This window comes from Rhinopithecus roxellana, chromosome 14 (genome assembly GCF_007565055.1).
Source record: "Rhinopithecus roxellana isolate Shanxi Qingling chromosome 14, ASM756505v1, whole genome shotgun sequence".
Classification (NCBI taxonomy): domain Eukaryota; kingdom Metazoa; phylum Chordata; class Mammalia; order Primates; family Cercopithecidae; genus Rhinopithecus; species Rhinopithecus roxellana.
The window spans coordinates 43750457-44038814 of record NC_044562.1 but is presented as its reverse complement, the minus strand read 5'-3'; the positions used below and the strand labels follow the sequence as shown (position 1 = coordinate 44038814).

The following is a 288358-nucleotide window of genomic DNA, read 5'->3' as shown; positions in this document are numbered from 1 at the left end:
ACTGTAGCCTTGTAGTATAGTCTGAAGTCAGGAAGCATGATGCCTCCGGCTTTGTTCTTTTGGCTTAGGATTGTCTTGGCAATGCAGGGTCTTTTTTGGTTCCATATGAACTTTAAAGCAGTTTTTTCCAATTCTGTGAAGAAAGTCATTGGTAGCTTAATGAGGATGGCATCTATACATTACCTTGGGCATTATGGCCATTTTCACAATATTGATTCTTCCTATCCATGAGCATGGTATGTTCTTCCATTTGTTTGTGTCCTCTTTTATTTCACTGAGCAATGGTTTGTAGTTCTCCTTGAAGAGGTCCTTTACATCCCTTTGAAGTTGGATTCCTAGGTAGTTTATTCTCTTTGAAGCTATTGTGAATCGGAGTTCATTCATGATTTGGCTCCCTGTTTGTCTGTTACTGGTGTATAAGAATGCTTGTGATTTTTGCACATTGATTTTGTATCCTGAGATGTTCCTGAAGTTGCTTATCAGCTTAAGGAGATCTTGGGCTGAGACGATGGGGTTTTCTAAATATACAATCATGTCATCTGCAAACAGAGACAATTTGACTTCTTCTTTTCCTAACTGAATACCCTTTATTCCTTTCTCTTGCCTGATTGCCCTAGCCAGAACTTCCAACACTATGTTGAATAGGAGTGGTGAGAGAGGGCATCCCTATCTTGTGCCAGTTTTCCAAGGTAATTTTTCCAGTTTTTGCCCATTTAGTATGATATTGGCTGTGGGTTTGTCATAAATAGCTCTCATGATTTTGAGATACGTTCCATCAATACCGAATTTATTGAGAGTTTTTAGCATGAAGGGCTGTTGAATTTTGTCAAAGGCCTTTTCTGCATCTATTGAGATAATCCTGTGGTTTTTGTCTTTGGTTCTGTTTATATGCTGGATTACATTTATTGATTTGTGTATGTTGAACCAGCCTTGCATCCCAGGGATGAAGCCCACTTGATCATGATGGATAAGCTTTTTGATGTGCTGCTGGATCCGGTTTGCCAGTATTTTATTGAGGATTGTTGCATCCATGTTCATCAGGGATATTGGTCTAAAATTCTCTTCTTTTGTTGTGTCTCTGCCAGGCTTTGGTATCAGGATGATGCTGGCCTCATAAAATGCATAAGGGGGGATTCCCTCTTTTTCTATTGATTGGAATAGTTTCAGAAGGAATGGTGCCAGCTCCTCCTTGTACCTCTGGTAGAATTCAGCTGTGAATCCGTCTGGTCCTGGACTTTTTTTGGTAGGTGGGCTATTAATTATTGCCTCAATTTCAGAGCCTGCTATTGGTCTATTCAGGGATTCAACTTCTTCCTGGTTTAGTCTTGGAAGAGTGTAAGTGTCCAGGAAATTATCCATTTCTTCTAGGTTTTCTAGTTTATTTACGTAGAGGTGTTTATCGTATTCTCTGATGGTAGTTTGTATGTCTGTGGGGTCGGTGGTGATATCCTCTTTCTCATTTTTTATTGTGTCTATTTGATTCTTCTCTCTTTTCTTCCTTATTAGTCTTGCTAGCCATCTATCAATTGTGTTGATCTTTTCAAAAAACTAGCACGTGGATTCATTGATTTTTTGGAGGGTTTTTTGTGTCTCTATCTCCTTCAGTTCTGTTCTGATCTTAGTTATTTCTTGCCTTCTGGTGGCTTTTGAATGTGTTTGCTCTTGTTTCTCTAGTTCTTTTAATTGTGATGTTAGGGTGTCAATTTTAGATCTTTCCTGCCTTCTCTTATGGGCATTTAGTGCTATAAATTTCCCTCTACACATTGCTTTAAATGTGTCCCAGATGTTGTATCTTTGTTCTCATTGGTTTCAAAAAACATCTTTATTTCTGCCTTCATTTCATTATGTACCCAGTAGTCATTCAAGAGCAGGTTGTTCAGTTTCCATATAGTTGAGCGGTTTTGATTGAGTTTCTTAGTCCTGAGTTCTAGTTTCATTGCACTGTAATCTGAGAGACAGTTTGTTATAATTTCTGTTCTTTTGCATTGGCTGAGGAGTGCTTTACTTCCAACTATGTGGTCAGTTTTGGAATAAGTATGATGTGGTGCTGAGAAGAATATATATTCTGTTGATTTGGGGTGGAGAGTTCTGTAGATGTCTATTAGGTCCTCTTGGTGCAGAGTGGAGTTCAATTCCTGGATATCCTTGTTAACTTTCTGTCTCATTGATCTGTCTAATGTTGACAGTGAGGTGTCAAAGTCTCCCATTATTATGTTATGGGAGTCTAAGTCTCTTTGTCATTCTCTAAGGACTTGGTTTATGAATCTGGGTGCTCCTGTATTGGGTGCATATATATTTAGGATAGTTAACTCTTCCTGATGAATTGATCCCTTTACCATTATATAATGGCCTTCTTTGTCTCTTTTGATCTTTGATGGTTTAAAGTCTGTTTTATCAGAGACTAGGATTGCAACCCCTGCCTTTTTTTTTTTGTTTTCCATTTGCTTGGTAGATCTTCCTCCATCCCTTTATTTTGAGCCTATGTGTATCTCTGCATGAGAGATGGGTCCCCTGAATACAGCAAACTGATGGGTCTTGACTCTTTATCTAATTTGCCAGTCTGTGTCTTTTAATTGGACCATTTAGTCCATTTACATTTAAGGTTAATATTGTTATGTGTGAACTTGATCCTGTCATTATGATCTTAGCTGGTTATTTTGCTCGTTAGTTGATGCAGTTTCTTCCTAGCATCGATGGTCTTTACATTTTGGCATGTTTTTGCAATGGCTGGTACCGGTTGTTCCTTTCCATGTTTAGTGCTTCCTTCAGTATCTCTTGTAGGGCAGGCCTGGTGGTGACAAAATATCTAAGCATTTGCTTATCTGTAAAGGATTTTATTTCTCCTTCACTTATGAAACTTAGTTTGGCCGGATATGAAATTCTGGGTTGAAAATTCTTTTCTTTAAGAATGTTGAATATTGGCCCCCACTCTCTTCTGGCTTGTAGAGTTTCTGCCGAGAGATCTGCTGTTAGTCTGATGGGCTTCCCTTTGTGGGTAACCGGACCTTTCTCTCTGACTGCCCTTAACATTTTTTCCTTCGTTTCAACTTTGGTGAATCTGACAATTATGTGTCTTTGAGTTGCTCTTCTCGAGGAGTATCTTTGTGGTGTTCTCTGTATTTCCTGAATTTGAATGTTGGTGTGCCTTACTAGATTGGGGAAGTTCTCCTGGATGATATCCTGCATAGTGTTTTCCAACTTGGTTCCATTTTCCCTGTCACTTTCAGGCACATCAATCAGACATAGATTTGGTCTTTTCACATAATCCTGTATTTCCTGGAGGCTTTGTTCATTTCTTTTTACTCTTTTTTCTCTACACTTCTCTTCTCACTTCATTTCATTCATTTGATCTTCAATCGCTGATACTCTTTCTTCCACTTGATCGAGTCGGTTACTGAAGCTTGTGCATTTGTCACGTAGTTCTCATGTTATGGTTTTCATCTCTGTCAGTTCCTTTATGGTCTTTTCTGCATTGATTATTCTAGTTATCCATTCATCCATTCTTTTTTCAAGGTTTTTAGTTTCTTTGCGCTGGTCACGTAGTTCCTCCTTTAGCTCTGAGAGGTTTGATCGACTGAAGCCTTCTTCTCTCAACTCATCAAAGTCATTCTCCATCCGGCTTTGTTCCATTGCTGGCGATGAGCTGCGTTCCTTTGGAGGGGGAGATGCGCTCTGATTTTTTAATTTCCAGCTTTTCTGCCCTGCTTTTTCCCCATCTTTGTGGTTTTATCTGCCTTTGGTCTTTGATGATGGTGATGTACTGATGGGGTTTTGATGTGGGTGTCCTTTCTGTTTGTTAGTTTTCCTTTTAACAGTCAGGACCCTCAGCTGTAGGTCTGTTGGAGTTTGCTTGAGGTCCACTCCAGACCCTGTTTGCCTGGGTATCAGCAGTGGAGGCTGCAGAAGATAGAATATTGCTGAACAGCGAGTGTTGCTGTCTGATTCTTGCTCTGGAATTTTCATCTCAGAGGTGTACCCAGTGGTGTGAGGTGTGAGGTGTCAATCTGCGCCTAGTGGGGGATGTCTCCCAGTTAGGCTACTCAGGGGTCAGGGACCCACTTGAGCAGTCTGTCCGTTCTCAGATCTCAACCTCTGTGCTGGGAGAACCACTGCTCTCTTCAAAGCTGTCAGACAGGGGCTTTTACATCTGCCGAGGTTTCTGCTGCTTTTTGTTTAGCTATGGCCTGTCCCCAGAGGAGGAGTCTACAGAGGCAGGTAGGCCTCCTTGAGCTGAGGTGGGTTCCACCCAATTCAAGCTTCCTGGTGGCTTTGTTTACCTGCTTAAGCCTCAGCAATGGTGGGCGCCCCTCCCCCAGCCTCACTGCCGCCTTGCAGTTAGATCTCAGACTGCTGTGCTAGCAACGAGGGAGACTCTGTGGGGGTGGGACCCTCTGGGCCAGGTGTGGGATATAATCTCCTGGTGTGCCGTTTGCTAAGACCCTTGATAAAGTGCAGTATTAGGGTGGGAGTTACCCAATTTTCCAGGTGTTGTGTGTCTCAGTTTCCCTTGGCTAGGAAAAGGAATTCCCTTCCCCCTTGCGCTTCCCAGGTGAGGTGATGCCTTGCCCTGCTTCAGCTCTTGCTGGTCGGGCTGCACCCACTGACCAGCACTGACTGTCCGACACACCCCAGTGAGATGAACCCGGTACCTCAGTTGAAAATGCAGAAATCACCTGTCTTCTGTGTCGCTCACGCTGGGAGCTGGAGGCTGGAGCTGTTCCTATTCAGCCATCTTAGGCGCCCCCCCCGTTTCTTGATTTTTATTGTCAAATCATCCTTGCTCCTTAGAACTCTGATTCTGACTTAGCTTATATTAACTTTCCTTTATATAATTTTATTTTACCTGCAAAACTACCTGTGATTTGTTTGTTTCCTCCTTCCAAATCTTTTTCCCTGGCAAAGCTTGATATTTAGGTGTGAAGGTTGGTTATTCTGTATGCTGTAAAATCAGTCCTGTGCTTTCATAAGGATTATCAAAAGATAATATTATTAGCTTTTAAATTCTTTCTCCACTTCAGATCTTCCACATTTAATTTAAGTGCATTTTCAGAAAATGTCAAATTATCTCAAATGTATATGCTTCTAAGTTTGGAAGATGTGAATCCATAGCTTCGCTGATAGCTCAGGATTGCAAGACTTACCACAGTAAATTGTACAGAAAGTCCACCCCTGTCAGTGAAATGATGCTGTGATGGCTAATTTTAGGAGGCAACTAATCTGGATTAAGAAAAATCTAGCAACCTGGTAAAGCATTATTTTTGGTTGTGTCTAAGAGGGTGTTTTCAGAGGAAATTAGCATGTTAGTCTGAGTGCATGTAGGTGGAGAAGATCCACCCTCAATGTGAGTGGCCACCATCCAATCAGCTGGGGACCTCATGAGAACAAAAACAGAAATGATGAATGTATTGATCTATCTCCTGGAGCTGGGATACAGTAATCTCCTACCTTGGACAACAGAATTCTATGGATTTCTGGACTCAAGTCTTTTGGACTCAAGGATTTACACCAGCAGTCTCCCTGATTCTTAGGTCTTCTGCCTCATACTGAGAGTTATACGATCGGCTACCCTGGTTCTGAGGCTTTCAGACTATGAGCCATGCTACCGGCATCTCAGGGTCTCCAGACTGCAGATCGCCTGTCATGGGACTTCTTAATCACCATAACAGTGTGAGCCAATTCCCCTGATAAGTCCCCTGTCATATCTATGCAGTCATGTGTCACCTAACAACAGATGTATGTTCTGAGAAATGCATTGTTAGGCAGTTTCATTGCTTTGCAAACATGACAGAGTATACTTACACAAACCTAGAGGGTGTAGCCTACTGCACACGTAGGCTATATGGTATACCCTATAACTTCTAGTCTACAAACCTGTACACCATGTTATTGTACCAAATGCTATAGGCAACTGTAATGCAGTGGTAAGTATGTGTGTATCTAAACAGAGAAAAGATACTTTAAAACTACAGTATAAAAGATTTTAAAATGGCAGGAGCGCAAGACCGGCCTGGGCAACATGGTAAAACCCTATCTCTACAAGAAATAAGAAAATTAGCCAGGCATGGTCATGCACACCTGTAGCCCCAGCTACTCAGAAGTCTGAGATGGGAGGATCACTTGAGCCTAGCATTTCAAGGCTGCAGTATGCTGTGATCAAACCACTGCACTCTATCCTGGGTGGCAGAGACCCTGTCTCTTAGCTTACTGTAACTTTCTTACTTTATGAAACCTTTTTAATTTTTAAAGATTTTTCTACTCTTTTGTAATAATTCTTAGCTTAAAACAAACACATTATACATCTGTACAAAAATATTTTTTTATGCCCTTACTCTATAAACTTTTCTTCTATATTTTAAATTTTTTATTTTTTACTTTTAAACTTTTTTGTTAAAAACTAAGACAAAACCACACACATTAGCCTAGGCTACACAGGGTCAGAATCATCAATATCATTGTTTCCACCTCCATATGTTGTCCTCCTGGAAGGTTTTGAGAGGCAGTAACACACATGGAGCTGCCATCTCCTCTGACAACATGCCTGCTTCTGGAATACCTCCTGAAGGACCTTTCGGAGGTTGTTTTATAATTAACTTCTTTTTTTTTGGAAGTATAAGGAATACACTCTAAAGTAATGATGAAAAGTCAGTGCAGTAAGTTTGTTTACACCAGCAACACCACAAACATGTGAGTAGTGCATTGTACTATGACATTAACATGGCTGCAATGACATCCCTAGGTGATAGGAATGTTTCAGCTGCAGATAATCATATGGGAACCTCATATATACAGTTCGTTGTTGATTGAAACGTAGTTATATGGTACATGACTGTGTCTATGTCCTGTTGGTTCTGTCTCAGTGGAGAACGCTGATACAGATGCCCTGTACGTAATTCAGAGATTATATCCAATGTCATTCTAATGAAACTGTTTTGGATCTCCATTGGTCTTTAGAACAGCTTTCTACAAAGTACAGATTTTTTCACTTGATTTTGGATTTGATCTAAATGAGGCAAACCAAGAAATCAGCCACTCTGTAATCAATACAAAAATCAATGCTGGAGTAGTGAATTGTCTGAAGTGCTTTCTCTTTTCCTACAACTCCATCTATGAGAAACAGTCTGGGATCTTTGTTGGGAAATCTGTCATACAAAGATCATGGTGGATAACATGGCACTCTAAAGGCAGTTTCTAGTGAAATAAAAGTTAATGGAGCAAAATGCCTTTCTATAGAGTCATGAATGTAATACTGAAAGGAAAAAAATAAATGCTTCCCCACCATACTTAATTAGGTTTTGGAAGGAGGAGGCAAATTAATAAAACAGCATGGCAATTCCCAGAGGTATAGATTTTCAACAGATTACTTATATAAAGCTATAAAAAATGCATGGCATGAGATACTTTTAATGACCCTTAAAACCTTTTTAAAAACAATAATGTTTTTAATAATTCAGATTTATTAATTATCTCAGAAGTAATGTATTAAAAATGAGGGTATAGGCTAGGCACAGTGGCTCACACCTGTAACCCCAGCACTTTGGGAGGCCGAGGTGAGCAGATCATGAGTTCAGAAGATTGAGATCATCCTGGCCAACATGATGAAATCCTGTTTCTCCTAAAATAAAAAAATTAGGCGGCCGTGGTAGAGCACACCTGTAGTCCCAGCTACTCAGAAGGCTGAGGCAGGGAAATTGCTTGAGTCCTGGAGGTGGAGGTTGCAGTGAGCTGAGATTGAGCCACTGCACTCCAGCCTGGCAACAGAGCAAGACTCTGTCTTGCAAAAAAAAAAAAAAAAAAAAAAAAAGAGAGAAGGTATATTGTGCACTAGAAATTATCACTATATAGGTACAATTTTCTTAACAGAAAATTTGTCCCGACCTGCAGGACAGTCGAACGGGCCCTGGAAAGGGGAGTGGGAATGGAGGAGACAAGAAAACACGAGAAATGGAGATAAGACAAATAGCCTGATCAAGTCTCGTTTAATGGTGGCAGTGCAATGCCTTATATAGGCTGGCAGAGGAAGGGGTTGGGCCAGGGCGGTGACGGGGGGTGCTGGGTTTTCTCAATTGCAATCGCGCATGCGCCGTTGGTTGATAATTTTCCCTGGCACGGGATTGTGCCTGCGCTGTAAGTTGTATATCTTCCTGGGCGGGAAAAGGTTTGCGCGCGCACGGGAAAGGTTTGCGCGCGCGCGGGAAAGGTTTGCGCGCGCGCGGGAAAAGTTTAGGAGCGCGCGGAAAGGTTTGTAATGAAGAACCGGGAAATGTGCCATCTTGTCTCCGCTTTGCGGAGATCAAGCAACAGAGGTCGGCTAACTCCGGGCCTCATGGCTCCGGACAAAAATTGTGTTGTGTAAATATGTATAAAATAGCATAGTTATCTGAAAGTATTCTTTACAATATCCCTGAGAAGAAAAAAGCTTAATCCTTGAGTAGTGCCATGACTCTCATATGAGATAAACCAACAGAGTTTATTTTTCAGGTCTTAAAGAGCTTTACCTGGCATTCTAAATACATATAAAAGAAATGTAAGAAATGCTGTTCTATTTTATGTTCTATAAAAATAAAATCTTCAGTTGGTGATTAATTTACTTATCTACAATAAGTCTTGAATACATAATTGTTTCAGAGCACATTATTAGGACTTTAGATAAGAAAAGATAAAGTAAATAGATTTTGACCCACAAAATTACAGATTTGGGGAGGGGCAAGAGTGACAGGCAAAAGCAAAAAAAAAAAAAGTGAAGATGATTTTTACTTAAATGATAGGGATAAATAAAATACATCAAAAGACTTGTCATGTTCTCTCTCTTTCTCTTAACTTTGTAAGTTTAAATAGACTATAAATGTTTGGAAAGAAGGTATACACACACACTCTCCTCAAGTTTCTGATGTATTTGGCTAAGGACAGACAAGCTTAGTGGAAGCCAGTTGGCCACATCTTCAGCATATCTCAGTGCAGCTTCCTTTGGCCACCAGAGTGCCCGAAGAGGGATATAGAGCTGTAAACAAGGTATAGCACTGTTAAGGGACATATAGCTGCACAAGGTAAGTCTTTCCAGATCTGGAAAGCTTAATTTTGTCTTATACTTTTTTTATACCAGGGATGTAGATTACTATTTAGAAAGAACTTAAGCAATATGTGCCCTTACTGGAAAAAAGAAAATAAGACATCTGGAACTCTGGTTCTCAAGCCAAACTTGGCAGAAACCTTATTCAGAGGAAAAAGCAGAATGAATGCTCATATATCGGTGAATGGTGTCCCGACTCTAGCTTTCTAGGATCTTGGGAAGCCCAGTTCCACCCACAGAGTTTTTCCTCCTCTAACCCCATATCCCCAAATGACCACCAAGAGTTATAAGTCAATGGGATATTGAGAAGTGAATAACGGATTTATGGATAATATATCCTGGACAAGCTGAGTACTTGTGCATATTTGAGAGATGTGGCAAATATTAAAGCTGTCTAAATGTAGCTTTTATACTACTATGAAATAAAAATATATGTAAAAAAACACCATAAAGTTTATTAGCCACTCAAGCTCTGTAGGAGGAAATTATATTTGGTTATTATATTAGAACATGAATAATATGTTAATCTAAATCTGAGTCAAACCATACCAAGAAGGCAATGTTTACTACCACTGAAGTAATTTTATAAATTGAGTTATATTTTTGTAAACTTATATCAACATCATTTTTGTTTCTTATCTTTTTTATTTCTCCCTTCTCTGGCCATTCCACCAGCAGTCCCAGATGACCATAAACAATGTTTCCCAAAGCATGGTACATATGGTGCTGATGGTACCTGAGATGGTTTTATGTGGTTCAAGGAGGTTTTACTTTTACAGTCAATATGTATAATAAAACAATATAATGAAACACATCAACCTGCAAATTCACAGATATAAAATTTAAATAAGTTTATACAAAATAAAGTGAGTCAATTTAATAAAGTAATAAGGAAATAACAGTAGGGGTGGCACTCAGAGGGGAAAAATGTGAGGGTGGCACTCAATGTGGAAATACAGCTATATATTATAGAGAAAGAAACTGATTCTTAGTATGAAATAGCATTTGTGTCTTTGTCCTCTAATGGAGCTTATGTCTCTTTAGCAAAGTGAAATAGCAATTTTCACTGGGGTCTTAGAGAGCATTATTTAGGGGGTCGACACGCCCTATCTAATCAAACTGGTAAAAATCCAATGAGAGGTCAAAAAAGAAACCAATGCATCTAAAGAACTTAAAAATGCTTGGAATATATAGAGGGTATTTTTACGGAGAATCTGGACATGGTAATACCAAGAGTGTTTAGAGCTAAAGATGGATTAATCAGAAATCTATTCAGAAGGCACAGAAGGCGGCCAACCTCTACTCAGCTGATCTGTGGTCTTGACAAAGGGCAAGTGCTACAGGAACTGTAACGGAGAAGGAGAGGGAGCGCAATGGCACTGGAGTCCAATGCTGGTTCTGCCAAAGATTGGTCATATGCCCCAGGGCAGCCCCATTTAAATCAGGATATTTTAAACACAGAGATAATACATGTTTATGATGTACATCTTCAATGAATGCTTAATAAATGCATTGCTTTTCCTCCTACTTAGATTTGCCATTATAGATTTTTGGTTTGTTTACATGCCTCTTTGCATGTGTATATATTCATAAAACTGATGTAATACATATTATACAAAACCAAACAACAAAACCCCTCAACATAGAAATGTATGAAGAAGAAAAGTCTCTAATAGTATAACAATCTAAAGGTGACATACTAAACTTAAGAGCTATGTATCTTTATGGATTTTCATGTTGCATATCCCCCTTGAGGGGATGCCAGTCAACTGATTATCATAGAAGACTATGAATGATGTCTCCTCGCACTTCAGAAAACACCTACCATATATGGTAGCTCTGTTTATGAACCTGGAATATTTTTAATGATATGACTTAAGCATTATATGTGTATACCTGTGTTTACCACAATTGAAATTAGGTTGTACATAACGTTCTACAACTGGCATATACTTCAGTGTCTTAGAATTCAGTACATGTACATCAACTGGCATATATTTGGCTTCTGTACAAATCCGTACATGTACATCTGCCTCATTTTTTAATAGCTGTAGAGTACTCCATTTACTGATGCCTCATAATTTAATTCCTTGTTTATGGATGTCTGGATTACATCTAAACTTTTTCTATAAAAGGGTGGTTGCAACCGTGAAAAGTTATGCTGGAAGATTTCAGTTAGAAAATTGGACCCATAAATTATTTGTGTAATTAAAATTTATTCACAGACAAAATATAAATGATTTTCTGAATATCTTTGTAAAATATCTGATAGTCAGAATCACCCCCATCCCTCAACATACTTATTTTAAAAAACAAATAAATACTTGCCGTCTGCCATGATCGTGTTATGTTCTTTAATAGAGCAGTCCATTTTAATTGGTTGGGTTTTTCCTTTTTCAAAACAACCAGCTCACAGGTGTCCACACAATACTGAAAAATGAAAGGATTTTCTAAGGTGATGAGGGGGAAAGTAATTAATGTGGGCATAGTATAGTCTAATGTTCTTCTTGGTGGGGTTCAGCATCTGTTAGAGAAGAAAACAGAGGCAATAATATTAGCAAGTAACCAAACCAGACAAGTGGAGAGGTAGAGAGATGCGAGTCTTGTGTAAGTCACAATGACCAGAAGATCCTATAGCTAGCAGGACCTTCAGAATACCTACATGAATAATCTCACAAAGATAGACCTATCTCTAAAGAGAACTGGCTCTAGGTATGACTGTGAACCTTCTCTGTCCTTCTTCTTCCTCTGAGTGCCTCTCCTCCTTTTAAGAGATCCCTTCCCATCCAGCCCAGGATGTTTTTCTATCTTGTGGTTACTTGGTTTACAGGGACCCCCTTCTATTTTACTATGCTTACTCATTCTTGTAAACTGGGCTGAGTTTGGGGCCTGAAGATGTAATATGTTACAACAGGAATAGACTTCTAGTTCAATTTTTTCATATTACAGATGAACAAAATGAAACCAGGGGAGGCTAAGTGACCTATCACAGATCATACAGAGAGATTTTATAAACTGTTTTTATAACTAGTACTCTATCATTCATTCCAGATATTTTTTTCTCACCCATCTACTGAAATTCTTTCTCAATTTCTCAAAGAGGGAGTGTAATAATTGATGACTAGGTCTTACTGTCTCTTAGGTATTTGAATTTTAACTGGGGAAAAGGCCTTGACCTGGAAATTTTCTAATACTAGAATTGAAAGTTAGATGTTGGGAACAAATAAGGAGGAAGACACATTGGAGACAGAGAACATCAAATTCTAATCTTTTCGTTCATCAAGCCAGTCATATTCAAACATATCATTTTAGTTAGATGCAAGTTTCTAATTTAGTAGATACATACAGTAGTTGCAGTGCAAAAAAATTTTAAAAAGCTAAATCATGCTGGTTTTCTTCTGCTGCCCCTGCAGTATGGTGGAATATAGGTGTTGTTGGTAAGATTCAACTACCTCATGTAAATAAGTCTTAGGATAATACCATATTGATGATCAGATGTACAGAGAGATTGAAGTAAAGCCTCCTTAGGATATAATATCTATAGAAAATGACTGGCTTGAGAAGGACCTGGATCTAGCTAGCCATCAGTTTATTCCTATGCTAAATAGTTCTGCACAAGTTTATCGTAAGGTACAAACAGCGGTAGATCAACAGAGAAAGAAAATACGCAAATTAGTGCCAGAATATGAAATTGTATATAATGGATTTTTAGGGAAAATTCATTGTTTCTTTAAATCTACCCCTACCCTACACTGGCTTCTCCAAATGTTAGGTATTTGCTATATCTGTTGCATAAATGTGACACTAAATATAAATGCTGAGATAGATATGATCATTTTGCTGTAAGGGGTCCATGGCCAGAGACCAGAGTGAAGGCTGTGAAATTATAAGAAATATATGTATTGGTCTCTGCCCCCATTCCCTGGAACAAGGCTCCTAAAATCCTTGTAATTTCCTGAGTGATAGGGATGCTAGGAGAATCTTTTGTTCTAATATTTGGTCTTTGACCCTGGTTCCTGACACAGCAATCCTAAATATCCCTTGTAGTTTCCAGGGTGATAGGAGCATCTTTTGTTCTAATGGGGCAACTCTTAGTGGGCTCCTAGATGGGCAGTGGTCACCAGAAAGACTAAGCCATAGTTATAAGATTGGAGCTTTCACTCCTCTATTCCCCATTATCAGGAAAGGGAAGAGAGGCTGGAAATGGAGTTAATAATTGATTATGCATACATGATGAAACCTTCATAAAAATCCCTGAACTATGGGGTTTGGGGAACTGCTTCTGGATAGCAGAATGGATAGTGGAGGTTCCTGGAGGGTGAAGTGACTTGAGAGGGTATGGGAGCTCCATGTGCCTTCCCACATACCTTACCTTATGCATCTCTTCCATCTGGCTCTTTGTATCCTTTCTTTATAATAAATGAGTGGAAGTAAATACAGTGTTTCCCCAAGTTCTGTGAGCTGCTCCAGCAAATTAATAGAATTCAAGGTGGGAGTCATTGGAACTCCAATTCATAGCCAGCTGATCAGGCCACAGCCTGGGGTTTGCAGTCGGCATCTGAAGTTGGGGCAGTCTTGTAGGATCAAACCCTTAACCTGTGGGATCTGATACTATCTCCTGTGGGACAGTATCAGAATTAAACTGAATTAGAGCTGGTGTCTGCCACAGAATCTGCCAGAAAATTGCTTGGTATGTAGAGGAAAAAAAATATCCACACATCTGACGTCAGAGGTGTTGAGTGACTGTGTGAAAGTAGAAAGTAGGAAAAACACTCGGGTTTTTCTATATCACAACAGTCTCACATATAGAAAACCTTAAAGACTCCACCAAAAAAAATTTGCGCTAAAAAATAAATTAAGTTATTTTGCAGGATACAGAATCAACGTATAAAAAATTATAGCATTTCTGTATACTAACAATGAGCTATCTGAAGAAAATCCAGAAAACCAGTTTACAGTAGCTACCAAAAAATAGCAAGAAATTTAATCAAAGAGGTGAAAGATCTGTTCACTGAAAGCTATAAAACATTATGAAATAAATTGAAGACACAGAAAGATATCTTGTGTTCATGGATTAGGAGAACTAATGTTGTTAAATGTCCATATTACAAAGTGATCTACAGGTTCAACATAATCCCTATCAATATTCCAATGACAATTTTCACAGAAATAGAAAAAAATACTAAAATTTGTATGGAGCCACAAAAGCACCTGAAGAGCTAATGCAATCTTGAGCAAAAAAAACAAAGCTGGAGGCATCACACTGTCTGATTTCAAAATATAATACGAGGCTACAGTAATCAAAACAGCTTGGTACTGACATTAAAAACAGACACAGAATAGAGGGCCCAGAAATAAATCCACACCTTTACAGTTAATTTATTTTTGACAAAGATGTCAAGCATACACAGTGAGAGAAAGAACAATCTCTTCAATAAATAGTGTAGGGAAAACTGAATATCCACATGCAGAAGAATGAAATCAGACCCTTAGATCACACCATATAAAAAATCAACTCAAAATAGATGAAACACACTTAAACATAAGATCTGAAACTGTAAAACTACTAGGAAAAAAACACAGGGGAAAAGCTCTACAACATTGCTTTGGGTGATGATTTTTTTGGAGATGACCCCAAAAGCACAGGCAACAAAAGCAAAAATAGATACATGAGATTATATCAAACTAAAAAGCTCTGCACATAAAGGAAATAATCAACAGAGTGAAAAGATAACTTACAGAATGGGTGAAAATATTTGCAAATCATGCATCTGATAAGGGGTCAATATCTAAAATATATAAGCAACTCAAACAATTCGATAGCAAGAAAGCAAATAAGCCAATTAAAAAATGTGTAAAAGGCCTGTAATCCCAGCACTTTGGGAGGCCAAGGTGGGCAGATCATGAGGTCAGGAGATCGAGACCATCCTGGCTAACACGGTGAAACCCCATCTCTACTAAAAATACAAAAAAAAATTAGCTGCGCATGGTGGCGGGCACCTATAGTCCCAGCTACTCAGGAGGCTGAGGCAGGAGAATAGCATGAACCCAGGAGGTGGAGCTTGCAGTGAGCCAAGACCACAACACTGCACTCCAGCCTGGGCGACAGAGTGAGACTCCATCTCAAAAAAAAAAAGGCAAACGAACCTGAATAGATATTTCTCAAAACAGACATATAAGTGACCAAACAGGTATATGAAAAAAAGAAAAGCTCAACGTCATTAATCATCAGGGAAATTCAAATTAAAACTCTAATAAGATACCACCTGACACCTATCAGGATGGCTATTATCAAAAAGATGAGTAAGGGTGGAAGGTAAGGGAAATGTTATATACTGTTCCTGGGAATGTAAGTTAGCATGAAAAGCAGTATGAAGGTTCCTCAAAAAATAGATCTACCATACGATCCAGCAAAGGAAAGTATGTTGGTGGGATATCTGCACCCCTATGTTCATTGAGCACTGTTCACAATAACCAAGATGTGGATTCAACCTAAGTGTCCATCAACAGATGAATGGATGCTATTCAGCCTTAAAAAAAGAAGATAGTCTTGCCATTTGCAATCACATGGATAAACCTTGAAGATATTATGTTAAGTGAAATAAGCCAGGCACAGAAACACAAAAACCACATGATCTCACTTAAATGTGGACTCTAGGAGAGTTGAACTCATAGAAGCAGAGAGCAGAATGGTGGCTGCCTGGGTCTGGGGTTGTAGAAAGTGGATATTGGGGAAATGTTGGTCAAGGACACAAAATTTCAGTTGTGAGAAATAAATTCAAGAGATTTCTTGTACATTATGGTGATTGTATTTAATAAAATGTATTATACACTTGAAATTTGCTTAGAGAGTAGATTTTAAGTGTTTTCATCGCAAATACATGAGGTAATACATATGTTAATTAGCTTAATTTAGCCATTCCACAATGTATACATACTTCAAAACATCATGTTGTACACCATAAATATATATAATTTTTGTCAATTTTTAAAAAATAGTTGTAGTATTAGGACTGGTTAGTGAGAGTGTACAAATGAAACCCATGAACTAAAAACAGAATTAGAAGACATGGTACATAGGAAAGGTGTTTGAACTTATATGGGGTCTCGTTCATTGAAAATATAAAATACTACTGTTAAAGGTGAACGCTGCTAGAAATTGATGTTACTCCTGGGACCAGGGATGCAATAGTTTTATTAAATGATGCTTTGTGGGATATAGCTTTAAAATAAACTATACAAATTGAGAAAAGATTAACATAGAACTGGTTGATTTAAGTTTATCAATTATTGGTATTTTATTAAATGCTCTTAAAAATGTATTTATGTAATACCTTTATTTGGTAATAAATTTATTTATTACCAAAGGTGTTGAATGATTTAAAAATGTATTTATAACATCGGTACCTTTTAGTTTAATACTTAATGTCATAAGGTTATTATAACCATTACATCTTATAATTATTTACACAGAAGCCAGTAATAAAACCTTTAATATTTTTAGAAAATTCTTAAATTTTAAAAGGCATAGTGAAATAGGATGGATTTAAAAATAAGAATCTTATTTCCTATTCCCAGATTGCCAATGGTTATTTAAGTCTCTGGAGGGAAGTTAACTTTAAATGTGTGTGTTTTAATTTATCCTTCTGTTAAGTTAAATTTGATCTATTTTGTTAATCTATGTTTTCCCAAGGGTGCATCTTTCTGCATTACTATTCTATATTGTTAAATACTGAAGTTGCCTTACAGTTGTTTATAAATGATTATGAACAGTGATAAGTATCAGTGTGCATAAATATTTTTCTTTATTTGGAGTATTTATTATGATATATTCCTATAAGGAGAATTATTGATACTATAACTCTTCAAAGCTATGGGATCATTTAAATTTCAGGAACTTTCAGGATTTAAAATTTTAACAGGGTCTTCATTGAAGGCATCTTATTTACTATTCATTTGTCACTACTTTAATAATCAAAAACATTTTAAACAACTTTTTTATGTTTAGTATTTGGATTACTAAAAGGTGAATTTGTTATCTATTTTGGCATGAATAAATTTAGGGTGATTGAGAATGAGGTAGATTTTTTCCCAGTAACTTCTCAGTCACATTTTCTTCCTCCTACCTACTATGCTAGATGCACTGGATGCTGTAAATCAGAACTGAGTTCCAGTCTCAGCTAGCATTTCCCTTTGTTCTTGCTACTCAAGGTGTGGAACATGGTTTGTAAAATCAGTATCATGTGGGAGCTTGTTTGAAATGTAGAATCTCAGCCTTCATCCTATACCTATTCAATTAGAATATGCATTTTTAAAGATCTCTGCGTGATTTATATGCACACTAAATTTTGAAAAATTCTGTGTTATGCAACCTTTGGCAGGTCACTGAATCTCTCTCCTCCTTGGTTTCTCTTCAGTCAAATGATGGGGTTGGCCAAATAATGTGTAGAAATTTTAAAACTGGAAGGAACTCATAATAAGGATTATTGGTTTAGAGCATGGTTTCTGAAACCAGTGTTGTCTGAGTTTGAGTCCCAGCTCTACTGCTTATTGTGTGACCTTGGGCAGATCATATAGCATCTCCATGCTCCAATTTCCTCATTTGAAAAATAGGGATTATAATAGTATCTATTTCAAGAAGTTGTGATATTTAAATGTAATAGATGTAAAGTATGTAGATTAGTGCTTGGTACAGAATAGGCACTATACAAACATGAACTCTTCATAATTTAAGATTCTTGATTGACTAGCATTCTAGAACACATAAAGATGCCAATTTACTTGAAAGATACTAGTTGGGGCATTCTCATCATTAGTATGAGTTTGAAGGAGTGAGGAAAGTGCCATGGGGAAAGTGGGAATTTGGAACAGTTTTATGGGATAACTAAATTTGAGACTGATTAGAAAAAAAAGCATTAGGGGCATTCCAGGTGAAACAAAAATTCCTGGCATGTAGTAGACAATGATGTATTTATTTGGTGTCTTCCTTCTAAGGAACCAGTAAATATATGGGTGGCTAATACATGTGAACAAATAAATATATGGGTGTCTACTATGTGCCAGGAATTTTGAGGAAGGGATAGAGTGGCTAGAATCAGAAAGTTTGTTAGGCAGCTAAGGGGCTAAGATCGAATCATCTTAATTCCAAACTTAAAAATGTTAGCTTTAACTGCCAGGTCCGTCCCACAGACCCTGGCCAAGCAATGGATGAAAGGAGTACTCAGACACAGGTATGAAGTGTAAGAGCAGCTAGGGGACTGCCCAGCACTAGCAGCCCAAGAGTGAGTATCTCCATAAGCTGGAGCTGCTTGCTTCATTCAGCACAGACATAATGCCAAAAGCCTGGAGCAAACACAATCTGCAGGTAATTAACATTATTGTTCCCACTTTCAGGGAGCAGTCACACAGGTAGATGATCAAAGGTTGGTTTCTGGACAACATAAGTAAACAAGCCTGTTTCAGATAAATTCCCCTACACTTCCTTGTACCTACTTCTTGCCCTCTGCCTCAGGGTCAGAGAACAGCTGCCTTCAGCTATTCTCCCCCAAAGCCATGCAGAGCCAGAGCCTTCTGACCTTTCAGAAGGCCTGCTCCTTTCCCTATAGTTTCTCCCACCACTCTGACCAATCTCCACATTTAACTATGGGAAATAGAGAAATTGTATTCTTTTCTGGCAAATAGAATAAAGTAAATACAGAAAAGCATTAGTAGATGGAATGGGTTAGTAGAAGAGAAAGTAAAAGGGATAAGAACCAAGATTTGGTTATTAGATTTTGTAGAATACGTAGTGCAGGAAGCAATTATGACTCTAAGATTTTAAGTCTGAAGGACCAGGTGCTTTTGGCAAAAATGGGAATATAGTAAAAGCTCCTTTGAGGAAAAGATTGCTTTTGGAAGTGTTGAAGGTAGTACTTCCAGTAAATGTGTTGAGGTAGCAGAATGCACTTCATTCAGAACAGGGACAATCATACATTTAACTTTTATTTTTTGTATTATTGAGCACATTACTAGCATCAAACTTTCAAAATTGTCATATTATATCATCCATATCATCAGTAAGCTAGGCAATCCAGCTTTGCTTTATCCTAACAATGTCAATTTTGTGCGGAAAATGGTTGAATCTATAAAAATTTGAACTTCAAATTTTTGATGAGCAGTAAGAAAATACAAAACAAAGGAAAACTTTAAAATTCTGGAATGATTATATCTTTGTTTCCTTTGTATAGTTCAAATTCTCAAATTTTGTCTACCTAAATATGTTTTAAATGAATTTAAATGAAATAGTTTACAGTATTGGCTTTTTGTGAACCAAAAAAAGAACTTGAAAGAGAGTAAGTTTCAGCTCTATTATTTCATTATCCTGGTCCCTGGATACCATTTATACTCAGCCTGAAATAAATTAAGAACAAATTAAATATGTAGCTTTCAGACTTTTCTAAAGCACTCCTTGACCTAGAAGACAAAGGTCTTCATCTTTTTGTGCAGGAAATAGCCTAGCCTGGTTTACTGTCCCTGAGACCATTAGCCTTCATGAATAATATTTACCAGAGTCTTTTGCCTTTAAACTACACAGGAGCAGAAAAACTGGAGAGTGGCATGTGTGTTATAATACTGATTATTGGGTGAAAAGTGCATTTGTGAGCAAATCTCGTGCTGCCTAGCAACTGTTTCTAGGCAGAGTGGCTGGGAGCCAGCTGTTGTCATCATTCAGGAGCTATCAGCCTATTTCTACATACTTTACATCTGTTTTGGATTATTTGGATTCCAGTTGTAAGGTACAGTTTTTCTTAGCAACTCTTAAGGCAGTACTAAATAGTTTGCTTTTTAGTGATTGACACACTAAACCCTCACTTTCTACCCATCTCTGAATGTAAAAACTATACAGCTTTTTAACTATAATGGAATATATGTCTGAAGTTGGGTACTTTCATGTTTTTAAAAACCATTGATGTCCATTCCTTTTAGGCCAAACTCTAGCACATTCTTAAGTGGTCTAGGACTACACCCAGGTTTCTACCTACTACTGAGAGTGTAAGAGGTGGTATGAAACATCCTTCAGAAACTTTTAACTAATCCTCTGAAAAATTCATTCCTGGCCTTCTTTGTGTAGTTACTACTTTCCCTACTGATCATGATTTATTTTCTTGCCCCTGACCCTTGCAGCAGGATAGAGCTCATTTAACAGAAGTGAAGCAGTAGATGGTAGAGTAACTAGAGGTTATGCCAGAACTTGATGAGGAGCAGATGGACCACATTAGTGGAGTAGAAGTCCCTCCAGGGAGAATAGTGCTCACAAAAATTGAAGGAGTATACACTAAGTACTATAGCCTAATACTGTTTGAGTACTTCCTGATGCTCCTAGGCAGTTTAGCTCCTCTAATTCTGTCGAAGCTTCTTGTTCACACAGTCACTAAATACTTAAGTGTACACTTGCATTCAGACAACCATGCATTCATCCTTTTATCCCCATGGCTGCCGAGAAGTCTCATCCACTCTCCTTGCTCATTTTCTTACAGCTGTCCAATCTCCAAACTCATTCCTATTTATCTGTAAACCCACTTCCTCTGTGCCCTCAACCTTTTTACAGGGCACTCCATCACATCTTTTGAAATTGGAACCCCAAGGACCTTATTTCATTTTCAGTTCCCTCCAACAGAGGCTGTTCTTTGTCCATACCTCATAAGCCAAAGCCAAGAGATAGGTTTTACCATCTTTAGCTCCCTATGCCACTTCTAGGCCCTTTTCACGAGAAGCCTCTCTTCATTTGGGAGACAATATACGACTTAAGAGCATAGGATTTGGATATAGACCCTTATTTGGAGATATTAACCTTTCTGAGCCTCAATTTCCACATCTGAAAGGAAGGATAACAATATCATTTGGCAAAGTTGTTACGAGGATTAAATTTATACATTCTTTTCACAAGCCTTTGTGGATTACTATGTGCCAGGCACTTTTTAAAGTACTCAACAAAACAAATAATTCCTACTCTCATGAAGCTTGTAGTTTCATGAGGGGAATAAAATCTTCTTTAAACAAGTAAATACATAAACACAATGACAAAATCTGATATGAAAGAAAGTATATCAAGTGTTTAATTGGAAGTAAAATTTAGATGGTGGTGAGCTGGTTAGGAGAAAGGCTTGGTTAGGAGGTGGCATTTAAAGTTACAATAGAAGGATAAGTAGGATTTAGGCAAAGGAGCAAAGGATAGAGGGCGTTACAGACATAAGGCAGCTTGGCACTTTCTAGATACTGAAAAAAGGCCATTATGAAAGGGAGAGGTGTTACAGAGTGCAGTCAGAGATGTAGGCTGGGGCAGAATTTATGGGACCTGAATATGAAGGCTATATTAGTCCATTCTCACACTGCTGTGAAGAAATACCTGAGGCTGAGTAATTCATAAAGGAAAGAGGTTTAATTGACTCACAGTTCTTCAGGGCTGGGAGGCCTCAGGACACCTATAATCATGGCAGAAGAGGAAGCAAACACATTGTTCTTTGCATGGTGGCAGCAAGGAGTAGTGCCAAGCAAAGAGGGAAAAGCCCCTTATAAAACCATCAGATCTCATGAAAACTCACTATCACAAAAACAGCAACATAGAGGTAACCACCCCCATGATTCATTTACCTCCCACAACATGTGAAGGTTATGGGAACTACAATTCAAGATGACATTTGGGTGGAGACACCCAAACCATATCATTCCACCCCCAGCCCCTCCCAAATCTCATGTTGTCACATTTCAAAACACAATCATGCCTTCCTAACAGTCCCCCAATATCTTAACTCATTCTATCATTAACCCAAATGTCCAAGTCCAAAGTCTCATCTGAGACAAGGCAAGTCCCTTCCATCTATGAGCCTGTAAAAATCAAAAGCAAGTTAGTTACTTCCTAGATACTATGGAGGTACAGGCATTGGGTAAGTACACCTATCCAAAATGGGAGAAATTGGCCAAAACAAAGGGGCTACAGACCCCATGCAAGTCTGAAATCCAGTGGGTCATTCAGATCTTAAAGCTCTACAGTGATCTCCTTTGATTCCATGTCCTCTGGATCACACTGATATAAGAGGTGGATTCCCATTGTCTTGGGTAGCTCTACCCCTGTGGCTTTGCAGGGTATAGCCCCCTCCTGGCTGCTTTCATGGGCTGCTATTGGGTGTCTGTGGCTTTTCCAGGTGCACAGTGCAAGCTATCTGTGGATCTACCATTCTGGGGTCTAGAGGACCCCTCACAGCTCCACTAGGAAGTGCCCCAGTGGGATCTCAGTGTGGGCTCCCATGCCACATTTCCCTTCTGCACTGCCCTAGCAGAGGTTCTCCACAAGGGCTCCATTCCTGCAGCACACTTCTATTTGGACATTCAGGCATCTTCTGAAATCTAGGCAGAGGTTCCCAAACCTCAATCCTTGACTTCTGTGCACCTGCAGGCTCAACACCATGTGGAAGCTGCCAAGGCTTGGAGCTTGCACCCTATGAAGCCAAGGCCAAACTGTACCTTGGCCCCTTTTAGCCATGGCTATGACACAGGGCACCAAGTCCTGAGGCTGCATACAGCAGGGAAGCCCTGGAGCTGGCCCATGAAACTATTTTTTCCTCCTAGGCCTCCAGGCCTGTGATGGGAGGGGCTGCTGTGAAGGTCTCTGACATAGCCTGGAGACATTTTTCCGATTGTCTTGGGGATTAACATTTGGCTCCTCATTACTTATGCAAATTTCTGCAACGGGCTTAAATTTCTGCCCAGAAAATGTGTTTTTCTTTTCTATCACATTTTCAGCCTGCAAATTTTCCAAATTTTTATGCTCTGCTTCTTTTTGAACACTTTGCCACTTAGAAACTTCTTCTGCCAGATACCCTACATCATCTCTCCCAAGTTCAATGTTCTGCAGATCTCTAGGGCAGGGGCAAAATGCCACCTGTCTGTTTGCTAAAGCATAGCAAGTGTGACCTTTACTCCAATTCCCAACAAGTTTCTTATCTCCCTCTGAGACCACCTCAGCCTGGACTTCATTGTCTATATCACTATCAGTATTTTGGTCAAGGCCATTCAGTAAGTCTCTAGGAAGTTCCAAACATTCCCACATCTTCCTGTCTTCTGAGCCTTCCAAGTCCCTGGGAAGCTCCAAACTTTTCCTTATTTTCCTGTCTTCTCTGGAACCCTCCAAATTGTTCCAACCTCTGCCTGTTACACAGTTTCAAAGTTGCTTCCACATTTTTAGGTATCCTTATAGCAGCACCCCACTCTACTGGTACCAGTTTACTATATTAGTCTCTTCTCACACTGCTGTGAAGAAATACCTAATTTATAAAGAAAAGAGGTTTAATCGGCTCACGATTCTGCAGGGCTGGGGAGGCCTCAGGAAACTTACAATCATGGTGGAAGAAGCAAGCACATCCTTCTTCATATGGTGGCAGCAAGGAGCACTGCTGAGCAAAGAGGGAAAAACCCCTCGTAAAACCATCAGATCTCATGAGAACTCATTCACTATCAAGAAAACAGCAGCATGGGAGTAACCACCCCCATGATTCAGTTACCTCCCATGGAGTCTCTCCCATGACATGTGGGGATTATGGGAACTACAATGCAAGATCACACTTGGGTGGGGACACAGCCAAACCATATCAAAGGAGTTTTACTGTTGTTGAGTAAAGGGGACTTGCTACCCAATGTGCTAGAAGCCAATAATATGATACCTGGTTTTTGAGAAAAGCTTTATATTGCAAGTTGACTCACAAGAGACACAAGTCATGCTCAAATCTTTCTCCTCATGCTGACTTTAAGGCAGTAATTTTATTTAAAAAGGTTTAGTGGGAGGATTCTGGGATTAGCAGGTGATTGGCGGAAGGAAAGGTGAGGTCGGGAAAGTCCTCAGGCATGTGCAGTTACCTCTTCATGCTACTTCATGGGTCCCATGTGCATATTCAAGAGCGAGTTAGTATGAAACATGCAGTGGAAATTCAGGTTGTGATGTCAGCAGGCTTGTTCTGTGCAGACTCCAATCGGTCATATTGGTTCCAACTGATTTCAGCCGGCTTCATTATCTTACAAGTGGAGGGAATTTCAGTGTTTCAGCAAGTTGTTTCTCTTATCTGCCATCCTGCAAACTCAAGAATTTCTTTTAGTTATGGGCTTCTTTAACTCTTTGTGGCACAGTTTCATTACTTCCATTTAAAATGTCATGAGAAGCAATGATTTTAAGTAAAGGTGTAATATCATTTATGCAATTAAAATATCTCTGAGGATAGTGCTTGGAACACAATACTTGCTTGGTAAATGAAGTTATATTCACATGGGCCTTGCTTTCCAATATTTATGAGGTATAATGTACCTGGGTCACAGTTTTACTCTCTACCCAAATTCTTGCCACCACACTTTGATTAGCTTGCCAGTGTTCCCACTTCAGAACTCCTTGACATCCACAATTCCAAGGGGCCACTCTTTGGAGCTTCCCTGGACCAGAGGCTTCCCTATCTGTGAAATCTTATATCCCAGTAAACTTGTAGGCCTCCACAGTGGTAAGAAATGAGGTGAAAAGAAAGCCAAGTTGTGAAGGGTTGCTTTGAGGCTAACGAACTGGTACTTTTGATACCAGTGGGCTGGGGGAGGTCCCCAAATGCTGGTAGGACCTTGACTGCAGCCACTGTGCAGGCTCTTGATACCATCGCAAGAATGAATTCAAGGACAAGTCAGAAAATAGTGAAGGTTACACAGATTAATTGCAAAGGGAAAAGTACACCGTCAATAAAAGGGATGTGGGTGTACTCGAGAGAGTCACCCACAAGGGGGTTTGGTGCTGCTACCTTTATGTGTTTCCTTAACCAAGGGGTGGAATATTCATGAAAATTCCTGGAAAAAGGTGGAGATTTCTGGGAACTGCAATGCCACCCATTTTTATACTAAATATAGATGTTCTTGGAACTGTCATGGCACTAGGGGGCAGGGGTGTGTGATTTAGTATGTTAATGAGCATATAATAAGGTCCTATTTGTAAAACCTAGGTCAAATCCAGTGCCATGTTGGGTCCAGTCAGTCTTAGCCAGTTTGGTCCACACCTTGTTTTTCAGTGTTTTATCAGCCCATAGTCTCTAGTCATGTAAAACTGCTGCCTGGAGTGTTTTTATTCTCCTGAAACCACCCTGTATTATTCCTGTCAAACTTTATCCTGTAGGGAGAAAAAAAAAAATCAGCCCTGAACTTTATAGTTCCCTAAACACCATGGCACATGCCGTTCCCTGTGCTTGAAATGTCCCCCCTTTCCAGGATCACCTTCAAGCTCCTAGTCATCCTGTAGATCTAGCTTGGCTCTCATCTCTTCTAGGAAGCCTTCCTTGGCAAATGAGAGTAGTTAGTCACATTACACCTTGTGTATAGCTCTTGGTGTTCTTGTGCCTTACAATCATATGTTTATGTTTTTGTCTCCCTGAGTTGAACTCTTCGAGAGCAAGAACTTCTATCCATATTATTGTGTTCTCAGTGTCTGACATAAAGGATTTCTTCAAGATTTTTTGAGTTCTCAAGTCTCACTAAAAAATAAAGTACTCTAATAAAAAGTTGGCAAATTGGCTGTAAACAAATGGCAATTTCCCTGTATTGTAATCTAAACCACATTACTTTGCTGAAGTTTATTCACATATCTTTGCTCTAAAACTTGGCACCAAATTCTAAGAAAATGTTCTATTTTATTCATTTTAATTCTTTGATTCAAATATAAAAATATGTTTAAAAAAAAACACAGGAATCTCATTCCAATATTTGCCTTTCCACCCTTTTCCTCTCTAGTTGCTATAGTTTAACGTTTGTATTCATGTATTTTTTATTCTTCCAGTATTTCTTTATGCAAATATAAATGCATCCTTTTCCCTCCTGTCTTATATGAAAGGTCTTATATAAAAGTAGTCTAGAATATACACTATTTTGTTCTTTGCTTTTGTTTTAACATAAAAATTTATTCTGGGCTGGGAGTGGTGGCTCATGCCTGTAATCCCAGAACTTTGGGAGGGCGAAGTGGGCAGATCACCTGAGGTCAGGAGTTCGAGACCAGCCTGACCAACATGGTAAAACCCCATCTCTACTAAAAATACAAAAATTAGCCAAGCATGGTGGCACACCCCTGTAATCCCAGCTACTTGGGAGGCTGAGGCAGGAGAATCACTTGAACCCAGGAGATGGAGGTTGCAGTGAACTGAGATCACTCCATTGCACTCCAGCCTGGACAACAAGAGTGAAACTCTGTCTCAAAAAAAAAAAAAAAAAAAAAAAAAAATTATTCTGGAAAGGCTGGGCATGGTGGTTCACATCTGTAATCCATTCCAGCACTTTGAGAGGCTAAGATGGGAGGATTGCTTGAGCCCAGGAGTTCAAGACCAGCCTGGGCAATATAGTGAGACCTCATCTCCACTAAAAAAGTTTAAAAATTAGCCAGACCTGGTAGCCCATATCTGTAGTCCCAGCTACTCAGGAGGCTGACACGGATGAATCACTTGAGCCCAGGAGGTGGAGGTTGCAGTAAGCAGAGATCGGGTGACAAAGTGAGACCTTGTTCTGGAGATGTTTCCAAGTCAGTAGTAGATAGAACTCTTCCTTTTGCTTTTTTGCAGATGCAGATATACTGTGATTTATTCAACCAGTTCCCTACTGACAGATACTTGTGTTCTAATTTTTTTGCTTTATGAACAAAAACATTGCAATTGATTGTACAACTATCATATTAGCACAGATACTGTCTATCTAATATACAGTCATGTACTGCATAACAATGTTTTGGTCAATGACTGACTGCATATACTATGGCCATCCCATAAGATTATAATACCATATTTTTACTGTACCTTTTCTATGTTTAGATACACACATACTTAGATAGTATTACAAGTGCCTCTGGTATTCAGTACAGTAACATGTGGTACAGGTTTGTAGCCTAGGAGCAATAGGCTATACCTTACAGCCTAAGTTTCTAACTAGGTTTGTGTAGGTACACTCTGTGAGTTCACACAATGACTAAATCTCATAATAATACATTTCTCAGAATGTATTTCTGTTATTAAGAAACTCATGATTCTCTTTCTCTCTCTATATATATGTGGGTGTAATATATATGTATATGTATATGTGTATATATAAAAAATATATATAACTATATATATATATTTAAAAAATGAGATTGCTAGAAATAAAGGTAAATGCATCTGAAATTTTAGTAGGTATTTCCAGAAACCCCTTCCTGATGGTTATTCCACTTTTCTTTTTTTTTAAGTTTTTATTTTTATTTTTCTGTAAGTTATTGGGGGTACATGTGGTATTTGGTTACATGAATAAGTTCTTTAGTGGTGATATGTAAGATTTTGGTGCACCCATCACCCGAGCACTATACAGTGCACCATATTTGTAGTCTTTATCCCTCACCACCCTCCCAATCTTCCACCCAGGTCCCCAAAGTCCATTGTATCATTCTTATGCCTTTGCGTCCTCATGGCTTAGCTCCCACATGATGTTTGGTTTTCCATAACTGAGTTACTTCACTTAGAATAATAGTCTCGGCTGGGCGCGGTGGCTCAAGCCTGTAATCCCAGCACTTTGGGAGACCGAGACGGGCGGATCACGAGGTCAGGAGATCTAGACCATCCTGGCTAACCTGGTGAAACCCCGTCTCTACTAAAAAAAATACAAAAAACTAGCCGGGCGAGGTGGCGAGCGCCTGTAGTCCCAGCTACCTGGGGGGCTGAGGGAGGAGAATGGCGTAAACCCGGGAGGCGGAGCTTGCAGTGAGCTGAGATCTGGCCACTGCACTCCAGGCTGGGTGACAGAGTGAGACTCCATCTCAAAAAAAAAAAAAAATAGTCTCTAGTCTCATCCAGGTCACTGCAAATGCTGTTAATTCATTCCTTTTTATGACTGCATAGTATTCTGTCATTTATATATATCACAGTTTCTTTATCCACTCATTGATTGATGGCATTTGGGTTGGTTTCATGATTTTGCTATTGTGAATTGTGCTGCTATAAACATGCATGTGCAAGTATCTTTTTCAAATTAGGACTTATTTTCCTCTGGGTAGATATCCAGTAGTGAGATTGCTGGATCAAATGACAGTTCTACTTTTAGTTCTTTAAGGAATCTCCACACTCTTTTCCATAGCAGCTGTACTAGTTTACATTCCCACCAGCAGTGTAGAATTGCTCCCTGTTCACCACATCCATGCCAGCATCTACTGTTTTTTGATTTTTTGATTATGTTCATTCTTGCAGGAGTGAGGTGGTGCTGCATTGTGGGTTTGATTTGCATTTCCCTGATCATTAGTGATGTTGAGCATTTTTTCATGTTTGTTGGCCATTTGTGTATCTTCTTTTGAGAATTGTCCTTTCATGTCCTTAGCCCACTTATTGATGGGATTATTTTTTTCTTACTGATTTGTTTGAGTTTATTATAGATTATGGATATTAGTGCTTTGTCAGATGTATAGATTGTGAAGATTTTCTTCCACTTTGTGGGTTGTCTGTTTGCTCTGCTGACTGTTCATTTTGGCATGCAAAAGCTCTTTAATTAGGTCCCAGCTGTTTATCTTTGTTTTTATTGCATTTGCTTTTGGGGTCTTGGTCATGAAATTCTTGCCCAAGCCAATGTCTAGAAGGGTTTTTCCAATGTTATCTTCTAGAATGTTTATAGTTTCAGGTTTTAGTTTAAGTCCTTAATCCATCTTGAGTTGATCTTTGTATAAGGTGAGAGATGAGGATGCAGCTTCGTTATCCTACATGTGGCTAGCCAGTTATCCCAGCACCATTTGTTGAAAACGGTGTCCTTTCCCCACTTTATGTTTTTGTTTGCTTTGTCAAAGATCAGTTGACTGTAAGTGTTTTGGTTTATTTCTGGATTCGCTATTCTGTTCCATTGGTCTACGTGCCTATTTTTATACCAGTACCACACTGTTTTGGAGACTATGGCCTTATAGTATAGTTTGATGTGATGCCTCCAGATTTGTTCTTTTTGCTTAGTCTTGCTTTGGCTATGCGGGCTCTTTTTTGGTCCCATGTGAATTTTAGAATTGTTTTTTCTAACTATGTGAAGAATGATGGTGGTATTTTGGTGGGGATTGTGTTAAATTTGTAGATTGCTTTTGGCAGCATGGACATTTTCACAGTATTGATTCTACACATCCATGAGCATGGGATGTGTTTCCATTTGTTTGTATTGTCTGTGATTTCTATCAGCAGAGTTTTGTAGTTTTCCTTGCAGAAGTCTTTCAATTCCTTGATTAGGCATATTTCTAAGGTTTTGTTGTTGTTGGAGCTGTTGTAAAAGGGGTTGAGTTCTTGATTTGATTCTCTGCTTGGTTGCTGTTGGTGTACAGAAGAGCTACTGATTTGTGTACATTCATCTTGTATCTGGAAACTGCTGATTTTTTTTTTTAATCAGTTCTAGGAGCTTTCTGGAGGAGTCCTTAGGGTTTTCAAGGTAAACAATCATATCATCAGCAAACAGTGACAGTTTGACTTCCTCCTTACCAATTTGGATGCCGTTTATTTCTTTCTCTTGTCTGATTGCTCTGGCTAGGACTTCCAGTACTATGTTGAAGAGAAGTGGTGAGGGTGGGCATCCTTGTCTTGTTCCAGTTCTCAGTAATGCTTTCAACTTTTCCCCATTCAGTATTATGTTGGCTGTGGCTTTGTCATAGATGGCTTTTATTACATTAAGGTATGTCCCTTGTATGCTGATTTTGTTGAAAGTTTTAATCATAAAGTGAGGCTGGATTTTGCCAAATGCTTTTTCTGCATCTATTGAGATGATCATATGATTTTTGTTTTTAATTCTGTTTATGTGGTGAATGACATTTATTGATTCACATATGTTAAACCATTCCTGCATCTCTGGTATGAAACCCACTTGATCATGGTGGATTATCTTTTTGTATGTTGCTGGATTCAGTTAGCTAGTATTTTGTTAAGGATTTTAGCATCAATGTTCATCAAGGATATCAATCTGTAGTTTTCTTTTTTGGTTATGTCCTTTCCAGGTTTCGGTATTAGGGTGATGTTGGCTTCGTAAAATGAATTAGGGAGGGTTCCTTCTTTCTCTATCTTGTGGAATAGTGTCAAAAGGATTGGTACCAATTCTCCTTTGAATATCTGGTAGAATTCTGCTGTGAATCCATCTGGTCCTGGACTACTGTTTTTGATAATTTTTAAATTACCATTTTAATCTCGCTACTTGTTATTGGTCTGTTCAGGGTATCTAGTTCTTCCTGATTTAAGCTAGGAGGATTATATTTTTCCAGGAATTTACCCATCTCTTCTAGGTTTTCTACTTTATGTGTGTAAAGATGTTCACAGTAGCCTTGAATGATCTTTTGTATTTCAGTGGTGCCAGTTGTAATATCTCCTGTTTTGTTTCTTATTGAGGTTAGATTTTCTCTCTTCTTTTCTTGGTTAATTTTGCTAATGGTCTATCAATTTTACCTTTTCTTTACTTTTCTTTCTTTCTTTTTTTTTTTTTTTGAGACAGAGTTTCACGCTTGTTGCCCAGGCTGGAGTGCAATGGCTCAATGTCGGCTCACTGCAACCTCTGCCTCTTGGGTTCAAGCAATTCTCCTGCCTCTGCCTCCTGAGTAGCTGGGATTGCAGGCATGCGCCACCACACCTGGCTAATTTTGTATTTTTAGTAGAGATGGGGTCTCATGATGTTGGTCAGGCTGGTCTCAAACTCCCAACCTCAGGTGATCCACCTGCCTCAGCCCCCAAAGTGCTGGGATTACAGGCAAGAGCCACTATGCCCATTATTTATCTTTTCAAGCAACCAGCTTTTTCTTTCATTTATCTTTTGTATTTTTTTTGTTTCAATTTCATTTAGTTTTCTGATCTTGGTAATTTCCTTTCTTCTGCTGGATTTGGGTTTGGTTTGTTGTTGTCTCTAGTTTGTTGAGGTGTGACCTTAGAATGTGAGTTTGTGCTCTTTCAGTGTTTTTGATGTCGGTGCTTAGGGTTATGAACTTTTCTCTTAGCATCATCTTTGCTGTATCCCAAGATTTTGATAAGTTGTGTCATTACTGTCATTCAGTTCAAATGATTTTTAAATTTCCATCTTTGTTTTTGACCCACTGTTCATTCAGGAGCAAGTTATTTAATTTCCATATATTTGCGTGGTTCTGAAGGTTCCTTTTGGAGTTGATTTCCAGTTTTATTCCACTGTGGTCTGAGAGAGTGCTTGATATAACTTCAGTTTTCTTAAATTGATTGAGGTTTTATGGCCTATCATATGGTCTATCTTGGAGAAAGTTCCATGCACTGTTGAATAGAATGTGTATTCTGCAGTTGTTGGATGAAGTGCTCTGTATATATCTGTTAAGTCCATTTGTTCCAAGGTATAATTTAAATCCATTGTTTCTTTGTTGCCTTTCTGTCTCAATGGCTGGTCCAGTGCTGTCAGTGGAGTATTGAAGTCCCCCACTATTATTGTGTTGCTGCCTATCTCTAGGAGGATTATGGCTGTCTCTGCTGAGTCATGCAAGTTGTCCGGGAAGTGGGGGAAAGTTGGCAGTCACAGTCCTCAACCAGCTCCCATGCAAACGGAAGGGCCAGTTTCACTCCCACTGTGCGCCCCACAGCAGCCCCCAGTCTTTTTCCAGGCAGAGAGCATAACAGGTTTGAAAACTTGCCCTGGGCTACCCACCTTCCAGCTGCAAAAGAAAAGAGCTTAGCTCCTCCCCCACCTGTGGAGTCTGCACATTGGATTTGTACCCTCCCCCGAGTTCTGGCCAGGAGGCTTCTCAACCCATTCAAATTGTTACAAAGTTCAGCTAGAGATTTCCTTCTCCCTGTGGAGTTTCACCCCCTGCTCCTCTGGTCACCCTTCTGATGGATCTCTGTGGTGCCAGGCAGGAATGGCCTGCTAGGGGACGCAGCGAGCTCCCAGGTCCTTTCTGCAGCTTCCTCTACCACTGTACATCACTCTGCTCTCCACATTGACTCAGCTCCAGGTAAAGTCAGAAATTTCTCCCACAAACAGACCTTCAGCCTCCCCAGTGGGGAGGTGTTTAGGAGAGGAGGGTCTCCCTTTCCCAATTCTGCAGTTGGGGCACTTACGGTATTTGGGTCCTGGGTCCTGCAGGATCAGTCCACTTCCTTCAGAGGGTCTGTGGGTCCTCTCGGGATTGCGGATTTGTTCTTGCAGCCAATCTGGAGCTAAAATTCAAATGAGAGCTTCTGCAAACTGCTCTGTTGGAGCTGCAATCTAGTCCTGCTTCCCCTCTGCCAAGATCTCCTGCTTTTTTATTATTATTATTATTCCATTTTTCTACTCCTACCAGCAATATTTAAAAGCGTCTGTTTCCCCATAGCCTCTCCAATAATGTACTGTAGGAGTTTTGGATTTTGCCAATCAGATAGTTGAGGAATTCTATCTCAGTGTAATATTAATTTGCATTTTTATTGGTGAAGTTTAGCATCATCTCATTTTTTTATTGTCTTTTTGTATTTCTTTTTTTCTGTGAACTATTCGTGCATATTCTTTGCTTACTTATCTATAAAATTGGCCTTTTCATTCACTATTTCTAGAAGTTTTTGTATAAGAATACATATAAGCACTCAGTTTGTGCTATGAATTGCAAATGTCTTTCCTATTTGTCATTTCTGTTTTGATTTTGCTAATGGGATATTTTTGACATAATAAATGTTTGGTTTATTTGTGTTTACATTTGACTATTATGCTATCCAGATTTTTTTTTTTTTTTTTTTTAAGTTCCAGGATACATTTGCAGGATGTGCAGATTTGTTACATAGGTAAATGTGTGCTATGGTGGTTTACTTCACCTATCAACCCATCATCTAGGTGTTAAGCCTCACATGCATTAGCTATTTATCCTGATGTTCTCCCTTTCCCCATCCCCCATGACAGGCCCCAGTGTGTGTTGTTCCCCTCCCTGTGTCCATGTGTTTTCATTGTTCAGCTTCTATTTGTAAGCAAGAACATGCAGTGTTTGGTTTTCTGTTCCTGTGTTAGTTTGCTGAGGATAATGGGTTCCAGCTCTAACCCTGTCCCTGCAAAGGACATGATCTAGTTTCTTTTTATGGCTGCATAGTATTCCATGGTGTATATGTACCACATTTTCTTTATCCAGTCTATTATTGATGGGCATTTGGGTTGATCCTATGTCTTTGCTATTGTTAATATTGCTGCAATGAACAAACCAAGCAACTATCCAGACTTGATTTATAGTTAGAAAGGTCTTGGCCAGGCCAGGCACAGTGGCTCACACCTATAATCCCAGCACTTTGAGAGGCCAAGGTGGGCAGTTCACTAGAGGCCAGGAGTTCAAGACCAGCCTGGCCAACATGGTGAAAATCTGTCTCTACTAAAAATATAAAAAATAAGACAGGCATGGTGGCAGGCGCCTTTAATCCCAGCTACTTGGGAGGCTGAGGCACAAGAATTGCTTGAACCTGGGAGGCGGAGGTTGCAGTGAGCTGGGATTGCACCACTGCATTCCAGAGTGAGACTCTGTCTCAATTTAAAAAAAAAGAGAGAGAGAGAGGTCTTGGTCTGGCTCCATGGCTCACTCCTCTAATTCCAGTGCTTTGAGAGGCTAAATTGGGAGGATTGCTTGAGGCCAGGAGTTTGAGACCAGCCTGGGCAACAGAATGAGACTCCATCACTACAAAAAATTTAAAAATATTTTTGATTTAAGAAAGAAAGGGCTTCCCATGATTCTAATAAATATCACCTATGTTGTTTTCTAATACTTTTAACATTTCATTTTTTTACATTCAAATCATTGCTCCATTTGGACCTATTTCTGTATCCCCATAACATAGCATGAGTACAGAACTGGCTTTCTTTTCTTTCAACTTGCCACTCCATTTTCCCAACGCTATTTATTTACTTAAAAGTCCATTGTAACTTTGATTTGGCATTCAGTCTTCATTGTGCACTAAATCCCCATATGCATTTAAGTCTTTCTCTGGACTTTTTCTACTCTGTTTCATTAGTCTGTCTTTTCATAAGCCAATCCCACACTCTTAATTATTGATGCATTATAGTATGTTTAAACCCCTAAAAAGAATAGTAATTTTATTGCTTTTTTAAATCAGAGTTTCATAGGCTATGTTTTGTTCACTTTTTACCCCATAAGAATTTTATAATTGATTTGTCTAGTTCCAGGAAAGAAAATCTGTATTTTTTGTTATTATTGTTCCTTAGTAACTTATAAATGTAATGCAACTGCTTTATGATAATGAGTCTGTCAAAGAACACAGTCTACATTTGTCTAAGTTAACTTTTGTATCCTTTTAATTAGAAAGTTTCTCCTGTAAGTTCTGAATATTTCTTAAATAATTCTTAATACTTTGTCATTTGTTGTTATTGATATGGGATTTACTCGCCCATTATTTCTTTCTTTTTTTTTTTTTTTTTTTTTGAGACGGAGTCTCGCTCTGTAGCCCAGGCTGGAGTGCAGTGAGGCTATCTCCGCTCACTGCAAGCTCTGGCTCCCGGGTTCATGCCATTCTCCTGTCTCAGCCTCCCGAGTAGCTGGGACTACAGATGCCCACCACGATGCCTGGCTAAGTTTTCATATTTTTGGTAGAGATGGGTTTTCACCGTCTTAGCCAGGATGGTCTTAATCTCCTGACCTCATGATCTGCCCACCTCAGCCTCCCAAAGTGCTGTGATTACAGGCATGAGCCACTGTGCCCATTATTTCTAAGTCATTGTTTACATATATGAAGACTATTAATTTATGTGTATTAATAATTTTATATCCTGCTACTTTGCTGAGTTTTCTTATAATCATTTTCATTTGGTATCTGTTGGATTTTTCAGTTATACAATCATACCATCTGAAAATACAGAAATATTTTTTCCCCAATTTTTATATCTCTAATTTTCTATGGTATTGGAGGTATAGGAATCAATTAGACAATGTTAACTAGTAGTAGTGATTTTGGGCATCTTTTTCTACTTCCAGACTTTAGGAAGAGTATCTTAAGTGTTTCTCCACTAGGAAATCAGCTAGCCTTAAAGTTAAGATAAAATATGTATAATAGTATAAAGTTTTCATCAATTCTTATTTTGAGTGCTTTTTAAAAAAATCAAGAATAGTTTTGATTTTTATTAAATTCCTTTTAGCAACTATAAATATAAACACAATTTTCCACCATAAATTTATTAATATGGTAAATTACATTAATATATTTTGTATTATTGAGTTACTCTTGCATTCTTACACAAGCATTGAGAAGGAATCTCACTTGATCATGGTATATTATTCTCTTAATGTGCTAATTTGTTAATATTTTATTGAGTCTTCTGAATTGATATTCATAACTAAAATTGATAATTCTTTTTTGCAATCTATTAGGTTTTAGTATCATCAGTGTTATAACTTATAGTCTGGAATTGTTCATTTCTCTAAAATCTGGAACAATTCAAATAGCATTGCCTACTCTCTAAAGATTCCTCTGTGAGATGAAATGGGTACATTTTGGAGTTGAAGAGATATTTGCAACATATATAAGCAATAATTAAGCTATTTTGCAACCTCTTCTTTAGGATTTCCCTCAATTTCAACACAAAATTTCAGTATTATCTTACAGCATTTAACCTTGATATTTTTGATTATGCTTATGCTTCTATAATATATTAATTTCTGTAGTAATTGACCCCTGTGGAATTTCTAAGTCTGCTGGGGTGAGTTTTGAATGATTTAGTTTTTCTGGAAAAATCATTTGTTTCATCTTCCAGGTTTTCAAGTTTATTTGCACAGAGTTGTGCAAAGCAGCTTCATAATCCCTTTTGTTTCTGTTATTCTTTTCATTTCTTATTTTTTTAATCATTTGCTGTATTTTAGTTTGGAAAGTGAATTCATCTGTCTTATTTTTAGTGTATTTCTGTTTCTCCTTGTATATTCTATAGCTTTGACTTCATGCAAGTAATTGCTAAGTTGTTTGGTACACAGATATTCATAACTTATCTTCCTTGTGAATTCTCATACTTAGCATTTTTTAAAAGTCTTTATAAATTGCTTTTGGGTGTGAGTCCTATATTTACTGATTAAAATCACTGCCTGTGCTTTCTTTTACTTCATATTTGCTCATAGTGTTATCTTAATTGAATTGTTATTAATCGTTGTATTGTCTTAGAAGTGTCTCTTGTATACAACACAGGGCTACATTTTGCTTTATGATAGAAGTATATGACTTATTGCATGCACACAAACCCCAAAATTCACATCTAACTATGTTCCACTGACCAAAGCAAGTTACCTGGCAGTCTAGATTCAAAGAGTAGAAATAAACTTCACTGTTAGGGAGAAGTTACACAATATTGTGGCCATTTGGGTAGGGACCAGATCTACTCCAGGCTGTGAGGTGGACTGCCTATGTAAGAGCTAACTGGGGAGTATAGAAGAGATCTGTGTCTGGAGGCAGGTCTCCTACTTGAGTAAAATGTGCAGTAGGGAGACACTGCCACTGCTTTTCTAAGGCTTTCTTAAGAACCATACATGCACTGGAAGAGAAAGCCAGCACTTGAACTTGCGCTTCTCAGAGTACATTGATGGCTATTCAGTGTGATTGTGCAGACAGGAGTCTGGAAAGCTAATAACTTCAATTTTTTTAATGAAGTAGGAAGTAAGAATGGGGAGAAAGAGTAGCTTGAACAACGAGGAGCTTTAGAATGGTCATTGGAATACTAAGGTTGAAATTAACCTAAGGTGGATAGATTAAAAATAGTTTTCTCTGTGCTAGCAACAAGCTATAAAAGAGGAAAAAATTTTAAAGGACCTCCTGAAAAATAATAAAATGATACATAAGGACATTAAATAATAAATTTTTAGGTATATTTATTATCATAAAAACATGAATGCTCCCCCAAATTAAGTAAATGTAATACAATTCTAATTTAAATTTGCATAGGGTTTTGGGGAATTAGATAAAGTGATCTTAAATGCTATATGGAATAATTAATGTAAAAAGGAAAACTGGTGAGGAGTGACCTGCCTCACCAGATTGTAGCATATCATGACCTCCTTATTGGCCTTGGTTTTCGCTTAAACAAAGATAAGTCAGAAGAATAGAATAGAGGGCTCAGAAATAGACCCAGTACGTGTGGATATTTGATATTTAATAAAAATGGTATTTCAGTTAAAAGGAGAAAAGATGGGTTACTTTAAAAATGGTGCCGATCCAACATCCTGTTAATCTGGAAAAAAGTATTAATATATTGAGATAAGTTCCAGATTGATTAAAGAAAAGAAAAAAGAAATAATAGATTTTATATACATACAAACATCCTTCAAGTTGTTGATTAACCAAGATAGGACCTAGAAGTTATAAAGGACAAGACACACATAATTTCAAAATCTGTGTGACAGATGATTAAATTTAAATCAAAAGAAAATGAATGCTGTGCTTTAATGAAAAATTCTAAAAAGGGAATGATAAATTAGGGGAAATTATTTATTTGAAACACATGACAGAGAAGATTTGGACTATACAAAAGTGCTTACAAATGAATAAAACATAAATAACCAAAAAGAAACAACGGGCAAAAGAGATTTGCAGAAAAGACCAAATGGCCAATAAACATGAAATTACGCTCAACCTTGCTGGGAGTAAGGGACATGCAAATAAAATAACAACAATATATAATGTCATAGCCATTAGACTAGCAAAAATCAACAGTGAAAATTGCTGCTGAAAAGGTTGGGGGAGAGGAGTACTCTCATATATGTGGAAATGTTCATTGTTTCAGTCTTTCAAAAATGTAATCTGGTATTATCCATTGTAATTAAAAATACATTTACCTATCCCATCATAGGAATCTATCCCATGGAAATAAAATCACTACTAGGTAAGGTATGCACACAGTTACGTTTATTGCATCATCGTTTGTACTAATGGAAGACTGGAGACAGAGTGCCCCTCAGTAGACAAATGGCTCAATATACTGTATTATGGCACACTCATATCATTAGTATCATACAGCCATTAAAAGAAATCAATTTGGTTCTTATTAAGGACTTCCCCTGAGCTAGGCCCTCTTTTGATCCTCACCACAACCTTATGTGGTAGGTGGTAATAATTTTACCGGATAGGAAACTAAAGCACAGAGAGTTTTTGAAAACGTACCCAAGGCCTCACAGAACTACATTCAAAATCTCTCCATTTTCTCTTTATGCCAGTTGAAAATAAGATCACATTATTATAAAACAAATGACTTCCTAAACTTGTACACACACACACGCGCACACACACATACATACACATCACAGGATGCTATATATCTAGAGTAGGTTTGTACTCCAGAAAAGAAGGTTAAATATTAGGTTTTTAACATTTTTACTTTTGGAAGAACTACATTTACTCTTCATGGTAAAAAAAATGATGGATATAATTTCATAAAGCTTTGTATAAAGGAATGACCACTTTTCATGATTATCTGATGGGGATGGATTCTATATAATTTTTATTTTTACTTTTGTTGTTAATTACTTAATTGTTTTTTTTAATGAGCATAGATAATTGAGGAAAGGGGAGACTATACCCATTGTGGGAAAAATTTATATTAATGGGGACATAATAATGATAATTTTATAACTTCGCCTTAAGACTATGTCTCCCATGTCTCTAGAACTTAAAACAAATTAATGCTGACAAGAAAAGGTTTCATTATTACATATAAGACTTAAAATGAAATGCTCCAAACATCAGGTTTTGAAAGCAGGGTTTTTTAGCAGAAGTAACATTTAATCTACATTTTAGTGTATGCAGACCTCTCAAACAAGCAGTTTCCTTTAAAAAATTGGTGATATATTTCTCACATTAACAAATTTGAAGTAAATTTAACAGTGTTTAACCTATTGAATAGGAAATGGTAAGAATTTGTATATAGATTCTATGCAAATATTTATATACTTTAAATGAATTTTTCCATAAACAAGCTGTATTTACATTACTTTTAATGATATTGATTACATTGTAAATTTCTGAGGGGATTCATAGTATCATGTTATCATTTAAGATATTTTTTTCTTTTTTGATTCTGTTCTCCCTGGCTATCATCACCTTGGCATTATGCAGACCCTGTGGGGGAGAGAAATAGTGGACCCAGGTCCCAGAGTTCTCTCTGAATGGCAAAGCATGCGTAAGAGGCAGATCTAAAAGTGATGAGGCAGAGCAGATATGATCACAGGGCAGAAGCCTCACAGAAGCAGGGGAAACATCCCTGTTTGGAGTCAGGAATGGGCAGGAGAATTTCTGTTGCTATCCATTTTGGAGAGAAGGCTGCAGGAGAAGGGCTGTCCTCAGGGGAGGCCCAGGATTCCTGTAGAGCCTGGAGATGAAGAGACTTCTAAGACAAGATGAGGATGTAGGAAGTTGATTAGCAAGGGATTAGGATTCCAAAGGCTGCAGTGGAAGGATAATATTGGGAGTTACCAAAGCTGAGAAAATAGAGAAGGGTGTAGGGAACTAGACAAGGTAGGAGGTCTAAGCTGGGATTAGGCACTTGCCTTTCACCCTGTAAAGGAAAGTTATGATTACCACCGACTGGCCTCCACCCAACTGTGTACAAATGATAATGGTGCCATAACTGCCTAAGGGTCCCAGGCACTTGGACCTGCCTCCAGTATTTGTTATATGGGCACGGTGACAGCAGTGGAGCGGAAGGGCAAAGTCTCCCAGGAGGCTCACTAGAGTTCTGGGTTGATGAGTACTGTTGTGCTGAGCCTTTGTATTCTCACTGTCTATATAATCACTTACAATGATTATTTCGTGAATATAAAACATCTACTCTCTACTTACAAGTTAAACTCTTTAGACTCAATTTCTGGGGATTTTTGGTTTTCTTCCCTGAATTCAGGACGTGCCCTACTTCAACTTGGGATGTGGACTGCTAGAGTGTCGTGGTTCTGTCATACTTGGCTGTGAGTGAAACTCATTTCTTTGAGCTCCCTTTGTTTTGTGAAGCTCAGTGTTCCCAGTTCTCTTGTCCCTAAGGTCCCTGGCTGATGACTGCTTCATAACCACATTCTTCTAGCCAACATGATGTAAACCAACAAAGCTTGCCAGTAACTCTGTGATCTCTGAGAGATCACTTTAAGAAAAAAGGCTAAATTCATTGGCTCATAAAACCAGTCTTTTGGCATACATGGAAGCCAATGAAGAAAGTATGTGAAAAGACAAGTTGCAACAATCTGTTCTTAAGAGCCATTGTTGGCCCCTTCTAAATGTCTGTTCTTTTAACTTTTGAAACTGCTGTCTTTGTATCTGAAAACATTAAGCTATTATGAACTAGAATTTGCCAATGCCAAATTGAAAGCAATTTTATGAGTTTAAAATGTCATTGCCAATAAAACATCATCAAATACTTTCTTTTAGTATTTCAGTATAGAGTTGAAACATTTCTTTAGATCCAGCAGGGGAAGTTCATTTTTGAAGATATAAGTTATGAGAATTTAAGAGGGACAATCAGGACCTAGTTGAGGTTTTCATGGATCTAGTTTCGATGTGACTTTCAATCTTAGGTGATTTTGATCTTTTCTATTTCTTAAGTTGCTTTGCAAACAGCTACATATTTAATGGTCTCAGAGTTCGTAAATAACATGGTCATTTATGGGCTGCTATTTGACATTATTCTAATATCCCCAAACTCTGCTCCTATCTGATTTTCCTACCTGTCTGGTTGGCACTAGGCTTAGAATAAGATTTTTTTTAAACCATGGTCATAGTAATATTCGTCCATGTTTCTCTGTCGTGATCCCTATATCAAAATGCCAAACCCAAATATTAGTCTCTTGGCCTTTTGCTTATAGTTCTTATGAAAATTGCATAGCTCATCTGTGCTAAAATGGTAGACTTTAAAATTTATTTTCTCCCATGAGGTTTATAAAACATGACTAAATGAAACTCGTGTTTTAACTCATGGAATGGGAAACAAATTGGAATATTGGGATATACTTCTTTCCCATTTAATGAAAGTATGACTAGACTTTTGACCTACACTGATTCAGGAAAGTGATGTTAAGGCAAAACGTTTTAGGTAATTAACTCTCTTTCTTCATTTGTGATTTTTTTTTTAAAAAAGAAGAAACTTTGAAAAATTAAAGACAGATACTAAATATTAACTATAAAAGGATTTCAGTATGAGGGATAAGAAATGTTTGAAAGATTCCAAGACAGATAAAGTATAAGAATTGCATGGATAAGTAACTTTTAATTCATAATATAACAGTGACATTTTCTTACTTACATTTACATGAAAGTCTAATCATACTTGCTTTAAATGAAATCTAATTGAGTACTTACAGATGAAGAACACTAAATGTAACTTTATATTTGGTCTTAGATGATTCATTAGAAAATCCTTGATTTATAGATAAGCAAACTGTCTCTAAGAGACTGGAGCATTTTTTAAAGCTCCCCAATATTTTAGGGCCAAAACCGGTTTCAACTCAGTTCTCTGGATTATTAGATATCATTAAATTAAACTTGTTAAAATAAAATATACATAGTGGAAAGAGAATTCCATGAATTGCAGTAAGGTCTTTGTGCTGGTGCTTGAAGAAAGACCTCATGCTAGGAAATTCTTGCCTTCAGAAATTACCAATATGTTACTTCCTACAGTGACATATTAATTTGTCACTTTATTTGCCTTAATCAGTCCTACATGGATGGTCCAGTAGGCCTGAACTCAGAATGTAGTTTATACCAGCTTTTAAAAGGCATTTCTTTACCCTATCAAGTAGCACACCTATTAATAGGCATCTAAAATCATACCAAATTTATTTTCCATAAGCAACACATCCCAGCTTCTCAGACCTACATTCTAAACAAGTAGCAAGTAAGTAGACTCTAGGTGTAACCATTCCATTATTTATTGTCATGTCATCTTATAGAGAGATCTCTTAGACTCAACATAAAATATCCTTATTTTTTATTTTTGTTGATCTTTCATCAGCCTTTGACTCCTGGCTTAGAAATCAGTTATAAGACAAAATGCAGTAGCTCAGTATTGATCCCCCATTACAGATGCTTATGCAGAAGCAGGAACTGAGCAGTAGAAGTATTCTCTTGTTGGATAAGAAAATATTTGCCAGTTCATTAAAATAGGAATGTGTTCCGGACTTACTTTTGGATAAACAAGTTGCATTCACTTTTTTCCCTGTCAGCCACCAAAAAGCAAAGACCTATAATCAGATGATATGAGTTTATTATCTGGAACTAGGAGTGACTTAGAGACTACTGGTTCTATTCTCTAATCACTGCCAGAAAGAAGAAAATGGCTTCAGATCAACTATCCTAAAGTCAAGGTGTTTATTTTTGGTAGACATTTCACCTAGTTTATAATTGACATCTCTATTAATCAAATTTCCTCAAAGTAATTGTGACCTAGGATGCTCTTTTCTGGTGCAAAGGACATGACATTTAAATCCAGAGAATACCTCTGGATGAAGATGATTATGTGAGCAAACGTGTTTTCTTCTCATAATTTTACCCTTACCTTCTTTATGACTAGTAGAGTAGAAGATTCATAAGCAAGATTAACTAGGATAGCTTAAAAGAAATAGAGAAGTTATTATCTTGTAAATATGAGTAATTTTAAAATTCTAATACAGTAATATTTTAAATTGCTTATACACATATTGATTTTATCACTTTCTGTTTAAGCAGAATATTCTTTTCCCCAGCCACTCTCGGTAATAGTAGTCTAAGTTGGGGAAAAACAGAGTTAAAATCTTTTGAAGCAAAACAAGGCCCAAAATAATGTTGAATATATACAGAAGAGAAGCTTGTAATTAAAAGTCAATGTAAAGAAGCTTTGGGGGAAAAGTAGAATTGCTAACAGTGCCACAAAAACAATACCGTGCTTCTCACAAAAGAGAGAAGCAAATTCTACTGTAATCTCTGCTACTACATTTATGACTATTGAGGTAAGGCAATAAGGATTTATTTCTTTTGTGTTCTCCATAAGTAAAACTAGAATGATAATATTCCCATATTTCCTTAATAAAATACCAGGAAAATAGTAAGCTGCTTATTTAAGAGCCTTATTTAAGGTTTAACAATAATAATTACAATTCAAATTTAAGCTCCGATGGACATATCAGAGGATTCCTTTGTAGTTTTCTTATTTAAGACATTGAGCACATGGAAGCAATTTTTTGATATTTTAACAAGAATATTTCTTGCCTGGAAAAAAATGAAGGTAAATTTATAGCTGAGAAATTATATATTTGTCTAGATATTTGAGAGTAAATCTATTTTTCATATTCTACCCAAAATAAAAGAATAAAAGTTCTTATATAAGCAAATACTATTAAAAAGCAAGTGGAGTGCATTATACTAAATATGGATAAGCCTGTTTCAGGATTGACCTCGCCAGATTATTGGATCATCTTGATGTAAACATTATGCAACTGATGTGTTTCTTGACTTTATAGTTGTAGAAATTAGATTTTTATTAGATCATCCAGGAGATATCAAGTCCTATAAAATGGAGTCTTGCCCTGTGATTTACAAATCTGAGATCTTAGCCTGAAATTCATAGTACTTCCTAATATATTTACAACTTCCTTTAGTTTTCATCTATTTAACAGATATATCTTGAGTTTCCACTGATTACCAGGCACTCAACTAGGAACTGGGAATACTTAAAATACATCATTTCTGCCATTTGAGTGAGGATACTAAATACAAACAATTTATTATAATTATTTATTGTTATTGATACATACATAAAATGTAGTAGGAAGATAGAGGAAAGATCTAAATCAATGACTTAGTATAACTAGGCCCTTTACTACTAGCTGAATGACTCATTTCCCCATTTTCCAGAAAGAATATGCATGAATTTTAACAATAACATTATACTAAGTTCCATGTACTCATATGTTTGCATTGTATAAGTTTTTAAACCAGTGATTTTAGGATTCAGATTGCATCTATTAAATCTTTTTCAGCCTTCACTTAGAAAGGGAGCATGAGAAGCACTGAAAAGCAAGGCACTGTGCTCTACACAGAAACCGTATATTGGGCTCACAGCTACTGAATGAGACTGACTGGTGGAGACAGTTTAGTGAACCTGGTAACTTCAGGGTTTTTTTTCTTACTTTTAACTGCAAGACAGAATAGGTTAATTGGTGATTTCTAGTGAAAAAATTTCATTTAAAAATTGTTTTGTCTCCTTACAAGATATCTATTTGAAAAAGTCCTGCAATTCAATAGGAAGAAAAGGCTTTACTATAGTGTGATAAAAGTATGCGTCTTAAAAATAAAGGCAAATCGGTCAGATGTATTGGCCCATGCCTGTTATCCCAGCACTTTGAGAAGCTGAGGCGGGCAGATCACTTGAGCTCAGAAATTTGAGACCAGCCTAGGAAACATGGTGAAACCCTGTCTCTATTAAAAATACAAAAAACTAGCTGTGCATGTTGGCACTATGGTCCCAGCTACTGGGGCAGCTGAGGTGGGAGGATTGCTTGAGCCGTGGGGTGGAGGTTGCAGTGAACCATGATTGCATCACTGTACTGCAGCCTGGGCAACAGAGCCAGACTCTGTCTCAAATTAATTAATTAATTAATGACAAATAAAATGTATTTGTGATTTATTTAGAATATTGGTACTTGAAAATAAATTTTTTCAGTGATTCAATCTACCATAAATGTTTAATAATTCTTCAGTTAAGAATTATTTAGCCATTTTCAAATATATTTAATCAGATATTTTTGAGGAATGCTATTAGTTCTCAGATGGGCAGATTTTTGGAATATACAAAGTATGGAAAAACTTTCATAGGATAAAAAAGAATAAAAATAAAACGTACATTCCTTGAGTGCACAATATTTGCCAGATATTCTAATGTTAGCAGGCATTTCCAGTTTGGGAACTATTATAAATACAGATGTTATGGATAGTCTTACCTCTCAGAGTACATGTGCACGATTTTTGTTGGTTATACATCTGAAAATTATCATTTCTAAGTCACATCATAGGTATGTATTAGCTTTAGGTGATAATACTAAGCATTTCCCAAAGTGGTTGCCCCAAGTTTTCCTCTCATTTACGGTATAAAAGAATTCCAGAAGCATTTATTTCATCTTATAAGAGCCAGAACCCTGATTATATTATTAGCATTAGAATTAAATTTAAAAAGTTAAGCCAAATAGAGACCAGGCCTGGTGGCTCACACCTGTAATCCCAGCACTTTAGGAGGCTGAGGCAGGTGGATCACTTGAGGTCAGGAGTTCGAGACCAGCCTGGCAAATGTGGTGAAACTCCATCTCTACTAAAAATACAAAAATTGGCTGGGCATGGTGGTGGGCGCCTCTACTCTCAGCTACTTGGGAGGCTGAGTCAGGAGGATCACTTAAATCTGGAAGGCAGAGGTTGCAGTGAGCTGAGATCCTGCCACTGTACTCCAGCCTAGACAACAGAACAAGACTCAATCTCCAAAACAATACAAAATGAAACAAAACAAAAACTAAAACCAAATAGAATTTCAAGAAACAAAAAAAAAAAAAACAGTAACAAAAATTAACCCAAAGCATGACCTAAGTTGAGAATCAGACATAGCTGAAGACAATTTATAGAACTTTCAATTTACAGAAATTATTCAATATGCAGCACAAAGATATAAAGATGGAAAATATGAGCAATTAAGAGACACTGAAGGTAGAATGGGAAGGTCCAACATATGTCAGAGAGAAGTTCCAGGAGGAGAGAATGGGGGAAGCAATAGTCAAAGAGATAATAGCTGAACAGTATTTATGTTAGATGATAGACATTAATCCTCAGATTTAAGGAACTCAGCAGATTCCAAACAGAATAATTAAACACCCATACCTACACATAAAATTTTAGAGCACCAAATATAAGAAAGAATATTAAAGAAACTATAAAGATTACCTACAAAGGAATTGAAGGAATGGAATAATATATTCAAAGAGCCAAGGGAACATTCCTATTGGTCTAGGCTTGAAAACCCAGCTAAAATATTTCAGAAAGAATGTCAAAGAAAGTTGTGTTTAGAAAAAGAGTGAGTTGGCTGGGCGCGGTGGCTCAAGCCTGTAATCCCAGCACTTTGGGAGGCCGAGATGGGCGGATCACGAGGTCAGGAGATTGAGACCATCCTGGCTAACACGGTGAAACCCCGTCTCTACTAAAAAATACAAAAAACTAGCCGGGCGAGGTGGCGGGCGCCTGTAGTCCCAGCTACTCAGGAGGCTGAGGCAGGAGAATGGCGTAAACCTGGAAGGCGGAGCTTGCAGTGAGCTGAGATCCGGCCACTGCACTCCAGCCTGGGCGACAGAGCGAGACTCCGTCTCAAAAAAAAAAAAAAAAAAAAGAAAAAAGAAAAAGAGTGAGTTTACCACTTAGATCTTGACAGAAAGATTACTAAAGAATGTACTAACTGCAGAAGTAACTTAAATCTAGAACAAAGGAATATTATATAAGAAGCACTGGTGAACAAAGAAATTAATATTATAAGTGAAAAAGAGAAACATGCAAAGCAGTTATTTAAAATATGAGAAAATAAAATGAGCAATGTAATGCTGATAGACTTTAAAACTTAGGGAAAATGGGAAATCTTCTGGAAAAATACAGATTTCCAAAACTGACCCAGCAAGTATGAAACTTGAATATGTGAAGGAATAAAAAAAAAAAAGAAAAAAATCCACTTTTCTTTTTTTTTTTTTTTTGCTGAGGTCTGCTACACTTTTGCAAAACAGATTGTTCCTATCTTATATAACCTGTTCCAAAGACTAAAATAAATGAAGTGCTTTCCAACTTATTTTACAAAACCATTATAACATTAATACCAATACAGGATAACTGTTTAAAAACTATAGGCTGATATCACTCATGAACATCATACAAAAATAAGAAAATACATATGCAAACCAAATCCTGCAATGTATTAAAAAGAATTACAACCAAGTTTGGTTTATTCTAGAAATGAATAAATGGTTTAGCATTTGAAAATCTATATAAGTTATCACATTAACAGATCTAAGTAGAGTAGCCATTTGCTTATCTCTACAGATGGAAAAAAGCATTTAAAAATCACCCATTCATAAAAAATATCTTAGGAAACTAGGAATAGAATAGGACTTCCTTAATCTGATTTTCTTAACTGCCAAATCCTACAACAAACATTGTAGTAAAACATAGAAATATTCCCTTTAAAAGCAGGAACAAAAATAATTCTGCCATTGCTACTACTATGCAATTATAGCCAGCAAAAAAAGAAAAGAAAAGAAAAATGAATGACATGAGGGCTAGAAAGGAAAGACCAATTATTTATTTGATGGAACATTGTCTACATCGAAAATTTTTAAATTACAGATGATGTATTAGAATTATTGAAAGTTCAGCAAGTTTGGATACCATCCAAAATATAAGAAAAATATAGGGTATTAGTTTGTTTTTCACACTGCTGATAAAGACATATGCGAGACAGGGCAATTTACAAAAGAAACAGGTTTATTGGACTTACAGTTCCATGTGACTGGGAAGGCCTCACAACCATAGTGGAAGGTGAAAGGCACGTCTCTCATGGTGGCAGACAAGAAAAGAGAGCTTGTGTAGGGAAACTCCCCTTTTTAAAACCATCAGTACTCATGAGATGTATCACGAGAACAGCACAGGAAAGACCTGCCCCCATGTTTCAATTACCTACCACTGGGTCCCTTCCACAACACGTGGGAATTCAAGGTGAAATTTGGGTAGAGACACAGCTAAAGCACATCATTCTGCCCCTGGCCCCTCCAAAATCTCATGTTCTCACATTTCAAAACCAATCATGACTTCCCAGCAGTCCCCCAGAGTCTTAACTCATTTCAGCATTAATTCAAAAGTCTACAGTCAGTAGTCTCATCTGAGACAAGGCAAGTCCCTTCTGCTTCTGAGCCTGTAAAATAAAAAACAAGTTAGTTACTTCCTAGATACAATGAGGGTAAAGGCATTGGGTAAATACAGCTGTTCCAAATGGGAGAAGTTAGTTGAAACAAAGGGGCTACCGACCCCATGCAAGTCCAAAATCCAACAGGGCAGTCAAATCTTAAAGCTCCAAAATGAACTCCTCTGACTCCATGTCTCACATGCAGGACATGCTAATGCAAAAACTGAGTTCCCATGGTCTTAGGCAGCTCCGCCTCTGTGGCTTTGCAGGGTACAGCCTCCCTCCCAGCTGCTTTCATGGGCTGGCATTGAGTGTATGCAGCTTTTCCAGGTACACTGTGCAAGCTGTCAGCAGATCTACTATTATGGTGTCTGGAGGACGGTGGTCCTCTTCTCACAGCTCCACCAGGTGCTGCCCCAGTAGGGACTCTGTGTGAGGGCTGCAACCCCATATTTCCCTTCCACACTTCCCTAGCAGAGGTTCTCCATGAGGGCCCTGCCCCTGCAGCAAACTTCTGCCTGGACATCCAGGTGTTTCCATACATCTTCTGAAATCTAGGTGGAGGTTCTTAAACCTCAATTCTTAACTTCTTTGCACCCACAGGCTCAACACCATGTGGAAGCTGCCAAGGCTTGGGGCTTCCACCCTCTGAAGCAACAGCCCTAGCTATACCTTAGCCCCTTTTAGTCATGGCTGCAGTGGCTGGAACGCAGGGAACCAAGTTCCCAGACTGCACACAGCATGGGTAGCCTGGGCCTGCCCCACAAAACTATGTTTTTCCTCCTAGGCCTCTGGGCCTGTGATAGGAGGGTCTGTCGTGAAGACCTCTGACATGCCCTGGAGACATCCCACCCCCACCCCTCCACTGCCCTCCCCACCCTGTTGTCTTGGGGATTATCATTTGGCTCCTCATTACTTATACAAATTTCTGAAGCTGGCTTGAATTTCTCCTCAGAAAATGGAGTTCTCTTTTCTATCGCACTGTCAAGCTGCAAATTTTCTGAACTTTTATGCTCTGCTTCCCTCATAAAACTGAATGCTTTTAACAGCACCCAAGTCACCTCTTGAATGCTTTGCTGCTTAGAAATTTCTTCCACCAGGGATCCTAAATCATCTCTTTCAAGTTCAAAGTTCCACAGATCTCTAGGGCAGGGGCAAAATGTCACCAGTCTCTTTGCTAAAACCTAACAAGAGTCACTTTTGCTCCAGTTCCCAACAAGTTCTTCATCTCCGTCTGAGACCACTTCAGCCTGGATTTCATTGTCGGTATCATTATCAGTATTTTTGGTCAAAGCCATTCAACAAGTCTCTAGGAGTTTCAAACTTTCCCACATTTTCCTGTCTTCTTCTGAGCCCTCCAAACTGTTTCAAACTCTGCCTGTTACTCAGTTCCAAAGTTGCTTCCACATTTTCAGGTATCTTTTCAGCAGTGCCCTACTCTACTGGTACCAATTTACTGTATTAGTCCATTTTCACTGCTGCTGATAAAGACATATGTGAGATTGGGCAATTTACAAAAGGAAGAGGTTTATTGGAGTTACAGTTCCACATGACTGGGAAGGCCTCACAATCATGGCAGAAGGTGAAAGGCATATCTTACATGATAGCAGACAAAAGAAAAGAGAGCTTGTCCAGGGAAGCTGGACAAGGGAAGGCCTTTTCAAGACCATCAGATCTCATGAGACTTATTCACTGTCAGGAGAAGAGCACAGGAAAGACCTGCCCCCATGATTCAGTTACCTCCCACCGAGTCCCTTCCACAACACATGAGAATTCAAGATGAGATTTGGTGGGGACACAGCGAAACCATATCATATAGCATTGCTGTATAGTCTCTTGTATCCTGCAGCTCAAGCTCCTGAGGTGCTCTGAATGTGAGGGACTATCTCACTAAGAGCATGAGGCACTCTGATAAAGATATGGAAGATTAGGGCCTGACCTTCTCAGTTTCACTGATAGCAGAGTAACTAACACTTGCTGTGATTTATAAGATAGAGAAAAGGTCCAAAATTTGACATTAGAGAATTAGGTAGCCAGGCTTCTTATGAACAAATAACAGGGAAGCCACGTTGGATATTTGCATTTCCTATTCCACCACATTTTAGGAGAAGATGTTTAAGCATTATGAAATATGATCAGCTACTCCCTCAGTGAGGTAATATGCATTTGCCTTTGGGGACTTGGGTTAGCATGACTCAACGTGGTAACACTGATTAGGCTTAGGTGGTTTGGGCTTAAGATACAGCATATTAGCTGGATGCTTAAGAGTAGAACAAATGGCTTTAAGTGGTAAGACTTATCAGATGTGATTCTGTGGGAGAAATATTAATAGCCTTAAACTGGTACAGGTTGTTTTCAAATTAAGCCTGCCAAGACACTTGTTTGTCCTTGAAGAAGAGAACATAAGCAGATAGGAGCTGTTCAAATGTATTTTTGCAATTAAAAGTAATGGCAAAAACAGCAATTACTTCTGCACCAACCTAATGTAACAAAAATACCACAGACTGGGTGGCCTTAAACAACAGAAACTTATGTCCAGGTTCTGCAGGATGGGAAGTCGAGATCATGGGCGACAGCATGATTGGGTTCTAGTGAGGGCTGTCAAGGAGCCAGGGCAAGCAGGCTGTCTGATTTCTGTTTTTATAGGGGTGCTAATTCCATCCTGAGGGCTTCACCCTCATGACCTAATTGCCTCCTAAAGTCCCCATCTCTAAATATGATCACATAGGGTTTCAACATATGAATTTGGGAGCAGGGGGGAACACAAACACTTAGGCCATCATAGACTTACAAGGCTGATTCCTAGCTGAGTTATTATGATCAGATGTGGTATTGATTTTCTCCGTCAGTGGCATATTGCCAGGAACATCAACTTTGGAACTGGGAAGAGACATACTTAGCTCTCTGAACTGTTTTTTCATTTTTTATATATGCATATATTATTACCTGTTTTTCATGGTTTCGGGTTTTTGCTGTTGGGGATTCAATCCAAGCAATGTTAGTTTCCTTATGTTTCTGTCTCCTCACCTGCTGCCTCCCATCCCCCATCCCAACCAGGACCCAAAGATGGACTATGTCATATTGATGGGTTTTACTTTTGCTCTTAGAAAAGAGAAGATAACTGATATTAATCATAGAAATTCCTATGAAGCTTTTTTTTTCAATGAGACAGCAGCCTAATTGTTCACATGTAATCTCAAATTGGGATGATATATTGTGATAAAGAGGTTAGATTCACTATTTTCTCATCACTTTATGTAAATTAGATGTGTAGAGTCAAACTCAGTTTTCAGATCAGGCTGGTTGGGAGTCTGGAATGGTGATAAGAGACTGTGTACATTGAACTTCCTTGTACATAAAAACTGGGTAGTCTTAGATCAGATAAAGTAGCAATGTCTCAAGAAGTGAACTATCTTTGGAACTGAGCTAACCACTCTCTTGGGAAATAAAATTTTAATTTAACTATCTGATGGGTTCCCAGGAACTGTCTTTAATTGGTGGCTAGTCCTTTAAATTGAGATGGTAATTTAGTTCAAAACCAGGAAGTATATTTGGGTTCTTAGAAAGACCTCTAGGAAGCCAATCAAACAAGCACCTTGTGTCCTTTCATATAGGGAATGGGTTATCCATAAATTGCCTCTTGTAACAATAATTCCAATTCTTTATTACAAAATGCAAGTAAAATAGAAAAAAAGTTTAAAAAAAAAAAAACCAGTGCAATTCTCATACTGTTTCAAATATTTTACTGAAGGTGAAGGTGAAGGAAGGCCTGAAAATGAGGCCAAAAGAGGTGGGAAAACTGCACTAGTAGCTCATTCCCACCTAAGGACCCCTTAAAATGATCATGGTTTTCTTAGAGGCAATTCAAAACTATTCTATTCAACTTTTCAAAATGAAAATCATTTTATTGCACTTTTTTTCTGACTACAAGTATAATCAATCTGTGTTGTAAACATTTTTTATAAGTTCAAAAAATACAAGCCTTTCTCTAAAATTCTTAGTTCCCTCAGTCTCAGCTAATAACTTTACCTCACTTTACTGAGCACTGATGTGATTCCATTTTTTTTCAACTCTATTGAATAAATATATAATTGGTGGATATTTATTTCTCTTTTTTTGGCCAGAAAAAATTTCATATTACTGGAAATACTTAAACTCAATGGACAGTGGTTCCATTAAGTTTTAAGAGCTTCAGATCTTGGTAGTTAGTGGTAAGAATATCCACAAATAGACTAAGTTTAGGGGGGGAAATAACTTGCTAGGGAAAACAAAACATTTTCTTTGATTTCTTTGTTATTGTTTCAGGCATTGTGGTAGGCCAGGTCAATATACTTTTTCATCTGGATTTCTGTGGCATGATTGGTTCATGCCACTGATCTCTACCCACATGCTCAGAGTTGCCAGATTAACCCTAAATCTATTCAAGAACAATTTTTTACATCATTTTTACAATTTAAGAACCTTCAGTGGGTGTCTGTTACTTATGTTAACAAATCACCCTAGCTTGGCACCAGTGGGTTGAACATGCCTTGCTAGTTTATTCTCTCATAGATTCATTTTTTCCTGTCCATATGTGTTCTATCTGCTCTATGCTCATTGCCACACCTGTTCTTTGGCATAGGCTATATGCACTCATTCCCTTCTTTCAACAATTTAAATGCTAGGATTGCCTCATGGTTCAGATCCAAACTTACCCACTTCTCATTGACCTGTTACTTGCATTTTACAGTATTTTCTGTCCTCTCCCACTATTATGCATTTACTAGTTTGTTTGCTTATAGCTACACTTTAGTTATTTTATGACTATCTTATCTCTGTGGCTGGCTGTATGTTGGAATTGCCCATGTAATATGAAATATAATATCCATGGTATAGATCCTTGTCCAGAAATACAGAAAACCTAGAAAATATCATTGTTCAGAATACTTTATCACCCTATTCAAGCCAAATATTCTACCATCAGAAGTCTACCAGTTTTGTTGACAACCCATCATTTTTCCAAATCTCCACACCTTTACAATGGATACTGCTCATAACAATTAAGGGATTAGGAATTAGATAGGAGGTTTGCTGCCTAGAACTAGGGCCAGATTTAGCAGGCCATTCTGAGGACACCTGAGATGTTGGAAAGCAACATAGAATAATAGAAGGAGCACTGGCTTTGGACTCAGGCCTGGGTTCAAATTCAAGTTCTAGTACATATTAACAGTTACCTTATTTTTTCCATTTTCTCATATTTAAAACAGAAATTATACATACCTCACAATGCTAGTGTGACGATTAAATGAGATGGCATGGCTGGGTGCAGTGGCTTATGCCTGTAATCCCAGCACTTTGGGAGGCTGAGGCATGCAGATAACCTGAGGTCAGGAGTTGGAGACCAGCTTGGCCAAAATGGCGAAACCCCATCCCAACTGAAAATGCAAAAAAATTATCTGGGCGTGGTGGTGGGCACCTGCAATCTCAGCTACTCTAGAGGCTGAGGCAGGAGAATCGCTTGAACCCTGGAGGCAGACGTTGCAGTGAGCTGTGATCATGCCACTGCACTCCAGCCTGGGTAACAAAGAGAGACTCCATCTCAAAAAAAAATTAAATAAATAAAATAAAAATGAGATGGCATGTGAAGGGCTGTCATGGTTCTCAGCACATAGTAGATGCTCAATAAGTAGTAACTATTATTATTATCTCTAAGTTAGAGTTAATTCTCCACTATATCCAATAAGGTTAGCAGTTAGGTGAAATATCACATGCCATAAAATACGACTACATAGATAGTTTCTTATGTTGAATTATCTGGAATTCGTGAATACCAATTCATTCAACATTTGGCAGTTGGTTTGCTTTCTAAGGAAAAATGTTCAAAAGATTGAAAACTGCCTCCTTAGCCAAGGACCACAGCAGAACTCACTCTGTCCTCATAGAGGGCATACACTGTAAGACGTCAAGATAATGCCTGTAGTGCTGGGATGAATGCATTTCAAATGCCAAGTGCACATGAATTTATATTGCGAAACAACTCCTAAAATGATAGAATCTTGGCTTTGAGAAATTTTATTCTTCTTTGTAAAAATCTCCCTCATAGCTTCCCAGATAGATCATCTGATTTCTGGTTGAAGGGGAAGCTCATCATTTCACAAACCAGACCATTGTCTTCTAAGTTATAACCAATAGACAGTCTTCTCTTAATTAAATCCAGAACTTCCTGCTGTAGGATACAGTAAATTCCTCTTCAAAGTTCAGCCTGTTAACTTCCTTTAAAATTCAAGACGGAGAAAATTGTTAAGTACAATGAGTTCTGAGTTCCTCTCCAAAGAACCAATATGTCAGTATGTTCAGCTTCCCTGTTCTTTGTTCTCCATCTTAAAGTCTGACTTTCTTGGTTTTTTTTTTTTTTTTTTTTTTTTGAGACGGAGTCTCGCTGTGTCACCCAGGCTGGAGTGCAGTGGCCAGATCTCAGCTCACTGCAAGCTCCGCCTCCCGGGTTCCCGCCATTCTCCTGCCTCAGCCTCCCGAGTAGCTGGGACTACAGGCGCCACCACCTCGCCCGGCTAGTTTTTTGTATTTTTTAGTAGAGACGGGTTTCACCGTGTTAGCCAGGATGGTCTTGATCTCCTGACCTCGTGATCCGCCCGTCTCGGCTTTCTTGTTCTTTACGTCTCTTTGCCCCTAGTTTCAGTAAACAACCCCCTCCTAGCCTCTATCACCCGCTGTGTCCTTAGTCACCTGCTCTGTCCTTAGTCATCCTTAGTCACCTGCTCTGTCCTTAGTCATCCTTAGTCACCTGCTCTGTAACCATCCTTCCCACCAAAACTACTCACCCTGCCACTCCGGCTCCTACCTTTGCTCTCTTTAAAATAGCCCAATCAGAATTAGCTTAGACTGTGTGGTCCAACCCTACCCAATAGGGGAAAGACATAGCAGTAGGGACTAGCTGCATTAGGAATAAGCCCCCTTCCCCTCCCTTGTCTAGTGTGCTTTCACCATTGCTCCAACTGCAAAACACACCCTTCTATAGAAGTAAATTGCCTTGCTGAGAAAACTTTTGCCTGAGTTCTATTTTCACTTGGTGGCACTGAGCATTTACTTCCAACACTGCCATGACTTCTTCCTGCTGGTTCTAGTACTGCCCATCAGAGCAATGTAGATTAAATACAGTCCCTTGTCCATACGAATACCCCTCAGATCTCTCTTCTCATTCCCCTTAACTTCTTCAGGATAAATATTCTAATGTCTTCAGTTATGTGGCTATGCCCCTTTCAAGGTATATTAGTAAAATATTTAATTTAAAAATCATGAGCTAATAAATATGTGAGAGTCCATAATTCCAGGGAGAAGCTAAACTATTTTGATCAAATTGGGACAGATTGTTTTTAACACCCAAGGCAGTGAGACAATGGAAAGTGACTCATATTGAAAGGCACATATGCCCTAAGTAAAAAAACAAAACATGCAATATAATATGAAATTTGAAATAGTAAATTTTGGACCAATGGTTACTGCAGTATTTATCTGATTTTTAACTATGTCTTATATTCACATTTGTAAGCAAATAAAAGTTGGCCCCATCTTAACGCCAAAAATGGTTATCAAAATAAATGTAGGTGAAGACTTATAGAAGTTTGGATTCATGGGCCTAAGCAGTAATGCTTTTCTTCTCTGTTTAAACTGAGATGAAATGATATAAAGCACCAAAGCAAAGAATCATGCTCAACTCCACAAACATTTCATACCTTCCATATGTTGGGTGCTGGAAATAAGTACATAAGATACATAGATTACATAGAGCACATAGTTCCTATCCTCAAGATGCTCAGAATTTGGTTGGGGGGAATGGTAGAACAAATATAGGTAACCATAAAAGACAACAACAGTAACAACAATATCAGAAGCTTCTTTATTTCCAGGCATGTCTACCTCTTTGGGGATTGTTAAATCTACTTATACCATAGAAATATAGTGTCTATTAATGATGATTTAAAGATTTCAAAATGTATTTAAGTTCAGCATAAAGATCTTTTGACAGATCTTGTATAGGAACATGAGGCTTATTTACTGACAGATGCACATCAGTAAACTTAAAGACCAAACTCAACAGAAAAATGAATGCAGAACAACTTTAAGAAGCAAACAAGTGATAGGAAATAGACTGACAGTATAGTTGACAGCTTATAGAGTTGTAAATATAATGAACAGAACTGGATTATACATGACACGGTCAGGAGATACTGTTCCACAATACTCTCATGCTCTGCATTAAACTCTTATTTGGAACTGTTCCCTAGTTTGGGTTGCCAGACATTTTTACACTTGGAGAACCAGAATGGGTCTAGAGAAGGCTGACAAAGGGGAGTAAAGAAAATTCTGTGAGAAAAACTAGAGAATTGTTTTTTCTTCAGGAATGAGAAGCTTGGAGGGGCTATTTGATTTTTGTCTTCCACATAAGGAAGATAATGTCAATCACTTCTCACTTCAGTGACGTAACGAATAAGACTACAAGGGCCTACAGTACCATTTGGAAAATTTAATTCATAAGAGCTTTTAATCATATCATGATATACATTAAAATATTATGGGAAACTGTCATGGTTTGAATGTTCCCTCCAAAATTCAGATGTTGCCGATGTGATAGGATTAAGAGGTAGGGCCTTTAAGAGGTGATTAGGCCTTTGGAGCTGTTCCCTTGTCAGTGGGATTAAGACCCCTTTAAACGAGGCTTTTTGCAGCATTTAGCTAGGGTTCCCCACCTCTGGAGGATCCAGCCCTCACCAGAAAACCTACCAAACCTGCTGATGCCATGATCTTGGACTTCCCATCCTCCAGAACAGTGAGAAAACACATTTCCATTCTTTATAAATTATCTAGTCTCAGGTATTCTGTCACAGTAGCACAGAATGTACTAGAACAGAAACTCTGCTGGTAGGTTCATATTTTCACTTGTTTGGCTGTACCTATACAAGGTAATCTAATGATTTCCAATTTGATACTGGGAAAATGGTAAATAAGAAGAGGTCTTTCTGACAGTGTCAGTAAGGCTCACAGCAAGGTTTTTTTTTTTTTTTTTTTTTTTTTTGAGGCAGAGCCTCGCTCTGTTGCCCGGACTGGAGTGCAGTGGCCAGATCTCAGCTCACTGCAAGCTCCGCCTCCCGGGTTTACGCCATTCTCCTGCCTCAGCCTCCTGAGTAGCTGGGACTACAGGCGCCCGCCACCTCGCCCGGCTAGTTTTTGTATTTTTAGTAGAGACGGGGTTTCACCGTGTTAGCCAGGATGGTCTCGATCTCCTGACCTCGTGATCCGCCCGTCTCGGCCTCCCAAAGTGCTGGGATTACAGGCTTGAGCCACCGCGCCCGGCCGACAGCAAGGTTTTAAAGCCTGCTTGGCATAGAAACAACTAGGAGTAGTAAAAAAGAGTTCAGGAAAAATTTCAGGAGTAAAGGATAAGACATCATTTTCTCTTTCTTTCTTTCTTTCTTTCTTTCTTTCTTTCTTTCTTTCTTTCTTTCTTTCTTTCTTCTTTCTTTCTTTCTTTCTTTCTTTCTTTCTTTTTCTTTCTTTCCTTCCTTCCTTCCTTCCTTCCTTCCTTCCTTCCTTCCTTCCTTCCTTCCTTCCTTCCTTCCTTCCTTCCTTCCTTCCTTCTTTCTTTCTTTCTTTCTTTCTTTTTTTTTTTGACACAGAGTCTTGCACTGTCACCCAGGCTGGAGTGCAATGGCGTGATCTTGGCTCACTGCAACCTCTGCCTCCCAGGTTCAAGTGATTCTCCTGCATCAGCCTCCCAAGTAGCTGGGATTATGGGTGCCTGCCACCACGCCTGGCTAATTTTTTGTATTTTAGTAGAAACAGGGTTTCAATATGTTGGCCAGGCTGGTCTCAAACTCCTGACCTTGTCATCTGCCCACCTTGGCCTCCCAAAGTGCTGGAATTACAGGCGTGAGCCACCACATCCAGCCAAGACATCATTTTCATACCTACTCCTAGTTCTGCATCAAGGAACATTTTCAGGTGTCTTGAGTTACAGAAAGTGTTAAAGAATCAATACACTATTTTTGCTTCTGAATTTTTAAAGTTTTGTATCCTAAAACCTTAATTAGGGTCTGACATGAAAATGTGTCTGTTGCCTACTCAGAGAAGATATCTGGGCCTCTCAGCCAAATCCAAATAAAATCTTAGCAAATATGAGATAAGTTCACTGTTTTGGAGAGATCATTTTAGATTGAACACACAAAAACTAGCACATAAAACCTGGATCAATGAGAAATATATGTAAGATATAGCCATGTTTTCCAATAACCACTAAAAGTTTTTTTTTTTTTTTTCCCCTAGACCAGTGGACTATTATTATATGAGAAATGAAGAGGTAGAATCTCAAAATGACTTTCCTCAATGGTCATACCTATGCGCTATTCTATCAGGGTTCATATCCCATAATGGTATTTATTTTTTGCTGTCTCCTCAGTAAGATTATCTTGTTTGCATTTAAATTTTCATCTGTCCGCTCAGTTGGCTTTGGCTTTTTATTTTGTAACCTGAAATAAGTTCTGGGGGTAGGGGTGGAGGTGGTGGGAGCAGGTGGGGAATTAGTGTCATTTTCTATTCTTTATAAATCTTTTCTGTGATTTGCGTTACCTCTCTCTAGCGTACATGAGTTCTCTAGCCTCCATGTGAATGAACACTCGCAAACTATGCCAACCCCCTATCCAGTCCTCACCACTTCATTATCAGAAAACAACTGAGACATTTGACTCTCTGATATGCTTGTAAGAATCCCAGGGCCTGGATCCTTCCTGACAAGGTCACATCATCTCACTGCTTAGAGTACTTTTGGAAAGGAGGTCCCTTCTGCCTCACTGGCATAACCTCCCTTGCTTCTCCCAGAGGTGCAAGCTCTGACTGGTCTCCCTGAGGCAAAAATGGAAGTTAAAGATGCTCCTTTAAGTAGAGAAACCAGTGGAGGGAGTCAGCTATGTACCTCTGTGGTCTGTCTGATGTGGAAGTTTTATGGGGCTGGGGATGGAAATGGGAGTTCTTTACAGAGCAAAGAGTAAGTGAGTGCCTTGATTTGATTCTGTTAACTGCAAGTTTACTATTTAACACGCAATCCTCAATCCAGCTGAGTACTTCTTTCCTGTCAACAGCATGGACCCTAGGGTGAGATTGCTTATGTTCAAATTCCAGGATTTTATCATTGCTGTTTTTATGGCTTTTACTTCCATGAACTCTGGAGAAAACAAAACCACTAAACACTTGCTAGAGCCCCTCACCCTAACCACATTCGCCTCAGGCCATCGCTGGGTCCTTCCTCACCCCAGCTTCATTCCCCAGCTTTTAAAAAGTTGTATCAGCACTTTCAAAATCCTGCAGTTGGTCTCTGCCACTACCAGTTTGAGGAGTTCTTGGTTCCTGTCGCCTCTATCCTTGTTCAAGCCCAGGTGAGGAGAGAGGGCCAGAAATGCTGTGCCATGACTCCCAGTTCTAGGCTGGGCGGCTAGGAGGAGAGTCAGCTTTCCCGAATCCCAGCAGCAGAGGGCGCCATGTTCCCACGACGCATCTTCCCTCCAAGTCTTACATGGCACCATCTTGACCAGAAGCATGGCCTGCAGTCCTGAGGAGAGAAGTCAAGGCTCTTTTCCAGGCCCAACCCGCAAGGACCTGCTCACACTGGCCTGGACCTGAGGGAGGCTCCACAGAGAGGAGAGCGGAGAGGGCCGCTCACGGAAGGGTGGCAGTGCCGTCTCCCCACCAGCCCCAGGCTTGTCCCCCCTGCTCCACTCTCTCCAGTGCACACCCATGAGGACAGCCAGACAGATGGCAGAGGCCACGGGCTAGGTCCTCCCTTAGTCATCCCTGCCAGACCTGATCGCCTTGGCCAGCCCTGAGATGGTGAAGGAAGGGTCCGGCTCCAGCCTGGCAGGAGCAGCTCGGCATGATGTGTAGGCCTCGCTCCCTCGTGGCCCGCTTCATTTGTAGACCAAAGGCTGACTAGGACTAACACTGGTCCAGTTTGTTCTCAAACTGAGTGAAAGAAATTTGCAAGTTCATGGGTTTCTCTTTTGATGGAGGCCAGAGACCTTCTCACCCACTTTTTCTTTCCTTCTGACCTGGTAACCGGGAAGTAAAAAACACAAATTTCTAAGTGTCTCCTCTGCCTAGATCACATCAAGAACTGACACCGTCCCCTCAGTGTGGAACCCAGGGGTCTCCTAAGGATGATTCCAGCACTAGGTTGATAGAAGTTTAAAGCTGGGGAAGGAAGAGCACAAGAAAATTATATAACTTAAGTGAAGAACTAGGCCTAAAAGTGGAACCTTGCATTTGAGCATAATTATTTAGCATGGTGTGCCTGAAATACATAGAACTGAATAATTTGTTTTATGTAAGTATAATCAATTTATACATTAAAACTGATACTGGCTGGGCGCTGTGGCTCACACCTGTAACCCCAGAATTTTGGGAGGCCTAGGCGGGTGGATTACCTGAGGTCAGGAGTTCGAGAACAGCCTGGCCGACATGGTGAAACCCTGTCTCTACTAAAAATACAAAAATTAGCCTGGCATGGTGGCAGGCGCCTATAATCTCAGCCACTCAGGAGCTAAGGCAGGAGAATTGCTTGAACCTGGGAGGTGGAGGTTGCAGTGAGCCAAAATCGTGCCATTGCACTCCAGCCTGGGTGACAAGAGCAAGACTCTGTCTCAAAAGAAAAAAAAATTGATACTTATCAGACAAATCAATTAATATAGGTATACTCACATTCTATGATTGCCAGGATGTACCAACTCCAATCCCATTAATCATACTAGCATGAAGAAAAATTACATTTCTGGGCCACTGCGTTTGAATATAACCTTAGCTAATTTAAGCCTGGAGAAAAATAAGAATGCTTGATTCATTTAAAATCTAAGAGATTCTGAGCTAGATTTTTGTATAACTTACATTTCTCAACTCTTCTGCAATCTAGGTTTATTTTTTACTGTAATGTACCTTCAAAGAGCTAAGTCTCAGTTTATAGATTGTTAGTTTTTTAAGTTCCATTCTCTTTCATTGTACTGCTGAACTCTGGGCCTCTGTGTCCTCATCTGTAATGTGGAGTCAAAATTATCACTAAGGTCCCTTCAAACATGAATTTCGCATTGAATAATCCCTTGTAGAACACAAGGAAAATAATGGTTCTTTTGTAGTTCTCTTGGGACTTTTACTATTGCTAAGAATCATGCTGGGCAGATGCAGGCATCACATGGATTGTGCGGGGAAGTGTAACTGAATAATGGCCATGTTTTCAGGCAGTGATATTCAATGCTTTAAAAAGTGAGAAAATGGCCTTTAGAGATACTTTGTTTGAAAGAGAAACAAGCTTGGAAAATGTTCTTGAGTATTTCTGTATAGAAAAGTATAAAATGGATGTGTCCTTTAAATGTTTAAGTACTTCCAACACTTTTGGTTTGCATACTCATGGTGCAAAGGAGGTGGGAAGGGCGGAATCCCTGGCCCAGCTCTGCAAGAGTGGGGTTTCAGGTCAAAGCAGGTCTGGCAGCTCAGCCTGGCCCGAGCGCGGAACCCTTAGTTGGGAAGGCCGCGGCCAGGCTGCAGGGCCCCCTGCAGGCGGGCTCAGCGCCGCGGCCCAGCACCTGTTGTCCCAAGGCAGGCCCCGTGGCGGAGAGGCCTTGGAGGGCAGAGCCCCCTCCCACCAGGGCGGAGCTCAGGAGAGTTCGCAGCCCAGGTGGCCGAGACCAGGGGCAAGGCCAGGGGCCGGGACAGCGAAATGCCTCCCTGGCTCTTACTTTCATTGACCTGTGCGATGCCTCGCTGGCTTCTGCTTTCATTGATCTTTGCGGGTCTGTTCCCGCTGCGGCGCCGGCAGCTGCTTGGTAGTTCCGGGGGGCGTGAGGGCGGTGGCCCAGACCGACCGGCTGACAACCCAGCTCCGCCCCTCCCGTCCCTGCCTCGGACCCTGCGCCTGAGGAAGCATCGAGGCAACCCTCTGCCACCCGAAATTCGTGGGCCGCTCCCAGAGGGCGCGACCTGAAGTTGAGCGCCCCTAGGCGGCCGTCTGGGGACCGGATGCGGGGCGCAAACCCGCGAGGAGCGCGCGGCGGGCGCGGCGGCGACGGCAGGAGGAGGGGCCGGGAGCCCAAGCGCAGCCGAAGGACGCCCCGTCCTCCACATGCTGCCACTTGGCTGAGCCGGGCGCCGGCGAGAAGGCGGCGCCGTTGCCCTGGCAGCTGGACTGCACTTTGCCCCCGCCGGGCCTCAGCTGCCGCCCGCCCAGAGGCCAGCAAGCCCCCCTCACACTGCAGCGCCGCCCCGGGAGCTTCGGAGACCCGCCCCGGGCCTGATCGCAGGCTGCCTCCGGGGTCCGCACGGCTGTCCGGACGTGCCATGGGCGCGCAGCTGCCAGGCGATGTGTAAGTGAACATCTGGGAGGTGGGTGACTGATGAAGGGCGAGTGTGTGTCGGTCTTTGTCAGCTGTGCCTTTTAGATTTTTCAATGGCAGAAACCCATGAGTTACAGGAGGCTTTAATTAAACGAGACCTTTCTCAGCCAGCTGCCGTGGATAGAGCCTCACATCTCCGTCCCCTAATGGAGAAGAGTTAGCCCCCACCGCTTCAATCTTGTTCTGGGCTTCCCAATGCAAGGTATCTCATTATGAGTTGCAATTCCACCCTGCTTCCTACCTGAAGAGTGAGTGAAGATTTTCAGGTGAGAGATTTGCCCATGAACATTGCATTGATATGCCAAGCTGTCAGGCTTGTGCTCTGAATGGCATATCACGAGCAAAGTATTCGCTCTTGTGCTCTTTGGAGCTGTGGGAGGCTGAATATTGAGGTGAAATGATGCAAATAAGAAATTAAGAGGAGTAGACAGGTAAGATCCTGCCATGAGTGAAGGGGTCAAAGAAGCAAAGCAGAACAATTGGAGTTGTCTCGCTTATGTCTCTGGTCTGACACCAGTCCCTCCCCTATCCTTTAGGGGATTAACATAAAATTGTAAACTAGTAAAGGTTCTTATCAAAGACCATCTTTTTAGGATCTAGTGTATGTGGCAGCTCTCTCAGGGAAATTTTTAGATAAGAATTAGGCGGAATATGGAATCTACTTGTATTATGACAAAGTATAAATCAAACCAAGATCAACAGTTGGCTCTTCCTTTTTCCCTTTGGATGAGGCTGTTTTCAAGCACTTAATATGGCTATCATAAATAGATGGGAAATAATATTTACGCATTCTGCTTTCAAGGAGCATGGTCTGGAAGAATAATTTCAGTTTTTAATTTTCTTTTGCCATTAAACAAAAATTATAAGCATTACTTGTTTAGGTCCACACAATCTTGTAACAAAAAGGTGCCTTAAAATTGTAGACCAACCTCCAATCCATTTTATTATCTCCTCTGTAGCACTCCTGAGAAGCCAGCCACATTTTGATTGAACACTTCAGTAACAGGGAGCTCATTACATTTTGAGGGGTTCCTCCTTTTCTGTTGTTAGCAAGGCCTTGTTTACACTGAACTGACAACCGCTTAGGAAGCAGTACCTGTTTCTCATTAGTCCTACCTGGCCAATAGCGCTCCAACTGTGAACTTAGAAACAAGATTTTTCTGCAAAAAAGATCTAAAACTTTAGTCAGAGTCTAAAAAGAGTCCGTGACCCAGAAATAGTTAAGAAACGAAAGGTCGGCCGGGCGCGGTGGCTCAAGCCTGTAATCCCAGCACTTTGGGAGGCCAAGACGGGCGGATCACGAGGTCAGGAGATCGAGACCATCCTGGCTAACACGGTGAAACCCCGTCTCTACTAAAAAAATACAAAAAAACTAGCCGGGCGAGGTGGCGGGCGCCTGTAGTCCCAGCTACTCGGGAGCCTGAGGCAGGAGAATGGCATGAACCCGGGAGGCGGAGCTTGCAGTGAGCTGAGATCCGGCCACTGCACTCCAGGCTGGGCGACGGAGCAAGACTCCGTCTCAAAAAAAAAAAAAAAAAAAAAAAAAAAAAAAAAAAAAAAAACGAGAGGTCTAAAGTGATACAAAATGATATTTTTGTCTCCTTTGCTTGACAGTCTTTCAGATCCCTGAGCCTCAGTTTCTCATCTGTAAAACGGGAATAATATGCTTTGTCTAACCCTAGGGTTACTGTGAGGATTAAATTAATAATAAAGTACTTAGTAGAGGTGCCTAGGAGTCAGTAAATGTTAGTTATCTTCAATAAATACTAGTTTGTTTCCTTCCTTACCTAAGACCCTTCTCTGTGCTAAAGATCCTTAGCCTAAAATTGAATTCAATAAGTCAGTCTAACCCAAATAGTGCAGGGTGCAATGAGTTGCCATCTTCAAATGAAATCATCTATTGCTTAATTGGCATTTGTAGTAAATACACAGAAGTTAACTAAAAACCTCACCTCCATACCCCGTGTGCTTTGCTGTCAAGCAAAGGAGACAAAAATAAAGGTAGGCTTTATTAATTTTTTAATTATGCAGTTAAGCATTTCTTGAATCTGAATTTCTTTTTTCTGTTGGCTTGTATTACTTAAAGCCTCTGTATGGTTTGCAGTTAGATGTTTTCATCTTATGTCATTCATCATGTTAATTCTACTTTTCAGTTTTGTGTCACCTACACATTTGCTGAGTTTATTCACCAGACATTCAAGTCACTGACAACAGATAGGACAAGTCCTTTTGCTATGACCGTGGTACCTCTAGAAACCTGTGGCACAGTAGAAATGGTCCTGGATTTTTGGAGGCTGGTTTTGGAGTCTGGCTCTGATACCTATTAGCTTTGTGACCTTGAGAAACTTATTTTCAGTATCAATAAAATGAGGTAACATCTGCCTTTCAGGGTGGTTGTTAAAATTCAAAGTAATGAAAGCACCAAGTACAATACTGGCTGGAAATCTAGTTGGCCTTCAGTAGATTTTGCTTGAACTAATGAATTAGCTGGACTCAGCCCTTTCTTACCAAACTATTCTAGTCCATAGAGCAGTCTTCTCCATAAAGACATGAGAAAAATGTCTTGCTGAAAAGTAAAGATCTTGCATATTCCCTGATCTACCACAAAAGTAAATAACATTAGTTTAAAAATGAATGATTCTTAGCACATTGCTAGTTCCTAGAAATCCCCAGTCTTTCCCAACCCCCATTGTTCCTTGTTTAATGTTTAAGTTTGAATTTTGCTAGAGATAGATGTCAAACTATTAGTCTGTAAAGTCTAGGAATTCTAATTCTTTCCTTTAGCTTTGAATATTAAAAATAAACACACTGGGGGAAAAAAGTTGTGTTTGAATCTCTAGCTTCTTGAGGCTGCCCTGCTCCATGTTTTTCCAGAGGTTGCCAGGATAGTTCTGTGCTGACATCCGCAGCTTCTCTTGGTACCCTGGAATATCACCAGAATGTCAAGGCATGGATTCTTTTAAAGTGACCTCTTCTTCTTGCACCTTAGTTCTCTCTTAGTGAGGTTTCCATGCTTTCCAGCTTGAAATCATTTGCTTTTAAGGGAGCAAAACAGTTGCTGAGCAGTTTTGTTTTCTTTCTCATTAGTTAATACGCCATCTATCCTTGGATTTGAGAATTTTAAAATGAGCCTTTCTTACTACACTTTCCGTATAGTAAGTATACTATGCACAACATGCACTAAGTCGGTGGTTGAGAAGTAGAACCACTCAAGGTGTTATAATGTTGAAAGTTTTGGCAGTAGTAAATAACTCTAATCAGTACCTCACATGTGAAGAGCCTTGTATTTTAAGAATGAATTTATTCCTTGTAAGTTAAAAGTTGTGAAACTAGGAGTGTTTCACAAGGGGCTGAAGGTAACATAAATTACTGAAGCTGAATGGGAGGGAGTAACAGATATGTGACCCCAAGAGTGAATGCCTAGCTTAGAAGTATTCTAATTCAGAACAGTTGCAACACTGCACTGGCCCAACAAAACACTGGCCCAAGCACTACTGCAAGTTTGTAGCCTTTGCATGTAAACAGCCTGCAAGAGGCAGAACTATGTAAATGTCACTGTTTTATTCCCAACATCTAACATACTACAGGCATATGGAGAGTTGACAAATGGGAAAACTTTAATAAGCATTCGTTAGTCGCCTTGATGTAGAGAACTGTTCTGTACAAAATAAAGAAAAAAATAAACTCCTGCCTTTGAGGAATATCTAATCTCATTTGGGGAGACAGCATTTATACATTAAAGACGAGACTTCAGTTCAAGAACAGAATTCTGAGGAAGGGTGGGAGGAGGACTGGAAAGTCTGCAGGAAGGAGATGTGGCTTCCCCTATCCTCAAAGATAGTACTTGGGTTTAAGTAGGGAACAGGGAAAAGGGTGCTGGGTGGAGATAAAGGCGAGGTGGTGTGTTTCAGCTTAAAGGAGGACTAGGAGTAGGAAATGAGCATGGGTGAGCCAAGGAGATTCACGTGATGGGAGAGGAAATTTCCTTGTATTAGTGAGAAATTAAGTCCATTGGGTAAAAACAGAGCTTTAAAAAAATGTTTATATTAAATGTACCTCTCTTCCCCCCGAGACACTGTACTGTTGGCCACAGAAAATAGGAACCCTACAATAACTCCTTAGGTAAAGAAGTGGAGTATATGGATCATGAAAGAACTATGAAACTTTAAATGGCAAAATTTTCTGAATTCTTGGTCCTCTGACCTAGAGTCCTAGTGAATTTGAACACTATGTTCTTCCACGTTTCTATACCAGAGTGATGATTCTTTTCAGTGCTCGAAATTACATATACTGCTGCCTAGAACTTAATTCAGTGCATAGCACTTAACACTTTTATTAATTTATGCCTCCTACTTGTTCTAAAATGAAGTGGTTTTACTAAAGACTAATAGAAATTGAATCTGTAGGGGAGGAAAAAAAGCTCTTCTACCCTCTTAGGTTTGTGACCAAGGCCTGTGAATCAAACTGATAAAAGAGTAATGGCATAAATAGAACAGATTTAAACACACATATGCACAGGAGTTTGCAAAAGAAATGTGACTCAAGGAGGTGGTTAGAATTTGCGGCTTATCTATTAACTTAACAAAATGATAAAGCAGGGAGAGGTTCTAGATCAGGTTTTCTTAACTAGTTGGTCAGAGCTCCTTTTCATTTTTCTGTGAGGATTTATATTATGGTGCTGGAGGAATTGCTGCAGATTGAAGGTCAACATTCATGGTCATAAATAGGAGTGGCCAGATGAAGCCACCTGGTAGCCAGAGTGAAGCCCAGAAGGGCTTAGGGAAATACTTGCTTGTGTATGTGTGTGGTTTTTATCCTCTACCTGGAGGACCTGGTAAATAAGATGAAGTATTGATACCTGGACTTAAGACATGTATCACCTGTTCAACAGTTAGTCTATCTCTAATTGTTCAAAATCCTAAATTACTGTTGTCATTCTTAGATTATACTTCTCTTTCCTCAATTATAATCTGGAGATATAATAGAACACTTAATAATTAGATGTTAGTAGCTTTAGGAGACAATCTGGAGAGATAAGGAATGGAAATAACACAGAACATGTTCCATGTTCCAAGGAAGTTCTAGATGCTTTACATATAGAATCACAATTTTTATTTTTCTGAGATGGAGTCTTTGCTCTGTCACCGAGGCTGGAGTGCAGTGGTGCGATCTCGGCTCACTGCAACTTCTCCCTCCCACGTTCAAATGATTCTCCTGCCTCAGCCTCCCTAATAGCTGGGATTACAGGCGTGTGCCACCACACCCAGCTGATATTTTTATTTTTATTAGAGATGGGGTTTCACCATGTTGGCCAGGCTGGTCATGAACTCCTGACCTCAGGTAATCCACCCACTTCGGCCTCCCAAAGTGCTGGGATTACAGGTGTGAGCCCCCGTGCCCGACCAAAATCACAATTTTTAGATGACTGAGGTAGAGCCGTTTACAGATAAAATCATACCATACCGCTTTATTCAGGTTTATTAGAATCTCAAACATTGTCTCATTTCTTAACAAGGTTATTTTCTCTGCCTCTCTATTGAGAAATTTTGGCCCCAAGAGTGACCACATGGAGTCATCCTGAGCCCGTCCTGTCAGTGAGCAGCTGTACACTGTGTGTGCTCTAAGTGCCTGAGGACGAAACCAAATTCTCCGTTTCTAAGGACCCTATAGTAGTGTTCTTTTGGTAACCTTCATACTGACCAAAGTCATATTTACAGTATTTTGTAGCTTTTACTTTTTGGTGAAAGACAAAGAACATTATGTTTAAATTGTGTCCATTTCTGTTTGCCTGTTTAACCAATGTCATTGGATCCTGCTGTGAATTTATAGTCCAAGTGAATGATTCTCAATACTCCCAGTACAAAGACTTCCACTTACTGTCCAGTTTTCAGAGCCCTACAAGAAAGTATATTCTTTCTCCGTATCCATTATTAGAGAACACATAATGACAAACATGTTACTAGAAACTGAGTTACGTATATTTTTTATAAACTTATTTTTTATTTTTATTTTTTTTTGAGCCTGAGTCTATCACCCAGGCTGGAGTGCAGTGGCTCACTGCAAGCTCCGCCTCCCAGGTTCAAGCGATTCTCATGCCTCAGCCTCCTGAGTAGCTGGAATTACAGGCACCTGCCACCACACCTGGCTGATTTTTGTATCTTTAGTAGAGGCAGCTTTTCACCATGTTGGCCAGGCTGGTCTCGAACTCCTGTCCTCAGGTGATCTGCCCGCTTTGAGTTATGTTTTAATGAATTGGTATTTCTATTAATCACATCTACACTGAAATTGGAAAGACTGAAATTGGAAAAATGGGAAAGAAAAAAAAAATATATATATATGTATATATATATGCATAAAACTTTTTGGAAGACCATAACATGGTTTTTATTAGATATTTACATTAATTCAGGGTGAGACCAATTTTAAGCCATAACTTGAGATATAAGGCATCTTAGAAACCTGTGTAAAGGCTTAAGAATATGACATAAAATGGGACAATGGTAAAATAAACCATCTCTGTTAATCTAATGTTTAAGATGGACTTCTTGGGAGGTAGCAGCCTATGCGTTTACAGAGCAGATTTTAGAAGTTACTTTTTTTTTTTTTTGGCTAGTTTTGTGTTTGGGTCCAGCTCATGTCCAAATTGTGACCTTTTTGTGATACCTTCCACTGGCATATTCCCAAGAAATTTACTCCTTTTGATGACACTGCACCCAGAATGGAGGAACACAGCTACAAAATGAACTACAAAGAATGGGCTAGCCAGGCATGATGGCTCACACCTATCATCCCAGCACTTTGAGAGGCCAAGGCAGAAGGATCAGTTAAGGCCAGGAGTTCATAACCAGCCTGGACAACATGGCAAGACCCTGTCTCTACAAAAAATATAAAAATTTACCTGGGCATGGTGGCATGTACCTATAGTTGCAAGTACTCAGGAGGCTGAAGCCAGAGGACAGTTTGAACTCAGGAGTTTGTAAGGCTGCTGTGAGCCACAACTGGCCACTGTACTCCAGCCCAGGCGATGGACTGAGATCCTGGCTCTAGGAGGAAAAAAGGTGGGGAGTTGCAGTAAATCACATTTTCTCTTTGATGGACCCAACAGAAGCCCCAGTTGTTGCTAGATCTCTTCCTGAGGATAGTGTCAGGGCTCACTCTATATTTTTAGTGCTTTGAGGGTTCAAATAACATTGAAACACATAAAGGGGCGTTCTTTTCGTTATGTATGACTGTAATGTGTATGTATGTGTCTGTGCATTGTGATTTGAGGGGTAGGGGTCAGAGTTTCCCCTGACTTCCCTCCTGAGTACTTGCGACTATAGGTACATGCCACCATGCCCAGGTAAATTTTTATATTTTTTGTAGAGACAGGGTCTTGCCATGTTGTCCAGGCTGGTTATGAACTCCTGGCCTTAACTGATCCTTCTGCCTTGGCCTCTCAAAGTGCTGGGATGATAGATGTGAGCCATCATGCCTGGCTGGCCCATTCTTTGTAGTTCATTTTGTAGCTGTGTTCCTCCATTCTGGGTGCAGTGTCATCAAAAGGAGTAAATTTCTTGGGAATATGCCAGAAATTTCTTGGGAATATGCCACTCCTGGCTGGGAGTGGTGGGTGGAAGGGCACTGTTAGATGTTATTACTTACAGCCTGAATAAATTATATTCTCTTTCTCCTTTTGATTGTTAATTTTGGAAGCACTTACATTCTATGGACACAGGTTCCAAACACATAGTAGACACTCAATATAGACTGGTTGGATGGTTAAGGGATGCTCTGATAGTTTTTTGGTGTATCTTGAGAACTAAGGTATAAAAAGTTGATTTAAATATTTTTGAGAAACTGTGTTTTTTAAACATTTTATATTTCTGTAATTAGCCAGTTAAAATGACAAGAAGGCCAAAACACTTTTCCTAGTTGATCTGCACCATTTAATGTATCACACCTTCAACTGATGACCATAGTAACTTCCCAAATGAATAAGACTAAACATTAATTCAGGACAGCTGATCGCACCTGTTAAGGCTAATCTTAGCTGCCTAGCCACTGACTTGCATTAATGGCTAACATTTTTGAAACTTTATTTCCTCCTTATGAATCAACTATCTTATTAGAAGTGATTGAAAGTATACAAAGTCTGTTCTTCAATGGTGTGCAGGCTTGTACTGTAATTGCCTTTTAAGTATTTAAAGTTCTGTATTGTAACTGCCTTTTAAGTATTTAAAAGTATTTAAACAGCTGCTACCATGAACAGTAGATGCTGCACATGAACCTTTTTGCCCCCCTGGCCCTTACTTTAAGGATCATGCTTTTTTATTCATGGTAAAACTTAAGAGGCTTCTGTGGGATGGAAACTATAGCATGAAAATCTGATTAACAAATATGTGGTGGCAGTTTACTAATCCCATTCAATTAAGGCAATTGCATCTTCTCAACATGCCACGAGCAATTCCATTAGATAGCTACTTACTGGAGCAGATGATAACCTAATTACATGAATATATCAGTGTCATTTTTCCCAACACAGGACTTGAAGGCTAGATTTGACAGCTAGTCCTGGAGCAGTAGTACCCAGAGACCTGTTTGGGAGACTGGGAAGGTCTGGGCCATCATGTTCTTGCTGATAGTCCAGAGATCAGGTCAAGGACAGGGGCAATGAAAAGAGAGAAACAGAGACCCTGGGAAGGAGCTATCTTGGTCTTTACTGGCAAGAATTAACTTCAAAGTTGGGACAGAGGTTCTGTAAGTTCAAGAAAGAGAAAAAGTTACACTTAAAAACATAGGCTGGACTGGATAAAGTACTGTTGGAGCACTGACAGCTCCATTCTTATTTGCCATGTGAACTCCGGGTCAGCAAGTGGAAGAGCTAGACCTATCTGCCTGTTTCATCTATTAGATGGGAAGAGATGATAAACAACATAAATTAGTAAGCAGATTTGATAAGTAACTGAAGAACGGTTGTTTTCTATACTTGATATGGCTAAACCATCTGAAGGTTAACAACATAAATATTTTACTATCTAGGTATTTTTGATGTCCTATACTCTAGAAATATGTGCAAATTAAAGTGTGGTGGGGATGAAGTATTACTAATCTGGTTCCTTGGATAAGGTTATAGATCCCTCTCCCTACTCTACCCTCCTTAGCTACAAGTTCAGGAACAGCACAATAAAGGACAGAAGACTCTCACATCCAATTTCAAATTGGTTTCTCATTTATTGCCATCATTCTAAATCAAAGCATTCTACCTGTTCCCAAAGGAAGTGACAGATAAATAAAGCCCTTTACCTGGCAACTGGAAGAACTAGAAGTAGGCTTTTGTTCTTCGGTAGGCCCAGAAGACTATGACCACTGAGTTGGGCTGGTTTTAGGCTGGGGCAGAAAGGAAGCAGCAGGCCTCACACTGGAATCCTCCAGCACAGGGAGCTAGTCTGCTCTGGATGCTGCCCATAGACAGTCTTTTTCAGATAAAATACATCAGTCCCCTGGATTTAGGTGCCCCAGAATGTTCTCAAAAACTGTTCTTATACTTTTAAAGTAAAAATTACAGTGAAATACAGTACACAGATGTTAAAGGTACGATCCAACATGTTTTAACAAACATATACCTCATTAACATACCAATTAAGATACAGAATATTTTTAATAGCCTAGAAAGTATTTCAGGGCCTCTTCCAAACAGTCCTTACTACCTCCCACCCAAAGGGAATCACTATTATGATTTCTATTCATAGGGTCACTATTGTCCAATCTTGAAATTCACATAAGATCCATCTTTTTTATCTGGCTCAACATGTCTGAGATTCATCCATGTGGTTTGACATACCAGTAGTTCATCTTTTTTTATTGTCAAGCTATGTTCCATTTTAAGGATATCCCCAATTTGTTTATCCATTTGATTTGCCTACTGATGGACATTTGGGTTGTTTCCAGCTTTGGCTATTGTGAATAAAGAGGCTATGGATGTTGGTATACAGATTTTTAAAATACCTATGATTCCATTTGTCTTAGATATCTAGAGATGAAATGGCTGGTTCACAGGGTAAGTGCATGGTTAACTTTTTAAGAAACAGAGTGCTGGGATTTTGATTGGACTTTTAGAATCCATTTGTCAATGTCTACAGAAAAGCCTGCTAGAATTTTGCTGAATATACAATTTCTTTAATTGATGGAGAGCTATCAGATTTTCTTCTTGTGCCAATTTTGGTAATTTGATATTGGCATAAAATTGTTTATATTCCTGTTTGCCTTTTAAATGTATATAGATGTCATAATACCCATTACACATCTTAATATGTGACTTATTTTTCTTGATCAGTCTGTATAGAGATGTATCTATTAGATATTTTTAAAGAACCAGCATTCATTCTGTTGTCTCTATCGTATGCTGATTTCTGTTCTTACCTATTTCTGTCTACTTATATTGGGTTTAATTTGCTTTTCTTTTTTAAGCTTAAGGTAAAAGCTTATATCACTGATTTAAACTTTTCTGTTATAAGCATTTAAATATATAAATTTATTTCTAAGCTCTAATTAATGCATTTCAAAATTCTGATGTTTCGGCTTTCGTTTAGTTGAAAATATATTTTAATTTCTCCTGTGATTATCTTCTTTGTCCCATGGGTTACTTAGAAATATGTTTAGTTTCCCAATATATGAGGCTTTTCTAGATATTTTACTATCTGGGGTGGTTGGAAAATATACTGTGTAATGTTTTAAGCCTTTGCAATCTGCTGAGACTATCAATAGTCTATCTTGGTGAATGTTCCATATGCAGTCGGTAAGAATATGTAATAGTTGTTGGGTATAGTGTTCTGTGAATATCAACTCAAGTTGGAGCATAATGTTGTTCAGAATGCGTATTATTTTTTCTTTGAATATTCTAGTAATGTTTTAAGTCTCCAGCTATGCTTCTGGGTTTCTTTGTCAGTTTTAAGTTGTGTATCTTTTATAGATAGCATATAGTGGGTGTATTTTTTAAAAAATAATACTGTTTTTCAGAGTAGTTTTAACAGAAAAATGGAGCAGGAAATACAGTGTTCCCACATATCCTGTGTACACACACACGCGCAGCATCTCCCACTAGACACATCACAATCACCTGAAGTCCACATTATATTAGAATTCATTCCTGGTGTTGTACAATCTATGGTTTTTGACAAATGTATGACAGAAATCTGTTATTGGTATCATATAGAATAGTTTCATTGCCTTAAAAATTGTCTGGTCCACCTATTCATCTCAGCCTCTTCCATAACCCTTGGCAACCACTGGTCTTTTTACTGCCTCCAGAGTCTTGCCATTTCTAGAATGTCATATAGTTGTAATCATACAGCATGTACCCCTTTCAGATTGGCTTACCTTAGTAATGAGCATTTGAGGTTCCTCCTTTTCTTTCCATGGCTGGATTATTAATTTTTGAGATGGAGTCTTGCTCAGTCACCCAGGCTGGAGTAGAGTGGTGCAATCAATCTTAACTTACCACAACCTTCAATTCCAACTCCTGGGCCTGAGCGACCTCAGCTTCCTGAGTAGCTAAAACTGTAGGTGTGCACCACCATGCCTGGCTAATTTTTTTCATATTTATTTTTTTTGTAGAGATGGGGTCTTGCTATGTTGCCTAGGCTGGTCTTGAACTCCTGGGCTCAAGTGATACTCGCCTCAGCCTCCCAAAGTGCTGGGATTGTAGGCATGAGTGAGTATGCCCAGCCTAACTCATTTATTTTTAATGCTGAATGTATTCCATTGTTTAGATGTACCACAGTTTACTCATTCACCAAGAAGGACATCTTGCTTGCTTCTAAGTTTTCAAAGTTATGAATAAAGCTGCTACAGACATCCATGTGCAGATTTTTGCATGGATTTAAGCATTCAACTCACTGGGTTGAATACCAAGCATAACTGTTGGATCGTATAGTAAGAATATGTTTAGTTTTGTAAGAAACTGCCAAACTGTCCTCCCAAGATAACCGTACCATTTTGCATTCTCACTAACGATGAATGAGAGTTCTGTTGCTTTTGCCATTATCTCACTGTTTAAATTTACAATTCCTGAATTACATGATGCTGAACATTTTTCCATACGTTTATGTACCATCTATATGTAAGAAGACTTCGGTGAGGTGTCTGTCCAGATCTTCTGCCCATTTTTCAATTAGCTTGTTCATATTTGTATTGCTAACTTTTAGAAGTTCTTTGTATACTTTAGATAACAATTTTATCAAATATAGATAACAATCTTTTATCAAATATGCTTTTACAATATTTTCTCCCAGTCTGTGGCTTGTCTTCTCATTTTCTTGACCATGTCTTAAACAGAGCAGATTTTTAGTGAACTCCCACTTATCAATTATTTCTTTAACACATCATGCCTTTGGCACTGAATTTAAAAGGTTGTCACCAAACCTAAGGTTATCCACATTGCCTCCTATGTTATCTTCTAGGAGTCCTATTTTATATTTAGGTCTGTGATCCATTTCAAATTAATTTTGTGAAGGATTTAAGATCTGTGTCCAGCTTTTTTTTTTTTTTTTTTTTTTTTTGGGCATATGGATGATTTGGTTGTTCCAGCACTCGTTGAAAAGACTATATATGTGTGGTTTGGATTTTTAAACTAGTCTGATCATCTCTGCCTTTCAATTGTTATTTTTAGTCCATTTTTCTTTCAGGTAATTATATATAGAAGGCTTTTTCATATGGTGGTTTTCTAATTGTCCCTCCCAACCCCCATGTTCTTCCTTTCCTGTCTTCTTCTGGGTTAAACGTGTCTAATTCCTTTCCTCAGAAGTCATACTTGCATTATCTCTTTAGTGGCTGCTGCTCTATTTTTAAAATCTTTTCCCTCCATTTTTCAGATTGGACACATCTATAGATTTATGTTCAAGTTCACTAATCCTATCTTTTCCAACATTCAGTAGTCCACACAATGAATTTTTCATGTCTTGTACATTTCAGTTATTGATTTTCCATTTTTATTTTAAAATTTCCATTTCTCTGAAATTCTTTTTTTGTTCACTAGTTTTTTCCTTTATTTTCTTGGGCATACTTAAATAGCTACTTTAAAGTTCCTTTATTAATTTCTATTAAGAAATGCTGGGTCTTTTTTTTTTCTTGATTATGGGTCAGATTTTCCTGCTTCTTTGTATGGCTAGTAATTTTTTAATTGAACGGTAGGCACTGTGAATAATAACTTGTAAGGCATCTGGCTTATGTTATCTTTCTTTAAATGGTATTGTTTTATTTCTTGCTAAAGGGGACTATTTCTGTTTGAACTTAGTCAAATGTGGTCCATAGGGTGGCTGCCTATTTTTGTAAATGAAGTTTTATTGGCTATAGCCATGGCCATTTGTTTAATATTAATGTATTATCTGGCTTCTTTTGTGCTATAATAGCAGAGCTGAGTAGTTGTGACATAGACCCTATGTGTCTTAGTCCATTCAGGATGGTATAACAAAATACCAGAGACTAGTATGGAGTATTTATATGACTGAGTGTTTATCACTAACACAGATTTATTTCTCATGGTTCTGGAGGCTGGGAAGTCCAAGTTTAAGGCATGAGCATATATGGTATCTTGTGAAGGCCTGCTTTGTGGTTCATAGCTTTTCAGTGTGGCCCCACATGTCAGTAGGGGCAAGGGAGCTCTCTGGGGTCTCTCTTATGAGAGCACTAATACTCTAATATCACCCAAAGCCCCCACCTCCAAATACCACCACATTGGGGATTAGGTTTCAATATATGAATTTGGAGAAGCCACAAACATCCTAGCTCACAAGCCTAAGTCATAGCCCTTTAAGAAAACACTTGCCAACCCTTGCATAGGGTATGCTACTGATTCCTAAGGTGTCACATTTCTTGAGTAGTAACTAAATACAGAAGTGTTCAATGAGATCGCTCCACTCAGGCTGCAATTCCAAGGATTCTAAGTACTGTATAACTTCTGGTGTCACTGTTCAACCCTTAAGTCCTAGAGGAAGTAATCGTTTGCTAAGATTTTGCAGAGCCTCATCCTGGACATGCACATCCCAGTACCTTTGACAAGTCTCATGCAGATTTCTGCCTCTCTTCCCAATCTTGAACTCTATCTTATAAATTTCAGCTGTTTTAGTAATCCAAACCTCTGTTCCATCAGAGTTGCCACTCTCTGACTCTCCTGGGGCTCAACTCCCATGGTAATGCTGGAAAATACCCCCAGGTAGAATCCCACAATGACCATCGGGGGGATTTAACATCTTGTGTTTTTCTTCTCTCAGGGATCACAATCCAGTGTTGCTTGTTGCTCTATGCCTGAAAATACATGGCATCATATATTTTGTCCAGTTTTAAAACTGGTTTTGGCAAATGCACAAATCTGGCACTAGTTACTTTGTTAGGGTAAGAAAAAGCTGTTTCTGCAAAACAAAAGGTCTTAAAAAACACAGAATATTCTGATGGTTCCACTGACAGCCTTTCATTTATCTGACACTCATTGAGTTCTCTAAGTAATTTTTTTCAGGTTAACCATGTCCAGTTCCCTTAACCATCACTCACAGTAAAAAATAGACACTACAAAAAATCATAACATGGTGATGATGAACAACCAAGACAGTCCCCATCTTCAGTTCAGGCTAGTAAGCAAGACAGACACCACATATATCTGTTTCCTTTTTAAAATTAACGTCTCTGAGTTTGCAGCATGAAGCAGGGCATACGGAACTAAAGGCAATTAAAAGCAGAAGACTGCCTTTCCTTTCTTACTCTCATATCACTCTTATTAGGGGTAGGAACAGATATAGTATTATGAGAAACTGGGTAGAATTTATAGAATAATATATGGTGGTAGACCTGGCAAACATCACCTCCTCTGGACATCTTTAATTACAAACTATTAAAAAAATGAATTAGATGCACGCAAGCTTTTGCCTTAAGATCAGTGGTTTCAGGCCAGGCACAGTGGCTCATGCCAGTAATCCAGGCACTTTGGGAGGCTAAGGTGGGCAGATCACTTGACCCCAGGAGTTCAAGACCAGCCTGGACAAAATGGCAAAACCCTGTCCCTACAAAAAATTAGCTAGGCATGGTGGCTTGTGCCTGCAGGCCAGCTACCCAGTAGGCTGAGGTGGGAGGATCACTTGAACCCAGGAGGTCCAGGCTACAGTGAGCCATGATTGCATCCTTTACTCCAGCCCGAGTAACAGAGTAAGACCCTGTCTCAAAAAAAAAAGTGTTTTCAGAAACAAATTTTAGAATTTTTAGAGCTATGTTTTTAGTCCCAAAACTAAGATACAGTCAGGGACCATTAATCTCATTCATAGAGATTACCTGTGCTTCTTACAGGTTATAGTCCTCTTTAAAATGAAGTTGGTCTTATATTGTGTTAGTTATCCTTAAGTCCCTTAAGAGAAGTTCATTCTGTGATAACACACACTTGGGAGGCTTAGAAGGCACGTCACAAACATTGTCATCTATTTACTGACCAAACATCAAACAAGGGTAGGAATGATATATTTAGGAGGAAAAACCTTTAACTTTAATCTGAGCTTTTGTACAATTTCACAGGGAACAGTCAGAAGGAAAAATAGGTGGCTTTGCTATATGTAACCTATATTGTTTAGAAGTGGCACTAGAGTAAAGCAAACATTGTTTACTACTCTTTTAGTTGTAAATATGTGACCAGGGGATAAAGCCAGACTCTTACAGTAGTCGCAGGTCTGTAGGCTCATGAGGTTTCGGGAGGAACAAATTTTGATGTGCTTGTTTTGCTTGACAGTATAGATCAGGACTCAGCAAACATTTTCCGTAAAGGGTCAGACAGTAAATATTTTAAGCTTTGTGGGGCACATAGCCTGTCACAATTATTCACTTCTGCTGTCGTAGTATGAATGCAGCCACGGACACATGTAAACACGTGAGCATGGCTGTATAAAAATAGGTAGCTGGAATTTGGCCCAATGGTTTGTTAACCCTTGGTATAGATAAATCTAAGCTAGCAAAAATTGAATTGTTTTCAGTTTTATAAAATTTGCAAGATCTTGAAAAACATATTTTCCTATTTTGCAAGTTGCCATTTTTATTGAGTGATTATCTTTTTCTTCCACTGGTAAGATAAAGCTGTTTGTTTTTACCTCAGATTTCTTCGATGTGACCAAAGTGATGGAAGGATTTTTACATGCCACTCAATCATACACTATTTTGCATTCTGTAACTTCAAAATGAAACCTACCTTCTCTTGACAGGTAAACACTACACGTGAAGAGTGGTGAAAGGGAACATTGAATACTGAAGTGGCCTGGAGAGGGAAAGCACTGGTCAACATCACATGGACAAATTTCATTGTTTTCTAAAGATGGCCTGGAAGTAGTCTGCCACTGCTTCCTCCACAAACAGCTCTTCATAACATGGGCTGCATGAAATCAAAGCAAACTTTCCCATTTCCTACCATATATGAAGGTGAGAAGCAGCATGAGAGTGAAGAACCCTTTATGCCAGAAGAGAGATGTCTACCTAGGATGCCTTCTCCAGTTAATGTCAAAGAGGAAGTGAAGGAACCCCCAGGGACCAATATTGTGATCTTGGAATATGCACACCGCCTGTCTCAGGATATCTTGTGTGATGCCTTGCAGCAATGGGCATGCAATAACATCAAGTACCATGACATTCCATACATTGAGAGTGAGGGGCCTTGAGGCTGTAGGATGACAACACTTTGACTGTGGAGGTGCTAGTTTGAATACATGCGACAAAAGCAAAAACTGGTGTGAAAAAGTACAAATACTTATCTGGATTTAAAAATGTGTCTACGATAATGTCACTAGTATAAGAACACCTAGGATGAAATGCATTTTAAGTACTTCTATGTTAACAACAATTTCTCTCTGTTTAGTCTTAGATTTTAGTCATCTGAAGGGCTGAACAGAGGTCCTGTGATACCCAATAATCAACTGAATGTCATAGCACTTCTTCCTAAGTAATGGCATCACCAAAGAAAATGCTAAGGAATAAAAACTGCCCCAAATTCCAATGGTTATTTTAAAGGTTTTTAAAATGACAATTTTGTTAATTTATACCCAAAAAAGTCCAGATATGAAAAGGGCTTTTTCTAAAATTTCTTGGCACGGGAATGGCACTCAAATCATAGTGATTAACAGTAAGTCTTGTTTGTCAAGGATCTCTACTTCTTGACACAAATGAACCCTGTCTTTAATAAGATATTTATTTTTGTAGATGAGAAGTGTAACTACCACCTTGGACCTCAGGGCCCTAATTACAGCTGTTATTGGACAACTCAGACTTTGCCGACTTTGTGCCTAAAGCCATCTTAAAGATAACAGTTTATAGAAGCCATGACATTAGTGTTTATTGCATTGAATTAAGAAGCCCAGTAATATAACTATACAAGAAAACAAGTATGGGTACCGTTTATAAAGAGCAATCCAGTGAATCTTAAAAATAACAGAAACTTAAGTCTGCAAGGTAGAAAGTTTCAGTTTTAATTGTGTGTTTATTAAGCTTTACTGTCTCAGAGGTACAGAGAGCTGGAATATGGGCATTTATTCCCAGTTTTTTCTTGACTAGTGAGGCGGTCGCCATTAAAATTACTGAGACCAGATGATGCATGAAGATTTACAGTTGTATTGCAAAACAGAAAAGATAAAACTGTCCTCTGAGGAGAGTACTCGTTTTCTGGGTTTTTGTTATTTTTTAGTGGTAACACAAGCCTATAGGGCATTTATAGTCACCTATTATACCGTTTCCATAAGCCTAGCTACCTTTTAGGAAAGCTATTTTTTCTTTTTCATTTTTACTGTCACGGCACATACACACCTTTTTGTTTTAAAGGATTAAGTACTGTTTGAAGATCAGTGGTAACAGAAAATTTAGAAGGGGGAAGAAGAAATTAAGACATAACTTGTTGGAAAATTAAGAGTTGACTTTCTAGAATTATCTTTTCATCAAGATTTGGTACACTATGAGTTTAAATGGAAAGGAAATTATTTAAGCCTGTGTGTGTTAGATCCACAATACACCACTAGTATTGAAAATATAAAGGTTAAAAAAAGGCTTATTACCTCTTTAATGAGATAAATATGTATTTGTCTTGTAAGCAGGCAGAAAATCTACCTCTAATTTTAACACTAATACTTTGAAACCCACAATCAAATACAGTGAATTCTCCAAGTTACATGAGCAAGGAAAACATTATTTGAAATATGTCATATTTCAGTTGCCTTTGGACACGTCATCATTCAACTCTAATTTTACCAAGTCCCGGGATTTGTACTGTCCCATTGTACTTGCAATCTACGATTTATATAATAGAAAAACGACCAAACCCATTCATACAAGGATGTGAAGTTATAAGGTTAAGGGCAGAAAGTTTCCCATAAGTATAAAACATTTCCAGGTCATGAAGAGTAGTTTAGGTTGAGTGACAAAAGCATAGGTGTGGTTGTTTTTCATTCATTTTGCATCTCACACTGAGACATTTTTTGCTGCAAGGTCATTTGCTGCTTAAAATGTACGATTAGGTATATAAAATAAGTACAATGGTGAAAACACAAAGCCACATAAAGCAGCATGTCCCACTAAATTTTTCAGTGTACATAGGGACAGAAACAAGTGAGTTTTGGTTGTATCTAAATATTTTAATTTCAGGTTCCTTCTGTGCCCTGGGCCACTATTTCCCAGGGGTGTAACAGGGAATGCCTGCCAGATCCATATTAGCTAGAAGTCTGATCTCTGTTGCTGCCCTTCCTCAGCAACTATGGCAGTATAGTTTTATCACCAAGCACCATTCCCTTGTCCCTGAATCACATTTTAATAGAGTATGATATTTTGTGTACAATATTTCCAAAAAACTTATGTCTGAAATATATGCTGTATTATATGTCAACCCATGACATATATGAACTACAAGGCTTGAATAATCAGTGAGCTAGTAGATAAATCAAGACAGGAATAGATGGGAGAAAGATGAACAAACAAATGAATTTAAAAAGATGAATAAATGAATAAGAGATGAATAAACAAATTTACATTACATGTGACAGTTATCACGATATAGGTTGGCATTCATGACAAGATGGATGAGAATATCACTAATAGGATATCAGCCTTCTTTCATGGGTTTTACTTCAATTTGAAGGTCTTCCATGAACAATAAAATAGAGTAGAAGGACAGTCTGAGAAGGCAGGAGACATATAAAACAGATGACTGAAAGAATCTGAAAGACTACCTCCCGGAAAGGGAAACATTTGGAACATCCAATGTAAGGGCAAATGGGCTTCTACCAGCACAACAAAGAACCTCCAGGTGGCAACTGTTGAAGCAGGTTATCAGAGAAAATAAATGTGCAAATTCCTTATTTACAACAACTCAACCCCACAAATATGCTTCACTGCTGCCTTCCCCAGTTGTCTCTTACGTACTTTTGTTACCTTTCAGTTACATGCCTTTGATCCTAAAATTCTCTACTTTTGTTGCCTTATCAGTTTGCAATCTGCCTGTGGTTATTAGCACTTAAAGCACAATTTTCAAGGGGACAAAAATAATTATCACCTCAGTCCCAAAAAAATAATTTCTGTCAAACTGCCTTATTAGTATTAAAAACAGACACACTGAACGAAGTAGCATGATACGCATATATTCTACTCAGTATCATTGGCCTTTTATTAGATGGGGAAACTACACTTTTGTATTACATAGTTTTAGAAATCAAAAGTTAGAGACTCTTTATAAGTAACGTCAAGGAACAGTAATTTAAAAACAAAGTTCTAACAAATACATTGTTTGCTTAATCACAATGACCTCATCTTGTATTTGAATGACTAAATAGGACATGTCTTCCTTGGAGCTATGGGCATTAGTTCAGAAGTACTACCTGCATCTTAATTTTCAAAACTCAAGTTTTATTAGCAAATCCTCTTCTAAGACTTAGCTATGAAGTGGTATATTTTTTCCAAATATTTTTCTGAAAACATTTGTTGTTGTAACTGCACAATAAAAGTCCAGTTGCAATTAAGTAGTGTGAGTTCTTATTTAACTGAAGCAAATGCTTTCTGACATTGTGTACTTTGAATTTTTTAACAATATAAAAGACATTTTCTGCATTGTTAATAAATACAGAAAACAAAAATCCATTTATACAAATAATTTCTTAGATCATTCAGGTCCAATTTAGGATCTTTAAGAGTATAAACGTAAATGAATCCAATATCATGGCATCTTTATTCCAGATCTGTTACTGAATTATTTGAAAGAAAAATGCTTCACGTAAAACAGAGTAAGAACTGAGAAAACATAAAGCAGTACCTTCTGGGCTGCCATTTCCTCATCTATGAGAAGGGTGCAGGACATGATCTTTAATGTCTTTTTCAGTTCTGTTGGCTTTTGTTCTTACAAACCTGAAGTTCTCTTAGTTTCTAAAGAGTATGGGATGAAGAAGAAACTATAACAAGTTACAAAAAATTTATTTTGTTTATAATTTGTTTATAAACAAAAATTACAAACAAAAAATTATAAATTTTATTTATAAACTTACTTTTAAACAAAAATTACAAACAAAAAAATCATAAATTTTATTTTGTTAATTTATAAACTTACCTTTATTTTAAAAATTATTCTTGCCTAGAACTTTAAGATTCTGAGTCTGGAATACCGTTTAGTTCTTTCATACCTTAAAAAGTACTTATTTCATTAACAATATCAATTATTGAATATATCTTTTGAATGAAAGTCTTCTTGCTTTCAATTAACTTTTTTCTCCTGACTTGAACCTTGTTTGTAAGGATAATTATCACACAAAAGTCTTATGTAAATTATAAAAAAAAAACAGAGTGTCTCTGTCTAAGAGATTGGAGATTCCTAATTTCTCATTATACCAGATTAACAAATATCACAAATAACACGAAAATAATGCTTTCAGTTTCACCATGGGATGGTATTCTGATTATTTTAGGGAAGACCAAGTCTGAGTTAATACTGAAGAGGGACGTTAATGAAAATCTTTTCCCTTTGGTTTCTAATATTTATAAAAGGAGCTCTAATGTTTATAAAAGGAGCTCTTCTGCTACAGTAACTCAGTTACTTTAAAACACTCATATATGGAGAAAATTCTATGAGGCATTAACACAGTATCCAAAACAATTTTCAGGGTCTTTATTTTTTATATTCTATACCTGATTTCATCAACATACAAGCCACTACCAAAAGCCAAAGATCCCATTTCAACTAGATATACTACTCTAGAGAATCTCTAAAGACCTTCACATTTTTCCATCTTCTAAAGCAGGGATTGACAAACTTTTTCTGACAAAAACCAGACAGTAAATAATTAGGCTTTGTAGACTTTACCTTCTCTATTGCAACTACTCATTTCAAAGCAGTCACAGATACTGTATAAACAGATGAGTATAGCTAGTTCCAATAAAGCTTTATTTGTGGACTCTGACATTTCATATACTTTTCATGTTATGAAATATTAGTCTTTGATTTCTTTTCCCAACCATTTAAAAATGCAGAAACCATTCTTAGCTTGCAGGGTATATAAAAACAGGCAGCAGGCTGGATTTGGGCCACATGCTGTAGATTGCCAACCCATGCTACAAAATATACCTTAAAAGCCTGTCACTTCAAAATTTCAAATCATTGCTTCCCAAAGACTTAAAGTGATTATTCAAATCTTCATCAGTAACTTCTTTTAGATCAGCTGGTTTCCATTTTGGACTCTGGTCTTTATCAATTAAAACTGTCAAGAGAAGATACAAATGTTAGTACTATTTTTTTTTCTAATATTACCAGATTTTACTTACTGAATTGACAGAAATTCTTATACTAGGCACATTTTTCTATAATACTTTTTTCCTGCAAAGTTTTTATGTGTTTTCTATTTTTCTTTTAAATTAAACCTCCAGCGATGGACAGCAATATACTTTTGATGACTGGGTGGATATTTTCTAACTTCCTAAGCCTCATGTCTTAGCTTTAATAAAGCCTACTAAATTAATTCAGTGGTTTAAACAATAGAATTCTTTTTTTCTTTTTTTCTTTTCTTTTTTTTTTTTTTGAGACGGAGTCTCGCTCTGTTGCCCGGGCTGGAGTGCAGTGGCCGGTTCTCAGCTCACTGCAAGCTCCGCCTCCCGGGTTTACGCCATTCTCCTGCCTCAGCCTCCGAGTAGCTGGGACTACAGGCGCCCGCCACCACGCCCAGCTAGTTTTTTGTATTTTTTAGTAGAGACGGGGTTTCACCGTGTTAGCCAGGATGGTCTCGATTTCCTGACCTCGTGATCCACCCGTCTCGGCCTCCCAAAGTGCTGGGATTACAGGCTTGAGCCACCGCGCCCTGCTAGAATTCTTTTTTTCTTCTTGAAATAAAATTGCAAATGAAACCTCCACATTACAAAACAGCTAAAACCACTGGTTTAAAGTAAAGGCAGGGGAGGGCAGAGGGACCAGGTATGCCTTCTAACCTCCTCCACACTGAATTTTGGGAGGAAATTAATTGCTTAAGGTAGACAAAAGGGGACTTCATGCATAATTAAATGTGGATACTGTTGTTCTGCTGAATCCTCCAGTTCAGACAGCTCTGGATTTAAAAAAAAATCAGGTTATCATGAAACCTTCTAGTTCTCCTATTTCAGTGTAGTCATCACTCATAGCCACATAGTATCCCCACAGGATTATGAGGCAATCTGTAACTTCTAAAAAAAAAGGGGGAGGAATGTCCAGTATACTTTAGTTATACAAATGTTATCATTTGGGAGACTGGGAGGAAGGTATGCAAGATATCTATATTATTTCTTACAACCGCATGAATCTACAATGATCTCAAATTTTTAAAGTTATGGTTGTGGCAGCAAATTTCAACCATGCTTAAAATGCACATAATTCTTATGAAGAATGGAAATATTTAAATGTGCAAACTATAGTGAATTAGAAAAACCTAATTTAGCATTTAAAGGCTAAAACAAAGAAGCAGTATGGGAACCAAGGAAGAAGGCTGCCTTGGTAGGTAGAGGGAAGCTTTTACACACAATTAAATGCAGATACTGGAGGTTTGAAGATTTAACTGCCTACTATGAGATTCTGGTATCAGATCAGTGGGATATTAAATACTGATGTTCTGACCCCTACTATTTGAAAGTTTTATATTCCATGGACAGTATAAATGAAGAACAACCCTGGCACATTCTTTCCACAAGAATCCCTTTCACTGTTAAGTCTTTTGGTCAATACTACCTGTCTCCTTGAGATCCCACTGAAGGACCAGAGGAAAGAGATTATTAATCAAATTTGTTATTTTATTTCAAGCTAACAATTTTTTTACTAGAATAGATATAACATAAGTTTGTGCCATGTAGGCAGCTCAGGTTTTGCAAGTCTCCTGAGATAGCACTACATGGAGTTTGAGTGAGTATCCAGCTATAGTAAGATAGTCTTTTTTTCCTTCTATAACCAGAAAGTAATTTGTTCTAGATGTTAACAGTAAGAATTTTTAACAACGGTTAAATTTGCTAACTTACTTTAACTTGCTAATGTGTTTTTATTATTAGCAAACTGCAGCAAACATTTGCCTATGTAAGAACCCTACAGTTTTCACTCTCAAGAACAGACACTGCTTTCTGAAAGAGGTGGCAATATACTTGCTCTTCATTAAAAAACAGCATAGGCCAGGCCCGGTGGCTCACGCCTGTAATGCCAGCACTTTGGGAGGCCGAGGCGGGCAGGTCACGAGGTCAGGAGATCGAGACCATCCTGGCTAACATGGTGAAACCCCATCTCTACTAAAAATACAAAAAAAAGCTACTAGTCCCAGCTACTTGGGCAGCTGAGGCAGGAGAATGGTGTGAACCCGGGAGGTGGAGCTTGCAGTGAGCTGAGATTTTGCCACTGCACTCCAGCCTAGGTGACAGAGCAAGACTCCATCTCAAGAAACAAACAAAAAAAGTAGCATAATAAGCACTTCCTTTATGAATCAGAACTTTGATGCTGATTGGTTTCAACATTTTTTCCTCAAAATAACAGTATTTATCTAAAAACATATCTTTCTTTTAAAGAAGGGCTATTATAACATATAATGAATACTTTAACAACATAACCCTGTATGCTTACAGGTCCTCTAAAATCAGAGGTCTAGGCTGTAATCCACATGCAGCAAGAATGTGCAGAGAATTCGTGAGGAAAACACCTATGTTACTTAGTTTCTACAAGACACACTGCCATCTCCTCTGATCAACTCCATGTGCTGAATCCTAAAAAGATTTCAATCAAGTCCTTATTTCTGATATTGTATCATGTCAGAAATGAAAATAACTCCATGAAGAGTGATTGTCTATCAAAGCTTAAGAGCTCAGAGAACATAACATAACCTTTTATTAAGATAAAAAAATATATCCAGGCTGGGCACCGTGGCTCACGCCTATAATCACAGCACTTTGGGAGGCCGAGGCAGGCGGATCACATGAGATCAGGAGTTCGAGACCAGCCTGGCCAGTATGGTGAAACCCCATTTCTACTAAAAATACAAAAATCAGCCAGGCATGGTGGCACGGGCTGGTAATCCCAGCTACTCAGGAGGCTGAGGAATGAGAGAATCACTTGAACCTGGGAGGTGGAGTTTGTAGTAAGCCGAAACTGCACCACTGCACTCCAGCCTGAGCTACAGTGCAAGACCCTGTCTCAAAAAAAAAAAAAAAAATTTTTTATCCAGAGTCAGCATTGCTATAGTAAAATAATAAAAACAGGAACATTAGATATGCAAAATACATGGAGAGGGAACAACTCATTTTATACAACATAAATAACAGCTTTTTATAGGGCTAAGAGTTACACATAAAAAGGAATTATTGCAAGTTTGCTAGAAAAAACAGTCAAGCACTTCACTTGCTTTTTCTAAATCTGCTGACACTGGAGATAATAAGCAAAATGGAAAGTATTAATAAGACAATGTGCAGATGTTACTAATGATGTCATACAGTCTTTTTCCCCAGCAATGTTTAACTGCTGAGGTACAGGCAGGTAGAAAGTAGGGTTAGACCACTGGTCAGTTTTGCCAGGCCAGCACAAAAGAGGGAGAAAGGGTAGGGGATTTGAGGGCTTTCTGTAAGGGAATAAATGCATGTTTCAAAGGCCACAGCAGCAGGATGGCAGCAGGATGAGTTTACAAGCCCAATGCTGCACTTATAAGAGGTAGTCCATGATTGTAGGGGCAGGATTACCTTATATATAAATTAGGGAACAGTGGCCAAGTTATGTGAATTTTTAAAACAATTATCAGTTTCAAAGACTGATCCTCCTTTTCATATCCCAGATGGTAACATATTTTTTAAAAACATACACAATTTTTCAACCTTCATAAAAGTTTAACATTCACTACTAAAACAACTATGGGTTGAATATTCTTTATCTGAAATGCTTGGGATCAGAAGTGTTTCAGGTTTGTTTTTTGTTTTTTTCAGATTTTGGAATATTTGCATTATACTTACAGTCCAATGAACATTTCCTTCGAGTGTCATGTTGGTGCTCAAAAAGTTTCAGATTTTGGTACATTTTGGATTTTACGATTTGGGATGCACAATCTGTATCTTCTTTAATTAACAGCATATGCTCACAAATCCCATTTCCCCAAAATGGTAAGTTCCCATTTGCCACTTACCAGCTCTAACGCCTTCATGAAAGTCATGACCTCTCTGAAAGAAAATTGAGATTAAATGGGGATAATTTCTGGGTATCCTTATTCTGGGTTATCTTGTCTCTCCTCTATTCACTTCAGCCTTCCACTCCCATGGCCACAACCTGAATCATGACATTCAGAGACTGAACCACCTCTGATAGCCCACTCTCTCATCACCACCTCCTAATCTTATTTGCTCAAGTATCTCCACTGCTACAAATCCTTGATCTTACTGAGGTCCACTGATCCTATGACTTTTTCCCCATCTGGGCTGGCTTCACTTTGCTCTTCATCCAGCCCAATTTCACCAGTCCTTTAATATGGTCACTTTCCTGTCAAAATGCCATCATCTCCCTCAAACCTTTTTCTCTTGTTTACAATCCTAGCAAAATCCTGGCAACAACTAAACCCTACCACGTGCCCCTGCCTGCACGTCAGCAGCTAAGTCTTGCTGCAGAAAATCATACAACTGTGACTGGTTTCATTTAAAATTCATGATCATCTCAAACAGGCACAGAAAACTGCCAAACAATCAAAGATCTCTTCCCAACTCCCCAAGATAATGATTTAAAGTGTTTTTTGCCTTCTCAACCTCTACCCATAAAGCACACTCTTACTATAGTCTCAGTCAATTACTTAACCTCTGACTTCTTTAAAAATAGAAGAAGCCCTTAGATATGAAGTCTTGTCTTCCCACCACTAAAACGCCTGTAGGCAACTGTGGCCATCTGCACCTGCCTTCCCTTTCAATGTCGTGGAGGAAAGGACCATCCCTTTTTCAAAGACCAGTCCTCCCTTGCATTCCAATTCACATCTCCTCTTGCCTTCTCAAGGACGGACTTTGCTTGATGTGGTCATTCACTTTTCTTTTCCTAGAATCATCAATGTAGGCAATATAACTGAGTGGCTAAATGCATGCAGTTCAAATGTCTAGGTTCACATCCTGATAGCTACATATTAACTATGTGACCTTGGACTAGTAATTTCTCCAACCCTAGTTTCTTTACATGAAAAGGTAATTTATACATCCATCGTAGGATTATTTTAATCCACATCCAAGCATAGTGGTTGACACTAAGTGTTCAGTAAATATTAACTACCATTAGTATCATCAACATAATCTTTTTTCTCTATTGGATCATTCCCAATCATTTTTAAACATGTTCTAGTACCTTCCATCTTACAAAATAAAAAAGGAACTTCATTTGACTCCACAGTCCCAGTTTCTTTCCTATTTCACTTTCAAGAGTATTCATCTACACATATTCTCTCTACTTCTTCACATTCCATTTTCCCTCTCCAACTTACTACTCTCTAACTTCTGCCCCCACTCCTCTAAAATGGCTTGCCAAAACCACCCATGATGTCGGCATCGCCAAGGTCAAATGACACTTCTAACCTCATCTACACTTCAACAGTGTTCAACACTGTCCATTATACGCTCCTCCCCGAAACATTCCTCTCTTTCTTTTGTGACGCCACACTCTCTGGTCCTCCTACCTCTCCATCCTTTTTTTCCTTCCTACTGCTCTTTCTCTACCACACCTCAAAATGTTGGAGTTCCTTAGGGCTCAGGTCTGGACTCTCATTTTCTTTCTGTATGATTTTATCTATTCAGTGCTCAACATGGCAGCCTGAGTGATCAGTTCTTTAAAGTGTAAGATCATGGCATTCCTCTCCTCAAAATCATCTAGTGGCTTCCCATTTTACTCAGCCAAAGTCCTTATAGAGACCTTCAAGGCTTTGTATGCTCTGCACAGCCTTTCACTACTCTGGCCTCATCTCTCACTCACCACAACCTCCGCCCCCCACCCCCTTCCACACAGCCTCTTTGTGGTCCCTAGCATAGGCAGTCATGCTTCTGCCTCAGAGCTTTGTTCTTGCAGTTCCCTCTGCCTGGGATGCTCTTCCTCTAGATAATTGCATGGCTTACTTCCTCACTTCTTCCAGGAATTCACTCAAAGAACATCTCAGTGAGGCCTCCTCTGATCATCCCATCTACAATTCATGCCCGTTACCCTACATCACATATCCTGCTTCCTTTTCCTCCTTAATAGTTACAATCATATAATATATATTTTATGTATTAATCTTGTTTACAGTCTATTTCCCCATTATAAAGTAAGTTCCATGAGGGCAGGGATTTTGTCTGTTATCCTACTCCCTACTCCCCAAGATAATGATTTAAACTGTTTTCTGCCTTTTCAGCCTCTACCTCTGGAGCACACCTATGTACCTGGAACCTATGTACCTGGGTATCTCTAACATGTCTACCACATAGTAAGCACTCTTGCTTAGTAAATAATGAATCCCCAAGGTTTTCTTAATTGCTGTTGGTGTCTTTCAGATTTAAATCTCCAACGCATTCCTCTAATCTCTAACTCCTAAATGCATTCCTTCCCTCACATCCAGCAAGTCCTATCAATTCTATCTCCTACATGTGTCTCAAATCCATTTACTTCTCTCCAATGCCACCACGTTTGTCTAAGCACTACTATTTCACACCTGGATCACTGCAGGAAATCTATATCTGGTCTCCAAACTGTTCTTGAACCTTTCCAACTCTATCTCCACATAGCAGCAATAATTTCCTTCTTAAAGCAAATTGAACCGAATCAAATGAAAAATCAAATCACCTCCTGCTTAAGCCTAAGAGGCTTCTCAACATATTCCTTTCTCATCCTTTAGGTCACAAATGAAGTGACATCACAAAGATGTCTTCCCTGACCTACTTACCTAAAGGAAGTTTCCCATTGCCCCCCAACTCCCTCCTGTCCCTGCATCAATCTATCACCAACCCTGTATGTTTTCCTTTAAAGTACTTATCACAATTTATAATTATTTTACTTAGTTTACTTGTTCTTTATAGTCTCAGTAGACTAAACTCCATGAAAATAAAGGACTTGTCTTCTGATTCAACAACATAAGGCTAACACTAAGCATAGTGCCTGGCACATAGCTAACATATTTGCTGAGAGAATGAAGGCAAGAATCAATCAATCTAGAAAGTGCAGTAAAAGTGTAATGAAAAACATGGAATGTGTGAGGTATACAGGACAGTAGTCAAGACTGCGGGCACTGGAGTAAGACTATCTGGTTTCATATGCCATATCTCTGTCACTTAATAGCAGCAAAACCTTAGGCCGGTCACACCACTATGACCACTATATCACAATTTCTTCATCTGTAAAATGGAATCAGTAACAGTACCTATTCTTCTAGAGATACTGTAAGATTTAATAGAGCAAATGCATATAAAGTGCCTAGCATAGTACCTGCACATAATAAACAACAGACATCAGCTGCCATTTACATCCCACAAGGAGTGACTTTAAGACACAGCTAACAGAGTTATTTCTAACTAGATGAACTACACTGAACATCTTAATAACAATTAAAGTCATTAGGAATGTCTGCTTTCTGGCTATTAAGCCAAATATTCCCTTTAGTCCATATATTAGTCTAAATAATAAGATGCTTCTTAGGGGCCCTCTGAAAATAAAGGATGACTCTGCCTTTAAAGAGTTTGTCATCTGGAAGAAGAAACAAATATAAATATGAAATGTTTCATGAAATCAATATTCCATGTGATTATTGTCCACTTTATGTTTACAATGGTACTTTAATAATGCTCATTATTTTAAACATGTAACAGACTAATAACTTCCATTTGTGCATTTACTTTATATATATCTGCTTACAAATAAGCCTCTTCATTTTACCCATGAGGGAATTCACATTTACAGAGTTTACACGCCTTGCCCAAGGTCACAGAGACCATCACTGAAATACATTAATTTCTATTTTGAATTCCTCTAAGATGAAGTTAGACAGCTTCTTACACTGCCATGCAAATGTAATCGCTATTTTATAAAGGCTTACTAACAATCTGGATAGCAATACTTCCACACATCTAAAACTAACTGGCCCGTTGTGTTTTTGTAGAGTAAATTTACAGGTGGTTTTAATTTTCTTGTTTGCACTTGTGTATTTTACAAGTTCTACAATAAACGTATGTTACTTTCAGAACTAAAAAATGACAATTACTTTTTTTTTTTTTAGTTCTTACCATACAAGCTTGACTTAGCCGATACTCCATAGTTAGTACTTCTTGCAAGGTCTTTGAAGACCCCTCCATGAGTTGCCTTAGTGTGATCTTCAGAGATGTTGGAGACATTTTATTAATTACCTTTTGGGGGAAAAAATGTACTACTGTTAGTCCAATAGTTCCTTTATTGTCTATAATAAATGAGCAGAGTATCTATGTAAACAATATTAAAATATGCAAAAATCTCATAAAAGATTATACCCTAGCTTAATCCTGCCAAAGCACCAAACAGAAGTTTTCTAATCTGCTACAAAAACAAAACATCATTCCACAAGTGAAATAAATTCTGTACCTGTGACTAAAGTAATAAAATAAATCCATATTTGTAGTCTGCCTAGCATAAATTATGCCAACTAGTTAAGCAAACAGCAATTACACTTAAATAAAATCAATACACACCTTACAAACCAATCATATTCATGGAGTGAAGGAAATAACGCATACAGTGGTCCACTTCCGAGACAAAGTGCCTTGAATCGGCATAGGTCAGCCAACTACAGAAGAAACAGGATATACTAGGCCCCTGCTTGGACAGCCAAAGGCTGCTTGTCAGCCTCCCCCTTCATCCCCTTTCCCCCCCACTTAGCTGCCCTCACCCAAACCAAAGAAATTTAGTCTAGATAAAAGCTTACTAGTCTGCAAAATAGCTCACTTTGTTTGTTCTTACTATCCTGCCCAGCTACTTAGGTTATAAGTCAAATACTTGAAGAGCCCCTGAGCTAACTAGGATTGTAGTGCATTGTGGGCTGCAACAAAATGCAGCAAGACAACCCAAAAAAAACACCTAAAGCCGCTGCCTAACACTCAACAGGTGACGTCCAGGACGACTGTGACCCTGTAGCATTCAGCCTATAAGGAACCAGGGGAGGGACCTGTGCACTAGGGGGTAAGTTGCTTATTAAAACTGTGCCCGGTGTGCCTGCACGCCAGACACCCGATCTTGCAAGATCGTCATTAGAAGTCTCGCTTTCGCTATTGTCTGGGTCTCTGAGTCCATTCTGTGGGTTTGGACGGGTGAATTGTTTCTCACAACCTGGTGGCCCATATGGCTATCTCTGTGCCTGTATGGAGTTAAGACTCCAGCCGAGAAGGGAGACACAACCCACTTGATTTATGTGGCCTGCTCTGGATGTCTTGGCTCCCTACAGAAGCCACAAACCCGAGACTTATTCAGGAGGCAGCGGAGGTGACACAGGGAGAAAAGCAGGCACCATGGCAACCAGCCAACTTTGTGCATGATTCAAGGTAGGAAAGTTGGACTATGAGCCCTGCCTTGGTGGTGGGGCATTTTCAGAGAACCCAGGGTGTGCAAGAAACCTCCAGTAAGTGGCGCTGAGTACACAGGGAAAATCTCAGGCACAGAGACTAACTGAAAATGTGAAACAGGAATTCTAGGCCTAGAGAACAAAGGAAAGAGGGAACTAAAAAGACCCCTTTTACATTCTCCCAGATAGTCCCTTGGGGAGAATGTTGCAGGTGTGAATGGATAATCCTCAAACCAGGAACAAGGAAAAGCAAAAAATGATACAGTATTGCTGTTTTATCTGGCCCAAAAAGCCCATGTCAGCCTTTGGTCTTTTGGCCTAAGTTTGGCTCAGATGAGGATTGGGTGTGCCAAGCTTTAATTTTCTACGTGAATGATAAAACCCATCCTCACAAGAGGATGTGGGTTATGTCCTTTGTTGGATTAGTGAATGAACCCCCTGTTCCCCCTTAAAGAGGAAGAGCAAAGAGCCCTCACCCAATGAAAAGCCCTAGGATCCCCTAACACGCTTGCCCCTCCCCCAAACATCTCACAAGGTAGAGGACAGAGAGATCAGGGGGCAACAGGAAGATTGGAGAAAGAGAAATCTGGGGGTCATAAAGGAGCTAAACCCAATGCTCCTTAAATCCTTATCCAAACTTGAGGAAAGAATTAGAACAATGTAAGGAGGACATTGAGAATTTCGCTATTTCTTCTGAACAGTAGACATCTAATATGTACTCTCTTAGAAAAGTCCCTATGGGACAGGGAGGAGTTGGGTTTGTAAATGCGCCTCTAACAAGTACTGAGGTTAGGAATTTTAAAAAGGAAATGAGGCCATTCTTGGAAGATCCCCTCAGTTTAGCAAAGCAGCTAGATCAATTTTTAGGACCCAGTTTTTATACTTGGGCTGAGATGACATCAATCATGAATATCCTGTTTACTGGGGAAGAGAGGGGATTAATTATAAGGGCAGCCATAACATCTGGGAAAGAAAGCATCCTCCCGGGTAAGAAGTCCTGCTAACTGAGCAGAAATTCCCAAATGCAAATCCTGGATGGGATAACAATAAAGAGATCGGGCCCACATGCAGGACCTAAGGGAACTAATAATTACAGGGATTAAAAAGTCCACTCCTCTGTCATAAAACATCTCAAAAGCATTTGAGATTCAACAGCAAAAAAGAGGAGACTCCCTCTGTGTTGCTGCAGAGGCTCAGGGATCAAATGAGAAAATATTCAGGATTAAATCCAGAGGACCCAGTAGGGCAAGGCCTTTAATTTTAAAGGTTAATTTTCTGACTAAAAGTTGGCCTGATATTACTAAGAAACTGCAAAAGGTTAATAGATGGAATGAAAAACGAATTAAGGAATTACTAAGGGAAGCTCAGAAGGTTTTTGTAAGAAGAAAGGGAGAAGATATAAAGAAAGGAAATCGGAAAGATAAAGGGGAGGAAACAGCAAACGTAGAGGGCCAGAAAAAGGTAAGCTGGTGACCCTGAAAGCAAGGGAAAGCCTGGTACACAGCTGTGTGTGGGGGAGCTACTGGACTAAGCAGCCAAGACAGGGAAGGCAGTGTAAGGCAGTGTAAGACACTGTGCAGGTGCACTGGGTACCCAGAGAAAAAGAGTCAGAACTGTCTGTCAGACATGGGGGAGCCAGGGCACAGCAAGGCTCAGCTCATGCCCAGAGAGGGAAAGAAGAAGAAACTGAGTGTGAGGGAAAAAGGAAATAGGGGATGACAGAGACAGATAAAAGAAGAAAATGAGCGAGAGAGAGACTGGAAAAGACAAAGATCAAAGAGAGACACAGGTGAGACTGGGGAGAGAAATAATGTAAAAGGAAGAAAGTACAAGAGGAGGTGAGAGAATGTGGAGAGGTTGGCAGGGCTGGAGGAAGGTTCTAGAGGCTCAAGCAACAAGGAGGTGCAGGGAAAGGGTGCAATGTGGCCACTGAGGAGGGACAGAGCCCGGGAACTAGGCGATGTAAGTGAGAAAGGGATGTGGAGGAGAGTTTAGGATCAGGAGTAGTGGGTTGCATATGGCAAAGACTAGATGGCTGTTTGTCAGAAGGTGGTAGAAAGGCTTCAGGTTATGGAAGGGTAAATGGATGAAATGAGCATTAAGGTTTTGTTGCTGTTTTACTGAGAGGCTGTAAGTCCACCAGGGGCAGCTGTCAGTAAGGCTGCAGAAGGTCTGGGGGGCTACATAAATTAGATTAGAGGGTTGTAAACTCAAATGACTATAGGGCCAGTAAATGATAAGAAGGAGGGCTGCAGGGCTGTGTGGGGACTGTGGCTAACTGAAGAGGGCACACTCTGTTAAAGGGGCCACAGCTGCTCGGCTGTGATGCCAAATTGTCTGCTTTGTCAGAGGCCAGAATTCTAACTTTTTATGTAAAATGGGATTTTTAAATGCCGGTTATCAGTTCAAAAAACCTAAAAACCCAATACAGGCAAAAGAGGATGGCAGTTTGCAATCCCTGAAGTAGAGAGAGCTCTTGCTGGGGAGAAGTCTGCCAAGACGCTTTAGGTGGGATATATAAAAGTTCTGTTTCCCAGAGCTTGGCTGGGCCTGGGGGAGGATCCTTGAAGCTGAGGAGGAGGAAAAGCCACTAAGTCCCCTCCCAGAGCGGGACAAAGGGGAGACCCTTTGCAGTTGTTGGGTCACCAGCAAGGGTGGTGTGGAATACAAACTGCAGCTCTCGGCCTGCCATGGAGAGGAATGGTGTCTTCAAAGCAAAGAGAGAGGAAGTGAGGGTGGAGCTGGGGATGCTTTTACTAATGAAAGTGCCCCTCAGGAAAGGTGCCATAGGCTGTTAGTTCTTCAAACCAGCAGCTCTCGGCCCAGTGCCAGACCCAGCAGGGCCTGATCAAAGGTACCCTGGGAAGTCAGCTGATCAGTCCCTTGCCTCCCCAAGTTCCTTCTGGGGTCAATGGGCCCTGGGAAAGTGCCTAATCTAACTCCAGCCTGTAATTCCAGCACTTTCTGAGGCTGAGGCAGGTGGATCACCTGAGGTCAAGAGTTCAAGACCAGCCTGGCCAACATGGTGAAACCCTGTCTCTACTAAAACTATAAAAATCAGCTGGGTGTGGTGGCACGCGCCTGTAATCCCAGTTACTTGGGAGGCTGAGTTAGAAGAATAGCTTGAACCCAGGAGCTGGAGGTTGCAGTGAGTTGAGATCACACACTGCACTCCAGCCTGAGCGACGGAGCGAGATTTTGTCTAACAACAACAACAACAACAAAAAAAAAAAAAAAAAAAAAAAAAAAAAAACTACTGGAAAAAGACCTCCTGGGTTAAGGCCATATTTAGGCAGGACTACTAACCTTTCTACTATGAAAACCAATGACCAATTTTTTAAGAATTATATACTGGACATATCCTCCACCCTGTCATCCCTTAGGTTAAAAAAACTTCTAACTTGAACCCTGCCTCTTGAGTTCACAGTTAGCCACTTCCAGTCTGGCGACTTGTTGCTAAATAAAACCTGGAACGAAGACATGCTCCACCCAAGCTGGGAAAGTCCGTATCAAGTCCTCCTGATCACTAAAACAGCCATAGGAACAGCTCAACAGGGGTGAGCACATTACACTCGGGTCAAGAGACTGGTAAAAGAACCCCCAAAAGAAAGGAAAAAGGGTGAATGGGGAGTGTATAAATCACCTAAGAAAGCCTTAAAGCTAACTCTAAGGAAAACCTAAAAGGAAGCTATGAGCAGGCTCCATCACTGGGGATGGATACAGTTAGGATTAATCCTAACACAAGGGGTGAAAGGAAACGTAAGTACTGGATAGAGCCCAATACTAGGGGTGGAAAGTAGGAAATATCTAATCAAACTAATAGTCAACATAACTAAAACCTCCACCCCCAGCCCCCAAACTATAAAATTTAATGCCTGTCAAGTCTTACCTTGCGGGAATTTATGGAACCAAAGGCAGTTGTCACAAGCAGACAAATATCTATGTCCTAAAACAGACCATTATTGGACCCTCTCAAAAAAGCCCTGTGCTAGCTGGAATCAAGTCTGGTGGACCACACAATATTAAGGCCAGCTGAGTCATTCTTCCGAAAACAAACCCTTAAAGAATAAAAGGGCTCCATGCTACCTAGCTGTAAAAATTTAAAATGCAATCCTATATTAATTACCATAAACAACCCAGCTACTCTAGACCAGGAACCCTGGAGGTATAAATTAGGAATAAATATCTCAGGAAGGGAATCCGTGGGACGGTTAGCTCTTAGACAAATCACCAACTCCACCCCAAGCCCACCTAGAATTACCAGAACTTCTGGTCTCACTACTTCCTTTAACCTACCAGACAATGACCCTAAAAGAGTAAAAATAATTAAGACAACTAACTTAAGGCAAACTTTAAAAATTAAAAATATGGGGATGTAACTGCCTGGGTTGAATGGGTCAAATTTTCAGTACTAGCATGCTCAACAGTTACGCATGCTCTGCTGGGCGGCCTCAAACACAGGTAGTTCCGTTTCCCCTAAAATGGGATACCAATCCCAAAGGAATACATTGCATGTTGGCTCTGTAACAGGATAGGGATGCATGGCGCAATGAGACTTGAAAAGTTTATTATTGCTCTTTCCTACCTTGCAAAGCTCAAATCCTAGAGCAATCCCTTCTTTCTCCATAGGGAACATAAACCACTCCTCTTGCCTCTCTAGACAGGGGGCAGAGTTCAGTAAGTCGGTATGAAAACTCTCAACTTGTACCCACATCCTAAATGTTACTGGTAAGTCAAACAAAGGCAACTACTCAGCTCTTCATATACCCCAGGCTAATGTCTGGTGGTATTATGGGAAAGGGAATCTCCATAGCCTGTTACCGTCCATTTGAACTGGGACTTGTACCTTAGTTCACTTGGCCATTCCATTCACATTGGCATTCCATAAAATCTCCAAGAATCCACATGGCCACTGAATTTGGAGAAATCTAATGAATTCTTTTAATTCTAACATTTATATTAACTCAATAGGAGTCCCTAAAAGAGTACCTAATACATTTAAGAACTAAAGGACACAAAAATAAACGCAGAAATGGAACAAATAGGAGTAGAAAGATAAAAAGGAGAGAATTGAAGGAAACAACATATACCATGGTCCATTTCCAAAACAAAGTGCCCTGAATCGGCTTAGGTCAGCAAACCACAGAAGAAACAGGATACACCAAGCCCCTGCCTGGATAGCTGATGTCTGCTTGTCGGCCTCCCACTTCCTCCACCACTTCGTTTCCCTCCAAGTAAGTTTAGTCTAAAATAAAATTTTATTAGTCTGCAAGATAGCTCACTTTGTCTGTTCTTATCAGCCTGCCCAGCAACTTAGGTCATAAATCAAATACTTGAAGAGCCCCTGAGCTAACTAGGATTGCAGTGCATTGTGGGCTGCAACTAAATGTTAGCAAGACAACCCTAAAAACGTACCTAAAGCCCTGACTAACAATCAATAGGTGACGTCCGGGAAGACTGTGACCCTACTACAGTAGTTAGCCTATAAGGAATCGGGGGAGGGTCCTGTGCACCAGGGGATAAATTGCTTGTTAAAACCGTGCTGGGTGTGCCTGCACACCAGACACACAATCTTGCAAGACCGTCATTAAAAGTCTCACTTTCACTATTGTCCAGGTCTCTGAGTCCATTCTGTGGGTTTGGATGAGTGAGTTTGTTTCTCAGAGGACGTTTTATTTGTTTCTCAAACAGAGGATATTTTATTTTACAACGTAAAGAAGATGAAGGAGTAGAAATAGAGTAGCTCTTTCCTATTCTGTGACTCCAGAGAAGTGTCTTAAGTATAGTCTTCACCTAAAAATAAATCAATCTACTCACCTTGGAAAGAGAGAAAACAATTCAAGATAGCATACAGCACTCTTCTATAGCATTTAAGTATTTAATAAAATAAAAATTACAGACCTGACTTGTTGACTACAATGCTATGTCACTCCTTTTGAATTTAAATGTGCTATCACTAGTTCCAAGACGTATCTATGATGGTGACTTCAACAGCTGCTGCAAGAGGTCATTACATGCTATGTACATATGATGACTGTGCTTTCCTTTATAATTGCAACAGATACTTTTCAAGTTTATTGTTGAATGATTATGTCAAAGGTTTAGACTTTACCTGAGTTCAAGAATTCCCTACTTCAAGATTCTGTATTCTTTGCAGCATCCTTAATTCTGGCAACCAGATTCAAGGAAGAGTAAATGGATAGGACAGTATCTTACACAGCAGTTGCCAGAGCTTTAAACAGATGACTGCTGTACAGGAAAAGTTCAAGGAAAATCAGTATCCTACCTACAGTCACAGTGCTGCTGAAGATAAAAGATGAGAAGGAAAGAAAAATGATTAAGGGCATTGATAAAACTGGTTCTTCATGGAACTCATTCTTTGCCCTAGGTGCTTTATGAACATTATCTCATTTAATGCCCCTGACTACAGTGTACTCCACTGGCCTTTCTGGTTGCAGGGCATCCATGACAGTCTGCACAGTGTGCTAACAGGCCCCACCCTTTCCATAGGCAAGCAGAAGACACTGAGTCCATTTTGCTGACAAAATCACTCGTTTTCTTTAGCAGGGAACAATACCCCTATTACCTTAGGTGAAAACCTGGAAGAGCTTCACTGACAATGCTAAAAGGTGGGGAGTGACATGACCACTTTCTGGCTTCATCTGCAAGGTCAATGAAGCTCCAATACCCTTTCTAACAGTGCTACCAGGTGCAAGTACACAACTGTTCCTCAGCACTACCATTATGGTTTACTGCTTATGGTTTCCATTTCTTGGTTTGGCACTTCATATGTAACCTGGATTTCTCAAAACACAAAAATCTGTCTTTTGCTATATTTCCTCAGTTGGTTATCAATTAATTTCATAAGAAAGGCCACACAGGGCCCATTTATCTGTGCTTGTTTCATACACACACACACACACACACAAATAGGAAGAAAACCTTATTTTAAAAGCTCTGTTCGTTCAGAGATTTCATAAAATTCTAATTAAGGATCTTTACAGTTTCTAAACAACTCTTAGTATGCTGGCAATTTAGCAGAGGCTTCGGGTTTGGACTCTACGGTCAAGAGAGCACTGGGTTAGAATCCTAGGCTTCACCACCTTCTAGATGACTGACCACAGTATCCTCATTTGTAAAACAGGGATAATAATACTGCCAACCTCATAAAAATGATATGGCAGTGCATGACAGTGCACTGAAACCAGGCAAAACAGGGACGAGAAGAAATATTTATTAAACACATTTCCCTTAGCTATCATGAGGATACTTTAACATGTTCAATCACAATTTGGGAAAGGGCATGGCAGCACACAAATTTTACAGATGAGGAAACCTGGCTATGATACTGATAGGGACAGGAGGCACAGAAATTCTGGGAAGGGGTGGGTCCCCCCGTAAGGGCCCCACCCTCAAGCGTGAAACCATGGCCCAAAGTGAGAACACACATTCCTGTTTTTCTGCTCGAATGTTGCCTCTTCCAGAATCACCGTTGGCCTGCCCCGGCCCCCATCCAGTTCCCATAAAAACCTCACTCAGCAGAGAGGAGAAGCAGCAAGATGACGGAGACTACAGATGGACGCTGGAGAGAAGCCGCTTGACCTCAGAGGGATGGCCTGACAGCGTTGCTTTGGAGAGGAATTTGGCCAGGGACAGCCAGACTCCAGGGTAAGATTATCTTCCCGCTCTGTTCCCTTTTCAGCTCCCCTTCCTTAAAAGACACTTCCATCAACAATAAAATCTCCTGCATTTACCATCTCCAGTATGTTCAGGAGACCTCATTCCCCCTGGATATCGGACAAGAACTCACTCAGATGCAGGTGCCAAAGTCTGGCACACTGACCCTCCACTGAGCTGCTAACACTTCAGCCATCAGCAGACGGCAAAGCTAAAAAAGCACTGACTGTTGCACTCTTTTTGGGCTTCAAGGGTCACAGGTACCCCTCAAGACGCTGCTGCTGGGCTGCATAGTTTTGCTCCTCTCAGTGCCCAAAAGCACTCACCCCAGCTTCTGCACCCACTCACCTGCGTTTCCCACCTCCTGTGAGGGGTGGAAAGTAGCAGGACCAAGCGAATGGAGTCTGTCCCTGATGGCACAGAAACGGTCAGCTAGTCCTAGCACTTGTGCACTATAGTTACCACCCATGAAGGCATCAGGGAAAATTTCCTGCTTCCATATGAATTTGTCTAAGGTTCAAGAATGTCAAAGGCAGAAGTCGTCAAAAAGGAGGGGGGAAAAAAAAACCCAAGAAGAGAACATTGAATCAGATAATAATTAGAAGTGAGGATCTCAAAAAAGACATTTATGCAGCCAACAAGCATATTAAAAAACACTCATCATCACTGGTCATTAGAGAAATGCAAATCAAAACCACAACGAGATACCATTTCATGCCAATCAGAATGGCGATCATTAAAAAGTCAGCAAAAAACAGATGCTGGAGAGGTTGTGGAAAAACAGGAATGCTTTTACACTGTTGGTGGGAGTGTAAATTAGTTCAACCATTGTGGAAGACAGTGTGGCGATTCTTCAAGGATCTAGAACTAGAAATACCATTTGACCCAGCTATCCCATTACTGGGCATATACCCAAAGGAGTACAAATCATTCTATGAGAAAGACACATGCACACGTATGTTTACCCGGCACTATTCACAATAGCAAAGACTTGGAATCAACTCAAAGGTCCATCAATGACAGACTGGATTAAGAAAATGTGGCACATATACACCATGGAATACTATGCAGCCATAAAAAAGGGTAAGTTCATGTCTTTTGCAGGGACATGGATGAAGCTGGAAACTATCCTTCTCAACAAACTATCAGAAGATCAGAAAACCAAACACCGCATGTTCTCACTCATAAGTGGGAGCTGAACAATGAGAACACATGGACACATGGAGGGGAACATCACATACTGGGACCTGTCGGGAGTTGGGGTTTAGGGGAGGGATATCATCAGAAGAAATACCTAATGTACGTGACAGGTTGATGGGTGCAGCAAACCACCAGGGCACATGTATACCTATGTAATAAAACTGCATGTTCTGCACATGTAAAACAGAACTTAAAGTATAATAAATAAAATAAATAAATAAGAGACAGGGTCTTGCTATGTTGCCCAGGCTGGCCTCAAACTCCTGGGCTCAAGGGTCCTGCCTCAGCCTCCCGAGTATATGGTACTACATGCATGCCACCAAAACTGCTTTTTGGTTCACCACTATTTCCTTAGCTCCAAGAACAATGCCTGATAAGTAGTAGTCACTCAATAAATATTGCTGAGTTGGGATGGTAGGCTTGAAGAAAAACAGAGTCAAGGGAAGGCTTTTTGATTTGTTTACAAAAGCTTTCTGAAAATAATGGTAGAAGAAAATGTGCCACTAATCCAAGAAAGCAAAAATGAAGAGACTGAAAGAGGGAGAAAATTAATATAACTAGTTCTTAGAGGAGGCAGGAAAGGATAGAATGAGAGCATAGAAAGGGCTATTTCCCTTGGCAAAGAAGTGAGGGACATGTTAGAGAAAATCAAAGAAGGGAACATGAAGAAAGCTAAAGGAGCTAATGTAATATATCTTCAATTGTTAAAAAAGAGAACACAGAAGATGGCCCAATAGGATCAGCTCCAGTCTACAGCTCCTAGAGTGAGCGACACAGAAGAAGGGTGATTTCTGCATTTCCAGCTGAGGTATCGGGTTCATCTCACTGGGGTTGTCGGACAGTGGGTGCAGTCCATGGAGTGTGAGCTGAAGCAGGGAGGGGCACTGCCTCACCTGGGAAGTACAGGGGGTCAGGAAATTCCCTTTCCCGACCAAGAGAAGCAGTGACAGACAGTACCTGGAAAATTGGGACACCCCCACCCTAATACTGCGCTTTTCCAACCGTCTTAGTAAATGGCACACCAGCAGATTATATTCTGCACCTGGTTTTGGAGGGTCCCACACCCATGGAGCCTCACTCACTGCTAGCACAGCAGTCTGAGATCAAACTACAAGGCGGCAGCGAGGCTGGGAAAGGGAAGTCTGCCATTGTTGAGGCTTGAGTATGTAAACAAAGCAGCTGGGAGGCTTGAACTGGGTGGAGCCCACCGCAGCTCAAGGAGGCCTGCCTGCCTGACTCTGTAGACCCCACCTCTGGGGCAGGGCTTAGCAAATTGGATAAAGAGTCAAGACCCATCAGCGTACTGTATGCAGGAGACCCGTCACAAGTGCAGAGACACACACAGGCCGCAAAATAACAAAAGGCGGCAGAAACTTCTGCAGACTTAAACGTCCCTGTCTGACAGCTCTGAAGAGAGCAGTGGTTCTCCCAGCATGGAGTCTGAGATCTGAGAATGGACAGAATGCCTCCTCAAGTGAGTCCCTGACCCCCGAGTGGCCTAACTGGGAGACACCTCATACAACCAGGTGCCTCTCTGACACGAAGCTTCCAGATGAAGGATCAGGCAGCAACCTTTGCCGTTCTGCAATATTTGCTGTTCTGCAGCCTCCACTGCTGATACCTAGGCAAACAGGGTCTGGAGTGGACCTCCAGCAAACTCCAAGACACCTGCAGCTGAGGGACCTGACTGTTAGAAGGAAAACTAACAAACAGAAAGGACACCCACACCAAAACCCCATCTGTACTAAACCATCATCAAAGAGCAAAGGTGGATAAAACCACAAAGATGGGGAGAAACCAGAGCAGAAAAGCTGAAAATTCTAAAAATCATAGCGCCTATTCTCCTAAAAAGGAACGCAGCTCCTCGCCAGCAACAGAACAAAGCTGGACGGAGGACTTTGAGCAGTTGAGAGAAGAAGGTTTCAGATGATCGGTAATAACAAACTTCTCTGAGCTAAAGGAGGATGTTCGAACCCATAGCAAAGAAGCTAAAAACCTTGAAAAAACATTAGATGAATGGCTAACTAGAATGAACAGCATAGAGACCTTAAATGACCTGATGGAGCTGAAAACCATGGCATGAGAACTACGTGACACATGCACAAGGTTCAATAGCCGATTTGATCAAGTGGAAGAAAAGGTATCAGTGATTGAAGATCAAATGAATGAAATGAAGCAAGAAGAGAAGTTTAGAGAAAAAAGAGTGAAAAGAAATGAACAAACCCTCCAAGAAATATGGGACTATGTGGAAAGACCAAATCTATGTCTGATTAGTATACCCGACAGAGACAGGGAGAAAGGAACAAAGTTGGAAAACACTCTTTAGGATATTATCCAGGAGAACTTCCCCAACCTAGCAAGGCAGGCAAACATTCCAATTCAGGAAATACAGAGAACGCCACAAAGATATTCCGTGAGAAGAGGAACTCCAAGACACAAAATTGTCAGATTTACCAGAGTTAAAATGAAGGAAAAAATGATAAGGGCAGCTAGACAGAAAGGTCAGGTTACCCACAAAGGGAAGACCATAAGACTAACAGCGGATCTCTGGGCAGAAACTCTACAAGCCAGAAGAGAGTGGGGACCAATATTCAACATTCTTAAAGAAAAGAATTTTCAACCCAGAATTTCATATCCAGCCAAACTAAGTTTCATAACTGAAAGAGAAATAAAATCCTTAACAGACAAGCAAATGCTGAGAGAGTCTGTCACCAACAAACTTGCTTTATAAGAGCTCCTGAAGGAAGCACTAAACATAGAAAGGAACAACCAGTACTAGCCACTGCAAAAACATGCCAAATTATAAAGACCATCGATGCTAGGAAGAAACTGCACCAACTAACAAGAAAAATAACCAGTTAACATCATAAAGACAGGATCAAATTCATACATAACAATATTAACCTTAAATGTAAATGGGCTAAATGCTCCAATTAAAAGACACAGACTAGCAAATTGGATAAAGAGTCAAGATCCATCAGTGTGCTGTATTCAGCAGACCCATCTCACATGCAGAGACACACATAGGCTCAAAATAAAGGTATGGAGGAAGATCTATCAAACAAATGGAAAACAAAAAAAATAGCAGGGGTTGCAATCCTAGTCTCTGATAAAACAGACTTTAAACCAACAAAGATCAAAAGAGACAAAGAAGGCCATTCATAATGGTAAAGGGATCAATTCAACCAGAAGCACTAACTATCCTAAATATACATGCACCCAATACAGAAGCACCCAGATTCATAAAGCAAGTCCTTAGAGACCTACAAAGAGACTTAGACTCCCACACAATAATAATGGGAGACTTTAACACCCCACTGTCAACATTAGACAGATCAACGAGACAGAAAGTTAACAAGGATATCCAGGTATCGAATTCAGCTCTGTACCAAGTGGACCTAACAAACATGTGCAGAACTCTCCACCCCAAATCAACAGAATGTACATTCTTCTCAGCACCACATTGCACTTATTCCAAAATTCACCACAGTTGGAAGTAAAGCACTCCTCACCAAATGTAAAAGAACAGAAATCACAACAAACTGTCTCTCAGACCACAGTGTAATCAAAATAGAACTCAGGATTAAGAAATTCACTCAAAATCACTCAACTACGTGGAAACCAAACGACCTGCTCCTGAATGACTACTGGGTACATAACGAAATGAAGGCAGAAATAAAGATGTTCTTTGAAACCAATGAGAACGACGACACAACATACCAGAATCTCTGAGACACATTTAAAGCAGTGTGTAGAGGGAAATTTATAGCACTAAATGCTCACAAGAGAAAGCAGGAAAGATCTAAAATTGACACCCTAACATCACAATTAAAACTAGAGAAGCAAGAGCAAACACATTCAAAAGCTAGCAGAAGGCAAGAAATAACTAAGATCAGAGCAGAACTGAAGGAGACAGAGACACAAAAAACCCTTCAAAAAAATCAATGAATCCAGGAGCTGGATTTTTGAAAAGATCAACAAAATTGATAGACCGCTACAAGACTAATAAAGAAGAGAGAAGAATCACATAGATGCAATAAAAAATGATAAAGGGGATATTATCACCGATCCCACAGAAATACAAACTACCATCATAGAAAACTATAAACACCTCTACGCAAATAAACTAGAAAATCTAGAAGAAACGGATAAATTCCTGGATACATACACCCTCCCAAGACTAAACCAGGAAGAAGTTGAATCCCTGAATAGACCAATAACAAGATCTGAAATTGAGGCAATAATTAATAGCCTACCAACCAAAAAAACTCCAGGACCAGACAGATTCACAGCCAAATTCTACCAGAGGTACAAAGAGGAGCTAGTACCATTCCTTCTGAAACGATTCCAATCAACAGAAAAAGAGGGAATCCTCCCTAACTCATTTTATGAGGCCAGCATCATCCTGATACCAAAGTGTGGCAGAGACACAACAAAGAAAGAGAATTTTAGAGCAATATCCCTGATGAACATTGATGTAACAATCCTCAATAAAATACTGACAAACTGAATCCTGCAGCACATCAAAAAGCTTATCCACCACAACCAAGTTGGCTTCATCCCTGGGATGCAAGGCTGGTTGAACATATGCAAATCAACAAACGTAATCCATCATATAAACAGAACCAAGGACAAAAACCACATTATCTCAATAGATGCAGAAAAGGACTTCAACAAAATTCAATAGCCCTTCATGCTAAAAACTCTCAATAAACTAGGTATCAATGGGACATATCTCAAAATAATCAGAGCTATTTATGACAAACCCACAGCCATTATCACACTGAATGGGCAAAAACTGGAAGCATTCCCTTTGAAAACTGGCACAAGACAGGGACGCCCTCTCTCACCACTCCTATTCAACATAGTGTTGGAAGTTCTGGCCAGGGCAATCAGACAGGAGAAAGAAATAAAGGGTATTCAATTAGGAAAATGGAAGTCAAATTGTCCCAGTTTTCAGATGACATGATTGTATATTTAGAAAATCCCATCATCTCAGCCCAAAATCTCCTTAAGCTGATAAGCAACCTCAGGAAAATCTCAGGATACAAAAATCAATGTGCAAAAATCACAAGCATTTCTATACACCATTAACAGATAAACAGAAAACCAAATCATGAGTGAACTCCTATTCACAATTGCTACAAAGAGAATAAAATACCTAGGAATCCAACTTAAAAGGGATGTGAGGGACCTCTTCAAGGAGAACTACAAACCACTGCTCAACGAAATAAAAGAGGACACAAACAAACGGAAGAACATTCCATGCTCATGGATAGGAAGAATCAATATTGTGAAAATGGCCACACTGCCCAAGGTAATTTATAGATTCAATGCCATGCCTATCAAGCTACCAATGACTTTCTTCACAGAATTGGAAAAAACTACTTTAAAGTTCACACGAAACCAAAAAAGAGCCCACATTGCCAAGAAAATCCTAAGCCAAAAGAACAAAGCTGGAGGCATCACATTTTCTGACTTCAAACTATACTACAAGGCTACAGTTACCAAAACAGCATGGTACTGGTACCAAAACAGAGATATAGATCAATGGAACAGAACACAGGCCTCAGAAATAACACCACACATCTACAACCATCTGATCTTTGACAAACCTGACAGATACAAGAAATGGGGAAAGGATTCTCTATTTAATAAATGGTGCTGGGGAAACCAACTAGCCATATGTAGAAAGCTGAAACTGGATCCCTTCCTTATACTTTATACAAAAATTAATTCAAGATGGATTAAAGACTTAAATGTTAGGCCTAAAATCATAAAAACCCTAGAAGAAAACCTAGGCAATACCATTCAGGCCATAGGCATGGGCAAGGACTTCATGACCAAATCACCAAAAGCAATGGTAACAAAAGCCAAAACTGACAAATGGGATCTAATTAAACAGCAAAAGAAACTGCCATCAGAGTGAACAGGAAACCTACAGAATGGGAGAGAATTTCTACAATCTACCCATCTGACAAAGGGGTAGAATGACCCATCTGACCCAGAATCTACAAAGAACTTAAACAAATTTACAAGAAAAAAAATCACCAACCTCATCAAAAAGTGAATGAAGGATATGAACAGACACTTCTCAAAGTAAGACATTTATGCAGGCAACAAACATATGAAAAAATGCTCATCATCACTAGCCATGAGAGAAATGCAAATCAAAACCACAATGAGATACCATCTCACAGCAGTTAGAATGGTGATCATTAAAAAGTCAGGAAAACAACTGGTGCTGGAGAGGATGTGGAGAAATAGGAACACTTTTACACTGTTGGTGCGACTGTAAACTAGTTCAACCATTGTGGAAGTCAGTGTGACCATTCCTCAAGAATCTAGAACTAGAAATACCATTTGACCCAGCCATCCCATTACTGGGCATATACCCAAAGGAGTATAAATCATGCTGCCATAAAGACACATGCACATGTATGTTTATTGCACTACTATTCACAATAGCAAATCATTCTGAGCAAGCTATCACAAGGACAGAAAACCAAACACCACATGTTCTCACTTATAGGTGGGAACTAAACACTAGGACACAGGTTGGGGAACATCACACACCGTGGCCTGTTGTGGGGTGAGGGGAGGCGGGAGGGATAGCATTAGGAGATATACCTAATGTAAATGACGAGTTAATGCGTGCAGCACAAGAACATGGCACATATATACATAAGTAACAAAGCTACACATTGTGCACATGTACCCTAGAACTTAAAGTATAATTTTAAAAACAGAACATAGACTGTTCTAGAATATTTGATAAATTATTGGGATCTTTAGCTATGCCAGAAATGTATATTGATATAATTTTGTACCCACACAACCTAGTGAACACATTTCTACTTCTTGTGGAACACTGGTCAGTGGCCCAACCCATTTATCTGACCCTTTAAAGATTTGTTTAAAAATTAGGGGGAAGGAAAATCAGTTGTCTCCTCTTGTCAAACAGACAACTTCTTTTCTCCTTTATCAAACAATTCATTTTCTCATTTCAATTCAAAAATATTGCTGAGCACCTACAATGCACTACAGGGGAGACAATAACAAACAGGACGTGGTTCTTGCAGTTAAAGAGCATTATCAGAACTATAATCACTGCCCTCTGGGTAACACCCCAAGGAACCCTTTCTTTGACAAGTTTTGCCAAGATATGGGACATTTCAAAAAAAAAAAAAAGGAAAACTCAGGATATTGCCCTTAGCGCTCCCTTCAAAAGTCTCCCAGAACATCCAATAATACACAGTGTGACATGCATACTGTATGGGGTATGCAAAGGTAGAGGCTATATCCTAAGAGTTCCTATGTATCTCCTATTGGTTCTATTTCTCTAGAGAACCCTAAAACAGAACTCTAATTGTGGTGAATTCATGTATATTTAGATCATTTTACTTTTTTTTTAATCAATTTATTTTTTTTTATTATACTTTATGTTCTAGGGTACATGTACACAACGTGCAGGTTTGTTACATATGTATACACGTGCCATGTTGGTGTGCTGCACCCATTAACTTGTCGTTTACATTAGGAGTATCTCCTAATGCTATCCCTCCCCCCTCCCCTCACCAGGCCCCGGTGTGCGATGTTCCCCTTCCCGTGTCCTAGTGATCTCATTGTTCAATTCCCACCTATAAGTGAAAACATGCAGTGTCTGGTTTCCTGTTCTTGTGATAGCTTGCTGAGAATGATGATTTCCAGTTGCATCCATGTCCCTACAAAGGACATGAACTAATCCTTTTTCATGGCTGCCTAGTATTCCATGGTGTATATGTGCCACATTTTCTTAATCCAGTCTGCCACTGATGGACATTTGAGTTGGTTCCAAGTCTTTGCTATTGTGAATAGCGCCACAATAAACATATGTGTGCATGTGTCTTTATAGCAGCATGATTTATAATCCTTTGGGTATATACCCAGTAATGGGATGGCTGGGTCAAATGGTATTTCTAGTTCTAGATCCTTGAGGAATGGTCACACTGTCTTCCACAATGGTTGAACTAGTTTACAGTCCCACCAACAGCGTAAAGTGTTCCTATTCCTCCACATCCTCTCCAGCACCTGTTGTTTCCTGACTTTTTAATGACTGCCATTCTAACTGGTGTGAGATGGTATCTCATTGTGGTTTTGATTTGCATTTCTCTGATGGCTAGTGATGATGAGCATTTTTTCATGTGTCTGTTGCCTACATAAACGTCTTCTTTTGAGAAGTGTCTGTTCATATCCTTTGCCCACTTTTTGATGGGGTTGTTTTTTTCTTGTAAATTAGTTTGAGTTCTTTGTAGGTTCTGGAGATTAGCCCTTTGTCAGATGAGTAGATTGTAAAAATTTTCTCCCATTCTGTAGGTTGCCTGTTCACTCTGATGGTAGTTTCTTTTGCTGTGCAGAAGCTCTTTAGTTTAATTAGATCCCATTTGTCAATTTTTGCTTTTGTTGCCATTGCTTTTGGCGTTTTAGACATGAAGTCCTTGCCCATGCCTATGTCCTGAATGGTATTGCCTAGGTTTTCTTCTAGGGTTTTTATGGTATTAGGTCTAACATTTAAGTCTCTAATCCATCTTATATTAATTTTTGTATAAGGTGTAAGGAAGGGATCCAGTTTCAGCTTTCTACTTAAGAGCAATTTACTTTAAAAAATATGCATTAAAAACAGAACTGATATTAACTTCCATTAAGTATAGAGTAGAGACAATGAACAGCAAATGAGGGCTTAAGAGCCTAATTAAAGAAAAAAAAATTGGCTCACCTCCTATCCAACTCAAAGGAACGCTTAAAGGTGTAGGAAGAATATATACATGGATGTAATTTTGCTCTCCTCTGAATAAAGGCCATAGAATATTTCAAATCTGCTAACATGCTGTGAGATAAACTTTCTAATCCTTCAATTCAGAAACCAAATTCACTATTTCTAAAAACTTTCTTTGAACTGCTAAAAATACCATCAAGAAAAAAGTGTAAGTAAGCCACAGACGGCAACCAATTAAGAAATACTGAATGTTCTTTCCCCATTACAGAGGTCAGAGGGCAGGATAAAGTATTTGTTCATATTATACCACAGAAATAATATGAATTGCAATTTTTTTAAACACTTGCAAGGCACAAGAGAAATAAATCAATGTAAAACAGGTCAAAACATACATTACCTGAAAGCATTTTCAGCAGAAACAATGTTTTCTACAAGGGCAAACAGTGCACAGAAAATAAAACTAAACTAAGAGACACTACTGTTAGAAGCATCTTATATGGCTGGATTTTTTTTTTTTTTTAAGGAACATCTAAAAGTCTATCCAATCACTTTTTTAACAAGTCTGTAAAAACGTAACAGTTAAATTGAGAGGTAGCAAAAGCCCAAAGTAATGAATTTCTATTCTGCATTGTGGCTGGTTACCGCAGAGAGCTTGTAATGAAATCTCTCATATATGCCTGCTTACAATCTTCTGAATACCGTCTCCACATGTTAATACTTGCCTCTGTTGTAAGCTCCCCATTCTAATCAGTAAAATTAAAGAGTTTCTGTTTGGGTCCCCTAATGCTTTTGTAAGTTGTCTGTGTTGTCTGTGTCCCTTAATAAAACTTTTTCTGCTTAAAAGTACCTGGCGTGAACTCTCTTTTCTACAACTAAGAATTCTGACCAATAAAGAGCCTGAAAATATAAAGATGGAAAGATAAAGTAAATGGGGATGGTGGGTAGACGAGAGAGAGAAAAAAACAGTAATAGTAAAAAAGGAATCATTACAGGTACCACAGACATCAAAAAATATTATGAATAACATCTCCAATAAATTTGACAACTTAAAAAAAAGTCACATATTCTTTATTAAAGAAATATAATCTTGGCTCATGCCTGTAATCCCAGCACTTTGGGAGGCCAAGGCAGGCAGATCACAAGATCAGGAGTTCGAGACCAGCCTGGCCAATATGGTGAAACCCCGTCTCTACTAAAAATACAAAAATTAGCCAGATGTGGTGGTGCATGTACTAAAAATACAAAAATTAGCCGGGTGTGGTGGTGTGTGCTTATAGTCCCAGATACTCAGGAGGCTGAGGCAGAAGAATCACTTGAACCCAGGAGGGAGAGGTTGCAGTGAGCCAAGATTGCGCCACTGCACTCCAGCCTGGGCAAGAGCAAGACTCCATCTCAAAAAAAAAAAAAAAAAGAAATATAATCTATAATTACAAACCTTTTCACAAAGGAAACTTCAGTCCCAGATGGCTTTACTAATAAAATTTGTATTTTAAATTTATATAAACTCTTTCAAAGAACAGGGGAAAAAGGAAATCTTTCCTACTTTATTGTATGAGTCTAGCATAACCTTATTACCAAAACTTGACATGACAATTACAAGAAAAATTATAGACCAATCTCTCATAAACATAATGCAAAAATCCTAAACATACTAGCAAATCAAATCCAAGAATATGTAAAACACATATCATGAAAAAATAAGGCTTCTTCCAAAAATATAAAAATTTGTTCTTTCAGAAGCCATTATCCCAGAAACAGATTCCCATCTATCTACAATGTCATTTGATTTTTGACAAAAGGCACCAATGCAATGCAATGGGGAAGAAAGAGAAAGAAGTCTTTTCAACAAACTGTGCTGGAACAATTATATAACAATGTGAGAAAAAATTAACCTGGACTTCTGTATTTTACACTATGCACAAAAAATTAATGTGAGGTAGATCTAGACCTAAACGAAAAAGCAGTAACTAGAAATCTTCTAGAAGCACAGGAAGATATTCTGTAAGTAGCTAAAGTTTTCTTAGGATACAGAAATCAATACTCATAAAAGAGAAAAACAAAGATAAATTAGACTTCCTCAAAGTTAAAAACATTTGATCATCAAAAATTATTGTAATTTCCATTAATAAAGGGCAAAAAAACATACGATCATCTCAATAGATGCAGAAAAATAAGCAAGATAAAATCCAACACTCGTTCAAAACAATAATTATCGAAAAAGCTCTTCACCAACTAGGCATAGAATCAATTTATTCACACTGATGAAGAATATCCGCAGAAAACCTACAAAAATCAACATTTTAAATATTCTTAAAAGCTTTCCCCTTAAGACTGGAAATAAGACAAAGATGATTGTCACTATCATCACCTCTGTTGAACATTTTGTTGGCAGTGCTAGCCAGTACAGGAAGCTGGTGAGAAAGCGGAAATAACGGGGGTATGAAAGGGAGGTAGGAAGGGAGAAAGGAAAGGGAGAAGAAAAGGAAAAGAAGGAATAAAGGAAGAAGGAAATATGACATTATGTATACAAATGATGAAAATTCAAAGTAATGTGCAAACCATAAATAACTCACTTAAAAAATAAGTGAGTTCAGCAATATCATTAGATACAAGGTCGATACATAAAATTTAATTTCAGGCCAGCATGGTGGCTTACACATGTAATCCTAACACTTTGGGAGGCCAAGGTGGGTGGATCACCTGAGGTCAAGAGTTGAAGACCAGCCTGACCAACATGGTGAAACCCTAACTCTACTAAAAAATACAAAAATTAGCCGGACACGGTGGCACATGCCTGTAATCCCAGATACTTGGGAGGCTGAGGCAGGAGAATAGCTTAAACCTGGGAGGCAGAGGTTGGAGTGAGCTGAGATCACGCCATTGCACTCCAGCCTGGGCAACAAGAGTGAAACTCCATCTCAACAACAACAACAACAACAAAAATGCTGGTGAGAATGTGGAACAACTAGTACTTAAATGTAAACTGATACAACTATATTAGAAAATTATTTAACAGTAACTCCTGAAGAGGAATATACACCTACCTGATGATTTTATAGCACTACTTCTGGGTATATAACCCATAGAAGTTTGTGTCTATGTTACCACAAGGTCAAAACTGTTTATAGCATAATTATTTCTTACAGTAAAATCCTGCAAATAACTTCAAATGTCCAACAGTAGAAATGAGTAAGTGAAATGCAACACATCAAACAATGGAGCATCTTAGAATGAACAAACTACTGTTATGTAGGTACAATGTGGATGAATCTCACAAATATGCTGAGCAAAAGAAACTAGACACAAAATGATACAATTTCATTTATATAAAACTCAAACAATCACACCTGTAATCCCAGCACTTTGGGAGGCCAAGGCGGGTGAATCAACTGAGGTCAGGAGTTCGAGACCAGCCTGACTAATATGTTGAAACCCCATCTCTACTAAAAAACACAAAAATCAGCCAGGTATGGTGGTGGGCACCTGTAATCCTAGCTACTCAGGAGGCTGAGGCAAGAGAATTGCTTGAACCCAGGAGGCGGAGGTTGCAGTGAGCCAAGATTGTGCCATTGCACTCCAGACAAGAGCAAGTCTATGTCTTAAAAAAAAAAAAAACCCTCAAACAAAATGTACCATGTGAGAAGCCAGTACAATGGTTATTTATCCTGAAGAAGAGGTGGCGAGTGGGAGGGCACACAAGTAAGACATCTGGGGCACTCTGTAAATGTTTCTTTGTGGCAGACTGCCACAATTACTACTTGAGACCATCACTATGACAATTACTACTGTTACTACTTGAGACTGTCATTACCAGACTGAATGAAGGGGGAGGAACACAGAAGTGAAAACTTAAGACAAAAGTAACTATTTTAAAGGAAGGGGCTGGGGAAGAAGAAGAGGGCTCCCTGCTTCTAGTGAGCAAAGGCAGTGCTTGAGCTTCTACAGCCCTTTGTATTTATTGGGTAACAAGAGCAAGGAGGAAGAGGTAATGATTGGTTAGCTGCTTAATTGATCACAGGTTCATATTATTACTAACAGGCTTCAGATGTACCTAATCAAAAGAAATACTGCACTTGGGCATGACTGCCCTCAGCATTCCTTATGGGTGGCATACACAGTTTTGTCAGTTTGCCAACATTCTGCGTTTATGAGAACAGTTTGCTGTTACTCATATGGCCTCCAGTGGTATACTGAGTGGATCACGACTCTCAATCTTTCGGCCTCCAACATTTCTTATGTTCATGTGAAAAAATATTGAGGTATACATACATGATTTCTGTATTTTTCTGTATGTTACACTTTAAAAATGTGAGTTCTTAAAATACGCATACTCGGAAAAAACTCACAGAATTCAAGCAGTTAAGTATAATATAAGGACCATTACGATCTGCCCCGTCATCTTTTTGGCCATATTTCCTGGTATGTTACTCCTTGTTCCTTGCTCTGCACTTTCCAAACATTTGTGTATGTGGTATTCTCTCCGGAATACCCTTTGGCACCTGGCAACTCACTTTCATCTTTTAGACTTTGCTCAGATTTCACTTCCTCATGAGGCCTCTCAGAATCCGTCCATCGTTCTATGGACATCCATAATAATTTGTGCCTCTATTTTAGCAGCACTTGCCACACTGCATTGTAATTGTTCATTTATATGTGTGTTTCACTAGATTGCCAACTCCCTGAGAACAGATACTGGATTGTCATTTTCATACTTCAGAGGCTGCTATGGCACCTTACCCATTCATTCATTCATCATACCTACCACGTAAATACTCTGTCATAGGTGCCAGGAGATAAGGGTTAAGCAAGCTTCCAGGAGTTAATGGTGTGTGCTAGATATCACTCAATAAAGCAAAAAGGTAAAAGGTTGAGAGAAAAAGACACATAATAGAATGGAGACAAGCAGACAGAGGTGCACAGACCTTCATGGAGTAACACTGCCATTTTAAGGTGTTTTACAATATTGCCACTAAAGATCTGGAGCTGTGTTGTGTTGCTGTAAGGTTTATATGGGAAATGTCTCTTGGCATTTGTCCTCAGGGTTAAATGAAACTAAGCTGAAGGTCAAATTTAATTCACAAGTATTTTAATAACAAGTCATATCATCTGTTATATTAAAACCAAGCGACAAAAGCTCTATTACACTCTGTTAAATGGTCTTTAATTTTTTAAACTAGTTTAAATCAACCATATTTAAGAGTTACGTTCTGCTTTTAATTGTAAATATTTTTCTAAGTAATCATCTTATACCTTATATACATATATCTATAAATCATTTCCAGAAGTGTTCTGACTGACAATAAACTGATACAAATACAAAATACTTAAACAAGAACAAGTTAATGTCTATTTCACTAACTAGTTCAGTTTCACAGAAGTATTTCTATTTTTTAGTATATTTTCACCAATCTGAAACGTCATATTACTATACAAAGATCAAAACAGACCTTCAAAACATGGTACTAACATTCTTTTTTGTATCTTATAATAAAAGGTTTAGAGCTAGTGCAAGAAGGCTGCCTTTTGCAACCTGATCTTAAGACTTTTCTGGTAACTTCTTAAAGACATTAAGAATTTATATAAAATGAAAAGATACTATCTAAAGATGCAAGTACTACTATTTTATGTTTCCTAAATGCCAGTGATAGCATTTAAAGGTCACTAAGGCCCATCAGTGAACTAGAAAACTGTTTTCTCTTCTTGTCTACATATAACTGATGCATTTTTCCCTTTATCATATGCTTTCCCCAAAGCACAATGTATCCATCAACACTGGCATTAAACTGCTCTTATTAGTAGCAATAAATGGTATATTATAATGGGTATATTCAGCAAATATAATGCATACATCTATAGGTCAAACTGTTACTATGTCATTTTATTTTTTAAATAGTTCTACTGATGTTAGTTATATATAATACAATTCACTTAGCTTAAGTGCATAGTTCTATGAGTTTTGATAAGTGTATACAGTTGTATAATTATCCCCACAATCAAGATATAGAACATTTCTAACACCCCAAAGAGTTCTCCTTACCCCCTGGCAATTGATCTGTTTTCTATTCAAATACTTTTATCTTTTCTAGAATTTCATAAAAACAAAGCCATACAAGGAGTGGTCCTTTGCATACACCATCTTTTGTTGACATACTGCTTCCAAGATTTATCATGTTGTATCAGTAGCTCATTCCTTCTTAGAGTAGTATTCCATTGTATAAATAAATTACAATAAGTTCATTCATTCAGTAATTAATATGCATTCAGCTGTTTCTAGATTTTGGCTATTATGAACAAAGTTCCAATGAACTTGTAAATACAAGCATTTGTGTGGATTCATGTTTACACTTTCTTGGATAAATCTCACAGAGTGGGGCTGTTGGGTCTTGGTAAGTTTAACTTTATAAGAAACTGCCAAACTGCATTCTTGGGGCAATGTGTAATTCTAGGTGCCCCATGTTCATATATATATATACACACACACACACACTTTAAGTTCATATATATATACATGTAAACACACACACATACTTTAAGTTCTGGGATACATATGCAGAACGTGTAGGTTTGTTACATAGGTATACACGTGCCATGGTGGTTTGCTGCACCCATTAACCTGTCATCTAGGTTTTAACCCCGCAAGTATTAGGTATTTGTCCTAATGCTCTCCCTCCCTTTGCCCCTTACCCTGACAGGCCCCAGTGTGCGATGTTCCTCTCCCTGTGTCAATATGTTCTCACTGTTCAACTCCCACTTATGAGTGAGAACATGCGGTGTTTGGTTTTCTGTTCTTGTATTAGTTTACCGAGAATGATGGTTTCCAGCTTCATCTATGTCCCTGCAAAGGACATGAACTCATTCTTTTTTTCACAGCTACATAGTATTCCATGGCATATATATGCCACATTTTCTTTATCCAGTCTCTCACTGATGGGCATTTGGGTTGGATCCAGGTCTTTACTATTATAAATAGTGCTGCAATAAACACATGTGTGCATGTGTCTTTATAGTAGAATGATTTATAATCCTTTGGGTGTATACCCAGGAAAGGGATTGCTGGGTCAAATGGTATTTCTGGTTCTAGATCCTTGAGGAATTGCCACATTGTCTTCCACAATGGTTGAACTAATTTACACTCCTACCAACAGTGTAAAAGCGTTCCTATTTCTCCACATCCTCGCCAGTATCTGTTGTTTCCCGACTTTTTAATGATCTCCATTCTAACTGGTGTGAGATGGTTATCTCACTGTGGTTTTGATTTGCATTTCTCTAATGATCAGTGATGATGAACTTTTTTTCGTATGTTTGTTGGCCACGTAAATGTCTTTGTTTTAGATAGAGTCTTGCTCTTGTCACCCAGGCTGGAGGGCAGTAGGGCAATCTTGGCTCACTGCAACCTCTGCCTTCCGGGTTCAAGCAATTTTCCTGCCTCAGCCTCCACAGTAGCTGGGATTATAGGCGTGCACTACCATGCCTGGCTAATTTTTGTATTTTTAGTAGAGATGCAGTTTCATCATATCAGTCAGGCTGGTCTTGAACTCCTGACCTCGTGATCTGCCAGCCATGGCCCCCCAAAGTGCTGGGATTACAGGCGTTGAGTCACCACGCCCAGCCATAAATGTCTTCTTTTGAGAAGTGTCTGTTCACATCCTTCATCCACTTTTTGATGGGGTTTTTTCTTGTAAATTTAAGAATCTTGTAGGTTCTGGATATTAGATCTTTGTCAGATGGATAGACTGCAAAAATTTTCTTCCATTCTGTGAGTTGCCTGTTCACTCTGATGAGTGTTTCTTTTGCTGCACAGAGCTCTTCAATTTAATTAGATCCTATTTCTCAATTTTGGTTTTTGTTGCAATTGTTTTTGGTGGTTTAGTCATTAAGTCTTTGCCCATGACTATGTTCTGAATGGTATTGCCTAGGTTCTCTTCTAGAGTTTTTATGGTTTTAGGTCTTATGTTTAGGTCTTTAATCCATCTTGAATTAATTTTTGTATAAAGTGTAAGGAAGGGGTCCAATTTCAGTTTTCTGCATATGGCTAGCCAATTTTCCCAACAACATTTATTAAATATGGAATCCTTTCCCCACTGCTTGTTTTTGTCAGGTTTGTTGAAGATCAGATGGTTGTAGGTGTGTGGTGTTATTTCTGAGGTCTCTGTTCTGTTCCATTGGTCTATTTATATGTGTTCGTACCACTATACCATGCTGTTTTGGTTACTCTAGCCTTGTAGTATAGTTTGAAGTCAGGTAGCATGCCTCCAACTTTGTCCTTTTTGCTTAGGATTCTCTTCAGTATACGGACTCTATTTTGATTCCATATGAAATTTAAAGTAATTTTTTCTAGATCTGTGAAGAAAGTCAATGGTAGCTTAATGGGAATAGCACTGAATCTAAACATTACTTTGGGCAGTATGGACATTTTCATGATATTGATTCTTCCTATCCATAAGCATAGAATGTTTATCCATTTGTGTCCTCTCTTACTTCCTTGAGTAGTGATTTGCAGTTCTCCTTTTTTGTTTTTGCTTTTGTTTTGTTTTTTAGACAGAGTTTCCCTCCTCTGCCCAAGCTGGAATGCAATGGTACAGTCTCAGGTCACTGCAACCTCCACCTCCCGGGCTCAAGTGATTCTCCTGCCTCAGCCTCCTGAGTAGCTGGGATTATAAGCATGAGCCACCACACCCAGCTAATTTTTGTATTTTTAATAGAGACAAGGTTTCACCATGTTGGCCAGGCTGGTCTTGAACTCCTGACCTCAGGTGATCTGCCCATCTCACCCCTCAAAGTGCTGGGATTACAAGTGTGAGCCACCGTGCCCAGCCTTCACGTCCTGTATTCCTATTTTATTTTCTTTGTAGCAATTGTGAATGGAAGTTCACTCATGATTTGGCTATTATTGGTATATAGGAATGCTTGTGATTTTTGCACATTGATTTTGTATCCTGAGACTCTGTTGAACTTATCAGCTTAAGGAGTTTTGGGGCTGACACAATGAGGTTTTCTAAATATACAATCATATCATCTGCAGACAGGGACAATTTGACTTCCTCGCTTCCTATTTGAATACCCTTTCTTTCTTTCTCTTGCCTGATTGCCCTGGCCAGAACTTCCAATACTATGCTGAGTAGGAGTGGTGAGAGAGGGCATTCTGGTCTTGTGCCGGTTTTCAAAGGGAATGCTGCCAGCTTTTGCCCATTCAGTATGATACTGGCTGTGGGTTTGTCATAAACAGCTCTTATTTTTTGAGATATGTTCCATAATACCTAGTTTATTCATTGTTTTTAACACGAAGGGGTCAATTTTATTGAACGCCTTTTCTGCATCTATTGTAATCATGCGGTTTTTGTCACTGGTTTTGTTTATGTGATGGATTACATTTATTGATTTGCTTATGTTGAACCAGCTTTGCATCCCAGGGATGAAGCCGACTTGATTGGTGGTGGATAAGCTTTCTGATGTGACCCTGGATTATGTTTGACAGTATTTTATTGAATGTTTTCACACTGATGTTTATCAGGGATATTGGCCTATTTTTATATATATACATATATATATATTTTTTCAAGACAGAGTTTTGCCTTGTCGCCTAGGCTGGATGGAGTGCAATGGGGCAATCTCGGCTCACCACAACGTCTGCCTCCCAGGTTCAAGCAATTCTCCTGCCTCAGCCTCCCGAGTAGCTGGGATTACAGGCATGTGCCACCAAGCCCAGCTAATTTTGTATTTTTAGTAGAAATGGGGCTTTTCCATGTTAGTCAGGCTGGTCTCGAACTCCGGACCTCAGGTGATCTGCCCGCCTCAGCTTCCTGAAGTGCTGGGATTACAGGCGTGAGCCACCGCACCCGGCCTTGAAATATTTTTTTTACCCTTGTGTCTCTGCCAGGTTTTGGTATCAGGATGATGCTGGCCTCATAAAATGAGTTAGGAAGAAGTCCCCCTTTTTGTATTGTTTGGAATATTTTCAGAAGGAATGGCACCAGCTCCTCTTTGTACCTCTGGCAGAATTCAGCTGTGAATCTGTCTAGTCCTGAGCTTTTTTTGGTTAGTAGGCCATTAATTACTGCCTCAATTTCAGAACTTGCTATTGGTCTATTTAGGGATTCGACTTCTTCCTGGTTTAGTCCTGGGAAGGTGTATGTGTCCAGGAATTTATCCATTTCTTCTAGATTTTCTAGTTTATCTGTGGAGAGGTGTTTACAGCATTCTCTGATGGTAGTTTGTATTTCTGTGGGATCAGTGGTGATATCCCCTTTATCATTTTTTTATCGTGTCTATTTGAGTCTTCTCTCTTTTCTTATTAGCCTGGCTAGTGGTCTATTTTGTTTATCTTTTCAAAATCCAGCTCCTGGATTGATTATTTGAAGGGTTTTTTTGTGTCTCTATCTCCTTCAGTTCTGCTTAGTTATTTCCTGTCTTCTGCTAGTTTTTGAATTTGTTTGCTCTTGTTTCTCTAGTTCTTTTAACTGTGATGTAAGGGTGTCGATTTTAGATCTTTTCCACTTTCTGATGTGGGTATTTAGTGCTATAAACTTCCCTCTAAACACTGCTTTAGCTGTGTTGTGATTCTGGTACATTGTGTCTTTGTTCTCAATGGTTTCAAATAATTTATTTCTGCCTTAATTTCGTTATTTACTCAGTAGTCATTCAGGAGTAGGTTGTTCACTTTCCATGTATTTTGTGGTTCTGAGTGAGTTTCTTAATCCTGAGTTCTAATGTGATTGCACTGTGGTCTGAGAGACTGTTTGTTATGATTTCCGTTCTTTCGCATTTGCTGAGGAGTGTTTTACTTCCAATTATACAGTTGATTTTAGAATAAGTGCTATGTGGTACTGAAAATAATGTATATTATGTTGACTTGGCGTAGAGAGTTCTATAGTTGTCTATTAGGTCCACTTGGTCCAGAACTGAGTTCAAGTCCTGAATATCATTGTTAATTTTCTGTCTCATTGATCTAATATTGAAAGTAGGGTGGTTAAAGTCTCCCAGTATTATTCTCTGGGAGTCTAAGTCTCTTTGTAGGTCTCTAAAAACTTGCTTTATGAATCTGGGTGCTCCTGTATTGATGCATCTATATTTAGGATAGTTAGCTCTTCTTGTTACATTGATCCCTTTACCATTATGTAATGCCTTTGTCTTTTTTTATTGCTTTTGGTTTAAAGTCTATTTTATCAGAGACTAGGATTGCAACCTCTGCTTTTTTGCTTTCCATTTGCTTGGTAAATATTCCTCCATCCCTTTATTTTGAACCTATATGTGTCTCTGCATGTGAGATGGGTCACTTGAATACAGCACACTGATGGGTCTTGACTCTTCATCCAATTTGCTAGTCTGTGTCTTTTAATTGGTGCATTTAGCCCATTTACATTTAAGGTTAATATTATTATGTGTGAATTTGATCATGTCATCATGATGCTAGTGGGTTATTTTGCCCATTAGTTGATGCAGTTTCTTCATAGTGTTGGTGGTCTTTATAATTTGGTATGTTTTTGCAGTGGCTGGTACCAGTTTTTCCTTTCCATATTTAGTGCTTCCTTCAGGAGCTATTGCAGTGCAGGCCTGGTAGTGACAAAATCCCTCAGCATCTGCTTGTCTGGAAAGGATTTCCTTTCTCCTTCACTTATGAAGCTTAGTTTGGCTGGATATGAAATTCTGGGTTGAAAATTCTTTTCTTCAAGAATATTGAATATTGGCCCCCACTCTCTTCTGATTGTAAGGTTTCTGCACAGGAATCTGCTGTTAGTCTGATGGGCTTTCCTTTGTAGGTAACCCTACCTTTCTCTCTGGTTGCCCTTAACATTTTTTCCTTCATTTCAACCTTGAAGAATCTGAAGATTATGTGTCTTGGCATGGCTCTTCTCAAGGAGTATCTTTGTGGTGTTCTCTGTATTTCCTGAATTTGAATGTTGGCTTGTCTTGCTAAGATTGGGGAAGTTCTCCTGCACAATATCCTGAAGTGTGTTTTCCAACTTGTCTCCATTCTCCTGTCATTTTCAGGTACACCAATCAATCGTAGGTCTGGTCTTTTCACATAGTCCCATATTTCTTGGAGGCTTTGTTCACTCCTTTTCATTCTTTTTTCTCTAATCTTGTCTTCACATTTTATTTAAGTTGATCTTCAATCTCTGATATCCTTTCTTCTGCTTGATTGATTCGATTATTGATACTTGTTCTTCAAGATTTATGTTCTTCTCTAAACAGGTTATTCTAGTTAGCAGTTCCTGTAACCTTTTATCAAAGTTCTTAGCTTCCTTGCATTGGGTTAGACCAAGCTCCTTCAGCTCAGAGGAGTTTGTTATTATACACCTTCTGAAGCCTACTTCTGTCAATTCATCAAACTCATTTCCATCCAGTTTTGTGCCCTTGCTGGAGAGGAATTGTAATCATTTGGAAGAGAAGAGTCATTACGGTTTTTGGAATTTTCAGCATTGTTGCACTGGCTTTTCCTCATCTTCGTGTGTTTATTTACCTTTGATCTTTGATGCTGATGGCTTCTGAATGGGGTTTTTTTGTATGGGTGTCCTTTTTGTTGATGTGAGGTGCTTGCTGCAGACAAAGTGAATACAGAATGGGTAGTAGGAGGAGGTAGTCATCAATACTAGTTATGACCATGTGATCAGCTGCAGAAATGGAGACTATAATTGTCATGAGTGTTTCCTCCATCTTTTGCTAAAAACATGTTTGTGCATGTATATACTTGTACTAAGAAAATATCTTTATTTCCTTTTCCTTTATCACGTGACAAAGATTTACTGACTTCATATTGGCATTTAAGTACTGCTAACTTTATGTAATAGTATTTGGGTTGGGAATTGGTGCGTTTCTGGTTGTACAAAGGATAGTTGCATTATGTTAGGCATAATTATGACCTTACTATTGTCTTTATTAGAAGCCTCAGGAGATGTGTATGGGTTCAAGTTGACAAGGGGTGGACTTGTGATGGTGAATACCGAGTGTCAACCTGACTGGATTGAAGGATACAAAGTATCGATCCTGAGTGTGTCTCTGAGGGTGTTGCCAAAAGAGATTAACATTTGAATCAGTGGGCTGGACAAGGCAGATCCACCCTTAATCTGATGGGCACAAACTAATCAGCTGCCAGAGAATATAAAGCAGGCAGAAAAATGTGAAAAGGAGAGACCGGCCTAGCCTCCCAGCCTATATCTTTCTCCCATGCTGGATGCTTCCTGCCCTTGAATATCAGACCCCAAGTTCTTCAGTTTTGAGACTCAGACTGGTCTTCCTTGCTCCTCAAGTTTGTAGACAGCCTACTGTGGGACCTTGTGATCATGCAGGTTAATACTTAATAAACTCCCCTTTATATACATATCTGCCATTAGTTCTTTCCCTACAGAGAACCCTAATACACCAACTTAAAGTCCGATTCCTTGAATTACAAAATGCCTATCTATGCAAACATTCCTGGAAGTTGTTAACAATAACAATCTACTTTTGTGAGTTAGGGAAATAAATGGCTGGTCTACCTGCTCTAATTTATGCCTATCCTTGAAAGTTTAATAAAATTCTAATACTGTATAAGATCCCATGGGACAAATTAATTTTGGATTTCCCCCCTAAGAATACAGTAAAAGGCCCGGTGTGGTGGCTCACGCCTGTAATCCCAGCACTCTGGGAAGCAGAGGTGGGTGAACCACTTGAGCCCAGGAGGTCGAGACCAGCTTGGCCAATATGGTGAAACCTTGTCTCTACAAAAAAATACAAAAAATTAGCCAGGCGTGGTGGCACACACCCATAGTCCCAGCTACTCAGGAGGCTGAGGTGTGAGGATTGCTTGAGCCTGGGAGGCTGAGGCTGCAGTGAGTTGTGATTGCACCACTGTCCTCCAGCCTGGGCAACAGGGCAAGATTCTGTCTCAAAAAAAGGAAAACAAACAAAAAAATACAGTGACAATGGAGGAAATATTTTCACCTTTACAGGTAAGACTATTAAAATTTTTTCTCAATATGTTTCTTGACAACTGAAATGCTATGATTACATCTATAAACAGAAAAACATTATGGAATCATGATGTAGAGCTTAAAGTAATTTATATATATATATATGAAAAATGCAATCAGATGAAGACAAGCTAAAACACCTTTTAAGTAAAAGGAAACATACCTTTTCTTTCCTTTGTCTAGAAATCTGAAATATTCCAAGTTTCATAATCATACTAGAGGTCCATGAATGTCAATACCTAGTATGTACACATTTATACAAAAATGGCTCTTCTGCTAACAGTTATGTGTCAAAAAGATCAAAGTGTACCTAACACAGAAACACTACATAAGACTCACCTATGGCAAGAGATGGAGTCTCTCACTTGTTTAAAAACATCACTTTTTAATTAAACTTCCTGTTTAGAAAGACCATATTAAGTAGAATTTATAGATCGATGTCACAATTGCAATGTATCATAAGGTGACTATTCTCCAGTGACTCAGCCCTTCTAATTAAAGTGTCCCTAAAAACCTTCCTCCACAGGACAAGGAGAACTATTTGGAAATGAAGCATGCTTACTAAAGTCCTCTGTTACATTCAAAGGAGATAAAACTAGATCGGCTTTGCCCTCAACGACCAGCAGGTAGACATGGCACTTGGATTTAGGTCAAGGTTAGTGGAATTGATTTCTGAAGCTCACCTAAATTTGGGAAAAAAGAACACACAATGTGTGGGCTATGTCACCACCAATGGAGCACGAATACCCCCTTAGAGAGGCTTCCCTGTCACCGGACTTCACTGTGTTCAGTCAGGGCAGAAAGGATTCCAATATTACCTTCAATTGCTCCAGGGCAAAAGATGAACCATCTTGCTTTAAGTTTTCAATAATTTCTTCCACGGTATTGGCTGAAAAACAACTATAAAAAAACGAAATGTGACTTCACCAATGTGTAAGTGATTTCCTGTTTCTAACATACTGATGAATCTGAACATAGGCTTTCCCCCACCTCTAGTTCAATAATGAAGAATTGTCTAACCTCTTTAATAGGACGTAAAAAGAAAGAGAGCACTGCTTCCCTGGGTAGCATTTGCAGTCTACCTTCACTAACAAAATAAAATCTAAATTTTATTTTTTCTTTTGCATTTTTGCATCTATTATATTTCCATGTAAAGAGATAATTCAACAATGAAACATCGATGCTTCTAAATTGTAGAGATGGTTGTCTTATTCTCTAATACTTTTCCTCCTCTTGTTTCCCAAAGCCAGTCTGTCAATCTCTCAAATCACTGCACAAAACCTTTTTTGCTGAGCGGCTTGTCAAGACTTTCAGAGAAGATGAATTTAAAAAGGTAAAAGTTAATTCAATTATTATTTTCTAGCTTCTCTTCCCCACTTAAAAAGATATTTTGCACAAACACAAATTCAAATCACTGCACAAAATCTTTTTGCTGTTCAGCTTGTTAAGATCTTCAGAGAAGATGAATTTACAAAAATAAAAGTTAATTCAATTATTATTTTCTAGCTGCTCTTTCCCCACTTTAAAAAAAAAAAAAAGTATTTTGTACTAAGATGAATTCTCATGGTAGATGACTTAAATATAATGAATTTATTTCACCCAGAAAGAGAGGGAAAGAAGCTACTTTCAAAGGTAAGTGAAAAAAAGCCCTATGCTGGCCAGGCATCACGCCTGCAATCCCAGCACTTTTGAGAAGTCGAGGAGGACGAATCACCTTAGATCAGGAGTTGGAGACCAGCCTGGTCAACATGGCAAAACCCCATCTCTACTGAAAATACAAAAGTTAGCCAGGCATGGTAGCAGGTGCCTGTAGTCCCAGCTATTCAGGAAGTTGAGGCATAAGAATTGCTTGAACCCGGAAGGCGGAGGTTGCAGTGAGCAGAGATTGTACCACTGCACTCCAGCCAGGGGACAGAGCGACAGGACAGGACAGAACAGGACAAGAGAGAGAGGGGAGGGGAGGGGAGGGGAGGGAAGGGGAGGGGAGGGGAGAGAAAAGAGAAGAGAAGAGAAGAGAAGAGAAGAGAAGAGAAGAGAAGAGAAGAGAAAAAAGAAAAAGGAAAAGAAAAAGAAAAGAAAGGAAAGAAAGAAAAGAGAAGGAAAAGAAAAAAGAGAAAAAAGGAAAGGAAAGGAAGGAAAGAAAACTCTATACTATCTGATCTCAGAATTCAGTGCACTAACAAACACAGTGTAATTAAAATGGTAATTACAATGTTAGCAAATTCATTTTAACATAGTCTTTCCAAAGGAATATATAACTGATATCTCTTTTTAGGTACCTGTTTATTTTGTCCATGTGTTCCTCAAGCATAAAAGACTTGTCTCGATCAATCTTAGACTGTTTGAAAAGAAAAATTTTTTAATAACTTTGAACACAATTTTTTAATCCTTAAAAATTCATATTTAATGATACCTTTGTGAAAGATTGTCACTTGTCACTTTCAGTCAAATTACATCTAACTGTATCATGAATAACTACCACTGTATGATCAAAATTCAGACAGCACGTAGAACTCTAGACTAGCTCTTAAAAGTATCAACAGCAAAAATGTTTTAGTATTATCATTTACATGTATAAATATATGTAACCACTATTACATTTAATACATTATCACTAAAATATATCTGTGAATTTAAGGATTGTAAGGCACCTGAAAGGTCAACCTGCCCAAATTTCCATCCTAGTCAGAAATTCCCACCATATGCCTACAGCTCTGACCTTCAGGGAGAGAAAACAGCACCTCTCAAGAAGGAGCTCACAAATGCTGGAACAACTGAGTAATTAGGTTTCTGTTGTTAATTCTGGAACAAAACCCAATGCTACCATGTTTATAGTTCTAGTTAATCTCTTTCACCTTAACCACTTCTCACATGACACAATTTTGTGTCCCCTCATGATCCAGGTCCTTCTTATGGTCAAGTTCCAGTTTATCAAGGTCATTCTTCCAAGTACAGGACACTTATCTTAGCTGCAGGTGTGGCTGGATGGTAGCAAAGTACAAGAGGGTTCTGCAGGCCCTTGATTGCTTTGGATATACTTTTCTTAACTGGACTAACTCTTGAGTTAGTGTTGAGACAGGCCTATGATTGCAACTGATTCACACTAAGCTCCAATTATATAAGACTTTTTTTTTTTTTAACCTGTGCCATGTAGCCTGTTTCTTCTACTCTGTACTTAATGAATTTAGTACTTTGGGTTAAAACACAAGATTTGCACTTATCTTTTTTAAATTTCACATTGCTACTACTGAGCAGATCACTCTAAACTCTAAGGGTTGTTTTTTCATCCATATTCTTTTTCCTAATTTATTTTTCTTAGTTCTAAATCAACTTGATCAAAATGTCTCCAAATCACTTGCGAAAAATACTGAATAAGTCTAAGATGACTTCCCCACAAACTAACTCCTATATATTTAGTAGAACTCTTTGATAAGCCTGTCAACCTCCACAAACCATAATTCATCCCATGTTTACTCAATTCAACAGCAGGAGACTATCAAATGCTCTGATAAAAACAAGTGAAATCCTCATGCGCTCTGTATTCATATTCTCTCCACCAAGTACTTGGTGGCCCCGCCAATCTGTACTCATGTTCTTCAGTTCTGGGTAATTATTTTGGTACTATTTCTCTAAATATTTCCTCCCCTCTATCTTCTCTATTATGAATTCCTAATAATTAGATTTTGGACCTCTTGGAATAATACCTCTAGTTTTCCATTCTCTCCCTTTCTATTTCATTATCCTTTTCTGTTAGAGTTTTCCTCAACCAAGGATTTTCATCTGTTCTGGGTTTTTTATTTCCCACTTTTGTTATCATTTTAAAAATTTTACAGGCATAACCAGTACCAAGGTCAGCCAGTAGCCATCAACATCTAGGCAAGGCCCTCCAGCAGCAAAACAATTATGACTCACTGAAAACTCAGATGATCATTAGTATTTTTAGCCAAATTATTTTATAATTATAAATTAGTAAGATATGTACCTGTGTTTAGAAATGATGCATACTCAACACACTACAGTACAGTGTAAAAGTTTTTATGACTGCTGGAAAACCAAAACATTCACGTGACTAGTTTTATTGCCATGGTGTGGAACCAAATTCAGATTATCTGAGGTCTTATCTCAAGATAACAGTTATAGATTGGTGTTTGTCTTTTTAAGTTTCCTTCTTCTTGCATTAACTGTTTCCTTCCAGTGCCTTTGTTGTTTGTTTCGGCCTAGGAATATTTGTTTTTCTATGCAAAGCACTAAAATTAGGAAGCTTTGTGTCTAATGTCAATTGCAGTTATGGGATTCTCAATTGTATGATACACTGTAAGATGATCAGGCAAGATGTGTTAAGGGATCCATTAATTTCAATGTCTATGGGGTTTTTTTTCTTCCAATGTATCACTTAGGAGTGGGGTGGGATGCAGCGGTTCTGCAAGCCAACTAGGGAAAAGGGACAGAGGTCTTCCAATTCAGTATGTCTCACCTCTCTTCAGTACAGTACTTCGCCAATCTCTACTGTCAGCTAGACCTGCCTGATTTGGTTTCTCTAAGGAGTAAGTCTCTACTCTTCTGCCAGGCTACTGAAAGATAGCTACTCTTAGTTGTACAAGAAGACTTGTGGAGGGGCCCAGCCCAGTGCTCATGCCTGTAATCCCAGCACTTTGGGAAGCCAAGGGAGTTGGATCATTTGAGGTCACAAGTTCAAAACCAGCCTGGCCAACATGGTGACACCCTGTCTCTACTGAAATATAAAAATTAGCTGGGCATGGTGGCGCACGCCTGTAATCCTAGCTACTCAGGAGGCTGAGGCATGAGAATCACTTGAATCTGGAAGGCGGAGGTTGCCATGAGCCGAGATTGCGCCACTACGCTCCAGCCTGGGTGACAGAGCTAGATTGTTTCAAAAAAAAAAAAAAAAACTTAGAGTAAATCCTCCTGTTTTTCTGCCCCATTCTACACCCCAGTCTTCAGAGGGACTTGGTCCCTTTTAAAGGGTCTACAGCAAGAATCAGCTGACTTCTTACTGGCCTTCAGAGTTCTTTGGTTTAAGTTAGCAGCACTCATCCTGCTGATTTCAAGCTTCCAAAATACTAACATCTCATGTCTGCCACTGTCTCCTCTTCTGTTCTACTTGTCTTTGTGGGTTTGTGCCTTTTTTCTTCACTTATTACAATTTTGAATGGTGTTTTAGGAGGCAGCATGTATTCAATCACGTTTAACTAGAAGTTATAGAGTGTTTTTAAAGATTCTTGGCTCTTACAAGAAAATTTAAGTCAGACAACGTAAGTAAGGAATTAAAAATACATGCCGCAATATACTTTATTAAATATACATAAATGTCAAGAGTTTGCAGCTCCACAAATAGTGTTAACATTGAACACCTTTTACAGAAATGCCAAAACCTTTGCAAAGATTGATCACAAGGCTATGCACTGAAGTTAACCAGCAGTGGGAAGACAGCTATGCAGCTGCACAGGAAAGAAGTCATCTTATTAGCTGGCTATACTAACAACTGTGAAGCACTGATTCTTCCACCATGCTTTAAATAAATCCTTAGTACATTTATTTATATTTACAAACTATAATATTCACCAATTGCCAGTTTTTAAATCACTTCCCCTCTCCATGAATTAAAACCTGAGGTTAGAATATTAACAAGATTACCTCTGTATGGTAATTTTCTAAGACAGATGCAATATTTTCTTTTGAAGGAGATTTCAAGGCTAACAAATCTTCCTCTAACATGGCCAACTAAAGGGGAGGGGGAAAAAAAGGAAAGATCTGAGATCCAATAGAAACAGAAAGTTTTATAAAATCTCATCTTCTTTTTTAGAATTCTTGACTTTAAATTATGATGCTCTCTCTTCAGGTGAATCACTGAAAGAAATTTTGACTTAAGTTGAATGAACAGGTATTCCCACACAGCAAATATAGCCTTCAAAGGAATTAAAAAAGATGGAAGAAATTAAGGAGGAGAAATAGAGACATTTATCTTTGTTTCTCTCAGTCTATTGAGTACTTGGAACCAAAGACCTACATCATAAATTTTATTTTATTTTTAATTAATTTTAACCAAAATTGCCACAAATGATTAGTGGTTATCACAGTCAACGCACAACACTATAATGCAGCTTCACTTATTTCTCCATCTAATCCCTCACTTAATCTACCCTACACTGAGCCAAATAGGACTTTTTACTGTTCCCAAAACATAGTTAACGCTTTATTGCCCCTGTGATTTCATTAAAAGTTTCCTTTACCTGACAATACCTTTTCCTGATAATACTCACCTTAAGGCCGGCTGTCTTGCAACCTTTATGAAAAGGCTTCTAGTCCTTTCTTACAGGTAAGCTCTTCCTCCTTTCAATTCTTTGAGTATTTTCTTTGTATTGTTTTTACACTTACCACTTTACCTCTGCCAGATGAGAGAGATGTTTATTGATCTTTTGTACCCACTTCTAATTGCATCCCCAAAGTATATTCCTCTTTTTCACATCCTCTACAGGCCCTGAGGATGTCTGTCTACTCATTGCAGATACTAGTATTGAACACACTGACAAAGAAAGGGGTTATGCATCAGCTCTCTCTTATCCTAAACTAAATTCCACTGTAATTAAGGGTGTCCCTTTCAGACAGGATAATCGCATGCCCATGTTTGCTTCCTGTTATAGCTCAAGGGAAGCATGAGACTACTCAATGTGACTGAAGATCCCCACAACACAAAGATCTGAATCTTCGGCCAAACATGACAGAAGGCCTTCATAACAGTGTACAGAGACAACCTTCAATTTTGTATGCTTCATACATTTTACAGAATCTGTAACAGTGTGAGAAACAAGACCAAAGCTTATCAACATAAAAATTTCCACAGCCAATTTATAAAGTTTGTGAAGATAATTCTATTAGTGACCAAACAGTACATTTTTATACTATCCAGCTGTTTTACTTCAATGGCCAAAGAGGACGTGTGAGAATAAATCTTCATCATTTTTAAAACGTCCTTGGGGGGACTCACATGATAGTCCAACTGTCAGTATAATCTCTGGCATCCTTACCCAAAACAGAAGAATGTTACAGATATAAGGATAAAAAGGGCCATCCTTTGTGAAAAAAAAGGGACTCTCAATGAAAAATCTGGTCACCTCTAAAAATATAAAACTGCATTAAAAGTATTAATAATAATTAAATTTGGAGTGTTTACTATACGTCAGTTACTGGGCTAGGCATGTAACATAAATTTTCTAATTTAATTTTTATAGCTTTCCTTCCCATATCCTAAAACACCCCTCCCTTCAGATCAACTATTCATCTGATGACTATGTGCTTCCTTGGAAGCTGACTTTACTCCACAGATCCAAGGATAGAGCATGCACTACCTAGGATAGGCCAGAAGGTATATTGTACCTACTCATATGGTTCAGGAATGAGATAAGCCAGTTCAGTCAGAGAGAACTAAGCCAGGTGAAGCAAAATACATCCTAAGTCTCTTGCTGGGAATTCTGAGGCAAAACTACCTTGAATTGGGTCTTCCGTCACATGTGACACAAGGAGTTTCAACGACTATGTAATACCGTCATCTCTATTCTGCAAATGGGAAAATGGGGGGCAAAAGAGGCTAAGTTCCAGTTAAGATTTAAACTCAGACTATTTACATATTCTTTTCCACTATGTTATCCTGTGCTGAGAAAATTGGCCACGCTGTTTTTTTTTTTTAAAAAGCAAAGATAAGTAACATGTGTTCCTTGTAACAGATGTATTTCAGAAAAGTCAAATGCAATTACTTTCAATGCATAGGGAAACTCATAACCCAAAAGAAGCCTTCAAAATGTCTTCAAATAAAGGCTATCTTTTTATATATAAATTTAGATTTGTACATATTAGATTTTCTTAAGGTAGGTATGACTTTTTATTTAAAAGACTCTAATTGTTCACTTAAAAATACTCACTGAAGGTACCAACCCTGAATCCAGGTATCATTATTTCCAGTTTGCATATGAGGAAACAGAATTAGAGAGCTTATGCACTTTCTCCAAGGTAACACAGCTATAAACTAACAGGTCCAGGATTCACACCACGATTTCACCAAATGTCTGTGGATCTCAACCACCCACTGTACCTTCCCACGCACTATTTTGTCTTGTTATTCCAACAATACAAAATGCAAACATCCGAAAAAGTACCTTTTCAGAATCTACAAAGTGTGTAGCAATTCCTGCTCTGTACACATCTCTTCCTTTTAGTCTGAATCCTGTTAATGCAAGGAAGTAACCAAGTTTTCCTTGAAGTCGTGGCAAGAAATAACCTCCACCCACATCGGGGAACAGTCCTGTAATTAAATGTAACAAAAAGAGATAATCGTGATTCAAATGAAAAAGATAAATATAACCTCTTTGCTGTAGATCACACAACCATCTCTGGAGCTTGAATATACATTACAAATATTATTAAACTAAGTACTATACAGTGCAATCAATATCACAAAAGACTTGCTATAAACTATGCTAACTTAACTTGGGTATTTTTCAAAACCCTCATGTCTCATTTCTATAGAAGTCAGTAAAGTATTTGACGACACAATGTTTTGTATATTAGAAGTATATGTTACCTAAATTTTCTCACCACTGATTTACTTTTGAAGAATCTCCAAAATAGGTAAAAATTTCAAAAAACTATTTCCAAATCAGCATAGGAAAAAAATATATAATCTACGGCCTATTATAGCAAAATTATTACCATTTAAATCATTTCCCAAACTTAGTCAATTACCTAATATTCAAGATGTTTAAATACTGATGCAATAACCACGAGTCCTACTAAATGAACAGGTTTATACCTAATAAAATCATTTGCATTTACCTTTTTCTTAACCACCAGTATTTTAAAATTCTCTACTGGCAACAACTGAAAATAGCATATAAGGCCAGGTACCGTGGCTCACGCCTGTAATCCCAGCACTTTAGGAGGCCGGGAGGCCGAGAAGGGCAGATCACCTGAGGTCAGGAGTTCGAGACCTGCCTGGCCAACACGGTGAAACCCCATCTCTACTAAAATTACAAAAATTAGCCAGGCATGGTGGCACATGCCTGTAATCCCACCTACTGGGGAGGCTGAGGCAGGAGAATCGCTTGAACCCGGGAGGCAGAGGTTGCAGTGATCCGAGATCACGCCACTGCACTCCAGCCTGGGCAACAGAGCAAGACTCCATGTCAAATAAAATATAATAATAATAATAAAATAAAGAAAATAGCATATATACAAGTAGTTACCGGCATATTACTTTGGGTGTTTAAGATCTTAAACAACTGTGACCCTCTGGTTTTATAATTTATGTATCTGTTCTGAAGTTTCCTTTAATTATGTTGGGATAAAAATGCAAACACTAAAATTCTCTCCAGTTCTACTTTACAAAAAGGTTCTAGACTTAAAAGAAAAAGCATCATGCTCCTGTAAACAGAAATATCTCTTAGTACCTCAAACTAGCTAGGTCTCAAGTTAAACTCATAACCTCCCCGTGCCATTCCCACAATCTTCCTCCAGCATCACCTACCTCAATAAAGGATGCAACCATCCAGCCTTGACACCTTCTCACACCATCCCCTTAATCCCCATCAGTGATCACATCTTATTGATTTCCCCTCTAAACTGTTCTCCACACAATAGCCAAATTTGATCTTTTTAAAACACAAATCCTTACTAGAGTCTTGCATTCCACTGCTTAAAACCCTCCCATGGCTGCCTATTTCTTCTGGATTAAAACAAACACCTTTATCAAAGTCTTCAAGGCCCCTTACCAGTTTTTCCACTACATCCCTTACTACTCACTCCCTATACTCCAGCCACTCTGGTCTTCTTTCAGTTCCCTAACATTCTACACTCTTTCCTGCCCCACAGCCTTAGCAGCATGCTGCCCAAGTGGAAAAACGCTCCATCCTGACAACACGTTCTTCTCTTCCAGGGTACCACATTCTCTCTTTTTTTCCCCCTTGCCCCAATTCTGCTTCTTTTCAGTCTCCCTCACTGACACCACCTCCTCTGCTTGACCTCTTGCTCACTGCGCCTAAGCTCCATATTAGGCTATCTCTTCTTTCCTACATACACATTTCCCTTAACTCCTATGACTTTAAATAGCATCTATACGCTGATTACTCCCTGCTATGGACTGCATTGTGTCCCTTTAAAAAGTCCTATGTTGAAGCCCTAACCCTGATGTAACTGTATATGGAAGCAGGGCCTTTGAAGAGGTAATTAAGGTTAAGTGAGGTCATAAGGGTGGGGTCCTAATCCAACAAGACTGGTGTCCTTGTAAGAGGAGGAAGAAATACCAGGGATGCATGTGAACAGAGAAAAGGCCATATGAGGACAGAGCAAGAAGGCAGCAGTTTATAAGCCATGGAGAGAGGGCTCAAGAGAACCATCTGCTGATACCTTGATCTTAGCCTTTTAGTCTCCAGAACTGTGAGAAAAAAAATTTCAGCTGTTTAAGCCACCAAGTTTGTGGTATGTTGTTATGCGGCCCTAGAAGCATAATATACTATGAAATCAGTCATGTATTTTCCCTTGAATACCGAACTCTTAAATCTGCCACCTAAACAGAACACATGGATAATAAGTATCTCACATTTAACATGGCAAAAGTACAACTATTGATTCACAAACCTCCAACTACCTGCTCCTTCCCTAATCAGCCTCACCCATCAAGTAGAACAAGCTAAATACCTTGGAGTTACTCCTGATTCATCATACCAGCAAGTCAGTTAAGCCCAAAACATGTTTCAAATCTATTCACTCTATTCAACTCTATACCTCCACACTACTCCAAAGCCAAAATCTCTCCAGACTATGCTGTCCAACAGAACTTTCTACAATGACGAAATCTACAATTTCTGCTGTCCAATAAGATAGTCACTAGCCATATGTAGCTATTAAATACCTGGAATATGGCTGGTGTGACTGAGGAACTGAATTTGTTTTCTTTAAGTTTAATTAATTTATATTGAAATTTTAAAAGCCACTTGTGACTAGTGGCTATACAGTATTGGACAATATAGCTCTAGACTAATGTAATAACCTATTATCCAATCTCACTGCTTCTACTCTGCAACCCCTACAATCCATTATCCTCAAAGCAGCCAGAATCATGGTACTAAAATACAAACTAGATTATGTCATTGCCTGTTTTATACTCTTCCACAAATTTCCGTATTTAGGTTTAAACCTTAACTCCTCACCAGAGGCCCCCATGTATCCTTTTGAGAGCATGTTACATCACTCCTGCCCTCGATTCAGACACAGATTGCCTCCATTTGGTTCCTTTAACAGGCCAAGTTCATTCTTACCTAAGGGTCTTGAGCTAACTTTTCTCAATGCCACAATATTCTTCTCTCAGTTCTTCATGCAGCTGACTCTTGTCATTCAAATCTCAGCTTAAAGGACAACTCCTCTGAGAGCATCTTTAATCATCCAATTTAAAGTAGCTATCTGGGAGACTTACACTTTGGACATGATAGAGTAACAGGAACCAGACTTATCCCCCTACCCGAAACAACTATAAAAACAAACACAATATATGGATTAATAGTGTTTTCAACACACTGAACATCAAGCAATAAAGAAAAGTGGTCTCTGAATATCAGAAAACAGGCAAGGTAAACCCTAGAACAGCTCCAACTTCATGCCTTGAGTGAGTTCCCAGGCCCAGTATAGTCCCTCATTTGAGAAGATGAAGCTAAGAGTCTAGGGAAACCAAGACAGCTAGAATTCCCAGAACAGAGTACCAGAGCAGAGAGAGCTGCAGAGAAAAAGCTCTGGAGATCTGCAGGGTGTCTCTTTTAAGTACTTAGCTTAGGAATGGACTCTGTGTGTGTGTGTGTGTGTGTGTGTGTGTGTGTGTGTGTGTGTGTGTGTGTGTGTGTGAGAGAGAGAGAGAAGAAACATGATTAGTCAGTTTTCACATGCCCAAGACTGGGTAATTTGTAAAGGAAAGAGGTTTAATCGACTCATAGTTTCACATGGCTAAGGAGGTCTCAGGAAACTTACAATCATAGCAGAAGGCAAAGCAAGCTTGGATCTTCTCACATGGCAGCAGGAGTGAAAAGGGTGAGGAGCAAAGGGGGAAGAATCCCTTATAAAACCATCAGCTCTCGTAAGAACTCACTACCATGAGAACAGCAAGGGAGAAACTGCCTCCATGATCCAATCACCTCCTACGACATCTCTCCCTGGACACGTGGGATTATGGGGATTACAATTCAAGATGAGATTTGGGTGAGGACACAACGCCTCACCATACCACTACATGAGACTAAGGAAAGAATCACAGAAAATGATTACAGAGAACAGTACTGAGAACCCACGACAGGACTAAAAACATCATGTTCCCCACCATCTGGACTAGAAAAACTCATGATTGATGTCATGGGGCACTGCGCAGAACACAAAGAAAGATCTTGCCTCAGTAGTGGGAAATAATTAGCCCTAGTTGAAGCATTGCTCCAATCCTGCAAAAAAATATTAATAATAAATCTTATAACACTTGAAAATATTAAGATGTTCCCCAGGAATTTAAATTCATCTCAGAAGAAATCTCAAAAATACTTAAAAGAATACAAAAATATCCAGCACCCAATGAAGTTTACAGTATCTATAATTTGATAAAAAATTACGAGCTATCTAAATAGGCAGGAAAATACTAACCATAAAGAGGTGATTTAAAAAAAGAGAACTGACATAAATATAAAAACTAGCAGAAAAAAACATTAACACAGTTAACACAAACATAACCTATATATCCAAGAAGTTAAATAGAGACACAGAAGATTTTTCTTTTTTAAAAAAGAACCAAATCATACTTCTAGAGATGAAAACTGAAATGAATGTATAAGCTGAAAAATACCTGGATGAGATTAAGGGCAGATTAGATCTTGTAGAAGAAAAGATTAATGAATTTAAGGACACAGGAACAGAAACTATCTAAAATGAAAGAGAGAAAAAAAATTTTTTTAATGAACAAAGCATAAGTGAGCCTTACAGAAGTATGACCAGAATTCCTGAAAAGGGAATGGGTGGAAGAAAAGTATTTGTAGAAATAATGGCAAAAATTTTTCCAAATTTGACAGAAATTATAAACCTAAGTAGCTCAACAACCATGAGCATTAGAAATGCGAAGAACACCAAAGCACATCATAACCAAATGGCCTGAAACATGTGATCAAGAGAAAATGTTAAGAGCAGCCAGAGAAAATAAAAAGACACAGGAACAAAAACAAAGAAAAGACTTTTTGTAGGAAATTAAATGAGAAGACAGTGTAGTAACATCTTTAAATTACTGAAATTAAAAACCAGAGTAGAATCGAATTCCATACCCACATCTCATACAAGTGAACTCAGGTTTCACCTGAGGAAATGAAAGAAGACCAAACAAAATCTAAAATAAGCAGAAAAAAAGGAGGAATGAATACTGGAGCAGAAAGCAGAAAAATAAAAAATAAATGAAAACAAAAATCTGTTTTTTTAAGATCAATAAAATTAATAAACCTCTAACTAGACTGATCAGGGAAAAAAAGAGAAGACACAATGACCAATATTAAGAATAAGAGAGCCAGAAATCTCTACGGAGTCTACAGATATTAAAAAGATAATAAGGGAATATTATTGTCTTAGTCCATTTTGTGTTGCTATGACAGAATACCACACACTGGGGTAATTTAGAAAAAAAAAATTATTTGTCACAGTTCTGGAGGCTGGGAAGTCCAATATCATGGTGCCAACATCACACAAGGGCCTTCTTGGTGCATCATCCCATGGCAAAAGGCAAGGGTGAGATAGGACAAGAGAGCAGGAGGAAAGGGGGCTGAAGTCATCCCTGTATCAGGAACCAAACTGCAAAAACTGGAAGAGCCCTCATGACCCACTCACCTCTTAGTGGTCCCAACTCTCAACACTGCTGAGTTGGGAATTAAGTTTCCAACACATGAACTTCAGGAGATATATACAAAAAAGCAATTATGAATAACTTTAGGCTAACAAATTGACAAATTACTTGAAAGGCCCTGATACGGTTTGGCTCTGCGTCCCCACTCAAATCTCATGTTGAATTGTAATCCCCAGTGTTGGATGAGGGGCCTGGTGGAAGGTGATTGGGTCATGGGGCAGATGTCCCCCTTGTTGTTCTCATAATAGTGAGTTCTCATGATATCTGGTTGTTTTAAAGTGTGCAGTACTTCCCCCTTCACTCTCCTGCCAGACACGTGAAGATGCACTTGCTTCCCCTTCATCTTTGGTCATGACTGTAAGCTTCTGGAGACCTCCCCAATCATGCTTCCTGTACAGCCTGTGGAACCGTGAGCCAATTAAACCTCTTTTCTTTATAAATTACCCAGTCTCAGGTAGCTCTCTATAGCAATGTGAGAATGGACTAATACAGAAAACTGGTACCAGAGAAGTAGGGTATTGCTAAAAAGATAACTGAAAATGTAGAAATGACTTGGGAACTAGGCAACAAGCAGAGATTGGAAGACGTTGCCTCTTCACTCTGCTGTTTTCTTTGCTGTGCTTCTAGAAGCATTTTACATGATGTAATTCTACTTGTCTGTGCACAGGCCTTGGGAGCCACCCCTTGCATCAGTGTAGACTGGATGTTGGATGGAATCAAAGGAAATTGTGTATTTTTGTTTTTGTTGCCTGAGCTTTTGGGGTCAAAGCAAAAAACTATTGCCCAGATTAATGTCATATCATTTTCCCATATGTTTTCTTCTAGTGGTTTTGCAGTTTCAGGTTGTATGACTACATCTTTAATCCATTTGAGTTTTTTATTAAATATAGTATAGGTATGGGTCTAATTTCATTTTTCTGCACATGGATATCCAGTTTTTCTGACATCATTTATTGAAGAAACTGTCCTTTCACCATTATGTATTCTTCGCATCTTTCTTAAAAATCACTTGACTGCAAATATATGGATTTGTCTCTGAGCTTGCTATTCTTTTCCAGTGGTCTATGTACCCATCTTTATTCCAGTACTATGCTATTTTGATCACTAAAGCTTTGCAATAGTGTTTGAAGTCAGTACAAAGTCTCTAGCTTTGTTCTTTCTGCTCAAGATTACCTTAGCTATCTGCAGTCTTTTTTGGTTCCATATGAATTTTAGAATTTTTTTTCTATTTTTTTGAAGACTGACATTGGGATTTTGATAGGGATTACACTGAATCTGTAGATCACTTTGGGCAGTATGAACATTTTTAAAATATTCTTCCAATCCATGAACATGGAATATATCTTTTTATTTATTTGCGTCTTCAATTTTTCTCATCAAAGTTTTGTAGTTTTCAGTATACAGGTGTGTGTGTGTGTCTGTGTGTGTGTGTCTGTGTGTGTGTATGTGTCTGACATGGTCTGGCTGTATTGCCCAGGCTACAGTGCAATGGCGTGATCTCAGCTCACTGCAGCCTCTGCTTCCAGGGCTCAAACCATCCTTTTACCTCCACCTCCTGAGCAGCTGGGACCACAGGCGCACGTCACCACACCCAGCTACTTTTTGTTATTTTTGTAGAGATGGGGTTTTGCCATACAGATTTTACCTCCTTGGTTACATTTATTTCTAAGTATTTTATTATTTTTGATGTTTTTGTAAATGAAATTGTTTTCTTATTTTTCAAATAGTTTGCTGTTAGTGTATAGAAATGCTGATTTTTATGTGTTGATTCTATATCCTACAGCTTTACTGTATTTATTTATTAGTTCAAAGAGTTTTTTGTTGGAGCTGTTACAGTTTTCTACATATATATAAAAGCATGTCATCAGCAGCGACAGTTTCACCTCTGCTTTTCCTGTTTGGATGCCTTTTATTTCCTTCTCTTGCGTAATTGCTCTGGCAAGGACTTTCAATACAGTATTGAATAGAAACAATGAGAGCAGGAATCACTGTCTTGTTCCTGATCTTAAATGAAAAATATATACCTTAATATCTAACTTAATTGGTAAAAGATTAAATGCTTTCCCCTAAAATCAGAAACAAGGAAAAAATGTCCACTCTCACCACTTATATTCAACACTGTATTGGAAGTTCTATTCTACGCAATAGGGCAAGAGAAAGAAATAAAAGGTATCCAGATTAGAAAGGAAAAAGTAAAACTGCTCTTACTTGTAAATGACATAATTGTCTCTTTAGGAATTCCAGTATAGTAGAATAAAATTCTATTCAATTCTAAAGCAACTAAAACTAGTAAGTGAGTTTAATAAGTCTGCATGATAAAGGTAAATAAAAAAATCAACTGTATTTCTATAGACTGGTAACTAACAATTAGAACTGAAAGTTTTTTTCAAAAATATCATTAATATGAAATACTTATGGATAGATATGACAAAAGATAAGATCTATAAACTGAAAACTAAAAATCCATGCTCAGAGAAGTTAAAGACCACTTACATATATGGAGAAATATATCTTGATCACAGGTCTGAAAAGACTCGATAGTGTTAAGATGTCAATTCTCTCTAAATTCATCTGCAGTCTTTTTTGTTGAAATTGACACGTAACTCTAAAATTCATATGGAAATATAAAGAACCTATACAGCCAAAGCAACTTGGTGAGATACAAAGAACAAAGGTGGAACATTATCACCACCTGGTTTTAAGACTTACTATAAAGCAACACTAACCAAGACAACATGGTGTTAACACCATGATTGACATCTACAGACAACTATAACAAAGCTACACAGACAATTCAGTGGCAAAACAATACTCTTTCAACAGTTGGTACTGGAATGATTGTATTTCCATATACGAAATAAACTTTGACTTATACAGATGATCCATACCCCTCACCATATACAAAAATTAACTCAAAAGTATCATATGAGAGTTTTGATCACAACTGAAAACTGCACAGATCTAAAGGCAAAAATATATTCCCTTAATGATATTTTATCTATAGTGTTAATGTTTTATTTATAGTATGTTAATGTCTCCTTTAATGTTCTCAGTTTTGTGTTTTCAGATACAATTATTGAGCTAATACTGACTTCTAATTATCTTCCTATTTCTTTTTTAAAATCCTTTCATTGTTGTATCTCACACAAGATTCCTCAGTTTCTTCAACAACAGTAAACTCTGAAACGTATCAAAAGATGATGATGCTAAAAGTAATTATTAAAAAAATTCTGGTTGTTTACCTATTGCTGTTTCTGGCATAGCAAAAAGACACTTTTCTGTAGCCACTCGAAATTGCCCATGGACTGAGAGACCAACTCCCTAGAGAAAAAAGGCAAAAAAAGAAAGGAGGGGATTAAAAATATTGTTAAAAAGCAAACAAATGCACAAACATTACAAAGCAAGTAAATTATCTTTATACTCCACAGGAACTTGCTTCAGGGGATAGGTTGTCCCCACCTCCTTCAATTAACTTTGAATTCCACGAACAGCACATGACTATATTCCCCTTTATTAAACATTTACACATGAAGTCTGACCACACTCCCATCCTAAGTCTGGTCATTCTCTTCCTCCACAGAGACACATAGCTATTATCAATTTGGTAAGTAACCCACAGATTTTTTTCCCTATGTATTTCTTATATTTGAACAAATGTATCTACTTATCTGATACATATTTTATATATAATAATATATACAACTATACATACATAAAATTCACACTCTATTCCATGGCCTGCAAGGCTCTACATTACCTGGCCTAGCCTAACTCTTTGACTTTATCTCCCATCACTCTTCCCGCACTCATTCCACTAGCCATGGGGGCTTCATGCCATTCCTCCAAAATTTTAAGCTTTTACAATTTCAATTAATCATAAAACTTCTAAGATAAGAAGACATACTAGAGAAGGCCACTGCCTGCTCAATCACTGTTTTTTCTCTAAGGGAATCTGCTCTGCCCAGAGACTTTTTTTTCCTTTCCCCAGGAGGGGCTGAACTAGGGATGGGCAATGGACCCAAGGGCAGCCAATGGAGACTAACCAGAATTCAGAGGCCTGGGGCACAAAGGGGCAGGGGTGAATTAGACAAGGTTCTTACTCCTAGGTATTTAAACTAAAACACAGTGCGCAGTTGTCAGCTAATGACAGGCAGTGAAGTTTAAAGGTCATCTGACATTTGAGTTAAAGATGACATGATAGCCAAGTAAAAGTTGTTACTATATGCGGTAGAGACAAAAAAAAAAAAAAAAAAAAAAAACCCTGAGAATGCTGCAGTCTATACAAGACAGAAGACAAAACAAACACATAAAAAGAAGCAGAGATAGAAAAATAAACACACAACTTAAATTTGCCTTAAGCCCACACCTGCAGTCCAATTTTCAGGAACATAAGCAATGCTTATGGTCCCTGAACTTGTCTAATAACTGCCCCATTCTCTTTTGTGGATCTTTTTGAGTGAGTCTCTGTTCTTTCCAACTAAAATGTCTCTTCACCACATTTTCAGTTAGAACTAGACCCAGATCCTGTCGTCAGCAACACACAACATAAGTATTTGGGCCCCCAGCATATATTCACTGAAATACTGTCCTGTGCTTTCCCTCCCAACACAACCTCCTAACACTGCTGTCCCTTACTAGCCATTCCCATCACATCTTCTGGAATCTTCATTCCTTTACAAAAGAACAACCTAACAGACCAAATTATCTACAGAGGGCCCTCTCCACCTCCTGAACTCTATGGAAAAAGAAACTTAAAAGCCCCATATTACTTCACATAGAAACTACAGATCCATGCAGGGTAATTGATCCATTGATTCCATTCGTTATCTTGTATTACATAATATGTTTTGTTTCAGCATTGGCTGATAATAGTGAATTAAAGAAAATATATCAAGATATGAGTAAAAAGTTATTAATGAAAAACTATCAGAATAAGAGACCACAGACAAAAGTATCATTAAGAGCCAATTTCGAAGCCTTTCAATAAAGATGAAGGTTCGGAATAGTCAAGCCACTTCACTTGAAGATACTAGGAATACGCTGAACCATTTCAAATGTAAAACCCTAATGGCAAATTCATAACTAATTTTTCTACCTTACATCAAAGAATCTATTATAGGTTACTTGTAAGCAGTCCCCCTTAACTTCTGAAATTTGATTTTACATTTTATTTGACCATTAATCTTAGCTGATACTCCTTTGCTAGATTAAAAAGGCTCCAAAGTCTTCAAGTTTTATTGTATTAGCTAATTTTTATACAGATTCATTCTCCAAATACAATACTTTATTCCAATTCCTACTCTCCCCAAATACTCTCCCCCAAACCTACCAAACCCAGTAGTCAAATCTCATTTTTCATCAAGCTGACCACTAGCTAAATAGCTCAGCAATATTTGACAGTTGCTCATTCCTACTTTATGAAATGCTTTACTGGGTTTTGAGACACCATACATCCCTGTTTTAAAATCTAACTCATTAGTTGCTCTTTCCTTTCTCCCTGATATCAAAGTGTTGATCTGCCACAATGATTAGACGCCATCCTTCTACTCCACTTCACTCTACCCCACTGAACTCTGTCCTGTCTACTTTCATTCCCTAGGAGATCTCTTCCAGCCCTAGGATTTTAAGCACCACCTAAAACACTAATAAATTATTTCCCCATCCCTGATTTCTCTACTCAGCTATTTAACATTTCATCTTGAATGTCTAATAAGTATCTCAACCTTCACACATCAAAAGTAAATCTCTTGATTTCTCCTTAAGTGTGCTCCTCCCTCTGTTTTCATCTCTGTAAATAGCACCACAATTTACCAAGCCGCTCAGGTCAAACATCTCAGCATTACCTTCTTTCCTTCCTACCCCACAATGTAATCTATGAACTATCCTGAGAGCTTTAACTTCAAAATATATCCTGGACTGGGCCACTTTTCACCATCTACACCATTACAACCCTACTTGAAGCCTTTATCCTTTCTTGCCTGGGCTGTGTATCTTGCTTCTTTCTACTCTTGCCACAATCTATCATCTCCATACCAGTCAAAACACGCTTATTCAAATGTAAAACATATCATGTCCTTCTCCTGCCCAAAAGTCTCCAGTGACTTCCCATCACACTAAAATACTATCATGACTGATATGGTCCCATATGATCTGGTCCCTTTCTACCTCCCTGATTTTATTTATAGTCTACCATTCCCCACTTTCTCACTTTCTCTCCAGTAAGCCACACGGGCTTTCCTTTTTTTTTTTTTTTTTTTAAACTTTCTTGATGTATAATATCCACTCAAAGGTACACAAACAGTAACAAATAGTAAGTTCGCAAGCATATAGTTTCAATGAGTTAGCCCCAAATGAACACACCCATGTAACCAAAACTCAGATAAAAACTATCAGAAATTGCATTATGCACCCTGTCAGTCACTACACCCTCCATCCTTCAAGTAGCTACTATCTTGACGTCTAACAAAGGATTAGAGCTTTTCCTGGCTTAGCTAGATATAAATAGAATCACAGAATATATATTACTATCTGACTTCTTTCAGTCAACATTATGTTTGTGAGATTTTATGTTCTTGCATATAGCAGTAATTTGTTCTTTTTCACTGCATAGCATCCCTTTGTATGAATAAACACTTTGTTAATCCATTCTAATATGAATGGCTACTTGTGTTGTCTCCAGTTTTTGGCTATTGCAAATAACAATTCAGTGGCCATTCTGCATATGTTTTGGTGCATAAGTGCACACATTTTGGTCAGATATGAGTAAAAGTGTCAGGTCAAAGAGTTATTAATCAGCCAGGCATGGTGGCTCACGTCACGCCTGTAATCCCAGCACTTTCAGAGGCCAAGGTGGGCGGGTCACCTGAGATCAGGAGTTCAAGATCAGCCTGGCCAACATGGTGAAACCCTGTCTCTACTAAAACTACAAAAATTAGCCGGGCATGGTGTCATGTGCCTTTAATCCCAGCTACTTGGGAGGCTGAGGCACGAGAATCGCTTGAACCTGGGAGGTGGAGGTTGCAGTGAGTTGAGATTGCGCCACTGCACTCCAGCCTGGAGGACAGAGCAAGACTCCATCTCAAAAAAAAAAAAAAAAAAAAACCTTTTGACTCATTCAACTTTAAAATGTATCAAAATTTCCTAAGTGGTAGTACCAATTTCTACTCCACTAGCTGTATACGAGTTTGCTGTTCTACATCCTCACCAACACTTCAAGATGTCTTTCACATTTTAGCCATTCTAATGACTATATGTTAGTATTTCACTGCAGTTTTAATTTGCATATTCTTGATGATTAATGCAGCTGAGAGCTTTTCAGGTTTATTAGCTATCTGGGTATCTTTGTGAAATGTCTAACCTTTTGCTGTGAAAAGTCTGTTCTAATCTTTTGCTCTTTTTTTTTTTTTAAACTGGATTTTTGAATTGGTAGAAATTTATATATCCTAGACATGATTCCCTTATCAGATGTATACCAAATATGCTTTCAGTCTATGGCTTGCCTTTTCACTCTTTCAAGGACGGCTTGGAATGAACTGAAGTTCTCATTCTTAACATATTACAGTTTGTTCACTTTGCTTATGGTACATTTAGTGTATTATTTAAGTAATCCCTCCCTAACCCCTGGGACTGAAATTTTCTTTGTGAAAAGATTTACTTTCATTAACAGTTACGGATTATATAAAAATTTGACCATTTCATCAAAATTTTGAAATATATGAGCATAAAGTTGTACATAACATCCTCTCGTAATCTTTTTTATGGCTATGGGTTTTATAGGGATGTGCTATTTTTCATTTCTAGATTTGTAACACACTCTGCTTTTACCTTTGTCTTTAACAACTTATCACTAAGGATTTATCAATTTTAATAGTCTATAAAAATAATTTTCAGCTTTGATATTTACTGCTTATTGATTTTAATTTCTTTTTTTTTTTTTTTGTATTTTGATCATTTCATTGTGATGTCATATAAGGTTACTGCTCATGTTGCAAACATTTGGGATTTCCCTGTTATCTTTCTATCACAGATTGCAACCTTAATTCCACTGGGGACAGATAATATATTCTGTAAAACTAATCCTTTAAAATATATTAAGACGAATTCCATGGCCTATTTTGGTAAGTGTTTCATACACACATGAAATGAATGTGAATTCTGCAGTTACTGAGTGCATGTTCATTAGGTCAAGCTTATTAAACAATGTTCATTCAAATCACATATGTGCATATAAAATATGTGCATGAAAATATACGTACTCAGTACGCCTTTCTTTTATCTGTTACTGAAAGAAATACGTTTGAATCTTCTCTTTCTTATGATTGTGGTTTTACATATCTCCCCTTTTAGAGCTTTCCACTTGTTTACAAGATCAGTCATTTTTATTTACTTATTTATTTTGAGCCAGAGTCTCACCCTGTCATCCAGGCTTCAGTGCAGTGGCACGATCTTTACTCACTGCAACCTCAGTCTCCTGCGCTCAAGTGATTCTCCTGCCTCACCCTCCAGAGCAGCTGGCACTCCAGATGTACGCTGCCACACCCAGCTAATTTTGGTATTTTTAGTAGAGATGGGATTTCACCATGTTGGCCAGGCTGGTCTCCAACTCCAGGCCTCAGGTGATGCACCCACCTCGGCCTCCCAAAGCTGGGATTACAGCCATGAGTCACTGCACCTGGTCACAAAATGAGTCATTTTTATTGTATTTTTATTTTTAATTAATTTATTTTTTTGAGACAGAGTCTTGCTTTGTTGCCCAGGCTGCAGAGCAGTGGCGCAATATCGGCTCACCACAACCTCCGCCTCCTGGGTTCAAGCAATTCTCCTGCCTCAGCCTTCCAAGTAGCTGGGATTACAGGCACCCACCACCACACCAGGCTAATTTTTTTATTTTTAGTAGAGACGGGGTTTCGCCATGTTGGCCAGGCTGGTCTCACACTCCTGACCTCAGGTAACCCAACTGCCTCAGCCTCCCAAAGTGCTGGGATTACAGGCATGAGCCACTGCACCTGGCCAAGATTAGTCATTTTTATTTTTATTTTTAATTTTTAGAAGACCAATTCTGTCCACAGCGTATGAATGTTCTAGGTGAGGCTGGGGTGATGGGGAGAGTGAGGTGAAGACAGCATCTATAAATCTCATGACTTTGTTGTTGTTTTGTTTCGTTTTTTTGGAGACAGAATCTCCATCTGTCACCCAGGCTGGAGCACAGTGGCGTGACCTCGGCTCACTGCAACCTCTATGTCCTGGGTTCAAGCGATTCTCCTGCCTCAGCCTCCCAAGTAGCTGGGATTACAGGCGCATGTAACCGTGCCCTGTTAATTTTTGTATTTTTAGTAGAGACGGAGTTTCACCATGTTGGTCAGGCTGATCTCGAACACCTGACCTCAGGTTATCCGCCCACCTCGGCCTCCCAAAGTGCTGGGATTACAGGCGTGAGTCACCGCACCCTACCAAGATTAGTCATTTTTAAATGTTTGAAAATATCATACCAGGAGAGTTATTTCAGATAGGCAAAGGTTTGTTCCTATAGCTTCTCTGTTTTAGTACTAGTGTCATATTGTTCACTATGGAACTCATTAAGTAATTCTGCTTCATATTTAGTTATAAACCAAGGCTTTTCGACAAGTACTTACAAAGTATCTTTCTGCAGTTGACTGATTATAAAGTATTGACTGCACTCAATAATCAGTGATCTTAAAATGGTAAAAAGCTGAATAAAGTTTGAAACAGACTGAGCTAAGCCTTATCTTCTAAAGAAGCAAAAATGGAAATCAAGGGCTTGCTCAGTTTGGTCCCTAAGGGCTACACCTCAGGAACTAGGATAGCCTAAATTCAAGCCGTCATTCTAGGATGACCTAGAATTAAGTCCAGCTTCAAATTCTCTGAAGTCCTGACTAGACTGAGATGATCTGGGACTGCTAGCGCCCTTAGCCTGAACACCTACCAGAAACAAAGGTCCATCTTCTTTGGAGAGAGAATATCATCCTAGGACTCAAAAATATCTGCATTTTAAATACTCAGAAATAACTCAGAAATAATCAGACATATGAGAAAAGACCACAGCTAAAGGCACAACAGAAACAGACTCACAGGACATTAAAATTTAAAGGTACTATCTAACCATTCTGCAATTATGGTATGTCCTACCTCAAATAAAAGTTTTTGTCATAAAACATACGTCATGTAATATTTAAAAAGTTATACCACTTTCCTCTAGCTGGTGTGGTATGCTATCTTCTTTCTTTTAACCCTTCTGTGCCTTATATTTATGGTGTCCCAAGCACTCTGATATTCACTGTTTCTTAACTGCGTTATTATTAAACAATCATCTTCACGTAGTAATATAATCTACCATAAAGAATGTTAATATGGACAAGCATAACTAACATTTGAACAAAAATGGAAAAAGGATGTGAATGTAGTCAAACTCCTACTCTGTCGCTGTAAAAATGACTTCCTATTTAAGTTGTTGGCATCCCTAAAGGCAAAATTTAGGCAACCTAAGACTCTACTTTTTAGTTAAGAAACCTAGCTAGACGAGTTTTCAGACTGTTCAATAGGAGAAAAAAGCTGACACAGCTTTATTTTTGGCTTTAAAAGAACATCTCATTATAATTACTTTAAAAAGACAATTAAATCCATTCAAACATTTAAATATGTTAATCTGCAACTAGGAATCAGCATTCGCTCCCACATGTCCAGATATTACTATTCTAGGCAAAAAGCAATTTTTTATAACTGCTCCTTGTGGAGCAGGGCTAACCCATAGGCAATATGCCCAGAGTAGCCCAATATTAATTTTCAAAGACTGGTTAATTACAAAGATATTTAAAGTAACCAAAACAGCATGGTACTGGTACCAAAACAGATATACAGAACAATGGAACAGGATAGCGCCCTCAGAAATAACACCACACATCTAAAACCATCTAATTTTTGACAAACCTGACAAAACAAGCAATGGGGAAAGGATTCCCTATTTAATAAATGGTGGTAGGAAAACTGGTTAGCCATGTGCAGAAAACAGAAATTGGACTGCCCTTACACTTTATACAAAAATTAACTTAAGATGGATTAAAGACTTAAACGTAAGACCTAAAACCATAAAAGCCCTAGAAGAAAATCTAGGCAATACCATTCAGGACATAGGCATGGGCAAAGACTTCATGACTAAAACACCAAAAGCAATGGCAACAAAAGCCAAAATTGACAAATGGGATCTAATCAAACTAAAGAGCTTCTGCACAGCAAAAGAAACTGTCATCAGTGTGAACAGGCAACCTACAGAGTGGGAGAAAATTTTTGCAAGCTATCCATCTGACAAAGGTCTAATATCCAGAATCTACAAGGAACTGAAACAAATTTACAAGAAGAAAAAAAATCAAAAAGTGGGCAAAGGATACGAACAGACACTTCTCAAAAGACATTTATGTGGCCAACAAACACATGAAATAATGCTTATCATAACTGATCATTAGAGAAATACAAATCAAAACCACAATGAGATACCATCTCACACCAGTTAGAACGGTGATTATTAAGAAGTCAGGAAACAACAGATGCTGGCAAGGATGGGGAAAAATGGGAACGCTTTACACTGCTGGTTGGAGTGTAAATTAGTTCAACCATTGTGGAAGACAGTTTGGTGATTCCTCAAGGATCTAGAACCAGAAACACCATTTGACCCAGCAATCCCATTACTGGGTATATACCCAAAGGATTATAAATCATTCTACTATAAAGACACACGCACACATAGGTTTACTGCAGCACTAGTCACAATAGCAAAGACTTGGAACCAACCTAGATGCCCATCAATGATAGACTGGATAAAGAAAATGTGGCACATACACACCATGGAATACTATGCAGCCATAAAAAAAAAAAAAGAGTTCATGTCCTTTGCAGGGACATGGATGAAGCTGGAAGCCACCATTCCCAGCAAACTAACACAGGTACAGAAAACCAAACACCATATGGTCTCACTCATAAGTGGGAGTTGAATAATGAGAACACATGGACACAGGGAGGGGATCATCACACACCGGGGCCTGCCAGGAGGCGGGGAGCAAGGGGGACGGACAGCATTAGGACAAATACCTAATACATGCGGGGCTTAAAACCTAGATGATGGGTTGACAGGTGCAGCAAATCACCATGGGACATGTATACCTGCATGTTCTGCACATGTATCCCAGAACTTAAAGTAAAATAAAAATTTTAAAAAGTACTAGCAAAAATAAATTTAGTTATTACGCGTTTTTTTTTTTTTAAAGATATTTAAAGTTATTTTAAGGCATAGTTAACCACCCATGATTTATATTAATGGCAAGATTAATCCCTCAATGCATAAACACAGACACACATAAACAATTCAGCTTGGTGCTCGAAAGGTAAATATTCCAAAGTAAACAGTTGATAACCAGAGTAAAGAAGACAACAAACTCAGAAAGATACACAATGGGGTGACAAAAAGTCATGGATTTAAATCTAACCAGAGGGAATGAGTAAGCTCCTGCCCAGAATAAACACTGCATCACAGTATTGGAGAGTATGTGATAGCCTACCACTATCACTCAGGATAAATGGTGCTTTGAAATAGCACCACTTCAATTTCTTTTGTTAGAAATTCAAGTAGATTTGTCATCACACATGCTTTCAGTATGGCATAACAGTTACCATTATGACTATTAAATAAGTTTCTTAATGTATCTCTGGGACCACATGCATTAGATTAACAGAACAGCAGGCTGCAAAGTAAAAACAAAGGCTTTTTACTATGTTTCTCATATTAATGGGCTCATATTGCATCTTAATACATATTAATATATTGATTATATGATAATATATTTTAATAGACTAACACATAGAGATTAGCACCAAACAGTTTTTGCTATTGGGTATATATAATTCATGTTATTTTTAGACAAAAATGATATTCAACAACAAATAATTGAGAGAAAATATTAAACTTATTTACGTATTAACAGTCTACTATTCTAGGAGGTCCAGCCCAAAATTAAATTCATCTCCCTTCACTCTCCCCAGCTCACTCCATAGCCACTCTTCTTCTCAAATCTTAGTAAATAGTGCCACCATTCATCCCATGGCCCAGCCTAGAAACCTAAAAGTCATTCTTACTCACCTTTATCCATCACATAAAATCAATCCATCATCAAAACCCATCAAGTCTTCTCCAAAATCTCCCTCTTAAATCTAACTATCTACCCTTTCATTATCTCTACCCTACTTTTCTTTTTTCTTTTTTTTTGAGAGAGAGTCTCGCTCTGTCATCCAGGCTAGAGGGCAGTGGCGCAATCTCAGCTCACTCCACCTCCTGGGTTTCAAGCGATTCTCCTGCATCAGCCTCCCAAGTAGCTGGGATTACAGGTGTGTGCCACTGGGCCCAGCTAACTTTTTGAATTTTCAGTAGAGACAGGGTTTCGCCATGTTGGCAAGGCTGGTCTCATACTCCCAACCTGAGGTGATCCACTGCCTCAGCCTCCCAAAGTGCTGGGATTACAGACGTGAGCCACCGAGTCTGGCCTCTATCTTACGTTAAATCACCATAATCTCTCACCCAGTTCCCTGCAACAGCTTCCTAAATAATCACTTTACTTCCAATCCCACCCTCCTCCAGTCAATTCTTCACACCAGAGTTATCTTTCTAAAATGCAAATCTGTTCTAGACATTGCCCCTGCTAAAAAGCACTTAATTAGCTCTCCATATTGATCTGAAGATCAACTACTTAACACATCCTATAAGAGAGCTGATCTGGCTTCTTGTTTACCTCTATGGCCTCAGAATTTAACCCCTATCTCCTCCACAGTCTAAAATGTAGGCACACTGAACTCTGCTCAAATACGAATTCTCTCTTATCTCTTTTTCACATATGCTATTATCTTCCCACTCACACACTGTCACTCAACACTGCATCAAACCCTTACACAAATGAACCAACCATATTGCATTCTTTTACTACTCTCGACTTTTCATTAAATTCCTCCTTCCTTAAGTCTCAGCTTAAATATAACTTCCTCCAAGAGGCTTTCCCTACACTACCCCCATCACACTATTCACACATACACACAGTTAAGGCTAGTATTGTTTAATGTATTTCCAGACTACCCCATATTTGCCTGTTTGGACAGTAAGCTCTAGGAGAAAGGAAAACATGCCTGTTTTGTTCAGTATTTTATCACCAGAGCCCAACCAGTATCGAGCACATCTAGACATTCAGTAAGTTTTGCACTTTCTTGAGTAAAATAGTTGAGAACAATCTCAAATGATGGCTAAAGTCATTAATAATGAGGCTCTAGCTAGTTTCAAAGCTCACATATCCATATATCCTCAGGGGAATGAGCTCGTTTTACAGGCTAAGAGCTCTCCTTCACCTTTCTTCTCTGAAATACTTTCATGCCTCAATAAGAAACAGAAACCTCTGGACCAAAAATCATCCAAACCAACATGGTTGGGGCAGAATCAAGGCCAGATGAGAAAGGCACAGGGCAAAAGGTGCCTGCCACTTGACCTTGAATCTAGGTGGTTTCATATTACAAATGAAAGGAACCCAAAACCTCACCAATATGGCCACAGGAAATGGCCACGGGGGAAAAAAAAAAAACTCCCTGTACATCTCAGAATCTGTAAGTTTGTCAAAATTGCCAAGAATATCTATACTCCTAGCAAGTCAAAAATTTCCCAGAATACAATACCTTAATGGGGAGGCAGGGGGACAGAAGGCAGTGAAGTCAAGTTCTTGGTAAGAAAATGAAAGCGCTCTCCATCTTAGACATCCCTGGGCTAAAGGGTAGATGGAAATGGGGTATAGGAAAGTAAAAAACAGGGCTCTATCTAATAAGACAAGTGGTAAAATACAATTAAACAGACCATCTGTGGTATATTGCCAAGCACCAGAGGAACATCACTTAGATGATAATCCATTACGTCTTGAAAAATCAATATAACCCAATGCTTACCTGTTAAAAAAAAAAAAAAAACTCATTAAGACACTAAATGACCCTGAAAATTTACTGTAAGAAACTACACAACTCAAAGCAATCCTACGGCCAGGCGTAGTGGCTCATGCCAGTAATCCCAGCAATTTGGGAGACTGACCAACATGGTGAAACCTGAACTCTATTAAAAATACAAAAATTAGCCAGGTGTGGTGGCACACGCTTGTAATCCCAGCTACTCGGGAGGCTGAGGCAGAAGAATTGCTTGAATCCAGGAGGTGGAGGTTGCAGTGAGCCAAGATCACACACTACTGCACTCCAGCCTGGGTGACAGAGCAAGACTCCGTCTCAAAAATAAACGAAAATAAAAATAAATAAATAAATAAATAAATAAATAAAAGCAATCCTAACTCTCCCCTAATAAGACAGAAGGAAATCTAAGAGAATCTCATCTAGGAATGAGGAGAGATCTACCGCTCTCTATCAAAACAAGATATCCATCCATAGTTGGAGAAAGTTCAATAATCAATATAGATAAAAACGAATGCATATAAAAATACACCCTAAACACTTAGAAGTCCAAGGGAAATTTCCCTTTATCTTTCCTTTCTCAGCTCCTGCTGTGTTACTGATATTTCAGTCTTAAAGAAAGCTCTTTTCGGCCGGGCGCGGTGGCTCAAGCCTGTAATCCCAGCACTTTGGGAGGCCAAGACGGGCAGATCACGAGGTCAGGAGATCGAGACCATCCTGGCTAACACGGTGAAACCCCGTCTTTACTAAAAAAATACAAAAAACTAGCCGGGCGAGGTGGCGGGCGCCTGTAGTCCCAGCTACTCGGGAGGCTGAGGCAGGAGAATGGCGTAAACCCGGGAGGCGGAGTTTGCAGTGAGCTGAGATCTGGCCACTGCACTCCAGCCTGGGTGACAGAGCGAGACTCCTTCTCAAAAAAAAAAAAAAAGAAAGCTCTTTTCATTATCTTCCACTTTTTTTTTTTTTTAAAGAGATTTAAATGACATAGGTGAGTGGGAAGAAGTATACCAAAGGAAGCTGAACTCACAAGTTTCTCTAAAAATCTTAATAAAATTATTTCATCTCTTCTTTCATAAACTCTCAGGTTCTTTTTTTTTTTTTTTTTTTTTTTTTTTTCCCTGTATCAGGGTCTCGGATGCAGTGGCACAATCATGGCTCACTGCAGCCTTGAATTCCTAGACTCAAACAATCCTCCTGCCTCAAACTTCCCAAGTAGCTGGGACTACAGGCATGCACCACAATGCCTGGTTAATTTTTTGGAGACACAGTCTAGCTATATTGCCAAGGCTGGATTTGAACTTCTGGTCTCAAGTGACTCTCCCATGCTGGCCTCCCAAAGCGCTGGAATTACAGGCATGGGCCACTGCACCCGGCCTCTCAGGTTCCATACTAAGTAAAATAAATGTTGTTATGAAAAACGCAGCACTTTATTATTTAATTAAAAAATGGTTTCTTAAAATGTCTTCTATTCAGCTGTCACTAATAGCAAAAAACAGAACACCTTTTAAAACTGAAAAAGGTACCTATTATGTCTAACAAAATTTTGCAATATATTAACATAATTCAATCTTTGAGCACTGTTCATTCTTTTTATGAAAACAAGAACATGTCTTCAATGACATTAATCAGTGGCTAAACATAATCTGATTCAGTAGTTCCCATTTAACTGAGCACTAGTCAACTTTCATGTGGGTGGTTTGTACTGCAATAAAGTCATTTGGGTAATGTATATGCTCATTATTTTTATTCCATTCCAGTTCCCACTTCTCTAGTCATGACAACATGCCCTTTCTAAAATACGCTTTAAAACTTAATTTTCTATTACTGATTGTGGGCGGGGGGGCGGATTTTCCCCTTACCCTTCTGAGTTCTTAGCTGGGACTGCTGTAACAAGACAGACCAACAAGAGAAAAACAGTTTATTAACATGTACACCTCATGTATACATAGGAGATTATCCAGGAAGAAATAAGAACTCTCCAAGAGAGGGCCTAGAACTCCAGCTTACATAGCAACTTCAACTAGAAAGAAGAATGTGAAGGAAGGTAACCACAAAAAGCATGGTAAATAAGAGAAACGATTGTTTTGCAGATTTAAGTCGCTGCCTCTGTTAATAGGAGTCTCTTGCCATTTGGTCATCCTTCTCTTCCCCAGAAAGGGAGACACTCTTACAAATAGAGATTTCCTTTCTAGGTACACATTTCTCTTACAAAAAAGTAACTTGTACTGTTTTCAGAGATGACCCTGTGTCTGCTGGTTCTCAAAATAATCTGCTCAAAATAATCCTTATGCCAAAGTGGCATATTTACGGTGGCATATTGTGGTCTCCTATAATCACAAAATCCTCTCACTAGCAGCATCTTAAGAGCACTTTGAGAAACACAAAAACAATACCATACTGTGCCGTATTTTGAGTTAGGTTGGGTAGCCAACTTCATTTCTATTCTAAAATGCAAGAGGTGGTGGAGAAAAGAAAGACTAGAGGGAGAGAGAGAAGGAGAGAAGAACCTAAAATGTTCTTTAAACCCAATTCAGTTGGGGAGGGAAATAGGAGTGGTACTACATGTATGAAACAAAAATTTAAGGATTTTCCTCTGTTCTATATCTACTTAATTTTATTTTTTAAACAAATCTGCATTTCTGTTATATTCAAGGAATCTTCAAAAAGTTCACGGAATATGCATTATTACAAAAAAACTATGCATGAACTTCAAATTTTTTTGTATGAACATAAACTCTTACTAACTTGCCATAACATACCAGAACAGGATCTAGCTTGAGGTCGTAAGAGGGATAAGACAGCGCTTTTGAAAGAGCCCCTATCAGAGCAACATAAATTCTGCTAAAATTGAAGCAAGAACAAGTATCAAATTTATGGTAAAGCTTGTGTGGAAGAAAAGTAAAATCACTGGTGAGTTGTGAAAAGTCTGTGAGGAAAATGCCTCAAAGATATCAACAGTTTACAAATAGATAACTCATTTTAAGAAGGCATGAGAAAATGTTCAAGATGCCAACAATGGCAGACCATCCACATTAATTTGTGAGAAAAAAAATTCATCTTGTTTGTGCCCTAACTGAAGATGATCAATGGTTAACGGCATGAACAATAGCTAATGTCACAATTCTTTTATAATTGGTTCAGTTTACACAATTCTGACTAAAAAATTAAAGCTGAGCAAACTTTCCACCCGATGAGTGCCAAAATCATTGGACCCAGATCTGCTGCAGACAAGAACAGATCTTTCAACGGAAATTTTGAGTGAGACTGCGATCCTGAAGCATTTCTTTGAAGAACTGTAACAGCAGATGAAACATGGCTTTACCAGTATGATCCTGAAGATAAAGCACAACCACAATGGCTACCAAGAGAAGTGGTCCAGTCAAAGCACAAGCAGACTGGTCAAGAGCAAAGGTTGGCAACAATTTTTTGGGATGCTCAAGGCAGGCTGCTGGCTGACTTTCTGGAGCACCAAAGAACTATCATAAAAACTTAGCCAACGCTTTAGCAGAAAAACGCCCAAAGTTTCATCAGAGACTCCTCGTACACTACGTAAATGCCCCTGCTTATTCTGCTCATCAAACAAGAGCAATTTTGAGAGTTTCAATGGGAAATTATTAGGCATCCACCTTATAACCCGATCTGGTTCCTTCTGACTCCTTTATGTTTCCTAATTGATACAGATTGGATATCTGTACCCTCCAAATCTCATGTTGAAATTTATTCTCCAACATTTGAGGTGGGGCCAAATGGAAGGTATTTGGGTCATGGGGGCAGATCGCTCATTAATGGCTTGGTATATCCCCACAGTAATGAGTAAGTTCTCGCTCTATCAGTTCATACAAAAGCTGGCTGTTTAAAAGAATGTGGTGTCTCCTTTCTTTCTCACTCCCTCTCTCGCTATGTGATATGCCAGCTCTCCTTCCCCTTCTGCTATAACTGGAAGTTACCTGAAGCCCTCACCAGAAGCAAATGCTAGTGCCATGGTTCTTGTACACCCTGCAGAACTGTGAGCCAAATAAATTACCCAGCCTCAGGTATTCTTTTATAGCAACCCAAACAGAGTAACACACCAATCTTTAAAAATCTGTAAATAGCACCCTTTTATCTTCAGTTGCCAATATAAAAAAGACTGCATTTACTTAAATTCCCAGGACCCTCATTTATTTAGGGATGGACTAAATGACTGGTATCACTGCTGACAAAAGAAGTATCTTAAATTTGATGGAGCTTATGTTGAGAAAAAAATTATTTTTTATTTCTATCTTAATTAATTCCATTTTTCCACAAACTTTTTGAAGTCCCCTCATATTAGCTTAAGAAAATGCAACCCTAGATGTTTTATATAAAGGGCAAAAGGATAAAAAAATTTGTCTTCCCCAGAAACAGAATAAATTTAGTCATTTAAGTATCTATTCATAAAAAAATTGTTTCAGAAACGCTGGAATAATTTCACATAATTCTGATCTACCATGTGGAGAACTCAGTAACATTTTTATTTTACTGTATTTCAAAAAACTGAGTAAATGAATTTCTAAAATCTTAAAGATAACAGAATTTAGCAATCCCGGGACTCTACAAAATGCTGTGCTACTCTTCATGGTGGGTAACGAGAGAAAATAAAACTGTCATTTTCTATACTGGAAAAAAATAATACCTTTTATAATAAAAACAAAAGGAAAGCAGGGGGAACCAAGCTCTATGGCGCCATCTTTTGGACTGTACAAATTTTTAACAAAATTCTTTCTTACATTATTGTAAGAAAAAATTTATTGACCAGAATCAAACAAGTACTATTCCTATGCCTTTTAAGGTGGGTGGATCACTTGAGGCCAGGAGTTCAACACCAGCCTGGCCAATGTGGTGAAATCCCATCTCTACTAAAAATACAAAATTAGCTGGGTGTGGTGGCAGGGGCCTGTAATCCCAGCTCCATATTATTCTCACAGTTCTTTCTGTACTAGGGTATGCTAAATAAGCGGAAGTCATTGAACTGAGACTGTCTCTCTGCACTTTGAGTTCCTGCATAAAAAATTGCAAACTTAGTATAGAAATAAACTGAAACCTAATTTAAGAGTATAGTTTTGTAACAAACAGCCAAGTTTCAGCCAATCATAGGCAGCCAGCTGATCAGACCATACCCATACAGGGTGAACATCTCATCACACCATGCCCAAATAAGGCAAATGCCTTGTGGTAGCCAATCAGGTAATTTCTCTAATGTGCTTCCACATTCAGCCTATGGAAGCTCACTGCTCATGTTGCAAGGTGGAGCTCTCTCAACCTCTTCTGGTTCTGCATGCTGCCAGATTCATGAATTGTTCTTTGCTCAGATAAAGTGTTAAATTTGTATGAAGTTTTTCTTTTAACAGATTAAAAATGTATCTATACTAAGCCTACACTAAGCAATTATGTGTAATTCTAAAATTCTACTAAAAATTCTGAAAATAAGGGCTTTTTTAACAAACTATAGTCTGAACACCTTACAAAAATTGTTCCTAAAGTGAACTCCTCTCCCCCTAGAATCATCATTATCTGAGAACTTGTTAGAAATGCAAATTCTTGGGCCATATTCCAGACTAAACTAGAAATGGGGCAAGGAAATAATCTGCTTTTTTTTTTTTTTTTTTTAAGATGGAGTCTCACTCTGTCACCCAGGCTGAAGTGCAATGGCACAATCTTGGCTCCCTGCAACCTCCACCTCCCAGGTTCAAGCAATTTTCCTGCCTCAGACTCTGGAGTAGCTGGGATTACAGGACCCTGCCATTACACTCAGCTAATTTTGTATTTTTAGTAGAGATGGGATTTTACCACATTGGCCAGGCCAGTTGAACTCCTGGCCTCAAGTGACCCACCCGCCTAGGCCTCCCAAAGTACTAGGATTACAGGCATGAGCCACCGTGCCCAGCCTAGAATCTGCTTTTTCACAAGCCCTCCAGGTTATTCTGATACAAACTAAAATGTGAAAAACAGTATTTGGGAGATTTAGAAAAAAGTCACAGGAGACACAACCACACACAAGAACCTGCTGAGCAACAGTTTTTAACCTTACCTTCACATTGGTAACACCAGGGAGCTTTAAAAATCCTAGGTCTCATCGCGCCACTGCACTAAAGCCTGGGCGACAGAGCAAGACTCCATTTCAAATAAAAAATAAAAAATAAAAAGCCTAGGTCTCACTCCACTATCCAATTTGATGATTATGGGAGATAAGGAAAGCCTAGGCACTGGAATTTTAAAAAGACTCCCAAATGATTCTAAAGTGCAAACAAGGTTGAGTGCCACTGATCTAGAGGATTACATTTTCAGAAGTTAGAGTTCATAAAACATCTTATATTAAGAAATGCTGGTGTCTTAAATTTTCTGTTGCTGTAACTGAATATCTGAGACTGGGTAATTTACAAAGTAAAGGAATCTATGTCTTACAGCTCTTCTGGAGATTGGGAAATCCAAGGTTGAGGGGCCATATCTGTTGAGGGCCTCCTTGCTGGTGGGGACTCTCTGCAGAGCCCAGCAGCAGCGCAAGGCATCATGTGGTGAGGGGGCAAAAGCATGCCAAACTGGCTTTTAAAACAGACCCACTCCCATGGTAATTAAACCATTCTTCCTGTGATAACCTATTAATCCAAGAATGGATCAAACTACTCTACCCTCAGGACCCCATCACCTCTTCAAGGCCTCACTTCTTAATACTGTTATATTCAGGATTAAGTTTCAACATGAGTTTTGGTGAGGACAAATATTCAAACCATAGCATTCCATCCCTGACCTCCCAAACTCATATCCTTCTCACATACAAATACATTCACTCCAGCTCCATATCCTCAAAGTATTAACTTGTTTCAGCACCAACTCGAAATTCCAAAGTCCAGAGTCCCATCTATGAAGGCTGTGAAATCAAAACAAGTTATCTACTTCCAAGATACAATGGTAGGACAGGTATAGGGTATACATTCCTATAAAAACTAAAGTAGAGGTTCCTCTTCAAAGAGACTTTCCTCCCTGTCTAATTAGGAATAAGTAGTAAATTCTCTTAGAAGCAAAATTTATTCAAAGACCTGTGCTAACATTCTTAGATACCTGCTAGCCTTAATAAAGAAATCAATGTACTTTGTGTTCTTAGCTCCCACAATTTAGCCTAAATATTTGCCCTGGCATGCTTATACTGGTACAAGCAAGCATTAGGTCATAGCCTGTTCCTCTTCCTTATTTGGAGGGGTTTTTACCTTGCTCAGCATTCCACAAGTTACCTCCTCCTTCCTTTGTTCTCCTCTGCCTTTGCTTCTTTTAGAAAGTTCCAATCAGGACAAATACAGAATGTGAGGTCCCATTCCAGTCAACGGAAACCAGACACAGCAGTAGGGTGAATTGTCAGGTTATAAATGATCCTGTCTCCCCTGTTTGCTGTACTCTCGTGGCAAAACTGCTGGCAAGTGTACTCTTTCTGCATAAAGTAAAATGGCCTTCCTGAGAAAATTAAATTTACGTTCAAGTGCTATTTCTTTGCAGCACCGGGGAACAAGCATTTCTAACATTCCCATTCTAAAAGGCAGAAATAGGCCAAAAGAAAGGAGTAACAGGCCTCAAGTAAGTCTAAACCCTGGGAAAGAAGACATTAACTCTTAAAGCTACAGAGTAATCTCCATTCCATGTTTGAATCCTGTGCACACTGGGGTGGGGTTGGGGAGGTGGGCTCGCAAGGTATCAAGCAACCCTACTCCTAGAGCTTTCTGAGCTCAACCAGTTAAGAGTAGGTAGCTAGGCAGACGTGAGCAGGGCAGAGGACTCCCCCACACCCAGAATGTCAGGTGACCATCAAGTGATGGTCAGGAGGTTGTTAAACTGTCTTCCTAAAATAACTGGTCACAGCTGGCAGCAGGGAAAGGCAGTCTCCCAGCAGATAGAAAACACCTGAAGCTGGTGATCAGCAGCTTCCCATTAAGATCTCAGGAGTTGGGCCAGTGGGCTCAAGTATGTGCACTAAGACGCAAAATGGCCGAGTTTAACTGGTATATGACCTTCCTCTAAAAATGTTCAACTTAGCAAGGCAGAAATGCCTCAAATGAGCATGCACACAACTTGAGTAAACATACTGAGGATGTGGTCCCTCTGGAGTGCTGGCAGGCCACTACACATGCGGATAGCCCACCCCAAGGAAAAATCAAGGCAGGAGAAACTCAAACCCCGGAACCACGCCATTGTATAAAACCCCAAGTCAAGGGCTAAACAGAACACCTGAATCTCTCAAATTGCTTGCTTGGTCCTCTTCCAAGAATACTTTACTTCCCATTGTTCCTGTTCTAAAACTTTTTAATAAACTCTCACTCTTGCTCAAAAACTTGCCTTGGTCTCTCACTCTGCCTTACGCCCCTTGGACAAATTCTTTCCTTCGAGGAGGCAAGAATCAAGTTGCTTCAGACCTGTACGGATCCACCACTGCTAACAAGCCCACACTTCAGCTTTCTCCAGTTGAAGTTACAAACTGGTGCCATGTGCTGCCAGTGGGTCACAGTTCTAGAATCTCAAGGGCAGCTCTAGCTCTGACCTCACAATTCCACTTGGCATTCTCCAGAATGGGCTCTCTGTGGTGGCTCCACCCCTGCAACAAGTCTCTGCCTGGACACCAGACTGTCTATAATATATCCTTTGAAATCTAGGTAGAGGCTCACATGACTTCCTAGCTCTGCTTTCTGACAGCCTGAAGAATTAGCACCACATGGATGCCACCAAGGCTTATGGCTTTTATCTTCTGGAGCTGCAGGTCAAGTTGCACCTAGGGCCACTTGAGCCACAGTGAGGACAACTGAGGAGCACTGTGCTGGAATTCTGGGAGCAGAGGCCCAAAGCAGCCAAGGGCAGTAAGCTTATAGGCAGAGGCCCAAGTCCATCACCCAAAACCATTTGTGCTAGAGCTCTGGGCCTGTAATGAGAAAGGGAGGCTCAAAGATCTCGGAAATGCCTTGAGGGTCTTTCTCCCATTGTCTTGATAATCCCTTCTATTAAGTACTACTCTCCTTAGCAAAAATTGCTGGGCCACACCTTGGTTTCTTCTCCCAAAAAATTTTTGCACTCTTTACAAGGCCAGGCTGAGAGTTTTCCAAATCTTTCTGCTTTCTTTCCCTTTTGATTATAAATTTCATCTTCAGTCATTTTTTTCCCTCTCACAGCTTAATGTAAGCTATTAAAAGTAGCCATGCAGCAGCCTGAATGCTTTGCGGGTTAGATAGGTCTTCTTCCAGGCATTCTAATTCACGGCTCTAAAATCCTGAATTCCATAAAGCCCTCAGACATGGACCCAATCCAGCCAGGTTCTTTGCCACTTTATTACAAGGATGCCCTTTACTCCAATATCTTGTTCCTCATTTTCATCTGGGTCCTCATCAAAATGGCCATTACTGTCCATATTTCTATTAGCATTCTGCCCATGATCACTTAAATAATCTCTAAGAAGTTCCACATTTTCCCCAGCCTTGTCTGTCTGAGCCCTCACCAGAATCACCCTTAATGTTCCATTCACAGCGATACAGGGTTTTTTCTATCCTGCTCCTCCAAACTCTTTCAAGCGTTTATCCATTACCCAATTCCAAAGCCACTTCCACATTTTCAGGTATTTGTCATTAGCAACACTTCTCAGTACCAATTTTCTGTCTCAGTCCATTTTGTGCGACTGTAACAGAATACAGACTGGGTAACTTATAAAACAAAATTTAAAAACGGGTTTATTTAGGTGATGGTTCTACAAACCAGAAAGTTCAAGATTGAGAGGCTGCATCTGGCAGCTTCTAGTGAAGGCCTTATGTTACATGAAAACATGGCAGAGAAATAGAAGAGGTACCAGGCACATGTAAAAAGCCCAAAACATAGGAAGCAACCTCACGTTACAACAACCTGCTCTCGCAGAAACTAACATTCCCACAAGAGCTAACCCAGTCTTGCAAGAAAGATACTAATCCATCTTAACAACATAATCACCTCTTAAAGGCACCACCTCCCAACACCACCACATTGGAAACAAGCCTCAACATGGGTTTTGGTGGGGACAACCCATGCTCAAATCACAGAAGTTTGTAAATCCGACGTGAAAAGTGTGGCCTTCAAAACCAAGATAAACACAAAACCCCAGTACTAAAAAAAAGAGACTGTTCACTTCCAGCCTGTTGTTTACCCTTTCAAAGGCTATACAAGATATTTATTATTTAGGGTATAATTGTTTAAAAATTTCTCTATAACTGTACATTCCTAGTTGTTATGGGAAAGCCAAAACAAAAAAAATGTAGGATAATCCTTGCCCTTTCCAGACCATCTAATACAATTGGGAAGATGAGATATAAAGTAACAATAAAGTACAAACACCAAATTTAGAGTACAGACTGAAAGCACTGACTCAATGGAAGAAGAAATCACATCCAATTGTAGTGTAAGTTGAGCATCCTGAATCCAAAACTCTGAAATCTGAAATGCTCCAATGAGCATTTCCTTTGAGTATCACGTTGGTGCTCCAAATATTTCAGATTTTGGAACATTTCAGATTTCAGATTTTTGGATTTAAGATTTAAGTTGTTAGATATGAGTTCTAAATTTCTCTTCAAAGGATCAGTGTCAGTATGTTCAATTCTTTGCCTTCTACTTTTAAACTTAACTTCCCCATAACGCAACCTTTTTCGATTATCTGCTCCACCCTGACTCATTCCAATTTACTGCTCTGCCATAACCATTTTTTCTGCCAAACCACTCACACCATCACTCTCTTTAAATTAGCCAATCAGAATTAGTTTAGCCTGTCTGGTCTAACCCTAGCCAACAGGGGAATGACACAGCAGCAGGGGCCATGTTTATCAGGAATAAGAACTCCTTCCCCCTTCCTTTTCCAGGTGTGTGCTCACCACTGCTCCATCTGTAAGGGCACACCCTTCTACAGAAGTACATCGCCTTGCTGAGAATTAAAAATAAAATGTTATATTCGAGTGCTATTTCTTTTGCAGCACTGAAACTTTATTTATAACATATTGCAAATATTCCAAAATCCAAAACACTCCTGGTCCTAAGCATTTCAGACAAGAGATGCTCAATCCATACTATGTATGACTATTAAAAAAGAGGGTAGAACTTCAGTCTTTAAGGATGCATGTGGTTGGGCATACCTGATGGAAGAAAAGACACAATTTTTTTAAGGGAGCAGATAAAATATAGTATAAAACAAACTTTCTAAGGGGTTCCTCATCTGAACCACAGATCACCGCAAATGATGTGATTATATTCTCAATTCTTCCAAGGATAGTACATAACTAGTACCATTCAAGAAGCACAGGACAGAAATAGTAACTAATTTATTATATTCAAGGATGGCTTAGAGCCCTATTTCTCAAATTAACATGACTCAGAATTACTTGGAGAGCTTGGCTTGTTCAAACAGACTGCTAGGCCCCAGTCTAGAGACGGATTCTCTAGGCAAACCCAAGAACATTTTAGGGCATTAAGACTTAATGCTTTGGTGGAATTCTGGTTAAGAAAGGCTGATATAAAGTATATATTTATTTGAAAGTTATTTATGCTCTTTAAATACTGAAAACAGAGACCAGTATGAAGAAGCAGCAGCATGTTCATCTATTCAAGACAACATTATCTTGGTCTGTTTCACTGCAGTCTTTCTTTTGAAATAAATATTCTTGGTTGTTACACATGAGGAATAATATACAAACACTATACCAAGCTATACAAGCCCCAGTACTGAAGAACATGGCCAGTGCATTCAGACATGCTGTGCTAAAGCAATATAATTCTCAGGCTTCTGTAAAAAAATGGAAGTTCTGCCCACTTAATAGCACCAAGGGCAGTTCACCAATCCTTTCATATCAGAAAGAGTCTTGAGTTATAACTTTAAGTGATCTCTTGGTCGACTAGACCAAATAGTTATTGAAATATTCTCAATAATATGTCAGCAATATATTTACCATTCCTGATAATATTTTTATTTTAGATTTATACTAATAACAACTTAGTTGGGGAGAAAACTCTTGGATCCTAACTACTTCACAACTTCTCAACCCATTGAATTCTGTCACACTGTGTAACAGAGCAATCTGAAGAAATCTGTATATAACATGCATTCACTAATCACCCCATTTACCTTGATTCCTTGGCCTGACTACTCACAGTTAGCTTTTTTCTCTTAAGGTTTATAATTTTAAAAAATTTACCTGAGCTTTTATCTAGGTGTGGGTCTCTTTTCACTTATCTGAAATTCTGTGTTTCCTTTAATTATATGTATCTGAGTTTGAGAGTTTTTGTTTTTAAAGTCTTATTTCATCATATCTGATCATTATTTCTGTTCCAAGTGTTTGATTTACTTTCAATGGAGTATTTATCACTCCTTTTTTGGGTTCCCAGTAATTTTCTTTCATAGTCATTACCTCAAAACACTCATTTTCATCACTTATGTATTTTTTTTTAATGCTTTGTGAGAGTTTCTCAAGTTTACTCTCCACAGATACTTCACTATCTGTAATATTACATTCATCTCTTTCTAATCTAATGCCATTAAAATAGAATGTCAGTTTTGCTACTGTGTATTAGTTCCCCGTCATCCTCCCTGTTATCTGTTTCCCTTTTTCAACCTGTAGCCCTTTCATCTGAGTCTGCTCTCTCCTTACGGGATTTCTTTCCTATTTTAATGGGGTCACATTTATTTTTCACGCTGTTGGGTATGCCCATTGTTTTTGTCTTCATTTCCTCCTGGTTTCTTTCACATTCACAGGGCAGCTCTTCCTTCAATGCTTCAGATTCTTTCCCTTCCTCTTGTTCTACAGTATTTTTTTCAGAGAGCTTTCATCTTCCCCAGGTTAAAGCACAACCAACCCACACTCAGTTTCTGCCAAGCAGAGAGGTACAGATCGCCCTTGCTAGTAGAATCCCTTCCCAAAATGATGTGCAAGATCTAAGCAATTCCCTTATTTAGGGCGGTTCTACTAGAACAAAGTGGGGAACTACCTGTATTCCAAATCATTCCTTAAAACACTCAACAGGTGGAATTTCAAAAATTCCACCTTTTGGCTTCATACTACCTACCTACCTAGACTCTACCTACCTGGGCCCTACCTACCTATGTCCTACCTATTGTCATGGCTCAGGACATGCTACCCCAAACTATGGCCACTTGGAGGCCACTGTGACTTTCCCCCACCTTTTTGTGGGACAGTTGGCCATAAAGAAGTTCTCTAACCTACCTCTTCTGAAAGTATGTCTTTTTTTTTTTTTTTTTTTTTTTTGATACAGAGTCTCGCTCTGTCACCCAGGCTGGAGTGCAATGGCATGATCTCAGCTCACTACAACCTCCTGGGTTCAAGCAATTCTCGTGCCTCAGCCTCCCCAGTAGCTGGGATTACTGGTGCGCACCATCACACCCAACTGATTTTTGTAGTTTTAGTAGAGATGGGGTTTCGCCATGTTGCCCAAGCTGGTCTCGAACTCCTGGCCTCAAGCGATTCACCCACCTCAGCCTCCCGAAGTGCTAGGATTACAGGCATGAGCCACGACACCTGGCCTTGAAAGTCATTAAACCCTCATGTGACAAGGGCCCCATTCTATACCTGGAGGAAAGGAATGTTACACAGAGAGGCCAAGAAGAATCTCAACAAACAAGCCTACCTAAGTTCCCCCATTTATTACTAATGAATAATACCGTTTTTGTACAATCATACTTCTATGTGACCATCCATTGTTCATTGAACTTACACACAAAAACACAGTTTTTCCTGGATCTGTGGCTCTTTGGGTCTTCATTTCTGAAGGCTCCCATGTCATGTAAAACTTTGATTAAATAAATGTGTTATGCTCCTCTATTGTTTATCTGTCTTTTGTTATACGGATACTGGCCATGACTCCTGCAATCGGTGAGAAAAAGACATTACTTTTTCTCTCCTCCACTACCTTTCTAGGCTCAATTCAATTCACCATCTTCTCCATGCAGCCCTTTCCTGCCATGAAGATCCATTCTGACCCCTCACTTCTTTAAAGGCTAATCTTTGTCAGTACCTTACAATATACCAATTGTTTTGTAATTATTTCATGTTTTCTCTAACTCCAGGTCAAGTTAATCAATGTCAGTTACATTTTAGACTTCTCTGTAATAGCACAGAGGCAGAATATTTGTCAACTGACAGAAATGCAGTTATAGAGAACTTCATAAAGAATCCAAACACTTCCACTAAGGTGAAATGTTGAGTAATAGGTACAATTTAGGCAACCAAATCTCTAATACTGAATTAAAAAAAAAAAAAAAAACTCAACATTCTAGTTTCTCTTCTGAAGCTCCTGAAAACAGTTTATTTTTAAGTAGAAAAAAGGCTCTACATATTAAAAGATAAAAAGTTTCCATTGCTTAAAATAACTTGCTAATTCAAAAAATTAAAATAGCATATAATGTGTATGTGTGTGTGTGTGTGTGTGTATATATATATATATATTTTTTTTTTTTTTAGACAGTCTCACTTTGTCACCCAGGCTGGAGTGCAGTAGTGCAATCTCAGCTCACTGCAAGCTCCACCTCCTGGGTTCAAGCAATTATCGTGCCTCAACCTCCTGAGTAGCTGAGATCACATGCTCAGCTAATTTTTGTATTTTTAATAAAAACAGGGTTTCACCATGTAGGCGAGGCTGGTCTCAAACTCCTAACGTCAAGGGATCCGTCCACCTTGGCCTCCCAAAGTGCTGGGATTACAGATGTGAGGCACCATGCCCAGCCATATAACATAATTAAGAACAGAAAATATTCTTTTGGGCTGGGATAGTCTAAAAGTGCTACAAGCAAATATTATATCTCAAATCTGTCAGGATCCAAAATCCACACAATTATGTTTCAATTAGGTCTATTATATTATATTCATCAGCTCATTTCTGTTTAATAATTATTAACTTATTTTTAATACAACTCACATCAATGATCAGAGTAAAAAGTCTACTTACCCCACCCATTGTAATTCCATGAATAAGTGCAACATAAGGTTTCTGGCAAGAACCTGAAAGAAATAGAGCTGTAATTTTCGTTACAGTGTTTATAATACATTCCCTTTTTCTTAAAAAAACCCACATTATATATACTCAAGATTCTCCCTAGGAAATTTTAGCAAGAAACACCAAAGATGACTAAATGTATGGCTTATAAAATACGTATTTTTAAATGTCAATCCAACACAATCCTGTCTATTCGTTATCATTTAACAACTTAATCTTTGATTTTAAACAAAAAACCAGGGCCCAGTGTGGTGGCTGACACCTGTAATCTAAGCTCTTTGGGAGGCGAAGGTGGGAGGATTGCTTGAGGTCAGCAGTACGAGACAAGTCTGAGCAATACAGCAAAACCCCATCTCTTAAAAAATATATAGCCAGGTGTGGTGGCAAACACCTGTGCTCCCAGCTGCTCAGAAAGCTGAGGTGGGAGGAACACTTGATCACTTAAGCATAGGAGGTTGAGGCTGCAGTGGGCTGTGATCATGCCACTGCACTCCAGCCTGGGCAACAGACCAAGACCCTATCTTTAAAAAAACAAAAAAAAAAAAAGGAAGAGCTATGCCAAATTATGGTTGAGAAGACTCAATCTGAAAGATGTCAACTCCCTCCAAATTAACCCATAATTCATTCTAAGTCTAATCATAATCTCAGTAGAAACTTTTGTGAAACCAGATAAAACAATTCTAAAATTCATATGGAAGACCCAAAGTCCAACAGCAGCCAAGACAAAAGACATGTAGAAAACGCATCTTAAAGAATTTGGAAACAAAGTAATGATGCATAAACACTATGATCTATCCATTCTACATATTATTTCTGGAGAAACTTTTGCGCATGGGAAATAAGGGAGCACATACAAGAGTACAACTATGTCCGTAACTACTGGAAGCTAAAATATCCATTAAATATGTAAAACAGATAATTAATGTGGGATATAATCATAATATTGGATACCACAGAACAGTTATATTCCATGTTGTTAAAAACAATTTATGGAATGGCATACACAGTAAGATAGTATTTATATAAATTTCTAAACACAAAGTAAAAATCTTTTCGTTCAAACCTAAAATAAAAGCTAAAAAACAAAAGGAACTGGAAAGTTCAAAAAATGGCAGCCTCTATTTGTCTACTTTGCTGTATAAAATATGATACAATGTTTTGCATTTCTATTTTGTCTTTAAACTTATACATTTAAACTTATACACCGCAGGTGCAGTGGCTCACGCCTGTAATCCCAGCACTTTGGGAGGCCTGGGCAGGTGGATCACCTAGGGTCAGGAGTTCAAGAGCAGCCTGGCCAACATGGTGAAACCTGTCCTTAATCAAAATACAAAAATTAGCCGGGTGTGGTGGTGCATGCCTGTAATCCCAGCTACTCAAGTGGCTGAGGCAGGAGAATCACTTGAACCTGGGAGACAGAGGCTGCAGTGAGCCAACATCGCACCACTGCACTCCAGCCTGGGTGACAGGGCAAGACTCTGTCTCAAAAGATAAATAAATAAATAATGAAATTAAAATAAACATGTTTTACTAGATACTTTAATGTTAAATCATTGCACAGCTTCTTTTTTCATCACTTAGTAATTATTTTCATCAATTCATGTTTTTACAAAAATATATATATCCCCATGTGTTTAATCTACTAGATATTAATTCATGTTTTTATGCCAATATATAAATATGTTTGTCTAAAAGGCACATGAGAAAACCTGAATTTATTTTTTCAACTATGTCAAAATACTTTAATATCACGTATTCAATCAAATTCTAACTTAAAATCTTTTAGTTCACAAATATTTAGTAAAAATGTCAAATATGGTCTAGGAGAATACACTGAAAATTAATGACAATGGTTGTTTTTGAGGAGGGATAAATGGTTGCTTCTGGGGAAAGTAATGGCACTGAGGAAAGCAAAAAAATGAACTGAAATGTAACTTCCAGACTTGCAGTATTATATTTCTTCTGAAGACATTTTAAATCATGAAGCAAAAATAAAATATTGATGTCTGTTAATTCTGGGCTAGAGGGTACACAAGTACTTATTATGTTACTTCCTGTATCTTAACTTTTGAAACACATGCTTGATAAAAACACTGCTTCACCTCCAAAGAAACCTTGAACCTTGAATATAAAGAAATTTTTATTCCCAAGTTCTTTAAGAATTAAGAAATGATACTATATACTTCATTTTATAGAGAAAACTGGAACCCAAGGTTTTTCCCCCAAGAAAGCTAAAGCTACCACATGATCAGAAATCCATATTCTCATACTCATTTTATTTTGAGACGGAGTCTTGCTTTGTTGCCCAGGCTGAAGTGCAGTGGTGGGATCTCGAATCACTGCAACCTCCACCTCCCAGATTCAAGCTGATTCTCCTGCCTCAGCCTCCTGAGTAGCTGGGATTACAGGCACGTGCCACCGCACCCAGCTGATTTTTGTATTTTTAATAGAGATGGGGTTTCACCATGTTGGCCAGGCTGATCTCAAACTCCTGACCTCAGGTGATCCACCCATTCAGCCTCCCAAATTGCTGGGATTACAGGCGTGAGCCACCGCACCCGGCCTCATATTGATTTTTTAACAAACAGCAGTTAAGTATAGCCTACTAATATTAAAGGGTTACTGTTTTTAAATAAGCACTCAAAAATGTTTAATCAACTTTATTTATGCCTGGCACATGGTATTAAAAGTTTAAGTAAGACTGCCTATTGATTACATTTTTTAACAAAGTACATACATCCATCTCATTTCTTTTTTTTTTGAGACGGAGTCTCACTTTGTCGCCCAGGCTGGAGTGCAGTGGCGCAATCTCAGCTCACCGCAAGCTCCGCCTCCCAGGTTCATGCCATTCTCTGCCTCAGCCTCCCGAGTAGCTGAAACTACAGGCACCCACTACCATGCCCGGCTAATTTTTTGCACTTTTAGTAGAGATGGGGTTTCACCGTGTTAGCCAGAAAGGTCTCGAACTCCTGACCTCAAGATCCACCCGCCTCAGCCTCCCAAAGTGCTGGGATTACAGGCATGAGCCACCGCACCCGGCTGTCCACCTCATTTCTTTATTCCATTTCCAAAGCTCTGAGCAGAACACACATACCAACAGCATTGTTCAGCATATATTCTTCTCTGAAGAAAACTGGAGCTATATTCTGTTTTGCCTTTTCAGCTTCTGAGATCACTAGGAAGGAAAGATTACAAAAAAAAAAAAAAAACGATTTAATAGTCAACGTTGTCAACTAGATCAAAAGTATTATGATAATTAAATACTGGGGGAAAGGGAGTACTCTAAAATGACTTGTTAAAGTTTTGAAGTTGCCCCTGCCACACAAATTATATTATAGTCACAGATCCATAGTCCAGTGTTAAAGCTTTGAGGCAAAAATTCCTATTCTTGTTTTCCATGCTTCTTACAAAATGTTAGATTAGAAATTACAGGCTGGGCATGGTGGCTCAAACCTGTAATTGTAGCACTTGGAGAAACCAGGTGGGAGGATTCCTTGAGGCTAGGAGTTTGAGATCAGCCTGGTGAGACTCAACAAAAAATGTTTTATTAGCTGGCTGCAGTGCCACGTGCCTGTAGTCCCAGATGCTCAGGAGGCTGAGCTGGGAGGATCACTTGAGCCCAGGATACTGAGGCTACAGTGAGCCAGGATCATACCACTGTACTCTGGCCTGGACAGAAGAGTGACACCCTGTCTTTTTAAAAAAAATAATAATATATTGCAGCAAACCACATTTTCTTTTGATTGTTTTCTCTAGCACTTAACATTTGCTAGACATACATTTCTTTTGGTAATATATCTTAATACAAAATGTATTATACATGTATGTGTATAGCGCTACAACATATCCCATGTCCTTAAATATTTCTGTCACATTCATTTCCCCCATGAAACATTTACTGAGCATCTACTACACACCAAGTAATGTTTTAGGTGTTGCAGATAATAAAGACAGCAACACAAGATGGCTGTCCTGGAGTTCAGATTGATACTAAAACATATTCTTTCTCCTATAAGAATTGGGGTGCTGTGAGAATGGAAGCAGGAGATGTGTAATTAAAAGAAGGCTTCCTAGAAGAGGTAACCCTAAGCCAAGTTTGAAAAGGTAAATAGGAATTTCCTAGAAAATGACAGGAAGAAAAATTCTGAGTAGGGGAAGCAGTACCCTACAAAGCCTCAAAGTCAAGAAAGAAGAGTAAAATCAAGAATCAAACAGTTTTAAAAGACTAAAGGGCAAAGGGAAAAGGTGAGGCTAGACAGGTAAATAATATACTGACATTCTTATTCACTAACATCAATAGAAATGTAACTTCTCAAAGACATTGCTACAGCATACCATTACCTAGCTTAAAAAACAAATGCTCAGTAAATATCTACTGAATAGTGAACACTATCAAATGGTTTCACTTCTATTGCAATATTCTATTACCCAGAGTTCACATCTTCTACCATATTCTTCCTCCAGTCAATCTCAAGACTGCTAACAAAGTTTCCTCTTCTATATACTGCAACTCATATGCCTTTCCTATCTTTAAGTCCTTTGAGATTTCTCTATTAAAACACAAACTAAACATTTCATAAATATGTTTCCTCCTTTACGGGAAAGTATTACACACAAAATGTTGTCTATTGACTTTTACACTAACTCTAGAATTCTCTTGTTTGTTTTTTGTCTGTTTTGAGACAGAATCTCACTTTGTTATCCAGGCTGGAGTGCAGTGGCACAATCTTGGCTCACTGCAACTTCTACCTCCCGGGTTCAAGCAATTCTCCTGCCTCAGTCTCCCAAGTAGTTGGGATTACAGGCATGCACCACCAAGCCCAGTTAATTTTTGTATTTTTAGTAGAGACGGGGTTTCACTATATTGGCCAGGCTGGTCTCAAACTCCCAACCTCAGGTGATCTGCCGGCTTGGGCCTCCTAACTCTAGAATTCTGGTATCTCTTCCTTCAAAATGTTTCATATGTTGACTTCTTTTCCTGGTTTTTTGGGGTGTTTGTTTTTGAAACAGAGCATTGCCCTGTCGCCAGGCTGGAGTGCAGTGGCACAATCTCAGCTCACTGCAACCTCCACCTCCCAGATTCAAGCAATTCTCCTGGCTCAGCCTCCCAAGTAGCTGGGAATACAGGCACAGGTGGCCATGCCCAGATAATTTTTCTTTTTTGTATTTTAGTAGAGACGGGGTTTCACCATGTTGCCCAAGCTGGTCTCAAACTCCTGAGCTCAGGCAATCCTCCCACCTCAGCCTCCCAAAGTGCTAAGATTACAGGTGTGAGCCACTGCACCCAGCCCTTTTACTGGTTTTTAAAAGAAAGATCTGACATCTACTTTTACCACTCTGAGGTTTCACTGATATATACCTAAACAAACAAATAAAAAATGACTGTCATTGTCTATCATCTTTTATTAAGCTCTTAATCACTGCTTACCAATTCTAAAAGGAAAGGAATATAAGTTTTATCACCTTTGGAATGAAACTCTTTTACCTCAAAAACCTTTTCAAATTTCCTTCAAATCTTTTTCTGACCTAATTTTTATTCTAATCAATTAGTTTCATCTAAATTAAAATTAAATGTCCTTTATAATCATTTTTTGAAAATTTTCTGAGTGTCCACTTATCGTTTTGGACTACAATCTTTCAAGAAACTACATTTCCTGGACTTGAATCCACTGCTTTATATGTGTAAACTACAATAATTCTACAATTTGTAACTGTTATTTCCAAACATCAGTATAAAATTAGGCCTATATGCAGAAATAGCTCAGTCAGAAGAAGCTAATAAACTCAACACACAAAGCTCTGCCCATCTGTAAACTGACAAGATCACAGGCCAGACGAAAGGCTAACTCAAGGCTGAAAAACAGTATTTTTAAAATATGCACGTTGTTGGAAGGCCGAGGCAGGCGGATCGCCTGAGGTCAGGAGTTCAAGACCAGCCTGGCCAACGTGGTGAAACCCTGTCTCTACCAAAAATACAAAAATTAGCAGGGCATAGTGGCAGGCACCTGTAATCCCAGCTACTGAGGAAGCTGAGGCAGGAGAATTGTTTGAACCCAGGAGGTGGAGGTTGCAGCGAGGAGAGATCACGCCACTGCACTCCAGCCAGGGTGACAAGAGTGAAACTCTGTCTCAAAAAAATAAATAAATAAAATAATAATAATAATAAAATGCATGTTGTAGGCAAAACAACAGATTTCAAAAACAATTCAGTTAACAGATCAGTTTAAGCAAAGTTTTCATTAAATTGCAATTTTAAAATTCATTAATAAGTATCTGAAATTATATCCTGAATCCAGCTTTTTTCCTATTCCTAAGGTAATGGTTTACGTAACTCTGGTGAACAAGCCCAAATTACCTTCAGGCTATGTGTATGAGGTATATATGAAACCTAAAGGAATTCCCAATCCCCAAGATATGTCATTCTGTATATGCAAATATTCTAAAATCTAAAAAAGTCTGAAACACTTCTGGTCCCAAGCATTTCAGATGAGGGATACTCAACCTGTATAGATTGATAGAACCCCTGTTAAGTTTTCTGTCTGTAGGAAACTAATTTTTCATTTCGTCCATTGTTCTGGACTTTCACATTTTCATTGGCTCTTGATTCTTTCATCCTACTTATTTGTTAGCTGTCTTTACCAATCCCAAATCACTTGGACTTTTTATCAATATTATATGTGGTTTCACTCTGTTGCTTACACATTAAGAGTAAGACAGTGAGCCCTGTATCAGCACAGTAGAAAGGTTATAATATATATAATATATTATATATAATATACTATATACAGTATATACTCAGAGTATATACTATATATAATATACTCTGAGTATATATAGAGACACTGATGCTGAGAACAGACATTATAGTATAATCATGATTATGAAAAATAAAGACAGTTTCTCTTTTTATCTCAGCATGTTTAAACACATGTAAAGTATATTTACAATATAAATGCTATAAATAAGTACATAGAAGATGGTTGGTTTGGGATCATGAGTAGTGGGAAGCACAGGAAAAATTATGAACATATGAGAGCACGTCATTTTTGAAGAATGGCAAGTCAACATGGCCAGATAGGTCATAAGACTAACAGAACTGCTTAGTATCAGCTCTTCTAAAATATAAAGTGGACCCATATACCCTAACTGGACATTTTATTTGTGATGATTCAGGGAGAGAGACAACATATTTAAATTTCAAAAGGGTATTTGTGTAGTGAGGAAAAAAATCAGCTATTCTCCTCATTTGCTAATACTAACTGCAGAAAGTCTTCAAATTTTTCTTTTTTCTAAGTTAAGAATGTATTAACTTTATAATAAAAAATTCTAAGAAGTAAAGCAAATTACAAATTACTACAAAAATTTGACAATACTTGATCAGTTTTAGTGGGGCGGGGAACAGCATTCAGGTGAAAGGGAAAAGTTTTTACCTCTGATATCACCCCCAGCACAGAAAGCCTTTCCTCCAGCTCCCTTTATAATGATCAGGAAAGTTTCGGGATCTTGTTCCCACTTCTATTCAAATATAACAGAAGATGGTATAAACATATTATAAACACAAACTCATTAAAGTTATATGTATATGCACATATACGCAATAATATATTCATATACATATATGTGTGTGACAGTACATATTCTTATATAAGGGATATCCAGAAGAACAAATCTCATCCCATTCTTCATTGAATGAACTTCATTTGCTTTTCCCAGATAAAGTAGAGGCTTAGGCTATTTCAAAAGGTTGCTAGATGAGTACACTGTGTGATCCAAAGTTCAAGATGGCACCTGAAATCTTTGCCATAACTTTGATACCAAGTAAGGGGCATAATAATAATGTTACATAAACGTATAAATCTGGAGAACAAATCAACCCAAAGACTGCTGATAAATATAGCAATAACCTTTCTACTGTGCTGATACAGGGCTCACTGTCTTACTCTTAATGTGTAAGCAACAGAGTGAAACCACGTATAATACTGATAAAAAATCCAAGTGATTTGGGATTGGTAAAGACAGCTAACAAATAAGTAGGATGAAAGAATCAAGAGCCAATAAAAATGTGAAAGTCCAGAACAATGGACAAAATGAAAAATTAGTTTCCTACAGACAGAAAACTTAACAGGGGTTCTATCAATCTATACAGGTTGAGTATCCCTCATCTGAAATGCTTGGGACCAGAAGTGTTTCAGACTTTTTTAGATTTTAGAATATTTGCATATACAGAATGACATATCTTGGGGATTGGGAATTCCTTTAGGTTTCATATATACCTCATACACATAGCCTGAAGGTAATTAATTTTTTCCCTTAGGGATGCTGAATAAACAGTGTGTTGTGCACTTGTGTTTTGACTGCAACCCATCATGAGGCCAGGTGTGGAATTTTCCACTTGCGGCGTCATGCCAATACTTAAAGAGTTTTTGAATTTTGTAGCATTTTGAATTAAGGATGTTCAACCTGTACTACAGAATAAATATGTGACGCACAAGGAAGACGTAGCTGGACAGACGTGATTGCCCAAAAGGTTCGTTGAATACTGGACTATATTAATTACATTAATAGAAATGTTATTCTAACATGAACATTTCTAATTTCTTCCACTCTGGCCCAACTCTATTATTTGCAACATTTGGCTTATTTCTATGTATCACATTTTGAGACATATTATAATGGTATCTCAAACAGAAACACAAGAATGGAAGACAGACTCATCGAATGAAGAATTAAGGAATTGGTAGCCAGGGGAAAACCAGGATTTGTTCTACATCTGCATGGCAGACTACATTAGGTACTTATATACACTATTCACTTAATCTTTACATATCATCATCCTCATTTCAGAGCTGAGGAGACTGAGGTACGGACAGATTAACTTTCCCAGCTTACACAGTTAATAAATAGAAATCCGAGTTTCAAACCAGACAGTCTGACTTTAAGTCCTGTTTTTCTACTATTCCATGCTGTTCACTTACGAAAGTTTATGGCCTTCTCTGAGAAAAAGCAGGCAGTTTAAAAGTAGCTGTCTGGCCGGGCGCAGTGGCTCACACCTGTAATCCCAGCACTTTGGAAGGCCGAGGTGGGCGGATCACGAAGTCAGGAGATTGAGACCATCCTGGCTAACACGGTGAAACCCCGTCTCTACTACAAAAAATTAGCCGGGTGTGATGGCAGGCACCTGTAGTCCCAGCTACTCCAGAGGCTGAGGCAGCAGAAAGGCGTGAACCTGGGAGGCGGAGCTTGCTTGCAGTGAGCCAAGATGGCGCCACTGCACTGCAGCCTGGGCGACAGAGCAAGACTCCTCTGTCTCAAAAAAAAAAAAAAAAAGCAGCTGTCTTCAAATGAAAAGGTCATCAGGTGGAAGCAGATTAGATTTGTACACTCATTCTCTCAGAGGCAGAAAAAGTATCACTAGTTTAAAGGTCAGAGAAATACACAGTGCCAGAACACAAAAAGAAACTTGCAAACAAATCAGTGCTACATAAAAGTCAAAGAATCTGCCTCAGGAGGCAGTGAGCTCCCTATCACCAGGGATGCTCAAGAATAACTGCACAGGGGAAGCACTGAAACCTCAAGAATCAATGGGGCTTACTGAGATGCAGATCCCAGATAATTATGTGATTCTATGGGAGAAAATACCAGAAGTGTCCTATTATGACATACTTTGAGAAGAATCCATATAACTGCAATAAGAAAATTACAAACCTTTAGCTGTGAATAAATCTGCCGAATCATATTAAGAGTCAGTGCATTGAGGAACTTTGGTCTGTTTAGTGTTATGACTCCCGCACAACCTTTTTTTTCCAATATTACATCTGCTGCTGCATCTGTGTGCTTGGACATTCTCTGTATAAACAAAGAATAACTTTATGATAAAATTTCTTAAGTTTTTATCACAAGCCAACATCAAAACATACATATCAAATGCAAATCTTGCATATTAATGGCAACTAAAGGAATGAATAGGTACATCTTACAAGTTTCTAAAGTTATTTAGATTATGTAGATGGACAATTCCAAAGCAAATCATACACACCTCCTAAATTTTTATTTCTGAGCCAACTGAATAAACTGACTTACTATAGACGCCAGTCTAGAATTTCTTGGACTTTGAAATACTCTTAAATCTTTTAATTTACTACTGTATATCAAGCTCTACGTTACATGCTGAGAAAGCAAAGATGAATAAGAGAGGGCAAATAATTCTTACTATTGTAGCTATGGTCAATTTGAAAATAGAGATGATATTTGAGTTGGGGCTTGATGTATCCCAAGAAAAAGGGGAGATGAGAATTCCAGGTAGAGGAAACCGCACATGCTAAGCCATAAGCAATGATTATTTGGAAATGTTTGTTAAGATGTTAAAACATTAGTGGAACAAAGGCTAGCTGAGGAAATGAGTGGTGAAAGGGTAGGCAGAATAAGTAGTTTGCAGACAGATTATATAATACGACAGACTTAATAATTGATTTTGCAGTACTAACTAATAAAACACCTGTAAGGAACACAGTTTTAACTACACAGTGATTTCCCAGGACTCTGCTATACCCAACCATCAGGACTCATGGCATCACCATTCTTTTTTTAAGTTCTGGGATACATGTGCTGAATGTGGAGGTTTGTTACATAGGTATACATGTGCCATGGTGGTTTGCTATACCCATCTGTTACCTAGGTTTTAAGCCCTGCGTGCATTAGGTATTTGTTCCAAAGTTCTCCCTCCCCTTGCCTCCCACCCGCCAACAGACCCCGGTGCATGATGTTCCCCTCCCTGTGTCTATGTGTTTTCATTGTTCAACTTCCACTTATGAGTGAGAACATACGGTGTTTGGTTTTCTGTTCCTGTGTTATTTTGCTGAGAATGATGGCTTCCAGCTTTATTCATGTCCCTGCAAAGGACACAAACTCATTGTTTTTTATGGCTGCATAGTATTCCATGGTGTGTATGTGCCGCATGTTCTTTATCCAGTCTTATCACTGATGGGCATCTGGGTTGGCTCCAAGTCTCTTGTTATTGTAAAGAGTGCTGCAATACACATATGTGCACACGTATCTTTATAACAGAATGATTTATAATCCTTTGGGTACACACTCAGAAATGGGATTGCGGGGTCAAACAGTATTTCTGGTTCTAGATCCTTGAGGAATCGCCACACTGTCTTCCACAATGGTTGAATTTATACTCCCACCAACAGTGTAAAAGCGTTCTTATTTCTCCACAGCCTCACTAGCATCTGTTGTTGCCTGGCTTTTTATTTTTTTATTTTTATTTTCTTTCAGACGGAGTCTCACTCTGTCGACCAGGCTGGAGTGCAGTGGTTCCATCTCGGCTCACTGCAAGCTCCGCTTCCTGGGTTCATGCCATTCTCCTGCCTCAGCCTCCCAAGTAGCTGGGACTACAGGCACCTGCCACCACACCAGGCTAATTTTTTGTAATTTTAAAGAGACGGGGTTTCAACGTGTTAGCCAGGATGGTCTCAATCTCCTGACCTCGTGATCCGGCCACCTCGGCGTCCCAAAGAGCTGGGATTACAGGCGTGAGCCTGCCTGACTTTTTAATAATCGCCATGCTAACTGGCGGGAGATAGTATCTCACTGAGGTTTTGATTTGCATTTCTCTAATGACCAGTAATGAGTTTTTCATGTTTGTTGGCCGTACACATGTCGTCTTTTGAGAAGTGTCTGTTCATATCCTTCGCTCACTTTTTGATAGGGTTGTTTTTTCTTGTATATTTGTTTCAGTTCCTTGGAGATTCTGGATATTAGACCTCTGTCAGATGGGTAGATTGCAAAACTTTTCTCCCATTCTGTAGGTTGCCTGTTCATGTTCACTCTGATGATAGTTTCTTTAGTGGTGCAGAAGCTCTTTAGTTTGATTAGATCCCATTTGTCAATTTTGGCTTTTGTTGCAATTGCTTTTGGTGTTTTGGTCATGAAGTCTTTGCCCATGCCTATGTCCTGAATAGTACTGCCTAAGTTTTCTTCTAGGGTTTTTACTGTTTTGGGTTTTACATTTAAGTCTTTAATTCATCTTGAGTTCATTTTTGTACAAGGTGTAAGGAAGGGGTCTAGTTTCAGCTTTCTGCATATGGCTAGTCAGTTTTCCCAGCACCACTTATTAAATAGGAAATCCTTTCCCCATTGCTTGTTTGTGTCAGGTATGTTGAAGATGGCACCACCATTCTTAACACATTCCTTTATGTAAAGGCAACACTTAAAACCTTGCATGGGAAAAGTGTGTAATGAAAAATTGAAAATTGAAATTGGAAAATTTTAACTGGAGAATGCCAATTAAAACTAAACAGCATACCTATTAGCAAAAATCTAATAACTAGAAGTACTTATTTTGACTGCATTAAGCAACATGTTTATACAATGTTTAAGTTCTCCTTTATGAAATCAAGTTGCACATTTATTATTGGAGTTAATTTTTGTAAAAATCATCAGATAAAAATAGAAATAATTTATATTCACTTAAAGTTACAGGAACAATTATTAAACAAAAAAGGTTGTGTTTCAATTTCATCTGAATTTCTGAGTTTCTCTAATGAGAAATTTAAATCAAAACTTTAGCAATAGTAAGATATATTTTGTAATCATATTGACAATTATCAAAGTCTGATACACACACACACACACACATCTGATATATTCTTGAGTATAAGTAAACAAACGTACTGGGGAAGGATAAACTTACAGAACCTGAAAACAACAGTCTGATACTTTTTTTCACAGATAGATACACATGGATTTATTTTTCTAAATGCTAGGAAACAGTGTTACTTTTTTTTTTTTTTTTTTTTTACTTTTTAGTTCCAGGGTACATGTGCAGGATTGTTACATAATTAAATTCATGTCATGGGGGTTTGTTGTACAGACTGCCACATAAACTTAGAATACATACAATAGTTATTTTTTTCTGCTCCTCTCCCTCCTCCTATCCTCGACCCTCAAGTAGGCCCCAGTGTCTGTTGCTTCCCTCTTTGTGTCCATGTGTTCACGTCATTTAGCTCCCACTTATAAGTGAGAACGTGCGGTATTTGGTTTTCTGTTCCTGCATTAGTTTGCTAAGGATGATGGCCTCCAGGTCCCTCCATGTTTCTGCAAAGGTCACAACTTCTTCTGTATTATGGCTGCATAGTATTCTATGGGGTATATGTACCAGATTTTCTTTATCCAATCTGCTACTGATGGGCATTTGGGTTGATTCCATGTCTTTACTATTGTGAATAGTCCTGCAGTGAACATATGTGTGCCTGTGTCTTTATGGTAGTATAATTTATATTCCTTTAGTATACACCCAGTAATGGAACTGCTGGGTCGAATGATAGTTCTGTTTCTAGCTCTTTGAGGAAATCGCCACACTGCTTTCCACAACGGTGGAACTAATTTACACTCCCATCAACAGTGTATACACGTTCCCTTTTCTCCACAACTTCCCAGCATCTGTTATTTTTTGACTTTAATAATAGTCATTCTGACTGGTGTGAGATGGTATCTCATCATGGTTTTGTTTTGCATTTCTCTAATGATCACTGATACTGAGCTTTTTTTTTTTCCCATATGTGGTTGGCCGCATGTGTATCTTCTTCTGAAGTTTTTTTTCTCTCATAAATTTAAGTTTCTTATAGATGCTGGATATTGGACCTTTGTCAGATGCATAGTTGCAAACATTTTCTCCCATTCTGTAGGTTGTATGTTTGTTGATAGTTTCTTTTTCTGTACAGAAGCTCTTTAATAAGATCTCATGTGTCAATTTTTGCTTTTGTTCTTATTGTTTTTGGCATCTGCGTCATGAAATCTTTGCCCATTCCTCTGTCCAGAATGATACTGCCTAGGTTGTCTTCCGGGTTTTTACCGCTTTGGGTTTTACATTTAAGTCTTTAAGACTTAAATATATCTTAAAATAAAAATATCTCGTCTTGAGATAATTTTTGCATATGGTCTAAGGAAGGGGTCCAGTTTCATTTCTCCACATGTAGCTAGCCAGTTATCCCAGCACCATTTATTGAATAAGTAACCCTTTTGTCATTGCTTCTTTTAGTCAGGTTTGTCAAAGATTAGACACTTGTCTGTCTCAATGGCTGTAAATTAGTCTAAAGAGAAATCTACATGAATGTTGTAATTGGAAGTGAAGCAGCCTCCCCTGCTTACCAGGGGCATAAGCCATAAGAAAGATTAACTAAAAATGTTAATCTTAGTTAACATTTCCCACTCTCTTGCTGACTTTTCTTCCTGGAACCCAACCAGGCTTTCCTAGCCAAGACTGGAACCAGAGGGTGCTGGCTCACGAGGGAAACAGAGATCACTGCTAAATCCTTTCCCTTTATCTCCCATACAGAACAAAAGGCTTTATCTGCAGGGAGGGGAAGGAAAACCTCAAGCTTGTAGCCCTAGGGCTCTGATGTCTCATTCCAGTGGGGGAAGGAAACAGAGGCCTAATAAATAAAAGTCTTCATCTCAAAAGAGAAGCACTTCAAGACCATAGCCTAAGGACCTTAGTGTTTGTCAACAACAGCTGAAGAAAAGGAATTGGGGACAAAAGAAAAGGAAAACTTAACAAGGCAGTCAATCTCAATCCCCAGAGGAGGGAGAGGGAGTTGGGGGAAGAAGTGGCTGACTACAACGCAGAAGCATGGAAAATTGTAAGGGAATGGAACTCCTCTGCATGGTATTGGGGTGGTGGGCACATGATTTATAAATTTGTCAAAACTCACAGAAATGTGCATCACAGTGAACTTTAATGTACACCAACTGTCTTAGTCCATTCCTGTTGCTACAGCAAAATGCCTTTAACTGGGTAATTTACAAAGATTATAGAGGCTAGGAAGTTCAAAATCAAGATCAAGGCAAGTTCAAGTTCAAGATTCAGAGACTGGTAAGACCCTATTTTTCATGAGTTCTGTGTATCCACACATGGCACAAGGAAGGAAAAGGGCAAAAAGGATTAGTTAACTCCCTTCAACCTCTTTTATAAGAACACTAAGCCATAAGGGTGGGGTGCTCATGACTTATCACTTCCAAAAAAGCCCCACCTCTTAAATACCATCACATTTGGTATTAGGCTCCAACATATGAATTTTGGAGGGACACATACATTCAAACCATAGCATGAGCTATCTTTTAAAAAGGAAAAAAATTACCCAGGATATCAGGGAATTCCAATATGGAATGCAGACTATGACAGATGAACTGTCAACTGAAGAATCAGAGATTCGTAAGTTTGGAAAAGACAGTTTTACTTCTCATAAAAGAGGCTGCAGGCTGACCAACCCACAGGCTGGGAAGCACAGCCTCTGGCAGAAGCCAAGAGCAAGCATTTCTAGCCAGGGAAAGATGAGATGGGAATTTATGCTGAACTGGCTGGTTACACAAACATATTCAACAAGTTAAGGAGGAGCTATGAATATTCACAAACAGGAGGCACATGCATGTACAGTAAGCCAACATGTATGCAACATGCATGCCATGTTAACTCTGGGGTGGAGACTTAACAATTAAATGTATCACAATTAGGCCCTATACATCAAAAGATGAAGTAGAGGAAATGGAATCCCACTGTGTGCAGCCTCCCTCCACAGACTGGCCAGAACCACTCCCATCATCCCTGGTCTTTTATTAGGAAGGAATGCTGGTCAGCTGCTGTGTCAAAATTGCAAAAAGAAGGAACAACAGTTAGGTGGTTGCTTGAAATTAGCAGGGGAAAAATTTAGGCTAGTCTCTGTGTAACTCTTAGGGAAGAAAGCCTAATGGTGGCTAACGAGGGAGGAGGTATTACAAACTCCCAATCCATCTTGGCCAGGAACTCATTCTTTCAGCTTTCTCTGGGGTCCCCTTGGCTGAGAGGGGGATCTAGTCATTTGAGGAAACAGGATTTTTTCTTTCTCAGAACCTAACTGAATTACACATTATGACATAACCTCAGTGAAGTGACTGTGGTGATGAGGAAGCTAACTAACTTTGGAAATCAATGAAATGACTGAAAACTATATGGATGATAAAGGAACTGTACACCAACAGTGTACTATTATCAACACGGCTTTTCCTGGTAGCGGGGAGCAGGTAACAATTCTGCAACTGCTTTGCATATATACTAGGCTTAAATTAGTAAGTAATGGAGCCTGGCTCTCACTGTCAGGAGCAGAGTTACAGTTAGAACAAGAAGAGAAAGACAGAATGAACCCTGACCTATGGTACTGGATTAAAGACAAAGACATCACTATGAACTCATGTTTAGTTTAATATACATACACAGAATAAGTACAGAAACAATTATAGATATGCATGAATATATGGGTAAGTACATAGTGTATATGTATTCTATTACACATACATACATTATCCTAGCTCTATTCTCTGAGAGAAAGCCATGACACTCAGTAGCAAAGAGCACTCCCAGAGTCTAGATCTTGATTTCTAAATGCAATTCTCCAATAAAGGCAACCAGAGCTCCTTAGAGAAATGGCTGATTCCAGCACTAAGATAGGGAAAACACAAAATGAGTCCAGAGCACACCTTCTAGCACCAGAAAGGAAATGTTCAAAAAGAAAAAAAAAATTAAAAGGATGGGGTCACATGAAAGAAATACAGAAGCCAAAATGAAAGAATTCCTAATGGCCAGAACTGGAACAATGAAACAATCAATAATTTGATATTAGATGATAGCCCAAAGAATAAATATCCATGAGTCCACACAGAATAAATAAATGGAGGAGAAAAGATCATCTTCCTTACAGAATTCTAAATGACATACGTAGTTATCTCCCTTCCAAGAGACACAGCTTTGTCCCCTCACCTTTTGAGGGTGGGCTGGACTTACTGACTTGCTTTCAATAAGCAGAGCATGAAAGGGAAAAATAGTAACTTTACAGTGGAAAACAATAAATGATACTTACACAAAGGGATAAAAGTTGGCATTATCAATGATGTCATGTAGATATCACATACTCCCTGATGCATTTATCAAAACTCACAAAAACTCCCTGATACAATGTGATAAGAAGGGCAATTTTCCTCTGTCATATTCTTGCTAAAAACCTTAACTCTAGTCTAATTGTGAAAAAAACAACAGAGAAGCCCAGATGAGATGGTATTCTACAGGCTACCTGACCAGTACTCCTTACAACTGTCAAGGGCATGAAAAATACGGAAAGCTAAGTTGAGAAACTATCACAGACTAGAGGAGACTAAAAAGCATGACAAGTAAATACAGTGTCATTGATTCCTGGAACAGAATATTAATGAAAAAAAAGTGGTAAAATCCAAATAAAGTCTGGAGTTAACAGTGATACACAAATTGTCTTAGTTCATTTTCTGTTGCTCACAACAGAATACCTGAAGCTGTGTAATTTGTAAAGAAAAGGAATTTATTCCTTTCCTTACAGTTACGGAGGCTGATGTCCAAAGTCAAAAGGATACATCTAGTGAGGGCCTTCTTGCTGGTGGGGACTCTGCAGAGACCCAAGGAGGTACAGGGCATCATATGTCAAGGAAGCTAAGCATGCTAGCTCAGGTCTCTCTTACTTCTCTTACAAAGCCACCAGTCTCACTCCCATAACCCCATTAATCAATGAATGGATTCATCCTTCGTGAGGACAGAGGCCTCGTGACCCAATCACCTTTCAAAGGCCTTACATTTCAATATATCCATACTGGGGATTAAATTTCAAAATGAGTTCTGGAGGGGGCAAATATTCAAACCACAACACCAATGTTCTCAGTTTTGATAAGTGTACCATAGTAAGAATATTAGGCAGTTTGCTAGGGCTGCCATATCAAAGTACCACTACTTAAGTGGCTTAACCAACACAAACTTATTGTCTCATAGTTTTGAAGGCTACAAGTCTGAAATCAAGGGGTCAGCAGGGCAATGCTCCTGCTGAAGGTGCTAGGGAAGGATCTATCCTAGACTTCTTTCCTGGCTTCGGATAGTTTTCTGGCTTGCGGCAGCATAACTCCAATCTTCACATGACATTATCCTGTGTACATGACTATCTGCAAATTCCCCTTTTATAAGCATACCAGTCATATTGGATCCGGGCCCACCCTACTCAATTATGACCTTAACTAATTACACATACAACAACCCTATTTCCAGATTAGGTCACATTCTGAGGTACTGAGGACTAGGACTTCAACATATGAATTTTAGGGGACACAATCCAATCCATAATAGCAATGTAGAAACGCATTAGGGGAAACTGAAACTGGGTGAGAGGTATGTAAGAACTCTGTACTATCTTTTAAACTTACCTGTAGATCTAAAACTGTAAAATAATTTTAAAAATTATCTTAAAAGCTTATTTCTATAAAGTCAGTTGATAAAATATAACATTTTCTTAATAAGCTAAATAGATTCCCCACATCCAGCTGAACCCATAATTTCAGTAAGATTTTTTGTTTTTAACTCAAGGGGGCAACCACAGGTAAAATGGTGAAAACCAAAATTGCCTTGGTTTGCAACACTACTGATTTAGTGTCTATCTTTCTCAGGCACTTTTCCATAAACTATTAGCAAAAATGGAATGCTGTACGTTATTCTGCACCTCCCATGGTTAATTCAGCAACCTGCCATGGTCATCTTTCCATGTCACTACTACAGATAAAGCTGTCTTATTTTTTTTCTATGTTTCTATGGTAAAATAAAACACACACACAAAGACAACCACCCAAAGTATAATACAGAACTTAGTCAATTACTATAATGCAAAACTCTTGTAACCACTACCTAGGTCAAGAAATGGAACTTAGCTGCTGAGAGATGCTATCTGGCATGAGCACTGGAATTTCTCTGTACTTTACTGCTGGGTATGCTATGAATGGGTATGCCATGAACCCAAGGGACTGACCACTCCTTGCCCAGGTCATTTTCAAGGTAGCCACCGTGAAGAAGAAGGTCTTAGCTGTGAGCCACCATGAAGAAGAAGGTAATGTCTTCCTCTGAGACAGACAGCAGACTTATTTACAGCTTGCTAAAACCAGCAGGTTTCCCAAATCGCATGACAATTGTACTATCATGCAATATTCTGCAAATGCAGACACTCATATGGGTCCTCTGTATCACTCCCCTGAGGCTTGAGGAGCAAGAGAAAACTTGCTCAGTGTTGCTCGTTGTACCACTCACAAAAAATTCTTTTTCTAATCCAAGATTGTCACGTCTTCTGCCAGCATCTATGAAATATTAACAAGCTAACTATTAGCTTGTATAGTACTACAGACTGAATGTTTGTGTCCCTCCAAAATTTGTATGTTGAAATCCTAACCCCCAAGGTGATGGCAGAAGAGGTGGGACCTTTGAGAGGTGATTAGGTCACGTTGGCCCTCATGAATGAGATTAATGCCCTTATAAAAGAAATCCTGGAGAGCTTCTTCACCCCTTCTACCACAAGAGGACACAGAGAGAAGATGGCCAACAAGGCTGTCTATGAACCAGGAAGCTGGCCATCACCAGACACCAAATCTGCTGGCCCCTTGATCTTGAACTCCCCAGCCTCCAGAACTATGAGAAATAAATTGTTTTTTATAAGCTACCTACCCATTTTACAGTATTTTGTTACAGCAGCTCAAATGGACTAAAACACTATCATCCACTGTATTCTTGGGAACTAGGAATCTAGATGTGGAGGAAAAGAGATTCAGATGTAGGATTAAAAGGGCTATGAATAATTCTAGGACACCATCTGGACATATATAAAAAGAACATGTGTGCTGTCATGACAATGATATGCACAGTATCATTTCATGCACTCCAAACACTATACCCTCAATACTGAATAGAACTACTTTCTAAAAGGAAAAAAAGAAAATGAAAATAGAAGTTTTCTCCATATCCAGATCAAAATTAAATGACCTTTTGCTCACTAAATTAAAATGGTGTTTAAGAATTTAAAATAGGCCAGGCATGGTGGCTCACACCTATAATTCTAGCACACTGAGGGGCCAAGTCAGGAAGATCATTTGCGCCCAGGAGTTCGAGGCCAGCCTGGGCAACGTAGAAACCTCATCTCTACAAAAAATTTAAAAATTAGCTGGGTTGGTGGTCCATACCTGTAGTCCTAGCTACTCGGGAGGCTAAGGCAGGAGGATCACCTGAGCCTAGGAGTTCGAGGCTACAGTGAGCTAGTATCACTACACTCCAGCCTGGGCAACACAGCAAGACCTTGTCTCATAACAAACAAAAAAAAGAGTTTAAAATAGATTATGGAGAAAGAAGAAAAAAAAGTATTTCCCTGAATATTTTTGTAGTAAGAGTATTTCCAAATTAGTCTACAGATACAAATGAGGCTTCACTGACAGGTTCCACTGGCTTTCATTAGCTTGACAAACCTTATATGCAGAAATGCAGAATTCTGTCCTCCCTTCTGGGTTCTATTCCCTACCTCTATCTCGGAAGCGTCACCACGAATGTCACGCTATTAACGCAAAATAATCCTGTCCACTTCTCATAACTCTGCCTGCAATACTGCCATCAATGGCATACTTCCATCACTCCACCATGAAATAAAAAGGATCTCTCTCTGTCTCTCTCTCTCTCACTCTCTCAGAAAGGCCACAGAAGAATTGCTTGGGATACATTTTCCCTACCCCTGAGGCACTCACAAAAGCAAACACTGAGACTCAGAACTATTCAACCCCCAGGCCCTGAGAGTCTTTATCTTCTTTCCAGGTGTTTTCTGCCCCATGCACCATAGTCGCCATGTGATCTGGATTCTGTCATGTCTTCCCATTCCACCTATGTACTTAGTCTAAATATGAGTCACTGACACCGCTCCTAGTTTTTTTTCTAGGAAACTCCTCAGCCTCCATGTACAACAGCTGAATAAAATAAGTAAGGGTAGTGCTGTAGTTCAAATATTTGCCCCCTCCAATGTGGCAATACCAAAAGGTGAGTCCTTTAAGAAGTGATTGGGCATGACAGTTCTGCTCACAAGAGCGGATTAACCCATTCATAAATTAATGGGTTAATGGATTAATGAGTTAATGAATCAATGGGTTAGTATGGGAGTAAGACTGTGGGTTTATAAGAGAAAGAGGGAGAACTGGGCTAGCACACTTAGCCTCCTCGTCACATGATGCCCTGTACCACCTTGGGACTCTACAGAGAGGACTCACCTGCAAAATGGCCCACGCCAGATGCAGCACCCTGACCTTGGACTTCTCAACCTACATTAACTACAAGAAATAAGTTCCTTTTCTTTACAAATTCCTCGGTTTTAGGTATTCTGTTATAAGCAACAGAAAAAAACAGACTAACACAGTTAGGAAGGGATATGCCAGGCTTTGTATCCCCATCTCCACTTAGGTTTAACAGAGGCACAGTTGCAATAGTTACTTAGTGCTCACTCTGTCAGAGGCTATAGAGCGTACAAAGCAAATCTATGAAGACAGATAGCCAGGACTCAAATCACACCTCATAATTACTAGCTGTGACATTTGGGCATGTTACTTAGCCTCTCTGTCCCTCAATTTCTGCCCTGTTATACAGAGATAAGGCTACAATCCCTTAATTCCTAAAATTTTCTAGATTTTGAAAACAGTACATACTAAATGCTTTATAAAATACCCCAAGAGGAGTCTAGGTCCTTGTAATACTTGATTACATAGTAATAAAGTGTTTTTGTATTTATGCACCAAACCATAAGTGTTCACACTGGTTAGGATAAAAACTAAAAGAGCTTCAAGTACATCCAGGTCAGATTTTGCCAATGCATTTACCACAAACTAACAAAAAACTTTTGGTTTTAGGGTTTTAGAATTGCAAATAAGAGATCTGTAGTATGTACCCCAGAGGAGTATCATGAGAATTAACTGAGCTAATAACATGACAAATACTTACAGTACCACCTAGAATACAGTGATATCAGATGACCTGTTATTGTTTTTATGTGCAATTTACTTGTCGGCCTCTATAAGAGATATAAAAGTGAATAAAATGTATTTCCTCCTTACAATCTGGTAAACTATGGATATTTAACTTTGCAAGGGTACCATTACAATAATAGCTAACGTATAAAATGACTGTTACATGCCATGCACTATGCTTTTTTTTTTTTTTTTTTTTGAGATGGAGTCTCACTCTGTCACCCAGGCTGGAGTACAGTGGCGCGATCTCGGCTCACTGCAAGCTCCACCTCCTGGGTTCACGCCATTCTCCTGCCTCAGCCTCCCAAGTAGCTGGGACTACAGGTGCCCGCCACCATGTCTGGCTAATTTTTTGTATTTTTTTAGTAGAGATGGGGTTTCACCATGTTAGCCAGGATGGTCTCGATCTCCTGACCTCGTGATCTGCCCGCCTCGGCCTCCCAAAGACTATGCTAGATTTTTTAATGCATTATTTTGATGGTTAACATTGAGTGTCAACCTGATTGGATTGAAGGATGCAAAGTGTTTTTCCTGGGTGTGTCTGTGTAGGTATTGCCAAAGAAGATTAACATTTCAGTCAGTGGATTGGGAGAGGTAGACCCACCCTCAGTCTGAGTGGGCATCGTCTAATCAGCTGCCAGCATGGCTAGGATAAAAGCAGGCAGAAGTTGGAAGGACTTGACTTGCTGAGTCTTCCAGCCTTCATCTTTCTCCGGTGCTGGATGCTTGCTACCCTCGAACATCAGCCTCCAAGTTCTTCAGCTTTTGAACTCTTAGACTTACTTATACCAGTGGTTTGCCAGTGGCTCTCGGGCCTTTGGCCACAGACTGAAGGCTGCACTGTCAGCTTCCCTACTTTTGAGGTTTTAGGACTCAGGGTGATCCATCATTGGCTTCCTTGCTCCTCAATTTGCAGATGGCCTATCATGGGACTTTATCTTGTGATCATGTGAGTCAATTCTCCTTAATAAACTCCCTTTCATATATACATATGTCCTATTAGTTCTGTCCTTCTAGAGAATGCTGATTAATACAATTATCTTATTTATCATTTAAAAGCATTCTAAAGTAGATACTATTATTATTCTCATTTTATATATATCAAAAGGGAAGCTGTAAGAGACCAAGTACCCACCCAAGATGAAGTAGTGAACCCATTATTTAACCCAGGCATTCTGACTTGTAAGAACCATGGTTTTAACCATAATCTTATGCCACCTCCTACAAGGTATATGGGCCATGTCTTGACGCTACAGTTGAGAACCATGATGTACCAAGGTCAAGGAAACCTGCCATACCAGTATTTCTCTACTTCTCTAACAATGACATTTTAAGTTACACATACAAATAATGCCTGCAAAACTTACCAAATGGTGCAGTATGGTATTAGTCCTTTTGAATGCATTAAACCTGAAACAAATGTGGAATAAAATGAGAACAGTAATGTGGGTAGTCATGCTTCAGTTTACAAATAGTATATCACCTTTTGTTTCAGCCTCTTCTAAAAGGTATTATTAGAACAAAAAGTTTTAAAAGGTTTAGCTCTCATTCACTGGTGGGAACATTAAATGGTATAGCCACTTGGCACATGAATTTTATGGTAACTTTTCATAACTGCCAAAATGTGGAAGTAACCAAGATGTTCTTCAATGGCTGGAAGACAAACCAATTTCAATACAACCATATAAAATATTATTCAGCCATGAAAAAGAGAAATGAGCTATTATGCCACAAAAAAAAAATTGGACGAAACTTAAATACATACATACTACTAAGCAAAAGAAGCCAGTCTGAAAAGGCTACACACTCTGATTTCAACTGTATGATATTCTGAAAAGGGCAAAATTATGAAATCAGTAGAAAGATCAGTGGTTGCCAGGGGTTTGGGGGAGTGAGTGAGGGATGTACAGTTGGAACACAGGAGATGTTTAGGGCAGTGAAGCTTATCTGTACGACAGTGTAATGGTTGATACATGTCCTTATTATTTGTCAAACTTTTCTGCTCAAATTTGCAGGTCATTTTTTCCATCAACTTAAAACTACTCTAAAAAATAAAGTCATTACTCTTAAGAAAAAACATTTGTTAAAGATGCAATACAAACAGCATTCTCAGACACTGTAGAGAGAGGTATAAATTGGTACTGCCTTTCTGGTAAACAGTTTGGAAACACAAATCCACAGCCTTTAAAATGATCACACCCTTCAATCCACTAATTCTGCAAGCATGTGCACTAGGGAAATCTCAGAAATATGACCAAAGTTTGATTGATAAATATGTTCACAATTATTTACATGATGGAAAAACTGAAAACAAAGTAAATGTCTAAGAATAGAGCATTATTTTAAAGACTGTGTCTATTAATACACACAGCCATTACACAACCACTAAAAATACTAACATGGAAAAGCAGTCATGACAAATCACAAAAGGAGAGCAGGCTACAAAACAATAAACACAACACACTTCTATTTTTGCTGTTTTAAAAGTGCTTGTTGGGCTAGGAATACAAAGCCTGAGACACAGCTTGACCAAAGTGACCACTGATAATGGACATGAAAATGGTGAGGGTGGGGTCACCTGGTAAGGGGCATGAACAAACATGGAACGTTGGAAATTGTCCCTATCCCGATGCTAATTACAGGACTGCAGGTATAAGTTCACTAAGCTATAAACTTCAGAACAGTGTACTCAAGTGCCTTATGTACATTATAATAAGAAAGTAAAAGGCAACACCGGGAAGGGCATTGATTAAGAGAGGCATGAGGAGGGCCTCCGGAAAGCTTGTTTCTTGATCCAGGTGCTGGTGATTTAGGTATGTTTAGTTCGTGAAAATTCATCATGTTGTATCATTATGCTTTGGGCTTTTTAAAAAATTTCCTAAAAGACATAGCTCTTGCCCTTGAGAAACCCACAATGTAATGACAGATGTGCACATAAAAATACTATAGTTAGAATATACTAAGATGCATGCTTTTTGTTTAAGAAACTAAATTTAAGATCTATGGAAAGAGGTCAAAGCTAGAATCAGTAGCTACAGCAGCCTGATAAGGGCTGTGCACATGTACAGATACATATACTATCTAATGGAACTGATAAACTGACAATCTGTTAATTTTTCAAGGATACTCTGAGATTATACAAAGACCAACAGCCTGAGGTTGCACAAAAGGCAGTATGACCAGTTACCACTTGTAACCACAACTTGGATGACTGGATTTATAAAAATATTTGTAACCCAACTTACCTTTCAAAATTTATATTTCTTTCTTTTTATATAACATTCAAATTGAATTATACAATAGAGAGAAACGACCTATTTGTTTAAGTCAGTCACAGTTCACATTCCTGAACTAGCATTTTTGAATTTGTCTCACCACAAGTAAAGTGTTCTTATCCTAGCCCAGTGATTCCAAGACTAGTCTGTGCATTAGAATCACCTGGAGACTTGGCTAGGCATGGTGGCTCATGCCTGTAATCCCAGCACTTTGGGAGGCCAAGGCAGGCAGATCACCTGAGGTCAGGAGTTCCAGACCAGCCTGGCCAACAAGGTGAAACCCCGTCTCTACTAAAAGTACAAAAATTAGCTGGGTATAGTGGCAGGCGCCTGTAATTCCAGCTACTCAGGAGGCTGAGGCAGGAGAATAGCTTGAACCTGGGAGGCAGAGTGTAGAAAGTAAAAAGTTGGATTCTTGAGGGGCGGAGCAAGATGGCGGAATAGGAACAACTCCAGTCTCCAACTCCCAGCGCGAGCGACACAGAAGACCGGTGATTTCTGCATTTTCAACTGAGGTACTGGGGTCATCTCACTAGGGAGTGCCGGACAATCGGTGCTGGTCAGCTGCTGCAGCCTGACCAGCGAGAGCTGAAGCAGGGCGAGGCATCGCCTCACCTGGAAGCGCAAGGGGGAAGGGGATCCGTTTTCCTAGCCAGGGGAACTGAGACACACAACACCTGGAAAATCGGGTAACTCCCACCCCAATACTGCGCTGTAAGCATACAGGCATTCCAGGAGAATATATCCCACACCTGGCCGGGAGGGTCCCACGCCCACGAAGCCTCCCTCACTGCTAACACAGCAGTCTGCCGCGATCTATCCGCAAGGCAGCAGCGAGGCTGGGGGAGGGGCGCCCGCCATTGCTGAGGCTTAAGTAGGTAAACAAAGCCGCTGGGAAGCTCGAACTGGGTGGAGCTCACAGCAGCTCAAGGAAGCCTGCCTGTCTCTGTAGTCTCCACCTCTGGGGACAGCGCACAGCTGAAGACCAACAGGGGAAGTAGCGGGAGCCGGTGCAGACGCGAACGACTCTGTCTGACAGCTTTGGGGAGAGCCGCGGATCTCCCAACGCGGAGGTTGAGATCTGAGAACGGACAGACTGCCTGCTCAGGTGTGTCCCTGACCCCTGAGTAGCCTAGCTGGGAGAAATCCCCCACTAGGGGCAGTCTGACACCCCACACCTCACAGGGTGGAGTACACCCCTGAGAGGACACTTCCAAGGGAAGAATCAGACAGGTACACTCGCTGTTCAGCAATATTCTATCTTCGGCAACCTCTGCTGCTGATACCCAGGCAAACAGGGTCTGGAGTGGACCTCAAGCAATCTCCAACAGACCAACAGAGAGTCCTTCTGACTGTCAGAAGGAAAACTATCAAACAGGAAGGACACCTATACCAAAACCCCATCAGTTCGTCACCACCATCAAAGACCAGAGACAGATAAAACCACAAAGATGGGGAAGAAGCAGGGCAGAAAAGCTGGAAATTCAAAAAATAAGAGCGCATCTCCCCCTGCAAAGGAGCGCAGCCCATCACCAGCAACGGATCAAAGCTGGTCAGAGAATGACTTGGACGAGAGGAGAGAAGAAGGCTTCAGTCCATCAAACTTATCAGAGCTAAAGGAGGAATTACGTACCCAGCGCAAAGAAACTAAAAATCTTGAAAAAAGAGTGGAAGAATTGACAGCTAGACTCATTAATGCAGAGAAGATCATAAACGAAATGACAGAGATGAAAACCATGACACGAGAAATACGTGACAAATGCACAAGCTTCAGTAACCGACTCGATCAACTGGAAGAAAGAGTATCAGCGATTGAAGATCAAATGAATGAAATGAAGCGAGAAGAGAAACCAAAAGAAAAAAGAAGAAAAAAAAATGAGCAAAGCCTGCAAGAAGTATGGGATTACGTAAAAAGACCAAATCTACGTCTGATTGGGGTGCCTGAAAGTGAGGGGGAAAATGGAACCAAGTTGGAAAACACTCTTCAGGATATCATCCAGGAGAACTTCCCCAACCTAGTAGGGCAGGCCAACATTCAAATTCAGGAAATACAGAGAACGCCACAAAGATACTCCTCGAGAAGAGCAACTCCAAGACACATAATTGCCAGATTCACCAAAGTTGAAATGAAGGAAAAAATCTTAAGGGCAGCCAGAGAGAAAGGTCGGGTCACCCACAAAGGGAAGCCCATCAGACTAACAGCAGATCTCTCGGCAGAAACTCTACAAGCCAGAAGAGAGTGGGGACCAATATTCAACGTTCTTAAAGAAAAGAATTTTCAACCCAGAATTTCATATCCAGCCAAACTAAGTTTCATAAGTGAAGGAGAAATAAAATCCTTTACAGATAAGCAAATGCTTAGAGATTTTGTCACCACCAGGCCTGCCTTACAAGAGACCCTGAAGGAAGCCCTAAACATGGAAAGGAACAACCGGTACCAGCCATCGCAAAAACTTGGCAAAATGTAAAGACCATTGAGGCTAGGAAGAAACTGCATCAACTAACGAGCAAAATAACCAGTTAATATCATAATGGCAGGATCAAGTTCACACATAACAATATTAACCTTAAATGTTAATGGACTAAATGCTCCAATTAAAAGACACAGACTGGCAAACTGGATAAAGAGTCAAGACCCATCAGTCTGCTGTATTCAGGAGACCCATCTCACATGCAGAGACATACATAGGCTCAAAATAAAGGGATGGAGGAAGATCTACCAAGCAAATGGAGAACAAAAAAAAGCAGGGGTTGCAATCCTAGTCTCTGATAAAACAGACTTTAAACCATCAAAGATCAAAAGAGACAAAGAAGGCCATTACATAATGGTAAAGGGATCAATTCAACAGGAAGAGCTAACTATCCTAAATATATATGCACCCAATACAGGAGCACCCAGATTCATAAAGCAAGTCCTTAGAGACTTACAAAGAGACTTAGACTCCCATACAATAATAATGGGGGACTTCAACACTCCGCTGTCAACATTAGACAGATCAACGAGACAGAAAGTTAACAAGGATATCCAGGAATTGAACTCATCTCTGCACCAAGCGGACCTAATAGACATCTATAGAACTCTCCACCCCAAATCAACAGAATATACATTCTTCTCAGCACCACATCGCACTTATTCCAAAATTGACCACATAATTGGAAGTAAAGCACTCCTCAGCAAATGTAAAAGAACAGAAATTATAACAAACTGTCTCTCAGACCACAGTGCAATCAAACTAGAACTCAGGACTAAGAAACTCAATCAAAACCGCTCAACTACATGGAAACTGAACAACCTGCTCCTGAATGACTACTGGGTACATAACGAAATGAAAGCGGAAATAAAGATGTTCTTTGAAACCAATGAGAACAAAGATACAACATACCAGAATCTCTGGGACACATTTAAAGCAGTGTGTAGAGGGAAATTTATAGCACTAAATGCCCACAAGAGAAAGCAGGAAAGATCTAAAATTGACACTCTAACATCACAATTAAAAGAACTAGAGAGGCAAGAGCAAACACATTCAAAAGCTAGCAGAAGGCAAGAAATAACTAAGATCAGAGCAGAACTGAAGGAGATAGAGACACAAAAAACCCTCCAAAAAATCAATGAATCCAGGAGTTGGTTTTTTGAAAAGATCAACAAAATTGACAGACCGCTAGCAAGGCTAATAAAGAAAAAAAGAGAGAGGAATCAAATAGATGCAATAAAAAATGATAAAGGGGATATCACCACTGACCCCACAGAAATACAAACTACCATCAGAGAATACTATAAACGCCTCTACGCAAATCAACTAGAAAATCTAGAAGAAATGGATAATTTCCTGGACACTTACAATCTCCCAAGGCTAAACCAGGAAGAAGTTGAATCCCTGAATAGACCAATAGCAGGCTCTGAAATTGAGGCAACAATTAATAGCCTACCCACCAAAAAAAGTCCAGGACCAGATGGATTCACAGCTGAATTCTACCAGAGGTACAAGGAGGAGCTGGTACCATTCCTTCTGAAACTATTCCAATCAATAGAAAAAGAGGGAATCCTCCCTAACTCATTTTATGAGGCCAACATCATCCTGATACCAAAGCCTGGCAGAGACACAACAAAAAAAGAGAATTTTAGACCAATATCCCTGATGAACATTGATGCAAAAATCCTCAATAAAATACTGGCAAACCGGATTCAGCAGCACATCAAAAAGCTTATCCACCATGATCAAGTGGGCTTCATCCCTGGGATGCAAGGCTGGTTCAACATTCGCAAATCAATAAACGTAATCCAGCATATAAACAGAACCAAAGACAAGAACCACATGATTGTCTCAATAGATGCAGAAAAGGCTTTTGACAAAATTCAACAGCCCTTCATGCTAAAAACGCTCAATAAATTCGGTATTGATGGAACGTACCTCAAAATAATAAGAGCTATTTATGACAAACCCACAGCTAATATCATACTGAATGGGCAAAAACTGGAAAAATTCCCTTTGAAAACTGGCACAAGACAGGGATGCCCTCTCTCACCACTCCTATTCAACATAGTGTTGGAAGTTCTGGCTAGGGCAATCAGGCAAGAGAAAGAAATCAAGGGTATCCAGTTAGGAAAAGAAGAAGTCAAATTGTCCCTGTTTGCAGATGACATGATTGTATATTTAGAAAACCCCATCGTCTCAGCCCAAAATCTCCTTAAGCTGATAAGCAACTTCAGCAAAGTCTCAGGATACAAAATTAATGTGCAAAAATCACAAGCATTCTTATACACCAGCAACAGACAAGCAGAGAGCCAAATCAGGAATGAACTTCCATTCACAATTGCTTCAAAGAGAATAAAATACCTAGGAATCCAGCTTACAAGGGATGTAAAGGACCTCTTCAAGGAGAACTACAAACCACTGCTCAGTGAAATCAAAGAGGACACAAACAAATGGAAGAACATACCATGCTCATGGATAGGAAGAATCAATATCGTGAAAATGGCCATACTCCCCAAGGTTATTTATAGATTCAATGCCATCCCCATCAAGCTACCAATGACTTTCTTCACAGAATTGGAAAAAACTGCTTTAAAGTTCATATGGAACCAAAAAAGAGCCCGCATTGCCAAGACAATCCTAAGTCAAAAGGACAAAGCTGGAGGCGTCACGCTACCTGACTTCAAACTATACTACAAGGCTACAGTAACCAAAACAGCATGGTACTGGTACCAAAACAGAGATATAGACCAATGGAACAGAACAGAGTCCTCAGAAATAATACCGCACATCTACAGCCATCTGATCTTTGACAAACCTGAGAGAAACAAGAAATGGGGAAAGGATTCCCTATTTAATAAATGGTGCTGGGAAAATTGGCTAGCCATAAGTAGAAAGCTGAAACTGGATCCTTTCCTTACCCCTTATACGAAGATTAATTCAAGATGGATTAGAGACTTAAATGTTAGACCTAATACCATAAAAACCCTAGAAGAAAATCTAGGTAGTACCATTCAGGACATAGGCATGGGCAAGGACTTCATGTCTAAAACACCAAAAGCAACGGCAGCAAAAGCCATAATTGACAAATGGGATCTAATTAAACTAAAGAGCTTCTGCACAGCAAAAGAAACTACCATCAGAGTGAACAGGCAACCTACAGAATGGGAGAAAATTTTTGCAACCTACTCATCTGACAAAGGGCTAATATCCAGAATCTACAAAGAACTCAAACAAATACACGAGAAAAAAACAAACAACCCCATCAAAAAGTGGGGAAAGGATATGAACAGACATTTCTCAAAAGAAGATATTCATACAGCCAACAGACACATGAAAAAATGCTCATCATCACTGGCCATCAGAGAAATGCAAATCAAAACCACAATGAGATACCATCTCACACCAGTTAGAATGGCAATCATTAAGAAGTCAGGAAACAACAGGTGTTGGAGAGGATGTGGAGAAATAGGAACACTTTTACACTGTTGGTGGGATTGTAAACTAGTTCAACCATTATGGAATAGAGTATGGCAATTCCTCAAGGATCTAGAACTAGATGTACCATATGACCCAGCCATCCCACTACTGGGTATATACCCAAAGGATTATAAATTAGTCTACTACAAAGACACATGTACACGTATGTTTATTGCGGCACTATTCACAATAGCAAAGACTTGGAATCAACCCAAATGTCCATCTGTGACAGACTGGATTAAGAAAATGTGGCACATATACACCATGGAATACTATGCAGCCATAAAAAAGGATGAGTTTGCGTCCTTTGTAGGGACATGGATGCAGCTGGAAACCATCATTCTTAGCAAACTATCACAAGAAGAGAAAACCAAACACCGCATGTTCTCACTCATAGGTGGGAACTGAACAATGAGATCACTTGGACTCGGGAAGGGGAACATCACACACTGGGGTCTATCATGGGGAGGGGGGAGGGGGGAGGGGGGAGGAGGGAGGGATTGCATTGGGGAGTTATACATGATATAAATGATGAATTGATGGGTGCTGACGAGTTGATGGGTGCAGCACACCAACATGGTATAAGTATACATATGTAACAAACCTGCACGTTATGCACATGTACCCTAGAACTTAAAGTATAATAAAAAAAAAAAAAAAAAAAAAAAAGAAAGTAAAAAGTTTCCTCTTCAAAGTTTTTCTTCTTGTTAAAGAATAAATCGTAAGTGTTAGAAATAATAATTTCTTTTAAAGACTTTCTTCAAGTCTCCTTGCTTTGTGCTAATAACTCCTTGTTAAGCCTTATCCTGCATAACTATTGGACATGCTCACAGGCACGTTCCAGCTCACAGCCTATGCCCCTTCCTTATTTAAAAATGTTATCCCTTCCTTAAACCTTTCATAAGCAAATTCTTTGTTCTTCCCTGCACTTACCTATTTACGCTATTAGCATATTGGGTATCAGTTTAAGAGTGTGAGGTCCCGCTCCAGCCAAAGGATGCACGACACAGCAGTAAGGACAACATAAATGCGTAAGGGATATAAATATGTCTGCTTTTCCTTTGTCAAATGTGCTCTCGCCATTGTTCCATCTGTGATTGAGCACCCTTCTGCAGAAAGTAAAAATTGCTTGCTGAGAAATCTTTTTGTCTCTATGCTGACTTTTCTTCACAGCACCAATCATCTAACAATTTTGGTATTTCTTTTTTTTTTTTCTTTTTTTTTGAGACAGAGTCTCACTCTGTCGCCCGGGCTGGAGTGCAGTGGCCGGATCTCAGCTCACTGCAAGCTCCGCCTCCCAGGTTTACGCCATTCTCCTGCCTCAGCCTCCCGAGTAGCTTAGCTGGGACTACAGGTGCCCATCACCTCGCCTGGCTAGTTTTTTTTTTTGTACTTTTTAGTAGAGACGGGGTTTCACCGTGTTAGCCAGGATGGTCTCAATCTCCTGACCTCATGATCCGCCCGTCTCGGCCTCCCAAAGTGCTGGGATTACAGGCTTGAGCCACCGCACCGGGCCCAATTTTGGTATTTCTAACACAGAGGTTGCAGTGAGCTGAGACTGTGCCACTGCACTCCAGCCTGAGCGACAAGAGTGAGACTCTGTCTCCAAAAAAAAAAAAAAAAAAAAATCACCTGGAGACAGGTAAAAATTCCAAAGCTCAGGTCACACCCAAGACCAATTAAATCAAACTCTGAAGGTGGGGCACAGGCACAGATACTTTGTTTGAAGCTCCCCTAAATGATTTCAAAGAAGGAAGCTGTCATTAAAAATCAACACTAACACTTTATAATTATGAAACTGAAGCAACAAAGCATATCTTATTTAGGGATACTTTCTAAATAAGGTTTTCATAATTACTTTTAAAGTGTGAACTACACTACCCTAAAACACCATTTCTAAAATGTTTTCAACTTGACTCAATTTTATCTTTTTGTAAATTTTAAATATAAAAATCCAGAATGACTTTAGATTCCTTAATGAGGCCAGTACCCAAATGTCGGTTCAAGAAGGTGTTGCCAGATTTGCAACTCTTATGTAATAGTTTAAGTACTAACTGCAGTGTTTTAACGAGTAAACAAAGAGAACTCCAAGTCCCAGTTTCATATATAAGGCAGAATTTAACTCAAAGTTAACGTAAACCTATCAAACAAAGCCACTGTACACAAAATTTATAGGTCACAAAAATCTGTGGACCAATTACAAAAAAATACATATATACAACCAAATTCCTTGCCAAATACTACATAATCATATTGCTTCCATTTGGTTGGTTGATTGATTTTATTTGAGATAGAGTCTTGCTGTGTCACCCAGGCTGGAGTACAGTGGCACAATCTTGGCTCACTGCAACCTCTGCTCCCAGGTTCCAGCGATTCTCCTGCCTCAACCTCTCGAATAACTGGGATTGCAGGTGTGCGTCACCACGCCCAGCTTATTTTTGTATTTTTAGTAGAGACGAGGTTTCTCCATGTTGGCCAGGCTAGTCTTTAACTCACAACCTCAGGTGATCTGCCTGCCTCAGCCTCCCAAAGTGCTGGGATTACAGGCGTGAGCCACCACACCTGGCCCACTTGTTCTAATTCAAATTCAGCTGTCATTTAAAATTTGATATTAGCTTTTATATCTCAAAATGTAATTGAGAATTCAGTGTCCCCAAGTAATTCTGAATTTATGATCTTTCCTTTCTACTGGCTCCAAAACTGCCATCTGGTGGAGAGGAAGAGAGCACGCACATCTCCTTTTTTTTTTTTTTTTTTTTTTTGAGAAGGAGTCTCTCTCTGTCGCCCAGGCTGGAGTGCAGTGGCAAAATCTCGGCTCACTGCAGGCTCTGCCTCCCAGGTTCACACCATTCTCCTGCCTCAGCCTCCCGAGTAGCTGGGACTACAGGTGCCGGCCACCATGCCCAGCTAATTTTTTGTATTTTTAGTCGAGACGGGGTTTCACCACGTTAGCCAGCATGGCCATGATCTCTTGGCCTCTTGATCCGCCCGCCTCAGCCTCCCAAAGTGCTGAAATTACAGGTGTGAGCCACTGCGCCCAGCCTGCTACTTCTAATTTCTTAATTAACTTTATCAGGCTTATTTCCTTCAGCTGATGTTAACTTGGCTTTTTTTAGAACAATTCTCAAAGTATGGTTCTTGGACAAGTACCATCAACATCCCCTGGAAACTTACTAGAAACTGAAATTCTCTGCCCCACCCCAGACCTACTGAACAAGAAACTGTGGGGCCCAGAAATCTGTGTTTAACAAACCCTCCAGGTGGTTATGATGTGTGTAGTTTAAATAAACAACTGTCTTAGATGAGAACTTTATCACTCAGGAACTTTTTGCAATTATCCAATAAAACAAACATGGCCTCATGCAATTAAACAACTACATGAAACTGCTTAAGCAGGAAGATGACATCACAAAGTAGTGCTTAGTGAAAATTATTATCCCAGAAGTAGGCAAGGTGTGAATAGAGCAGAAAATCAAGTCCAGGAGGCCAATAATTTAGGCATGGGGTGATGAAGAACAGCAGCTGTGGAAACAGAAGGGAGGGATATTATCACGAGTTATTATAGAGTAAAAACTCACTGGAAAAGAATGTCAAAAACGACTTTAAGATTTCAGACCAGGACAACTAGGAGAATATAGAAAAGACAGGGAAAGAAGCTCACTGGTTTGCAGGATGAAATACAAATTCAATTCTGAATTTTAGTTTGTACTAACATAAGCAGAAATATTCAACAGAAGAAAGACTAGAGCTTGAAAGAAAAGTTAGAACTAAAGGTATGTCTCATGCCACATGCACGTACAATCACTGAGGCATTGGAATCTCTCCGTTTTTTGTAAGGAATACATGAGAAGGCGACAGCTGAAAACTAACTGCCAGAAGGATGCCAACTGCAACTGTGGTATTGGTCAGTAGCGTTTTATTTCTGTATTCTATTTATTTATTTTTAGAGACAGGGTCTCACTGTCACCCAGGCTGCAGTGCAGTGGTATGATCACGGGCTCACTGCAGCCTCAATCTCCTGGACTCAAGCCTCCTGAACAGCTAAGACTACAGGCGCACACCACCACACCTAATTTTTAAATCTTTTGTAGAGACACAGTCTATGTTGCCCAGGCTGGTCTTGAATTCATGGGCTGTGATCCTCCAGCCACAGCTGCCCAAAGTGCTGGTATTACAGGCTTGAGTCACCATGCCCAGCCGAGCAGTGTTTTAAAACTACTAACATTATCTGGATGGAACGGCAGAGATTAAAAAGAAGAAAAAGAAAAAGAAAACTACTAACATTTAAAAATCAAGAGATTTCACCTAAAAATGCAGTTTTTCCAGCTTTTCCAGAAAAATCAGTAGTAATGGAAACCCTGAGTCTATATATTCTATAAGGGCAACAATGCCTGCAGGTGAGAAGCTGCCTCCTCTCCAGAGCACTCTATCCAGCTCACCAGTTTCCCCATGCTACCATCTAGCCAGCATCTTTCAATGCTTCCTTCTCGGCCTCTGCATTCAGGCTCATGATTCCTAACACAGAAAACAACCTAACAGAGCATCACAGATTGAGCCTTTGATCAACTAAGAAACAACTAAGTAGAAGTAAAAAAGAGAGGTAGTCAAAGAGCAAGAACCAAAACAATAGAGTTCAGCAGAGTACAGAGCAGATGGAAAAGGCAATGAGGCCTATTAACAACCTAAAAAGTAATCTCTTCCTGTCATTTTTATTTTTAGAGACTAGGTTTTTCCATGTTGCCCAAGCTGGAGGGCAGTAGCGCAATCACAGTTCACTGTAAACTTGAACTCTGAGGCTCAAGTGATCCTCCCACCTCAGCCTCCCAAGCTGGAAGGATAGGCGTATGCCACCATACCCAGCTAGTTTTTTCTTATTTTTTGTAGAAACGGGGTCTTGCTATGTTGCTCAGAACTGTCTTGAACTCCCACGTTGACCTCTCAAAGTACTAGGATTACAGGCATGATCCACCACACCCAGCGAAAAGCAACCTCTCTGATGAGGCTTCCTGACTCCCTCTCCCTACCTAATCTGGCTCTCATAACTGTGTCCCTTAAGACACTTATCAGAATTGGTAACTAAAAATTACTTTTGTCTAATTATTTGTTTCCTATCTGCTCTCCTTTCAGACTCCAAGGAACAGTAGGAACACCAAGTAGTCCACAGTTGCTACAGGATAACAAAAATGCCTAGAACCATGCTTCCCAGCAAGTAGAACAGAACAGTAGGTAACTGTTCATTCATGAATATACTGGAGCCGAATCTGTGAAATTCAGGCTGGTAAAACTGTATTTAGTTGCATAAGCAGAAGTGCACCTCTGTGAGCTTCTGAGAAGAATGGCAGTCACTAAAGTAAAACCTCAGCGAGATTAACTCTGGCACTCTTGTACGGAAACAATTCACACTGGGAAGAGGAAAAAGTGGTAACTTTGAGACTACTGCTGAAACTTGAATCCACAGGAAGAGGTTAAGGTTTAGGAGTGTGGAAGAACTTAGGTAACTCTGAGAATCTAGAAGAATGATAGTGCCAAGAGAGATAAAGAATAAGGGTTATATTTATGTGCAAATTTGTTTTTCTTTTCCTTTTTTGTGTTGTTGTTGTTGTTTTGAGACAGAGTCTCACTCTGTCGCCCAGGCTGGAGTGCAGTGGTGCAATCTCAGCTCACTGCAACCTCCGCCTCCCAGGTTCTAGCAATTCTCCTGCCTCAGCCTCCCAAGTAGCTGGGATTACAGGCCCCTGCCACCATGCCCAGCTAATTTTTTTTGTATTTTTAGTAGAGACGGGGGTTTCACTATGTTGCCCAGCCTGGTCTTGAACTCCTGACCTCGTATGACATGCCCGCCTCGGCCTCCCAAAGTGCTGGGATTACAGGCATGAGCCCCCGCGCCTAGCCCTTAAGTGTAAATTTATATGTGAGTTGCAGCTGAGACATTAAGAGGGTTGTGACCAGCACTAGAGCTCAGAGAAGGTCAGATTAGACAAAGATTCGAGTTACCCTAAGAGAGATGATTTGAGAACCAAAAAAAAGTCCAAGAGCTAAACTGGCACTGGGGTAAGAGGAGAGGCGGCGGAGAGTGGCATTAGAAAAATAGGCCAGTACCAAAGAAGCCAAGGGAGGCCAGAGTTCAAGTGGGGTTGCCTAACACTGTCAACCATGGTCCAAGGCCTTTTCTCCTCTCAGAAACACTTTCCGTGGCACCGTATTCCCTTATACGCTTGAGGGTTACGCTACTGCGGACTGGACCACCTTGGCCTCTGCTTTCTAAGATAATGCCCACTCCAGGGCTGAGTCTGGAAAAGGTATCTCAGACCAAAGGCCCCAGAATGGTCCTGGCCTCACCTACAGAGTCTGCATCTTGGAACGTGGGGTGGAAGAAAGCCAAGCTGAATTGTGGAAATGACAGATCCTTTCCTAAGTCAGTTAACTTTAACAAACATGTCTTTCCAGTTTGTTTCTCTATTTGCTATTTGCTGACAACACTGAAAAAGCGGCAGTAACGATTACATGTACTGATTTTCTTAGTATTTACTAAATCTCTCCATGAGCTCGTGCAAGGACTAATTTTAAGGTATTAAAAAAAGCAGAAAAGCAACTCTTAAATGTATAACAAATATTTAGTGAGAATTAGGTCTGTGGATACAGTGTTAAGACATCTAGACACTTTCCCCTGAAACTATTCTTCTTAAGTCAAAGAAATACCTCCAACCCTTTTCAGGAAACCCAGAAGGCAAACTCTAAGGCTTAAAGAATCCAGTAATTTAAGTTGTCCTTATTTTAAGGAAATAAACATGCTTCTCCCTTCAAGTGGGCGCAGCTGCTACCTGACATGACAGTACAGGGCCAGACAGTGGGGCTGTTGAAGACGCATGCAGCCTAAGTTCCTAAAGATGTGGCTACCAGATTTCTTAGGCTGAGTTAAAGACGCAGTGAGGGGTACTTTTGAAAAGTTAAACAACGTTTGCAAACATGCTCCCCCATGCCACGCTAAATGTCCCTCAACACTAGCCTTTAAGCTCCAGATGCCTGCACTGACGCTGGAGCCATACAAGAAAGCTGAATAAAATCACACCACGGGCAGAGAGAGGTGCAGCAAGTGGCAAAGCACCTGTGTGTGTTGGCTGCACAAAACATGCCGCACAATTCCTCTAGGCTGAATCCCTCCGTGTCCCCAAACTGCACCCAACTTTGAAGAAAGGAAAGTAATTGAGGCCAAAAGAATGAAAGTCGTGTGGGGACAAGGCTGAATTAAGAGCTAGAGTTGCAGAAAACGAGAGTGCTGCCGCAAAGAAGATGCTAGAGGGAAAAAGGAAAGACAGGGACGGAGGCTGGGGCTTGGGGAGGGCCAAGGTTGGGGTGGGCCAAGGTTGGGATCTCACAAATGCGCCTCTGAGCTCGACTCGAAACTTCGAGGCCAGCAGTCTCCACCCCCGGCCCTTTTCCCACTTTGGCGAGCGCCGCTGAAGAGCCTGCCCTTGGCTGCTCGCTCTCTCACTCACCTGGACATGAGCCTCCACACCTCCCGCTGCCCCATCGCCAAACACTCCGGAGCTAAAGCAACGGAACGAGAATCACGCGCACCCTTCCAGCGCCTCGCCTGAGCCCCGCCCACCGCCGTCCTCCCCCGCCGGGCAGAGATGACAAGTCCTCCAGAAAGCTAGAGCGACCGTTTCCGCTACGCGGCAGGGAGGGGCGGGGCAAGAACGACGCCTGGAGGAAATAGTTGAGGGCGGGGAAGGGAGATGGGACCGGTGCGGGGCGGGCCTGGAGTCGGGGACTGGGCGAGGGAGAAGGCGGAGAGCGAGCTGAGGCGGAGCGGGGAGAGGGAGGATAGAGCGGACTAGGGTGGATTCGCAGGAAAGGAGATTGCCCTCTAGAGGCTGTCTTAGCCCAAAGCGCAACCTGTTGTAGGCTTGACCTGCAAATTTGACCAGCAGGAAGTAATGTGAATGACTTTTCTGGAATTTTAGTAATTTTTTATTAAAATGTAAACTTAGTATTATTTAAGAATCAAGTAGAGCAATTACACTTGATAAAGGACATCGGGGTAGTTTATTCATTCCTAACCCAATATAGCCTAATTCGTTTAACATTAGGATTGAGACATTTTCAGTTTTCTTGGGAAAAGTTATAGATCCCCCATTCTTCCTCAAAGACAGAAAAGAGTGTTCTGATTAAGAGATAATAGATATGTCTTCCCAACTAAAGTAAAGTTACTGTTATCAGTGAAAGCCTAACTGCATTCAGAAAGTAGCTTACTCTTAAATGAGACCAACATTTAACTCAACTACTAGGATCCACTGTTAAATTGAGGAAAACGTTCCTCTGCTTCCAGATTCACCCAGATGTCTAGCAGAAGACATTTCATCGCCACTAGTAAGTACTGAAACATTTATCAGAAAGAAGAAATCCGGTGACAAATTTCAGAGAGGACACATGAAAGGAGTTATTCTTAGTACCTTAATACCTAAAGAGATACACTGTTGAGACTTTGATCAAAAATTACGTTGATAACCTAGGTCAAATGTAATAACCAAATGCCCACTGAGAAGAGGACAGACAACAGACATCACAGAAGGAACTCCTTACCTGCAATTTGGTTTTTAACTGGCTACAGGACATCACCATCTGACATCACCATCATGCCTCATTCACTGAGGACAGAAATGAACCAGTCATCTGACCTAGCATGGTTTACTGGAAAAAGTATGGACTTTCCTGTTAGACAGACTGAGATTCAAACCTTCCTTGCCGCCCTAGCTTCATGTGTGTGAAACCTGAGTCTCAGGCCTCATCGTTAGAAGGGCCCTGTGCTTGTTTTAGTGTTGTGCTATTAATAATTTTTGAACAAGGAACCACAAATTTTCATTTTACACTAGGCCTGCAAATTACGTAATCAGTCCTATCCCTAGCACACTAATAGTTTAATGACCGTGAGCAAATTATATAGCTTTTCAGAACCTCCATTTTCTCATCTGAAAATGGATGTGCTGATGATTAAAGATTAGAGGTGTTTGTGACGATCCATTGAAATACAGAAGGAAATATGTGCATAAATTACTTAGGACCACGTAGGTATCAAGACTTGTCAGTTATGCCACACCTTCCACCAAGCTGTCCTTCCTATTCCTAAATTCTCTATTTCTTCTGATGATGCTATCGTCTTCTGGCCTCCAGCTCTAGAAACCTTAGTCCTTTAAAAAAAATTATCTTAATATTCTATTCTGAAGATTTTCAAACATATAGCAAAATTATAAAAATTTAAAGCAAACACCTATGTGCTCACCACATAGATTCTACCTAGATTTACATTTTATCTTGCTTTATTCCTTATCCCAAATACCTTATTTTTAAACGCTTTTCAAAGTTAATTACAGGCATCGTTTTACTTCTCCCAAAATATGGCATGTGTCTTATTATCTAGAGTTAAATATTTGTTTACATATTTTCCCTTTTGACACAAAATTTACATACAATGAAATGCACAAATCTTAAGTGTACATTCACTGAGTTTGACAAACGTATACACTTGTGTAACCAAAATTCCTGAGATATAAACCATTGTCATCACCCCAAACAGTTTCCTCTCACGATTTTCCAGACATTCTCTGCCTATCACTGCCTTCCCCACCCAACCCCCACCCCAGAAGCAACCACTGCTCTGTCTCGAGAACCACTGTTGTTTGTTTTCAGACAGGGTCTCACTCTACATCCAGGCTAGAGTACACTGCCACAGTCATAGCTGACAGCAGCTTCAACCTCCCTGGGCTCAAGCAATCCTCCCACCTCAGTCTCCTGAGTAGATGGGACTACAGGCACATGCCACCACGCCCAGCTAGTTTTTTTTTTTTTTTTTTTTTGCAAGATAGGGTCTTGCCATGTTACCCAGGCTGGCCTCCAACTCCTGAGCTCAAGAGATCTCCCCGCCTCGGTCTCCCAAAGTGCTAGGATTACAGGTGTTAAATACTGCACCCAATCTGATTTTTTCTACCATCAATTAGTTTTGCATTTTCTAAAAATTCATATAAAATGGAATCATACAGTGTGCACTTTTTGTGTATAGCATTTTTCACTTAGCAAAATGTCCGTATCGTGTGTGTCATGTGTATCAGTAATTTGCTCCATTTTATTACTGAGTAGTATTTTATTATATGAATACACCATAGTTTACTGATCTGTGCTCCTCCTGATAGGTTCCTGGGCTGTTGCCAGTTTGGAGCTATTATGAATAAAGCTGCTGTAAACATTCTTGTGTAAATCTTTTGTAGACATATGTTTCCTTTTCTCTTGAGTATATTTATCTGTAAGTAGAATGTCTTGTTTATAGGGTATGTCAATGTTTGGTTTTATATGAAACAGCCAGACCCTTTTGTATCATTTTGGACAAGAATTCTGGTGGCATACAATCCACAGAATGAGGAATTATGTTTACAAATGATATATTTGATAAAAGGCTATCCATAATATGTAAAGAACTATCACAATTTAAATAACCGAATTTTAAAATGGACAACATTTGAATACACTATACAGCTCTCCAAAAAAGATATATGAATGATCAATAATCATATGAAAAGATGCTCAACAATATTAGCCATCTGGGAAATGCACATCAAAACCACAATGACTTCACACCCACCGTCATTTTTTAAAAAACAAGGGTTAGTGAGGAGAATTTGGAATCCTCAGACACCACTGGTGAGAATGTACAATGGTACGGCTATCTTGGAAAAATATCTGACAGTTCCTCAAATGGCTAACCAGAGTGACCATATGACCCAACAATTCCATACCTAGGTATATACCCAAAATAAATGAAAACATAGTCCTCACAAAACTTGTACATAATGTTTATGGCAGCATAACTGCCAAGAAGCAGAAATAACCCAAATGTCCATCAACTGATAAATAGGTAAAAACAAAAGTTATATATCTGTACAATGAAGTATTATTTGGCAAGAAACAGAAATGAAGTATCGATACATGGTACAACATGAGTAACCATGGAAAACACTGTGCTAAATGAAAGAAGCCAGTCATAATAGACCACATATTATATGATGCTATTTATATGAGTGTCTAGAATAAGCAAATTTGTACAGATAGAAAGTAGACTACAGGTTACCTGAGGCTGGAGAGGAGGTGGGAGAATTGGAGAGTGACAGCTAAGGGGTACAGGGTTTTCTGGTAGAGTAATGAAAGTATTCTAAAATGGATAGTGGTGATGGTTGGTTGAATCATATACTTTATATGGGTGAATTGTGTGGTATGTAAATTACATCTTAATTTTTAAATAAAGAATTCTGGTTGTTCCATATTCTCAGTCACATTTTGTGTTTATTAATCTTTTTAATTTTAGTCATGCTGGTGCGTGTGTGGTATTATCTCCTTGTGATTTTAATTTTCATTTTGCTGGTGTCTAACCATGTTGAGCACTTTTTCGTATGCTTATTATCTTCTTTTAATTTTCTTGCCCATTTTTAAATTGGGTTTTTTTTGTTGCTGTTGTTTTGTTTTTTGTTTAGATAAAGTTTCGCTCTTGTTGCCCAGGCTACAGTGTAATAGCGCGATCTTGGCTCACTGCAACCTCCACTTCTGGCTAATTTTGTATTTTTAGTAGAGACGGGGTTTCTCCCTGTTGGTCAGGCTAGTCTCAACCTCCTGATCTCAGGTGATCCACCTGCCTTGGCCTCCCAAAGTGCTGGGATTATAGGCGTGACCCACTGTACCCGGGCTAATTGGGTTATCTTTTTATTCGTGTTTGATATTGTCTTTTTAAATTATTGTTCAATTATCTACTTCTGTTACAAATGACCCCTAAAATTTAGCAGCTTAAAGATACTAACATGTATTGTTTCTCAGAGATTCCGAGACTCAGGAATCAGGGAGAGACTTAGCCAGGCGGTTCTGGCTCAGAGTCTCTCATGAGACTGCAAAGCATTGACTGGGATTGCAGTCATCTGAATGCTCAGCTTCCAAACTCATGTTGTTGTTGGCAGGTTACAGGTCCTGCCACATGGGCCTCTCCATGGGGCTGCTCACAGTGTAGCAGCTGGCTTCCTCTGGAGAGAAAGAGCCCAGAGAAAGAGCCACAAAGACAGAAGCCACGGTATCTTGTAACCATCATCGCTGTTTATTTTATTGGTCACGTGGACCAACCCCGGTAAAGTATAGAAGATTTTACAAGAGTTCGAATACTCGGATGCAAGGATCCTTTCAGGCTGTTTGGAGCCTGGCTATCATACTTGATTTTATTTTTTTCTTTCCTCATTGCCAATCAGTCATCAAGCCATGCCAGTTATTTCTTTGAAAGATCTCTCAGATTTGTTCTATCCTCTCAACACCTCCACTGCTACCATTCTAGTACCTACCTGTAACTCATTCCAGATCTAACTTCTCTCTTGTCCCTCAACCATCACACCCTTCAATTCATTCTGCATTTTACTGAAAATAAATTTTCCTAAGATACAACTTTTGATGTATTATTCAGCTGCTAAATAATCTCACAATTGTCTATAGCTATGTTGTCCAAAAGTAGACACAGCTGACTACTGTGCACTTAAAATATGGCTAGTATAACTGAGGAACTGAATTTTTAAAAATTTACATTTAAAAACTAAAGCAGTGTTAAAGTTTTTATATTGATTACATGTTAAAGTAACAGTATTTTGGATGTATTGGGTTAGAAAAAATATATTATTTAAATTAACTTCACCTGTGTCTTTTTACCTTTTCAATGGGGCTACTAGAAAATATTAAATTATGGCTGGGGGCGGTGGTTCATGCCTGTAATCCCAGCACTTTGAGAGGCTGAAGCAGGTGGATCACCTGAGGTCAGGAGTTCAAGACCAACCTGGCCAACATGGCGAAACCCCATCTCTACTAAAAACACAAAAATTAGCCAGGCATGGTGGCACATGCCTGTAATCCCAGCCACAGGCTGTTCCTCCCAGGGCTGAGGCAGGAGAATCGCTTGAACCCAGGAGGCGAAGGTTGCAGTGGCCGAGATTACACCATTGCACTCCAGCCTGGGCCACAAGAGCAGAACTTCGTCTCAAAAAAAAAAAAAGTTAAATTACATATGCAGCACACATTGTATCTGTATTAAACAACAGTGGTCTAGAACATTCCCTTCAAACTGACTGGCTTTTAAGGCATCAGAAACGAGGCTTCACCTTAGCTACCCAACCTTATTTACCATTTACCTGCTCTTCTTCCTGTCACATGCATCTCTCCTGGATGCCTCTGAGTATATAATGTTGATGTTCTGCCACTGCTCCTCAGTCCATGCAATTCCTTATACCGGGAAAGCCATTCTTCTTTTATCTTCCTGCAAAATTTGTTCATCCTAAAGGCTCAAGTCTTATTTTTCTGCAGTAGTATTTTACTGTAACCTCTACTGAGCTCTCCTACCTGAATTTCAATTATACTTCTAATTCATAGTTCATTACTTCTCTCTCTCTCTCTCTCTCTCTCTCTCGATGAAGTCTCACTATGTTGCCCATGCTGGACTCGGATTCCTGAGCTCAATGTTCCTTCCACTTTAGCCTTCCCAGTAGCTGTTACTACAGGCACACACACTGCACCTGGCTTAAGACTTACTTCTTACGTAATTTTTTGTCTTAATTGAATGCTAATTTTCTCTCTCAAATTGTACATTCCTTGAGGATATGAACTGTATCTTATATTTTGTCTGAATCTTTCAAAAACCTAGTGCTGGGACATGGTAAGAGGGCTTACAAATTTGATATACTAATTATGAAGGAAATTTGTGTACAAATAACTTTGTTATCTTCTAACCAGTAGAAACCTGGCATTAATGTGGAAAAAATAAGGTTGTAAAATTTATTTGTCAGAATGCAAGTGCTCCTTGATATAAGTACCCATAACGTGAAAGATTATCCAGGAGCCAGCACAAGGGCTGAAGGATAGAAAAGTGACTCCCTCCTACTTTCCTTTGTTGGAAATCAATGATTGGCAATCAATGAAGGCTCTGGAGAACCTTACAAAAAGTCATTTTTGTTGGACTGAGGCCCCTCAGCACACCCAGCGCTGTCCCATACCCCTCTCCCTGAAGCTCTACCACCAGTGAACGATGTCTGAGAATGCCAGGAATGAAATGCAAGATGCTTATTTTGATTGTCCCAATAGTCCACTCCTGGAAGGACCTCTGAGATCCTGCCTTTTCCTAACTCTAACGGGCTGTGTTACCTAGTCAACTCTACTCTGCCTCCTCGTTCATGGGGTGAGTAGGAAATCTCAAGACTCAGCCCTCTACCCCTTTCACGCCTCTTGGAAATGTGCTAAAACCCACTCGTTTTCCTTCCTTTGCATTTGTGATTTTTCCAAAAATTTACAAAATGGTCTTTTGAGTGAAGACTGTATTTGACACCAACGTTCCTTGCCAAGCCAGAGCAAGGTTCTCTGACCCACAGTGAGCTCACTGGTCGCCACCCCAAGGATGTAAGCATGGAAGTCTCAGAGTTACCCCTTTGGCCAAGGCCAACTGTGGGATGCACGGATGTACAGAATGTAGACCACCTGCAAGAAGTCCCTGGTGTCATCCCAAACAAAGAGACCTGGGTCATACAACTAAAGGCCAAGAAGTAGGGCATTGTCCAACTACTACAGACAAGAACTGGGGAAAATAGAGCTTGATTCACTGACTCCAGACAGCAATGTTCATTTCAATTTATCAATCACAAAAAAGGTAGTATGGGATACTGTGAGGGCTGTAACCCAATAGCACTTAAGGGATTTACCATTCCCTCCTTTTCACTATGGGCATGAATGAGTATCCTTATGGATCCCAGGGTTTTGGAGGTACCAGCAGTTAAGTAATGAATTCCTCTGGATCCTTTCCCTTCTTTTTTGCTTCATATCCAAAGCAAGTTAAATCAGCCCTGTTGCAAGGCTAGTATTCATTAGATAAACATCAGTATGGCTATGTGATTGTTAAGACATTGAAATACTTCCAAAATGATTGGTAAATAGCCACTGCTCACTGACAGTGAGCATTTCCTTGGGCTCAAAGGATCCCCAAGAGGGTACTGATGAAGAAACCACCTGGCACCTGCCAGGTGACTGGCCATAGCTGACTACACTTGACTCCATCCCATGTGTTCACAGTGGGCCCAGATCCTTTTGGAGATGGCGCTCCTTGCGATAGTGCTTGCACACCAGAAGGGATGCATGTTGTCCATCAGGCTGTTCCTTCCAAGGCTGAGACTACCTGCTGCAGGCTGGCACACACAGACTTACCCCCAGGGCAGTTTAATGTACCATAGCTCTTCAACATTTTGAATGTTACTCTTGCCTTTTTGTATGCTTGTGCTAATAATTTTGTGCAACCCAAAGAACAGGACTGGACCACATGCATTATGGTGGCATTAATGAAAGGATCACGTAGGTTAAACTGGGAACTAAAAGTCTTTGGAAGGGGAGCCACATCTGGGGCCGTTTCTTGTCTATCTCCCTCTCTCGTTGGCCGGATGGAACCTCATGCAAACTTGTGGAATGTCTGCTTCTATTTGGTGCTTTGTCTAATCATGGAGGGGCCATTATGATCCAGGTTATGTGTTAGTGTTAGGCTCTGAAGCTTACATGGAGCCCTGGAAGCACACAGTGGGGCCACCTGTTATAGTGTTGGAATCAGAGAAAGCTTCCCAGGAAAGGTAACTGTTTTAGATAGAGAAATTCTGCACAGATGAAGCATAATAGGTGACTCCAGCATTTTGACAGTGGCACAACAGAGGTAGGGAAGAATCAGGTCTCTAGGGACTATGAAGCCTCTTTAAGGGTATTTAAGTGGAAAGATGACATAATCGGATTTGACTTCTATCAGTATCACTTTGAAGCAGGGTCAGTGGACCAGAGGAAACTGATCTCCCTATATGTTTTCTGTACCTTCATACTAACTTGACTTGCAAGAGATTTTGATTTGCTTTGGCTTGTCTGATTCCAACTCTAGCTCACAACATCATCTCATAATATTGCTTTTAAATAGTTATTTTTTACATTTCTATTTTGTTTTTATCACACTTGCTAATTGATTAATCTGTTTCTCATTTTCTGAACTCAGCAGAGCAATCTGATTAGCCTAGTGTAACTTTTTTGAGCTGTGCATAGGCCAACTTGGATCAAGAGGTCATGGAGTTTAATCATCCATTTGCATACTGGGAAAGTTCATGGGTTCCAAGATTATGTGGGTCTGGCAGGCAATTATGGCTTATTTCTCAGATCATCAACCAGTATCCATGCTTAGAGTATTTATTCAAATAGCAGCTGATCAGGATAGGAGCATTTATAAAATTGGGAAAATTTTAAATAAAGATAGTTCTGTTAGACCAAGAAACGTATGTATATATGTGCAGAAACATTTTAGAGAACTGCACACCCAAAATGTTAACAGTGGTTATCCTTGGGTGGTGGTGAAAATACGAGTGACTCACTTCTTCTCTATAATTATTTACATTTTCTATTATGTCACTTGAGACTAGATAGTTGTTTTGTAACAAAAATAAAAGTGGTTTTTAAGGAAATCAGGGAGCATTACACATATCTGCCACATTTTTCCTTATGGCTAATTCCCAAAATACCTTTTGGACAATTTTTGTCTTTACTACGTGCACTTGATTTCTAGGGAGTTGCCACTAGATGGTGAATATACTACATCAAACAAGATCGAAAGGCTTCCATTTGTTCAATAGGCTAATCCCTCCAAATGAAATTTCTTAGAAAAAAAAGTCAATACATTTTTCAACTTTGAGATATGGCATATCAAATTATGTCTCTAATAATTAAAATGAAAATACATACATAACACATTCACAACATAACACTGACATAAAGACTTAGTACTGTATTTTCCAAGAACATAAGCCTTGGTGCACAGAAATAGTACAATGTCCACTTGTAGTTTCAATATAATTTACTTATTTCTAATAGGAATGTCAAATTATCTTTATTATTTTAAAATATTCATTTTATGTAGATATAGTCTTGACCTCACTTTAAAATAAATATTTAAATTTAGCATTAAAACATTCCCAAATGAGTAAATTGATCTGTCCTACTAAATTTGATAAGTTGGTTTACAAATTCTATGATGTTCTATGAAACTAGTGTTACCCCAATACCAAAATCAGGCAAGAACACAACAAAAAAATAAAACTAGAGGCCAATATTGCTGTTGAACATAGATGCCAAACTCCTCCACAAAAATACTAGCAAACCCAACTGAACAGCACATAAAAAAGATAATTCATCATGATCAAGTGGACTTTATTCCAGGGATGCAAGGATGATTCAACATTCTCAAATCAATAAATGTGATTAACCACATCAACAGAATTAAAAACAAAAACCATTTGATCATCTCAATAGATGCAGAAAAAGCATTTGATATAAACCAACATCCCTTTATGATAAAAACTCTCAACAAACTAGATACCTCAAAATAATAAAAGCTGTATATGACAAACCCACAACCAATTGATACTCATACTGGAAAAGTAGAAAAGTAGGAAGCATTCCCCCTAAGAACTAGAACAAGACAGGGAAGTCCACTCTCACCACCGCTATTCAACATAGTACTGAAATAACTAGTTAGAGCTATCAGGCAAGAGAAATAAATAAAGGACATCCAAACAAATTATCTTTGTTCATTGATGACATAATCTTATACCTAGAAAATCCCAAAGACTCCTCCAAAAGACTCATAGACTTGATCAACAACTTCAGTAAAGTTTTAGGATATAAAATCAATGTACAAAAATCAGTATCATTTTTATACACCAAATATTTTCAAGCTGAGAACTAAAGCAAAAACTCAATCCCATTTATAATAGCCACAGAAAAAAAAAATACAATACTGGAGTATATTTAACGAGGTGAAAGATCTCTACAAGGAAAATTACAAAACACTGTTGAAAGAAATTATACATAACACAAACAGACAAAAAAAAATCCCATGCTCATGGATTGAAAGAATCAATGTCCTTAAAATAACCTGCCCAAAGCCATCTGCAGATTCAACACAATACCTATCAAATTACCAATGTAATTCTTCACAGAATTAGAAAAAAAACTGTCCTAAAGTTGACATGGAACCAAAAAAGAGCCCAAATAACCAAAACAACCCTAAGCAACAAAAACAAAGCCAAAGACATGGCATTACATTGCTTCAAATTATGCAAGAAGGCTATAGTAACTAAAACAGCATGGTACTGGTACAAAAAAACACACATAGATTAATGGAACAGAATACAGAACCCCAAAATAAAGCCATATACCTACAACCAGCTGATCTTTGACAAAGTTGACAAAAATAAACCATGGGGAAAGGGCACCCTATTCATTAAATGGTGCTAGGAAAATTATCCAGTCATATGAGGAAGAATGAAACTGGACCCTTTTCTCTCACCATATACAAAAATTAACATAAGCTGATTAAAGACCTAAATGTAAGACCTGAAACTATAAAAGTCCCAGAAGAAAACCTAAGAAATACTCTTTTGGACATTGGCCTAGGCAAAGAATTTATGACTAACACCCCAAAGGCAAATGCAATGAAAACAAAAATAGACAAATGGGACTTAAACTAAAAAGCTTCTGCATAGCAAAAGAAATAATCGGCAGAATAAACTGACAACCTACAATATTACCTAAATAATGAGGCACCTTATATTACAGAAGGACATTATTTAACAAATTAAAAGACAGTATAATCACCATATCAGAGATCTATTTCTTATCTCCTCTTGCCCTTTCAGTCTCTTGTAGAAACTATTTGCAAATTATGCCTCTGACAAAGTGCTAATATCCAGAATCTACAAGGAACTCAACTCAACAAGAAAAAAACAAAAAAATCCCATTAAAAAGTGGGCAGTTCAGGAGTTTGAGGCTACACTGAGCTATGATTATACCACTGCACTGTACACTAGGCAACATAGCAGGGCAATCTCTTGCCAAAAAAAAATAACAAAAAAAAAAAAGGTTGGTAAAGGACATGAACAGACATTTCTCAAAAAAAAGACAAATAGGAAGCCAACAAACATACGAAAAATGCTCAACATCACTAATTTTCAGAGATACGCAAATTAAAACTACAATGAGATATCATCTTACTCCAGTAAGAATAGCTATTATTAAAAAATTACAAGGCCAGGTGCAGTGGCTCACGCCTGTAATCCCAGCACTTTGGGAGACCGAGGCAGGTGGATCACAAGGTCAGGCGATCGAGACCATCCTGGCTAACCTGGTGAAACTTCGTCTCTACTAAAAAAAAAAAAAAAAAAAAAAAAAAAATTTGCCAGGCGTGGTGGCAGGCGCCTGTAGTCCCAGCTACTAGGGAGACTGAGGCAGGAGAATGGCGTGAACCTGGGAGGCAGAGCTTGCAGTGAGCCGAGATAGTGCCACTGCACTCCAGCCTGGGCGACAGAGTAAGACCCCGACTCAAAATAATAATAATAATAATAATAATAATAATAATAAAATAAAATTATAAAACAACAGATGGTAGCATGGATGTGGAGAAAAGGGAGCCCTTATATACCATTAGTGGGAGTGTAAATCAGCACAATGTCTATGGAAAATAGTATGGAGATTTCTCAAAGGACCTACCATTCAACTCAGCCATCCCACTACTGGGCATCTACCCGAAAGGAAAGAAATCATTATACCAAAAAGCCGCCTGCACTTGTAGGTTTACGATGGCACTATTCACAATTGCAAAGTCACGGAGTCAACCTAAATGTCCATCAATGGAATGAATGGATTTTTTTTTAATGTGGTATATATACACCATGGAATACTATGCAGCCACAAAAAAGAATGACATCATGTCCTTTGCAGCAACATGGATAGAGCTGGAGGCCATTATCCTAAGTGAAATAATTCAGAAACAGAAACTCAAATACTGTATGTTCTCACTTATACATGGGAACTACACCAAGGGTACACATGCACATACAGATGAAAATAATAGATACTGGGGACTCCATAAAGGAAGAGGTTGAGATGGGGGTGAGGGTTAAAAAAGATTTACCTATTAGGTACAATGTTCACTATTTGGGTAATAGGTATGCTAGAAGCCCAAACCTTACTGTTATGTAATATATCCATGTAACAAATCTGCACATGTACCCCTGAATCTAAAATAAGTAAATACACTTTTTAAAAGAGAAAAAACAACCCAATTCTCTGATATTAGCAAGTCCCAGGGAAGTGTAATCAAGAAGATCCTCTGTAAAAATTATGGCCATTAAGTTCCACTGGGTTTCCCTGTAATTGTTTGTATGTATGTATACATAACAATAATAATATGTAAGTAGTATATAATTTTTTTATAGTATGTTACAATATGTATATACTTCCCTCTGATGGACCCTAGATTCCTCAATATTTGCTACTTCTTTCAGGAAGGGGAAATAAAAGCAAATGAGTGTTGAAACGGTATGTTTTTCCACTTACATGGGAAAATGTTGAGTCCTTTTCAGTCTCATTTATATTGTCTTGGTATTTAAGTGGCTGAGGCTTTCTACTATTCTAAATACTATATTCTCTTTTCCTATGGCAGATAAAGAAGGAGGTAAGGAAAAAGAAAATAGTAAACATTGATATTCTGTTTTCTGATATTCACCTACTAGGTTCAGAAATCCTCCTTTGAAACTCTTGCCTCAAACTCCTAAATTAAAAAGGAAAAATGACTCATCCCACAATACTAGTGGTAAAATTAATTTAATTTGTATAACTTCTGCCTACATTTAGGAGCAAAAAAACCAGAGCACAAAGACAGTAGAAGGCAAGACAGCAATGTTTTTTGATATGTGTTATTAAGATTCAAAGTTGCAGGGCACGGTGGCTCACGCCTGTAATCCCAGCACTTTGGAAGGCTGAGGCGGGCAGATCACGAGGTCAGGAGATCGAGACCATTCTGGCTAACATGGTGAAACCCCATCTCTACTAAAAATGAAAAAAAAACATTAGCCGGGCGTGGTGGCATGTGCCTGTAGTCCCTACTCAGGAGGCTGAGGCAGGAGAATCACTTGAACTCAGGAGGCAGAGGCTGCACTGAGCTGAGATTGCACCATTGACTCCAGCCTGGGCGACACGGCAAGACTCTGTCTCAAAAAAAAAAAAAAAAAAAAAAAAATTCAAAGTCAAATAATTTTCATCTGATGAAAGATTTATGATAAATGGTAATATCAAAGCTTTTTTTCCCCCAAGTTTGAAAACAAATTACACAGCTGCTGCTGTACACCGTCTCCCAGACTCCGGAGTATTTTGAAGTCAAAACCTCTGTACTCACCCGTAGATAAGATTATCTAAATAAATGAAGAATGGAAGATCAGAGATGCAGTGAAGTAAGTGGTGACAGGGAATTAGCCTCCTCTTCCTCATCTTGGTATCAAGCAGTGGGTCTCTAACTTTCATTTAACTCCTTGATCCTCACAGAAGTAACTAATAACTGCATTTGTTGCTATTTCCAAGATAAAATTTAACCACATATGTCAAGTAATATGTGGTTGACCCTTGAACAACACGGATTTGAACTGCGTGAGTCCACTTACAAGTGGAGTTTTTGCAACCAAACACAGATCAAAATTACAATATTTGTGGGATGTGAAACCTGCCTATAAGGAGGATTGAATTTTTGTACACACGGGTTCTGCTGAGCCAGCTGCTGGACTTGAGGATGCTCGGATTTTGGTATCCATAGTGGGAGGATTTTGGTATCCATATTCGAGATCCTGGAACCGAGTACCCTGTGGATATCAAGGGGTAACTGTATTTAACCTTTCTTCATGACCTCGTGGAAAGAGTAAAAGAAGGAAAAAATGTGTATGAGGGAGTAGGGGGGAGGGGGAATGTTATGGAGAAAGGAACTATGTGAACTAAGTTCCAAAATAACTTTCTGTTCTTTCTGACTTTCCAGTGTTTTCTTTCCATTTATAAGAGCTCATTTGTGGAAACTAGATTAATCACAATAAGTAAACATTTCACTGTTGGCACATTCTATTACAAGACTTGTGAAAAGCATTTAGGATCAAATACTCAATACATATGAAGGGATTTGAAAGTTAAAATTGTTTTTAAGTTGTGACGTGTTAGAGGTAACAGTACAATCCCATTTTCCCAAATATATTTAAAATGTCTCTACAGTGTTACCCAAATGACACACCTTATATCACAGAAGGAAATTACTTAACAGATTAATAAGACAGTATAATCAGCATATGAGAAATCTACTTCTTGTCTCCTCTTGCCTTTCCAGTCTCTTGTTGGCTTAAGTTTTTACCAGAATGATTTGGTAATATGAAGTGTGGAGGAGATAGAATGGGTGCGGTTTAGGAAAAGAATTTGATTCTGTGTATTGGACATTTTAAAGAAGGCTCTTAAAGCTCAACTTTTAATGCTTAAGAAATTAAATGACTTTTAAATGCACAATTCCCTATGAAATTAAATACATACTCATACTTGCCACAAAATATTGAAAGATAGACTGCCAAAATGTTCCAAAAATAAAGCTAGGCAAACTTATTCAAAAGCAAAATACACAAAACAGGGTAAGCAATCAGGATGTAAATATTCAACACAGCAAAGTATGCAATAAAATTATTTTACAAACTAAAATGTATCAGAGAGGATCCAAGAATAAGTTGATTTTAGAGTGGTCTGTGGAAAACTAAAGTAAACAAGAAAATATCTAGGGAAGTTTAAGAATGGGAGGAAATGAGTCATTGATAATATGCTTGCTCCAGAGGATAACCTTTGTACCAAACAGCAGAGAACTGACATCTAATCAGCAGAGGTTGGCCTTGGCAGTTTACGAAGGAATGTCTAGAAGAAGCACAGGGAAAGGCAGTCCAGTGATCCTTCCCTGAATTTTTTACTCTTCGATGTCAGCCTTTAATTGCCTTGAGATGGGGGAATTCAAATACTAAGGATCCATGAACTCCAAGGCTTTTGCATTTACTATATTTAACATCTGGGAATTTAGTAAACATCACTTCTGTGAAAAGGTAAGTAAAAAAAAAGATAATTTCTATTTTATGAAGTTTAACATATATGCAGCACGTGTGTGTGTGCATATGTGTGTGTGGATAGAGTGTGATAAAATAAAGATGAAAACTCAAGGCCCAATGAAAGCTTTTAGAGAGATGCCTATATTTCCATGCCTTCATGACTGTAAATATATCCGCTATGACTTATACTAGAAATTTATCCTTTGCTTTTGATATCTCAGCTACTTGTATCCCTCAGGGCCACATTCTACTTCCACTAGTTTAATATGGGTTAGTAACCTGGCACTGTACCTTAAAAGCACTCAGAGTTTTAAATGTTCTACCACAAATGTTAAGGATTCCTTCCCTGAATCATAAATATGCTTTGCTTTCATTACAGTTATTCAATCTTTTCTAAGGCAGGTATCAATGATTTATATTAGTTAATGGTTTAAAAGGAACACAAAAATAAGATTGTGCAATATGGAATTAGGAATCTCTTACAACTATATCAGTTCAAGTCTGGTCCTTGTTGTGAGTCAACCACATTTTTAAACTACCTAATAGCCTATGGTCAAGTCATTTTTACATATTCTTAACAAAAGAGATATAGGTGACAAGTGCTGTAAAACTATTTTATTTTCTTTGAGACAGGGTCTTACTCTGTTGCCCTGGCTGGAGTGCAGTGGCACAATTTTGGCTCACTGCAACCTCTGCCTCCTGGGTTCAAGCGATTCTCCCACTTCAGCCTCCCAAGTAGCTGGGACTACAGGCACATAACACCACGCCCGGCTAATTTTTGTATTTTTTGTAGAGATTGGATTTCACCACGTTGGCCAGGCTGGTCTCGAACTCCTAACCTCAAGGGATCCACCTGCCTTGGCCTCCCAAAGTGTTGGGATTACAGGTGTGAGCCATCATGCCCGGCCTGCAAAACTTATTATAGTCCAGTGAGCTACAGTCAATACCCATTTCAAGTTTCCAGTAGCTGATTTCCAGTTATGAGGTGAAGCAATGGCAAGCCCACAGTGCTGATCTGCGTGACAGTTGGTAACTTCAATTCTAGTTTGATGTGATTGACATGATTGAGGAAAGGATATGACTGAGTCCAGAAAGGTTGAGAGTTGCCTACCGACATTGCTACCATTCACCCTTCCTTATTCTAGAGGCCTTGGCTAGTGTGTCATTAAAAAATGTATTTTGAAGGAATACTTCATGACAATGAAGTGCTCATATGTAGTGATTAGACAACAGTTTACAAAACAATATGTTTAGTAATATTTGGTAAAAACAATACAGACAGACAGAAGACTGGAAAGTTATACCCCAAAATGTTACAATTATAGTAGATAGAGTAGGTTTTATTTCCTTCTTTATACTTTTTCACATTTTTCAGTTTCCACAAATTTTTATTCATAATGCACTACTTATTTATTTATTTATTTATTTTTACTTTAAGTTCTGGGATATATGTGCAGAACACGCAGGTTTGCTAAATAGGTATATGTGTGCCATGGTGGTTTGCTGCACCTATCAACCCGTCACCTGGGTTTTAAGCCCCACATGCATTAACTATTTGTCCTGATGCTCTCCCTCCTCTCAACCCCCCTTCCCACAGGTCCTGGTGTATGTTGTTCCCCTCCCTGTGTCCATGTGTTCTCATTGTTCAACTCCCACTTATGATTGAGAACATAAGGTGTTTGGTTTTCTGTTCCTGTGTTAAGTTTTCTGAGGATGATGGCTTCCAGCTTCATCCATGTCCCTGCAAAGGACATGATCTCATTCCTTTTTACAGCTGCATAGTATTCCATAATGCATATGTACCACATTTTCCATATCCAGTCTATCATTGATGAACACTTGGGTTGGTTCCATGTCTTTGCTATTGTGAATAGCGCAATGCATTACTTTTATAAAGACGCACAAGTCACTTGAAAAGAGTAAATACATTTCACCTCAAGGTATAAATATTAAAAATATTTTGAAAAAGTGAATTTGAGCAGGAAATTACCCTATTGTTATTAAAATGCTATGCCATGGATACAGTAATCCAAAGAAGGATGAATGAAACTAAAAAGAGGATCCAGAAATATGGCCTAGCGCATAAAAGAAGTTAATTTATGATACATCAATCATCACAGAATCGTGGGAAAAAATGTTTGCTCAATAAAACGTAAATAGTAAATAGTAAAAAAAATTTGAGGAAATATAGATGAATATTGATTTGATCTTTGGTTTAAAAAAATCTTAGGCATATAAACAATAAAAAAATCCAGAGATTTGACTAAATAAAAACTTTTTAAATTTTGTAAATAATAAAAACACGTAAAATTAGAAGGCAAACTAAGAAAAAGTATTTGCAACAAATGTGAATAAATGTTGTGACAAATGATTAATTCAATTGTTAATTGGATTAAACAAGATAAATAATAAGACTACAATATTGCTACTCTGTGGACATCATGAAAGCACAGACATAATGTATTATTCATTATTTAGACTGTTAGCATAATGATCAGAACATAATGCAAGGAATTATTATGTATTGACGAATTGAGAAACGGTCAAACATGAAAATGTGACTAAAAAAATGCAGAAGGTGGTGGAGGAGAAGGGAAAATATTAATGGCCAAGAGACGTGGGAAAACATTCTTTCAGTAATGAAAATGCAATTGAAGGTATGATGAGAAGTCAGGAGAGGTTTTTTTGGCATCGTGTATGTGGTGACAGATGCAGTAATGAGATGGACCACATCTTTCACAGTGAGGAGTGTCTTAAATAGTGAGGAGTGTCTTGAATCATATTGTCAACTGAAATTCTAGGAATCTAACCTAAAGAGATATAACAGACACTTGGTATTTAGGAAGGGTATATCTTCCAGACTCTTGGATTTTCCAAATGTCTGTTTTCACACTGTGTTCCAAGGAGCCCTGGGGTTCTGCAGAGGCATCCCAAAGTCAGCTTCAAAGATAGGAAGAAGGTTTCTCCAATGCTGCCTCAACCAGAGCAATTTGGCATTTATCTAATTTTTATGTTAGATTACATATAAGAACTTTTTTTCTTAAAGATTCCACTGAAAACGTCAAAATGTGGACACCACTGTACGGTATATATAATTTCTTCAATAAAATGCAATGGAGCGTTACTTCTCAAAAACTACCGGAGAAGTGGAGAGTAGTCAGAGCGTTATAATCCCAAACACTGGCCTCACAGCATGAATTTAAATCCCTGTTTCAGGAAATGTGTAAATCACTCTATAATTACCTTGTAAATAGTCAAAGGCTCGGATATGAAATCTGAAAATATCCAGGGCCTGCTGCAATAAGGATAAAAGATTTGTGTTCCGTGATGATCAACTGTGTCCTTTGATATATTTAGTCTGTCATAACAGGAAAAATTTCCACTCAGATGTTTCAGCTGAAGAGATTTTACTGAGGGAACTATTTATAGAAGTTAGGGTTAGGGTTGGATGAAAGGAAACAACAAGAAACATGGAGGTACCCACGAGTTAGCACAGCTAGGCCTGAAGAAATAAGGGGAGGGAATCATGTCAGTAGAGCCCAGTGAAGGCTGGCACAGTGGAGCAGGGCTGCCTTGCAGGAGGAGCCTTCGAGGGACAAAGCCACCACCAGAACCCAGCCAGAAGCAGGAAAAGAGGTGGTGAGACATATCCTAACCTTTTTTCCTTTTCCATCCTCCAAGCTACTGATGGTGTTACCCATTCGTCAAAACCAACTGGCATGAGACCCCAGCTGGAATCGTTTACGAAAAATTCCACCTTCTGAGGCACAGAGTCTAGCAGAGAAGAGCAGAAGATGGCACTAGAAGACAACAAGTGGAGAATAACCAGCATACTTATAACAGTGAAATATAAGTGCCCCCTCATCTGTGGGGGATACGTTCCAAGACCCCTCATGGATATCTGAAACTGCCAATAGTACTGAACCCTATATATATGATGTTTTTTTTCCTATACATACCTATCTATCATAAAGTTTAAGTTATTAATATAAATAAGGCACAGTGAGAGATTAACAACAATTACTGCTAATAAAATAGAATAGCCAGGCACAGTGGCTCATGCTTGTAATCCCAGCTCTTTGGAAAACCGAAGAGCTGGGAAAACTTGAGGCCAGGAGTTCCTGGGCAACAGAGTAAGACTCCATCTGTACAAAAAATTAAAAAATTAGCTGGGCGTGGTGATGAACACCTGCAGTCCCAGCTACTTGGGAGGTTGAGGCAGGAAGATCACTTGAGCCAAAGAGTCTGAGGTGTGGTGAGCTATGATTGCACCATTGCACCCCAGCCTGGGTGACAGAATGAAGCCCTGTCTCTAAAAATAAAACAGAAAAGTAAAATAAGATAGAACAGTTACACAAATATATTTTAATAAAAGTTATACACTGTGGTCATAACTTTTGCAGTTTGAGGTACAACAGCAAAACTAACATGAATTTCTTTTTCCTTCACAATTTCACAGGTAGAAGATTCATTCTTATCATAGATCTTAGCGACCTCAGCATAAGGATTTTTTTCTTTCCTTAATAATTCAAAAACTTTCGCCTTTTCACTTAAAAGAAGTACTTTATGACTATCTGGAATTTTTCATTTAACATTTTCAGATCTTGGTCGATCCTAACTGAAACTTCGGAAGCAAAACCACAGATAAGCGGAAACTACTGTACTGGGAACTCAGATGTTTGATAATAGAGGAAACCTTAACTAAATAATGATATTAACCATTCTGCAATTAAAGTGCTCAGAAGACCATTATGTAATTAGGGAGTACAGAAGAGAGAGCAACCAACTACTTGCACAGATTGTAATAAAAGATTTTCCCAAATTAACAAATGAGGTGCTTTGTTGTCCCCCAAGCAAAGTTTCTTATATTTTTGCTAATTATATAAACTATACATTTCATCATGGGAAACACATACATAAAACAAAAAACAAATATCTACAATTCCATCCCCTGCTCTAGACCACTATAAATATCTGTTTGTATCTTTCCAGATTTTTTTTCTATGCACTTATATACACATGATTATGTTGTTTTGGGGATCACACCGTATTATTCTGTAAACTGTATTTTCCACTTAATACATCATAAATACTATTTTATGCAGTAGATACCACTCTCCAACATTTTAAAATTTTAACACTTTTTAAAAACTTGCCTCCGTGTATCTAGTTGTAACTAATTTTTATTCTCAGACATTTAGTTTGGTTTCTCTTTTGGCCATTACCAAATGTACTGTGATGAGATTTTACATTTTAGGGGTGATATAGTTTGGATGTCCCATTCAAATTTCATGTTGAGATAGACTCCCCAGTTTTGGAGGTGGAGCCTGGTGGGAGGTGTTTGGACCATAGGGGCGGATCACTCATGAATGGCTTGGGCCATCTCCTTGGTGATAAGTGTGCTCTCACTCTGAGCTCACAGGGATCTCATTGTTTATGTGGCTCCTCCCCCCTCCCTCCAACTCCTTGTTCCTGCTCCCACCATGTGAGACACCTGCTCCCCATCACCTTCCAGCATGATTGGAAGCTTCCTGAGGCCTCCCCAGAAGCAGATGCCATTATGCTTCCTGTACAGCCTGCAGAACCATGAGCCAGTTAAACCTCTTTTCATTTAAATTAACCAGCCTCAGGTATTTTTTTATAGGAATGCAAGAACAGCCTAACAAGGGTGGGGGGAGGGAGGGCAGTTTTTAAACACACACACAGAAGAAAAGCAACAGAGACAGATGTGGCCTTCAAAGCACAAAGTATTTGCCATCCGACCTTTTATAGAAAATGTTTGTATTATAAATTTCCAGGAATGTAATTTTTGAGTCAAAGTGTGTGAACATTTTTGAGGCTTTCACTACATTCTGTCAAATTGCTCTCCAGAATTGTTGAGCCAATTTATACCCTTCTCAGTAATGTCTGAGTTTTTTCAGTTGCTACACATCCTACCCCAAGGGTCACTGGCTAAAATTACTAGCTCTGAGTATTATTTTATTCTCAATTTGATGGTGCGTTAGTGTTTTAAGTTTTCACTTCTCTTAAAAATGTTTGGCCATTTACATTTTTCTCTCCTGATAACGAATTTGCATTTTGCTCATTTTTAAGAGGTTACTTTTTCTTTCTAAGTCCTCTTTAATAAGAATGTTACGCTTATCTTTCATGTATATTGCAGATTTTTTATAATTTTTACTTGTTTTTAAATTTTATTCTATGGGGGTTTTTTTTGTTTTTGTTTTTTAGATAAAAGAAGTTAAAAGTTTAACAGTCAGATCTGTCACTTTTCCTTTGTAATTTCAGCCTTTGTTTCAAGCTTAGTTTGAGATTAAAGCAATTCACGTGTATTTTCTCCTTGCCCTTTTAAGACTTAAAAACATTTAAATCTTTTAATCCTGTTCAAATTTAGGGTCTGGGAAACGTTTTAGAAGGATGAATAGGTAACATTACGTTAGTCTTGGAGTCAGATTGCTGGGTTCAAATTTAGCCTCACCACATACTACATATTTGTGCAAATCTCTTAAACTCTTTAAGTATTAGTTTTCTGGTTTATAAAATGGAGATAACATTTACCATAGGGTTGATGTAAGAATCAACAGTTATAAATCGCAGAAAGCACTTAGCACAGTATCATTAGCTATTATTATAGCAACAAGAGAATGCTCTCCCAGGCAAAAGCAGTAACATGTATAAAGGTGCAAATGTATGAAATCTGTTTGCATATTCAGGAAATTAGATGTGGTGTAGTAAAATGAGGTGTAATATTGAGGGGTGATTGGTCTTGAATGAGTTGCTTAGGAACTTGCTCTTGATATTATCAGAGATTGGGAGCCAATGAAAGCTTTTAGGCAAGCAAGAAACCCTCCAGATGTGTGGTAGCAAAGTGGAAAATGGACTAGATTCTGCCAGGTGCAGTGGCTTATGCCTGTAATGCTAGCACTTTGGAAGACTGAGGTGGGCGGATCCCCCGATGTCAGGAGTTTGAGAACAGCCTGGCCAACATGGTGAAACTTCATCTCTACCAAAAATACAAAATTAGCTGGGCATGGCATGTGCCTGTAATCCCAGTTACTAGGGAGGCTGAGGTGGGAGAATCTCTTGAACCAAGGAGGCAGAGGTTGCAGTGAGCCAAGATCATGCCAATGCACTCCAGCCTGGGCGACAGAGACTCTACCTCAAAAAAAGAAAAAGAAAAGAAAAGAAAATGTACTAGATTCATATCCCTTGCTCCACCCTGCCTTCCCCAAATTTAAATTCCTGCTTCCTAGAGGCAAATTCTTTCACCTTTTATGTCTCTGGTATTTATCTCCTTACTTTTAAGAATCATGATTAAATTGTTTCTTGATTTTGCCATCATAGATGTGATTATGAGGCTAATTAACAGTAACCCTAACCAGCTCTGAGAATGGACCTAAGAAATGAACGTGAGAAAGAAAGTAGAAGCAGCCCACTTGCTAGGGAGTGAAAGCCAGAGAAGGGTGGGAGGATGCGGGGAGAAACCGTGTGAAGTTGGAGACCCCAGGAGCAGGCTGGGAGCAGTACCATGAGTTCCATTCAAGAAGCCAAACGTTTTAAGCACCATTTCCTGGAGTTTGCCAAGTTGAGTACTGCCTCAGCCTCGTTTCTTGGTGGTTCCTCACTGCTGAAGAGGACCAAGTGTTGACAACTCAGTGAGGCAGTCTCAGCTAGTGTAGAAAAATGTAGCTAAAAAGTGCCAGATAGAGCTTTAAGCAGAGCTTCCCAAATGGATGCCATGAAACGAATGACAGGGATGCAGACACAGCATGGGTCTTCTCAGTCCTCCAGGTGCAAGGGCCCACTCGCCTTCTGCAGGAGCAGCCTCTTCTGTTTACCCCCATTTTGAGCCTTGTAATATCATCCTTTCCTACCTGTGCCAAGAAGTGAAAAGGTGTGCGAAGCGCCGCTTTAGAAGGCCCAGTGCATTCACAAACATCAGCTTCTGGGCGAGACTGTTTGGCCTCTTCTACTTAAAAGCTTTGTGTTGCCTTTTTAAGGTTTCTATTCCCCCACCCCCACCCCGCCCACCAACACCCATTCCTACCTCCATCTACGGTTCAAAACCCAAACCATCCTTAAGGCACACTGTATCACAGCATCAAAGGCTGGAGAGAGATGAGTTCCCCACCCTTGATGCGCTTCCTGTCCAGGTGACCCGAGGCCCACTGCTTAAGCGGTAAGGCCCAGAGACACTGCTGTGGCTTGAGGAACATCCAGTACACCTGGCATTTCCATTAGAACACTGGGACCCGGATACCACTGGCAGGAAGTCCATCTTCACAGCTGCCAACCCATCTGTCAAACCCGCAGTCCCCTTTGAGAGTACAGATGAATGGAGGAGGAAAATTTAAAAGTGAATTCGTGGGCGGCGACAAGGAAACAGCAGCCGTGGCCAAGCAGACCCCAGAGCCCTTCCCTTCTTGGCCCTCCCTCTGAATCATCGCGCTCCACTTGTGACGTCGCGGACGCCCGGCTCCGGCAGGCGTGGGGGGCCCGCGCGTCCCGGGAGCCCCGAGGCGGCAGCGCGCGATTCCATGCCGCGGTGCCGCGGGAAAGCCAGGGGCGGAGGCCTGGCTCAGGCAGAGCTCGGATCCGGTGCCGAGCCGAGCGGGACCGCGCGTCGTCCGCGCTTCGCCTTCGCTCGCTTGACCTCCGCCGTCCTCTCCAGCCCTCGTCCTCTGGCCGCGCGTGCGGCCGCACGCCCAGCGCCTCTAGCTTAACCCCGCGCCCGGGCCGCGCCTCCTCCTCCCACTCCTCCTGCTCTCCTCCCCCGCCGCTTCCGTTTCTCGAGGGAAAGGCTGCTGCCTCCTGCTCTGTCCGCATCCCCTGCTTAGGTAATACGTTTTCTTCCTTACGCCACCCGCCACCGGGTCGCCGCGCCGCTGCCCCTCCTTCTCGGATCTGGGCCCCGGGCTGGTGAGCGGCGCGCGCCGTCGCCTCTCCGCGGGTAGGTGAGTCGATGGCGCCGGGAGGGCTCCTCGCCTCTGCGCGCCGGCCTGCGAGGTCCCTGCCCCGGCAGCGAGGCCGCCCCGGACCCGGCCCGGCCAGAGAGGAGCTCGCGAGTCCCGCGGCGCCCTTGGCCCTGCCGGAGCGGCCCCGAAGGGGATGGGGGGCGGGAAGAAAGGGTGGCAAACAACGATTTAAAAAAATCTAATCATTAGCATTTGTAGGACGAAGCAGCTGATCTGACAGTTGTCCAGAGCAGTGGCCCAGCTGCAACAGGTAGATGGCGCAGCTGTCAGTGGCCTCTTGGTCTCACCCTTGGCTTTGAGAGATGCTTCTGAGTGTCCCTAGCTGCCGGCTACCTCCAGTGACCTACTTGATGAGTGTAAAATAAACATGATGGGACTATATTTAGAAAAATATTTACTTCCTTGCTGTTAATTCTCTCTGCATTTTGAAAGGTGGTTTTGTGAGGCGTGCATAATTAGTTGGTGTGTCCAGAGTGGTAGCTGGAAAAAAATATTTAACCTGGGTTTGGCCCTATCATGTAGACGGTTAGGCGCATGTGTGAAAGGAAATGCTTACTTTAGTGCATCTATGAAAAACACTTATAAGAAACCACGGCGTGTTTTTTGGAGATTTCTCGTTTTAAAGCTATTTTTAAAGTGTTGAATAAGCAGAAGTTTGCCCACTGTATGATGGTGTTCACTTCAAAAGAACAGTGGGTTCAAAGCATGGACAGGCCACTTAAGTGGATCCCATCTGTTGAGTAAAAGATTTTTTAGCCCTTTTACTCTGATTCCTAGCTTTGAAACCAGAAAAGTTGATAAGGATCAGCCTTGCTCAACTTGATAATAGTATAAGGATGAAAGTAATCCACTGAACTACTCTTGACTGGTGTATTAGCTAAGTGATCTCATTCTTACCTTTTTCTTTATTTTGAGACGGAGTCTCGCTCTGTCGCCCAGGCTGGGGTGCAGTGGCGCGATCTTGGCTCACTGCAAACTCTGCCTCCCAGGTTCACGCCATTCTCCTGCCTCAGCCTCTGAGTAGCTGGGACTACAGGCGTCTACCACCACGCCCGGCTGATTTTTTTTTTTTTTTTTTTGTATTTTTATTAAAGACGGAGTTTCACCGTGTTAGCCAGGATGGTCTCGATTTCCTGATCTCGTGATCCGCCCGCCTCGGCCTTCCAACGTGCTGGGATTACAGGGGTGAACCACCGTGCCCCGCTCATTCTTACCTTTTAAAGTAGAGAACATAAGGGCAAAAATACAGGCAATGGAATAATTCATTTTTTCAATACAGATATTTGTTTCCATTCTTAGGTAGAGCCTACTTTATTTTTAAGTTTTTATGGATTTTTATACTACTTTTGAAGTTAGCTCTTAGTCATGAAGAGAATTATGTCAAATACATAGAGTTACACTGTACTTTTTGTGTAGAATAAGCTACCACTTTTCAAGCTTTTGAACTAAACCACCACTTGCTTGGAAATTGCAGCTTTCACTAATGCCCTTTAAAATGATATACTTTATTATAGATTTAAATTATAGCTTTACTTGTTATAGTCCTGAAAAAAATGAAAAGATAATTTCTTGTTTGACTTAGAAGGCCTGTGAGACAAAAGTTATAAAGGTTATTATATATTTATTTTACTTTTTAATTCTGTCTCTAATAACAATTAGAAAATGTCTCATTCTATTTCATGTTATACAGAAATTGCTTAAAAGATAATTATGTTATATAAAGTGGTCAGTGAAAACAAATGTCATCTTCATTTTTTAAAGGTGAGGATGGTATATATAAGCACTTTTTCCAGATGTGAGTCCTTATGAATGTTCTTGTTAAGATACTTTGAATCTTGTAATGAAGTTAATACAACTATGTTAATGTGTTTGTTTGGCTGAGAGCTTAGACATAAAGGCTCTGGCTGGCATGGTGGCTCACGCCTGTTATCCCTGCACTTTGGGAGGCCAAGGAGGGTGGATCACTTGAGGTTAGGAGTTCGAGACCAGCCAGGCTGACATGGTGAAGCCCCGTCTCTAGTAAAAATACAAAAATTAGCCAGGCGTGATAGCAAGCACCTGTAGTCCCAGCTACTTAGGAGGCTGAGGCAGGAGGATCCCTGGAACCCAGGAATCAGAGGTTGCAGTGAGCCCAGATCGTGCCACTGCACTCCAGCCTGGGCGACAAAGTGAGACTTCATCTCAAAAAATAAAAATTAAGTTAAAATTTAAAAAATAAAAGTTCTGTTTCCCATCTCCTGTGATTGATGTTGTATACTGTTTCTCAAACTTGTCTGATTGTAAAATTCCTCAGGGTAGTAGGCAAGTGGGGGAGCGGGTAGAGTATAAAAGCGGTTCAAAAGATTCCCAGATTGCAACTTGAGACTTCCTGGATTAGAATTTCTAAGAGAAAGGAGATATTTCAAATAGACAAAAATGATAAAATTTTAAAATAGTCAACAACAACAAAAAAAGGTGAGTTTGGGAAATGCAGGTGGGAAATGACTATTGTTGGAATGAATAGTTGCTATAACTTATTAGGACTCCTGTACATAAAATGTTCAAATATGGAAACTATGATTTTATTAATATGATGATGCCACTCATTTAGGAAATCTGAAACTTTTATATTTTTTTCTGGTCAACTTTCTGCTGATCAAATTTAGCAAACATATTTTTGTCTTTTTTATGTGGTATGTAATGTTAATTCAAGTTCTGGAATGTGATAAGAGCATTTTATTAATGGATGACTAATGCAGATTACTGTAGCTAGTATCCACAGCAAAATATTGTACCTAATAATTTCTCTTTCTTTTTTTCTTTTTTTCTTGAGAAAAGGTCACACTCTGTCATCCAGGCTGGAGTACAGTGGTGTGATCATGGCTCATGCAGCCTTCACCTCTCAGGCTCAAGCAATCCTCCCACTCCAGCCTCCCGAGTATCTGGGACTACAGGCACGTGCCACCATCCCAGCTAATTTTTAAAATTTTGTAAAACTGAGGTCCCACTATGTTGCCCAGGCTGGTCTCAAACTCCTGGGGGCTTGTGACATCCTTCTGCCTCAGCCTCCCAAAGTGCTGGGATTACAGGTGTGAGCTGCTGCACCCAGCCTAATTTCTTTCATATTATAGATATATTTGTTACCTTTTCCATGTACCTGATTAAACACAGGTAAGGCAGGCATGCAAATTTGAATACCTTATTTGTAGCTTTCTTTCTTTTCTTTTTTTTTTTTTAGACGGAGCCTCACTCTGTTGCCCAGGCTAGAGTGCAGTGGTTCGATCTCAGCTCACTGCAACCTCTGCCTCCCGGGTTCAAGCGATTCTCCTGCCTCAGCCTCCCAAGTAGCTGGGACTACAGAAGCCGCTACCACGCCAGGCTAATTTTTTGTATTTTTAGTAGAGATGGGGGTTTCTCTGGGTTAGCCAGGATGGTCTCGATCTCCTGACCTCTTGATCCACCCACCTTGGCCTCCCAAAGTGCTAGGATTACAGGCATGAGCCACCACACCTGGCTCCTTATTTGTAGCTTTTTTAAAAATGAGTCCCAACCCCATTCAAAAAAGAAAAAAAAATTTACTTGGCCATAAAACTTGGTCAATTTTATATAAAAAATTAATGAAATGGAATATTAAATACCTATAAAATAATTTGACAAGATGAGTTACCACAATGGAAAATGTCAGAATTTATTTTCCTTTTCTTTCTTCCTCTTTACATTCCTTTTTTTTTCTCCTTTTTTTGGGGGGATGGAGAGTGTGTGTTATTTGCTCATTTGTTTTTATTTTTAACCAACTAAATATTTAAAATATACTAAATTAATTATCCATGTTTAAATTAATTTAAGTATTTGCCAACTTTACCAATAGATGTTTAAACTTGCCCTTTTCCTCTAAAGTGACAATGGTAGGCTTTGCTCAATGCAAATGAAAGTGATAATTCATATCAAAGGGGTTAAATTCAAGTGACCAAAGAAAATTGTTCTTTTAATATTGCTTAAGGAAAGCATAATAAGTTGATGCCATCATTTTTCATTATCAGCAACTTTTAAAATGAGGATGGAGACCGGGCGCAGTGGCTCACGCCTGTAATCCCAGCACTTTGGGAGGCCGAGGCGGGTGGATCACCTGAGGTCAGGAGTTCGAGACCAGCCTGGCCAACATGGTGAAACCTGGTCTCTACTAAAAATACAAAAATTAGCCAGGCATAGTAGCGCGTGCCTGTAATCCCAGCTAGTAGGGGGGCTAAGGCAGGAGAATCGCTGAACCTGGGAGGCGCAGGTTGCAGTGAGTCAAGATCATGCCACTGCACTCCAGCCTGGGCAACAGAGTGAGACTCCATCTCAAAAACAAAACAAAACAAAATGCTGGTGTGGTTGCTGTATGAAATCAAAGACAATCAAAGCCCTTCTTTAAACCTAATTTTCCTACCACTACCCCAACTTGTTTTTTAAAAATATAAGTCAACAAATATTTATTATGCCCTTATTATGTAGATGATAAACATTAAAAGCTTTTGAAATGTGCATTTCTTTGAACCTATAATTTTTCTTTAAAAAAATTGTGGTAAAAGATATCTAATATCAAATTTACCATTTTAACCATTTTCAAATTACAACTCAGTGGCATTAAGTACATTCACATTGTTATGCAACTATCAGCACTGTTCACATCCAGAACTTTTTCATCATCCCAAACAAAAACTCTATACCCATTAAACAATGACTCTACCCTCTCTTCCCAGTCCTGGTAACCACCATCCTACTTTCTGTCTCTACGAATTTGACATTCTGAGTACTTCATATAAGTGGAATCATAGAGTATTTGTCCTTTTCAGTCTGGCTTATTCACGTACCATAATGTCTTCAAAGTTCATCCATGTTGTAGCATGTATCAGAATTTCCTTTCTTTTTATGGCTGAATAATATTCCCCAATCTCGTTTATATGGAAAGTAGATATAAAAAACAGAGAAGTTTTGAACAGGAACAGACCATAGAAATCATCCAATCCAACCTCTCTGCCCCCACTTTTCTTTTCCTTTTTTATGTTTACAAAATGGGGAAAACAAGTCCTTCAGAGCTTATATCATGTGGCTGAATTTATATACCTGATTGGCAAAACAGAGCCTAAGAACCAGCTCTCCTTTGTCCTAAGCAAGGCTCTTTCTACCGCATACCCTGCAGGCCCATCCAGGCCCATCCAGACAATAAATAGTGTTAAAGGAGCTGGTGCCTCCAATTAGTATGGCATGAGTTCTAAAGGAAAGATAAATTGAATTGGGAATCTTCTTTAATTAATGAAAAATGTTACATTCAAAATAGATTGAAGATTAAGGCTAGCTGTGGTGGTTCACACCTATAATCCCAGCACCTTGGGAGGCCGAGGTGGACAGATCACCTGAGGTCAGGAGTTCGAGACCAGCCTTGCTAACATGGTGAAACCCATCTCTACTAAAAATACAAAAATTAGCCAGATGTGGTGGCATGCACCTGCAGTCCCAGCTACTTGGGAGGTTGAGGCAGGAGAATCACTTGAGCCTGGGAGGCAGAGGTTGCAGTGAGCCGAGATTGTACCATTGCACTCTAGCCTGGGTGATGGAAGTGAAACCCTGTCTGAAAAATAAAAATAAATTAATAAGATTCTAGATTCTGATTAGCAATGATCAAAACTATAAATAATATTCCATTGGAAAATATTCTCGCTACAAACCATACATCTGATCTTTTTTTCTGCCTTGAATTAATGCATTAAATTTGTATTTTTAAAAAATGTATTCTTTCAGGCCAGGCACGGTGGCTCACGCCTGTAATCCCAGCACTTTGGGAGGTCGAGGCAGGTGGATCACGAGGTCAGGAGATCGAGACCATCCTGGCTAACATGGTGAAACCCCGTCTCTACTAAAAAATACAAAAAATTAGCTGGGCATGGTGGCAGGTGCCTGTAGTCCCAGCTTCTTGGGAGGCTGAGGCAGGAGAATGGTGTGAACCCAGGAACCAGAGCTTGCAATGAGCCAAGATTGCGCCACAGCACTCCAGCCTGGGGACAGAGCAAGACCCCGTCTCAAAAAAAAAAAAAAAAAAAAAAAAAAAATTATTCTTTCTGATAGTTAAGATAGTTACACTGAATTTGCTTCTATTTATATACTATCTGATTTCAGGTTTCATTTGTGACACCAGGGTTCTAGAAACATCTATTAGCATACAAAAGCTTAAGCATGTACTGTAGTTGGAACACAGCAGATAGAAAAATATCTAACTGAACAAAATTTCTCCTTGGTGAAAATACTTCCAACTATGGAAAAGGGAGTCTAAAAAATAAGGTCACTATCAAACTTTTTCTTTTTTTGAGACAGAGTTCACTTTGTCACCCAGGCTGGAGTGCAGTGGTGTGATCTTGGTTCACTGCAACCTCCGCCTCCCAGGCTCACACGATTCTCCTGCCTCAGCCTCCTGAGTAGTTGGGATTATAGGCGTGCACCACCATGCCTGGCTAGTTTTTCTATTTTTAGCAGAGATGGGATTTTGCCATGTTGGCCAGGCTGGCCTTGAACTCCTGACCTCAGGTGATCCACCCGCCTCAGCCTCCCAAAGTGCTGGGATTACAGGCATGAGCCACTATGCCTGGACAAATTTTAAAATATTTCTAAATGGAATACTTTTTCACAATTTTCAGATGAGTTCTGAGAAGTATCCGAAATTCATCCTTTATACAACTGTTATGTTACTATAGAATACTTATTATGTAGATCAACTATTTTTTTCCAAGCATTTAATTTACTTTACCAAAAGGCAATATAAGTTGACTCTTAGTGGAACAAGGCTCCCTGTTCTGTTCTTAAGTAACCAATGAGGGTAGAGCTGACTGTTGCACCTGCTCTTTCCTTAAATTGTTTGATAAAAATCAGCTGACATTCCCCTTTCTAAAAGTCTTTATTTTTAATGTGTCTTAATTAATTCTTAATCTTAACTGATTTGGAAAACACGGCTTTAGCACAGGCTTCCATATACAAGCTATTAGAACAACATTTGAGAACAAGGGACATCTTTGTAGTCTATTGCTTTAAGCAGCTTCAGTGAGCAAAAATGTAGGCTAATGTGGTCCATTGGTAGCCTCACAATAGAGCAAGCGTAGACTGACCAGCTTAGAGTGATGTGTATGTCATCATCATTTGAGGTGGAATTGAAGTTTGAAGGTTAGGGAGGAAAGAGAGAGAAATGTTAGGGTTAAATAAAAGATTCACATATTCCATATTTAATATCTTTTCTTACAAAAGCAAATTAAACTTACTATTTTGAGTGATTTAATTAAATTAATCTTGTTAAAGATAGGTCACCTCTACATGAAAGGGCGTAATTTTAGATTCTGATTTGGTGCTCCAAAAATGTAGTTCAGTTGCTAGTTACTCAAATACAGCCTTGGTTTGTTCTTGTAAATGAATATGGAATATATGTAGACTTTTACACAAATATGGGCCTGTGTGCCTAATGCTGATAAAATACAAGTACAATAAACAGTGTGACAAGGATGAATTCTGTATTTACAAGGTTAAGGGAAAATTCAGCAGCCAACATTTATTGAACACCTCTCAGTTATGCACTATGAGTCCCAAGACACCACATGCATTTAAATCTCTTGTCAGACAGAGCATAGACAAGTAAACCAATGAATTGAGTGCTAGAAAGCTGGGATATAGATTTGGCCCATCTCCATTCCCCCATGGCCTAGGTGCCTAAGATGGAAGAGGAGTCAGAATGTCTCCTGAAGGAGCCAACAGTTGAAATGATTCTCCTCCTTTTACACATACATTTTTTAAAAACAAACCTTTTTATTGAATTAGAAATATACACATAAACATTAGGAATCTTAGCAGATAGCCTAATGAATTAACACAAAGTCAACCCACCCATGTAACCATCACTCATATCCAGAACATTACCAGTGCCGCCATCAGTAACCCCGCCTTCTTCTCCAAGATCACCACCATTGTGACTTCCAACACTATAGGTTCATTTTGCCTGTTTTTGAACTTTAAATAAATTAAATGGCACAACCATATATCTTTTGTGCCTGACTTCTTTCACTTGACAGCATGTTTTTGTGAGATGCGTCCATGTTGCCTATTGTCACAGTTCATTCATTTTCACTGCTGTATAGCATTTCACTACATGAATATGCTGCAGTTTATTCCATTTTACTATTGATGGTTCTTTGGGATATTACCGATGTTAGATTATTACAAATAATGCTGCTCACAAGTACGTGTCTTTTAATCCATACCTGCATGAATTTTGTTGGGTAAATATCTAGAAGGGAAATTAAATTGCTGGATCATGCATTATACTTATAGTCAACAAATTACAAATAGTTTTCCAAAATGATTATACCAATTTCATTCATGCCCGCAGTTCATAAGAGTTTCTGTTGCTCCATACCCTTAGCAAAACTTGAAATTTTCAGTCTTTTTTATTTTAGCTATTCCATTGGATACATAGTGGCACCCTGTTGAGATTTTAAGTTGCATCTTCCTTATGACTAATATGGTAGACTGTGTTTCTGTATGTTTACTGGCCATTTGGATGTCCTCTTTTATGAAGTGCCTATTCAAACTTCTTGCCCTTGAACTGATTCTGAGAAGGTGAGTGAGCATTAGGTAGAGAAAGCAGGAAGAAGAGCAGGTCAACCAGAGGGAGCAGCATGTGCAAATTTACAATCTTCCCAGAGCAGGAGAGCAAATGGATAGTGCAAAATCAGCTACTAAAAGGCTAAACTTAATCAGAGCCCATGAGGTAATGATAGCAACATCACCCAGATCAACATGAAATAAGACCCAGAAAGTACAGGTAGTCCCAAACTGTAATATTTATTGGATCCTGAGAAATGTTTGACAGTGAAATATCTGAAAGTTGAACAAAGCTTATACACTGGGAAAACAATTTAGTTTCCAATGAGCTAAAAGGCAGTATTGCAAATTTCTAGTAAGGCTTGTAGTTTGTAGTACAGTTTCCCTCTGGCCTCACAGGAATCTCAGGGGAGGCTACCATTAGCAAGTGGCACAACACAGCGAGCCCCACTCCATATTTAGTGTGGGCCCACTTCCATTCCCCTGTCCCTTCTGCACAAACAGCCTCCAATCTTTAAAACTACTCCCCAAGGCAGCCCTTAAGTATGGAGCAAAGGAGAGGTGGGATGAAGTCTATGTTTCCCCTACAACAGCAGTGTGATCTGTATAGAACTTTGGCCATTGCCATCATGTGGCCACCTACACAGACTTCTGGACAGCTGTACCCCCTTGGAAAAGGTCATGAGAAACACCTTCTTGTAAAACACCCAGATATTTCATGGAAGCTTGGCCCTTTCCCCTAGCAGCAATAGCTGTCAGGCAGGGCCACCACACAATAGCTTCAAATTGCCATTCCTCAGAAGATGAGTGAGAGGCAGAATTCAGGATGTGAACCGTGGGGGTGGGGTGGAGTCAATATGCAATGGGCAAAAACGTGGACTCTGTAAAGTGTTGAATTATCTGCCGGAAGAGGGAAATGTCAACAGAAGTGCTTTGACTCCCTTGCCTATTGATTAGAGAGCAGTTCTGTTTTGTGGCAGGCCCTTATCTATGTCGTCACCCCTCTGTCACTGTGGACAACAGAAGGGCACAGCCAGCTTCTGCTACAACCAGGCTTTTCACATGAGAAGGAGCACTCCGGGCCCCATAATCCTCACAAAATATCTCCCTTGACAGAAAAACGGCTCTCCCAAGCCAGGCACAGATTGTCTACCATGAAGCCAGAGTAGTCTCAGCCTCTAGGAGCCTGAGTTTCCACCCAGATGCCCAGAAACTGAAGCAATCAGATCTGACCGACATAAAGGAACTTTATTTGGGTTACTCAGAGAATTACAAGTAGTTCCCAGGCTTTGGATTTAATGGAGTAGTAAGTTTCAAGAAAAGGTTTCAGTGACCCACATAAACTTGCCAACCTCTTACTTTCTCAAGTTAAGACATGTGATTGTGGTTTCTGTGAGGTTGTATTTCATAGTCATAGCTATCATTTATTATCTGCCATGTGTAAAGCTCTGTGCTCTGTGATATTTTTCCAGAAATATCTCATTTGATCTTCACAACATCACTGCACGGTAACTATTAATCTTTATATTAAAGATGAAGAGAGTGTCTCAGAGAGGGTAAGAAAATACCTGATGCCACACAGCTAGTTAGTGGCAGAGTTAGATTTTGAACCCAGGTGTTTCTGATTCCAAAGCCTGTGTGTTTTCCACTATATAGTTTATCCCATCTGAAATATGTCTAAATTATTCAGATAGGATTTTTAAACCTCTGATGTTCTGATAATGGCTAGAAATTCGAGATTTATCTTTGTAGAGAGGTTTGGGTTTCCAAGAAAAGTCTTAACAACCTTTTTTCCTTCTGACATACTTCAATTCCTTCAGTAGTTCTCCAACTGGACTAGACAATCCTACAAAAGCAAAAGAGACCCTAATTCTGTCTGACATTGTGACACAATTTTATGTTAAACATATAGATATAAACATTTGGTTTGAGATGGGAGTAATGAAACTTCTTTAAGCCTATTTTGCTGAAATGTGACTTGAAATGGATTGTTACAAAACAAGGCTTATGAGAGATTCAGTGCTCACTGCAATATTAATTACTTGGCCGTTAAAGTGAGTAGCTCTTAGTGGGAACGACTGCCTCACAGATGTTTCTTATTGACCACATAAATGGGGAAGAAAACACTATCCCATTTTCACTTTTGGCCAGAAAACAAAAGACATAGGAATAGATTGTGTCAGCTAATAGATTGGGTTGCTAAGGTAACCAAGGCCTCTCTTTCAGGAGAGGTGTTAGGGGCTAAATTATGTTCCTTCAAAATTCACGTGTTGAAGCCCTAACCCCTAGTACCTCAGAATGGGACTGTACTTGCAGATAGGACTTTTAAAGTTTATGTGAGGTCATACAGGCGGATCCTAATCCAGTCTGACTGGCATCTTTGTAAGAAAAGGGAGACATGCCAGAGATTAACACCTACAGTGGAAAGGCCAGGTGAGGCCACAGTGAGAGGGGCCATCTGCGAGCCAAGGAGCAAAGCCTCAGGAGAAACCATTCCTGCTGACACCTTGCTCTTGGACTTCCAGCCCCTAGAACTGTGAGAAAGTATGATTTTATTGTTAAGCTACCCAGTCTTAACAAACTAACACCAGAAGAATTAGATATCGGGCATCTCCCCTGCCATCAATGCCATGACAGTTAAGGGAGACATGAGTGGAATGTAATAGATGAGCTTTTACTACCCAGAAGGGTCCTTAACAGAGGCTGAAGATCAGCTGGAGAAGAGGTTTTTCTGGGAGTAAAAGGGAAGTCAAATAGTGACATATAATGATCAAACCTAGTGACAGATATCAACTAGGGGTGTGTGTTTGTGTATTTTTTTTTTTTTTTTGCTATATAATGTACCTTATAATACTAATGTATTTATGATTATTATCCAACAATTACTGATTTTCCCTTATTTTAATAGCTAACAATTGATGAAAAGATTTCATTGGCTAGATACTGGTCAACAGTGTGGGCTTCTGCCAGCTTGCCTAGGTTTGAATCTTGTCCCACAACTTCCTAGCTCTGTGATTTTCAGGAAACAATCTCCTTGTGCCTCAGTTTCTTCATCTGTAAAATGGCGATAATAGTACCTACTTCCTAAGGTTATATAAGAATTAAATGAGTTAATACATGTAAGGTGCCTAGAAGGATGCCTGGCATATAGTAAGCACCTAGTAAATGTTAGCTATTTCAATTTTAACCTATCTTTGCACAAGAATAACAAATAGCAAAACCATTGTACCTATACTGTTTCACCAAGATACCTGCCAGCAGGTGCCAGCTGCCACCAAAATTGCCAGTGTAGAGGTAAAGAAAAATAAGCAACCTGGAGAACTGGAGCTATTAAATCTCAGTGTTTAGAGTTATATAGGATGCTGACAAAAATACAGATTCCTAGGCCTTGTCTCCAGAGATTCTGATTCACTAAGCTGGGGTAGAGTCCAGCAATCTGTTTTTTTAGAAGGCCATCTTGGGTATTTCTGATACAAGTAATTCTCAGAACATCTATTGAGAAATACTAATCAAAAGGAATTCTTCTATAGTCAAGGCTATTAAATTATGGTAAATGCCATAACTTACTAATCATGTCTATAATAATTTTTATTTAAAGTATAATGTTGAAATAAAACGGTCTTAGGTGAATAATGAGTATGTAAACTTACTTTTAAAAAAATCATCTACTTCATCACTCAGGTATCAAGCCTAGTACCCATTAGTGATGAAATAATCTGTACAACAAACCCCGTGACATGGGTTTAGCTATATGACAAACCTGCACATGTACCCCTGAACTTAGAATAAAAGTTGAAAAAATAAATAAAAAATTTTAAAAATCATCTGAAAGATAATTTCCACGAGTTTTAATAAAATGTATTGATAAAATGGAAGAAGAAATTCTGCATTAGATGTAGCCTTCAGTTTCTCCATAGACAAACTATTTCAAGTTGAGCCATTCAAGCTGAGGATGAATTGTGCAATGCTCCCCTCAGGCTTGTGGCCTGCCTGTGTGAACTGAGTTGAGGATATATGGAAAGCCAGGGCATTGGAGAAAGGCCCTGAACAAATGCTGGGTTCATTAGCTTAGCTGGAGAAAGTGGTTTCAATCTGAAACTGGGCAGTTCAACCTGGAACTTGACAAAATATGACAGTGTTGCCTAGGGCCAAAATGAAGAGTGAACTCTGGGATAACCTTGGAACTGAAAAACCTGATTATTGTGTTATGAGGAATTCCTAAAATCTGTAGACCTGTTCATTACAGGGCTGCAGTGAATAGCCAGTAGTTCTTTCCCATTGGTCAAGTTGCTGTGCTGGCTAAGCAGCAGCTGCTCAGGTCAGGTGAGAGTGGTCATTATTGAGGAAATAAAGGTTGGGCCCAAAGAGGGCAAACTCCAGATTACTGCAGCACTTGTGCTGAAACTCACCAGGGTTAAATTGACAAGCTTTCTGCGTGAGAGAAGGGAGTGGTGGTGATTTCTGGAGCTTGTAGGCAGGGTGAGTAGCTTGCCTGAGTGTTCTTAGGATGTTATAAGGAGTGTTTCTTGATTATTCAACAGTGTAGTTAATACAGTTTCTTTTAAGAAAAAAAAATTGATTTTAACACTTGAATAAAATCAACACTGCTGATATTTTGTATCTTGAAAGCTTTCAAACTGGACTCCTTGAGATCTTCATGCTGCTGATAAAAAGCTGTATTGATACTGTTGATTCATTGATTCTTCTGCCTTGTAACCACAGAACATTTACTAAGAAATAAAAATTAAGGTTACTGAATGTATGCTTTTGTGGCCATGTATTATACTGAGATATGTATGTATATTTGTGATTGTATATTATATGTAACTTATAATTTGTGGCATATATATGTCATATATACCATCAATTATTTCTAAGGCAACGTGCCTCAGCTTTATTAATGCAGCTGTTTTTCCTAATGTTTAGATTCAAGTCAACTAAAGTAAATCTTCCTACAAAGCATTCATTCCTGAAATAAAAGGCATTTAAGTGGGCAGGTGCTTTTGTTTGAGTTTTCACTAGATCCTTTCTATCACCTGAAAGCTTTTTGCATTATTACCACAGTCTCGTTTTATTTAGACATTTGCCTCAAGGAGCTGAGACATTCTTATACCTTCATACTTAATTGCCCCAAAACACTTAAAAAATGTAATTTATTGTTATAAAAGCACTGTGTATTTACTGTAGAGTATTTGAAAATTATAGAAAAGCATAATTTAAAAATCATCCATAATTCCATTACTCAGTCATAACTACCATTAAAACATCACCTACTAATCTTTCTATCAAGCTCTTTCTCTCTGTGTATGTGTATAAATACAAATGGATAACATACTCTCAAATTATATATGGTCATAGGTAGTTTTTCCACTTAACATTAGTGCATTGGCATATTTCCACATTATTAAATATTCTTCAAAAACATGATTTTACCGACTGTATATTATTTTGTTTTACCAATATTTAAGATTATTTTCAACTTGTTATAATATTAATCCTCCTTGTGCAGAAATATTTTAACTCAACCCGGATTGCCTTAACACAAATTGAGGAAAAACTGGAGTTACTGACTAAAGGCAGTGACATCTATAGGGATCTTGACACATTTTTGTCAGATTGCCCTCTGGAAACCTAACTTGTTTGCATGTCTATTAGCAGAGCATCAGCACCTGTTTCACCACATCACCAAGAGGGAATGTAAACTTTAAAACATATGCAATAGTGAAAGAGGATATCTCATTGCTTTTGTGCCCTTTTCTTTTTATTACTACTGAGACTGGACATATTTTCTCATAGTGGTTGACCTATAATCTTAAGGAGAGAACATATTTTTTAGCAAAATTGTTTAAGACTATTACAAATTACATCTTACTCTCCCACTGCATCCACATCTTCAGAGTTGTACTAATTCTCAGCCTCCCAGAGTCCATTAAGGGAATTTTTTTCTTTTGAGACAGAGTCTTGCTCAGTCCCCCAGGCTGGAGTGCAGTGGTGCAACCTCGGCTCAATGCAACCTCCGCCTCCCAGGTTCAAGCGATTCTCTTCCTCAGCCTCCCGAGTAGCTGAGACTACAGGTGTGGGCCACCACGTCCGGCTAATTTTTGTATTTTTTTTAGTAGAGATTCACCATGTTGGCCAGGCTGGTTTTGAATTCCTGACCTCAGGTGATCCACCCGCCTCAGCCTCCCAAAGTGCTGGGATTATAGGCATGAGCCACTGTGCCCAGTCCCGGCTAATTTTTTTTTTTTTTTTTTTTTTATTTAAGTTCTAGGGTACATGTGCATAACGTGCAGGTTTGTTACATATGTATATTTGTGCCATGTTGGTGTGCTGCACCCATCAACTCGTCAGCACCCATCAATTCATCATTTATATCATGTATAACTCCCCAATGCAATCCCTCCCCCCTCCCCCCTCCCCATGATAGGCCCCAGTGTGTGATGTTCCCCTTCCCGAGTCCAAGGGATCTCATTGTTCAGTTCCCACCTATGAGTGAGAACATGCGGTGTTTGGTTTTCTCTTCTTGTGACAGTTTGCTAAGAATGATGGTTTCCAGCTGCATCCATGTCCCTACAAAGGACGCAAACTCATCCTTTTTTATGGCTGCATAGTATTCCATGGTGTATATGTGCCACATTTTCTTAATCCAGTCTGTCACAGATGGACATTTGGGTTGATTCCAAGTCTTTGCTATTGTGAATAGTGCTGCAATAAACATACGTGTGCATGTGTCTTTGTAGTAGAATAATTTATAATCCTTTGGGTATATACCCAGTAGTGGGATGGCTGGGTCATATGGTACATCTAGTTCTAGATCCTTGAGGAATTGCCATACTGTTTTTCATAATGGTTGAACTAGTTTACAATCCCACCAACAACGGGGTTTCACCATGTTAGCCAGGCTGGTCTTGAACTCCTGACCTCAAGTGATCCACCTGCCTCGGCCTTCCAAAATGCTGGGATTACAGGCGTAAGCCACCATACCTGGCCTATTAAGGGAATTTTAATGAAGGAAACTGTATGATGATAATAAAGAGCCTGGGCTTGTGTGTAGGAGCAATGCCAAGCCTTGCAGTTTAGCCTTCCGTAACCCTGAAGTTACTTAACCTTGCTATGCTTCAGCTTAACTGTAAAACAGGGTTGATAATATTCACAATAATTCTCATGAGATAGGAATTTTTCAAGCTTGTTCAGTAAGAGGTAGCTGCTATTAAAAATGAGAACTGTTTCTCTCCTAATGCAAGAAATCCCTAACAGATATAATCAAGGTCTGATAGCACAACACTCCTAGAAGCCAGAACTTTTCAAGTGTCAACAAGTTGCATGTTTCACCTCATTATTCAACCTTTTACTGGGTAAAGGAGCAGCATAGATAGTGGGCCTTTTTTTTAATGGGATGTAAGGGAGTTGGCAATGAGATGGCTTGTGCTACTAGCCGAAGAATTGACCTCAGGGTCTCTCAGGACACACAGTGCTTGCTGATCTGAGGCTGGGCGCAGTGGCTTATACCTGTAGTCCCAGCATTTTGGGAGGCTGAGGTAGGAGGATCACTTGAGCCCAAGAGTTTGAGATTAGCCTGGCCAGCATGGTAAAACTCCATCTCCACAAAAAATACAAAAATTAGCCTGGCGTGGTGGCACGCACCTGTAGTCCTAGCTACTCAGGAGGCTGAGGTGGGAAAATGACTTGAGCCCGGGAGGTCAAGGCTGCAATGAGCTGTGTTCACACCATTGCACTCCAGCCTGGGTGACAGAGTGAGACCCTGTCTCAAAAACAACAAAAAAGGTGCTAGCTGGTCTGGTACTTACTACTTTAGAAAGTTGCCCTGGACAGGCCAGGCGTGGTGGCTCACGCCTATAATCCCAGCACTTTGGAAAGCTGAGGCGGGCGGATCATGAGGTCAGGAGATCGAGACCATCCTGGCTAACACGGTGAAACCCCATCTCTACTAAAAATACAAAAAATTAGCTGGGTGTGGTGGTGGGCACCTTTAGTCCCAGCTACTCGGGAGGCTGAGGATGAGAATGGTGTGAACCCGAGAGGTGGAGCTTGGACTGAGCCGAGATCGCACCGCTGCACTCCAGCCTGGGCGACAGAGCCAGACTCCATCTCAAAAAAAAAAAAAAAAAAGAAAAAGAAAGTTGCCCTGGATAACATGGTGAAACCCCATCTCTACTAAAAATACAAAGAATTAGCCTGGTGTGGTGGCAGGCACCTGTGGTCTCAGCTGCTGGGGAGGCTGAGGCAGGAGAATTGTATGCACCCCGGAGGTGGAGCTTGCAGTGAGCCGAGGTCGCGCCACTGCACTCCAGCCTGGGCGACAGAGCAAGACTCCATCTCAAAAAAAAAAAGAAAAGAAAGAAAGAAAGAAAGTTGCCCTGGAACTGACAGCGTAAGTCCTCATCCATTTCTTCTCCCTTCTTCCCACAGGGTGAAAGAAAGCACTACTTCAATACTGCTGCTAAGCCTATGTGATCATTCTAAGGTCATTACAAGAATTTGGCTTGCCTTTAGCATTGGGCTTGTGTGTCCATCTGCCTGTCTCTCTAGGAATTTAGATTTTCATTCAAAGATTTTTCTGTCACTGAGAATTTAATTTTTGGTATATTTTTGAGAGTGTAAATTTCTTTTCAAGATTTAAAACAATAAGCTTCAAATTTTAGATTATATCTAGAGTCTTCCACACTGAGGATGTGAAGATGATATAGACTAGTTGTTCACCAGGCTGACCAGGTTGACTGCCAGATGGGTTGTTGGTAGTGCCAGAGGCACCCTGACATCACTCTCTGAACTGCTTTCTCTTTCACGTTCTTGTATTTTTCCAGCTGACGGCCCAGAGGGTGGGTGCCAATTCCACCAGCAGCTGCAACTGAAAAGCAAGGTTCAGAAATGTCAGATATCCTCCGGGAACTGCTCTGTGTCTCTGAGAAGGCTGCTAACATTGCCCGGGCATGCAGGCAGCAGGAAGCCCTCTTCCAGCTGTTGATAGAAGAAAAGAAAGAGGAAGAAAAGAACAAGAAGTTTGCAGTTGACTTCAAGACACTGGCTGATGTACTGGTACAGGAAGTTATAAAACAGAATATGGAGAACAAGGTAAGAAAGGTCACAGCCAAGATAATTGCAAAATAGTTGCATCTGTGGCTTTCCCGGTCATAGAATAGCATGCCTTTTATGCCTCACCTCTATCATTGTACTAGCACCTTGAATTCAGGTAAACATATTGGATTTTTTTCCTCCTTGTCATGATTACAATACTGATAAAATGTTCATTGCAGGAAATCTTTAAAATACAGAAAATCAAATAAGAAAATAAAAATCACTCACAATTCTAATACCTAGAAATATACACTTCAGTATAGAACCTTTCATTTACTAATGAATTTCTTTTTAATAAATAATACATATTTTCTGGAAAATAAGCAAAAATAAGAACTCTCTTAGTCCCACCACTGGAGAAAACCACAGCTATGCTTTACTAAATATTATAACATTTTCCTTCTGTGTGTATGTATGTACATGACCCATACGATGTATTGCAACAGAAATGAGAGCGCACTGCTTTTTTTTTTTTTTTTAACTTGATATATTAAGTTCTACCTTGTGGATCTCATCATTTGTATAATGGTTGCTTCAGTTATGAGATTGTACCTGGAGACTTAAAGTCTCCTTTATTCTGGTAGAAAAATATTGTTCTTTGTTATAAACATATAAACATGTTAATATGTTAATATAACAATGATTGCAACTCTAACTCTCTGGAGCTGACTAGAGAAAGAAACTGTGTTAATAAATAGAAATAATAATACTAGCAGCACTTATAAATGCTATGTGCCAGCCACTATTCTAAAGTCTTTAAATATATTAACTTATTTAGCTTTTATAACAATTTGATGAAGTAAGAACTACTGTTACAATGTAATGGGTGAAAGAAGGGAGGCACAGAGAGGTTAAGTAACTTGCCTAAGGTTACACAGCAAGTAAATGGTAGGGCCAGTTTTTGAACACAGGAAGACTGACTCCAGAGTCTGCGTTCTTTGCAATATTATATTGCCTTTTATATGATCATCTAACCATTACATTTGGGAGAATAGAACTTTATGGCAGAAAGCATTATAAAATATTGGAATAATTTCTATGAAATTTTCAAAATATTGAGAACCATTTAGAATCGTTTAAGTGAAATCTTGACCACAGGTGAAGAGATTAAATGCCATCATGAAATCTCTACAAACTATACTTTTTCATGTCATATGAAATCTGACTCTAATGAACTAAATGAAGCAAATTTATTTTTGTTTTTTACTTATCAATAGAGTTGGGTGCAACGGATGGTTGAGCAACTGGATTAAAAATGTATCAACATTAATTTTTATGGGCTAATATTTGCCTCAAAGCATTATAAAAAGTTCAGGCAGTTGTTTATTCATGAGCTAAAATAAATGATATTCCATTTTAGCTGTATAAAATATCTTTATTTCATAAGCCTTTTTTGTCTTGTAGTCTCAGAACCGGTCTTTAAGCAGGCTTGGGAGACTGAGTGTCAGCCCTTGATGGATAGGCTGGTTGCCAGCCCTTGTTGATTTGTACTGTTCCACAAAGTAATATGAATACTAAGTGGTTGTGGGCATTATTAAAGCTATTTGTCATCTGCAAATGACCGAGTTCAAATATTTGAAGCATGTCCTTGCTTTTGTTCCCTGAGAACATCATGTGTATCAAATTTTAGCACATATTTTGAGAAAAATTATCTTTACTACAGAAAGGATCAGAAGCAAAATGTATCAGAAAGCTTCGTGATCATACAGAGATGACGGAAGATCCTTACTTGACTCCATTTATTTACTCTATATGTTGATGCTTAAATTATTGGTCAACAAAATCTTTCTTTTTTTTCATATCCTCTTCCTAGCCTGAATGATGATACATCTGAGAGTAGGGAAACAAACGCCTGGAAATGAAAACAAAATTGAATATTATCCTCTAACTCCTTCTATCCAGTCTCAAGTCATGCTTTTAGATACTTGATCAACAAAATTTCCTCGTATAAGCTACTAGGATGCTGTTTAAGAGCAATAGTTAAAACATGTCCTTTGTAAATATTTGAATTCTATGGCCCTTAAGTAGAAGGATGAAGTTTCTAGAAGTACTTTTGCAAACTAAACAGGACATAAGGGAACCAGGCATCTACCATGATTTTGACTTTCTAGAGGGACAAAAGGGCAGAAAAATACTAGAAAATTAAGCACTGAGCCAAGCTGACTTCGTTTTTTTATACTTGGATTGGTTTCTAGAATTGGAAATTTTGGAATTTCAGTTCTGATTGTGCTATTTAATTTGAAATATAACATTGAAATCTGTTCAGAATTGAACATGTGTATGGGTTTTTGTTTTATTTTTCATCATATTCTGAATCATTCAGTTTCCAGGCTTGGAAAAAAATATTTTTGGAGAAGAATCCAATGAGTTTACTAATGACTTGGGTAAGTATAAGAATCTTAATGTGTCTTTGTAATTTAATTATCACATGGTATTCTAATCTCTAATTTATACCATGAACTAAATGTTTGGAAGCCACTTACTGTAAACAACATAATATATTTGAATGTTAAGGTTCATTAAATTTCTACCTAAGAATGTCATGCCATTTAACTTAAGTAGAGAGATATGGTATCTTAGAATAATTTAGCAAGTCCATGTATCATTTTAGATATAAATCTGTGGCATTTAAGTAACTTATAACTCAAGCTTTGGAAAATTGCATGGCCCTTTGGGAATCTAATGTAAGTTATCAAAGCCCCAAAGATGCCCATCTACACAACTGTGCAGACAATTTCAGATCCTAGGTTTAAACCCATCTGTGCTCTCTTGGGGAAGTCCATGGACCTCGGCTAAAAGTTCAGAGGAGGCCATGGCTCTGAAATACTGTGTGATCTTGAGCAAATCACCTCATCATTTCTGTCTCAGAACCTCTGTGAAGTACGTGGACTAACTAAAAGCTTCCTTTAAGTACTAAGTTTTTTGGTTTGTTTGTTTGTTTTTGAGACAGAGTTGCTCTGTTGCCCAGGCTGGAGTGCAGTGACACAATCTCAGCTCACTGCAACCTCCACTTCCCGGGTTCAAGTGATTCTCCTGCCTCGTCCTCCCGAGTGACTGGGATTACAGGTGTGTGCCACCACACCCGGCTAATTTTTGTATTTTTAGTTAGAGATAAGATTTCACAGTGTTGGCCAGGCTGGTCTCAAACTCCTGACCTCAGGTAATCTGATTACTTTCAGAGAAACACATTTTTTTTTTTTTTTTAGTTTGTTTGGATTTGTTTAATAGTAGAAGAATAAAATAGTGAACATTAAACACTGATCATGTGACAAATACTTAAATATCTAGAAACACAATTACAAAAAAAAATGAATTCTAGATTAACTCTGAAAATTTTTTAGTCTCCTTCATGCACCACGTATTAAGATATAGTTAGTTCTGTGTTAGTAAGAAGGGAAAGAAATACCATTTAAAACCTCTGAAGGTTAAAAATAACACTTACACCTGACTTATAAGCAATCTTACATTTAAAAATCTACACTTGACTACTTCACAGTTTTTTTAATACATCATTTGTCTAGAAATATAGGGGAAAAAGGCATAGCCACATCCATTTTCCTGTTTGTTAAAAGGGCAGAGAAATGTGGAGAGGGGAAGAGGAGAGATGGCGATGATGATATTGCAGGCAAGACCAGATCATAGGAGGGGATTTAGATTTCCCTCTCAGTGGGATGGGAGGTCTTTGGCAAATTTCAAGAAAAGGAGTAATATAATTTGTTCCTTTGAATGATCCCATAAGTTATTCCGAGCCCAGAGTAGGTGTGCAGTAAGTAGCCGTTATTAGTTTTACTACTCCCCAACTTGAACAGTCTAATTTACTTTGAATTAAGTTAATTTAACTAAACTTGACTGTTTCTTGCTGATTCAGCCATCACTGTAATACATGTCGATTGTGCTTCCCACACTTTACTGGTCATGTAATCGCCTCAGAATCTTGTTAAAATTCAGTAGGTCGGCCGGGCGCGGTGGCTCACGCCTGTAATCCCAGCACTTTGGGAGGCCGAGGCGGGCAGATCAGAAGATCAGAAGATCGAGACCATCCTGGCTAATACGGTGAAACCCCGTCTCTACTGAAAAAACACAAAAAAAGGTATCCGGGTGTGGTAGCGGGGGCCTGTAATCCCAGCTACTCATGAGGCTGAGGCAGGAGAATGGCGTGAACCTGGGAGGCGGAGCTTGCAGTGAGCTGAGATCGCGCCACTGCACTCCAGCCTGGGCGACAGAGCAAGACTCCGTCTCAAAAAAAAAATAAAAAAATAAAAAAATAAATAAAAAAAAATCAATAGGTCTGGGGTGGAGTCTGAGGTTCTGATTTTTTTTTTTTTTTTTTTTTTTTTTTTTTTTGTAGATGGAATCTCCCTCTGTTACCCAGGCTGGAGCGCAGTGGCACAATCTTGGCTCACTGCAGCCTCCGCCTCCCAAATTCAAGCGATTCTCCTGCCTCAGCCTCCCAAGTAGCTGGGATTACAAACGTGTGCCACCATGCCTAGCTAATTTTTTTAAACTTTTATTGGAGACAGGGGTTTCATTATGTTGACCAGGGTAGTCTGGAATTCCTGACCTCAAGTGATCTGCGTACCTCGGCCTCCTAAAATGCTGGGATTATAGGCATGAACCACCACACTCAACCTCAAGTTCTGACTTTCTAATAAGCTCCCAGCTGATATAAACACTGCTGGCCCTTGGAATAAGAAGGGTAGAAGTAGCTACCTAGATAGCTACTAGATAGCAGGAGTATCTAAAATGTTCCAAAGTGCCATGTTTTCTTAGTTTTTAAGATTTTTTTTTCCTTCACTGCTGTCACCTCTTGTTGCTATTAACTTGCCTATTTTTTACCAGCCTCTTCCCTCACTTCTGTCAAGGGCTGAAACTAGATTAATCAAGAGTCTAAGAAGCATGTTTAAAGCGATGGTAAAGCACCTGGCCTCGGTAGCTTATCGTTTCATTGGAAGAAGCAGCTTTGCTTATGTTCTGGTTCTCAATGGGCTCCACAGAGGAGAGCTATTTATATGTATACCATTTAGAGAAATAAAGTTTTACTACATTTAAAGATTAGTATATACCATTTTATGTTACTTAGCTTAAACAATTTTAAGTTAAAAGCAGTATCTATAAAGAGGTAGAAGCACTTCGGTGTGCTGAAAAAACCTCCATTCTTTTCAATAACATATTCAGACAGACAGGGTGACTTAAGTATATAAAAAATCAAAAGACAAATTTTAAAAAGATTAATGATCAGGAATTCAGGAATTATTAACTGACAATGTGTCCCTTAACTGGAATACAAAATTGTGCCCACATGGGCATTTTTTGGGGAGGTCTTTTGATTTCCTGAAACCCATCCCTCTATTCAGGTTAAGTGTGTGGGTAGCCACTGGGCATCTGCCTTGATGAAGCCCCGCTAGGTGATTCTGGCAGTCAGCCAGGCTTAGGAACTGCTGGGATGGATATATTGCCCTCACTTAATCTAAGTGTACAGCTTTTGATTCACTCTCTCGCTGGCTCACTCTCTCTGTCTCTCTTGCTTACTTTCTCACTCTCCCTGTCTCGCTCTCTCTCACTCTTTCACTGTCTCTCCCGCTCTCTGTCTCTTTTTCTCTGTGTGTCTCTCACTCTCTGTCTCTTTCACTCTCTTGCTGTCTCTCGCTCTCTCGCTCTGTCTCTCTTGCTCTCTCTTGCTGTCTCTCTTGCTCTCTGTCTCTCTTGCTTTCTGTCTCGCTCTGTCTCTCTTGCTCTCTCTCTGTCTCTCACTCTCTCTGTGTCTGTTTCACTCTCTTGCTCTCTCTTGTTCTGTCTCTCTCTTGCTCGCTGTCTCTTTCGCTCTCTGTCTCTCTCGCTCTGTCTCTCTTGCTGTCTGTCTCTTGCTGTCTCTCTTGCTCTCTGTCTCTCTTGCTTTCTGTCTCGCTCTCTCTGTCTCTCTTGCTGTCTCTGTCTCGCTCTTTCACTGTCTGTCTCACTCTCTCGCTCTGTCTCTCACTCTGTCTCTCTCTCTGTCTCTTTCACTCTTTCGCTCTGTCTCTCTCACTCTTTCGCTCTTTCTCTCTCTGTTCTTTCTCCACTGAAACTCTTGAAATGTAATGGTTTATCGTGTGGCTTTACCCTAGGGGAAAAGATTACCTTGAGGTTGTGTTCAACAGAGGAAGAAACAGCAGAGCTTCTTAGCAAAGTCCTCAATGGTAACAAGGTGGCATCTGAAGCATTAGCCAGGGTTGTTCATCAGGATGTTGCCTTTACTGACCCAACTCTGGATTCCACGGAGATCAATGTTCCACAGGACATTTTGGGAATTTGGGTGGACCCCATAGGTAAGTATAGGAGAGTATGTTTGTTATTTACAATCTTTCTTGGTGGTGGCGGGGTGGGGGTGGCGGTTGGAAAAATAAAAATTATTGAGTGTAGTTTAACTCTCCTAGAAGTTTTTAAAATTTTAAAGTTTTAAAACAATGAGAGTTGAGGTGTATGCATCATGTGTTCTGTATAAATACATATATGTTATAGCTGTGTGTATATATACACATATCTATAACAGGTACACACATACAGGCACACATGCAAAGATGAACTAACTTATCTTCAAAAGACTGGTAAGTAAATGAGAAGATGAAGTGAGAGCAGTTATGACCAATTGAGCACGCATGCCGTTTAAAGAGCACTTAGCTTTAGCAGATTGTTGCCATATGGGAGTCCAGGCCAGCTCTTCAGATTTTTAAAGAGAAACCAAAATCCAAAGTTTTCAGCGATATATCCCAATTTCTAACCATTAGCTACTAATTCAGTTAAACAAGCAAACAATCAAAAAAGCACTGTACAGGTCAAGCAAAAAGCTTAATGTGATGCATGAGCAGTTTGTGAGCCCTGTATAAGCTCTACATTTTTTTGATCATGATTGTGATAGAACCATAATATATAATCCATTGTTTCCAAAGTGTAACCCTTCTTTTTTTTTTTTTTTTGAGACAGAGTCTCATGTTGCACACAGGCTGGAGTGCAGTGGCACAGTCAGAACTCATTGCAGCCTTGTCCTCCTGAGCTCAAGTGATCCTCCAGCTGGGACCCAAGTAGGCAGCACAGGTGCATGCCACCTCACTGGGCTAATTTTTTATATTGTTTTTAGAGAAGGGGTTTTTACCATGTTGCCCAGGCTGGTCTCAAACTCCTGGGTTCAAGCGATCTGCCCGCCTTGTCCTCCTAAAGTGCTAGGATTACAGCCATGACCCACCATGCCCAGCTAGCCTTTATTTTCAATGATGCTATTAATACAAAGTTCTAGGTAATAATTTTAATAAGCTCCCCCTTCCTTTTTTTTCTTCCCCACCCAACACAATAGGACCATTCAAGGAGCAGGCAAACTCCTCCCTGGGCCCTTCCCATCCTACAAGTGTATTCACAGGATGATACTGAAATAGGTTTACTCTTCAGATAATTATATCACATTCAGCCAGTGGATGATATATGGAAACTAAAAACCTTTCCCCAAATCTTTGATCATTTAAGGGTAAAGTGGCATCAGTTATAGTTTCTGAGGGATAGAGATCTCCTGTTTGTTGGTTCTGCCCTGAATTGATTCTGTTTTCGAGCTCTTGGAATCTTTTGCCAGGCACATCCTTAGCCGTGTGTTAACTCCCTAGACATCGGCAGTCAGCTGCTGGCATGCACATCTCTTAAGAGGAAACCTAGTTTCTCTGCCTGTGTTTCATAGGAGCACCATTAATTTCTTTTTTTGGTGCCACCATCATTGTCTCTTTCTTCCTTCTATCTTGAGGGACCAAATAATAATAGTAAAAGATAATTTTACCTGTAACCGATTACAGGAAGGGGACTTTTCTTTTTCTCTTTTTCTTTATAACATTTTTGTGGGTACATAGTGGTGTATGTATTTCTGGGGTACATGAGATGTTTTGACACAGATGTGCAGTGTGAGATAAGCACATTGCAGACAATAGGGTATCCATCCCTTTGAGCATTTATCCTTTGAGTAATAAACAATCTAATTACACTCTTTATTTTAAAATGTACAATTAAGTTCTTATTGATTATAGTTACTCTATTGTGCTATCAAATACTAGGTCTTCTTTTTTTCACCCATTGGAAGGAGGCTTTTCCATCTCACATTGTACTGGTCCTCTGATTAGTAGTATTTCTAAAATAATCCCACCAATTATTCTGGTTATTACTTTTTAAATGCTTTTGATAAGTAACAAATATTTGAATGCCTGTTATATGCAAGTCGCTATGCCACAGGAACTATAGACACATCCTCTCCCTTCAAGAGTTCTCACATAGGAAAAATGAAACACAAGCAATTTAGAAGTAAAGTACAAGAGGCCAAATAACAATTCAATACAATGACATCCAAAGGTAAAAAATTATTGCTTACCAAATCAGTAGGAGAGAAATGATATGGAACAGAGTCTTCTAAATAATCTTTACCTGAATCCAAATACATTTGCTTCCTTTTTCAGATTCAACTTATCAGTATATAAAAGGTTCTGCTGACATTAAATCCAACCAGGGAATCTTCCCCTGTGGACTTCAGTGTGTCACCATTTTAATTGGTGTCTATGACATACAGACAGGGGTTCCCCTGATGGGAGTCATCAATCAACCTTTTGTGTCACGAGACCCAAACACCCTCAGGTAAAAGGCAAATATTTTTGGTATATTATGGTTGTTAGAACTTATGACCTCAGCTTTGCTTATTGTTAGGATTATCACTGTATGACATTCCCATGACTTAACACATAGGAGTGTTCACATTGAAAGTCTGCATATTTGAATTAAAGTTCTATTTTCAATCTTAGATTTGCGTAATTTTATTTGAGGCCAAGTACATGCTGGTAGAAATTTTAAAATTAATACTATCTTGGAGAAATCATAGTTTTACATTTGGAATATAGTAATCCTGTTCCCTGTTTCTAGAATCCACTCAAAATCAGATTAGTAGAGTGGTGGTAACACTGCCTTCCAATACATTGGGAATAAGACAGCTGCCGTCTCTGTATAGCCAGTTGAACTTTGGTATAATTTTAGAAGTTCAAAACAAAATGTGAAAATTATCCTGTGAAAAGATCAGTAGGCATGGCCAGGATCAGAACCTAACTCACACTCCCTTTCTGCTTCCTCCCACCCTTCCATGTACTCTTAAACAGAGTGTAGAAAGCAGCCCGGACCCAGCTGCCTCTGATCCATGGCCTGTGCTTTGGGGTTGACTCCAGGGCATGGCAAAGTCTAGGTGGAACAAGCAGCTTCAGCTTTTTATTGAAATAGGTCATATTTTTTCACTTATATAGGATTACATGTTTTTATTGAACCTTGAGTTGCTTCAAGTAATAATCATTTGCTCTTTAGTAGTCATAAGTTTATACATCTTAAGTTTTAATATTTTCCCCCTGCCCCCGCCATCTTCCAAACTAAAAATGGGTTTCTGCTATCTTTAAAAGGTTAATAAGAAATTGTAAAGAATTGGAATAATATGCAGACATAATCATGGCCTAGTAATGGAGGTGGTCAACAAAATAGTTTATGGCACAGATTCAGAGTGAGACTTTGTGGGTTTGAATGCAGATTCTACCACGTTCTAGCTGAGTGGGCCTCAGCAAGTTACTTACTTTCTCTAAGCCTGTTTCCTTATCTGTAAATATGTAACAACATAGATGGTAAGTTAAGCATTGATAAAGGGAAGGTGCTATAATTATTGTGGTTGTCAAAACTAATAACATTGAGTCCATCTTTCTTTGTGTTGGAAGCCAAAGTGAAACTAGTGAATAAGAGAATGAAAAGGAGTTACCAAATAAAGAAAACCTTGTTATAAGGATCGTACAATGTTTGCCGATCGAAAAGAGATATCACTTATCTATTCCTTTTTCCCTATTAAACTTTAAATACTAAAAGTTGTAATGAAATTTTGCAATGGTTCTGGAAGCTGGAAACCCCATAAATGTTTAGTGTTGTCCTAGATTGATCTGATAATGCCATAAAATTGAAAGCATTTCTAATTGCAACAACTCAGACAGCTACACGCATATAAGTAAACTTTCGGAAAAAAACTAGCTACCTGATATCTATTCCTAGGCTTAAAGGTGTTAAGGTTCACCATGTTATGATGAATTGTGTATTTCTTCATATCATTAAGTTTGCAGGTGACATTAGTAATGAAAAACGAATGTGATAATCATCACCAATTGAAATTTTTCTTCCACAGGTGGAAAGGACAGTGCTATTGGGGCCTTTCTTACATGGGGACGAACATGCATTCACTTCAGCTCACCATCTCTAGAAGGAGCGGCAGTGAAACACACACTGGAAACACAGGCTCTGAGGCAGCATTCTCCCCCAGTTTTTCAGCCGTCATTAGTACAAGTGAAAAGGAGACTATCAAAGCTGCATTGTCACGTGTATGTGGAGATCGCATATTCGGGGCAGCTGGGGCTGGTTATAAGAGCCTTTGTGTTGTCCAAGGCCTCGTTGACATTTACATCTTTTCAGAAGATACCACGTTCAAGTGGGACTCTTGTGCTGCTCATGCCATACTGCGGGCCATGGGTGGAGGAATAGTAGACTTGAAAGAATGCTTAGAAAGAAATCCAGGAACAGGGCTTGATTTGCCACAGTTGGTGTACCACGTGGAAAATGAGGGTGCTGCTGGGGTGGATCGGTGGGCCAACAAGGGAGGACTCATTGCGTACAGATCCAGGAAGCGGCTGGAGACATTCCTGAGCCTTCTGGTCCAAAACCTGGCATCTGCAGAGACGCAGACATAGAGGAACTCTAACCCCAGTGTACATATATAAACTGAACTGTGAAACTGTTTCCGATTGTCTCTGTCTTTTGAAGATGGCTTTGTCCTGTTGCTGGTTAACATTCACTTTCCTCTTTTGAGGAGCATTTTTCCATTATGTATTCATAATAATGTTAATTTCAATAAATGACATTCATGCAGCAATTATATTGGTGTATGAAATTCTTACAGTGAATATTGTGCTTTTAGTGCTGCTTGAAACACTTCAGTAAAATATTGGCCAGGCACAGTGGCTCACATTTGTAATCCCAGGACTTGGGGAGGCCAAGACAGGTGGATCACAAGGTCAAGAAATCAAGACCATCCTGGCCAACATGGTGAAACCCCATCTCTACTAAAAATACAAAAATTAGCTGGGCTTGGTGGCATGTGCCTGTAGTCCCAGGTACTCGGGAGGCTGAGGTAGGAGAATCACTTGAACCTGGGAGGCAGAGGTTGCAGTGAGCCGAGATTGTGCCACTGCACTCCAGCCTGGTGATAAAGCAAGACTGTCTCAAAAAAAAAAAAAAAAAAAAAACCCCGAGGAAAAAAATCCTGTTCAATTAGTAAAACTATGCTAAGCATCTAAGCAATAGAAATTTCTCTGAAATATAAAGGAGAATACAGGAGGGGTTTGCTTGAGTTTTGTTTCCACTAGAAGGGAAAAATCTGCAATTTTAGCCTGTTGGCAGAACATTTAGAACTGTGAATTTGCATAAGTTAGCCAAGTTTATATACTTTCAACAGTATTCTTGTGTTTGTTATAGGAAGTAAAGCGTGGAACACTGTGGGCTCCCCCTTTGCAGAGACAGGGAGGGAGAGACAGGGACACACACACACACACACAGTGAAAGATAAACAGAAAGAGAGACACATAGACACACATACAAGCAGAAGGGTACGATGAGTAGAGGTTTCTGCAATTTTTGCATATTTACTACACTTTACCAAAAACCAGAAGTGGACTTTAGATATATACAACCCTTGTCTACCAGCATCCCACAGTGAATGTTCTCTGAAGTGGACATAAACTACTTTTTCTGTATTCTCTGTGGCAGCCCTGGTAACCAGAGAGTGCCAACTGCAGGGATCAAATCCTCAGCTCTGACTTCATTCTGCCCTGCGCCCCCTGGAGGCCAAAGGATGTTTCTACAGAGCCTCTATTTACAAATGCATGAAAATAACAATCTTTTTTTCTAATGTCCTTACACTTAAAATTTTTTGACAAATTATGTCTATGTCATATGATATGATGCTTTGAAATATGCATACATTGCAGAATAGCTAAATCAAACTAACATTACCTCACATTTGTGTGTGTATGTGTGTAGTGAGAACACTTAAAATCTGTTAGCAATTTTCGGTTAAACAATATGTTGTTATTAACTATAGTCACCACGTTATAGGATAGATCGTTTGAACTTATTCTTCCTGTGTAACTGAAATTTTCTACCCTTTGACCAACATCTCCCAAACACTCCAGCCCCTGATAACCACCATTCTACTCCCTGCTTCTGTGAGTTTGACTTTTTCAGTTTCCATGTGTAAGTGAGGCATGTGTAAGTGGTATTTGTCTTTCTGTGCCTGGCTTATTTTACTTATCAATGTCCTTCAGCATCATCCAAATGACAGGATTTCCTTTTTTATGGCAGAATAGTATCCACTGTGTGTACACATTAATACCACATTTTCTTCATTCATTCATATCTTGGTTGCTTTCATATCTTGGCTATTGTCAATAATGTCAAAATGAACACGGGAGAGGAGGTATCTCTTTAATGTACTGATTTCTTTTCCCTTTTTTTTTCTTTTTTTTGAGATAGGGTCTCACACTGTCACCCAGGCTGGAGTGCAGTGGAATGATCATGGCTCACTGCAGCTCCAACCTCCTGGGCTCAAGCAATCCTCCCACCTTAGCCTCCCAAGTAGCTGGGACTATAGGTGCATGCCACCATGCCTGACTAATTTTTGTATTTTAGTAGAGATGGGGTTTTGCCATACTTCCCAGGCTGGTCTCAAACTCCTGGGGCTCAAATTTCTCAATTGGAGGGGGAAAAAGCTGGATGGAAGAGGGAATCATTATATTCTGTGAACATCTATAATGTATATTCACTGTCAATCTTTGCAGAAAAGCCAAAAACCTTTCTTTAAGCATGTGCCTCTGATGGGTCTGCATTGTTTGTCTTGTGGAAGCCACAACCAGGTAAGTATAATTTCTAGTTTTAATTTCTGTAGAGGAAGAACTTAAAAATATCACAGTGGTGTGTGTTTGTTTTTGAGATGGAGTCTTGCTGTGTCACCCAGGCTTGAATGCAATGGCGTGATCTTGGCTCACTGCAACCTCCACCTCCCAGGTTCAAGTGATTCTCCTGCCTCAGCCTCCTGAGTAGCTGAGATTACAGGCAGCTACCATCACGCCCAGCTAATTTTTGTATTTTTTGTGGTGACAGGGTTTCGCCATGTTGGCCAGTCTGGTCTCGAACTCCTGACCTCAGGTGATCCATCTACCTTGGCCTCTCAAAGTGCTGGGATTACAGGCATGAGCCACCGCACCCGGCCACAGTTTTCTTATCAACTGATTTTTTGGTTCACCTTCACCCACACTTACCAAATAATTTACTTTACATTATAAAAAATTACTTTACATTATATTAATTTAATTATTAGAAATAAAATTGGAATATAGAGTTGTGGAAAGAAGTAAACAATTTTTTTTTTGAGACAGTCTCACTCTGTTGCCCGGGCTGGAGTGCAGTGATGCGATTTTGGCTCACTGCAACCTGCACCTCCCAGGTTCAAGCAAATCTCCTGCCTCAGCCTCCCGAGTAGCGGGGATTATAGGCGCCTGCCACTATGCCCAGCTAATTTTTTGTATTTTTAGTAGAGACGGGGTTTCATCATGTTGGCCAGGCTGGTCTCGAACTCCTGACCTCATGATTTGCCCGCCTTGGCCTCCCAAAGTGCTGCCACTGTACCCAGTCAACAATTTTTGGTACATGAATTGTACTCATTTGATGGGAACAGGAGTTGGAGGTAGTGATAGAGGGGTGTTCTACAGAGGAGCCTCTTGGCCATGAAAGTCAAGTGTCTTTTGCATCAGTCTGTGTTTTACAGGAGGAGGGATAGAGCGATTAGTCTGCCAGGTCACTTAAACACAGAGTAATACAAAGAGAGCCTCAACTATACATCAAGAAGAGCAGTCTTTGGGAATCCAAGTCAACATCCCTTCCTTTCTTGCTCTCACAACCTATATGCAATCACTCAGGAAACTCTCTGGTCTCCACTTTCAAAAATATATCCAGAATTCAGCCATTCCACATCACTCTCCTATACACCACCCTGTTCCAGGGCCTCTTAATGCCTCACCTGGATTATTGCAATAAACTTCTAACTTGCCTCCATACTGTTCATTCTCAGGACAGAAGCCAGAGTTTTCTTTTTCAAACACAGATCAGATCACATCCCTCTTCTGTTCAAAATTCTCTAAAGCACAATAAAATACCATCTTATGCCAGTCAGAATGGCCATTATTGAAAAGCAAAAAAACAAAAACTGATGTTGGTGAGGATGTGGAGAAAAAGGGATGGCTATACACTGATGGTGGGAATAGTAATTAGTACAACCTCCATGGGAAAGAGTATGGAGATTTCTCAAAAAACTAAAAGTAGAACTGCCATTTGATCCAGCAATCCCACTATTAGGTTACCCAAAGGAAAAGAAATAATCACTTCAAAAAGACATTTGCACTCATGTTTATCACAGCATTATTCATAATAAGAATCAACATAAATGTCCATTGATGGATGAATAGATTTCTTTAAAATGCGGTATATATAGAACACTACTCAGCCATAAAAAAGTGAAATCATGTTTCTTATAGCAACATGGATAGACCTGGAGGCCATTATCCTAAATGAAATGACTTAGAAACAGAAAGTCAGAACTGCAGGTTCTCACATATAGGTGGGAGCTAAATAATGGTTACACATGGACACACAGTGGAATAATCAACACTGGAGACTTCAAAAGACAGGAGTGTGGAAGGAGGTAAGGGATGAGATGCTACCGACGGAGTACAATATAAACTGTTTGGGTAATGGGTACATTAAAAGCCCAGACTTCATTGCACAATGTATCTAAATAACACAACTGCACTTATGCCTCTAAACCTATAAAAATAAAAAAGAAATACATTTTAAAAGGAAAGGCAAAAAATGCTTCCAAATGTTTCCTCAACTGTCGTAGGGAAAAAGCCAAAGTTCTCATATAGCCTATAAGGCCCACCTTCCACCCTTCTTTCTCTTTTCATCTGCTCTTACTCTCTGCTATGGTCTAAATATTTGTATCCCTTCCTTACCAAATTCATATGTTGAAATCCTAACCCCTAGGTTGATGGTATTAGGAGACAGGGCCTTTGGGAGGTGATCCAGTCATGAAAGTGGAAACCTTATGACTGGGATTAGCACCCTTATAAAAGGGGCCTGGGAGAGACCCCTTGACCCTTTCACCATGTCAGGGCCAGCAAGAAGGTACAGTCTGTAATCCAGAAAGCAGGCCCTTACCAGACACTGAATCTGCTTAGATCTGGGACTTCCCACCCTTCAGAACTGTGAGAAATAAATTTCGGTTGTTTAAAAGCCACTCAGTTCATGACATTTTGTTACAGCAACCCAATAGGGTAATATTGATCACATTGTTCCAGTCACACTGCCTTTCTTGCTGTGCCCTGAACTTGCCAAGCATGCTCCCTCTGCCTCAGGACCTTTGCACTTGCTGGTCTAGCTGGAAAGCTTTCTCCAGATGTCAACACAGTTCCCTCCCTCATCTCCATCAAAACTTTGCCCAAATGTCACTGTATCAGTATAATCTTAACCTATTGCAACCCACATTTCCCCACCCCATTCTGCACATCCTATCTCCTTCCATGTTTTGCCCTCCATAGTACCCATAGCCTCCTCATAGAAATTACAATTTGTTTTGTCAGTCTCCCCCTCTAGAATGTTGGCTTCACAAAGGCAGGGATTTTCATATATCATGTATCTCCATTGCCTAGGCACATTGTCAGTGTTAAATAAGTGGGGATGGAAGGAATTAGGCTCAGAAGCTGAACAAGAAGTAATATGCAGTATCAACTACATCTTTACTTCTACCCATTATTTCCAAAACACTTCAGAAACCTTTGCTATCATGCTGAAGATTAGTCCCACAGTTGGTCAGTTAAATTCTCAATGTCAAACAACCACTTTAATGTTAAAAGTAAGCTGTGGACTTTTGTGACAGAACAAGCATTGGCATATTACCAAAGCTAATATTCAAGTCCTGGCTATCAGCCCTATGAAGAGTTAAGAGGGGAAAGTAATGGTTAAGTCACTTTTTCCACTCTTATGGAACAGAGCAAGAATGAGAGCTTACAATAGCTAGAATACAAGGAAATTGGCCATTTCTCCCTAGAACAAAAGCTCAGCCCTTCCAGCTGGATTTGAGAATGTTGCCTGAGATGCAATGTTTAAATTCACCCACCTCGGGTCAAGTATTTCTAAAAGCAGGAAGCTCTGTGTCAAGATGGCTTATCACCCTCAATCTTTCAAACAAGCTTAAACTATGACCATAGTGATGTAAGTTAGTAGGACAGGTGTTGGGACAAACTCATCTTGTGGTTAAATAGCCATATCAAGGTAGGCAAAATAATGAAAAGACAGTTAATATATTATTTCCCTTAGGATATAGGCAGGAGTGTCATTAAACTGGGAAATTTGTAGCTTTTTCTTTTTCCACCAGGACAGATTTTTAAAAATCAATTTATCATACTAATATACCATGAGGTAGGCCATGCATGTGGCAGTTTAGTTCTATGGCTCTTTAAATTCTAATGATTATGATCTGATTATGCAGATTATCCTGAGAATCATGATCTAATGTATAGGTAATCCAGACTTAACACTACCCAAATGGTAGCCGCCAGCCTCAGGTGGTTATTGTGCACTTGAAATGTGGTTAGTCTGAATTGAGATGTGCTGTGAACATGCACATTGGATTTTATTTAAAAATAATGTTTAAATTTTATTTAAAAATAAGAGCATCATAATTCTTTATATTGGTTCTAATGTGACATGGTATTTTGGGTATGTAGGGTTAAATCAAATATATTACCACAATTAGTTCTACTTGTTTCTTTGTGCTTTTGTGAACATAGCTACAAGAAAATTTAAAACTGCATGTGTGGCTTGAATTATATTTCTATACAGCATTGATTTGAACCCTCAATTTTTGTCTGTTAGTGCCTGACTCAAGTCCATTTTACTTTTTTTTTTTTTTTTTTTTGGTTCTTTCAATAAACCACCCAGCTGAAGAAAAGTATAAAACCCAAATCATTCAGATTTGCTCATCTCTAAGCATCTTTGATAAATTTTTTTAAATTTAAAAACATATTTTGTAGAGACAGGGTCTTACTATGCAGCCCAGGTTGTTCTGGAATTCTCGGGCTGAAGTGATTCTCCCATCTTGGCCTCCCAAAATGCTGGGATTACAGGCATAAACTACCACTCCCAGCCAGCCAGTTTTTTCACTTAAAAAAAAATTGTGGTGACATATACATAACCTAAAAGGTACCATTTTAACCCTTTCTAAGTGTACAGTTCAGAAGACTTAAGTGCATTCACATTCTTGCACAACCAGTGACATCATTCATCTCCAGAACTTCTTCATCTGCTAACTCCATACTGATTACATAACTCCCCATTTCCCCCATCCGCCCACCAGGCACTGGCAACCACCATTCTACTTGCTGTCTCTATGAATTTGACTACTCTAGGTACCTCAGATAAATGGAATCATACATTTGTAGGTTTTTTTTTTTTTTTTTTTTGAGATGGGATGTCCCTCTGTCACCCAGGCTGGAGTGCAGTGGCGCGATCTCGGCTCACTGCAAGCTCCGCCTCCCGGGTTCACGCCATTCTCCTGTCTCAGCCTCCCGAGTAGCTGGGACTACAGGCACCCACCACCGCCCCCAGCTAATTTTTTGTATTTTTAGTAGAGATAGGGTTTCACCTGTTAGCCAGGATGGTCTCGATCTCCTGACCTTGTGATCCGCCGGCCTCGGCCTCCCAAAGTGTTGGGATTACAGGCGTGAGCCAACGCACCCGGGCTTTAATACATTTAACACATTTTCTCAACTTCCGTTCGCCTGTTACTCCACCGGCCATCTGCTTCTACTTAGCATCATCTCTGACTCAACCCAACTGTTCCTAAGGACTGGGTCCTACACTCAGTAGAGTCTGAAGATCATTGCACTGCCAATCTTTTGCTCTGGCTTCTGACCCCTTTGTAACAGGCTCCCTGCATGAGATTGTGAAGTGCCAAGGCATGAATATTTGGTAAAGGGCCTTCTGCTGTGTTATAATGATTGGAGTATAAAAAACATCCTACTGAACCTCAGTGTAAGGTCCCTAAGAGAGCCCTGTGTCTGGAGAAAGTCCAGCAAGAATAAGTGTGCAGTAATACTCTGTTTCAGTAACGAATAGGCTTATGTAGGAGAGGCAGAAATGACAAAATAACAGTGGCTTAAGTAAGATTGAAGTGATTTCCCCCTCGCTTAAGGGAAATGGAGTGGTAAGTGCGTCCAGAGCTGAAAGGCAGCTCTACCTTAAAGTCCTCAGGAACTCACGCTTCTTCCATCTCACTGCTCTCCCATCTCCAGACTGTGACAACAGGATCTGCATTTTGGGCAGCAAGATAGAGGGAAAGATAAAGAACAAGAAAAGGGTGGGTGATTTTTCATTCCATTGGCGAGAACCTTGTCACATGAGTACATGTGGCTACAAGGGAAGCTTCCATTCTGAGAAGCCATGTATGCAGCCAAAAACTAAGAGTTTTAGCACCTAGGCAACAGGCATTTGAGGACAACTAGCAATCTCTATAACTCACTGCAACTGAGCTGTCCCAGCTTTTACCCTCTGATTACATCCCTTGGCCTTATCACTGAGGCCTCATGACATTCATAGCCAGATAATTTCAACTCTTACTCACACTTACTTATCTACTTATGATGCATTTATCCACTTCATCCCTCAAAGAATTAAAAGTGCCCTAAATACGTGCATTCATCAAGATGATAAGGAAAAGGAACTTCCTAGCAACAAAAGCATAATGGAAATAAAAGCGAAATGCAAGTACAGTTATTCCTCTCCTGAGACCTATGAGAAATCGCTGAGAATCTTGACCCTGGCAACTCGCCTAGAGGCCTGCTGACTCCTCCTCTCCAACCACACCTTCTGCCCCTGTGTGTTGAGTGCTCATAATGCAGATGAGCTTGTGTCACGTCTCTAGTGTGTACACTTTGCTGAGCCATTCCATTTACCGAGTCTGTTCACTCAGCCCAGGCCACAGAAGCTGGGCATGACTCCTGGCCCCGTACTCACAGCCCGGAGTATGTTGTTATTTTCATCAGCCTTTAAACACCCCTACTGTACCAAGAAGTTTGCTGGTCTCGAACTTCTGACTGCAGGTGATCCACCCCCATCGGCTTCCCAAAGTGTTGGGATTACAGGCGTGAGCCAACGCGCTCAGCCAAAAAAAGTTTTATGTATTTTTTATTTCTATCTGATACTCAAGGTTAGCCCAAGTTATGGCTCTAACAAAATGCCTGTAATCCTAAATATAATTTTTCTTTTCTAGCCTGTATTTTCAAAGTTCCTCATCTTAAAGGAGTTTTGAACATGCAGGATTAAGAGCTTTCTCCCTTTACCCATTTGCAAAAAGCAAACCAGTGCTGGGGCTGGCTTCATGGGCTTATGACCTGTGCTGGCTCACAAAGCTCCGCCCTCAAAAAGGTGCCATGCTTGATTCTGCTATTGCCATATTGAAGTTCTTAAAAATTCCTAAGTTTTGTAAGTTAATGGAGGGGCAATGGAGCATGTGCACGAATGGAGGTGTTACGTAGCTCTGAAAAGATTCCAAACACTTTCTGCGTTAAGTGACAGATGTTTTGCTGTGATAAGAACATGGAGCATAGTCCCCTTCCCTGTTAGAATGTTACATCACACTTTATCAGACCACAATGTGAGTCATTAGCCTCAACGACTAGACTCCAAAACACATATAAACCAAAACTTTGGCAGACAGATTGAGAGCTCAGGCTGCAACAGGGCTAATCTCTGTCAGCTTCCGAGCTAGCTTTCAAAGCCTCACCAGCCCACACGGCACCAGCACCACTTGCTAGTGTCCAGGGATCTTGCAAGTTGTCTCAGATCTCCCTCACATCCACAGAGGACTACTTCCATTCTAAGCAACTAAACTGTAATCATTGGACTTGAAATGAACTTAGAACTAATTGTGTGGTTAATGTACCTCATCTGCGGAGTTTAATCTCTGTGAGATTCGTTCTTGTTATTTTTTTATTTTTTATTCGTTCTTGTTATTTTTAATGCCCTCTTTGAGCATTAATAAAAAGAATCTCTTTGTATGACAATAAACCATGTGATTTCTGAAATCATACTTTGATCATCTCCTTATTATAGCCATACCAAATAGGAGGAGAAATGTATAACATGCATGTGCTTCATCCCCTTGCAGTTCCAGTCACATAGTGTTCACAGCGCCTGTGAGCACAGAATTCCTGTGGACCTGTGGTATATGGGGGTTCAATGAGACTCAAAGCAAGCGCATGGTAAGTGCATTACATTCCTGATAACTGAGCAAGTGGGGGCGCTGACAGTTCCCAGAACCAGAACCTGCTTCCAATGCAAAAACAAGGCAATGGCATTCTAAGAAACATGAAAGACTAAGGAAACTTCCCATGTCCTTTCTTATTTGTGCTATTTTCCTATATTAGCTAATCATATAGGCTGAAATAATGGCACAAAAGGAAAGGGAAAGACAGGGCCACCCATAGTTCCTTTTCTTTTCAGTTCTTCCTTGCCAGTAAGCTGAAGGTAGAGAGGGCTGGTAGAATGCTGGGGTATCAAGAAGTGAAATAAAAAGAGTTGAGTTAGTTTCCTGAAATGTTTTCACTGTTGTGGTAAGAACAAAATATATACTCGTGTGTAAACTGTGAAAAATGATTTATGTAATTTTGGTGATACCACGTGTGAGTTAAATACTCTCAGATCTGCATTTAAAACTGGCATTGGGCTGGGCACAGTGTCTCATACCTGTAACCCCAGCACTTTGGGAGGGCGAGGCGGGTGGATCACTTGTGGTCAGGAGTTGGAGACCAGCCTGGTCAACATGGCAAAACCCATCTTTACTAAAAATACAAAATTATCTGGGCGTGATGGTACATGCCTGTAGTCCCAGCTATTCAGGAGTTTGAAGTGGGAGGATTACTTGAGCCTGGGGGACAGAGGTTGCAGTGAGTCAACATGGCACCACTGCACTCCAGCCTGGGCGACAGAGCAAGAAGAGAGAGAGAAAAAAAGAGAAACTGGCATTGCATGAGGTAAAGATGAATATTAAAGTTCAGATTAATCATTAAAATTTTTATTTTTCTTTATAATGATATCAAATAGCAACAAACAAACAAACACAAAACAACAAAACTCCTAAAACCCAAAAACCATGTCAAGTTGAGAGAGACCATAGAAGACAGTAAAACTTTTTCCTTTATGTGCCTTTAAGGACACTTTTCTCCCTACTTTTTGAACAAGAAGCCTCACATTTTCATTTTACACTAGGTCTCACAAACTATGTAGCCAGCCCCGAATCAGTCCCGTTTCTACTTCTAAATTTACTGTCTTTTGTTCTATCTAAATTTTTGTCATATTTGCTAGTGAGGCCCAAACACAGCCCACTGGAAAGCTAGGCTTGCCCCATCTGAAGGCTCTTTCCAGTTATTTGAAAGTTGAGTTAATAAGGGAACCAGGGTGTGCATTAGTACATTTCTCACCTTGCAAGTAAGCAAGCACATTCAGCACGTTCTAACACTTGATGTAAACCTATCAACACTCTCCACCAGGTGTCTCTAGCAGATTCGTGCCGATGCAGATGTAATATTGTGGCAAACATCTTGTCTTGGCTAACTTCTTCAATGGGTCACTTTTTAACTGCATCATGTTTTTTTGTTTTTGTTTTTGAGACAGTCTGGCTTTGTTGCCCAGGCTGGAATGCAGCGGCAGGATCCCCGCTCACTGCAACCTCTGCCTCCTGGGTTCAAGTGATTCTCCTTTGCCTCAGCCTCCCAAGTAGCTGGGACTATAGCCAAGCGCTACCACGCCCTGCTAATTTTTTGTATTTTTAGTAGGGATTGGGTCTCACCACGTTGACGAGGCTGGTCCCAAACTCCTAAACTCAGCAGTCCACCCACCCAGGCCTCCCAAAGTGCAAGGATCACAGGCGTGAGACCGCGCCCGGCTTTTTTTTTCCTTCTTCTTCTTTTTTTTTTTTTTGTATTTTTTTTTTTTGAGACAAAGTCCCACTCTGTCACCCAGGCTGGAGTGCAGTGGCACAATCTCAGCTCACTGCAACCTCTGCCTCCCAGGTTTGAGTGATTCTCTGCCTCAGTCTCCCAAGTAACTGCGACTACATGCACATGCCACCACGCCCGGCTAATTATTTTTGTATTTTTAGTAGAGACAGGGTTTCACCATGTTGGCCAGGATGGTCTCGATCTCTTGACCTCATGATCTGCCTGCCTCGGCCTCCCAAAATGCTGGGATTACAGGTGTGAGCCACCACGCCCGGTCCTTTTTTTTTTTTTTTTTAAGACAAAGTCTCACTGTGTTGCCCAGGCTAGAGTGCAGTGGTGTGATCTCTCTCGGCTCACCGCAACCTCCGCCTCCCAGGTTCAAGAGACTCTCCTGCTTCAGCCTCCCGAGTAGCTGGAATTACAAGCGCCCCCCATCACACCTGGTTAATTTTTGTATTTTTAGTAGAGATGGGGTTTCACCATGTTGACCAGCCACGGCGCCCAGCTTGCATCGTTTTAAATAAACTATCTTCCTTAAACAACTCATTCCTTTTATTGTGTTTTAAATTGTCATTAAATAATCCTTAAAAAACTGGAAAAATATGGAGAAGTAAAAAGAAGGAGAAAAATCCAACGTTCAAACATAACTACTGTTAACATTTTAGTCAATTTTCCTAGAATTGTTTCTCTTCTATGAATAAAAGAATAAAGATTCAAACCACAGAGTAGCAGAAGATATTTGTACTACATATCTGACGAAGGACTTGTGTCTAGAAGAATAATTAAATCAATTCAAAAGTTTACAAGAAATAAAGAGCCAACGAATATGCTTGATAATGTGCATATTTGAACAATTCTCTATTTCATTAAGATAAATGTTTTTATTTTTGTTTTTTGAGACAGAGTCTTTCTCTGTTGCGCAGGCTGGAGTGCAGTGGCGTAATCTTGGCTCACTGCAAGCTCCACCTCCAGGGTTCAAGCAATTCTCCTGCCTCAGCCTCCCGAGCAGCTACGATTACAGATGACTGCCACCACACCCGGCTAATTTTTGTATTTTTAGTAGAAGTGGGGTTTCACTGTGTTGGCTAGTCTGGTCTCAAATGCTTGACCTCAGGTGATCTGCCCGCTTTGGCCTCCCAAAGTGCTGGGATTACAGGTGTGAGCCGCTGCGCCTGGCCAAGATAAATGTTTAGAGGTAAAATTGCTAGATCAAAATGTATATTTTAAATGTGGGTACCTATTGACAAAGGGTCCTCTAGAAAAGGTACACCAATTAACCCTTCATCAGTGGGGTGTGGTGACTCATACTTGTAATCTCAGCACTTTGAGAGGCTGAGTCAGGAGGATCACTTGAACCCAAGAGTTACCAGCCTGGACAACATAGCAGCAAAACAAAACCACCTCTCATCAACAGAGGACGAGAATGCTCATTGCTCATATCCTTGCCAACACTAGATGGTATCAGTCTTTCAAAATCTAATCTGTAAAAAAGGTAGATCAGGTTGTTTTAACACTCTGTTGCTTTCTTTAGAACTAATTACATGCTGATGAGATTAGTTGGCCAATTGTATGTAATTAGTGAAGTCCATAGAACTCAACAGAAGTTTGAACTTCAAGAAGCTTTTGAAGGATTTGAGCTGTCCAGCCACACAATGAGCCACATTCTAACTACTACTAATCCTAGACATTAGATACATTTAAGTAAAATATAGATGACCTTTTTTTTTTTCTGGGATTCCAGCCATGACATCTAGTTTTCATGATGAATCAGATACCCTATATTGAATTTTTTAAGTATAAAATTATTTTGAGACAGTGTCTTGCTCTGTCACCCAGGCTGGAGAACAGTGACATAATCATTGCAGCCTCAAGCAATCCTCCCACCTCAGCATCCCAATTACTGGGACTACAGGTGCATGCCACCACACCTGACTAATTTTTAAATATTTTTTGTAGAGATGAGGTTTCACCATGTTGGCCAAGCTGGTCTTGAACTCCTTGGCTCAAGCAATCTGCCTGCCTTGGCCTCCCAAAGTGCTGGGATTACAGGCATGAGCCTCCACTCTCAGCTGTGAAATTCAAATATGTATACTTTTATTTTTATTTTATTTTATTTTACTTTATTCTATTCTATTTTATTTTATTTTATTTTATTTTATTTTATTTTATTTTTGAGACAGTGTCTTGCTCTGTTGCCCTGGCTGGAGTGCAGTGGCGTGACCTCGGCTCACTGCAGCCTCTGCCTCCCGGGTTCAAGCAATTCTCGTGCCTCAGCCTCCTGAGTAGCTGGGATTACAGGTACACAGTATCATGGCCGGCTAATTTTTATATTTTGTAGTAGAGATGGGGCTTCGCCATGTTGGTCAGGCTGATGTTGAACCCCTCACTTCAGGTGATCCACCTGCCTCAACCACCCTAAGTGCTGGGATTACAGGCGTGAGTCACCATGCCAGGCCTAATATGTATACTTTAAAAATATATATTTTCTTTAAGCATTTTTACCTAAAGATACCATCCATTTCTGTAGCTTCAACTATGACTATATATTTGATCCCCAAATTTATAAAAGGAAGAAAGGAAGGAAGACATAAATTGGAATAGGAAAAAACCCTAATCTCTCTTTTCAACTCCAAACCCACATTTCCAACTGCCCACTGGCCATTTCCACTTCCATGTCTTGCCAGTCCATGGAACACAACAGGTTGCAAAGTAATCATCTTCCCTCTCCCCCTTCACCCTGGCCCCCAGTTAGATTCAAGTATTATGGTTTTCTGATCATAGGTGTCCCTTTTATATTCTTCCCTGAGTAAAAATTCTGAAGTTCTGTTCTCATGTAGGGTCTTTCTCCCTGCTCTCTCTCGCCATTTCCTGACTTCCAACATTTTTTCTTCATTTCAACTTCCACATCACCACTTTTGGCAAGACCTCTCCTTGCTTCTAACCTACGCTTGTACATTGCTACAGTCTGAATGTATGTGTCCCTCCAAAATTCATATGTTGAAACTTAAACCCTGCAGTGACAATATTAAGAGGTAGGTTTTAAAGAGGTTTTAAGGAGTTATGATAGCTCTGCCCTCATGAATGGGATTAGTGCCCTCAGAAAAGGGGTCAAGGAGCCGGGTGTGGTGGCTCAAGCCTGTAATCCCAGCACTTTGGGAGGCCAAAGCAGGTGGATCATTTGAGGTCAAGAGTTTGAGACTAGCTTGGCCAACATGGTGAGACCCCATCTCTACTAAAAATACAAAAATCAATCAGGTTTGGTGGCATGCACCTGTAATCCCAGCTATTCAGGGGGCTGAGGTAGGAGAATCACTTGAACCTGGGAGGCAGAGGTTGCAGGGAGCCACGATCTCACCACTGCACTCCAGCCTGGGCGATTCCATCTCAAAAAAAAAGAAAAGAAAAGAAAAAAAAGTCAAGGGGTCAAGGAAACCAGGTAGGCCCTTTTTGCCTTTTTGCCCTTCTATCTTCCTCCACATGAGGATGCAGCAACAAAGTATCATTTTGGAAGCAGAGCACCACCCTCACCAGACACCAAATCTACTGGTGCCTTGATCTTGAAATTCTCAAAACTGTGAGAAATAAATTTTCTTTTTTGCAAATTACCTGGTGTTAGGTATGTTGTTATAGCAGCAGAAACATACTAAGACACACACACCCACAGACAGCAGGGCTTTGAGCATCTGCAGTCATTTAAGGAAGCCTGCATTAGGTGTTCTGCTGCTGTGGATGATATACGACTGTAGGTGGGGCACAACTCTCTGTGTTGCAGTCTCTTCATTAGTAAGATAGTCACAAGAGGCGCTTCCAATGCCAACACTGTATAACTGATTCTTAGGCCCTTACTTCCCTAATAACTCTGGTGACTTTCTGCTAGCTCCTAGTCTTTAGCTTGGCATTCAAGGCCTTCTTACTGCTCGACCCCACCCCCCACAAAAAAAGGACTTAAAAGAATAACAGGTAAGCAGTGAAATTGCAGGCAGAGCGCCAAGCTCACTGCTCTACGTTCCTCTTTTCTCTGAGATCTGAAGCCCTTAGATGTTGGCTGTTGAAAGTCCCTAAACTCCAATTTCTGTCTTGCCAGGCCAGTGAGGCAGCTGCAAGCAGGAGTTCTCTTGCTCTAAGTCCCTCAATATGAATTTGCAAATGTGTTGGGCTAGGCAAAGGTTTTTGAAAGAAAATACTGAGCACTAATCATAATGAAGAAACAGGAAAAAACCTTGATGATCATCGATAGAAGAATGGTGGAATGTCTAAATATAATGCTATATTATACAGCCAGTAAGAAAGAGGAGTTAGATCTAGATGCATTGGGATGAAAAGATATACATGGTATACTGTGTTGCTAAGTGAAAAAAGCAGTTTATAGAAGAGGGATCCAGTTTGTAAATTTAAAAAATATTTTTAAAATTCTAAGTATATACAACAAACTACTCATAGTAATTATGCCAAAGGGAGGGCCTACGAAAGTATCTTCATTTTCTCTACTGTGGTTGTTGTTTGTTTCCAGTAAGCAAGAATTACTTTTATAACTAGGGAAAACAGTGATACAAAAGTTGATACAACATTTCATTTAGAAAAAAGTAACATTTGGGCTACAAGTTATATATATTCTCTGGAATATAAACTTGATGAGAGTAGAGACCTTGTCTGTTTTACATATGGCTGTGTTCTCAGCACTTAGAAAAGTGTAAATCACAAAGTAGATACTTGGTAAATATTAGTTGAATTAATAAGTGAATGAATGAATGAATGAATGAATGAATATGACTGGAATTATTTGACATGAATGTTAAGACACTGGAGAGAGTTTCCTATATCTAGTTATCTTCAAAGGAGTATTACATGTGGTATTATGCAAGAATATCTTAAGGGGGATTACTTGAATACTGATATGTACCTTCCCCCAAATAAACATTCCTGGAATGTGCTTTATTTTATTTTTTTTTATTTATTTATTTTTGAGATGGAGTCTCACCCTGTTGCCCCAGCTGGAGTGCAGTGGCACGATCTCAGCTCACTGCAACCTCTGTCTCCCTGGTTCAAGCAATTCTCCTGCCTCAGCCTCCCGAGTAGCTGGGATTACAGGCATGCATCACCACGCCTGGCTAATTTTTTTGTATTTTTAGTAGAGACGGGGTTTCGCCATATCGGCCAGGCTGGTCTCAAACTCCTGACGTTGTGATCTGCCCGCCTTGGCCTCCCAAAGTGTGGAATTACAGGTGGGAGCCACCAAGCCCGGCCTGGAATATGCTTTAAACATATTTATTTATTTATTTCTCTGCTGAAACTGCAATTTCCTTAATATCATGGCCTATTCTTTCTGTGCTCTGTATTACTCCATTTCAATAACGACTGTACCAGAACTTTGAGTGCCTAATAATTAACTGAATACTTGCTCAATTATTGATATTTCCTTACTTATTTATTATACAAATGATGCCTTGGGGCCAGGCACAGTGGCTCATGCCTGTAATCCCAGCATTTTGGGAAGCCGAGGCAGGAAGATTGCTTGAGCCCAGGAGTTCAAGACCAGTCTGGGCAACATAGGAGTCCCCATCTCTACAAAAAATTAAAATAAAAAAATTAGCCAGGCGTGGTGGCATGCACCTGTGGTCGCAGCACTCAGGAGGCTGAGGTAAAGAAATCACCTGAGCCTGGGAGGTCGAGGCTATAGTTAGCAGTGGCCGTGATCATGCCATTGCACTCTAGGTTGGGTGACAGAGCAAGATCCTGTCTCAAAAAATAAAAATAAAAATAAATTTTGAAAAAAAAGTTAGTATTTAAGGATGAAATTTTATTTCTATTTGATTTCAGTGACATTAAACTTAGTAGAGTGTCAACTTTCAATCAAGCTGAGTGAGGATGGAATTATGGTTCCTTTTACATTCCGTATGTACTATATCATAATATTTTTAATATAGGATACACAGAAAAATGTTGCTATTACAGTCAAATTTTCAACAATAGCAACAACACAAAACTTATGTTTACCACTCGTGGCTTTTTGCTTTGAAGGGAAACTTTATTTACTGCAAAATATTTTAAAACCAAGAAGATGAAAACACTTGATTTATACAGATTATAGAGAACAGTACAATTTTTAGCTAAACAGACCATTCAGATAGCAATTCCCAGCTCATTTATTTTATATAACAGCCTCTCAAACCTAGAAAAGCTGAGTAATCTGTGCACAGTGAGGGGACTTAGCACCCTCAGACTAATGGTTTCACCATGAACAGTTGGTATATTTTAAATAATAAATGCGATTTGGTTTTAAGTAATCAAAGCATTTTTAATTGTTTCAGGCTTTTATGTTGAGATATATTTTAAAATATCATGCAGTAAAAACATCAAATTCTATTTGCTATTTGTACAAGTCAGTGAGTATACAAATATGTTTCCTTATTAACTTAAATCTGCAATTATTAAGATATTGTTTTACCTACACAGCTCCTCCTGAATTATATAAGTCTATTATCATATAGCAAAATATCCGGTTTGAAGAAGGATCATTTAAGTTTAAATTAACTCCGTAAATTCCCAGACAACCAAATGGTAAGATGAATCAAGCCATAGCTTACCGCATATAGAACATTGTTCTATGTGATTTCCTGAATGGAAAAGAAACCAGTGTATTATGGTGAATCAATAGGAAATGGTGACACTCTGGATATCACAGCAATACGTTCTCCGGAAAGAAATAATAATAAATACATTTTAGTTTATTGATAACATAACACTTTGCAAGGGATACAGAACTAGAGAATGTCTAGAGAAAGTGACCAGATAGTGAAGATTTTCTTGTTATTCCAAATGGTGTCATTTCCCCCCATCCTACACCTACAGTGTTTGCTTTAAAATAATATTTAGGAAATACTGAATTCCATATATTAATCTTGTGCCTTGCTATATTATAGAAATCTATTAATTTTAATAATTTTTCAGTTTGGTTCTCCTGAATGTTCTAGGTATACAATCAAATAGCACAAATAATTTTGTTTCTTCCTTCCCAACATGTATAATCCATATTTTATTTTCCTTGCATTGGCTAGAAGTTCTGGAAGAATGTGGAGGATGAGTTTAAGTAGGTACAGTTTTCTGGCTCCTTAACATGCAACAATTATCCTTAGTAATGAGAGTTTGTCATGAAAAATAAACAGTAACTTTATCTAGCAAGGAAGGAAAAATTCCTAATCTGCTGTATATCTTGGGTCCTTTGGTAGCATTCAACATGTGGCACTCCTACTGGACAGAGGTTTTTTTTTTTAGAGTCAGCATCTTGCTCTGTCACCAGGCTGAAGTGCAATGGCATGATCATGGCTCACTGCAGCTTCAAACTTCTGGGCTCAAGCAATCCTCCCACCTCAGCCTCCCAAGTCACTGGGACTACAGGTGTCAGCTTCCTCCCCTGGCATGGGTGGAGTTGTGCTTGGCTTATAAAAGATATGGTCCAGTCAGCAGTGACAAGGAGAAAATGGGATGATTTTACTCAAACAAAACATGAGTCAAGCCCCCTGCCAGCTGTACTGAATTATAATTGACATACCATAAACTGCACATAAAGTATACAATTTGATAGTTTTACCCCTGGAACCATCACCACAATCAAGGTAAGGAACATATCTATGATGCTCCAAAATTTCCTTATGCCCTTTTGTAATTTTTCTCTCTTTCCCCTCCCTACTCTACCCCGACTTCCATTCCCGGGGAACTACTGATCTGTTTTCTGTTTCTAGCTTGCATTTTCTAGAGTTTTATAAGTGGAATTATACCAGACTCTTTTTTGGGGTGTAGTGGTGTCTGGCTTCTTTCACTGATGATAACTATTTTTATATTCATCTATGTGTGCTTGTATATTCATTACTGTACTCATCAGTAGTTTGTTCTTTTTATTTCTGAGTAGTATTCCGCTGTATGAGTATACAATTTGCTTATCCATTCACATGTTGGTGGACATTTGGCTTGTTTGTAGTTTTTGACTATTACAAATAAAGCTGCTATGTACATTCATAGACATCTTCATGTGAACATATGCCTTCATTTCTCTTGGGGATATACCTGGGAGTGGAATAGCTGGGGTAGATTTTATGATAAACTTTTCAAGAAACTGCCAAATTCTTTTCCAAAGTGGTAGAATCACCAGCTTGGTCTGAGGTTCCATTTGTTCCACATTCTCTTCATCGCTTGGTATGCTGCCTTTTATTTACCTATTTATTTATTCACCTATTCTACTTCATATGTACCGGTATCTCATTGTGGTTTTGATATGTGTTTCCCTAATGTAGGTTTCTCATCTTTATCACTATTGACATTTTGGACCAAACAAGTCTTTGTGGGGAGAGGCTGCCCTGTGCATTGTAGGAAGTTTAACAGCATCCCCAGCTTCTACTCACTACATGCTATTAGGGTGATGCAAAAGTAATTGCAGTTTTTGCCATTTAAAAGTACCCGCTCCCCAGTTGTGACAATCAAAAATGTCTCCAGACACTGCCAAATGTATCTGGGGTGTAGGGGCACAACTGTGCCCAGTTTAAAATACTGCTCTAATGATCACTGAGAATGAGCAACTTTTCATGTGCTTATTTGCCATCAATATGTTTTCTTTGGTGAAATGTCTTTTTATTACTAAGTAGTATTCTACTGTATGAATATACAATTTGCTTATGCATTCACATGTTGGTGGACATTTGGCTTGTTTCCAGGTTTTGGCTATTACAGATAAAGTTGTTATGTACAATCAGATACGTCTTCAGGTGAATTTGAAAAATTTTTGTTCATTTTTAAACAAAAGAATAAAATTTGTTGTTTGTCTTATTACTGTTGAGTTGTGAGAGTTCTTACATATTCTACATAAAAGTCATTTGTTGGATGTATGTTTAAAATTAATTTCTCCCTTTTTGTGCCTTGCCTTTTCATTTTTATAACACTATTTTGAAAAGCAAACATTCTTAATATTGATGAAGTCCAATGTATTGAGTATTTTCTTTTCATAGTTGTGTTTTAATATCCTATTTAAGAAAGCTTGATGAAGGTAACAAGTTTTCCCCTATGTTTTCTTCTGGGAATTTGATGGTTTCAGCTATTATATTTAGGTCTATAATTTTTTTGCACATTTTTTTTAGATAGGGGTCTTGCTATGTTGCCCAGGTTGGTCTCAAATTGCTGGGCTCAAGCAATCCTCCCAGCTTAGCCTCCCAAGTAGCTGGGATTACAAGCACATGTCACTGCCCCAGCCTTCAGTTAATTTTCATATATGGCATGAAGTAAAACTGAGCTTTACTTTTTAAATAAGAATATCCATTTGTCCCAGCACTTATGTTGAAAACATTATCTTTCTCTATTGAATTGCATTGGTAGCTCTGTTGAAAATCAATTGATATATGTGTAAGTCTATATCTGGACTCCCTGTTCTATTCCATTGATCTCTCTGATTGTCTTTATACTAATATTACAGTATCTTGATTACTGTAGGTTATAATAAGTTTTGAATTTGGACAGTGTATGTCCTCCAACTTTGACATTTTTCAAAGTTTCTTTGAATATTCTAGAACATTTGAATTCCTTTTATCTTTTTTTTTTTTTTTTTTTTTTGTCAGGATCTTGCTCTGTCACCCAGGCTGGAGTGCAATACAGCAATCATAGCTCACTGCAGCCTCAACTTTCCAGGTTCAAGCAATCTTCCTACTTCAGTTTCCAGAGTAGCTGGAACGACAGGTGCATGCTACCATGCCCAGCTAATTTTTAAATTTTTTGTGGAGACAGGGTCTCCCTGTGTTGCCCAGGCTGGTCTCAAACTCCTGGACTTCAGCAGTCCTTCTGCCTCAGCCTCCTAAAGTGCTGGGATTACAAGTGTAAGCCACCACACCCAGCTGACCCTTTGAATTTCTATGTACATTTTAGCATCAGCTTGTCAGTCTCTACAAATAAGCTTGCTGGGATTTTCACTGGGATTGTGTTTAATCTGTAAATTGGCAAAGAAATGGCATACCTGTAATCCCAGTACTTTGGGAGGCCGAGGCGGGTGGATCACGAGATCAGGAGTTCGAGACTAGCCTGGCCAATATGGTGAAACCCTGTCTCTACTAAAAATACAAAAATTAGCCAGACATGGTAGTGCATGCCTATAGTCCCAACTACTCAGGAGGCTGAGGCAGAAGAATCATTTGAACCTGGCAGGCGGAGGTTACAGTGAGCCAAGATTGCGCCACTGCACTCCAGCCTGGGTGATAGAGCAAGACTCCGTCTCAAAAAAAAAAAAAAAAAAAAAAAGGAAAAAAAGATAAGAAATGGCGTTTTAGATAATATTTAGGCTTCTAATCTGGTAATATGATGAGTCATTTCAATTCATTTAGGTTTTCTTTAATTTCTTTCAACTATAGTTTTTAGTGTACAGGTATTTTTGATACCACGTAAAATATGTTTTATAAATTTAAATTCGTGTTGTTTTTTGTCTATACGGAAAAGTACACTTGATTTTTAAATCGAATTCTGTGTCTTGCAAACTTGATACTCTCACTTATTAGGTCTATTTGTTCTACAAACTTTTTTGTGGATTGTTGAGGATTTGCCACATAAACATATTATCTATGAATAAAGTTTTACTTTCTCCTTTTCATGTAGATGCTATTTATTTTTGCCTCATCACATTAAATAGAATCTCTAGTTCAAGTTTGAAGAGATGCTGGATTTTTATCAAATGCTCATTCTATAGTATTGAGATAATAATATGATATTATCTTTTTGTTTTGTTAATATGGTAAATTACACTGATTTTTGAAGCTTCCATTCATGAGATAAACCCAGTGGATCATGATGTGTTATGCTTTTAAATATATTGCTGGATTCAACTTTGCTATAATTTGATTAAGAATTTTTACATCCATGTGAGAGCTATTAGCCCTGACGGGTTTTCTTATACTATCTTTGTCTGATTGTGCAATCAGGGTAATGAATTCATAAACTCATTAAATTCATAAACTTCACAAGTTGGAAAGAGTTTCCTTTTTCTATAATTTTCTGGAGGTATTTATTCAAAAGTGGTATTATTTATTAGTTAAATGTTTGGTAGAATTTAATAAAGCTATCTAGGCTTAGAGTTTTCTTTGTGGAAGAGTTTTAAACTGCATATTCAATTTCTTTAATGGATATGTGCATATTTCTATTATGTTATCTATTTCTTGTTGAGGTAGCTTTGATAGTCTGTGACTTTGAAGGAATTTGTGTGTTACATCTAAATTGACAAATGTATTAGCTTAAAATTGTTCATATTTTCTTATTGTCCTTGTAATGATATCCTCTCTCCCATTTTTTTGTATTAGTAGTTTGTATATTCTCTCTTTATTCCCTATCCAATCTGGTTAGACACTTACCAATTTTATTGATCTTTTCAAAGAACCAGCCTCGAATTTTATTGATGTGACAAAGATCTTTTATATATGACACCAAAACCATAACCCATAAAATAAAAAAAAATTGTTAAGTTGAACTTTATAATTAAACAACTGTGCTCTACCAAAGAGAACGAAAAGACGTGCAATGAACTTGGAGTAACATCTGCAAATCACATACCTGGTAGAGGACTTGTATCCAGAATATGTAAACAGCCTTCAAAACTCAACAATAAGAATACAAACAACACCATAAAAAATGGGCAAATGATCTGAACAGACACTTTACTAAAGAAGAGATACATGTCAAATGATGCATGTAAAGATGTTCAACATCTTTAGTCATTAGGGAAAGGCTTAGGGAAAGGCAAATTAAAAGCATAGTGACATGCCACTGTACACCTATTAGAAAGACTAAACTCAAAACACTACAAACAACAAGTATTGGTAAAGATGCAGAGGAACTGATACTGCCATGTGTTGCTTGTGGGAATGAAAAATATTACAGGTACCTTGAAAACTGGCTGTTTGTTACAAACTTAAATACTTACCATGTGCCCCAGCAGTCCCACTCTCAGGTATTTGCTCAAGTGAATTGGAAACTTTTGTTCACACAAAACCTATATGCAGATGTTTACAGAAGGATTTTAACAATAACCAATAACTGGAAACAACCCATATATCCTCAACCAGTGAATGGATAAAGAAATTGTTCTGTATATACAATGGAATACTACTCAAGGAATAAAAAGGAATAAACTACTGTTTCATACAATATGAATAAACCTTAAACAGATATTGCTAAGTGAAAGAAGCCAGACCTGAGAGGCTATATTTTATATGATTCCATTTATAGTGGACTCTCGAACAACACAGGTTTGAACTGTGTGGGTCCATTTACATGTAGATTTTCCTCCCCCTCTGCCACTCCTGAGAAAACATACCAACCCTTCCTCTTCCTCCTCTTCCTCAACCTACACAACACTGGAATCAATCACATCTCCAGAGAACCTTGGTTTTTTTTATTAGAAATGAACTAAATGTGCTAATTGTAACTGAGGTATCACTGCTTCTAGATCCATTCAGTGAATAGAGGAGAAAATTTGTGTATATACTAACTCATTAAGAGATGGTGCATTTTCACAATCCATGGAACAATACACCAACCAGCATCACTGAATTGTATTGTATGCAAATAAAAAGTAGGAGATGAAATGCAGAACTTTGGCAATTGAATCTAATTGCATTACAGATGAATCCAATTACATTACACATGAATGACTATATTGGAAGGTTAAGAAAGGAGCTGAGCTAAGTAACTTTGGAGAACAGTGTTTTGACTGGATATTGTAAAGCTAAAAAAAAAATTTATTCCAAAACACAGTACTCTAGTTGGCAAATTTGTTTCACAGAGAGGTATTGGTGAACGACTCTGAAACTACTTGATGTGTATACTAGGTTTGAACAAATACTTATTCTGCAGACAATGCAAGCCAGGCTTCTCACTGATAAAGAATAGTTATAAATAATCAAAGAGGGAATGTAAGAATAAACTCTGTGATTCTGGACTGGAGTTGGAGGTATTAGCATGAACTCATGTTTTGTTTTGTTTTTAATTATATATAGTTAGGGAGGTACAGAAATAAATATTGATATGTATGTATAAATGAGTTAGTATACACACAAATTTTCTCCTCTGTCCACTGAATGGATCTAGAAGCAGTGATACCTCAGTTATAATCAGCACATTTAGTTCATTTCTAATAAAAAGAACCAAGGTTTTCTGGAGATGTGATTGATTCCAGTGTTGTTGCAGGGCATCTTGTGATGTCAACATTCCTTAAAAATATAAATAAATAGGCATGTAAAAAAGACACAGACATAAACAAAATGTGGTATATACATATAATGAATATTATCAGCCTTAAAAAAGAATTTAACTCTGACACATGCTACAACATGGATGAGCCTTGAAGACATGTTGAGTGAAATAAGCCAGACACAAAAGGACAAATATTGTGCGATTCCACTTACACGAGGTACCTACGGTAATCTCGAGACAAAGTAGAATGGTGGTTGCCAAGGGCTTGGGGGAAGAAGCAATAGGAAGTTGCTGTTTAATGAACACAGAGATTCAGTCTGGGAAGATGAAAAGGTTCTAGAGATGGAATGTGGTGATTTTTGTGCAACAGTGTGAATATACTTAGTGTTATTGAGCTATCCCTTAAAAATTGCTAACATGGGCTGGGCGTGGTGGCTCATGCCTATAATCCCAGCACTTTGGGAGGCCGAGGCGGGCAGAACAAGAGGTCAGGAGATCGATACCATCCTGGCTAACGCAGTGAAACCCCGTCTCTACTAAAAATACAGAAAAAGGAGCTGGGCATGATGGTGGGCACCTGTAGTCTCAGCTACTCGGGAGGCTGAGGCAGGAGAATGGCGGGAACCCATGAGGCAGAGCTTGCCGTAGAGCCGAGATCACACCACTGCACTCCAGTCTGGGCCACAGAATGAGACTCCATCTTAAAAAAAAAGAAAAAAATTGCTAACATGATAAATTTTATGTTATGTGTATTTTACCAAAATTTTAAAAACAGTTTTACAATGCAAGTCATATGAAGACTAATTTGCAAAGACATTTTGATGAAATCCATGGCAAAATTATCCTGTTTGTAAGTTTAAAATTCTGCTGAAATTAATAAACTAGACTCAAATTCCATCCTGAGAGAACAAAAAGGGGAGTAACTAACCTGAGTCACCATGACAAAAGCTGGAATAATTTAAGCAAGAAAATAAAAGTATTAGATTTTAAGTCAAAGAATAAAATAAGTATTCATGACTTCATATAAATATCAAGTATTGAATAAGTAAATAAATAGAGAAAAGGGAAAATTTTTTCTGTACAAAAGAATTTCAATTAACAAATATAAAAGGAATGAAGAAAACACAAAATCTCAATTAGAATACCACAGTAATGTTAGCTGCAGGCAAGAACAATCAAATAATGCTAAAATTAATAAATAAAAATTTAAGGAGTAATAGCATATTTGCAGAACATCAAAAGTGTCTCCTCCTAAATATTGTTGATTATAAAGGGAAAGATAGTGACTGGTCTTTGTCTGTTTCAACTGCCCATAACAAAACACCTGAGACCCAGGAAATTTGTAAATAATACAGATGTATTTCTCACAGTTTTGGAGGCTGGAAAGTCCAAGATTAAGGTACGAGCATTTGGTGTCTGGTGAGGACCGTTCTCTGCTTCCAAGATGGTGTTTTGTTGCTGCATTTTCTGGAGGGGGCAAGTGCTGCATCCTCACATGGCAGAAGGGAGGGAAGGACAGAAAGGGATGGAACAAATGAACTTGCCCCCTGAGCCCTTTTATAAGGTGCTAATTCCATCCATGAGGGTGGAACCTTCATGGCTTAAGCACCCGCTGAAGGCGCCACCTCTAAAGACTGTTGTATTAGGGATTAAATTTCAACATGAGTTTTAGAAGGGACAAAAACATTCAAACCATAGCAGTGACTTTACGGTAAAGAAACTTAGTACACAAAACTTCAGTGAGGGGATTAAGATTCACATTGCAGGTAGTGGAATATATGGTGAGTATGCTTTTAATATGATCTGAGAAGGGTACATTCTCTTTGTGACATTCTTCCCAAAAATATGTGGCCCTGATCTAACCATGAGAAAAAATCTGTTAACCTAAATTGAGAGTCATTCTACAAGCTACCTGACCTGCATCCTTTAAAAGTATCAAGTTCATGAAAGACAAGGAAAGATTGAGGAGCTGTCATAGATGGAGGGAGACTAGAAGGACGTAAATGTTAAGTGGAATCCTGAATTAGATCCTGGAACAGAAAAAGGATATTGGTAGAAAGACTGGGTGAAATCCAAATAGGGTTTGAATTGGGGTTTTGTTAGGGTATTGGTAGCAATGTTAATTTCTTAGATGCGATGCTTGTACTATGGTAGAATGCTAACACTGGAGAAAGCTGGATGAGAGATGTGTGGAAATTCTATGTACTGTCCTTGTAAATTCTCTAATTAATGCTAAAATTAATGAATAAAAATTTATTTTTATTAATAAAATTAATAAGCATAAATTATTTAAAAATAATTTTTTTAAAAAAAAGAAAAAAATACTGACAATATAAGGTGAGGGCAAGTATGTGAAACAAGAGAACTGTCAACAGGAGTATAAATTCTTGCAAACACCTTGGAAATTTTTCGATATTAACTAACAAAGGTGAAAACCTGCATATCCTATAGCTTAGCTATTACGCTTCTAGGTATATACAATAGAAATTCATACCTATGTGTACCAAAGACAAGCACAAGGATGTTCACAGCAGCATTATTTGTAAATGCTAATGAATGGAAATAATCCAAATATCCATCAACGAGAGAATAAAAGAAAATAAAGTGAAATGTTTGTATACTGAAAATGAAATAACTACATACAGCAATAAAATTTTGAGCAAAAGAAATTGTAATAGGCCATTCTTGCATTGCTATAAAGATATATGAGGCTAACCATGTGGCCCCTGCCTGTAATCCCAGCACTCTGGGAGACTGAGGTGGTAGGATAGGGTAGGTGAAACAGCAATGCTGAGAGGATGCAATGGGCAGAACTTAGTGTTTGATTGAAGATTTTGGACTATCTGCTTTAAGCCATAGGGACCAAATGGATTTTTCTTAGGGGAGGAGGAATGTGGTGGAAGAGATATTTTTGAAAAGTTAATCTGTGTACCACTCATAGCATATGTTGCCTACTATTATAATTATGTTAATTATAACTGATCTATTTGTAGACACGTCCCTGTTAGTAAATCACAAGCCTCTTGATGGAAGGAACCTGATTTTATGCTTCTATATCCAGGGCCTAACTCTCTGTCTCACTAAAGTAGATTTATTGCCATGTAAGTCCATAAATCGAAGACAATAAACACCACACAATGTGGAAATGGATTGGGAATGAACAAGAAAAAAAATCTTAGAAAGTAAATGAAGGAAACGATGTTAAAATAGGTATTACTAATTTTTATAACTCTTATTAAACCATATATAGAAAGATTCTTGATTAACTTAGTGAAAAATATCTATGTCAAAACAATA

The 288358-nt window shown here is 39.2% G+C and overlaps 3 protein-coding genes and 1 long non-coding RNA gene across 11 annotated transcripts; 3 read left to right on the top strand and 1 right to left on the bottom strand.

Moving 5' to 3' along the window:
- Nucleotides 1–61838: 61838 nt before the first annotated feature.
- On the top strand, nucleotides 61839–82376 carry C14H2orf88 (chromosome 14 C2orf88 homolog). Of its 3 annotated transcripts, none has more exons than XM_030916578.1 (2): nucleotides 61839–62368; nucleotides 78591–79375. In XM_030916578.1, the coding sequence occupies exon 1, from the start codon at nucleotides 62006–62008 to the stop codon at nucleotides 62351–62353; it is 348 nt and encodes a 115-aa protein (XP_030772438.1). In that variant the 5' UTR covers nucleotides 61839–62005; the 3' UTR covers nucleotides 62354–62368; nucleotides 78591–79375. The 3 variants fall into 3 exon arrangements, with proteins under 3 accessions (XP_030772438.1, XP_010378047.1, XP_030772439.1); XM_010379745.2 differs by having other exon boundaries at nucleotides 61892–62349; nucleotides 78591–82376; XM_030916579.1 differs by having other exon boundaries at nucleotides 61892–62368; nucleotides 78591–82376.
- Nucleotides 82377–82650: 274 nt separating this feature from the next.
- HIBCH (3-hydroxyisobutyryl-CoA hydrolase) lies at nucleotides 82651–207617 on the bottom strand. Of its 3 annotated transcripts, XM_010379747.2 has the most exons (15): nucleotides 207478–207589; nucleotides 192123–192165; nucleotides 178600–178740; nucleotides 176325–176409; nucleotides 171989–172069; nucleotides 168847–168899; nucleotides 142143–142221; nucleotides 133151–133296; nucleotides 130635–130721; nucleotides 127259–127317; nucleotides 125798–125879; nucleotides 92095–92214; nucleotides 88008–88041; nucleotides 83969–84101; nucleotides 82651–82776 (listed from the first exon to the last, which is right to left on the bottom strand). In XM_010379747.2, exons 1-14 carry the CDS (start codon nucleotides 207510–207512, stop codon nucleotides 83986–83988), a joined length of 1161 nt encoding a protein of 386 aa, XP_010378049.1. In that variant the 5' UTR covers nucleotides 207513–207589; the 3' UTR covers nucleotides 82651–82776; nucleotides 83969–83985. The 3 variants fall into 3 exon arrangements, with proteins under 3 accessions (XP_010378049.1, XP_010378048.1, XP_030772437.1); XM_010379746.2 differs by lacking the exon at nucleotides 82651–82776 and having other exon boundaries at nucleotides 83498–84101; nucleotides 207478–207617; XM_030916577.1 differs by lacking the exons at nucleotides 82651–82776; nucleotides 192123–192165 and having other exon boundaries at nucleotides 83766–84101; nucleotides 207478–207585.
- Nucleotides 207618–222805: 15188 nt separating this feature from the next.
- On the top strand, nucleotides 222806–227820 carry LOC115893224. Its single transcript, XR_004053200.1, has 3 exons — nucleotides 222806–223002; nucleotides 226687–226921; nucleotides 227465–227820. It is a non-coding gene; the product is annotated as an uncharacterized LOC115893224 (long non-coding RNA).
- A 3616-nt stretch (nucleotides 227821–231436) lies between these two features.
- Nucleotides 231437–260694, top strand: INPP1 (inositol polyphosphate-1-phosphatase). Of its 4 annotated transcripts, XM_030916576.1 has the most exons (7): nucleotides 231479–231839; nucleotides 249006–249060; nucleotides 249401–249668; nucleotides 251995–252055; nucleotides 255776–255976; nucleotides 258134–258308; nucleotides 259873–260616. In XM_030916576.1, exons 3-7 carry the CDS (start codon nucleotides 249465–249467, stop codon nucleotides 260429–260431), a joined length of 1200 nt encoding a protein of 399 aa, XP_030772436.1. In that variant the 5' UTR covers nucleotides 231479–231839; nucleotides 249006–249060; nucleotides 249401–249464; the 3' UTR covers nucleotides 260432–260616. The 4 variants fall into 4 exon arrangements, with proteins under 4 accessions (XP_010378050.1, XP_030772436.1, XP_010378051.1 ...); XM_010379748.2 differs by lacking the exon at nucleotides 249006–249060 and having other exon boundaries at nucleotides 231437–231839; nucleotides 259873–260694; XM_010379749.2 differs by lacking the exon at nucleotides 249006–249060 and having other exon boundaries at nucleotides 231479–231952.
- The last annotated feature ends 27664 nt before the right edge of the window (nucleotides 260695–288358 follow it).

What these genes read in the sequence shown, in the direction of transcription:
- HIBCH (XM_010379746.2), bottom strand. Translation starts at nt 207,512, where the DNA reads ATGGGGCAGCGGGAGGTGTGGAGGCTCATGTCCAG. An exon ending in GTGTGGAGGCTCATGTCCAG is followed by an intron (nt 192,166 to 207,477) that starts GTGAGTGAGAGA and finishes CATTTGTTTCAG; the next exon opens with GTTTAATGCATTCAAAAGGA. An exon ending in CACATGGACAAAATAAACAG is followed by an intron (nt 125,880 to 127,258) that starts GTACCTAAAAAG and finishes GTTTTTTTATAG; the next exon opens with TTGTTTTTCAGCCAATACCG.
- C14H2orf88 (XM_030916578.1), top strand. Translation starts at nt 62,006, where the DNA reads ATGCGGGGCGCAAACCCGCGAGGAGCGCGCGGCGGGCGCGGCGGCGAC.
- INPP1 (XM_010379748.2), top strand. Translation starts at nt 249,465, where the DNA reads ATGTCAGATATCCTCCGGGAACTGCTCTGTGTCTCTGAGAAGGCTGCT. An exon ending in TGAGTTTACTAATGACTTGG is followed by an intron (nt 252,056 to 255,775) that starts GTAAGTATAAGA and finishes GCTTTACCCTAG; the next exon opens with GGGAAAAGATTACCTTGAGG. An exon ending in AATTTGGGTGGACCCCATAG is followed by an intron (nt 255,977 to 258,133) that starts GTAAGTATAGGA and finishes TTCCTTTTTCAG; the next exon opens with ATTCAACTTATCAGTATATA.